Source organism: Lontra canadensis, unplaced genomic scaffold, assembly GCF_010015895.1.
Source record: "Lontra canadensis isolate GAN:19392208 unplaced genomic scaffold, GSC_riverotter_1.0 scaffold32, whole genome shotgun sequence".
NCBI lineage: Eukaryota > Metazoa > Chordata > Mammalia > Carnivora > Mustelidae > Lontra > Lontra canadensis.
In genome coordinates, this window is record NW_022631026.1 from 15,193,042 (window position 1) to 15,481,399 (window position 288,358).

Genomic DNA, 288,358 nt, shown 5'->3' on the forward strand with positions numbered 1-288,358 from the left:
ATACCATCCTGGTTGTTAACCATTTTTAAGACCACCCCTTCCAAAGGCCTTGAAAGCAAGCACTCAGTAAACAGTTGAACAAATAAATGAAAGGGACAAAGTGATCTGGGCTTCAAGGTGACAAAGTGAGTTGGTTTAAGGCCCCCACACTCAGGCCCCCAGTCTCCAAGCCAGTGATCAGGGCACTTCTAGCTTACCACTGGCCTGGCATTTGAAACATCCCTCACTGACCCAAGGTTGGAGCTCCTCAGCCTCTGAGCCACACAATAGCAAATAATCAGAGCTCGAACTGCTATAACAGCCAGTCTCTTTCCAACTTGCTAGATTCTCACACGCCTGTGCTGTTAGAAGCCGAGAAAACCCTTACGCTACAAAGAAATGCAGTGCGTGGTTTTTTTTTTTTTTTTTTTTTTTTGAGGCAGGTCAGCAGACATCCTTGGGTCCAGAGGGATCGTTACTGAGGCCTCGCCCTTTGCGAGTGTAATTTAACAGCTCACACTACAGGTTAAGCTCCTAACACAATCAATTGCCAACTCTGATTGTTTCAAACAATTATGCATTTGAGTCAATATCTTTTCATAAGTTGTGCAGAATTGTATTCTAAATCCCATCCAATCACTGCCTCTATGTTGGAACCCCCTATAAATCCCCAGTGGCTCTGGATCTGGACACTCTCATTGTTCATGAAACGTACCCTCTAGGGTTACCCCTGACCCTGGCGAGAGTATGAAATGGTCATTGGCAAGAGGCTGGGCCATCTGCAGTAGAAACAGGGGCCCCCCTACACAGAAAGCCAGGACGCCCTTCCCTGACAATTAAGATCATTTACGCTCTCCCCTCCAGCCCTGCCTAACCCAGTCCACTCATGCTGAGAGACGAAGGTCAAGCCCATCTGCTTCAGGGAGCTTGCCATCCTGGCATGACCCCGTGCTGAGGCTGAGGGTGCCTATAGGAACACTTTCTCAGTGGGTTCAAAGGCCTGGTGAAGTCTTGGTCACCAGTTAAATAACTCAAGGAACAAAGAAGTTTAACCAATGAGATCAAACACCAAAACTGGCCCCCAGTGCTGTTGGATTGGTTGGTTATGGCTGGTGGGTGGCAGCTGCATTGTAGCCTCAGTTTTTTCCATTAATCAGATGTTTGCTCAGAGCTCCTGGTGTCCTAGCTCTGTGTCACAGGCCCCAGCACATCGCATGCACATACACACATGCACACAAGAACACACTTTTGCTTGGAAAATCAAATTATCATGATGGTAAAAATTCTCCAAGAAATAAGAAAGAAGCCTCCATGTGCCCAGTTCCCTACAGACAGCTGAGACAGCTTGGAATCCATGGTCTTTCTGAAGTTTACCTTCTGGGCCTTCTGGGCCTGCAGGCAATGAGAGGGGCACCAGTGTCCCATCCCTGCATGGGGCTCAAAGGCCAGGTTCTGCTCTCCGAGTGTGGCCAGGCTCTCACGCTGGCCAGGTGGGCAATGCCACGGGACAGCAGGCATGTCTTGCTGGCAGCCAAGAGCCAGCCTGGGAGCTACCCACCTGCTCAGCCAGCTCCTCTACAGCTGTTGGGGGGGGGGGGGAGTCAAGGAAGGCTGAGTCTTGGGTGATCGATGGGTCGTGTGTGTCTTTCTCTTGCTCCCGTGGATTTTTCAATCGGAAAGAAGGGGCTTATCTCTCATTTTTAATTGATTTTAATGTGGCTCAGCCAGGCTAGATCGGATCTCAACTCCTTTGTGGCCTCCGATGAATGTGTGAGGAGCTGCCTGAATGTTAATAAGTCCGGTGGAGAGAAGCTGGAGAAGGTAATGAGGCCGTTGTGTGCCTCGAGGCCATCTCTGTTGCTGCTGGGGCTGAGCTGCCAGCGTGGACCCATCTATGGATTTCGGGCGTGGTTGTAGATACTGGATTGTGGGGGGCGGGGTGTAGTTCAATCTCTAGATGCAGAGGAATATAAACATGGTTGTGATTACAGCCTGGAGGGCTTCTGGCTCAATCCATTACAAGGCTCGGGGCTCCAGCTAGCCTACCTCTCAAAACACTTACCCACCCTCCTGCCAATCCCCCCTCCCAAAAGCCTTCTTAGTGCCTTCCCGGTTTTTTAAACCACAGCATTTTCTGTACCTCCTGACATCGAGGATTCTCACTTCCTATGTTGTCCCTCCTCGCCACAAGCCTGGCTGGGCCCTCTGTCTTCTCTGCATTAACTTGGGCCAGTTGCTGAGCTCCTCTGGTCCCCAGCTTTCTCCTCTCAAATGGGGATGACAGCAGCCACCACCGGCCAGGATTTGGGGTGGCAGAGAACTTAATGCAAGGAAAGCACCCAGCACGGTGCTCAAAGCAATACATACTCAGGTGTTATTTCTTTTCCCACCCAAACTCCCGCTTTACCAGGTCAATCAGGTTGAGAAACGAAAGCAAAATAATTGGAAACAAGAGGGCGGCTCCAGTGGTATCCCCTGGGGAGGGACTCGGGCTCCTGCTGGAACCACAGAATATGGAAGTTAATGGATAAACACCCGCATCCCATTTTCTTGGCTGGAAAGAGCTAATACGCACCTTCCAGGACAGGTGTTCTGGCTTAGCTACTAGAGAAGAGATGCCGAGGGATATTTTTAAAGATTGTGCTAGGGCTTCTGGCCCAGAGCCTGATTTAATTGGCCTGGGCGGGCCAGGCGTTGCTGGAGATCGTGGAGGTCAGTGAGGTTAAATGGGGTGGGGAGAAAGAACCTGTTCCACAAAGCAGGGGCCCCTCTCCTCTCAGCAGCCGTCCCAGGGAAATGCAGCACTCCCTCAGGAACCCCGGAAGCCCAGGTGGCAGGTGGGTGGTTGGGTGGAGAAGGGGGCGTCTGTCTCTCCACGTTAATTCTCCGTCTCCTTCCTATGGTTCAGTGAGGAGGGCTGGAGCAGCCCATATTAAGTATATGCTTAGCATTTTCCCATACAGACTCCAGCATCCAAGGGTTGGTTTCCCAATCTTTGCAAGCTCTGGAAAGCCCTTTCCCCAGAGATACCACAGCTTTCTAGTTCCCACATGTCCAGACAAAGGTGGCTAAAGCCAGACTCACTGCAACACACATCTACAAACATCTGGTCAATAACGGAAGAGTCCGGGATGGTCTCTGCTAGCAGGTGCGCGGTTAGCCCGCCATGGTTCGGCGTGGATGCTGGCAGGAAACCAGCTTCCCGAGTCAGGGAGGCAGGACGGTTTATATCTAACAGCGATCCCAGTCGCCAGAGTGACAGCACTTTGGTGCCAGGTCTCAGAGCCCTAGTTCCCCCAGGGTGACGCGAGGAGGATCAGAGGACGCCCCACACGCAGCGGGTTGACTAGCGGGAGGAACACAGAGCTCAGGACGCCTGCATCTTCAAGTAAGCACGACGTAGGTCTGCCCTTTGCTCAGCGGGGAGAGGTGAATTCTACCAAGGCTGTTTGCTCTACGACATCCTTGAAGAGATAAAGTGGGGGTTCCGGATGATGCAATGGGTTGAGCGTCGGACTCCTGGTTTCTGTTTGGGTTGATTTCGGGGTTGTGGGATCAAGCCCCGCACGGGGCTCCATGCTCAGCAGGGAGTCTGCTTGGGAGACTCTCTCCCTCGCTCTTATGCCTCTTCCCTTGCTAAAATAAATCTTAAAGAAAAAAAATCCAGAACAAAGGGTATTGGCGCCCACTTTGCAAGACTTACAGAAACCTAAACTCCATGGAGAATTGCCTCCCATTCGGCCTCAGATACGCACCCTTCCAGTCTGATACACTCCCAGCTCACGTCGACACAAGTGTGCACTCACTTCGGGGTGCCCAGCGTCCTACCACGTCCACAAAGCTTAGGAAGTGCGCGGGTAGGAGGGTTTGAACAACACCTTTCTTCCTTGTAAAACTGAGAACGCCTAGCTTGAGCCTCCGACTGGAATCCATCCTCCACATTTACCTTGAAGTGGCCCAGAAAGCGGATGCCTTTTCTCCTGTACTTAAAACCCCCTGCCTGTGGGATATGGTTCCAGCTTTCTAATGTGGCCTCTTCCTTCTCTGCAGCCCAATGCTGGGTGCCTCTGCCAGTGTTCCCCTGCCCTGAGCTCTCCGGTACCCATGCCCACTCCCCACCCACCCCATCCCCAGCCTGAAATCCAGCTGGGGCCACTCACAGGCCGGCAGCTTCCCTCCCCAGCTTCCGCCCCCTCCCCACAGCCGTGTTTGCACTCAATGTCCCACTAAGCTCACTGTGGTAGAACCTTTTTTCTTCCTCTCGCCCTTTGTTTCAGATTTTGACAGAGCTAGAGAAAGCACGGATTTTATTTGACAGAGAAAGCAGAAGCAGGGGAAGCAGCAGAGGAAGAAGCAGACTCCCCACTGAGCAGGGAGCCCCATAAGGGGCTCTATCCCAGGATCCTGGGATCATGACCTGAGCCGAAGGCAGATGCTTAACCAATTGAGCCACCCAGGCAACCCCCTTTTTTTTTTTTTTTTTAAAGATTTTATTCGAGAGAGTGAGGAGCCAGAGAGTATGAGTGGAGGGGAGAAACAGAGGGAGAAGCACACTCCACACTAAGCAGGGAACCTGAGGCGGAGCTCAATCCCAGGGCCCTAGGATCATGACCTGAGCCAAATGCTGAGCCACCCAGGTGCCCCCTGTTATTTTTCTTGGCTTTCTCCCCATTCTAGGCTGGGAGCGACTCTAAACCAACGTCCTTTGACTCCCCAGGCCACTCTACTCTCCCCACTCCCACAGCTCCAGGTAGAAATACCAGAACCACAACCCTTGCTCTCTCCGACACGCAGCAGCACCAGGGAACCTTCTCAGCTTCCCACTGTGATTTCAAAAGATGCTGATCTCTGTCAGCTGCATTAATGAATCACAGCCCAAGAGGCACCAACCTTCCTAAAAATATCTGAGAACCCTTCGTACAGAGGGAGCCTACAAAGGCATGGGCAGCCCTGACGGAGCCAGCGTGCCCTGCCCCGACTTCCCAGGCCACTTCCTGCGGCCCCTTCCCCTGCAAGACCCCATCCCCACCGGCTCGGAGCCCCACAAGCCTGAATTGAGAGAGACAGAGCCACCTTCAACAGAGCCTTCATTCATCCCCCTCCCAATTATAGACGGGGAAACTGAGGCCCAGAGGGGGAAAAAAAATCAAGGCAGAGGCTTGTCGTTTCCCAGTGGAGGGCCCAACAGTGTGCGGCCTCTGGCTACCAGCCAGCTGGGTGTGGGGAGGAAGAAAGCTTCTGTCTAGAATCCCGGCTGAGCTGGCCCCTGGTGGCCCCGGCCACCGCACAGATAAAGAGCCCCCTCAGGCAGAAGCAGTTCCCTGGGGACAGCAGTGGTTGGGGGGAGGTCACACAAAGTCATGACGAAGCTATCTTCCTAGAGCAAGTTCATGCTTCTCAAGCAGGGGAGACTAGGATTGGCCCCCAAGGTGGAGAGTGGCGGGGAGAGACTTAGGTCTGTTCTAGAAAGACTAGAGTCCATCCTTCTGAGACTCCTGCACTAGAGCCTGCTTAGCTGTCCCTCCCCACCACCAACCTCCGGCGGAGGATCCTGCCGGGTCTCACCGGCATTTATAGCCTTGTTTCCACACGGGTGGTCGCCCTCAGGATCAGGAGCAGCTACACCTGGGAGCTTGCTGTAAACACAGAGCCTCAGGTCCTGCCCTGGACCAGCTGGATCTGATCCCCAAGTCATTCTTAACACCCCTCAGGGTTCTGGATGCACCGGCCTATGGAACCTCTAAGCTGCAGGCCTCACCTGGCAGGGACTCACCTGGCAGGGACACCTGTGGGTAATTGTATGTGAATATTATTGTTGATGGGCAGAGAGGGGGCTGCTGGGATAGGAAAGGAGGGATCCAAAGGATGGCGAATCCACATGAAAAGTAGAAACTGCTACTCAGCTCCTCTGGAGAAATGAGGTTCATAGGGTGATCCAGTCTGGGAAAATAAGGGGTGAGAGAATTTGTCCTGCCCTCTTTCTAAGGCTGGGAGCTCCTCTGCAGTCTCTCTCACAGCTGCTCTCCAGGCCTAGCCTGGGCTCCCAGCCTGACGGGGAGCTCACCACCTCTCAGGCAGTCCACCAGAGGGGGGCAGCTGTGGCCCTGGTGTAGGCCCCCCCTGACAGGGAGCGGAGCCACTTCCGGGGTCCTGGCCAGCCTGCTCTCCAGCCGTCGGTCCCCTTAGGGCTGCTGGTAACCGGGCCTGTCCCTCCTTTCATCCTGGACACCCCACCACTTTGCTCTTTCTCTGTTCCAGAAATCGTCTACTCGTGTATGGAGAGCCTCTTTTCACTGCGCGTGGAGGCTTCCGCAGAGGCAGACCTTGTGCTGCCAGGACTCACTGCACTGGCCTCATTCCTCCCTCCTTCTGGCCACCAGAGGAGTTGGCACCAGGCAGCCCAGGGCAGCCAGAGGCACGGGGAGGGGGCGCCTCCCTGGGTCTTTGGAAGTGGCAGACACAGGCACACATGGAACACAGAGGTACTCAGGACTGTGGTCGGCCTGCACAACATCACCCCTTGCTATGGGCAAGGCCCTGGGAACCCCAGTGAGCCCTATTAAAGAGAACAGGTGTGCACTGCAATGCGGGCCCCAGCCCGAGCTCTCTATGGGGGTCCAGCTCCTGCCCTGCCCAGGGGCCTCAAACTCTGTGCCATTGGTACCTGGAGTCCAAGCCACATCCAGGGGCCACCTTTAGCTCTGCCCTCCTCCTCTCTCCTTACCTTCTCCATTTCTCCTATGGAGTTCCACGAGTTCTGGAATTCTGGGATTGGTTCTGCTAATTCCATCTTCTTCAGATCTCTATTCTGTTTTCTCCTCTCTACCCCATTGTCAATGACCCTATCTAAGCCCTTGAACTTTTTGCCTGTTGCCTCGTAATTGGTCCTCTACCTCTAGTCTCTCCCACAGTCTACCACCCAAACAAACGGTTGGGTGATCTTTCTGAAATGTAAATGCTATCACAGAAACCTGCTTGTCTGCAATTCTTCAAACCCCAGGCCTGTGGCACCAAATTCAGTCTCTTTAGTGGGGCCCACAAGGCTCTCAGGGTTTGGGGGGTTGGAGGGCACTATGGGTTTTGAGGCCAGACCTGCTCAGGTACAAATCTTAGCATTCTTGGCAGCCCTTCCTCATCCCTCTCCCCATCTCTCTCTCTCCCTTCCAGGAAGATGACACCCCCGCCTTTGAAATCTCTCGTGCTCCCCTAGAAAGTTCCCTGTCCCACACACTGGTAAACCTTGCCATGGCTAAGGATCAGGTCCCCAAGTCTCTTTTGAGTCTTGCAGAGTTCTCAGTTATGGAGTTAGAGTTCGAAGGGGTCCCCTCCACCCAGTCGCAGCTGCATTGTGGAGTGGAAGGTTGGGCTCTGTCCCAGGTTCTTCTAGAGTGCTTCCTGGAGGAGGCAGACAGCAATGCTTATGAGATATAGCTGGTTCTCCTCTAGCTTTTATTTATTTTTATTAGAAATATTTTTTTCTCCTCTAGCTTTTGAAGTCAAACCAATTTCCCCGTGTTTGGTCTGCTTGGACTTCCATACCGAAACACCACAGACTGTGTGGCTTAGCCACAGTTCATTTCCTCACTGTTTTGCAGGTCCGGAGCAAGGTCTGCCGGGGCGGGTTTCTGGTAGGGGCTCTCTTCCCGGCTTGCAGATACCCACTTGCTCACTGCATCCTCAAGGGGTGCAGAGAGAGAGAGCCCGCGAGTACTCTGGGGCGTCTTCAGATAAGGACACTATTCCCATCAGATCCGGGCTTCACCCCTGCGATTTCGTTTAACCTTGCTTACTGACAACGGCGAATGCTGAACATGGTCTCTGGCCCAAGTCCACTGCACTTGAGTATGTTTTAGGCTGCATGTCCGTGCTGGTGCACAGCCCGCCATGCGTCCATTCCCAGCTGGCCAGTCTCCACAGCTACATCGGCACTGTTCGTTGTATCCGTGGACACATCGCTAGGCTCTCGAACCGCCAAGCTTAGTGTTCACACCTGGCTGCCTCCTGACATTCCACAAAGTTCTCAGTACATACAGGGGTAACATCCAGCGCGGGTGGAGAGAGAGGCAGGGCCAGGGCCCAGGCACCTGGTGGCAGTTTATGCCGAGGAGAAAACATTGACCTCAGAGCCCAGGGGTGTTGTGCTGGTCCCACCCTGTCCCTGACTCAGGCAGGTTCTGATCTCTCTCCGAACCTTCTTCCTCTCTGGACCTACGCAAGGTCAACCCACAGGGGCCCTCTGAGCTGGGTCACTCTGGATCCACGCTGACCAACAGAAACCACTGGCCACCTGTGGTTATTTAAATTTAAATTAATTAAAGTTAGAAAAAATTTAAAATCCTGCTTTCAAATCGTCCTCCTCACATTTCAAGTGTTTGGCTGCCCTGTGGGGATACCATCCGTGGTATCAGGCAGTGCAAGTGGAGAACGTTTTCATCGGCACAGAAAGTCCTGGTGGACGGTGCTGCTCCACTGCTCAGTGAATTTGGAGTCTCAGAATCAACTGGATTCTTTTTTTTTTTTTTTTTTTAAGATTTTTTAACTTATTTGAGTGAGAGAGAGATTGAGAGAATTAGTGGGAGGAGTTGGCAGAGGGAGAAGTGGTCCCGATGTGGGACTTGATCTCAGGACTGTGGAATCATGACCTAAGCCGCAGACACTTAACCCACTGAGCCACCCAGGCTCCCGGAATCACCTGCATTCTTTATTAAAATGCAGACTTGGCCTCCTAGGTTGGCGAAGTGGCAGGTTCTGCATCTCAGAAAAGCTGTTGGGCTGAGCCCAGCACCTGGAGCAGCAAAGCCCTATCGATGGTCCTGCTTTGAGCGGTCAGGGTGTCAGCAACACCGGTCCCCGCCCCAGTGGGAGTGGCAGGCAGATGCAGAGTCTTGGACGCTACCCCTGGACCCGCTTGCTCAGAAGCTCTGGGGCTTGGGCTCAGGAATCTGTATCGGGCCTTCCAGTTCAGTCACATGCACATTTCAGTTTGAGACCTCGGATCTATAAGGCCAAGTCCATCAGGGGTTCCATGAAATAGTTGCTGAAGTTCGGCACGTCCCAAGGCATGTCCTGCTCTGTCCCAACTTGCTACCCTGGAGCAGAGACGTGGAACCTTGTGTCCTGTCCATCAGAGCTCCCTCCTGCTCTCTGGGGGCTCAGGACAGGGATGGCAGCGGGCCCAGCCTCTGTCCATGCCTTGTCCTGCCTGGAGCTCACTCTGCCTCTGGCGCCCCCCGTCCTCCCAGCGGCAGCCCACGCTCTCTGTGGGAGAACACTGGGCTGCACTGTCCTGCCACGGACAGGCGCTCGCTTTCGAGCCTTCACACCAGAGGAAGAACAGGCCTCTCCACCAACTCAGCCGGCCAAGAGGGAGGCCTCCGTGCCAGCTGCTTAAAGTGGGGGCAAGGCCACACGCAGCTCAGGGTCCTGAACACTAGTGGCATACTGCATGCTCCCCGGTGACCCACATCTCTTGGCTACCTCCCCTGGTGGGCAGCTTGCTCTCAGCCCTGCCATGACTGCACCTCCACCAAGCTGCCCAGACCTTTCCAAGGCCACCTCTCCCGCCACTCCTGTTCACTTGCCACACGGTCTAGGGATCCCTCCAAACACCCGGCCCCCACCGGCCCCATCTCCATAATCACTGATCTTGGCAGAGGGTACCTCCCTGCCCATACCACACCTGACCCAGGCGTGCTCAGGAGGCTGCCTCTGGAGCTTGACATATGCTGCCTGAGATGCACCGGGAAAGGGAAGCAGTGGGCACCTGCTCTGTGCCGTGGGCGGCCAGCCATGCCCCGAGGGACACTCCCAGCCTGCCCCGCAGCATCCCCTACCAGCAGCAGTTACGGCGCTGGAGGATGAAGGTAGGACCCCCGACCTTGCTCCACCTGTGCTAAACAAGACCCTCCCGGCACAATCCAAGGTCACCAAGCAGGTCAGAGCAGGAAGTTCTGTCACTCTTCTCAGGATACAGAGGGAGGATGAGCAGCCCGGAGAGAGCCAGAGACCCGCTGGGGCCACACGGCGCTCTGGAGGCTGAGCCAGGCGCACCGGCCAAGGTTTTTGTGGGAACAGCCATCACCTGTAGACAGAAGCTCGGGCTAGTGATTTCCCTGGCATCGCCACTTGGCACCCCGGTTTTGAGGATTCTATTTCCCTGATGAAGAAAGAGCTTCATGAGCTTGTCAAGGTCACACAACTGGCACATCTCCTCTAGGAGCTCCGAGCCCTCAGGGCTGGACACGACCTGTTGCCCAGGACTGGGACGCTCAGCAGCTCTGCCTCACCCACTGCTGACCGGAATCTCCCCGTTAGGGAGCCCTTCCTGAGGCGGCTGGACTTATCTTCCCTGTGGCTGAGTTGAAGCTGTTTCCCTGTGACGACTGCGTGGCCCTCACCCTTCATGGCCCTGCTGCACTTGTGTAGGGCGCTCAGAGTCACAGACGGTGCCCGAGCTGACTTCCTTCCTGGCCCAGGGACAGGGAGCCTGTAACCAGCCCAGGACACCCGGGCAGCTCCCCACGTTCCCGCCCCTGCTGCCTGAGCTCCGAGGCCCTGGGAGATGTCGAAGTCACACTGGACCATGCATGTTTCAGACCATGAGGTGGAGGGGGCTCCCCGCTGAGCACACCCGATCCCTGGCCTCCGGACGTCTCCCTTAGCTTGCAGCTGGGAGCCAGTGGGGGCTGTTCCAGGTCTCCCTCTCCTCTTCCCGGAAGCCTGGCTGCCCCCCCAACCCCCGCCAGCCCCTGAGGACAAGGCCTGCGTTTCTCTGGTCCCCTTTCCCTCTCAGAGCCTCCCGACACCATGGATTCACAATGACTGGGTGTATGCGCCAGAAAGCACCTCTCCATTTGCATTTTCCAGTGCGTATTACTAGCCCATTTCTCAGATGGGAAAGCCAAGATTTGGAGAGCTGATGTCGCTGGGAGAAGGCCACCTCCTCATTAAACAGCGATGCTTGGATTCAAACCCATGTGGGTGGCCCCGGGTTTGAGTTTTCTCAACAGGCCAAACTGCATCCCGCTTAAAGTGCTACTTCCTGAATGAGGGGCAGAAGCTTGGAGCCCTCAACCCCATGCCTACAGGACGGCCTGAGGCCAGGCTTGAGCCACGCTGGGCAGCCAGGACCTAGGGAGGGCTGTGTGCCTGCAGGGCAGCAGGGCGCACCAGCGGGGCACTAGCCCCGGGACCTCTGTCCCACCCCTGCCCTCACCACAGCTGCTCAGCTGGCCCAGACTAGGGGGCCCCAGGGAAGCCAGGCCGTGCTGGCAGCCAAACAAAGGGGTCTGCAGTCAGACACTTCCTCACTACACAAAGCCCTACTTCCCCCCCAGACACAGACTTTGGCCACAAGGACCCCAAAGAATGCCTGGAATGTCGTGGGCCAGACGGCCTCCTGCAGAGGGGCAGGCTGGCTTTGTGTCTGTGTGTCTGGACAATCGACCCCCAGTTAGAAAGGTCTATCCCTGACCTGTGACCCTGCCCTCTCATTCTGTCCCCCGGGGCGGGGGGAGCCCAGGCTTCCCTCCTAGGAACGTCAGTGTCCCTTCCATGACAGGGGTATCTGGCCCCAAGTTCACAGCACCTTTGAGAAGAGGGAGTACTGGGAGCTCCTACAGATTGTCCCCAGGAGGCGGGACTCTACCCCAAGGATGCATCTGGGTTCCCCTGCCCACTGTGGAGGCTCCCTGGGCAGTGACACATCCAGGCCCCACCTCCCCTGTTCCCCCAGGAACCCCCCCCCACCACACCTGCCTGGAGCCCTGACAGTCCTAGGAGCAGGTGTAAATCCTGCCTCACAGGTGTGTGTGCTAGTGAGGGGGATGGACAATGAGGCCAGACCTAAGGGAGTTATAGAGCACGAGCTGCACTTAGGAGAAAGAGAGGGTAGTGATGGGCAGTGGGATGGGGCCATGATCGTAGTCAGTGTGGTCAGGAGGTCTGAAGGGGAGAAGTTTGAGTGAGGATTTGAAGGAGATGGGGGGAAGAGCAGGGGGCGGGGTAGAGCATTCCAGAAAAAGGAAGCAAGGACGAAGTCCTGCTTGCTCAGGGCATGGCAAGAGCAATGTTGGCAAGGGGGAGGCTCGTAGAGCTGATTCTGGAAGCGATGAGGGGCCAGAGTGAGGGTCGGGCCGTTGCCAGGCCTCAGTGCTCATTCTGGGTGAGATGCGTGCCCTCTTGGGGTTTTGAGCTGGAGTGTGGGCCCCCTGCTGCTCATGCAGACCAGACTGGGGGCAGAGGCACGTATCACCCAAGGAGGCTCCAGGGCCAGGTCATGGCCTGACCACCCTGCACACATGTCAGCCTGTGCCTAGGGCCCGGGCTGTGCACTTGCCAAGGCGACATCCATTCTACACTCAGTGGACAGACAGAGCGCCGAGCTGGAGCATGGGACGGGACGCATAGCCACAGGTGCCTCTCCCTTAGAGCCCCCTCCTGACGGGAACCGAGGACTCCGGTGCCCACTTCCAAAGGGTACAAGCAGAGCTGGTCCAGTGGTTGGGAGAGGGACCCCCTGCCATGGGGGTCAGCAGTCAGGAGGCGCCTCAGGGGCCCAGTGGGGCCTGGAGCAGGATTATTGTTGGGGTTCCTGGTAAACTGAGTCTGGCCACAGCCCAGCCCACCCAGGCCAGCTGGGCCTTGCCCAAGGTAGCAGCATGAATGAATACGTAAAGGAGGGAGAAGGGGGGTCAGTGTCCACCCTACCCCAAAAGCCAGAGACACATTTTCAGCTTGCCCGTGACTCACTCTTCCTCAGCAGAAAACTGTTTTTTCCTTCAAAATCACAGACTTCCACCTTCAGACAATAACGTGTTCTCAGGAAGTTACACGTTTTGTTTTTCTGTGCAAGCCGCCGGGGGTGGTGTTTGTTTTTGAAACGTTTTATTGTTATGGGGTCTGTGGGCCTGGCTGACCCCTAGATAGAATGGCCCTATATGGCAAATAAAAATACAGGACTGTGCAGCTACATTTGAATTTCAAATGAACAAATATTTCTTTAGTCGGAGTATGTTCTATGCAATATTTGGGACATACTTAAACTAAAAAAAAAATTATTCATTTATCTGAAATTCAAATTTAACTTCTATTTTACTTAGCCACCTGGCCCTCAGTCCACTGAGCGTGCCACTCCTGGCCACCAGCCCCACAGGTCCCTGAGGCCCCTCCTGAGTCCCCTGACCCTGGGGAGGGTTCACTGTCTCCCAGTCACTGGCTCAGCTCTGCCCAAGCCCCTGCAGGTGGGCCCTGGGGCCCTCAGGTCACAGGCCAGACTGGGGGCTGAGCTCTAAAGCAGCCACAAAGCTACGTCCCACACATTCCTAAGTCTTTGCCCTGCTCCCCACCTCTCCTTCTCTCTCCTTTCAGGAACAGCTGACAAGAGGTACTGTCCCCCGCCCCTCACAGTCTTCCTCCCTGAGGTCAGGACCCTCAGCCTGGTCCTTCAGGAGGATCTATGCCCAGACCCCGACCCCTGCCCTGGCTTTTTGGCCTCAACATGAGGGAGGCAAACCAAAATTGGGCCCCTTACAAGAGGGGCTGCCTCCCCCTGAAACAGTCCCGCACAGCTGCTCCGTGGCCACAAACTCCACTAGGGCTCTTGACAACCCAGAGCTGGGCCTCTTACCCCCAGCACCTGCCCCGGAGGGTGGCGTTTGAAAGGGGAGCTTTCTCCCTCTTTGCTGGCTGAGATACTGGAATCAGGGGGTCCCGCTTCCATTTGAAAGCATTACGTCATAACTATTGAGGTATGTTCGTTTCCAACTTTATGGACCCCCAGAACAAAAGAAATGCCTCCTTTCCTTCTACCGCCTCCAACAGATCACCCGCAGGTCACTGACCCTGAGCTCTTTGGTTCACTTACCTGGAAACACCCTCTGGACATCTGCTTTCAGCAAGACCAGCTTGGTCTCCGGGAGATAAAGACACAAAGAGGCTCCCTGTGGCCTCAAGGGGCTGAGGATGGTAGGAAAGAGATGGGTGAATGTCTCATCACCTTATGGTGATGCCAGGCTTGCTATGGTGGGTATTTGGGGGCTACCCAAACTGAGAAAGCAGGGTGGTCTTCCCAGTGGAGGCAATGCCTGAACGGAGTCCCTAGAGGTCAGTCAAGATTCTACTGGGGAAGGAGAGAAGAAATGGTGTTTCAGAAAGGGGAGCAAGGAGCGCAAAGGCCTTGAAGCTTGGTAGTGAGTAGTTTTACGAATGAGTGATTTCGGGGGTAATGAGGTCCAGATAGGCCGCAGGGCAGGATAGGTCTTGGACATGGGCTGTGAGCTCAGATTTTACTCTAAAGAGCCACGGGAGGGCTAGGAAGGATCACAGAAATGAATGAGGGACCCGAGCTCACCGGAGCTCACCGGAGCCATGATAGGAGCCGTGAGGCCACTGTTGGGGGCGGGTTCAGGTTCTAGAAGCAGGGACCCCATCTCCTTCCTCACTCACTCCCTTGTGGCCCAGACCTTGCATGCAGCAGGGGCCCAATGTTTGCTCAGTCAGTGGGTGTGAACAGACAGAAATCGCTGCTCCTTGAAAAAGAAGAAGATAAAAGCGAAGGCCCAACTCTGGAGAGAGCTTTTCCTCAGCCCTCCATACCAGAAACCCCTTTTTCTCAGGCCTTCCTCTTCCTCTGCTCCCTCTGTGTTTTATCACCTCTGGGCACAGGCCCCCTCCCCTCCTGGCACTGCCTGAGCCTCAGGGTCGCCCATGCACTTTCAGACTCCTGGAGCCTAGGCCTGCCCAGGAGCCCCGGCCCTGTTCCCTTCTCTTCCTGCTGAACACTCCCCGCATTGTTCGCCTTTGTGTCCTTTTTCCTGTGCCTGAGCTATTCTAACTTTATTGCCCTGGTTCTCTCCAGGGGTCATTTGCCAAATTCAGACTGGCGCCACAGATTGGGGAAAACAGAGCCCCACCGACCCCCAGGACCTCCTCCTGCTGAGGAAGACAGCAGAGACCCTCCCAGCCCTCTTCCTCCCCTCCGGCCCTCCCAGGCCTCATGGGACCCTCCTCCTGGCCCACAGAGGCTTCTGGGATCTTGCCCTGGACCCATGCCCACTGGCCTTCCCAAGAAAGGCTTTCTTTGAAGGTGGCTTGAGTGCCCCAGGGGCAGTGAACCCGTGAAGTCCTTGGGTCCCCAGGCCGAACTAGTGGCTGACCCTAATGGCAGCAGATGTCGATTCATGAACTTGAGACAGAACCCGCTGCCTCCCCGAGGCCACTCCTGGGACACTGGGACAGACCTCGGATCACTGAGTCACTGTCCTGTCTGCACATCTCATAGTAGGTGGGAGCAGCTGAGGGGACCAGGGCTGTGGACTTGAACCACTTCACAGAAGCCGCGTGCCTCACTTTGTTATATGTATTCACTGTATTTCCAGGGAATTCAGGCTCCCCGAGGTTTGGTCGTCTTGAAGGCCACAGAGCTGATAAGGCCAGGACTGGCCCTGAGACCCAGACTCCTGTGTCCACGCCCAGTGTTCTTTCCTCCCTGTGACCTGGGCTGAAGTGGTCCTGAAGCTGGTTCTGTGCGGAGAAGGAGAGGGAACGCGAGGCCTAGGGAGAGCCTGGGAAGCGTGGCTCAGGCCTGTCTCTGCGGCCAACTTCTTATATGGTTTCCGTCAGGTTCTTATCCATCTCGGCTGCCTCCTTCCAGCTCCAAGCACGCAGATTTCCGGGTTGGGCCACTTTCCTTCGACCGACATTCTCCCCGGGATGGAACTCCCATCAGGCTCTCCGGAGCTCTCTTCTCAGCTAGGCCTTGGTTTGGGGCTTCCATGTTCATCTTTGCATTGTCCAGTTCAGCAAGAATCCTGCTAAATCAGCTCATCTAGACTGCCCCTCCTCCATATCTGATCACCCCCCACATCTGATGGGGCTCCCATCCCCCACCTTCCCCGGGTGATTTGTAGCTGCCCTGGCCGGCCTTCTGCGGGAATCCTGTCAGGATTCCCTGACCCCTGGTGCTTCTTCTCAGCATTTTCCATCCCCACTGCACCCTTGTTTCTTGGCTATAATTCCCTCTTTTCCTTATAGTCAGAGTGAGCCCAGTCTCTCTCCCCTACTGCCAAAGCCCATTGCTGTGGTCCCTGTAACTATTGGGACAGTCCCCTGAATAACGTCTGCCTTGCCATTCTGTAACCAGTGTATATAACTGCTTTTTGAAGACTTCTGTTCCTATCACAATCCCTGCTTGCTGGCCCAAGCCACCCATGATCTGGGCCCCGGGGCTACATAGACTCCCGATTCAGGTCTTGGTGTAGCCCTAAGGCTTTGAAATGATTTCCTCACATCCTCCTCCCTCCACGCCTGTGATTTAGAACTCTAGTTTCCTTCCAAGGAGAGACAGCATGAGGTTGTGAAAACACCAAGGACATTTTCCTCTAACCAGCTGGAAACTGGGTGATCAGGCCCTTCCCTCTGAGTGTGGGGGAGGGGAAGTTTGGGACCAACCCCTTCCAAACTTGGGAGAGGGGAGACTTTGTCTCAGGTGGTGCTAGCTGAAGCCCCTGGACTTCTGCCAACTCTGGGCCCAGGAGCCAGGCCCTGGGGTCCTGCGGAAGAGTGATCTCATCTCTCCCCATCTCACCCCATCTTTCCCACAGAAAAACCCTCTCCTCTTCAACCTTGAGACACCCCCACCCACCCACAGTGCCTTGGGTCTTTCCAGGAGGTGTGTTTTATAAATGTTCTCTCAAGGGAGACCCCAAAGTCCCGGTCTCATTCATGTTAACTCTGAAACCTGCATTAGCTGGCAGGGTGAGTTGCCTTCTGTAGACTGAGAAACCTAAGATTCAGAGGTTCTGTGAAAAGGACTGGCTCAGGGTAGACTAGCAGTTCCAAAGGCATGCTTCTGGAGACTTCACCAGATCTACAACTCCCAGCAGTTCAACTCCGTAAGGAGCTGTTGGCTTTTCCCTTCCTGTTCAGATATTGGCTTCAGTGGTTTTCCCTTATCTGGTCTGCAAGTTATAAGCCCAAGAAATTTTCTCATAAAGATAATGATTACCAAAGCCGGAGTCCAGAGAGCCTCCAGTCAGAGCCACTAACTTCAGGCTGCTCGAGGGACCCAGCACTCTTGTCCCCACTGGAGCAAGGAGGACCAAGGGCTTTGCTGCACCGGCCAGAGACAGAAAGCGAGCAAGGACACCATGTCAGGAATCAAAGCCTGCCTGCTGCTCGATCTGGTTTTGAATGCCAAGCCAGGTTCTTGCCATGTGTGTCGCCCTCAAAAATCCAGAGAAATGTCCTGTTCACGGCAGGGAAAACAATTGCACTGATTAATTGTGCTTCTGTTGACGTCTCCATTCTCCAGACTTCTCAGTGCATTCCAGTAAGGCCATCTGCCAGATGGAAGTGTTGTCACACACAGCTTCTCGGTGCAAACTGCAAAGCTTGTGAGACTCGAGCAAGCATGTTAGAATTCCTTTTACTAAATGGCCATAATCAAAGAACAAGCTCTTAGTTATCTAGCAATGAGCTTTAGAAATAGATGAGTACGAAAAATCACAATTTATGAGTTCAGCGATTTTTCTTTTGCTGCTAAATATAGGAGCCCGTGAAAATCTTACAGGGTTGGAAGAGATATAGTCAATTGTTAATTGTGTACAAGAGGTTGATCCATGGCTACCTTCCTCCTACTCCTGCCCAGGGCACGGGGCTCAGGGAGCCGGGCTGAGCTGGCCTGGGAGAGGGAATGGGGGAGACCTCATTCTCAGGCCCCCAAGGGCCAGGGCAGCAGCAGGAAGATGGGAGTACTGCCTGATCGGGCCAGTGTGTGGCTATAGACAGGGAACCCCATCAGCCTAGGTCGATGAGGGGACGATGGCCTGGCTGGCCCCACTGGGCTGGCACCTGGCCTTCAAACAGTGGCACTTGGGGGCAGGCAAGCTGGGTCAGCTTGGCCTCCCGGCCAGCTCACAAGTCTGCTTCCTTATCCAGCTCACCTTGTTAGGAGGCTCAAGGGAACCAGGCAGTTTCCTCCTGTCCGATCCTGTCCCTGGACCCGTGCGGCTGGCCCAACTGAGCTGGATGGAGAGAAGCTGGGGGCACTGGGTTCAAGCCTCAGCTCCAGCGTTCCTGATACTGGAGGTCATGGGCCTCTTGGAACACCAACCCCTCATTTCTGTAACAGGATGCTCGCATTGGCCTGGCTTGGGTTTTTGCCAGGATTCGATGAGAACGTGGAGAGGGTGGTGGTTGTTATTACTGGCATAAAGAGAGCCATTTCCTAGCTCATTAATGTGGAAACTGTAAGCGTCTGGATGCCTCAGGACAAAGGCCCCCACTGGCCCTTTCCGTCCTCTCTCCTCACTCCCATATTGTTCAGACTTTGTTTTGGTTATTTTGGAACTTCCAGAATAATGGGTTCTGGGGGCTTGGCTCTGTAGCTCTTCACACCCCCAAGGATGCATTTGCAGGGCTGAGGCCACAGTCCCAGAGTGAGGGGCCTGGAGGGATATTTACCGGCTGCAGCCTAGAGCATGTCAGCCCCCCTGGCCTTGCCTAAAGCCTCCTGTGCTTCTTGTAAATCATCCACTGGGTGCCAGCCCCTTCCTCCTCCAGCTCTGACCTCGAAGCCTGTCTCTAGCTGCCAGGCTAGCGTCCCTGGAGGCCCCAGTGCGGCAGCAGGTGAAGGGCAGGGCCCTGCGTGATTATCCGCCAGCCCGGCATCCACACACCCGAGCTCGTCCACGTGGGGCCCTGGCCTGTGTCTCTTCCATGGCCTCTGGGTCACCCCCTTCCTCTCACCCACCCTCTCCAGGGAGGACAGGAGCAGCTGAGGAATTCCTTTAAGGCATGAGGCCGTGGATGCCCGCACTCAAGGAGGGACTCCCCATTAAAAGACAGCTGTCGACAAAAAGGGTGATGCCTGAGCCACTCCTGACAGGCACTGGGGGAGGGGGGCTTCCGGTCCATCCCGTCCCATCTGCCTCCTGGCCAGGCTTCTCTCCCTCCATCTCTACTTATGTTCTTCCTCCCGCTGGGACTCTGCCTGTCCCCCCTTCTCTCCTGCCCTTTGAGAACCAGCCTGAGTTTTACCTCCTCTAAGAAGCCTTCCCCATGCCGACCCTCCTGTCAGGAGCCACAGCACTGGCACCCTATTTTCTCTGCTTTGTATGGGGTCTCCCTGAGACTCGGATCTGATTGTAGAGACTTGGCCATTTCCTGCCGTATGACTGTCTCTCTGAAGCGGGGACCTCATTACCTCCCTCACTGTGTTGGGAATGCCCGGAGCATAGCAGGTGCCCCGATATCCTGCCGACGAGGAGACTGCCGTGACCCCCTCAGCGTGAGCCCAGGGGGCATGCCACAATTTGGGGATTTTTAAATTCTACAACAGAAATGGAAGCTGACCCCATCGCACTGAGTCTGTGTTGTTTCCTGGGCCTTCCCTGCCCTCCGGGAAACAGAATCGATTACCAGAGGGACAACACAGGCTGACGTTTCTGTTTCTATTCTGCATGGAGTGGTTGCTTTCTATGAACCGAACGACACAGTCACATCCTTAGGTTCAGTGGAAAACAAATGATAAAGTCAGAATTCCCCCTAAGGTAACATTTCCCAGGGACACACGTCCAGCATGGATGGTTTCTGGGAATGCCAGCAGTAATTTGTTTGGGGTCTACTGTCTCTGGCCGCCCCTTCGCCTGAAGGTCTAGCTGCGGTTCTGACTCCTCCAGAGGAAGGCCAGGCCTGGACTGGCGCATCATGCGAGGGTCCCTGGAGGCTCCGCCCAGGGCAACACTGATTCCGGAGGGCTTTGTGCGAGGAGTCCGTGTTTGGTCCGGTCTCGGCCAGTCTGACTTTAGGGGCCTGTCTGGATCAGTGTCCTGTGTGTCGTAGGTGCTCATAATAACGTGATTATGATTAGACTGAGGCTCAAAGACCCTAACTTTGTGGAATGATCAAGCCCACTGGAGTACAGAGGAAGGCAAAATTGTGGCACCTCTGTTGGCCAGAGAGGGCGACACGGGGGTGACTGACGGATGACCGGGGCTGTGGAGATGGCAGTTAGGTGGCAGGCAGAGGGGAGAAGAGAGCATGGCGGGTGGAGAGGAGTCAGCGGTGGAGACCCAGACCTGGGCTTGAGTGTGAACTGTGTAGGAGCGATAGGCTTAGGGCAGGAGGTGTATGCTAGAGGGGCTCCGTGAACACAACAGGCCGTATCACAGCGTCCTAAGTGGCCAGGAGTGGCAACAGTGTCCCAGGAGCCCTCCATGGGGGGCAGAGGGTAGCAGTGGGGTTGTGGCTGCGTCTGGAAGGCGGAGTCGTTTCTTGAACAGAGCTGGGCTGGGCACTCCTGACCTGACTGCGTCAGGTGTGGTGGGCAGGGTCCGAGTAGAAGGGATTAGAACCTGGGGCGCTTGGATAGCTCAGATGGTTAAGCCTCTACCTTCCGTCCAGGTAACGATCTCTGCGTCCCGGCATCAGGCTCCCTGCCTGCTTCTCCCTCTCCACACCCGCCCCCCACACCCGCTCGTGCTTTCTCTCAAATGAACAGACAAAATCTTTAAAGAGAGAGAGAGAGAGAGGATTGGAACCTGAATGTGGGCCTGGCCATCACGGGTGGAGTGAGGAGGACAGAGGGGCTGGGATCTGAAGACCGACTGCAGGGGTGTGGAGCTGGCTGAGGCTCCTGGGCCAGGCAGGAGCACATCTGGTGCAGAAGAGGGCACGAATCTGGGGTAGACACTCGAAGTGATCACACACGTGTCTCTCTGCACGCACCCCTACGTCCGCACATGCGGGGCTGTAAGGGGGCGTCACGCCGCGCCCACCGCTGACTCGTGGTAGGACACCCTCCCGTCCTTGCAGACGCTGCGGAGCACAGACACAGCCAAGCCCGGGAGACGTTCTGGGGAAAGAACAAAAACCTCACCTGCCACTGAGTTGGGTTTGCGGGGCGAGCAGGAGTGGGCCGCAAGGACTTGGGGGGTGGGCTGGGGACGTGGAAGCGGGGACACTAGGAATTGATGTTCTTCTAATGTCGTCTCGGTATGTATGTGTGGGAGAGAGGCAGGGGGCGGGGGAGCCGAGAAAGGAGAACTCTTGCTGCGGGCCTGAGCCGTTCAGCCCTGGCCCCGAGCGGCCCATTCACAGACACCAAAGGCCTCCTCAGAAAGCTCCCAACCGTCTTTGGGTCCCAGTGTGATTCCTGGGGGGTCTTGCCTCCTCCCAAGCGTCCTTTGAAATCATGTGCCCTGTTCTCCCCGAGAGAAGTTCTAGTTCACACCCTCTTCCCAGCTCCCTGCGCTCACCGGGGCCCATCAGTGACTCTCGTACAGCTCGGATGCGGGCAGGGGTGGGAAGGGGAAGAAAGACCCTCCAGGGAAGTGTAAGGGGGCTTTCCTGGTGGCTGGAGCGTGGCCTGGGAGTCGAGCTGGGCAGGAGCCGGGGCCGAGCCGGTGCCAGGGGGCCTAAGGCTTGGCGCTCAAGTGGAAACGCTCACGCTTTGAGCCTGAGGCCAGTGACGTCTTTAGAGCGGCTGCTGCACGCAGACGGGAGGCTGTGCGAGGGCTCCTGTCCTGGCATCTGGCCCTGGCGTTGAAGCTGGGGGTAGGGAGTGGGATGGGCCTTCCAGAGAGGCTCAGGCCAGAGCTGGGCAGGCAGCCTGCCCGGGGCCTGTCTGACCTCCTCCCTGCGGCTCTTCAGCTGCTCAGGGCAGCCCTCAGCCGTGGGATGGGCACAGTTTGCCAGGAGGGGCTTTGGTCTTGGTGATGTCTGGCCCTGAGCCCTGGGGTCCCAACACCTGCAGGCCTGGGCTCTATCCCGACGGGGTTTCCAGGTGGTCCTTGGAGCGGGATCGTTCATCCGGCTACCCAGTCAGATGTGAAATGCCAGTAGAAGGCGACAATGACCCCATTCTGGGGCCTCACACCCCTGTGGCCATCCTCTCCTTGGAGGCTCTGGCGGGTGGCCCCGCCCATCCCCAGGGCCAGAGGAAAGGTGGGCCGTCTAAGACATGTGTTCCGCTGTGAGCTTCTGGGGGGTGAACGAGAACAGAAGGCCCACCAAGAGCCCCTCCAAAGCTATGGGCGGGGGAAGGGGAGAGAGGGGACTACTGGTTACTGAGGGCTGGCTCTGAGCAGGGCAGCTGGCGTCTGTACACCTGGGCCTGCCCACAGCAGCCTCAGGAGAAGTACCACAATCCCATTTTATTGACGGCAAAACTGAGGCTCAGAAAGGTAGAGTAACTTGGTCAAGGCCACACAGTGAGTGCGTGTGTGGCTCTGGGACTCTGGAGCCATGCTCTGTACCAGGCAGGGAGGTATCTTTTATTTTTTTTATTTTTATTATTATTTTTTAAAGATTTTATTTATTTATTTGTCAGAGAGAGTGAGCACAGGCAGACAGAGGGGCAGGCAGAGGCAGAGGGAGAAGCAGGCTCCCTGCTGAGCAAGGAGCCTGATATGGGACTGGATCCCAGGATGCTGGGATCATGACCTGAGCCGAAGGCAGCCGCTTAACCAACTGAGCCACCCAGGCATCCCAGGGAGGTATCTTTTAAACAACAACCACCATTAACAGAAATGTTCAAGTTCCAAGAATTGAAATGGCCTCAGTACCACGTGGCTTATTGTTTTTGAAATCTTTGTTGAATCCAGCCAAGTGGAAAGTCTGACCCTTGTTCCCTTCCTAGCCTCACAGGCCAAGTCAGGATCAGTGGCCACCCCAGGCTTGACTTCCTGCCAGTACCAGGTCGGCCCTGCCTGGGATGCTCCTAATGCACTTGCCCGGGGCTTCTCCTGAGTTCAGGAAACTCCCCAGGACACAGCTGAAGCTGGGCGGCCACCAGGCGCGTGCGGAGCCCAGAGAGAGTGGAGTGGGGGTTTCCCTGGATGGACTCTATGAGCTTGGGGTGTTTTCTTCCTGTTGGCTCTCTTGGCCCAGTATCCCCGCCTCTCCCCCACCAACCCCGGCCTTGGCCTCCAGGAACTTGCTCAAGGCCGGGGGACCAGGACTCTGGGGCGTTTGTGGGCGGTGAGCTTCCCGGGGCTGTCCATTGACAGGGCTTCCCCAGAACAGCCGATGAGATCATCTGCCATTTCAGGCTGGTCTGAGAGATCCTCGGGCACAACAAAGCAGGCCCAGGAGATATCCTGTATGACTCATCGGTGGGCCATGCACCAGGGGCTTCCGGCCCTCAGCAGAAACCAGACACAGAGGATCATTGTTTACCCCGGAAGCCCCCGCTGGCCCTGCAGGCTCAAAGGGGTCATTTGTGTTTTCTCCCGGGTTCTCTGGAACTATAGTCTGGGGGATGGGGGTCCACAGGGCAGCCTGGGTCCCTGCAACCGGAGGAAAATCAGTGTCCAGTCACTCACCCATAAATCCCACAAGAATACCTCTGATACAGGAGCCTGTCTTTCTCCCTCCTGGCTTTAAAAAAAGAAAAAAAAAAAAAAAAAAGCAAGTGAAAAGGTTTTGGATCAGTAGGCGAGGCAGCTAGGACTGGTTTCTCTGCTCTTTCCAGGCCCTCACGTAGGACACCCTCTGGGACACAGACCCAAGGAACTGTTGTAGAAGGCACAGGGCAGGTGGCCAGAGCTGGGGAAGGAGGAGGACTGGGCTGCCCTGGTGCCCCTTGCTACAGATCAAGCTGGGTGCCCTTAGAAACCTCCGGGGGAAAAAAGCCAAAAAATAATTTTTTTAAAGAGGAATCAAAAGATATAAAAGAGAATTCACAGGAAAGAAAATCCAAATGACCAACAAGTTCACAAAGAAGTTGTAAACCTCACTAGTTATCAAGGAAATGCAAATTAAAACAATGAGGTACTATTTCACACCCGTGAGATTGGCAGAAATCACCAGGACAGATACTGTCGAGAGCTGGTGGGCTGGGAAAGGGGGAGGCCTCAGGAGCTGCTGGTGGGAACGGACACCAGGCAGGAGGGCGGTGAGTTTTCATTGAAAATCTTACGTAAATTCAGTGTGTACAGACCTTGGAACAGGAATCTTGCTCCTGTGGAGTGCAGCCCGAGTATGGATGAGGCCCTAGAGTACCAGAGCAGACGACCCCCTCCCCAGGAAGGGTCCCCCCCCACCACCTCCACATACTCCCCAGCATGTGGGTTTTCTTCAGCAAAACCTGGAAACCAGGGCCCAGTGAGGTCCTGCGTGGAGCCGGTCACTATGCAGCTGTGGACTCTGGCCCTTGGGGGCTTGGGTTCAGGGCTCTGATTCTAAAGAAGGCAAGACACCCCATTCCCATTCCGAGCTCCAAGTTAACATCCCAACCCTTCCAACTCATGAGCTTTCTCTCTTTGGGTAACAAATTACCATAAACTTAGCAGCTTAAAACAGCACACGTTTATCCTCTCATCTCACGTTGCTGTGGGTCAGGAATCGGCCCGGCTTAGCTGGATCCTTTGCTCAGGGCCCCCTAAGACTGTAATCTAAGTGGAAACTGGCAGCATTCTCATCGGGGGGCTCAGGTGGGGAAGAATCTGCACCTGAGTTCAGGCGTTTCCTTGCAGCAGGATGACCGAGGCCCCTCGATCTTCTGCCTCTCAGCTGGAGGCCACCCCCCCAATCGAGACCACCTGTGCTTCCTTGCCCGGGGGGCTTCCTTGATGGCTGTTTACTCCATCAAGCTGGCAAGGACAGGCTCTCCCCTCAGAGGGGCCCAATCCCATGTTTAAGGGTTCTTACTTGATTAAGCCAGCCCCACACAGAATAACCTCTGTTTTGATGAGCTCAAAACCAACTGATTTGGGGTCTTAATAACACCTGCAAAATCCCTTCATAGTCTATGAACTAGGACCAAGTCCTAGGTCCTGCCCACACCCAAGGGGAGGGAATTATGGACGGACCTTCGGGCAGGAAAACATGGTGCTCCTCTAGGGTCTGTCCACCACCTTTTCTGGCTTCCCGTAGAGGAAGGCTCCTCATCTACTGAAAGGAGGTGGAGCCTTAGGCTGTGCAGAACTGCCCTGGGAGATGCAGCCCTCCCGGTGCAGGATGGGACAGGGTACTGAGTGCGGGGTGGGACAAGGCAGGGCTGCGGAGGGAGGGCCGACAGGGGTGGTGCTGGGGTGCTTGTCCACCTGGGGTGTGGAGGCTGTGAAGAGAGGCGGGGGTGGGAAAGCAGGTCCTGGGGAGGGCTGGCCTCTCAGTAGCATGAAGAAGTGAGGAAGGGCTGGGGGCAGCGGGCACACACCGTGTGCCGGGCAGGTGCCCTGGGATGACCATTTCTCCATCTCCAGCTGAGAGGGCCCCAGGGACAGGAACCCGCTATACACGTCAGCCCCTTACATTGTAACCTCTTCTTCTGCCCCCTGTCCTTGCCATCGGGGACCCACCCCCTCCTCCACTCGGCTTCCATGGGTACCTACGAGGTCAGCTAAGGGGCAGATGGGAGGGCACTGCCTGTGCCCACAGAGGGACAGTGGGAGGACTGTCAGCCTGCTGGCCTCGGCTCAGCCTGCTCCAGGGAGGAACACTGTCAAACAGGAGCAAGCACCCACTATGCTGGGGCTCCTCCCACTGCGGGGTTCAGATCCAGCCAGGACCCTCTTGGAGGGCCTGAGTGTCCAGATCCTGTGGGCTATCCTGGCAGCCCAGGCTTCCAGACTCCATGCCCTGCTGAGAGACAAGGCTCGAGGCCCTGGTGGCCCAGGTGGGTGTGAGTCCTTGAATCTGGGCTACTCCCAGATGTGCTGCCCCCCTCCCTGCCAGTTCTTGAGAACTTCCCCCTGCCTCTTCATCTGAACCACCTTTGATCCCTCTGTGCCTGCCAAACTGCGAGTTGGATGGGGCGGGGGGGACAAGGACCCGCCTCCTCTGCTCAGGCCAACAACGAGTCCCAGCCCTGCGCCACTGACTGCCTCAATTCCCCCTCGCCTTCTGGCCTACCTGCCACTCTCACCCTAAGCTAGACCAGCTCCCCCAACATCCCCAGTCACCCCCAGCCTCAGCTCACATCTTAATCAAGCAAGGATTCTAGAGCAAGACATATGCAAACGCAGGTGGGGCCCTGGCACTCTGGATAACCCCTCTGCACTGTGCTGGCCTCGGCACACGCTGATCTGTTGCACTTGGCCTTCGTGTGAAAACCACAGAAACCAGCTCTGGCTAACTTACTTAGGAAAAGATTTTAGTGGAAGAATATTGGGCTGCTCACACTGGGTTATCAGGAAGGCTGGAAAACAAGGGAGGTGAGCACCTTTGGACCGTGTCCCCCATGGGAACTGTGTGCTACCTTCCACCGGGTGGACCCTGCTGGATTCCCCAGTCCTGTCAGCCTCTCGTGGAAGCTTTGTATCACTCCCTCCAGATGCCAAGCCCCAGGGACAAGGGTTTGGCTGGTCAAGCACATGTCCCAGCTACCGCTCTGGTGGAGGAGTGAGGAGGCGACAGGAGCCTCACATCATCTTCTGTGATGGGAGGAGGTGGGCTCCCCTTGCCTGGGAGTCGTCTAGCAGAGGAAGGCCGTGGCTATGACCCTTTCTGGTTAGTTCCCCTGTCTTGGCCATCGTGACACCTGGGGCCCAGCACTGCTAGTGCGCACCCGACCACGCAGGGTGCGGGCAGTGAGGTCTCTCTGCCCTGTCTCACGGTGGCTGGCAGACAGGTAAATCTGTGGACCTGGCCAGCACACTCTTCTGCTTATGGTGATGGCCAGCCACTGTGCCTTGTTTCGTCCCAGAACTGGGCCCCCACCCACCTTAGGCTTAGGCCCAAGACAGACTTAGGCTCAACTAGTGTTTTGTTCCTCTACCGAATGTCCAGACTCAGAGTCATCAAATGGGGGACTTCTATGATTTTAAAAGATTGCCTATACAAATTGTTTGGTGGTCCTGCACAAGGGCACAAAGAATCGTGGGCTGAGGCTGGGCCAGGCAGGGCATGAGTGACCCTGGAGCTGTAGCCTCCCACCTGCAGATAGCCAGGGTCTTGCAGGACAGCTGGAAGGCCAGGAAGTGAGGACAGACTGCTTTCTCACTCTGACATCTAGAAGCTTCTCTCCTCTCCCCTAGCTCAGGGGATGGACCTGGGGAGGGGTGGGGTGCCCAGCCCCCCCATGGTTCTGCTTCCGGACTCCCGCCCTGGGACTTGGCCTGCTTGCTCCAGCAATCTGAACACTGGCCCTGAACATGGAATGGGGTCTCTGAGCATTACCTTGACCTGGCAACCACCCCCAGAACACCATTTGGGTCTGGGGTCTGAAGGCTGCTACAGAGAGAGCCTATTTCCTCAAAACTGGTCTAGACGGTACCCTCTAGGGCTTCTAGGTCCGGCCAGCTAGCTGCCCACCTTAGAATGAGGAATTTGCCCCCCAGGCAAGGGGATCAGATTGCACATTCCTGAGGACTGAGTCATTCCCAGTTCCTGCCTGTCTTCAGGAATGTGTTTGTGCTAAGGCTGGGAGGAGAGCTGAGGGCCTGAGAGGGATTACACACACCGCAGGCCATGCACTCTGTGTCGGGCTGCCTTGTGGGGAGGGATGAGGGGCCCATGCAAGGTCCAGCGGGACAAGGCTGTGACCTCTGGAGCTACTGAGATGCGGTTCAGCATGGCCCCCAAGGACCCAAGAAGGAAAGAGCCAGACTTGGGCAGTAACTGGAGCCTTTGCCTTGCCAGAGTTGGCTTTAATTTGATCCCATGGGACAGCGTGGAGAGGGGCCAGTCCAAGCAGGGCTCCCTTGCAGCAATCCTGGGAAAGGGCCTTGGTCCCTCACCACCTCCTTCCAGGAAGGACGACCTCCTGGAGGGCGCGGAGGGCTGGGTGAGGCTCTGGTGGCTCCTGGCTCCCCCTGAGTCCTAGCCCCTGGCCCCTATTCCATCCAGAGCCCTGTGCTGAAATGGTTCTTTTCTGTCTCCAGCATGAGCCGCCCAGCTGTGAGAGAAGCCACATACTCCTCAGTAAATCGGCTGCTGTCACAGAGGGTGTATTTGGCCAGGCTCTGCGCCAAGCCATTTATGCTGTGTAGCCATGTGCCCTGGTTTGCCTGGGACGTCCTGGGTTGCTAAACAATTATTAATAGCACCTCTTTTCCCTTTCAAAAGTGCCCTGGTTTGGAAGATAGGTATATATTCATCCTAATTTTATAGATATCTTTTTTAATCCCCACAATGCCCCACAAGAGGGGCCCTGCTGATAGTCCCATTTTATGATCCAGAAACTAAGGCTTACAGAAGAGTGGTGATTTGCCCAAGGTCATACAGTCTCGGAAAGGGTAGATCCGGAAACTGTTAGGAACTGAGCTCTTGACTTCAAAGCCCCTTGGCTTAGCCACAACACCAAATTTCCTCTGCTAAAATCCTTTGATGCTTTGAAGGACTGAGCATCTAGTATCTCCAAACAGTAGAGAAATAACAATTAAAGAGTCCTGGAGTTCTCTCGGCTCCTTCCCCAGTCCCACGCATTGGCTCTCTTTGGCATGTTGTTCCCTTCTTGAGAGACAGTGGGCACAGATCTGGTTCATTCACTGGCAGCCGAAGCATCGTCCTGAGATGCGCAAGCAACACTGTGCCTCCTGCATGCCCGGTGTTGCCTCTAATCCTCGCGCCAACCCTGCAAACTGGGTATTACGGTCCTTCTTGCACAGAAGGGAAACTCCTGGAGTTTGTACAGCTTTGAGGAGGCAGAGTTGGGGTCAGAACGTGGAGATCCCAGCTGTGAGCCAAGTGTACTCTCCACAGGGTGCCATTTTGGCTCCATGCACTGTGGAAGCTCAGCAGGAGATCACTGTCTGGGCTGCAGGGAGTAAGAGACAAAAATGGTGGAACCACATTATGCATCCAAAGACCCTCAAGGCCCCCAGGCACTTTGGCTATCAAGGAGCCAGGGCTGTCTTGCCCAAGAGCACAGCCAATAAGCCCTTTGAATTGGTCTAAGGCCCATACACAAGTGCCTTCGCTTGCAGATACATCACATTTAAAAGGTGGAGAATAAACCAGTTCTGGGGCCCAGAGGCCCGGCTCCAGTTTCTACACCCGGAGATCAGTGCACTGTGAGAGCCTCTTCCCACTCCCACCCACTGGCCCCAGGGGAGGGAGAAATAAAAGCAAGCACAGGCCAGATGGTCCAGGGAAAGGGGGATTTGGGAAAAGGATGTTTGTTCAAAATTTACCAAAAATAGAGAACCAAGGGGAGGAAGAGTCTACCTCTTGACCCATTTAAAAAACTATTTCTCAGGAAGGACTTTCTAAGTAATGGACAATGTCACAAGAGGAAAAGCCAGTGGCTTTGACAATGTAAAAATATAAAACATTGGGGGTTAAAAACCAACGAAAACAAAAATAAAAGGAAACAACACACTAGTAAAACACATATGTCACAAATGTCGCAGCGGTAACGTAGAGAGAGCATGTAGGATGATTTTTAAATAAGCCCATCAAAACTGTGTTAGAAAAGGGGCACCTGGGTGGCTCAGCCAGTTCAACATCTGGCGTCAGATGATCCCAGGTCATGATCCCAGGGTCCTGGGTTCGAGCCTTGCATTGGGCTCCCTGCTTGGCAGGAAGCCTGCTTCTCCCTCTCCCATTCCTCCTGCTTGTGTTCCCTCTCTTACTGTGTCTCTCTCCATCCAATAAATAAAATCTTAAAAAAAAACACCACCAAAGCCTGTTAGAAAAGCTCGTGAAGAAAGCAGAGAATCAGCCCAAAAAATTAAAGATGGCTTAATTATTAGGAGCATTTTTGTGCCCTTGATCATCATGTAAGTTCTAATTTTGAGATAACATTATTTGCCTTTTGTAATAGAATTTGGTTTGCTGGTATTGCCATGAGCTGGTGCAGACCGACGACACTGGCTCTCTCTCAAGCCTCCCCTGGTGGGGGCATGCAAGTCGAGGACAACCCTTCTAGAAATACTTCGGCGGAATGTACCAAGGATATTTAACTAGAAAACATAAATGTCTTGGAATTTTCTCTGAGGAAATAATTAGAAATTCAAACAAAAAATTATGGACAAAGATGATCCATGAAGGGAATGTGTAGTAACAAAATAGAAGCCCAGATACTCCAAAATAGATGAAAAATGAAAGAGTTTACAATGTAGCTATATGATTACACAGCCCTTTAAAATGGTATTTTTGAAGAATGTTCATGCAAAGCAAAAAGAGCTATGAAATATTATTGAGCAAAGTAGACTGCAAAGCAATTGTATGTTCCCAATTTTAAAAATCGTGCATACATGTATGAATGACAGGGCTCTGTCAACACATGATGACCGTGGATCAGGCAGCATAAGTCGTGATGTTTCCCTTCAGGCAAGATCTCTAAGGCATGGAAGCTGGCACCATCCCCTGCCCTCCAAGGGTGGTAGGCATGTCACAAGACCACTCAGTGTTCCAGAGGGTGGAGGAGAGGCTGGGGATGGGGAAGGAGCCTGAGGGAAGGTCCAGGGCAAAAGGGCCTGGAGAGCAGGATGTCTAGGTGCCACCAGTAATGGTAGGTCAGAGGGTGTCAGCGCCAGCGACCAAGAATATACCCACAATCCAAGTCCGGATGACAGCATCAGGAACCAGTCCCCAGATCGGTTCCGCAGGCGCAGCTGTGCTCACGGGTTGGGTCGAGCTGCTGGGTGGGAAGCTGCTACTGCACTAGGAGTCCGGAGAACGGGTCGGCCTCTGTCTCTGCCCTACGTCGCCACATGATCCTGGCGAGACTCTGAGCTTCTGAAGCCTCCGTTAGATCATCTTTGACACTGGATGTTCGTTCCCCCTTGACCTGCCTGTGGTGAGGACTGAAGCAGGCTGTGTGGACCATGTAGGGATCTGTACACCCCTGCTGGCATCAGAGGGAAAGGGTTGAATCCAGGACTTAATAGCCATGGGCACCTCCAAAGCCAGCCTCTTCCTGGAAGCCTTCCCTTTCTGTAAGCCCCGGGGCCGGTTTCTTCTGGACCCTTCCAGCCCTTTCTGCCTGACCACACAGATCCTTAGTCTTTCATGGGATCCCCAGCTGCTTCATGTGTGGAAAGCTTGTATTTACAACTACACTGTCGAATGGTTGGCACCAGTGACCCCCCCACCAAGTTCTGTCTTGGTATCCCTTAGTGGGAGGTGAGAACCGCTCCTCTCTCAGGTTGCTGGAACAGCGTCCACAGGATTGTATGCTGCTCTGCTCTGGCTCCCCCTGGAGGTGGGGGCGGGTACTGCCGCAGCTTACTCCGCGGACTGTCTGGAGACCAGACCATGCACATGTTACCCATGGAAACCCAGTGAGGGACAAGGCTCTTGCTGGGGGAAGGTAGGGTGAAGGAGCCACTGGCTGAGGCTGTTTAACTTCCAAGTGCCAGGGTGGGCTGTCTTACTTCAAAGCTCTCTTCCATATCCCAAAGCATTGAGTTCCGGGCCTATAAGCTCCCAGGACCTTAAGATTCAGAGGACAAGCAGTGTAAGTCCTAAGATTCTGAGACGGCAGAGACGGCGTTCTCGGGAACACCATCCCCTGGCCTGCTGCCCTCCTCCCCAGAAAATGCACAGCCTGGTCAAGCCCAGGGGGCCCTGTCTCACCTTGACTTTAGGCCAGTCAGCTGCCCAAAAGCAGTGGACAGCAATCCTCTCACCGGAAAACCAGGACTGAGTTCTCCAAAGGGGAGGTGCTAATTAGTCACTAAAAACCGGGAGCTCCGGGGCCCCGGGGCACCTGGGTAGCTCAGTTGTTAAGCATCAGCCTTAGGCTTGGGTCATGATCTCAGGGTCCTCGGATCAAGCCCCGCATGGGGCTCCCTGCTCAGCGGGAAGTCTGTATCTCCCTCTTCCACTTCCCTTGCTTATAATAAATAAATTTTAAAAATAAATAAATAAAATCTTAAAAAAATAAATAAATAAAACCAGGATCCCCGGGTGATGGACATTGGGGAGGATATGTGCTATGGTGAGTGCTGTGAATTGTGTAAGACTGATGATTCACAGGCCTGTACCCCTGAAACAAATAATACATCAAATGTTTATTTAAAAAAAGAAGCCAAAAAAATCCATAAACGTCCAATAAATTTTTTTCCTTAAAAAAAATAAAAGGGAAAAGCAAAAAAAAAAAAAATAATAAAATAAAAAACAAAAACCAGAGCCCATGCAAAAGAAATACAGGGGTGCGAGACCCTCAGTTTGTTCTGTCCTGATAGCGCCCTCTCAGGAGGGGTCTTAGATGTTTGCCATCCCTGGCTCGGTCGTTGGGAAAGTCAGAAACTAGAGTCCTTGCCCCGGGACCCGGCCCAGCTTTCCTGAAGAAGACGTTTGCACGGGTCTCAAAGTGTTCACTGTCGTCCACACCATGGTGAGAAGGGGTGGGGAAGGCCAGCGGGGGTGTCCCTGTGTCTCTGTAGCTGAGTGGCTCCGTGTTGCCGTCTCCGCAGGGAGATTGCGTTCACTGGGGTGGAGGGGCCTTGAGAGAGCAACAGCCAGGCACAGCCTCCCTGACACGTAGGGCTGCCCACAGGACAGAAGCACAGCCTGCCACAGGCTCAGCCCTGGGAACAGCAAGGGGTGGCTTCTCGCCCTGGCCGACCTGGTGAGCTCATCTGTCCCTCTAACATGCAGGCCAGAATGTTCCCAGTGCTGCAGAACGCTCGGAACCGGTCCCTGTCCCCACCCCTGCCTGGTACAGCAGCGTAGAGATGCCTGCAGCGGGGCTCTATCGGCCGGGCACGCAGGGAGGAAGCAGAACTGGGGAGTTGCCTTGACCGTGAGGTGAAGTGTGGGCGTGAACCTTTCTGAACTTGGCCCTGGAGAACTCACATCTGACTCGACTGCCTTCCTCAGGTTAATGTTCCACTACGGCCTTGGACCTCTGCTCTGCGAGGCCCGGATGTTTCTACTCGATGCCACAGTTCAGCTCAGCCCTGAGCTGCGGCGGGAGCTGATTCCCCCAGTAGCCCGAGCGCAGATGGCAGCTGCCAGGTGGGGGCCTTGTAGGGTAAAATGCTGCTGCAGGTGGGAAGGCTCATCCCTGGGTCCAGGAGGAGTGACCTTGATCCCTGAAGGGCCAGGGGAAATGACTGCTTTCCTCTAAGCCAAGAGCCCACTGTGGATCGGATACAGTCATACACACCGACATACAGTCAGTCACCTCGGACTTTGTATGTATCCATCTATGTGGTTTTTGGTCACTAAACAAAAGCCGGTGTGTCCCAGTGACTCTCAGTTCATTACTGGGTCCCAGGTGCTTGGTACAGAATTGTCACCCACCCCTTTCCCACATACACCCCCATTAACCTCTTAGCTGCTGGAGGCCAGGGGCCCAGAACTAAATGTTTGGGTCCCATTAGTGAAAGGGGTCCCATGAGAAGTCCCGAGGAGGACCTCTGTGAGGAGTGTTGTCCTTGCGCCCCAGCATTGTGTAGCCACAGAACTGACCACCAAGGCCTATGGCCTGTCCCCTGTCCCAGAGGGGAGGCACGGACTTGCCTGAGCAGGAAGGCTTTTCCTCCAGCCGCTGGTCCGTGCATGAGGGGATCGAAGGCGTGCTCAGTGAGAGTCCTCCCAGAAGATCACTCACTTCCCAGTAAAAGGCCATATAGGAGAAGCTGTGACACCAGAGAGTGGGGACCCCGGCCAGCTCTAGGATCCATCCCCCTCGCAGCTGGGGAGGGGAGTTACGGGGGCAGGGGTGGTGAAGGTCTCATGCTCCAGAAGTGGAGAGAAAGGGGACAGAGCCTCCTGCAGGTGCTGGAGCCCCAGAACCTCCAGCTGGGTCCCGGCAGCTCTCCGTTTACTGCTGTGTCCCGGGTGCCTGGTGCGGAGTTGGCACTTAGCCAACATCTGAACGAATAATGAATGAGCGAGGCCAATGCATCGAGTCATCCAGGTCTCAGCAGCTCTCAGGCTGCCCTTGCTGGATTCCCCACGCCCCTCCAGCTGGACGGATGGGGCTGCTGAGGCAGAGCCCAGGCAGCCCACTGGCCCTGGGCACTTCTGAGGGGCTTGGACCTCAGGTTCTGGGCTCTGTGCATGCCCTTTGGCCCCGGGCTTGAGCCTAGTCCTCATTCCCGGTATCCTCCTCACGTCCAGCTTGCCCGAGGCCTTCCCCTCCTCCCAGCTCTCCAGGGTCTGGGAGACGCCATGGGCAGGTGAGTGGCAACCTCCGTTTCCTCTTCACGGAAGCCGGTGGAAGGGTGTGTTGACAGGCCTTTGGGGTGCTCTGAGGGCAACAGTGGGGTTGTGGGGCCTGCCTCCCACCCAGAAGCAGCTCCTTGGCCTCCCTGCTCCAAAGTCCCAGCTGTGTCTGACTCATTGGCCCCTCATGCCACCCCTTCCCCGCCTGACAGAGCTCGACAGATGGCTGGGGCCCGCTGGCTGACTGGATCCACCTGTATTTCTGGATTCAGCGTCAGTGCAGGTGTGGATGCCGACAGCCCTGGCACTGCCTCGGTGTTTCACCTCTACGGACTTGGTCGATCTCTGTCGGACTCTGTGAGGTGCAGCGTATTGTCTCCCCGTGGCATCTGAGGAAACTGAGGTGCGGAGGGTTGAAGCTACTGGCCCGGGACAAAGAGCAGAGCTGGTATTTTTCCGCACAGCCACCCGGGATCCCCACCGTGGCCCTCAGCCCCCCCTCCCCCGCATTACGTGATACTCACCCTGGAGTGCTGGCAAGCCTCGGTGAGCCCTCAGGAGGGAAGCTGGGCTGCAGGCCAGGACAGGGGCAGGGTGGTCTCGCCGGGGTGCTGGAGGCAGCCAGCCAGGCGCTGAGAGTTTACAGCTGTCCTCACAACGCCGGGGGCAGAATCAAAGGCTGTCCCAGCCGCCGAAGAGGGGCATCTCCATCTGTGCCCGTGTCCCTGTGATGCCACCGGCTCTGTCCTCGAGGGGAGCCACCAAGGGAAGAGAAATCCTCTGTCATCTTCCTGGAGCAAGAAGCAGCCCTCCTGCGACCCTTCCTGCCCGGACACCCTTCTCCCGCTTCACAGAAACAGGACTCTTGCTTGAGGCTACACACTGCCAGGCCACAAACAGCCTGTAAGGTGAGCACGGCCACCGGGCACCCCAAAGCCTCTGCTGCTTGGCGTCGGACGCCACTCGAGGACTTCCCGTCGGGGTGTTTGTTGTCAGACTTTGGTACCGGCCACACAGGTGGCCTGCTGCCCTCTGGCCCTTCGGAGACCGTGGGATCTTGTATCAGCTTTCTGACCAGGCTGGGTAGGGGAGGTGGTAGCATCCGACAGGCGCTGGCAGGGGCTAGCCGCCCCCCCACCCCACAACCCTGCACAGAAGAAGGACACCATCTGGAGGCGCCAGGCAGGATCCTTCCTGGCCTCTTCCAGCTTCTGGAAGGCCTGGGGCTTCATCCCTTCTTTGTCCGTCTCCATATTCACACGGCTTTCTCCTCTGCTCCATGTCCATCCTCTGAGTGACTCTTACAAGGACCCTTGTCACTGGATGAGCCCATCTCACAATCCTTAATTTAGTTACATCTACAAAAACCGCCTTTTCTAAATAAAGTCACGGTCCCAGGTTCTGGGGGTCAGAATATAGACATATCTTTTGGGGGGCACCCCAATTCAACCCATGACAGGTCATTACATAACACATGGCAGTTCTACACGGTCTGGGGTCTACACTATCCAACCTCTGCTCCTCCTACCTCCTGGCCCTCAGACCTCAGCCCAATGCGGTCCACTCATGCCCCCCACTCCTGCCCTAGGGCCCCCGCTGTTTCTCCCCGGCTCCGCGGGCACTGGTCCTGCCGCCTGGGAGAGGCTTGCCGAGGTCTTTCCCAGAACCGCACACCATTCCTGCTGTCAGAAAGCACGTTCTGCAGGGGGTGGGTCTTCCGACTTGGAGGTCTCCCGGGCCACCTCGGCTCAACTTTCCACGCTCTCCCAAGCACTTCCTCTCTATCTCCTGCTGTGTCTTTCCCCCAGCGCTTGTCACATGCATTTTCCTCCTGTATCTTGTGTGTCATCTGCCCTCCCCTGGGAGGCCTGGCTGTTTCTGCTGGCTCTGCTCGCTGCGGTGTCCCAGCAGCCAGATGCCTGGGGCCAGGAGGCCTCGGTTGAACGCATGAATGCATGAAGGAGTAAATGGACACGTCTCTGGTCAGGCTGAGTTCTGAGTTCCCAGAAGCCTTCGTGGACATGCTAGCCCCACTTGCCTGAACTCCTGGACTCGGAGTGCCCCCAAGTCAGCCTGTGAGCATCCTTCTTATCAAGTGCAAGTCTAGAAAAGGATCATGGTTGGTTCTGCAGATGCTCCCTGAGCCCACAGCCAAGTCAGCCCCAGACCCTGGGTCTTTCCTGGCCCTTCTTCCTCCCGCCTGGCCCATTTCTTCCCTGGTCACATTCAGCCACGTGTGCCCAGGGGCCAGTGTGGGAAGCACAGGCAGGTCCTGCTGCCCCTGGGCACCCCCAGAGCTGCCATGGGGGAGGAGTGGAGGATGGGGGCAGGCGCTTCTGATGCACCAAAGCCTGGGATGAAGGCCTCCAGGGTGGGTAGTAAAGGAATACACATGAGCAGGACTCACTGTGGGCAGACTTCCCCAAAACATAACCCCTACATTTGGTGGAAAAATCCCTAACCAGCGGAGTCTCCACCTCAGAAGAGAAGAGCCTTGGGCCTGGGGCTAGACGGGACGCTGGCTTTCCCCTCACAGCTGTGGCTGGCCTTCTGCTTCCTCCTCTCTCAATCCACACACTCGAACACACGAGGGACAGCCAAAGTAGGATTCTTCTTCTGTACTGACTCTAAGAGCTCTGTGCTGGCTGCCTAGAGCACGGAGTTGAGAAGGATTCTGAGGTTCAGTCCAGGGATACTAGAAGCACAGTGGTCAGTTATGATGTCAGCCACAGGGACAGGGGAGGGAAGGCTCGGTGAGATGATATGAGGTGGTGCTTCGGGCTCCCTGTCTACACGGGTCTATGGATGCCTGCTGTCACCCCAGAAGTCCTTGCTGAATTCTATTGGTGACTCTGAGGCTGCTTGTGGGAGCTGCTGGCCGGGAAATCCTCAGTAACCCAGTGGAGACATGGCTCCTTTCCTAGGCTGCGGTGGAAGCCACAGGACAGTGAGCCGAGAGCCGGCACTGCCCTCTGACCAGTGTAGCGGTGACATCTGCCAGCAGAGGCTGGCTTCTGGCCTGGGGCTTGGATCGGCACAGCCGTGGCCCTGGCTGGGCCTGGCCAAGTGCCCTCCCGCCCCCAGCTGCCAGAGGTGAGGACTCCTCAGGACAGACATGGCGCCCAGCACATGGCTCCTGGGAATGCTGGGTCGACTTTCCACAGCCAGAGCAGCGGGATCAGCATCAATGCCTTGGCCCTCTAGGGAGGAGCTGCCGCAACATGAATAGAGCTTCAGTTTCCCCTCTGTGAGGCAGGAATCCCACCAGCTGTTGACTTTTCAGGTAGGGCAGGTGTAGCTGTACCTGGGAGAAAGGCCGTGGCACAGAGCTATGCCCACCTAGAGGAGGGACCGCCTTTTCCTACTGTGCTCACAGGTGCCCTGTGGACTAGTGGTGGCTCTGGGGTTCCAGATCATGCTGAACCACAAGCTGCATCGTTACAGTTCTTCAGGCTCTAAGTGAGGCGGGGTAGACCCAGAAAGAGGGAGTCATTCCACGTGGCTTCAGGAAGGTGTCCTGGAGGAGGGAGGGTCTGAGTGGGGCCGTGTGGAGCCCATAGCCATGACGACGACCACAGCCCGAGTTTTCCCCCAGAGGGACTGCGGCCTGCTGGGTGCTGCTGCCTTTCCCAGCACAGCTGTTTTCTTTCCTAGTTCTGTATTTTGGTTCCTGCTGACTCTTCGGTGACATAAATGCAAATGAGACAACAAGCACAACAACTTCAAAGCCAAGGAAGCCCACGGAGGGGGCTGTCCCCACGGGACCCTGCTGGGCAGGGAAGCTGGGCCAACCTATCCCTCGGTGCCCGCCCCCCCAGGGCTCTGCCGGGTGAGGAGGCCTTTCCAGGGCCCTGAGGCCCCTGAGCGGCCAAGAAGAGAGGGCAGCCAGGACCCAGAGTTTGACGCGAATCAACAAGGGCTAGCACGGCTCATGGATGGATTTTCCACTTTTTGTTGTTGTTGTTGTTTTTAACCACTGGGAACTTAATTCAAAGGTTTTCCTGTGTGAAGCCCCAGAATATAAAATGGAGGAAGGAGGGACCCAGAGCTTACTCCCTACCCACTTTTGGGGGCCCTCGTGGAACACTTTTTGGGCCACCAGTACTTTGAAAACTACTGACCTTCAGGGTGTGACCCAGATGTTTACATCTGTTACATCTATTTGTCACTTTCCCTTCTGTCTGCCCAATGCCTCTGCAGCCCACACCAGGTTCTCCCCGTCCCTGTCCAGGCCCTCACAGGTTTGGACACCATCTGCTCTGTCATCCTGAATGCTAATCTCTGTCCCTTTCTTTCTCCATCCCTGCCATTTTTTCTCCTGGAAAACTCCTTCTCATCCTTCAAGACCCTCCATCTCCCTCCTCCAGCCCCTCCCATATAGAGACAAAGTGGCCTTTCTTCCTGCCTCTGTACTTCATCCCCCACGACATCAAAGTAGTCCTTCTACTGTGTTTGAAGTGCCCGTTTCCCTGTTTGTCCCCGCAAGTGTCTCATCTCCTCCGGAGTCTGCTGGCTCTTCACCTCCTGCATTCCCCGGGCTGGGAACCATCGTGTGGATCCGAGGTGCTCGGCTCACTGGCCTCTGGGTTGGATCTGGGCCCTGGACCATGTTTGGAGGTCAAGCTCAGAGCCACCCCTCATGGCCACACACATGCATCATTGCTAATTTCCACATGAAGAGGGAGGCCTAGAGGAGGGAGGAGTCCTGGGTTCCCTCCATGTTTATGGTGTGGCATTGGAGCTGGGGGAGGGAGGGGAGGGATGGAGGGGTGTTATAGGCCTTATAAGGCCCTCCACCTTAGCTCTGGCCATCCTCCTCCGCCCCCAGCCCAGCAGGAAAGAGGCATCCATTCCAGGACTCTGGAGCAAAAGGTCACTTCCTGGGCCAGCGTAACCATGGCAGCATGACCCCCTCCCTTCCCCCTCCCCCGGCAGCGACACACTTGCCAAGTGTCCTCACAAGCTCTGATTTTGTTCAAATTTACAGTTTCAGGCTAAGGAAGTTCTTGTGCCAGGGTTTGAGCCCTGGCCAGATCTCCAGGTGTCCTGGGAGGTGTAAGATGTGTCTTATTTTTTTGGGGGGGGGGAGGGAGCTTCTGTAAGCCCCTGAGCCTTCTGCTTCAGTTATCTCAGCTGTAAGAGAAGGAAGCTGATTTTGGTGGGAGGTGATCAAAACTGGGCTGAAGAAACCTTAGGATTCTACAGACATAAGAGGGCTTCTGCCAAGCAAACTACTTTGCCTGGAGAAAATGCTTTGATTTTTCTGTGTCAGACATGTTAAAGCTCTGGGTAAGATTTTTTGCTTGAGAAAAAAATAAAGATTTTAACTGATTAAAAAAAACAAATCTTGAAAATTTTGATGCATTTAGAAATCCAACCAGTGTGTCCTGAAATTCTAGGAGGTTCTCAAAGATTGGGACTGAGAGAAATTCAAGAGAAAAAGAGCTGGTTGTTTCCCAGCGGCAAACCTCTGCTGTGTTACAACATTACAAGGTAGGGGGGCCCTGGAAAGCCTCTTTCCTCCCTGTCTCTTGCCTTCAATGTCAGCATTTCTCTCAGGTTAGGACTAACTCGGATACATTGTTGTGCTCTTTAAATTCTCTGAAACCTTCCTCCTCCTTCTCCATGGGTTCCCGGAATGGTCGGCTGAGCTTCTCCCTGGCCTATGAGAAGGAGGGGACAGATGCTGGGGAGGTAGGGTGGGGGTGGGGAGTGGCTGGAATGGGGTGAGGGGGTGTGGAAATGCAAGAGGGGCACAGGGACCTGAAGCCTGAGTGAGCACTGTCCCCTGGGGCCTGTGGCCTATTGGAGAGATTACTAAACTCTGCTGGAAAAATTTCCATTTTTCTGCTCGGGATCTTGGCATCCAATCCAGGCCAGAAGCAGGGGCTGCTGGAATTCCAACACAGGATGCAGCGCAAGAAGATGGAGGAGCTGTTACAGCCCAGGGATAAGCGAGGACACAGCCGTGCTGGCATGTCCCGTACTCCCTGCTTCCACAGGGGCCAGGGAGGTGCCTCTCCCCTGGGCAATGCTCCCAGCCACAGTGAGCTGCCTGGATTCATGCCAAGGTGGGGACATGAGCCTGCCTTACCCCCATCGTCCTGGTCATCCAGGTCAAGCCAATAGATGTGGGCACTTTAAAATCAGATTCAGGCACATTCCAAACTGGGCGTCTGTCTCAGGGGGAGAGAACTGGGATCGGAGACAGAGGCCAAAGGAACTTGGAAACTTCTCTGCAATGTTCTCCCCCTCCCCCAAGAAAAATGTATTCTTGGACTACTTGGGTAATAATAATAATTTAAAAAAATAAAGAACTTACTGTAAAAATATCAACTGTCTTACAACTGACTCCAGACATGTTCCTTTTTCGAGATGGGGTTCAGGACTGACTGGTTCAGATGGTTTCCCCTGACTCGTCAGGTGGTTTGGAATCAGATCTGGCTCCTTGTGCCTCAGATTCTCTATCTGCACAACAGGGAGGTGTACCCAATATCCTCCAAGGTCCTTCCAGCCCTGACATCAGGTAACAAGAAGCTTCGCTGTGTGAGGCAGCAAACGGCCTGTCTGTCTGGCTTCCCGCGGGCCTTCTCAAGGTGAGGAGGGCTCACTTCAGTCGCAGTGTCCTGTGAGCCGCAAGCCTGCAGAGGCTTGGGGGTGCTCCCAGGGCCATGGGGGACAGAGCACCAGGTGAGCCGAGCTGCCCTTCCCGGAGAGAGTATGCCAGGCCTCAGAAAGCCTTCAGGGGGCCCCAGCGTCAGGGCAGTCAGGACAAACACTAGCATAGCATTGGGGTTAGTCATGTCCCTCTCTGGGTTTGGGATTGAACAGGCATGACCTGTGTGTATCATTAAGACAGAGATGGTCTGGTTAGGAACATTGGTCCAGTGACCCCGCCCCCGGCACCGATCGCTATGACAACAGCTCAATAGGGTCCCAAGGGCCTAAGAATCCAGCTTTCACTGAGAGCGAGGTTGGCTGAGGTCAGACAAAGAGGGATTAATAGAGCCCTGTTCTCATTAAGCCACAAAGCGTCATTATTACAAGTCAGAATGGCCCTACCAGGAGATGCACCATGTTTTCAAGTCAGAGAGAGCCCAGTCCGCCAAAAGAATGGTTCCAGCATCAGCCTCCAAGTCACCCTGAGACCAGAATCAGAGGAGGAGGAGAAAACACAAGAAACACCCAAGTGTCCCACAGACAGTTACATAAAGCGTAGTGTAGACAAACCACAACCCGGCTCACACTCAGGCACACACAGACGTTCATGATATCATCACACTGAACTCCTCACAGCACACAGAAACATGTTACAACATCTGTCCGTGAGATCACACTTTTTTTAAAGAATCACATATATATGTACATTTTATATATATCTATATCCGTATCTATATCTATATGAATCATTTACATATATATGAATGCACAATACAAATACAGAAGAAGATATTTTAAAATGGTGTCAGTGATTATCTTTGGAAAGTGTCATTTTTTCCTTTTGGTTTATCTGTGGTTTTCTTATAATGAACATATACTGATTTCTTTTGCATTTCTAAAAACTTATTTTCTTAAACATTGGTACAGAGAATTAGAGGGTGGTCATCCTTTCCCTCTGTAATCAAACTTCAGTTAGTAAAATTCATGAAAGGGCATTGATTTGGAGGGTCAAGTTTTTTTGAGTATTATATGCTAGTATTTATAATGCAATATTAATTCAAGAATATATATTTTTAAAATTTTGCATCCACCAGTATATAAGAAAATCATTCTAAACAATACTGAACATCCACATGCCTCCTGACAACAGTGCATTGAAAAGAATATATCATTAGCTTTATTTTTGTGAAGCATCCAAATTCTACCATATTAGGTCATAGTCTGATCATCAGGCTGTTGGACCAGCTGAGTGTTTCTACCAGCCATGAATGAATGGTCTCAGATTACCCAATTTACGGAATATCTAGACCTGCTTTTTGTAATTTTTCAATGTGTCCCACTGCTGAGAAACCGGCAGTACGAGGACCCTTCCTGGAGAAGCTCTTTTCTGTTCTTTATAGTCTGATGCTTCAAATCTGCTATCATCTCAGACAAAGACGCAGATAGTGGACTTGCTCAAAGTGTAAGTGAATTAAGAGAACGGAGGGCTGAGTGAGCTAAGATCCAGAGTCGGGGATGTGTTCAAAATGACCAGCTCCTATAGGCTGGGGTCAAATCACGTAGCCTCACATAAGTCAGGTTAAAGAGCTCAGACTTTATCCTGAGGGCAAGTGGGAGCTATTGAAGAATTTCAAGAAGGGAAGTGAGGTACTCCTATTGGTATTTTAAAAAGGTGACTACAAGGACAATTTCACAGGGGGCAAAACGGTTGGCAGGATGAGACGGTGTCTGGAAACACGAAGGGAAGGGGATTCAGCTGTGGATAGATGGGGTCTCGGGGAGTTTATGTGTACGTGCTCTTCTAGCTGATGAGCCCAAATACGTTCTCCCCTTAGGAGAAGCCATAGGAGAAATTTCTTTCTGGCCTCTGCACCAGGAAAAGGGAGGCTTCCCCTAAGCTGTAGATAAATCTTTATTCCATCGGCCTATGAATCTTATAACTAATTGCATTACTGACGTCACCCTTAGTTTTCTGTCAGATGCTACTTTCGTTTTGGCTAGAATTATTTACGTATAGTATCCTTCTTATTTGAATTTCCATAAGTTGCATCAGATTATGTTTGGATCAATGTGTAGTATCAATAAAAAAATTCTTTAAAAGTCTCAGATTAAAAAAACAAAAAAGAGGATTTGCTATTTTGGTATGGGTGTATTTCTCTCTGCTAAATATTGCTTTAAAAGAACAGGGAAGTTGGGACATCTGGGTGACTCAGTTGGTTAAGCAGCTGCCTTTGACTCGGGTCATGATTCCAGGATCCTGGGATCAAGTCCCACATCAGGCTCCTTGCTCAGCAGGGAGCTGACTTCTCCCTCTGTCTGCCTCTCCCCCTGCTTGTGCTCTCTCTCTCTCTCTCTCTCTGTCTGATACATAAATAAATAAATAAAAATCTTTTTTAAAAATGTTAAAAAAAAACAACCAGGGAAGTCTGTGACACCAAAATTATAAACTACCAAAGAAAAACAAAATACATTGGACGTCATGACAATTTAAAACTCCTGTGCTTCAAAGGACACTGCCGAATAAGTGAAAAGGTAGCCCATAGGATGGGAAACAGTATTTGCAAATCATAGATCTGGTAGGGAACTTGTAGCTAGAGTCCATAAGGACCTCTAACAACTCAATCATAAACAGTCAAACAATCCAGTTACAAAATGGGGATAGAATTGGAATAGACCTTTCTCCAAAGAAGACGCAGGAATGGCTAATAAGCCCATGAAAAGATCCTCAGCATTATTAGTGGGAAATGCAGATCGAAAGCATCGTGAGATTCCACTTCACACTCACGAGGATGGCTAACATGAAAAGACAGATAGTAACAAGTGTTGGGAGGATGTAGAAAAGTCCAAGCCTTCACCCGGGACTGCTGGGAACATAAAGTGTTGCATCTACTTTGGAAAAGAGTCTGGCAGCTCCTCAAAAAAGTTAAACATAGAATTACCATACGATTCAGCAATTCTACTGCAGGTATACATCCAAGAGAAGTGAAAACGTGTGTCTGCACAAAAACTTGTGGGTGGATATTCAGAGGAAGGTTACTCAGCATAGTCAAAAGGTAGCAACAACCCCAATGTCCATCAGTTACTCAATGGATAACCAAAGTGTGGTCTAGCCAGACGAGGGAATATTATTTGGCCACAAGAAGAATGAAACGCTGACACATGCTGGAACATGGGGGAACCTTGAAAATATCGTGCCAGGTGGAAGAGGCAGTGAACAAAAAGCCCTAGATTTGATCATTTCAGTTGTATGAAATGGTCCAGAATGAGCAAATGTATAGAAGACAGAAAAATGGATCCAATGCTTTGGGCGGGGGCGTTGGGGAGATTGGCATACGGTAGCCAAAGAGTGTGGGGTTTCTTAGGTGATGAAAAATGTTCTGAAATTGATTGTGAGGGGTGGTTGTGCGACTCTGTGAATGTAATAAGAACCACTGACTTGTGCATTTTAAGTGGGAGAATTGTATAGTATGTGAATTGTGTCTCAACAAAGCTTGTTAAAAGAATCCTGAGATGTCGCCATGCTTGGCCCACTCAGACGGAGTGTTCTTGGCAACCCTGGTCTACACAGCAGCTGACATGGGTTTCCGCTCCAGCCGGCCACTTCCCCGCTGGGCACCCTTCTCACACGAGTCCCTTCACCTCCCCAAGATGGAGACAGGGATATTAGATGCGCCGTGGGCTCGTGCTGGGCCTAAGAGGGCCAGAGGGCTGGCGCCCAGTAGGGACAGACCCTGCTGTTCTCTAGAGGGCCCTCCAAAGCCCCCCCACCCCCGCCAAACTTCCTAAATGACCGGACTTTGCAGTTTTTCTTTATGGGAATGGACTGCCATTGGCCTTGTTAATGTGTAAATATTTTAAATAACAGTACTTCAGACTTCACAGGTCTGAGAAACTCAGAGAAGTTGCTGGAAGGCAGGAGTGTAGCTGGGGCCACTTTTTTTTTTTCACCGCTGTTCCTCAGGGAGTCTGGCCCGGGTTGGCCCTGGGATGGTCTGAGGGGTGGCTGTCTCTCTGTCAATGGTCATCTCATTGCTTGAACCTCAGCTGAGGAATGAAAAGCTTCTCAGTCTATACCTTATGTGTCTCAGGCGCTAGATAAGCTGTCCTACCTTTTTTTTTTTTTAAAGATTTATTTATTTATTTGAGAGTGAGCTCGAGGTGGGGAGGGGCAGAGGGAAAAGGAGACGCAGACTCCCCGCTGAGCAGGGAGCCTGATGCCATGTGGGGCTCCATCCCAGGACCCTCAGATCACAACCTGAGCCGAAGGCAGATGCTTAACTGACTGAGCCATCCAGGTGCCCCATAAGTTGCCCTCCTTTTAAACAATCCCCAGGAAGAGCCCGGGTCTGGAGTTCCTAGTCATAAAATAATGGAAAGTCAGTGTGAGGCCACTGCTGTTCCAGGTGTGGGGACAGAGGCACAGAGATGGGCAGGCCCGGCCACGGAGGTCCCCTCTGCCCAGTTCTCTGGAGAATTCCGATACATTTGTGGACCCCCACTAGGCTGCTCTGTTCTATTCATGGTTCAAGTGCATTCCCAGCAACAAATTAATGAGGTGGATGTTATTTCCCCTTCTACAGATGAGAGAACGGAGACTTGCCCAAGGTCACTGGGAGAGTAAACAAGCTGGGATTCAAACATGGCCCCTCTGATGCCAAGGCCCATGCTCTTTGTCCTGGACTGGTCCCCCAGTTTCTCCATTTCAGAAGTCAAGCAGGTCACGGGGAGAGGGCTCACCCCACCCCCACACCCCATGAGGGACTTGGCTCCAGACGCTGGATTTCCAGAGTTTGCTTGGGCCTGGCCTGGTTGTGCGGCTGCCCCCCCATCCCCCTCCCTTCCCCGCCTCACTCATTTCCTCCTCCCGGTGCTCCATTCCCGCCCCACCCCACCCCAGCCCGGGTCTGGCCCTCTCTCAACTCAAGCTTCGGAGCTGGGGTTTCAGCTTCCATGGGAGAGAAGGAGAAAGCGTTATGGATGTCCCCAATTCTAAGCCTTGAGTCTATCTCTTAGGAAGTCTTTTGTTGCCAAGGAAAATGAAACAGATGTCTGGCAATAACTTCACAGGTTTCCTGCCAAACCAGGGGAGAGCTTGTCTTTGGTTTAGAAGCAGCCAAGAAAGACAAGTCCCAGCCCGTATCATTCCCAGGAAATGTGCAAACACACATGGCTTCTCAAACCTGGGAGGCCTGCACTCCTGTGGCCTCTCCCACCAGGATTCCAACATCATCTGTAGAAACATGCCACCCCCCTTCTCCATCTGTCTCCGTCTTTCATCCTCCATGGCTCCCCCTGTTCCCCACCACCCCCTTGCTCCCCATCATCTAGTGACTCTATGGCCTCTTGGCCTGGCAAGCAAGCCCAGCTTCCTCACTGGGCTTGTTTCCCAGCACGCAATAGGCACACTTTTGTGTGTGTGGTAAAACACACATAACGTAAAATTTACCATTTTAGCCATTTTACAGTGTACAATCCTATGGGTTGGTACATTCACGATGTTGTACACCCATCACAACTATCTACTTCTGATCATTTCATCACCCCAGAATGAGAGCCCATAGTCATTAGACAGGCAGAAATGGGTGCTCCCCAATTCTCCAGCCCTCTGCCCCTGGCAAACATGGATCCACTTTCTGTCTCTATGGATTTTCCCATTCTGGACATTTCATATAAATGGTTCATACAATACGTGGTCTCCTGTGTTTGGTTTCTTCTGCTCTGTGTAATGTCTTCAAGGTTCTCCCATGTTGGAGCACACATCAGTACTTCAGGGGCTGATGCCCTCTGGCTGAAAAATATTTCACTGTGTGGATCTACAACCTTTTGTTTATTCCTCCATCAGCTGATGGACATTTCAGCTGTTTCCATCCATGAGCGATTTTATGAATGAGGCTACCGTGAATACTCTTTAATTTTTTAAATTTTTGTTTATTTTTAAGTAGGCTCCACACCCAACATGGGGCTCGAACTCACAACCCTGAGATCAAGAGTCACGTGCTCTACCAACTGAGTCCCTCTACCATGAATATTCCTGTGTGAGTTTTGTATGAACACCTGTTTTGAATTCTGTGGGGGCATATACTGTGAGTGGAATTGCTAGATCTTCTGATAATTTTTTGTTGAACTTTTTGAGGGAACCACCAATTTTTTTCCTCAGCAGCTGTACCATTTTACATTCCTATCAGCAGTGTGTGAAGATTCCAGTATCTCCACAGCCTCACAAACTTGTTATTTTTCCAATTTGTTTAAATTAAAGCCATTCTAGTGAGTGTGAAATGGTATCTCATTGTGGTTCAGATTCTCATTTTCCTGATGACTACTGGTGTTGAGCATATTTTCGTGTGCCATTTGTGTATCTTCTTTGGAGAAATGCTTGTCAAAGTCCTCTGGGCATCTTTTAAATTATGTTTTATTTTATTGTTGAGCTATCAGAGCTCATTATGCATTCTGGATACCAGATTGTTATCACATATATGGTTTACAAGTACTTTCTCCCATTCTCTGAGTAGATGTTCTATTCCCTTGGTGATGTCCTTTGAAACACAATCTCCTTTGATTTTGATGACATTAAATTTATTTTTTCTTTTGCTGCTTGTGTTTTTTGGGGCATATCCAAGAATCGATTGCCAAATCCAAGGTCATGAAAATCTACCCCTATGTTTTTTTTTTTTTCCTAAGGACTTTACAGATTTAGCTTCTATATTAATTTAGGTCTTTGATCCATTTTGAGACAATTTTTGTATATGATGTGAGGTACGATCCAGGTGCGTTCATTTGCATATAGATATCCTCTCTGGCACGATTTGTTGAAAAGACTATTCTTTCTGCATTCAATGCTTCTGGCACCTTTGTGGAAAATCAATTGACCATTTAGATGTACACATTTATTTTTGGACACTCAGTCCATTCCATCGATCTATATGTCTATCCTCGTACTAGTACCACACTATTTTGTTTAAACTCTGGTATATATTTTTTCAATTTTTTAATTTGAATTCTAGGTACTTAACATCTGGTGTAATATTGGTTTCAGGAGTAGAATTTAGTGATTCATCACTTACATACAACACCCAGGGCTCATCACAAGTGCCCTCCTTAATACCCATCACCCAACTAGCCCATCCCCTTCCTATAACCCCTGCAGCAACCTCCGTTTTTTGTCTATAGATAAGAGTCTCCCCCTCTTTTTTTAATCCTCTTTCCCTATGGTTTGTTTCTTAAATTCCATATGAGTGAGATCATATGATAATTGTCTTTCTCTGATCGACTTATTTCATTTAGCATAATACACTCTAGCTCCATCCACATTGTTGCAAATGGCAAGATTTCATTCTTTTTGATGGCTGAGTAATGTTGCATTGTGTGTGTGTCTGCGTGTGTGCATCTCACATCTTTATCCGTTATTAGTCCATGGACATTTGGGCTCTTTCCATAATTTGGCTGTTGTTGATAATGCTGCCATACTTATCAGGGTGCATGTGCCCCTTCAAATTTTTGTATCCTTTGGGTAAATACCTAGTAGTGCAATTGCTGGGTTGTAGGATAGTTCTGGGTTTTTTTTTTTTAATTTTTTAAAATTTATTTGACAGAGATCACAAGTAGGCAGAGAGGCAGGCAGAGAGAGAGGAAGGGAAGCAGGCTCACTGCTGAGCAGAGAGTCTGACTCGGGGCTCGATCCCAGGACCCTGGGATCATGACCTGAGCCGAAGGTAGAGGCTTTAACCCACTGAGCAACCCAGGCACCCCACAGAATATATATTTAAAAATTTCCATTTAACATTTATAGAAGTTACTTATGTGCTAGGCTATAAAGGAAGATTTTAAAATTATAGAAAGCAGAAATCATATGGATCCCCATTCCCAGACCATAATGCAATAAGACTAGAAATGAATCACAGAAGGATAATAATAATAATAGTGGTAAAACCTTGGAAGCAAAAGCACCAACATGTCAACACTACTAGTATTTAAAATAGCTCCTCACTATTAAACAGGAAACAAAAACTTCTGAGTTAGACTTCTAAAAAATTAATGAAAATGAGAAAATTATGAAATCTGTGGGAGGTGACCCAAACTGTGCCAGAGAAAATTCTGTAGCCTTACATATTTTTATTAAAAGTAACAACAAAAAAGGGGAAGTAAATTAGAAATGTGCTTCTAAAAAAAGAACTAAAAAAAACAAAAAAATCAAACCCTAAAAGAGAAACGGATCAAGTTAAAGTGGAAGTTAATGAATTAGATGGAAAAGGAGTAAAATAGATCCTTAAAAACAAAAATCAGTTTTTTGAAAAGATAAATTGAATACATTTCTGACAAATATAACCAGTTAAAAAAAGAGAATAAAGGGGTGCCCGGGTGGCTCAGTCGGATGAGTGTCTCCCTTTAGCTCAGGTCATGATCCCAGGATCCTGGGATTGAGCCCCCCTCAGGCTCCCTGCTCAGTGGGGAGCCTGCTTCTCCCTCTGCCTGCCGCTCCCCCGCTCGTGCTCTCTCTCTCTCTCTCTGACAAATAAATAAATAAAATCTTTTAAAAAAGGAGACAGACAATTAAAAAAAAATCCTAGAAATGAAGATTACACATTAGCCAACAATATGAAGACAATGTTTAAAGTTATAAGAGAGTGTGACATGTATTTGACACCTGGACAACTTTCTAGAAAAATATAAATGATCAAAATTAGCTTGAAAAGACCTAGGAAAACATGAGGAAATGCATGTTCGTTGAAGAACCAGAGTAATTACAATGAGCTAATAAGCCCCTCCAAAGAGTGGGACGTTTCTGAGGTGAGTGGACGGTGGGGATGGGGGCCCAGAGTGAGAAGGGGGAGAGGCAGGTCTGGGGGCCGGCGGGGGGCTTGACCAGGGGCTGCATCATTTTTACAGCATGTCTGTTCTGATCTCCACGTGAGCCTGGGGACCCACTTCTTGGATTCAGGCTCTGGGCTCCCTCCTCTCTTCTCTCTGAACTTGGGACCCCTAAGCCTCAGGTCTAAGGGCCTCTTCCTCAAGCTGAGCCCGAACACCAACGCCAAGAGAAAATGTCCTTCAGGAACAGGCAGGAACATCAGTAGGAGCTGCCTCTCAGTAGCAAAAATAACACCTTGGGGGCGCCTGGGTGGCTCAGTGGGTTAAAGCCTCTGCTTTCCGCTCAGGTCATGATCCCACAGTCCTGGGATTGAGTCCTGCATTGGGCTCTCTGCTCAGTGGGGAGCCTGCTTCCTCCTCTCAATCTCTCTCTGCCTGCCTCTCTGCCTACTTGTGATCTCTGAGTGTCAAATAAATAAATAAAATCTTTAAAAAAATTAAAAAAAAATAACACCTTGGGCTTCCATTAAGGGGAAAGGAGGTAGCCCACGTAAACCTCCTCGAACGTAGCCTCGAACATAGCCATGCAGCGTGTTCACGTGGGGCTGACCATGGGACAAAACATCTGTGTCGGACACCACAGCAGGTGAAACTCTCCGGGGACACGGAGGCCCGGCCCAGCCCCACACCAGCATCCCTGCTTGCTGCAGCACCTTGTGGGCAGTCTTTGGCTCTCTGCCCCTTGAGAACCACACAACAGGACTTCCTTGAGCCCAGCGAGCAAAGGCCTATGCGCTTTCCGACCCAAAGGGAGAGGGGGTGGAGGCCTTCGGCAGGACTGAGACTTTAGAGCCCGCTCCTCGGATCCTGATGGACCACTGAGTTTCCTCCCAGGAAGGCTCATTCTCGCTCTCTCTCTCTTTTTATGGTATTATATATTTATTTGAGAGGGAGAGAGAGCACAAACATGGGGAGGGGCAGAGAGAGACGCAGACGCCCCCCAACCCGAGCAGTGACCCCAGGATCATGACCTGAGCTGCAGGCAGATGCCCAACTGAGTCTCCCAGGTGCCCCAAAGCTCCTTCTCTTGAGGCCCATGTAGTCCAAGCCCCTGGAGCTCGATGAGGCCTTTGGGAGAGCCCCTAGCACGTTTTCCTAGCACTGAAGCCCCTCAGCTTCATTCCACGAGAAGACAGAAGAAGGAAAAGCTGGCCGTGCTGCTCCACGATTGGCTCAGGGGAGCTCGCCCACCTCCGAAAGGCACTGAGCCGTCTTGCAGTAAATCCTTTCCACCTGCTTGTCCAGGACAGCTACAGGGAGGAATGGAAATCATACAGAAGAGAGATAAGCTTTCGAGGAACCAAGGCCAGTTAACTCGTGAGGCTTCCAGGCTGACCGGGTTTTGAGCCCTCATTTCCCCCAGGGGACTCTGGGGCAGGTCCTCCCCTTCATGGGGTTGGGGGGCTCCAGCTCCTTCCCTCAGGTTTGCCCATCCCTGGAGGCTGTGGGGGGCATCACTGGAGGTGGGGAGCAGGGCTGACCTCTCAGAGCAGCGGGCATCTTAGGGCGAATGACCCTCAACTCGTGGTTCCTTGTTTTAAAAATAGACTTTATGCTTTAGAGCAATTTGTGGCTCACAGCAGAATTAAATAGGAAGTACAGAGAGTTCCTATGTCCCCTCTGCCCGCATACACAGCCTCTCCCATTATCACCACCCCCGGCAGAGTGGTACGTTTGTTGTAAATGATGAACCTGCATAGACACGTCATCTCACCAGAGCCCGGGGTTTTACATCAGGGGTCCCTCTTGGTGGTGTATGTTCTATGCATTGGCACAAGTGTGGAATGACATGTATCCATCATTACAGTTTCATAGCATAGTCTCACTGCCCTAAACGTCCCTCGTGCTCCCTCTGTCCATCCCTCCTCTCCCTCAGCCTGATCTTTCTACCGTCGCCATAGCTGTGCCTCTCGTAGAAGGTCCCATTGTTGGGATGAGAGGATGTGGAGCCTCTTTTAGACCGGCTTCTTTCGCAGGCTTTTCAGGCTCCTCTTTGGAAGGAAGGTCTTCTCATACCTCAATGATACATTTCTTTCTTGTGCTGAGTAACGTTCCATTGTCTGGATAGATCACTGTGTGTTTATCTGTTCCCCTACCGAAGGACGTCTCGGTTACTTGGATACTCCCACGTTTTGGAAATTGTGAATAAAGCTGCTATAAACATCGGTGCGCAGGTTTTTGTGTGGCTGAGCTTTCCATCCACTTGGGTAAATACCGAGGAGCAGGACTGCGGGACGGGAGGGCTGAGAGGACGTTTACTTCTGCACTGTGGTTCCTTTTTCAGCAGCTTTATGGGTGTGTGATTTACATACAATAAAATTCCCCTATTTTAAGCGTACAATTTAATGCATTTTGTTTATAGCCATGCTCAAATTTTAGAGTGTTTCCATCACCTCAGAAAATTTCCTCAGGCACCCTTGCCCAGCCGCAGCCCCTCGCAACCACTGATCTGCTTTCTGTCACAATAGTTTTGCCTTTTCTAGAATTTCACATAAGAGGAATCACCCTGTGTGCAGTTTGGGGGGTCTAGGTTTTCTCACGTCGCCTGTTTCTGAGGACCACATGCCGTCATCTCCGTTAGCATTTTCCTCTTCTTTGCTGAGCAGTATTGCACTGTTTATGGGTGTGCTTGCTGGTTATCTGCTGACCAGCTCGGGGAGACATGGGTTCCTTCCTTCGGTTGGGTGTGTTCTGCACGATGGAGCCATGAACATGTGCATATGTCTTTGTGGGTATAGCTTCCTCCAAAGGGGAATGCAGGAACCCTGCCGCCGGTCCTGGGAGACGAGGAGGTTGGAGGAGGCCTGAGGCATAAAGAGGAAGGGGCATCATGTCCAGCCCTCTTCACAGTATGGGCAGGTCACAAGCAACCAGGAACTTCTCTCCACCCCCGCTTCCTTCCCCAGCCCCGCCCCGCCAGTGGCTTGGTACAAAAGGTCAAGGGCCAGGAGAGGGAAGCCATGTGTTTGTTTCCTTGTTTCCATGGTGCTGGGAAAGCCGTACTTGGTTTGGGGTGCGGGGTGTGCTGGGACAAGCTCCCAGCTGCATGGCTTTGCAACTGTTACTAGTAATGCTCATCAGAATGACGTCTTCTCCAGAGGCTTGTTTCCAGCACGTTCCATCTGCCCTCCCTCTGCTCACCCTCCATGGCCCATCCAGATCTAGGACGCTGGTCACATCCCAGAGCCCCCAGCGACCAGGCCCCCTTGTGGGTCTCCGATGGCACATCTGCCCTCTGATGACGCCGCCTCCCATGACCCCCACCCCACGTGCGGTGGCCGCGCCGGCTGCATAGGGGCCTGTTGGGGCCAACAGCAGCCCAGAGAAGCCGAGACGCTGGCAGAGAACACCACAGCCTCTTACCACCGGCCACCCTCACACAGCAGGCCCCACTGGCTTCATCTTCCTGATGAAGAGAAGGAGCACTTGGACCCTAGAATTGCTGACAGTGCCGCCAACAAGGGAGTCACGACGTGCTTCGGCTCTGCCCGCAGAGCGTGTACCAGGCATCAGGTCCCGATCACAGAAACGGTACAAACAGTAACTCATTTTCTCCTATAACTACCCTACTGAAGATTATCATCCCCATTTTACAGGTAAGAACACTGAGGCACAGAGAGAGTAGGCAATGGGCCTGGGGCCACACAGCGAGCCGCCGGAGAGCGGAGGGCTGACCTACCCTCCCAGCCGCTGCACGCTGCTGCCCGTGTGTCAGCTGGCCTGTTTCATTCAGTCACTGATTTGTAAAACCGCTTTATTGAGGTATAATTGAACACTATAATTTAATTTAAAATTTACCCATTTTAAAGGTGCAGTAGAAGAATTTCAGTGGATTTACAGAATGGCGCAATTTTCGCAACAAAGTCCCCAGAACATCCTCTGCGTCCATCTGCAGTCCCTGCTCGTTCCGACCCCCAGCCGGAGGCGAGGACCATCTCCTTTCCGGCTCTGCAGGGCGGCCTCTTGTGGAAACGTCCTGGGAACAGAACGCTGTGCTCCGTGGTCTCTCCCAGTCCGGTATCTTCCACTCCGCATGACGTTTCTGAGATCGGTCCACATCATGCGGGCAGCAGCACTTCCCTCTTGTTTATTGCTGAGTAATACCGCGCGGCCGTGGCGAGCCCACGTTTTCTTTCCCATCACCCGCTTGTGGGCTTGGTGGTGGTTTCCACTTTTTGGCCGTGGCGAACCGAGCTGCTGTGCACATTTGTGTTCAATGCGCTATGAGGACATGCGGTTCCCTCTCTCTTTGGCTGTGTTCGTAGAAACCGAATGGCTGGGTCATACGCCTTTTGAAATGTTCACCTTTGTTCACCTTTGAAAAAACTGCCAGACTCTCACTGTGTTGCTGAAGATTTTTTCGTTCCCGTGTCCATGGATTTTATGGTCATGGGGACCTGGGTTCCCGTCCCAGGGCCACCCATAAAACCAGACAAGCCTGATGAGGATCCCAGACCATCAGGGAGTAAAGTGAGGCCCTCGGGCCCCTGGCAGGTCAAGCAGAGCCTCTCTGCTGCTCCTGATGGTCTGAGAAACAGGGAGACAAGAAGTCAGCTGTTCTGCGGTCTAATCTAGAAGGATCACTTTGTGGGACCAACAGCCCTTGCTGGGAGGAAATCAGCAAAGTGGCTATTAAACTGAAAGGAGAAGCAGAACCACACACGTGGAGAAGTCAAGAGAGATCTCATCAAGGAAGAGAAGCCACTGGAGACAACAGGGGAGGCCCCCTCGGGCGCCCGGGGAGTGGGCCAAGTGGCTGTCCCACTCTGGAGGCCGGTTCTCCCCACCAGCTCTGTCAGAGCCTTTTCCGGCTTCTTCAGATACCCAGTGAGATGACAGGATGCTGGTGGGAGGGCAGCCCAAGCGGCCGGGAGCCTGGGAAAGCCATCGAGCCCCTCTTGAATCAGGGTTCTGCAGCGGCCCCACTGGGAAAGGCCTTCTCCAGCACGGTGTGCCCCTCTAGGAAGGGAGACATGGCCCCCTGTTAGCCGGGACCGCTCCAACCGTGGCTGACCCTCCATGATGTACCACAGGTTGCTCCAAAGAGTCATTTCTTAAAAAATTTCTTTTCAGCATAACAGAATTCATTGTTTATGCACAACACCCAGTGCTCCATGCGATACGTGCCCTCCATAATACCCACTACCTGGCTCCCCCAACCTCCCACCCCCGCCCCTTCAAAACCCTCAGATTGTTTTTCAGAGTCCATAGTCTCTCATGGTTCATCTCCCCTTCCAATTTCCCTCAACTCCCTTCTCCCAACTCCCCATGTCCTCCATGCTATTTGTTATGCTCCACAAATAAGTGAAACCATATGATAATGGACTCTCTCTGCTTGACTTATTTCACTCAGCATAATCTCTTCCAATCCCGTCCATGTTGCTACAAAAGTTGGGTGTTCATCCTTTCTGATGGAGGCATAATACTCCATAGTGTATATGGACCACATCTTCCTTATCCATTCGTCCGTGGAAGGCCATCTTGGTCTAAGAGTCATTTTTAAAGGAAGTGTTGAAGTTCCCCTATTCAATGAAGAGATGCAACTTCGAAGAGGTTTTCACAATTCGGGTGGCAGCTGCCAACAAGAGAATGCTGACCTGGCACATGGCAGGAGGCCAACGAAGACACTTCTCTCCTGGCTCCCTCCCCAACGCAGACAGGGCACTGCTGCCACACCCACAGAGCCCCCACGGAGGCCACAGAGGCCACGGCTTGCATGGGACAGGACGGGACAGGACAGAATGGGACGCTGCCTGCCTCAGCGGACTCCTAAAAGCCCATGGCTCAGGACAGGAAGTAACTGAGACCCATTCTGGGCCTGCCATTGCCTAGGGAAGAAGCAGCATGACAGCCCGGGGGCAGGGGGGTGTCAGGCCACCCCTTGGCCACGTGGGTCAGGGCCTGGAGCTCCACAAATCACACACTAACCTTTGGTCACAAGTGATGACAAAGGCTGGGTCCACTCTCAGCGGCAGCTGGATGGCAAGTCCCAGATGGCACCTAACGGGCCCTCGGAGAAGGTCTTGCCAGGTCCTGGAGCAGATGCTCGAAGCGCAGAAATCATCACTTCTGCTATCAAGTCAGTCAGTTTTCTGGAAGGTCCCAGGCCCTTAGTGACTATAGTGGGTGGAACGGCCTCCTCCCGACATTCGTGTCTACCCAGATCTGTGAATGGGAGCTTGGAGGTCAGGTCTTTGCAGGTGGAATTAAGGTAAAATGAGCTCCTGCTGGGTCCTAATCCAATGACCGGTGTTCTTACAAGAAGAGAGAATTTGGACACGAACCCAGAGAAGACACAGAAGCGACGGCCACAGGAAGAAGAGACGGGAGTGATGCCGCTACAAGAGGAGTCACCTGCGACCACCGGAAGCCAGAAGCGCAGGGAAGGATTCTCCCCGGAGCCTCCGGAGAGCATGTGGCTCTGCGAACACCTTGATTTCAGGATTTCTGGGCTCCAGATTGGGGAGACAATAAATTCCTGTTGTTTAACGTCACCCAGTCGTGCTACTTTGTTACAGCCGACGGGAGGCTGGGCTCAGGTCACGAGCAGGGCTGTGCAGTGGTGTCAGAGGGGAGGCAAGACGGGAGAGAGGCTGCCCGGGAGGGGGTGCCTCCTTCAGCTGCGTCTGCTGTGTGGGCAGGAGCCCGAAGAACGGGACTGAAACTGGGGACTCCGCACGGCCCACGGCGGATTCAGCTTTGACGGCTGGTGTTTCTCTATCGCTGTGGCCTCTGCCGTGCCCGGGAAAGGCGCTCAGGAAATGTTCATGGCACCTCTCGCTGCCTGCGTGCCCCTAGTCCCAGGGTTGTGCCTCCCACCTGGTCCTGGCCTCCCTCTGTCTTGCCCCGGATCCAGGGAATGACTGGCCGGCCGGGCTGCCGGGCTGCGGGGAGCCAACTCAGCCACACTAAAAAGCCCATTTAGAGGCTGCTGCTATCTGCTGCGATGGCAGAGAAGCATCGGTGCCTCTGAGAGTCGTCCGCGGGGATTCCCGCTTACCCAGGCCATGCATTCAGCCCCCAGTCCCCGCTCCAGAAGCCGTGGTTTTATCCCGAGTGTGACTTAAGGAATGAAATCCCTCAGGTCTCACCTGTGGCCAGAGCCACGGAGGACCGGAGCCGAGGTCAGCCGGGAGAGGGGTCAGTACCGGCCCTCCAGGTTATGCTCCCCAAGTTGCTCCCTTCTCCACGGTGGACATAGCTCAGCACCTGGCAATCAGGGCTCAGTGCCCGGGCTGGACACCAGGCAGAGCTGAGCCCGCCCGCACCTTCTGACCACCCACCGACAGCCGGCCGCTTCCCATCAGCGTTTAGCTCATCCCGGGCCGGGGTCCCCGCGTGATGCGCTGGTGACCAGCCCACGGAAATTCCTCCAGCATGAACAGGACGTCACAGTCCTGCTGGCCCCTTCACAAGAGCCCAGGGAAGTCTCTTCACTCGGCACTGTGAGTGGTGGGGGGAGGGGATGTCACACAGCCCAGCTGGACCCAAACCTTCCATGCCCAGAGCCCAATGGCCAGTTTCTCCACGGCTCCTTCAGTCAGCAATCCCTGCTGTGAGGCCTCAGGGTGCTGACGGGGAACGGTCTGGAGTGATCAGGGTTTATACTGAATTGTTCCCTCCGAAACTTGACACTGAAAGGGCAGCCACTCAAAAAGGCTCTGAGGGTCGACCAGGCCTGCTTTGGGCAGCCATCAGAGCCCCAGCAGCACCGGCATCCAGGGCATGGCAGCCGCACAGCTTCTTTCCTCCCCAGGATATGCCCAGTCGGATGGTCGGGGAGCTGGATGACTGGGCATGACCGCCCACACCAGGCCTCCCCGGAGATTCCAGGGGTGGAGGCAAACCAAAGCCTGATGCTGGGTGTTTGATCTCTGCACAGAGTACCAGCGCCATGCCGGGGGGGGGGGCAGCGGGCACCGAGGCCAGAGCGCCCTGGAAAGTGGCTGGATGTCTGCTGTCTTGTCTGCATCCAGTGTGAGGACTCGAGCTCGTGGAGGAGAGGGGATGTTCCTGCCCGTTGCACGGACGTGAACACGGTTGCGCCAGAGCTCGGAAGGGCAGGCACTGCCTAGCGAACCCCACTGCACAGACCAGCTGGACGGGTGCTAGGATGGGGACTTCCCAGCAGAACTGGAGTTCCTGGCTTCCTGAGAGAACCATTCTGGGGCGGGAGGGGGACCCCCGCCACGGAGGGTGCATCCTGTCCACGGAGCTCATGGCGGCCTCAAAACAAAGGCTACTGCCCCTGAATTCCACCTCTCGGTTTTCTTCATGTGGTAAGCAGTAGGCGGCAGGATCCTGGTTGCAGGGCCCTTCTCAGAAGAGCCCAGCTGTTTGTCCTTGGGAGCTTGTCCTTGGGAGCCAAGACCCCAAGTGAAGCCTGGCTACGAGAGCCAAAGCCAAGCAGGGGGAGGAGGCTGGTGCTGGCCCACAGCCCACCCCGGCTTGGGGCCTCACTGGCTCCTGGGGACCCATTTCTAGTTCCCCAGGGGCTGTCAGTCTGCACAAACATGTGGCCAAGACCTCTGGGGTCCAGGCACAGAGCAGTGTCTCAGAATCTGTGCTCCGGCCAGGGGAAGTAGGCCAGGACAGGCGTGTGTTAAGGATGTACTTGACGTCAGAGCTTAAAGAGCCGAAGACCAGTCCAAGCCTAGGCCAGTCCCCACCGTGAAGAGATGCTAAGGGTTCTCTTTCCAGACTATTTCCAAGGGTCCTGGCTGGCCAGTTACTAATGCAGTGACCCCTGCGGAGCCTGGGCCTCTGGCCCCTCGGCCCCAGTTTGCATACACAGTGGAATCCTCCCTTTGGCCTCAACTCGCCCTGTGAGTAGCAGCCTGGGAGCCTGAGCAGAGCCGTGGCGGACCCCAGGGTCCTTCCAGGGCAGCACCCCCTGCCAAGCCTGCTGCCAGCAGGATGCTCCCCTGCCCTCCCCAGCGCTCCCCGCCAGACCAGGTGCAGAGAAACCACCATCAACAAATGCTGGAGTGGGTCACTGATGTGACCTTTATTGGATCACCGGGCGTCATCAATTCACCAGCAGGTCACAGACCCATGGAGGAGAACCAGCCGCAGCTCGAGTGCCACTATCGGGGGATGTGCCGGTCTTCACTCTGGTGTCTAGGCAGCACCAGGCCTCCAGGAAGGAGGCCGGCCTGCAGTGGGTGACCCCACCCCAGAACGGTAGGTTCCCTCCGCCACCCCTTCTGGGCACCTGCCGGCTGTGCCCTCCACCCGTGTCATAGCTGCTGAGTAGGGGCAGCGGGTGGGGAGCTGGCACAGGAGGGAAAGCAGAGAGACAGCCCTCCCCTCAGCGCTCCTTCTGAGGCCTTGCAGGGTGGGGGCACGAGGCCTGGCAGTGAAAGGGAAGTGGATGGCAGGCACGAGGAGCCCTGCAGCCGGCAGCTGGCAGCCGGTGCCCCAGGGACAACGACCTGGGAGCCTGGGGAAGGCAGAGGAGAAGGTATGCAGCCCTCAGACCTCATGACTGCCTACCTCCCTCCTGTCCCTCTGGCCCAGGCTGGGGGAAAGCAGCCTCCTCAGACCTGACAGCTTCCGCAGGTGCCAGGGTGCATTAGACACAGGACAGAGCAGAGGGAGTGCCCCACAGGGTCACAGGTCTGGACATGGGGCAGGAGCAGGGCACTAGAGACTGATGGTGGCAAACAACCAGCCTGGTCTGGAGCCTCCCTCAGGGCTGGCTGGTGGTCCCGATCAGGAAAGCATCTGGGGTCCCACCTCCAAACCCCCTTCTGGGGTCTCATTAAGCAGGAGAAGCCAAGGGACAACAGGGGTTGCATTTCATTAAAAACTGTGTCTCAAAACAAAAACTAGTTCTGAACATGAAGAATATATTTAAAAGATACTCTTTGCTCTATTAAACACCGTTCACTGAATTTCCTGAGCACTGCGCCATGCCAGCCCCCTGTGCAGGGGTGTGGGGGCAGGCGGCAAGTCTAAGGCACTGGCCCTGCTCTGGCACAGGGCTCCTTCTCCCCAGAGAGGTGGTCCCCACTGCCGAGAGGCTGGTGAACACGTCCAGATCTGGGGGACAGGGAAGGCCTGGCAGCACCCACCGCTGGACAAAGTGCTTGAAGCAGCAGCTAAGAGTATGATGCCTAAGCCCACCGCGAGTAGGAGGGACGCCCCAGCTGCGGGCCAGGCAGTGTTCTGGAGGGTGCCAGGACCACTCTGCTCAGAGCTGCAGAGTTGGACACTGGCCATGGCCAGAGGCCCACAGAGCCATGGTCTGGCCAGGCATTCCCTGGGGAAGGAGGGAGGGAGACCAGGGGCTTGTCAGGCCATCCACATCCAAAAGAGGCAGGCACTGGGCCTCATGTCTCCCTCGAGTTGGACACATGGGAAAGCACCCTGCTTAGCCCCTGGGGACCAGAGGCTGCTCAGGAACATGCCACCCAACCAGGCTCTCCCAGGCACCCACTCCGTATCTGTCCCCCGGGGACCCTCTTGGAGCCTGCAGGTCCCTAGGAGCCATACTGCCCAGGAACTCCACTCCTCCTCCCGGGCTGGCAGACCCTCGCTACCTTGCAGCAGGCATGGATGGACACAAAGTTTCCCTGCCCTGAGTAAGGCACCCTGGGGCCCCTGCGGCCTCAGCTTCATCCAAGGGGCTGAGCTCCTGGTTAGCAAGGACACACTCTCCCCTCCACACCCATGTAGCTGAGACAATCTGATCCCAGTTCCTGTGGGGACTCCTCTTTCTATGCCCTGCAGGGTTCTCTGACCCCACAGGCAAACAAAACAAAACAAAATACCAAGCTGGTACAGGGTCCTATGACCTGGGCGTCTACCCACTCCCCTGGGAGCAGAGGTCCTGGCCCCGTGGCGCACGGGGCCCCCCTCGGTGCACATCTCTTTGGGGAGAGGCTCTGCCAGCCCAGGGCCAGTCCAGGGGTGTGAGGGTCAGAAGAGGCTGGGGGCGGCCTGGCTGGGCGCATCGTGGTCCCGGATGTACTGGAGGATGTCCATTTCGTCCATGGCTTGAATCTGCTGCTGCTGCTTCCGCGGCTCCGCCACGGCCTCCGGCGGGCCCACTGAGGGGGGCACGGCTGGCTTTCGGGGAAGCGCTGGCTTAGCTGCCACTGGCGGCTTGGGCTTAGGCTGGGGCTTGGCTGTGGGTTCAGCTCCCAGGTTCAGAATCTGGTCCAAGTCCTCTTCAACTCTAGGGAACCAGAGGGGAAGCTCTGAATGTGACCTCCGCAGAGGGAGCAAGGCCCGGAGGCAAGGGCACCCCGCTCTGGGCAGGGCGACGGGCCCTGCCCCACCCGGCCTTTCCACAGGAGCTAGGGGACAGCCTCTGCCTTCCTTGCAGCCCCTCAGCGGCCTCTGCTTTTCAGGGGGTCCCTCGCTAGATGATGGCACTTTAGGGGACTTGTCCTTCAACCTCCCAAGAAGATTAACAGCAGCCAGACGCAGAGCTCCTGCTCTGTACGAAGCACTGAGGACACACACCATACCTTGGTCTACCCCAAACCCTCTGGGGGTACGGCGGAGCTCCACCCGCAGGTGGGACACTATAGCCTCAGGAGGCCGAGCTACCTGTGAGACGACCATGTGTGACGTTGCCTGGGTCCGGACCAGGGTGTCTGACTTCAGGAGCCGAGCCCTCGTCTGCACCAAGTTCAGCCCGAGAAAGACTCGATGAGGGGATCTGACCATGGTGGGGTAGGGCCAGCCATCCACGGTGCCCACTGTGGGCCCACTGAGGGCCGGGGCCACAGTCCTGGACCCAACAGCCCATCACTGGGTGGGACTCCAACCCATGGCAGTAGGACAGTCACACAGGACCTGCCCCAGGCACCAGGTACCCCAGAGGCCACAACCTGCCTCTTCCCTCTTTGCCTGAGCGAGCTTCTGTGGCCGGTTCCTGGAACCGGCAGCAGAGGAACTCAATTTGTGGAAACCAGATGCACAACGCAAGACCCTTTCAATCCATCCCAGCACCCAGCCACCCAATTCACACCCTGCTGAAAGCCCACCGAGGCCAGGCATTTCCATGTTCACTAATTCACTGAATGGTAACTAGACGCTGTCTGGGAGCAGGTCGTACTCTCATTTCACAGACAGAAGATTGAAAACTGAGGTACAAAGAGATAAAGGGCCTTGTCTGGGGCTCATGGCCAGCTTGTGAAGGAACAGGACTTGGCCTGGGGGTGCCTGGGTCTCTCAGGTGTGTATGCCTTCCTGGGGTACCAATGCAACGAAGCCCTTCAGATTGGAATTTCTCCAGGGTTGAGGGTCTCTCTTTCTGCTGAGGCCACAGGCCCCCTGAGGCCTTTCAGGTGACACCTGCTGGACCTGTTGCCTCTGAGGACCTAATCCAGACCCCCTGATCCAGACTCCTCCCCTGAGGGAGGAGCTTCTCTTGGGATTCTGTGAAAACCTCCACACACCTGCATCCTCAGAAAATTCTCTCTGGGTCAGGCTTTAGGACACCTACTGTCCACTCTTCTGTCCTTTGACAGATGGCAGTCCCATCTGGGACACAGTAATTGAAAGAACTGCAAAATAAGTGACCCCTGGCAGGTCCCTTCCCCTCCCTGGGCCTCAGTATCCCATCAGCGAGGAGCTAGATGAGATCACTTCAGGGATGCTCTAGCTTCCAGAAGATGCTAAGGAAAATGGCCTGACCAGGGTTTTCATGCTCTCAGGCACAAGGCGGACAGCATGCGTTCCTGACTTCACACTCTCAGGGGCGCAGCAACCCATCCTCTCCTCTGGGAGAAGCTGCATGCCGGCCAGTCTAGTCTGGAACCAGGAGACAGCAGGAGACCGGGGCTGGGGAACAGTGGGGAGTCTGGTAACACTATCCTTCACAGGGGGCCTTCACAGAGTCACACGGAAAACTCCCTTTGAAATCCAAGGGCCAATTTTTGAATTCCTAGAAGAGGATGCCTTTACATGCTTCCTAAACCAGCAACCAGCAGAGACATCTGGACCGGTGCTGCCCACACCTGGGCCAAGGTGTCTAAGGGTATCTCAGCAGGCCGTATCTGCCATGCTGGGGACAAGGGAGAGAGGGCTCAGGTGCTAGAGGCAGAAGACCCCGGAGTCCCCATCTGCGAGATGGGAACGCCCACATCATCCAGCAAGGCCTGCAGAGCCACTGTGGGCCCAGAAGCACAGCACATGGCACCTGGAACACGGCTCCATTTCCCTCCCGCTGTGCCTTCACCAGTGGCCTCAGTCCGCTTTGTCATGTTCCTTCCCTGGTCCTCAGTCTCCCCATGTCAATGGGGTCCAGCTCAGACATCAACCGGGCTAGGAAGCAGTCTGTTGGAGCGTGGTGTGCCCAGCACCATCCTCCCCTGGAGGGGCGGCCTGCCAAGTACCAGCTGCCAGAGAAGCTCTAGGTCACCCCCCTGCGGTGGGGCAGAGACCCCCAAAGGGAGGAGTCAGAGCATCTGAGGATGGCAGAGCTGTCCCTCCAGCCCAGCCCGAGAGGGCCCAGCCCAAGCCAGGCCTTCAGAGAGGTAGCTATCTTGGGTTTGAGGCAATCCCCGAAGTGTGACAAGACCGGCTGCTCCTGGCCACCTCAGCTCAGCTGTGGCCCGGCTCCCCGAGGCAGAGGCTCATCCCTGAGGCCCTGGGGCAGGTGCGGGCTCCACCTGCAGCCTCCACCCGGGCTGGAGCCCCGGGACAGCTCAGGGGGACTGAAATATCCTCCCACGGGGCCTTCGGGAAGCAGCAGCAGCTAAGAGCCCATGTCAGCAGCCCGGATTTATGCAGCTGGGGCAAACCCTGTTGGGAACGCATCAGCAGTTGCTGTCGTGGCAGGTGGGACCATCACGCTTGGGGTACACGTGGTGGCAGGGGCACCCCTTTCCATGAACTCTATTTCTACCCAGGCTCCCCGAGTCACGGCTGGGACTGGGTCTCACGAACGCAAGGCCCGGCTCCCACAGAGAGGCAGCACGGAGCTCTGAAGACCCCAGTCCCACTCGACCTCCCCAGGTTCTCACAGGGGACAGGCCCCGACCACTGGCATGGCTGCACAGCAGGGGGTTACTTAGCTTGTGAGACCCCCCACACCTGTGGGGCAGAGTGCTCTGGGGGGCTTCAGGCTCCTAATGGCCACAATGCCATGAACGGGTGGGTGACAGCACCAGCGAATGGATGAGGATTAGGAAGCTTTTCATCGTCAGGAACCCCGACTGCTGCCTGGATAGTCGTGGAGCCCCACAAAGAGTACGATGCGGCTCCTGCTCTCAGAACGTGAGTTCGTTCTCACCAGCTGTGTGGCAGAGTGAAGGCCGGACCGCGGACACCCATTCCCCAGTAATTCTCAGAGGGCTGTGGGGGACACCAAGAGGCGTGACAAAGAGAAAGGGCCCCCAGAGACCAATGGAAACATGCAACGCTATACGCTGTTTCCTACTTACGCCCAGAGTTGTGCTGAACACTGGTACTGCCCCAGCCGTCTGGCCACAGAACCCCTTGAAGGGACACCGGAGCCCTGAAGAACATGGGTCGGGAAGTGCTGGCGTCACAGACTCAGGAAAGACTGTGCCAAGAAAGGCCCCACAGAATGGCCTCCCTGGGACACACCGTGTCCTGGAGATGGCAGAGCCTCCCCGAGTAGGGCACACTCCACGGGGCCCTGACACCCTCCCCGGGACTGACTCTACTGCCTCAGTTTCTCCTCTCAAGGTATTGCCACCCCAGCTTCTCCCAGCCTGCTGGGGCGGTCAGGGGCGAGGACACAGATGACAGTGAACAGGTGCCAGGGGCCATGGGGAGATGTGAAGACAAGACGCATTTGCTGTGACTCGGGCACTGACAGGGCTAATAGCCCGAGGCTGCTAACGAGGGTGCAGAGGACAGCGTCTCAGCACCATGTTCCTGGAAAGACACAGCTCAGCCTCCTGTAAACCGCTGAGCACAGCCGTGTTCTAGGGGTGCAGGTGACACAGCAGAGACACACAGTACCAAGCATGCGGAGAGCACAGCCAGCACATGCGTAAGTGGCTGGCCCAGGGCAGGAGGCAGATCTCCAAGCCTCTCCTCCTCTAAGTGCTTCGAGGGTCCTGGAAGGTGCGGGGAGGACAGGACACAGACCAGGGGACTGGGTTCCAAGCCCAGCTCTGTCCGGGGGAAGCTCGCATCTAGGTGGGGGCCGCTGTGAGGATGAAATCAGGCCATGTGTAGGCTGTGGCACATGGACCATAGCCAGCACCCTGAAGCAGGAGCCCCCGTGCACACATTCCGTCCACCCACCTCTGTGCAACAGACCATGCCTCGCCCTCCCCTCTACAGCCTGACCCTGGGACCCTCCTGGGACCGGCCTCGGTCCAGCATACCTGCGGTTTTCTCCCCGGGGAGGGCTGTGTGCTACCAAGAACCCATTTTAATGGTTGTTCCTGAACGTATTTATGCCAGTTATACTTGCTCTTGTAATTATATAATTTAATTATTCTCCACGTAAATTATGAAAGCGTGAGTGTGGGAAGGCAAAGACTCGTATTCACGAAGTTCTTTCTGAAACTCGCAGAGCTACCCGGCCTGTGGCCCATCCCCACCCCTGCCCCAATCCCCGCCACTGCCTCCCAGTCAGCGCCCACCCACAGGCTCCTGCCTCTGATGGGCCAAGATGCCCTCTCTTGGTGGCCGAAGCCGGTGAGATGCTCCCACACGGGGACGGGTCCCCGGCTCTGCCCAGGCTGCTCTGAGGGCTGGCAGAGGAGTGCCCAAGGGACAGGTGGTACCTGAACAGCTCCACGTGGGACACGGTCCCTCCACTCTCACGGGCAGCAGACAGCAGCAAGGGGTCACCCAGAGGGACAGCACCGCCAAGGTCAGGGTCTTCGAACAACTTCAGGGCTGTGCGGAAGGCAGGGGCAGAGTGGTCAAAGGATGTCCTGGCCTGTCCTCAGCAGCTGGGGGCACAGGTGGGGACAGCCTCACCCAGCCTCCTAGCCCAGCCAGGAGACAGTGAGCAAGGGACAAGGCAGAGCAGAGAACTGGAGGAAGAGGCCCGGGTGGGGACAGGAAGAGGGCAAGGGACAGCACTCAAAGGTGATGCTGAAATTGCCAAGACATGTCCTCAGAGCTGTGAGGCCGGGACTGTCATTCTCATCAATGTGTTCTCGGGCTCGGCACAGAGCCTGGCCCTTCGTGGGTGGTCACTAAGTGCTGGGTTAATGGGGGACAGCGTTTGTCCATCCTGAACGAGGACCCGGGTGGGGTGACGAAAGGTCAGATCTCGGGACAAGTAGAGGAGTCCCAAGGCCGCTCGGCTCTCCTCTCTCCGACTCTGCCCAGGACCCTCCAGTGGGGTCTACTCAGGTCACACAGAATCTATCATAGAGTCACGGCACACCTGGGTAGTTGCATCTCCCTCCCAGACAGTGCCGACATCTGGCCACTGGAATGATAAAACTGCCACCCCCACTTCCCCAGGGTGATTAGAACAAACATATAGTCCTGGAAGGTTCCAGGCTATGGGGACACAAAGCGCATGACTAATCTCTCCGGCAGAAAATCTCCGTAAGCTGAGCGTGGACCACGTCGAAACAGGACAAGGGGAAGATCTCCACTGTGCTCACGTGTGGTGGGTCCAAGCCACTTGTAAGAGTCTGGCTGGGTCATGGAGCAGACACCCAGAGTAGAGGGAAGGCCTGGAGGCTCTACTTACGGTCCTGGAGGGGCACGTCCTCTGCCGGGCGCTGGGGGGAGAGCTTCGAGCTTGGGCTGAAGAGCCCCTCATCAGGGTCCACCTCCTCATCAAAAATGGTGAGTCGGGGTGAGGGTTTGGGCTTCACAGCCACTTCAGGGCGTTTCTTGGACTTCTTAGAGCTACGGAATCACAGACACAGCTCAGTTTTCACGAGAGCCCGGCCAGTGGGCGCAGATGGCCTGGTCAGAGCCACGCAGGGAAGGTGAGCTTGAACTTGGGTGAGGAAGGAACTTTCCAGTACCCTGAGGTGTAAGACCCTGCTATGGAAAGTGGCTGGGCCCTGTGCCCCAGGATGTATGGGAGGAGCAGGGGAATGTCGGCATGACCGAGATGACCGCCAGACAGCTCCCCGCCCTAACGGGCCAGCCAGGACTCAGGCCTGCCTGCCCGGGCACCGGGCAGAGCAGCTGCTCTCCTTCTGGAGGCTGCAGGAGCCAAGTGCCCCCAGCGTTCCCAGGGCCAGGCTCTTCAGAGCCACTTGGAAAAGGGGGGTGGATGCAGCCTGAGGCTGGGAACAGGTGGTACCCAGGGACAAGCGGAAAGCAGCCTTGAGAAGGGAAACCTCTGTCACTCCAAGAAATACTTCAGTCCCACCGAGTGAGCCCCACCTCCTTCAGGAAACCTCTTGGCTACTCAGAGCATCCCCCACTGGCTCTGTCTCCCTCACCAAGGTCCCTTGATGTCTCATTCACCCACTGGCCAAGGTCCTGCCTTGGACGAGATGTTGCTTTGGGAAACTGGGAGAGGGCATGAGGGAGATTCTGGGCCATGGGCCTGCTTTGTTTCCTGCCCTGGGTGGTGGTGATGCAGAGCACACAGAGCACACAGAAGCCTTTACGGACTTGGACCCTGCGGCTCTGCATACGTAAGTCACATTGCAGATAAATAAATAAACAAACTTGGTTTTATTTTAACACGGCGATCCAATCCCTGCTGTGGATACCAAAATTAGCCATTATAAGGTTCCTGCAAATAGTGAAAAGACGCTGTTTACTGGAAACAGAATTTCTGGGGTGCCTGTCTGCCTGGCGGGCAGTTCCACTAGACAGAGGTCACCGTCTGAGCTCCTGCTGGCAACACTGTGTGGGAAACCTGCGGCAGAAGCCGGCCCTGCCATCCTCGATGGCACAGACCAACCAGCGGCAGATGGACAAAGCGCCAGTGGCCCTGCAGGCTGGAGGGCAGGCTGCTCAGAGGAGCCCATTCCCACGGTCCGGCTGCAGACCTGCGGTAGAATCGGAGGCTCAGCTGAGATGGGAGAAGCTGTGGGAGCTGGAAATGCCCCTGCCGCGGGGTCACACCTCCAGGACGGAGCCCACCTATGCACTCAGGGCCGAGGCCTACTTACGGTCCTGCGCTCTTGTCCCCTTGTGGTGTCCCCGCAGCAGGGAGATCCAGGGTGGGGTGAGGACAATAGGCTCAGGCCTGCACATTTGGAGGATGAAATGGAGAGCAGAGTCTCAGGGCAGGGGTGGGCCAGGAGGTCCCACACGCCCCGACCCTGCTTCCTCCATCTTGGGCACAACCCAGACAGGCTCAGGTCACAGACCTCCTGGGCACACACCTCTGCTTTGGTGCCACCCCCAAGCCCTGCTTGTGAAGGTGCCGGGCCTTCTCCATCCTCATAGCAAGTGCTTTCCGGAACCTTCAGCCATGCCACCTCACACACCCTGAAGGGCCAAGGTGGACTGCCCTGACAGGGACACCTGCTCTTTGTTTCTCGGATCAGGGTAAGCCGGTTTGCCTTCCTGACCCCTGGGACGTGGGTGCCAGAGGCAGGCCAGATGGAGATGGCTCCAGCCGAGAGCTACTGAGTCAGAGCCCCAGGGCCGGCCCAGGAAGCCGCGCTGGAGTCTCCGAGGAATCTGATGCAGCTACTGGCCCAGCCTGAGGCCTGTGGGCTCGGCCCCACTGCTGGCCTCCGTCACCCAACAGACAGCCCTCACCTGAAGCCCTGGAGCGTGGGGGCCAGAGGCTTCCCACGGACAGAAATCAGAGGAGCCGTGGAAAGATGGGAGCGGTTTTGAGAACAAAGGAAGGGAGAGGACAAGCATGATGAATTCTGTCTTCAGAGAGATCTGTGACTTCCCGTCTTACACCTACTTCTGGTTCTGAGAACACAAGTTTGGCCTGACTTTCCTTCTATGTGAATTTTCCTCCCAAATGGGATGAATGATCTTGTTTTTCTCCGCGGAGGCACTTCTGATCTTTCATGGTCTTGAAATGACATAAAGCCAATCTGTGGCACGTGGGGGCGTCCAGTCAATCGAGCACCGTCCGTACCCCCCCCCCACCCCCGACCGGGCTATCCTCCATCTCCCCAGCCCTCCCTGAGCGTTCCCAGGGGAGGCAGAGAACAGGCAGGAAATAGGGAGCACTGACCGCTCAAAGCCCCAGGGTCCTGCTCTGGTTGGCCCCCGAACTCGAGTCTCTGGGACACACCCACGTGCCTGGTTCAGAGAAGACGCTCCACAGATACTGGGTCAAAGAGGAGGACTGATGGATGGAAGGACAGATGGAAGGAAGGAAGGAAAGAGGGGAAAGGGAAGAACAGACACGTGAACAGAGAGATGGACACAGGGGACAGTACGTCTCTTATCCAGACTCATTCCTGCTCCCCAGGAATAGCGGAGAGGGGGTGCAGATGGGGTTCCCAGCACCAGTCTGAGACAGAGACGGTACCTGGAAGGCTTCGCTCCTCCGAAGCTGGCGGTCACGACAGCTGGTCTCCTCACCCACCCTCAGCCACTCTGTAAGCAGCTGGCGTTCACCCCGGATGCCCTCTGGGACCCAGCACTCACGCACGCGCACCTCCCGGGCTGAGAGTGAGACCTGCCACTGCCCCAGAAGCTCACAGCTGACTCAGAGGCCCATAAACCCACCAAGACCGCACAGGGCAAGAGTCCTGGAATGTGCGGAGCACAGGGCAAGGATCCAACCCAGCCCTAGGGGCTTTCTGGACGAGGCCAAGTGAAACAGACACGGACTCAGGCAGGGGAAGTGAGCCCCTCATCCGTGGGGTCTGCCAGAGGCACGGCTCAGGCACGATCAGGAACCGGGTCCCCAGGGCAGCATGGCTTGTGGTCCACGGAGAAATGATCAGGGCCTGGCCTGGGGGAGCACTGCAGTATGATGCGGAAATGGATCGGGGGACATCAGAAGGCCAAGAGCTCCTAGAACACGTGGACGGTGAGGTGATTAGTGAGCAGAGGGGCGAGTCTAGAAGGATGCCAGACCTCAGGCCTCAGGGTGAGGTCGCGCACGGCCTACGTGAGGTGAGTCTCTAAGCCCCTGTCTTCCCCTCATCCACAGACTGTGTGAGCACAGACTCGGGCTGCATACACAGGCTATGGCCCTGACCTGTCCCTTACCCGCCCCGGTCCCTGCTCTGCACCTGCCCCCACAGTGTCCACCCGGCTCTCTGTAGCATTCACCGCCCGACTCAGCTGTGCCCGTCTGTCACCCGCCATGCCTGTCTGCCACCCACCCTCTGTGCCACTGCAATATAGGGTGCCTCTCCTTTCTTCACCGAAGGGAGGCCAATAGGATTAGACTCTTGTCACCAGGGCTGGGGCAGCGGGGCATGGAACAGAGAAGTGTGCGATGGACAGACCTCCTGGAGAGAAGGCAGGAGGTCACCTGAACTTGGGCAGGCTCTGGCACAGGGGGCATGAGGTGGGGCGGTGTGGGGGAGGGCCTCCCTGGACGGGTGCAAGTCTGTGGAAGCAAGTCTCTGTAGCAGGCAGGTTTGTGCACGGACAGACACCAGCTCTTCTGCCTCGTGCGTCTGCCGGCATGGGCCATGTGGCGCAGGCAGGGGAGGAGCAAACACAGGGAGGCGGCAGGTGCCCAGGCTGACAGCACCGACAGTCAGTCACAGCCCTGCTCATGGGGCTCAGGCAGCTGTGGTGACAGTGATGGACACATGACAGCAGCCTCCCCTCCGGCCACCCAGGGGGCCTGTGCCCATGTTTCCAGGTGCACCTGTGCCCCTGGCCGACCACCGAGAGCCACCAGCTGCCCAGGACCTGCATCACTGAGTTGTGGGAGCACCTCCTGGACCCAAGAGAAGGCAGTGGGTCCTTCTGATGCCCAGACTCACAGACAGCACGACATACCCTCCAAGCCGGAGTGGTGCGTAACCAAAGACAGAGAGCAATCTCCTTTCTAATCGTACCACGTTCCTGTTTTCCAATGAAGCATTTTTCATTTTCGGATTTTAAATTCAGTTTCTCTTCCTTCGAGGGAAACTCGCAGAGTGCCCATGAATGAACTTCCGTGACCTGTATTCCGGGACAATGTCATCTGCACCAGCACCAGGCTTTGGGGCCTCCACGATGACCCAGTCATCACTGTGGCGTGGGTCACGGGGGACAGGCAGTCATCCCTGAGCCGTGCCTGCCTCCCCGGATGGGAGCTTCGGGGAAGCGCTGGACGGGGGCTCAGCAGAGTCGGGAAAGCAGTGGTCCAGGCAGAGAGGCTTGTGCAAATGCCAAGGCAGGAAGTGCGTGGTGTAGGTGCAGTGGCCACGAGCCGGGCAGCAGGCACACGGGGGAGGGGAGTCTGAGGGGAAGTCGGGGCCAGAGCCCACAAGGCCTGGGGGAGAGTCTGGCCTCCCTATTCCTGGGGAGCAGCCCTGGAGGGGGATGCAGGGAATCCACGTTATGACCTCGGGTCAGTCCTTTCACTTCTCGGGGCCTGTTCCCTTAGCCGTTACATGGGAGTAGGGAATGCTCTGGAAGCGGAAGCCTGCATGCAGGGCGGCGCAGGGCACAGCAGGAGCCTGATACCAACTAGGTTCACATCAAGCTCCTGCCCCACGACTGTATTCTGTGCTCTGACAAATACACAAGGCCTGCCTGGTAAAGACCCATCATTTTTTGAAGCCCAGGGTCACACTCAAGGATCTTTCTCAACAGCCAGAGCCGGACTCCCCAGGCCACTGAACCCCACCTGAGGGCTCACTGATCAGCCCCCCCAGGACTCCCCTGCCTTTGCACCTCGTGCGAGCTGACGTTTCTTCCCCTGCCTCTCACCCAGCACGGTGCCCTGCACCACCACCGAACCAGGCCCGTCTGGCTGCAGGGGCCCTGTCGCCCCCAACCCCAACTGCTGGGAAGCAAGGCCCCAGCTCTGGCCGCACCCCCGAGGGACTGAATATACAAACAGGCAATGGGCAGAGCAGACGTCAGACAGACCCGTGTCTCATACCCTGCAGCCGCCAGCCTAAGGAATCAAACCACAACACAAACTGGCAGCTACCCTAATCTTTACCCCCGCTTCCCTCCTCATCCAGCAGCCAAAGAAAGCCAACTACACTCAACTACGCTCCCCGAACTGACCGCAGAGCATGCGGGACGCCACACAGGCAGCAGTCTCCCTCGCCAACAGCCTCCAGTCGGGCACAACCAAGCCTCCTCCTTCCCACTAGGAACTGTTCCTACTCCAGCCTGCCTTGGGGTCTGCTAAATGCAGGTCTGACCCCTCCCTCGCCGCGGCCGGCTCCAAATCAAGACCTTAGGCTGTTCTCACTCGGGCCATCTTGGTTTATTCCCACATCCCCGACGATAGTTCAAATGCTCACATGACCCGTGGGGCCTGGCAGTCCCTGCGATTGCAAAAACCCATCACCTCCATCGCCCAAGCTGGAGAATGCATAGAGAAGTTCAACGACCTGCCCAGTGCCCTTGGGGATCTCAACCTGGGCCTGCTGGCCTCTAATTCTGCTCCGGGCTGACCGCACACCCAGCTATCCCAGTGGCTTTAAACCATGCTCTAAGGGGCCAGGCCTTCCACAGAGCCACGCAGGGCCATGGGAGAAGTGAGCTGAGGCCTAGGGGGCAGACGTCCAGTCCCTACTCCTGTCCCAACCGGGCCAATTCTCCCTCGGGCTGTTTGATACACACTGGGGCTCTGTATGAGATTTCTCCAGAACTGAAATTCTTGCTACTGAATTAAAAGAGTGGAAAGCAGATGCCTGGGTGGCTCAGTCGGGTAAGCGTCTGCCTGCGGCTCAGGCCATGACCCCGGCATCCTGGATTGAGTCCCACATCAGGCTCCTTACTCAGGGAGGAGCCCGCCTTCCCTCTCTGCTTGTGTACACGCGCACTCTCTCTCTCTGACAGATAAATACATCTTCAAAATGTCACCTTAAAAAAGAAAAAAAAAGTATACGGCAGTGTCACACCATTCATTCATGCCAGACTTTCTGCGCTAACATGGATGGGGAGATCTGGTCAGTAGAGCACGTGTGGCTGCGCTAATGGGGGCTGTGGCTGTGAGCGGTAGGACAGCTGTCACCGTGCCCCCTGTAGTCCTCATTGATCTTGGTCCCAGGCCAGGCCAGGGCTGACTGCACGGCCCCACTGTGACTGGGAGACCCCCCCCCAGCAGGTGGCAGGTGGGAGGGGAGCGAAGCCAGAGAGCCGGAGAGGGGCCCCCCGAGGGTGCCTGGGACCACCCTCCTGGAAGCCCCATGGCCAGTGGACCTACTGCTCCTGTCTCAGTTCCCTCTGCCATACCCAAGGCCCTCATCAACTTTGGCTTCTGGGGCTCCTCAAGCGGGAGTTTCCCCGTGGATCACCTAGAGCATTCCTTAAAGCCCCAGTCTGAGGGGCTTCTCACAAGCTGCAGGGTGCTCGGGGCTCCCGGTGGGCCTGCTACCCATGTGAGTGGGGTGGGCGAGGAGCCGCCCGCGCAACTCCCTGCACACCCCGCCACGGCCTACCTGGGGGACACCGTGCTTCTGAATCTCAGAAACTGTACTTTTGTGTGGCGATCGATGGCGGCGGCCGCTAACCTCACCGCAGTGACTACTTCACCATGTATATGTGCATTAAATCACACGGTACACCTCAGACTCACACAATGCCATATGCCGACCAGTTCTCAATAAAGCTGGGGCAGAAATAAATCAATCTCCAATGGGAGCAAGTTAAGGGGTACCTGGCAGTGTGCTGGGTCATCCCAGATCAGTGATGTTACCCAAATGTAGGGTAAAACATTTTTATACTAAGATGCATAGGATTCTTTTGTGAAGATAACGCAACATTTGTATAAACAATTGTGACAAAACGCATGATTCATGCTCCAAAAAAAGGTCCAGCTTCCCTGCTGGAGGCCACGCACAGGCCACTGGGCACTGGCCCCCCCTCCTGTGAGCAGAGAGCAGGAAGCCCAGCCTTGAGGGAAGGCATATCCATGCAGGAACCAGCCTGTCCCTAAAGGTGCCAGTGTCCCTAAGGGTCCTCTGGGACTGGGGGCTAGAGGAGGGACTCCCTGGGCACTGGGGGAAGAGGTAGGAGGCAGCAGCCTCGTGAGTAGGCAGAGAGGCCTTCCCAAAAGAGAGGGACTGGGTCCCTAAAGAATGCTTCCCTGGAGGAGCACAACCAAGGCCCCTGGGCAGAAGAGCCCAGGACATGGCTCTAAGGGCAGTTCACTGGGGGTAAAAGCTCTACACAGGATAAAGTTCCTCACCACCTGTAATAGCAAAAACTTACAGAAAACACCACAGTGCCCCCAGGCAGGCCTGGCAATGCCACTTACAGGCCATCGACCCGGCGGACTAGCACAGTTACAAATGTAGAAGTTGATTTACTGATCTGGAAAGACCCAATATATAAGCTGAAAACAAGCAAACTGTGGAATGGTGCACACAACGCAATCCCATTTTGGGTTTGAGAAACGTACATCCAGAAGCATATACCTTCAGGGCAAAAGCCTTCTGCTGTGTTTTCAATTGTCTGTACCAGTCGTGTATCATTGGAGTTACGATTAAAAACGTTCCCAACAAGGTATTTCCAGCAGAAGGCAGAACTATCATGGTAGAACTCCGTCTTTCTCAGAGGTGCTGTCTCTAACACGGAGAGCGAGACCTGACAACTCTGTGGGATGGGGAGGGGACCATGACAGGACATGGAGAGAAGAGCACAGCGTGCAAGGCTTGTGCGCTCGGTGTGCAGATCTGTGGGTCACGCCTGGACAAGGATGCTCAAACCCCCGCAAGCAGGGGAGCAGCATGGCCAGGATGGGCCCACGGAGAGCGCTTTCTGTCTTGGAGCAGTCGGTGCTGGTGCAGCAACTCTTTCCCCCTAATCAAAACCAGGTTTAAGAGACAAAGAAAAGCCAGGCCGTCTGGGCACGGGGCTTTGTGCTGGCAACCCGCACCCCACCCCCCCTCCGCCCCCCAGCAGCCCTGCCGTGGAGCAACAGCGCCCCGCCAGGCCCACGGCAGGAAGGACAGATGCCTGTCGCCTGGAAATGAGGTGGCTCGGGAAAGCCAGGCCCACAGGAGTGCTGGGGTGGGGGTAGGGGGGCACATCTGGGAGTGTGGCCACGGGGTGGGCGGCGGGGCGGCCACACGCAAGGCTCAGCCAAGTCCCTGCTCAACTGTCCTGGACTTTCCCATCTGTTAAAGGGGGTAATCCCAGGACCCTGCCCTCCTCCCACTTTGCAGAATGACTGGAATCAAGGGACAGTCAAGGGGGCACCACTGAGTCATGACCTGCCAAATGGGGCTGCGTGAATTTGGAGGAGCTACTTGTCTCCATACTTCAAGACTTCAGCTTCCACACACACACACACACACACACACACACACACACATGCACACACTTCCTGGAGCACACGAACCCACACAGGTTCTGAGAGCAATGTGGTGTGTCATGACCTCTAAAAAAACAAAAGCAGAAATAGAAGAGAAATGTCCAGTCACAGGAATGGAAATCGGTTTCTGGCATTTAATAAGCTCTCAAAAGACCTTAGGTGTTATTCTCCCTGATGAGAGTGACAGTACCGACCACTGTCACACCCGTCATTACAGGAAAAACCAGCAGAAGGTCTTAAGCCTCTGGGGCCCTGGGCAGGTGCTACACTCTCCTGGCATTCGAGAATGAGGCCCCCAGAGCTGGTGACAGTGCCGGGGGCGGGTGGTCCCAGACATGTCCCTTGACTATCTGCTACTGGAATAAGTAGGAAATTCAAGGCGGCCCTTGCCAACCCCAAACAGCATTTTCCTACCCAAAAAAGGAGCCGCTTTGCTAAGCATGACCCTCAGCCAAAAGCTGGCACAAACCACTGAAATCCTGGTCTGGCTTTACGTGTGGTTCCTCTGAACAACAGGGAGCCCGAGTTCAAACAAAGCCTCATCCTGACCAAAATAAGCCCAAGAAGGGCCTGCAGGTCGTGTGAGGCTGCTAGGAAGTGGCTCCTACAGACTGCTCCCCACATAACCTCGCTGCCTCTCCCCCAGGGCCACTGACCCCCCGTCTGGGTCAGGGTGCCCATGGAGGGCTAGGGGGACCAGACCCCAGGCCTGCACTTCTGGCTCTGGGCCCGGGTTTCCAGAGTGTGACTCCTTATCTCCTCTAGGTTGGTCACAAGGGGCCATGCAGCCACACCTCCACCTGCCCATTCCCAGCCTCACATCCCCCCGACTCCCCCAGGACAGGAAGGCTGGTGGGCGGTGGGCAGAGCTTTCTGGACTGCAACTTTCATGTCCTTTACGCTGAACTTGCCCCTCCCTGATTTCTGGAATAGGACCTGTGAGGCGGGCATCCCTTGTAGGGTGACTGAACTTTGATCTCTCATCAGGACAGAGGGACGGTCACCCTGGGTCTACAGTCCGATTCGGGGGAGGGGGTGGGGCGGCAAGCTGCAGCCATGAGAGCAGCACGTGCTGGCACTCGCCTTAACTCAGCCTCCACCCGGGCCCTGTGGAGAGGGGCTACCATGACCCGATTCACCGCAGAAACTGAAGACAAGGGGTACACTGCCAGGGCCACACTGCTGGGAAACAGCAGAGCCAGGATCAAGGCCAAGCAGCGTCCAAAACCCTGACCTAGACTGGAATCCCAGTGCCATTGTTTACCAGCTGACTGACCTCAGGCCGGGCACTCGGCCTCTGCAGCTTTTCTTTAACCTGTGAAGTGGGAGGACAGCATCTCCTCGCAGGCAGGGTGTCTGTGGACCACAGGGCATGCAGTGCGGGTAGTACGCTCGGCGAGTGGGAGATGCTCAGAAACAGGTTCCCACCTGCTTTCTCATTCGGGCCTGGGACGGCCAAGCCTGTCTTGTTTTGGGGGGGGGTCCCGCTCAGACACCTCGGCCTGTGTGCACTGGACGGGCCTCAGGAACAGACAGCTCTCCCGCCCGGACCCCTGCCCCCAGCACAGGGCAGCCCCGCCGTTGGGGCCCGGGAGCAGCGTACCAATTCGCGAAGGCATCAGGGGCTCAGGAAAGAAGGAGGCAGCGGATGACAGCCGAGGGACCACTGAGACCATACCTGGCTCAACCCTTCCTCCCCAGCCAGGGCACCTGTGTGTGCGCCCCTGTGTGTGTGTCCGCGCACGTAAAGGAACTCAGCGGACTGGGCGGGGGGGGGGGGGGGGGGGGGGGGGGCTCGTGCCACCTTCTCCATCACACACAGCTGGCTCCTCAGAGGCTATCTGTCCCCTCCATCCATGTGATTCACGGGCCTTACAACTGCCTTGTGGGGAGGCAGGGCCCAGGTCAACACCCCTGCTTTAAGGACAGTACAACAGGGCCCAGGGGGCTCCAAACACATGCCATAAGCCCCAGGCTGTCAGTGATGAGCCAGGTGGAGAGCCCAGGGCTCCTGGGCTGCTGAGCTGTCCGGGGGTACTCAGCCAAGGGCAGCCCTGCCGGGACTCAGTACAGAGCTGGGACCCAGGGCCTGCCTGGCCAGAGGGCCAGGGAGGAGAAGGTAACATCTGAGCCCAGCCCGAGCACACCAGGCCACAGGGAGTGATGACGAGCGATGGAGGGAGAGAAGCCCTCACCAGAGAGCTTGGGGCAGGCCAGAAGGAGGCCCTATCCAGGATGTGGAGACCTACCGCATGATGCCCAGGGGATCCAGTGCCTCCTCTTCTTCCTCGGAGGATTTTCCTGCATCCTCGCCCTTCCAGCCTTGGATGGGCAGAGCCTCAGGCTCTGCTCTGTCCTGCTGCTCAAAGAAGTCGAAAGCCTCCCCGTCTTCCTGGGCCTGGTTGTGTGTATCCAGGACAGAGACATCTCTGCTGGTAAGGTCTGTAGCCCCTGGGGATCTGGTGCCTGTGGAAGGAGAGGGAGGAAGGCACCTGATACCCACTGCCAGAGGACGAGGCAGCCTTGCCCCACCCAAGTTCCTGTGCCAGGACCTGAGCTGGGGGCTTCCTGCAACATGCTGGGACAGGCTGCTGCGTCTGGGTAGACAGGGGGCAGCTGGGGCTCCAAGCCCAGAGCCTGCAGCGAAGCCTACAGTGGAGTGGTTATAGGCACGAGCCTTGGAACAAGTTGACAACATGGCAACAGCCAAGCCTATGTCCACGGGCTAAGGGCAGAGAAAGCCAGCCCGCATGCATCTCTGGGGCTTATCAGGGAGCTCTGGCAATCCAACCATAAATGAAGACCTGCTCCAAGGGTCTGGGCACTTAGACTATGAACCCAATGGGGCGCAGAGTGAGCTCATGGAAGATTCCAGAACAAACTGTAACAGCTTCATTACAAACTGGCTTACATCAGTACTTCTCAAAGCATGGTCCACAGATGGAAATCCATGATGTGGTAAGCACAGAAAGGGAGAGCAAGCATCTGGAAACTTCCATAGCAGCTTGGCATTGTCACGACACCCAGACATGTGATTCTGTATTTGTGAAAGTATCTGTCCATGACCGATCGGGAATACAAATCTAGCCCTTCCCCAAGGACGGATTGAGAAACATAGGTTTAGACTACTTGATCACCTCTATCCAGATAGTTACTGAGTAACAGACCCCTGAAAGCCATTCCTTTAAAAAAAAATACCACCCTTAGATAGAGAACCTACAGCATGCCTGGGATACACCACAGCAATATGTGCGACTGCATTATGTAGATCTAAGCAGTAATGATAGGCTGCCTGATGTTATGCTTGTTATTAGAACAAATGTGGAAATATCACTCAAAATTTCTATTCCGTGTGATAGGCATCATGTAAAAAGCATTTTTGTAGGTATGGACTCATTGAACTACTGTAAAAATCCGCAGGAGAGATCCTGTTCACGCCTCCGTTCTACAGATAAGGAAACGGAGGCCCAGAAGGGCGGGGAGAGTCAGACCACTGTATCCCACCCACGTCTCTGTAAGAGGGGCCAGGAGACCCGGAGTTTCTTCCAATGACGGTATCAGCTGGGGCGCCCGTATCACAGGCAACACAGCCCACTGGGAGGCAAGCAGGCTGTGATCTCACAGCGAACAACTCGGGGCCCACAGGTGCATATGGGGGGCTGGAAAATGGTGGAAGAAGCCGGGGCTCTGCAGCCTCACCCAACCCCAACCTCTGTGCATTCACCAGCTTTGCTTTTTTTATTCCTCACCCCTCTAAAAATTTAACCTCCCTGGGCGCCAGGTCTGAGGCCTGGCTGGCAGGAGGCAAAGTGGGGCATGTGTACGTATGGGATGGGAGGCTCTGGGGACGGCCAGGATGGGCACCGGTGGGGTCAGACTACAGAGAAGGCCCCGTGGGGGCCCCGTCTGGCGGCTCCCGTGGGAGCCCCGGGTGGCAGTCTCCTCCCGCCAGCAGTGGCGGCCCTGCTCTGGCCCAGCCAGGGGAGTGAGGCCCAGTTCTGGGCCAACGGAGACCTCAGAGGTTTGGGACAGAGCCTCAGGTACCTAAGAACTCCAGCAGCTCTGGGCTTCCAGCCAAGTCGGCATCCTTCGAGACACAGCGCAGAATCTCATTGAACACGGCTCTTCTTTCCCGGATGTCGGACTCCCCAACGAACAGGACCTTCCTGGGGAGTGGGGGAAGGCTGGCCGTGGGGTAACGGTTGCTCAGTTTCTGGTAGAACTCCTCGATCTCACTATACTTTTTGGAGACCTGGAATGAGAGGAGCCAGGTGCTTCCTGAATGTTCTCCCCCCTAACCCCACCCAGACAGCCTGGGGCCCATCCCCAGGACAGCTGCCAAAGGACAGGCAGGTGCCTGGGGCATGCCTCACCCCCTCTGACCCTCCCCCCACGCCCCTGCCTTAGGCTCTGTTCCCAACACCCCCTAATCCATGCTAGGCTAAATTATGAAAGTCTTCGTAGCCAAAGGGGAGATGCAGTCAAGGGGGATTCCACGCGCTGTCACAGGTCCAGGTAGAGACATGTGACACAGGGACCCCGGCCTGGCCCACAGGGGACCGTGGGGGCTGCCTGCCTCCATTCTGGGCCTGCAGCATGTTAGTGGGGTGACCTCATGGTCTGGGCAGCAATGAGGTCATCTTCTTACAACAACGTGATCTGCCTCTTCTGAGCATAATTTCTCGGTCACTCTCCTGTGTAGGAACAGCAGCCTTCTAGTGGGGACGGTCCTCAGTGCTCACGGGCAGAAGAACCAGATACGGCAAGGCTGTTTCTCAGTGCTGCTGTTGGCTAGGACGCCCAGCATCCTGGAACCTCAGGGAAGCAGGCCGGAAGGGGTCCCAGGCCCCCTGAGTCACCCTGAGACAGCACCCCGTCCCCAGCTGAGTTTGCTCTGTGTGAGGCCACCCCAGCATGGTCTCTGCCCCACGTGGCCCGGGCCTCTCGTGGCATGAGTGGCTGAAGCACGGTGGGAGGTAGGAATTGCTGTAGACCATGTCACCATGGTGGGCTCTCCGGGCCCCCTGAACCCAGGCACACACCCCACCAGCCGCCCAGCGTCCTCGCTTGGCTTGGACTCTGTGCTCTCCCTGTATGCGAGCCCTGTCCCCCCAGCTCCTCTGAGGGAGCACGGAGTGTACAAACAGGGACAGTCCCACTTCTACTCCCAAGCCAAGGCTGGAAATGCTGGTGTGGCTGATGGGCAAGACCTGGGAACCCCGGGGCACAGCAGTGTCACAGCACGCAGCCCTGGACACCTTGAACTCTTCCCAGAAGCCCGAGCCTATCAGGGATTCAGATGCCGGCAGGTGGCAGGAGCAGAATCTAGATCCCCAGCACCCTCAACCCCCACACACTGGGGAGTGGGACAGGGGACTGCAGCCTGCGGCTGTCAACACAAGAGCCTGGCTCTGGAGCTTTCCTAAGAAGAGCCCTCAAGGAAAGGTAAGAGGATCCTTTTCACCTAAGGGATGCAGGCTCCAAGCGGGCCCCTGGGTCCTGAGAACTGGTGACTGCAGCCGGCAGAGACCGAAACCCGGCCAGGAAGCTCTGACCCTAAGGGTTGAGCGCCCTCTGCTGGCTGGACAGCTCCATGCGGGCAGAGTCCACGGACTCACGGGGATCCTGGTCCTGGAAGTTGTGAGTCTCCAGAGCACTAAGCCTGCGGGGGGGGGGGGGGGGGGGCAGGAAGTTCTAAGTCACCCCATCCAGGACCCACACGCATCAGTGTTCCAAAGCCAGGGCTTTTCAAGTCGCTACCCGGACAGCAGCATGAGGAGGCTCTGAGAGAGGCAGGGAGTGCAGAGGATTCTCTGCCTGGCGCACCCACGCACAGGGTAGACAGCGCTGCTCCCCAGAGTCCCTGAGGGAAGCCTGTGGGCCTGTGCCACCAGCACACGGGGCATCCGCTCAGCAGCAAGCATACCCAGTGACCCTCTCTGGGGATTGGTTTTACTTTCTGATTAGCAATTAAACTCATTTTTACATTAAAGCATGGGTATCCTTTTCAGGAATAGAAGGCAAATGCTTTTTTTCTTTTTGCAGCTAAATCATGGAACTTCAGAGATTTTCAGGCTTTGGATTGCATCCCCAGATGGGTGTAAAGCACTCTCCTCTGCCCTCACAGGGGTTCAGACTGCCTGAGAAGCACCCGCCGGAATGACCACCCAGGCCTGCACATGCCCCCTTCACAGGGCGTGGGTGTTACCAGTCAGAGGAAAGCGGCGCTGCTGTGATGCACGAAGGGGTCAAGCTGTCCTCACGCACAGCGTCCCACATGAGGCTGGCCCTCGGCACAGCAGTGGACACTGCTCCCCGCTCCCCACATGCTGCCTCTCTGTTACGCCCAGAGACTGGACCTCGGATTCGCTCTTCAGCTCCCATCCCAGAAAACGGGGCTGGGGGATGGGGCTGGGGCATGTGTTGAGCTCCATGTGGGGGTCAGACCAGACATCAGGAGCTGCAAAACCCCACCACTCAGAGCCAAGCAGAACCAGAACCACCACCTAACCTTAGACCTCGCCTCTCACTGGAAGTCCAAGCAGCACATGAAAGATACCGTCCTCTAGATGCTACCATGGGTTCCGTCTCCCGCAAAGACAGACCTGGGCCATGCATTTTATCTCTGAGAAGGTGATGTCTCTGCTACTAGGGCACCACAGCCGGGTCACTCACTGTTTCCCTTTCTGTCTCGGCTGCCAGGACTTTCAGAACGAACCATGAGCAAACCTGTAGCTACTGATCCTGTCTACACCACAGGGCTCTCGTTCATTTTGCCTTTATTTTAAAGCTCTCTCTTCCCTTAGCTCCTGTGACTCCAGGATGCTGGGTCTCCAGCATTTCCAGTCTCCTGTGACTCCAGGCCCCAGAGCCTCCTCCCTCTCCATGACCATCCCGGCACGGCTGGGTCTCTGGGGTTCCCTCCTAAGCCCTTCCCTCTATCCTCCACGTCCATTCTCTGGGCAACCTAATCCAGTCCCAGACTTTTAACATCACTTCTAAGCTGATGCCTCCCAAACCTGCCTCCTGCGCCTGACCGGTCCCTGGCTCCAGCCCATGGATTGGTCCTCTTGTGTCCTTCTGACTGACCGCCCCCTCCGCTCCTTACTTCTGCTGGTGCAGACGATATGCACATTACCTTGGAGATATTTCACAAATCTCCACCTCCCCCTCACTGCTGGCCTGCCTCCAGTCCTCCCCTGGCCTCATCACTGGGCCCCCTGCCCCTGCCCGGTTCCTCCCAATCCATCAGCACTCCCCACCAGAGGGGCCAGTGAGTCACTCCCCTACTTACAACTCCAACCTGGCTGCAGGACAAGCTGGGCTCCCTGTACGCCCCCTGTGACTGTGACCCGGACCCTGTCCGCTGTCTCCGCGTCCTCCAGGCTAATACTCCACTGCACACAAACCGACCCCTCCCCAGCCCTGTGGCTAGTCTCTGCTTAGGCTGGGCCCTCTACCTGGGAGACCCTCGCGCCCTCCCGGATTGGCACATTCTGGCACTCTCTGGCCCAAGCAAGTGCTGGCTAGAGATGTACCCGCTCCCTGCTGAGGCTCATGCGGTGGTGGCAGGTGTGTCACCGGGTCCCTGGCCCCCCTGGAAAACCCCTCCCCAACCCCCTGCTCACCAAGAACTGGACGACATCCTCGGGCCTGTGCTTGGCCGACTTGAACGCGGCCAGCCGGGTGACCACCAGGATCTGGTACTCCACGTGGCCGGACAGCATTTTGCCCCGCACCTCCTGGTGCTGCGGCACCGTCAGGTCGAGACCCGTGTGCACATTCTGAACTCGCCTGCCGGAGGGAGAGAAGGCAGAGGAAGCTCAGGTTCAAGTCGGCAGGCTTCTGGAGCGACACGCGGACAGGGCCTTAGGGTGCTCCCGCAGGCCTGGCGGGAGGCCCCTCCGCGGGCTGTCCTCCATGGCCGCTGCTTCGGGCCACCTGCCCCACCACACACCGGCGTCCCCAGCAGGAAAACAAGCGGGAGCAGAAGAGACAGGGCTAGTGGAAAATCACCAGCGGGGAGGTGAGCTCCGCACACTCAGGGCACCAGCCCCTGCAGGATTTGGAGGGATGGCATCTGGGGGCTGTCGGCGCACAGGGAAAGACGGACACGCCGCCGGGAACCAGAGCAGAGACCTGTTTCTTCAGCGAACCTGAGGGCAGGAGGGCTACAAAGGAATCTTTGTAGGGTTCTCAGGAGCCGTGGGGCCCCACGAGGCCCTGAGAAGGCTGTGGTGTGAGGCTTTGCGAGAGTGCCCAGCAAAATAGTGCAGCTGCTGGAGAACCGGTCATCACGACACAGATGTGTATGGGGGGTCAACAGGTCATGAGATGTTACGGCAACTGCACGCTCGCCGTCTGAAAGGGGGTAATGCGGACCCACGCGTACAAACACACATCACACACACCCAGGACAGGACCCCTCATCCTCGAGGCTGAGCAGGACTTCAAAGACACTCTGTTCCCCAGGACTCCTTCGGCGTGGATTTCTCCCACCTCTACACAGGCATGCGACACGGTCACCACAGGGATGCCGTCTGTCCCCCACCGAGGAGGACAAGTGCCACCCACCTGCGTGTGAAGTGCATACACACGCGGGGAGCCTGCAGACCTCCGCACACACATGAGCGTTTTCGTGGGACACAGGGCTCGCTGTCATAAGCACTGACGACTGAGGGACGCCCAGGCGACACCAAAGGTACCTCTGTGAGATGGAAGAACACACCTCACGCATCAGCCCTCCTTTCCTTGGGCCAGGGACCAAAGGAGCACTCTCGGCCTTCCGCGGAGCGAGCCGGTGCTGCTCCCGGCTTAGCACACGGTGTGCACGCGTGTTCCTGGGACGAGCATGGGAGCGCAGAGCCCATGACAAATGAGCCTGGGAGCAGCCGGCACTGCTGTGGGCTCTCAGGACCTCACCGAGGTCACTCCTGCTCTCGCAGCCCTACAGGGGACACAACTGCTGGGACCCATTTACAGAGCGGGAACAAGGCACAAGGGAGTCACCTGCTTGGGTCTCTGCTGGTCAGAGCCGGAGCCAACGTTCACACCCAGGCCGCTGCCCCAGAGCCTGTGCGCTGCCTCTTCCAGGCTGGAGGGAGGCAGGAACGAGGATCATTAAGGCAACGAAGCACAGGTGGGCGGAAGGAGGGGGCCTCTCGGCCGAGAAAAGCAGGTGTGCAGAAGCCCCTGACCTCCCACCGGCAGGCACCACCTAACACCGAGGTCACGCTCTCCCTCTCGGTACCCCGCATCGGACCACCCCAGGACCTTCAGCCCACGACCCCACTGCTCCCACTGTACCTGCTGCTCCTGTCACACCTCCTTGGCTGGGAGGCCCCAGGGTACGACGGCTGGAATCACTGCTGCAGGCCCAGCTCTCCAGCGCCCCCTCCCGAATTCTCCAGTTCTCTGCCTCCTTTGTACCGGTGCCCAGCAGCTGCCCGGGACAGGGACAAACGCTCGGACATGCCACCTGGTCCCACCTGGAGTTCAGAGCCACAACCTACAAGCCGCAGCCTGGGCCTGGCACCCCTGCCTTGGTCTAGACTGGGCTTCTCCAACCGTGGTCCCCGCCACATTGGTGTCACCTGGGAAGTTCAGGTCACTGCATCAGAAGCCCCGGGGAGGGGGACCCACCAGCTTCATGTTGACAACTTCTCCAGGTAACCGATGCACCTCAGCCTGACTCACTCACTCTCCCATGCCCCTGGACCCCAGGCAAACTTTGGCCATAAAAGGCCAGACAATAAACATTTTAGGCTTTGTAGGATCTATGACCTCTGTCACAACTACTCAACTCGGCCACGTGGCATGACAGCAGCCAGGACGATACACCAACTTTATGTACAAAAGCAAGAGGTGGGTGTGACTTGCCTCACGGGTGTAGTTCAGTCGGCTGTGCCTTAACACCAAGCTTCTGGAACCTCAGGTGCACCCGCGAAAGCTGTCAATGCACAGGTCTGGACTCAGCACTTCGGGAATGTGACCTGAGAGTCTGCTTTCCAGCCAGCTCCCCGGTGATGCTGACGTTACTCTGCTGCTCCTGGGACCATCCACTGAGCAGCAAGACGTGGGGTCTAAGCCGCGTTGCTCCACAAACCCCCAATGGACCCTCGATGCTGTTCTCCCCTGACAGCCCTGCTTCTTATTTCACGGAGAACGGCAGCAATCAGAGAGATCCCCGAGCTTCCGCCTCACAACGGGCGTGCACCCGCCTCCCCCACCTCTGGGGATACACTGGTTGGCTCCTACTTGAGGCCATCGCCTACCCAAGGCACACTTCTGCAAGTCTTCCTTGTCCCTTCTCTCTCCCTCCACCCCTGCACTGCTCCCCCACCCACCCACTCCCAAACCCACAGCTCTTCACTGCCTCACCCAACACTCCCCCAGGCCCACGCCACTCCAGCCACGCTGGTCTCCTTGCTGGTGCCCTGCCCCAGGACATTGGCTCTGCTGTCCTCTCTGCTCGGTACTATCTTGTACAAGATATCCTCATGGCTCCCTCCCTCAGGGAGCCTGTCTGGATCTGCCCAACTGCCACTCTGTCAGATTGACACTCCTGGATGAAACAGCACTCACTCCTGTCTCCTCTTTCTCCCTCCTGTTTAATTTTCCTTCATACCATTTATCGTCCCTGACACACCATCTATTTACCTACTGTCCAGCTGTCCCCACTAAAGCTCCACAACATGGGCTTCATTTGGTTCACTGCTGTACCCTAGAACCTGAACCAGTCCTTGGCACAGAGCAGGCACCGGGCCAGGAGCTGCTGGACAAACGCAGGTGTGAAGGCCAGAGGCGATGAGCAGTGGGGGGCTGCGCTAGAAAGCTGAACTGGGGTCCGACTGGGAGGAGCCTGCCTGGTGGCCGGTCTCAAGCATCTGGACCCCCCTGCGGGCAGCGGCTTGGGTCTGTGGGTGCCTGCCAGGGGGAAGGAGTGAGCACCACCTGCTGGGCACCCATGACTGTGAGCAGGCCCTGCCGGCGGGGTGCAGGGAGGAAAGCCACCAACCCCCTTCCCAAGCACTGGGCGCCGAAGTCGCACCCCATCTGTATGGGCTAAGAGGGGAGTCTGCCGCCGGCACGTTTCATACCTGCCAATCTCAAAACTTCTTTTTGCAGAGAATGAAACAGGCTCAGGGAGAGGTGACTTAGGGAACCCCAGGCACACTTGTGCCAATGAAGACACAGCCTGTGACCTCACTGGGTCATGCAGGGGACACCAAGCAGGTTCTGGCATCAGGGTTCACATACAGAATCACATTTTTCTAGACCTGAAGTCACAGGGGAGTTCAGATTACAGCGGGAAAAAGAACCGTTGGGCTGGGAAACAAATACATCCATTTCTGCAAGAAACTGGCATCTTAGACCAAGATCCTGGGTAGGGGAAAGGAGAGTGGCGTCTGCGGAAATACCTTAAGTGAGTCACTCTATAACAGAGTCAAAGCACATGCCTCCTTCCCAGTATCCACCTTGCACAGGTCCTCCAGGTCTGGGTCAGGCTGGGCCACCACGGCACCTTCTGCCTCCCAGGCATCTGCTGTAACTTGCACTTTTCTCCGGAGCTACCTCCTGGTGCAGCTGCCACCGCTTCTCTCCCCCTCACCCGGTTAACTCCTACTCTTCCTTGGGACGCGGCCTCCTTCGCCCCCTCCTAGATGCCTGGGTTCCGCCCTTGCACTGCGCTCCCATGGCAACCTGAACCTACTGCCCCCTCCCCCTTAGCTTCTGGCCCCCGCAGACCTGGGTTCATTCCGTGTCCCCTAAGAGTCCGGGCTTTTTAGGATTCACCCCCATCCCCAGTGCCGTGCACGGGGTCTGGCACACAGTGAGCGCTGACAGGAGGCATAAACTATATTTTCGGGCTAAAAAGAGGTGAACGCACGTCGGCAAAGGGGAGAGGAAACCCCCTCTCCGCCCGCCTACGGGACCAGCCAATCCCGGCCTTCCACTGGGTCCGGAGCGAGTTCGTTACCCTCTTAAGGGCCTCAGTTTTCCCCATCTGTAAAACGGAGACACTCAATGCGTCCACTTCTCCTGCGGGGCGGCTGGGGGGCCGACTCTCGACCACCCGCCAGGGCGCTGGCGAGGCCCGGCCGCGGACCCACGGGGAGGAACGCCTCCGCCTGCTCCGCGGACTGGGGCGCATCCGGCTCGTTCGCGCGCACCCGGAGTCGACGCGGCCCGAGATGCGGCGCCGAGCACCGGGGGTCTGGCTCACCTGGAGGTGACGAGCACTGCCGGGGACTGCATGACCGCGCCGGCTCCGGGCGGGGCGCACGGTCACGGGACCCGCGGGCGACGGCGACGCCGCGTCCCCGCCCCGCGCGCTCGGCCCGCCCCGGCTCCGGCCCCGGCCCCCGCCCGCCCCCTGGTGGCCACCGGGCTCTGCCAGAGGCCGCCGTGAATTTGCGGCCTTCCTGGTGCTTGGGAACTACTGCCCTGCGCCGGGTGGGCGGTGTCGGAGGCCCGGGTCCAGCCTGGCCAAGCCCCCTGCCCCCCACGACGCCCCCTATCCCCGGACCAGGGTCCTGAGCCAACCCCGTGGCCAGGAGGCACCGAAAGATAAACGGAGGCTTGTTGGGAACGGCAAGGCCTGGTCTGCGCCAGTTGTCCTGGCAGCGACAGCGCCTGGTTCGCTCCTAGCAGAGTGCCCAGAGTCAGACGGCAAATTACTTGGCTCCCCTGCCTTGGGGAGCGTATTGGGAAACAGGGCAGCCAGTGGTCATGGCCCTGGGGATGCTCAGAGGAGGGTTGAAGGAGGTAACCTATACCCCAGGAAACAAGATCAGTTAGACCCGTTTGCGGGGCGCTGTCCGAAGAAGCAGCAGCTGACGGTTCTGGAGGCCTCCCAGCGGCCCTCCTGAAAGAAGCCAACAGGGCCTTCTCAACAAAAGCTTCTCAAAGCTTCTTTCCTCTCCCCTGCAAAAGAGATACCGTATATCATTCAGACTCTTGTTAAAGCCCCACGGAAGATTACTGGAGACCACTGCAATGGGCTCTGGACTGTCACAGCAGTGGGGTCAGGCCTAGCTCCGTCCAGCCAGGACACGTGGTGATAGATGGCCAGGGTTCTGGAGGAGACAGCAAGGGGCGGTGGTTCTTGCTCAACCAACCTAGCAGGATTCTCGCTGAAGGCAGGCTAGGGCTTAGACATCAAAGGTGGAGATGGAGAACTTGATCAGATGTGGAGGGGGATCAGATTCCCCTGAGGGTGGGTGTGGGGGTGGACAATCATCTCTCAGCTTGCTTAAGAGGATTCTTGCTAAGACTGGGCCATCCATGCAGGTTGCAGGGCGAGAGTGGAGTCAAGGTCAAGGCTGACTGAAGATGAGGGATCAGAGGAGCCTAAAGTTTGGTCAAGGAGACAATCTTTGTCACCCCAAAGTCTCCCTCTCACAGAACTGCTAACACTCTCCCTCCTTCTCCATGTGCAGACCTGTCTCTCCAGGTGCCCTTCCTTCCTAATGACACACACACACACACACACACACGCGCGCGCACACACACACACACACACACATACACACCCCGAGCCCTTGATTTCAGGGTCCTGGGTCAGAAGCTGCTGAAGCCACTTGGGGCTGAGCCCTCATTGAGCCTGTGGAAACTGCCAGGGAGGATCTAGGGAAGCACTTATACACCAAGCACAGGTGCAAGGTTGTGGAGAAGGGGACTTCCCCTTGTTGCCGCAGCTAGTAGCTTGCCCAGGCCTTGCAGGGATGTGAAACTCACCCCTGGCCCTAGGGGCTCCCAAGTGCGCACAGCGTTGGGGCCTTTGGGGCTCCTGGAGGCTGCCAAGAACACGACCGGCTCCCCATGATAGAGTGACCTGGTCCCTGAGAGCAATCCCACTTTCTGTCTCCATGGGTCCTGCTTGCCCCTATGTGGCTCCAGTGGATAATTGTATACAATGCACGGAATGTGGGATCTAAATCTGATATTTTCTGCTTCCTGCCTGACTCAGGGAGCCCCTGCCATGGCTGAAACTGCAGTAATGCAAACCACATTGCCGAGGATCTTACAGTTTCCCTTTGCACCGCCCTGGAGGAATGCTCCAGGCATCGGTTCCCTCTACCCCAGGGAAGTCGCTGGGCCCCAGGGGCAGTGCAGTCCGCAGCCTGCAGGGAGTCTGATCTGAGCTCTGGCCACACGGTGCACTAACGTTGCCCTTGTTTCTGCTGGGATGGTTCTCCTGGGGATCTGCTGATTTGTCTCTGTCCTCCAATGTGATGTTTAGCACTCTAGCGGTGTAGGCATCCCAAGTGGAGCAGGGCCACCACCTCCCCGCTTACTCAGCAAACGCTCCCAGCCACAGTTCTGGGCCTGCCACCCGGCCAGGCTTTGAGGATGCAGAAGACACAGCTTTCCTTGGTGGGGCTCACACATTGCACAGGAGTAGTTGGAGATGTCAACACGGATGCAGGCCTGGGATGCACAGGGAAGGGCATCCAGCTAACTCTGCCTGCGTCTGGGGCATTCAAGGAACTCTTCTGGGAGGAGGTGGGGCCAGACCTGGGTCATGAAAAACATGAATGTCATCTCTGAGCTTTGGGTTTTCTTATCGGTGAAGTGAACGTAATGGCAACCTTTAATTCACACACTGCTGGAGATTCATTATGACCGGGATGAGAGGAAATGTCTGGTAAGCACTGTGGATTCGTTATCCCGAAGCCATTCGAGATCCCCTTCCCTGGAGGCAGGGAGGTGAAACACTCATACTCCCAGCCTCCTTTCCAGTTAGGAGGGCACACGTGACAATTTCTGGCCACATATCCTAAAGTTCCTGAAGTTGAATTACCTTGCTAGGAGAAAACTCTTTGTTTTTTCCCTGTCTTCCGCCTGGAAAGGAGATAAGATGCTGGAGAGGCAGCAGCCACCTTGGGGCGGTGAAGCGCAAGAAAGAATTTGGGGCCTACCCATTAGGGATGGAAGAGGCGGGGACCTGATGGCTCATGAACTACCGTACAAGCCCTAGATTCTTTCTTGAGAGGTGTCGAGACTTCTCACACAAGTGCTTAGACCGCTCTAAGTGGGGTTTTTGGCAATGGCTTCCCAGTTGGTACAGCTGTAAAGCACTTACAGAAGGCTGGAACTAAAAACTGTTCAGTATGGCTTAGGGGTGCTTAAGGAGGGGGAGGAGGAGGAGGGAGAGATGATGTAAAGTGTGTCATAGCCAGCACTGCAAAACCAGCGTGCTTCCGGAGAGCGCAGTGTCCTGGGGACTGCGGGGGGGTGGGGGGGGGGGCATGCGGGGGGGGGGGGGGGGGGGGTGGGGGGGAGTGGGATCAGGAGGCTGCAGGCACCACAGGGGACCTGCCCTTGGGGGGCCTTGAGTGAGTGTCCAAGAGTTAACATTTATCCTGAAGAAGAAGTGAGTGGACTCACAGAAGGACCAAAGGGAAAGGTTGGGGTCTGGGGTGTGAGGGACAATATTTTTGTAGGAAGCTGAGGCCTGAGTCAAGGTGGGCCTCAGGATGGACATGACTGTAGGGCAGTGAGTGAGGCATCCTTCTCCAGAAGCGTGATTCTAGAAGATCCCCTACTTCTAGAACTGTCGTATAGCTCTAATTCATCCTCATTACAGAACAAACACAGAAAATACTGATAGTACAAAAATGACATAAAATTCACCGCTCATTTCATACCAGACATAACAACTGTGCACATTTTGTTGTTCCTGCTCTCTTGGCATTTTGTTCTACACACACACACACACACACACACACACACACAGACATCTTTAAACAATACAAAATCTTTTGGGATATACTGTTTTGTAACTTGCTTTTTCATTTATCACCCTGTAAGCATTTTTCACGGTTACCTCCCAAACCATCATCTTAAATCTTTACCTCGGATGCTTTGTGCTGATATACGAAACTTACTTTTCCAGTCGGTAAGCTACGGACATTTGATGGGAAGGTGGGGTCCGTGGTGGGAGATGGATGGGTGATCGTTTGAATGCTAGCTAGCTGTTTGAGCCAGATCCATCAGGAGGCTGCTTGGGAGAAAAGGGGTAATGTGTCAAAAAACACTTTGGTGGGTCTCCGTGTCTTTTGTTGAGTGAAGGAGGATCTCAGGAGATGGGGAGAAGAGCAGGAAGACCAAGAAGTTAATCCTTTTGCATTAAAAAGTAACAGACATTTGTGAGGAGTTGCCTGGGGGCAACTTGCGAGCTCTGGGAGAGACAGGTGGGCCCCCCATCTGTAGAGGAGGACCCCGCCGGGATGGTAGTGTTCTGTGGCTGCCTTGATTCTGTTCTCTGTGATGCTCCCCCAGGACATCCCCCTACTCCCTGGGGCCCAGCAAAGCCAGGCTTCCTGTTTGGATGCTAAAGGAATGGGACTGCAGAAGTCTGGAGAACTTGAGCGCAGGCATAGGGACACAAAACTTTCAGTGGCTTTGAGAACTGCCACCAAGCATTCCCCCAGGAGGCTTGGCATAGAGCTCCTCCCCAAACCTGTGCCAGCCCTGGATTCATTTCCTTAAATCCTCTCAAATATGGTAAGGGGAAAGTGACAGTTCTTGATTTGAAGGACATGTATTTGACTCCTAGTGAGCTTAAGCATGTTTCCACCAGTTTGTTGGTCTCAGAATTTTCTTTCTAGTGATCCTGTTTATTTCCTTTGAGCATGTTAAAAGTTGGGCTATTTGTCTTTTTCTTACTGATTTGTAAGAATGCTTTATAAATGAAAGCGCCTACCCTTTTCTGATACATATTATCCCATTTGTCTTTAACTTATTTTCTCCCCCAAGTTTTTATTTTGAGAAAGTTTCAAACTCACAGAGAAGTGGACAGGTTCATACCCCGCGAGTGCACCTTCACCTGGGCTCACACTGGGTTTTGGAGAGGGAACCCGCAGATGGCCAGGGGAGGATGCTGGGCTGGACGGACGGGGCTGAGTGCCATGGTCACAGCAGAGGCCCAGCCCGGGGCCAAGGGAGCTCCAATGACCCTCCGAAGCCCTTCTGACTTGAGAGGAGGAGGCAGGAGTTGATACCCCCACACTGACCAGACCAGCTGTCCATTGTGGGCCACCCCAGGAGGGGTCTAGCGGTGAGGCAGGTAGCTCTCTTCAGTCACCACAAGTCCCAGGGAGGACTGAGCAGAGACTCAGTCCTCCCAGCAGTGGGTGGGTGAGTCCTTCAGTCCCGGAGAGGGAGCGGGGGGTGAGGGTGCCCCAGCTGAGGAGATGCACAGTTGTTCACACGGCCATTTGCCTTCTCCTTTCTCTGTCTTTTTCCTCGCAGACGCCATGACATTTCACTCTAAACCCTTTAGCAACCGCTTTCTTAGATGCACAGTGTGGAGCCTTGTCCTGACTAACCACGATGCAGTGCTCATACTCGGGAAATGGGACACGGACACATCACTCTTACCTAACTTTCGCTCATATTCCAGCGTGCCCACTTGTCCCAGTAATGGCTTTTCTTCACAACAGCTCCCCTCTCCTCCCAATCAAGACTCGAGCTGACGGTCATGCATCGTATTTAACTGTCATGTGCATTTAGTCTCCTTCATTCTATAGTTCCCAGGCTTTTCTGTCTTCTGTGATGCTGACATCTTTACGGGGTCCACACCAATCCTGCAGGCTGCTCCTCGACTGGTATTTTCCTAGTGATTTCTCATGGTTCAACGCAAGTGACCAGCCAGAGGGCACGTGATGCCACTGTCTCCTGTGACTGGTGATGTTGAGTTGGATTGTTTTCCTATGGTCAGCTCTGTTGTTTTGAATATTTTTACTTGCAGATTTAAGATTTTTATGTAGTTCCAACCCTGGACACTCCTGTTGGTGGTTTTTACCATGGAATGATACTTAAAGAAGCATTCCTTACCCCACACTATATGAATAGTCACGAATTTTCTCCAAATATATTTTCCACAACCAATTCTTTGATTCACTGAGAATTCATTTTGGTTTATGTCTGAAGATAAGGGTCATTTTTTCCCCCTAAATACTCAGTCAAGTATCCAGTATGATTCGTTGGCAGGTTTTTTGGGACAGTTTGTCCTTTCTTCCACCGGAATTGTGATCATGTTGTACCCTAAATACTCACAAACACTATTATTCACAAACATTGTGATCTGGACTCCCTATTCTGTTGTCTTGATCTGTCAATTAATCTTCAAGTACTACGCAGGAATCCCTTTATACTGACATGTAATAATGAAGCTCTCCAAGGCAGGTTTATTGTTTTATGATGTAAACAATGTGCACCTGTTTTTAGATGGAGGCAAAAGAAGTGAGAGGGACCCCCGAGGACGGGAGAGGGCTAGGGTACAGAAAGTGGATGGGACAGTGACTGACACATGACAGCTGGGCAGACACACATTCAACACAGCCTGAACTTTGTGTGGATGGAGGCTCCCTCCTCTTCCTCTACTCTGTCCACTGGGTATTTCAGTATGATATACTGCAGGCACCTTTCCATGCCACACACCAACATCTACCTCAGTCTTGTAACAGGAGAAGAGCAGTCCGCGTGAGGGTGTGTCATAATTTATTTTATTATGACCCTATTAAAAGCCATTTTGGTAATTTCCAGTTTTCACGATTTCCTCGATTTTAAAAATGGTTGTATATTTATCTTTACTTATGTGGGTATACCCATAACAACTTAAATTCCTACAAGAGTGCTGAGTCAAAGCATTTCCTTCTTTCAAATGTTGATGCTGTCACAATGCTCTTGGAAAACTCTATGAATTTACATTCCTGCCAAGGATCTGCAGAATGTCCCCTTGTCCACTGCTTACCAATAGCGGGTTTTATCTTCTCTGGTTTTACTAACCAGAGAAGTAAAGAAGAAATGGCATCTCCCTGTTCTTTTAATTTGCCATGATTTGCGGGTGGCTTTTGGAATTTTGACTCTGACACCCAGTGTTTTCCTAACTCTCAGATTTGTGTCCCCAGCAGTCAGGATAAGCAATTTAATTAGGGTCCTCCAACTCTTTATCTAACCCAGGAAGGAAGTCTGGGAGGACAGAACCCAGCTGGGGTGTTGCCTTAAATTAAGGTATTACTTTGAGGTGGAGCAGCTGTCTAGGAAAGTGGGGAGCATATGGCGGTCGCCATGGCCTCAGGCCAAGTTCCCAATTTTGTAGCCAGCACTTCACGGCAGCCTCCGAGACTGTCTCTTGCAGACAGATCTCACAGATGCCTTTGCCACATGGGGCCAGAAGACCTGAGAGAGGCCACCCAACCTGATGACACTGGGTCCCCAGGTCAACCCCCCTGGACACTCTGCTGTGGGAATCAGGACACTTTCTGGTCCCAATGTCCTCATCCTTGGGGGCAGTGGCAAGGTCTCACATCCCAGATTGGGGGACACAACTGGCTCCTCCACCTCTGCTCCTGACCCATGCTAGCCCCCATCTTCCCAGACAAAGACAGTATGGTCCTTAATTCATTGTATGACTGGAACAGAAACTCCAGGCTCCTATTTGACCAAAATTAAAGGACTGGGCATTCTAAATCATTGAATATTCTAAGAGTACCTGTTTTTTATTCCAAAAGGAGTTTTATTATTTTTTGATCTTATGTGTCTACAAAGGTCTCCAAGAAAATCTCCAGAACATTCAGACTACTGATACTCACAAGACAGCAAGCTGACAGAAGAGAAATGTCTCAAAGACAGTGACTTTACCTACTAAATTTATGCCCTTCACACTTTGGCACACCCTGACAAGTGGGAACCCCATCTCTGTTTAAAGGTGAGGAGATGGAGGACTACAGGTTCAGTAACTTAACCAAGGTCATAAAGCTAGCGCATTGCAAAGGTGGTTTGGAAGCCAGGTCTTTAACATGACCCTATACCTACTTTCTTTCCTGACCTCAGTGGAGGCCCACAGTGCTTGTCCCCTCATCTCCCAGGACACCTTACAGCTCCAGGTAACCTGGTTTAACTGCAGGTGCAGAACCACTCACCTGGTTAAACCCGGTGCCAGGGCTCCCAAATCTTTCCCCAGACTATCCGGTTGGTTCTGGTCTTTTTAAGACTGCGTGGGAGGGTGTTTAGGCACACAGTGATGCTGTTATAACCAGTGACCAGCAGATGGCAGTGTCCACCAGCCCTTCACTATTTGTCCCAAGGGCTCTGAGAGGGCTCCATAGGAACTTCCAGGAAAGAAGCCACCCGCCCCTTTCTTCTCTGTCGCCTCCCCTCCCCCACTCAGTAGCCTGGGGCCCAGGGGGCAGGTCGAGCAGGTGGTCCCAGGGCCAGGCTGCAGCCGACCTGGTGTGGATGCCAGAGCTGTTGCCCGGTAACCTGGGGAGAGGCAGCCCTGGGTTGAGCATGGGAAATTCCTGGGAGCCTGAGGAAGCCCAGGCGGGGGCATCAGGCACGGGCTGAGCCAGGGCCCTGCTGGAATCTTCCCACACCTGCAGCTCAGGCAGCCCCAGCCAGGGTCTTCCTGGAGGACAGAACTGCTGCAGAGACCAGAAGCCTGGATGCAATGGTAGGTGGCTCCCTCCATGGGCTGTGGACACCATCTTCCCTTCACATCCTCCCAGGGAGACTGTCCTCAGGGGCAGAAACCCAGGCTCACCCCGGGCCCTGCCTCCTCACCATGAACACTCTCTCCAGCTCTGAGTTGCAAAGGCCAGAGGCCATGGTGGGTCCAGACCGAGGAAGGCTCCTAGCTGGTTCCCTGGCACGGCACCACACCCTCACATGTTCTCCGCCTCTTGCAGCTGGATCCACGGTGGCCATTTGATCGTCACCCTCACTGTGCATTTGCCAGGAGGGGCTGAGGAGCAGGCAGCCGGAGGTTAGGCGCAGGGTTTGGATTCTCTAGAATCTCAGGAACATCAACCAGTCATGGCCAGGGGCATCTGTTTCATCTTGCAGAATAGGCTTGGCTGGAGGGACCCAGAACCCCTCCAGAACGCTGCTTGGCTGCTGTGGGCAGGGTGGAGGCTGAGCTCTCATCAGCCTCATCTACAGGGTGCCTGAGGCACACCAGCTGAGCTGCACAAACAGCAAAGGCACAGGATCACAGAAGGGACCCGCCACCAGGGATGGTTCAAGGACACAGAACCAAGCACCGACGGCTTCCCTTCCCAGAGACTTGGCCTCTTTGTGGACAGTGGAAGCCATGGAGCAGGCCGTCTTTGGGGGACCTACCGTGCTCCTGTCAAGAGGGAGGTCCGGTATCTGGTGTGGCAGGAGACAATTGTTCGAGGCTGAGAGGGCTGCCACTGGGGCTGGGGCAATTCCTGGTACCTGATGGTCGCCACGAGGTGGCTCTAGCTGGCAGAATCCAGGACAGCCGCTGACCCTTGAGCCACAAGGGTTTGAACTGCATGGGTCCACTTTTACAAGGATTTATCTCTATAAACACAGGACAGTACTGTAAATGTGTTTTCTCTCCCTTAAGATTTTCTCAGTAACATTTGCTTTTTTCTAGCTTACTCTGAGAATACAGTACATGATACGTGTAATATACCAAAGGTATGATAACAAAAATCGACCGTTCATGTTATCAGCAAGGCTCCTGGTCGGTAGTATGCTATTAGTAGTTCAGTTATAAGGGAGTCAGAAGCTATATTCAGATTTTTGACCGTACAGGGTTCAGGGGGCAGTGGGGGGTGCCAACCCTTGCCTCGTTCAAGGGTCAAATGTAACTTCCTCTGGGGCATCAACACAGCGCGCCCGGCTGGTGCTGCAGATGTCATGTGACCTCCTGTCAGTAAAGGTGCCTTTGAGAGAGGCTGTGGCCGTCCCAGGGGCAGTGTGGAGCACTTGCTCACACTCAAGAGCTCTCAGAAGGCTGTGCGTGCTGGCGGGCTTCCCATCTCTGCAGGTACACAAGCTCAGCCTGCGGGCAAACTGTCATGATTTAGGTATGGTGTGGAACGTTGGCCCAAATAACTCAAAATGTTCCTTTGGGTTCTGGGATTCTGTGACCTGAACCCGAGCCCCAGTGCTCTGGAAAGCAGACAGCTCTGCTCTCCACGGGAAGGGCCTGGAAGTGAGAAGGTGGGGACCCTTCCTGCCCACCCCAGTCAGTGAACACCCACCCCCGTACCGGGCTGCTTTTACCCCTCTTCCCCCTTTGCAGCCAGTCTCTCAGTGAACTGATGAAGAGGGGAAATGAGAAGTGTCCCCAGTTTTCGGCAGCCCCCTTGCAACTTCCGCACTGGCCTCAGGGCCTCATCCCTGGCTTCCCAGTGACTTTTGGGGCAACACAGAGGATGGAGGAAACTCCCTTCCAAAGCGTCAGGAAGAACACGACTTCCGGGTCTCCAGGCAGGGAGTGCTAGCTCCCTCTGCCCAGCCCACCTCCCAAAGGCTCCCCACATCTCCTGGGAGGAGACGCCAAGCACAGCCTGGGCCAGCCTGCCCACCCAGGGCTGCCTGCTCCCCAGAGGCCTCAGCCTCACAGGGACGGAGAGTCAGGGCTGGAGGACTAGGAGCTCCTGGCCCCACATTTCTCTCTCCTGTGGGAGGGCAGTCCTGGGTCCCAGCACATCCAGAGACAAGGATCTCGTCAGGCCCTGGGTGTGTGGGCCTAACCCACGAAGCCATCAGGTCATATTCTCTCCTGGGAACCCGTGCTGCTCTGAGCTCTGCGGCTTCTGGGACCGGGGGCAGGCCCTGAAGTCAGGGACGACAGGCTGTGTTCCACTGCGGGTGTTGTGAGATCCTAGGGGCAGAAAGGAGTTCCCAGGGTGATACAGCCATGGTCTTCACCTGGACCAGATCAGAGAGTTCATTCTCTGCTGAGAATTTCCCAGAGAGCTAGAGAGGCAAGGCAGGGTACTCTGCCTGGCTCTCGGGGTTGGGGAGGGTATTAGGGACCAAGCCCTTCACATGCATGCCTCCTGAGGGCAGCCAAGGATAGAGCAAAAACAACTGGAGACTCCAGGCTCTGCCACCTGCACAAGGTGTTGAATAGACAAAGTTTTGTCTAGGAAATGGGACAAACCATTCCTCCCTCACAGGACATAACAGTGGTGGGAATGACGTCAGGTATGTTGAGCGGCTGACACGGTGCCCAGCAGTCTGAGAGCAAAGCATTACTGTCACGATTTCAGGGGAAGGACAGGGTCCCAGGCATCCCTGTGCCCCTGTCCCCTCTGGCCTCAGCTTTAGGGTGTCCTCTGCTGGTGGTCGAACCACCCCCCCCCCAGCCCCAGTTTCCTGTGCATCTGTCCTGGGCATTATTGGACCAGCAACACACAGAAAGCTACTGGCAGTAAGTATTTACTGGAAAGAAGAATGAATTAGGGGATGGATAAATGACCAAGGAATGAATGATGACGTCACTTTACAGACAAGAAACACAGGTGAGAGTGGTTAAGTCCCAGCTCGAGCAAAAACAGCTGCTGGGCAGTCTTTTCCAGAGCCTTTCTGGTGCCTACGAACAGCTCCTCTCTTGGCCATCATCACCCTTGGGCCCCAGAACAGACCCGCTGCAGGGGGTGGGAAGGGCGGCAAGGCCACTGAGCCTCATCCGTGCCAGCCTGTTATCCTGGCCACACACCCACGTCCTGACGTGAGAATCGGCCCATTTTACAGATGAGGAAATTTGGTCTCAAAGGAGCTAAGGCTCCCGCCGCGGCAGCAAGAATGCAGGGGTTTCACCCCAAAACTAATTCCTGAGCCCAAAGACAGCCGCAGGGCAGGGGAATCATAGGCACAGGCTGTGCCTTATCTGCGCAGGCACCTTTCCATTCTGTCCTTGCTGTTAAGAGGTCAAAGGGCCACTGTCTCTGGGGGCACCCTCTGGAGACAGCCTGCTTAGATTTCTGTGGGGCCCTTTGTACCAGTACCACCCAGAGAAGGAGACCTGGGGCCAAGGCCTTGTGGCTGGCACCCCATCCTCAGTCCTCAAAGCAGGGTGGGTTAATGCAGCCCTTGTCGTTCCAGCCCCCCACCCCGCCCCCCGCTGCCCTTCCCAACCACAACTCCCCACAGAGAAGAAACTCCGCTCTTTCTTCTCTGCTCACCCGAGGGGCCTGCGGTCCGGGAAGGGTAGCCTCCCGCCAGACCTCTCTTCCTGCCCCCACACGTCCCTGTCCCCGGTGGTGGTGAGTGGACCAAAGTGCCCGGATGAGCAGCCACCGCGTCTGTGCGGCGGCCCGCACTGCGATGACTGGTTCGGGACGGAGTCACTGGTGCAGGGGAGCTCCGAGCCTGGGCTGGAGTCGGCCCGGGAGCTCCCTGCGCGGAGCTTCTTCCCAGAGCCAGTGTGGCGCAACGCGGAGAGACTCGGGACTCCCTCGACTTTGGGTCCTGTGGCATCGTGTTGACGCTGGTCACCCAAAGTGACCATGACGCACCGACCCCGTCTAGATTTCAACTTCGGTAGCAAATAAAACATTTAAAGGACAAAGAACGCATCTGCGCTGCTTCGAGGGTCCGCCTGGCTCAGGCCCTCCATCTACCTACCAGGACCTCGTGCATCCGCTGCACGTTCCCGCACTGACCTGTGCCGGGCTGCAGTGGAGCTGAAACGATCAGTACCCGTCAGCCACCTCCCTAACCGATCCGAGTGCGCTCGGAGGGGCCGCCGCCGTGGCCGCTGGGCGTGCCCTCCACCCATCACCCATCACCTCGGCCAGAGAGGTCCCGAGGCACCACCCTAGGGATCTCGGCCGCCCGCCCTCCAGGCTTCTGGCCGCGCCCCAACATACCAGGTAGCCCGTTTCCGTTGGCCGCCCCCCCCCCAGAAGGCGGGCGGAAGGTCCTCACTTTCGACGCACGAATGAACTCGGGGCGCTGCTCCAGCGCAGGGTCCCCTCCTCATCCCGGCTCTGCCTCCGTAGTTTCTGCGCTCCTTTGAGATCGCGCTCCTTTGAGATCTTGCTCCAGCTTAAGCGCAAGTTCTCCGTCCAAACCCTGGCTTTCCGACTGTCGGTCCACGTCTATCTGTCTTTCCGGCCTGCCCTTCCAGCCACTAGCCCTCTTTTCCCTCCCGGTCCCCTCCCCTGCTCCGGTCGCGCGCTCCGGTATTCGGAGGCTGTGGCAGGCTGGGCAACCTTCGAACCGGAGACGAAAAACGCGCCTTTGTGGCAGCCCTGAGCGCCCCTGTGGCCTCCGTACGCCCCGTGGCCTCTCTGTGCGTCCTGGCCCGGAGGTCCCGGCAGTGACCGGCGGGGCCGCGCCCTTCCGCGACCCCACCTCTGGCGTCTCGGGCACTCAGAGAACCCGGGCGGGCTAGGGGCGGGTGCAGCTGCTTCGCAGGGGAGTGGGCACGGAGCTGGGCGGGTGCGCGCGATGCCTCGGAGCCCCTAGCTCGGGAGGGCGCGTTTGGCTGGGGCGCGGGCGGCGGGGGGTCGCACCGCCGAGGGGAGGGGAGGCGGGGCCCCGGGTCGTGGCGGAAGCCTCGGGCGGCTAACACTCGCTAGACGGGAGTGGGGCGAAGCGCCGCGGCGCGGGGAGGAGGCTCCTGTCCCGGGCTCGGCGTTAGGCCGGAGCGGGGGGCGCGGCGCTGCCACTCCAGTGTTCAGCAGGGGGCGCTGCTCCGGGCGTTGGGCGGGGGTGGGGTGGGAGAAGAGGGGGGGCCGCGACTTGCCGCGCACACTTCCCCCATTATTAAACACTATGTTCAAAAGGCGCCGGGGGACTTCCCGGAGCCACGGAGCCCGCGCCACCCGCCCGCCTGGCCCACGGAGCCCATGGACCTGAGCGCGGCCGCCGCGCTGTGCCTCTGGCTGCTGAGCGCCTGCCGCCCCCGCGACGGGCTCGAAGCGGCCGCCGTGCTGCGAGCGGCGGGGGCAGGGCCGGTCGGGAGTCCGGGGGGCGGCGGCGGCGGCGGGCGGACCCTCGCCCCGGCTGCGGGAGTCTCCGCTGCCCCGGCCGCCGCAGCTCCCGGAGCCCGCGCCGGGCGCCGGGCCGCCGGCTTCGGCTTCAGGAACGGCTCGGTGGTGCCGCACCAGTTCATGATGTCGCTTTACCGGAACCTGGCCGGGAGGGCTCCGGCTGGGGCAGCCGCCGCCTCCACCTCGGGCTCTGGCCGCCACGGCCGCGCGGACACCATCACCGGCTTCGCAGACCAGGCGAACCAAGGTACTGACGCCTCTACTGCGCCCGTCCGTCCTGCCCGCTCCTAGGCGGAGGCCACCGCCGGAGCCGAGCCCCAGCTCCAGACCGTTCGGGACGCGACCCCCTCACGTCCCAGCCTCAGGTGGTGGAAACTCCGCCGAGGCCCACGCACCCGAACCCGCTGGACTGTGGCGAGAGGCACGGCAAGCTCTCAGGGCTCGGCCCCAGAGGGCTGAGCTAGTCCCTCCGCGGAATTGTCCTGGCCCTGCCGGCCGGCGGGTCCCCTCGAGGAGGCAGGATCCGAAGAAAGAAGGGGCCCGGGCCGAGAGGGACGGCGCCGTGATGGGGGTGGCGTCGTCAGAGGCTTTCAGTGCAGCCAGTTCTGCACCTTCTAGTCTCCTGGGGGCCACACAAATTGGGGGGAACTCAGGGAATAAGGGAAGGAGGCAGGCTAAAGTACATGGCCCCAGGAGAGACTGGTGGCATCACCAGGTACAAGGAGGTCCCCTCTGGGCAGGCTCTGTCAAGGGGGAGGTGCATGGCTATGGTGGCCTGTGCCCTGTGCTGGGCTGCTGGGACAGCCAGAGGTGGAGGACGCCAGCCCGGTGAGGTGGAGAGGACGGAGCCCCTGCCAGAAGGCAGGCCTGGCCGGGAGCAAGCACCCCACCTTACTCTGCCCTGGGTCCTTCAAAGGTAGGACATGGGTATGACTGTGGTGGTTGCTGTGTGTCATCTGGATTTTATTAATCTCTATTGAAGTCATTAAAGCAGACAGATAGGGAAAATTTAACTAATTTAAGGCGGAAATGCAAGTAATGTTGGCCTTAATTCTATCCAGCCAGAGACCCAGCATGGAAGGCAGGAGGGGAAGAAAGGGGACTAGGGCTGGAAAGGAAGTAACAGACAGGCCCACACCGCACACTCTAACCTGGGAAGGCGGGTGGAGGTGGTGCAGTAACCAGATCACACACCTCCTCCAACACACACACACACACACACACACACACACACAGGAGTCTACACACAGAGACGGCTTTATTTTGGGTGCTGGATATCCTGGGCCCAGATGGCTCTATAGTGCAGTGCGAACTCTCAGGCATTCTCTGAAGGCCTGGTGTGCCCCCAGGACTGGATGCCGCAGTACTCCTACAAAGCCGGAGCCCTGGTGTACAGAGCCAGGGAAGGCCCCAGCCCTAAGGCTGCCTTGTGAGCCCCCAGGGATACAGGATGTGTGGGTGTGCAGGACACTGAGTGGGCAGAGGCACCAGTTGCTTTCTTAGATACAGTTAGGCCGACCCTTAGCCTCAGCCTGAGCTCAGTCTTTTCTTGGCTGGCAAGGCTCTGAGGGCATCCTTTCTTCCTCCCTCTGGAAGGAGGGGATGCAGTAGCTGCACCTTGTAAAGGCGGGGGGGGGGGGATGCTGCAGGGGAGGCTCAGGAAAAGTGTTCCAGGGAGCCCTGGGGGAAAGCAGTGGCAGGGAGGCCTATGCACTTGCCCAGGACTTTGAGCCTCCCTCCCTCTCCACTATGAGGTTCAACTTGGAGCAGGACTACTTGAGGTCCCCAGAAGCCACTGGCAGAGCCCAGACTTCAGAGCTCCGGAGGCAAGGGCCCCGCAGCAGTGGTCGGTGAGCAGATCTCCAGTGGTGGGGGCAGTCTGCACAGTCTCTCCGAGTTTGGGGCAAAATGAAACCATATGACCTTCTTCAAAGGGAGCTCCTTATCTGCTGCTCCGTGGAATTTCAACTTTTTTTTTTTCCTGAGCCCAAAAAAGAAAAAAAGTGCCCAAGACAGAAACAAAACCCCCAAACTCAGAGATAAGTCATAACGGAGAGAAAGAATATGTTTGCGAAGGCATCGGTGGGTCCTGGAGGCAAGACCTCATGGAGCCGCTGCCCTCACTGCAGCGAGGAAGGCAGTCCGGGGCTGCCCCAGACCCTTGGGAGAAGGATCCTAGACTCCCTATGCCGCCTTGCCTGCTCCATCGGAGGTCGTGGAAAGCCAGGAGAAGCTAAGCCAGGGCTGCTCCCATCTCGAGCAGCCGCACTCCCTACTGGGAGCCCTCGGGCCGAGCCTGCCGCTCCCTATGTGGGCCTTAGTTCCCCTTCAGCATAGCCAGGACGCTGGATGCGCTAGAGGGTCCGCAGCTCCGCTGTGTCCTTCCCCTCTGGACGACTCCCACGCAAGGCCCAGCCTGCACGGGAGATCGTGACCGGCAGGAGTGTCCAGGCTGGGCTGGGGAAGAGAGGTAGCGGAAGGAGCAGAGCTGTCAGGGGACACGAATTTTCCGTTTTCGCTCAGCCGGGACTTCCGGGCTGTCCTGGGGCATCAGCAAGGCAATAAAGAGCAGTCCCAGAACAGCGCGGGGCCTCGGCCTGGCCTCCGGGCCTTGGAAGGGGCGCAGGGCTTCTGATGCGCCCACTCGGCCTTCTGTCGGCCACCCGCCCGAAAAGTCTGGCTTCCGATCTAGGCCCCGTAAACCTGAGGCTCTGGGTCAGGCAGCGGAACTGTAGTGGCAACGGGTGTAGGGGTGTGGTTCCCTCCCCAGGCTCGGCGATAGGCGATAAGTGAAGGCTCCTGGGTTGTCGCTGTGGCAGAACTTTGGCTCGATGAACCGAAGCCCCGGTCCCGATAATCGATAGTCGGGGCGAAGGCTTCCTTTACTCTGGGCCAGGCTGGCAGCTTTCTGGCTGGGCCGAGACTGGGCGGCCGGCGCCGTCTCCAGCGGGCTCGCTCCCGCATCCCGGGCAGTGGGCTGTTTGCACTTCGGAGGCCCGGCGGCCCGGAGTGCGGGCTTCGCTCTCGCCTCTCACCGCGCTCTCTTTCTGTCTCCGCCCGACTCCTGCAGACGAATCGCCCGCCGAGACCAGCCAAAGCTTCCTGTTCGACGTATCCAGCCTTCCCGACACCGACGAGGTGGTGGGAGCCGAGCTGCGCGTCTTGCGCCACGAGTCTCCGGAGCTGGGCCCTGGCGGCGCCACTCCCCCGCCGCTGCTGCTGCTTTCTACCTGCCCCGGGGCCGCCCGAGCGCCCCGCCTGCTGCACTCGCGGGCCGCCGAGCCCTTGGCCGCAGCGCGCTGGGAGGTGTTCGACGTGGCAGACGCCGTGCGGCGCCACCGCCAGGAGCCGCGTGCCACCCGTGCACTCTGTCTCTTGCTGCGCTCAGTGGCCGGTCCCTCGCAGGGCCCGGTGGCACTGCGGCTGCTGGGCTTCGGTTCACGGGACAGGGGCCGTGCAGCGGCGGAAGAGCGCGCTCTGCTTGTCGTCTCCTCCCGCACGCAGAGGAAGGGGAACCTTTTCCGGGAGATCCGCGCCCAGGCCCGCGCGCTCGGGGCCGCGCTGGCAGCGGAGCCGCCTCTTGACCCGGGACCCGGCACTGGGTCGCCCACGGCGGTCATCGGCGGTCGCAGGCGGCGGCGGACGGCGCTGGCCGGGGCGCGAGCGGCGCAGGGCAGCGGCGGGGGCGCGGGCCGGGGCCACGGGCGAAGGGGTCGGAGCCGCTGTAGCCGCAGGCCGCTGCACGTGGACTTCAAGGAGCTGGGCTGGGACGACTGGATCATCGCGCCGCTGGACTACGAGGCGTACCACTGCGAGGGCGTTTGCGACTTCCCTCTGCGCTCGCACCTTGAGCCCACCAACCACGCCATCATTCAGACGCTGCTCAACTCCATGGCTCCCGACGCGGCGCCGGCCTCCTGCTGCGTGCCCGCGCGCCTCAGCCCTATCAGCATCCTCTACATCGACGCGGCCAACAACGTGGTCTACAAGCAGTACGAGGACATGGTGGTGGAGGCGTGCGGCTGCAGGTAGCCTGCGGGCCAGGCCGGGCCAGGGAGGGGGCAGCCGCGCCACCGAGGACCCCCTGCAGCGGCCGGGGTCCGTCGCCCAGCGTGGGTGCGCATCAGACTCTGGCCCCGTGCCCGCACGATGGAGGGGGAGCGCACGTTCACACTCACACCCACACACTCGTTCACTCATGCACACATTTATCTTGGGCACCAAAGCCCTGGGAAGAGACGACCTGACGCTACCAGGCCCAATGCGTACTCAGCAAAGGCACCATCGCATCAGCTATCCCCTTTCGGAGGGAGGATGGTGTTTGTGTTAATGTTACAGTAACAGGCCCTAAATGGGGGTAGAAATGAGTTAGGGAATTGGGGGTTCTAGAATGGGTGAATTAATGGGAGTACGGAAGTAGGTGTAATCTCACCCCTTTTTGTTTGTGGCTGAGTGTGGGGGAACTCCGGACTGGGTGGCTGGGTGCTTGGTGTTGCACCTGCAACAGTCAGAACGGCTGTCATGCCCTTTCTGAAGGTTTTGCGTTGCAGGGAGGTCATTTACCCTGGGAAGGAACCGGTGCAAAAGGCATGTTTGTTCTTTAATTGAAAAAATCTAACAGGCGCCTTGAGTTTTGAAAGGGAACATTTGTCCAAAAAAATTCATGGTGGAACTACCCAGATCCCTGCAAAGGTCAGCACTACCCTTTTTAAAAAATCAGTTCCAACTGGGAATGATCTAGAATGTGGAAAGAAATGTTTTTCTTTTAGGGGAAAGTGAAGTGGAGGGGAGGTTATAAACCGCCAGTCTGAACTGATACGAACTTGGGGGTGGGATGGTATGTGCCGGGTTCTGAAGCTCCTAGGTTGGGCAGCTCAGTGTGTAGGGGTGCCTTGGGGGGTGCTGAGGAGGAGGCTTAGTGCAGTGGCTGTGAATGGGGAAAGGCAGGCAGCCGTGCTTTTCCTAGAGACCTGCCAGGAGGTTCTGCTAAAGAGCTGGGAAAGAGGCTCTTAGGGCTTGGAAAGAGGTGGGGGAGGCGTCCTGGGGCGGGCTTCTGTGGAAGACTCTGGCTTTTCTGCCAGGTAGGCGCAACCCTCTCCAAATGGTGTGCTCAGAATGGGCCAACATGTGCTTGCGTTTAGCTATCAAGTCTGTGTTGGCTTTTACACGCTTTCGCTGTGTTGTTGCTGTAGGTTTTGGCAGTGTGATAGTAACGGGAAGTGAAGCTACACAAAAGTGCTTTTGTGAGATTTCAGCTCCGCACAACCCAGTGGTTCAGAGCAGGAGGAAGCCTCCCCCACGCCAACTTCAGCAGTAGAGGGGCATTAGGGCTTGGCTGTGGCCCCTTGAGAAGGGCGGGGCCTTTGCACAGTGGGGAGGACGGAGGTGGAAGCGTCTCCCCCAGTCCTGTCTTTGTCTCATTGATGGTACCTGTTCTTGCCCATGGAAGCTAGAACACGCCAGGCTACATTGTTTTATTTGGTTCATTTCTACTTGGGAGTCCTTTGTGGCTTTGTGTGAGTTGGTTGACACAGGGAGAAGAAACAATTTGGATTCCACCTGTCTGGGACTCTGAGGGCTTCTTTGAAAACCCCTGCACGCCCCCACCCCCGTCCTCCTCTTGAAGGTTGTGTGGGCTCTTGCCTTTGGGGTCCATTCTACCCTTGTCTTGGATGCTGAGGTCCAGATGAGTCATACGAATTTTAACTCTCAGTGATCAGACATTCAAGAGAGAGGAATACTAAACATTTAGATATAGCTAATTTATTTAAGGGCCCCACCCGAGTCCGTGCTATCCCGTAAAATTCCCCCAGAGAAAAAGAAAATACATTTACAATGTGAATTTATATGCTGTAGTTATCTGAGTCACTATAAATAATGAGAAAAGGAAAGTCTCTTTAGGTCAAAACACAGAAACAAAATTTCTGAGGTGGCCGCTATGGTACGCTTCCTCCCAATTTCAGTGACCGGTGGTCCCTTTACATTTATGGATTTTGCCAGAGAAGCTTCGCATTCCTAAACTGTTTTTAATAATTGCATGGCGATTGCTCTGTCATAGCGAAGAACAAAAAAGAATGACACTAAAATATTAAAGGTTGTAGTATTTGAAGTTTTAGAAAGGGAGTTAATGAAAAAACTAGCTATACTTTGAAGAAATTCTAGGTTATTTAATATCTTGGACAAAAGGAAACATTCTGATTCTTTTTTAGCGACTAGGAAAAACAAGGTTTTTGAGAGGACCTGTTTTGATTTAGCCTGAGCTTTTTGTGGCAGGAAAAATATGTCCATTTTCTCTGTTTTTTTTTTTTTTCTTCTTCCCCTGATGACCTCTTTCTACCAAGATGTGTTGTAAGTGGTGTAGAAGCAGGGGTCTTCCTGCATCTGGAGTCCCACCTGCATGTTGGGGGGGGATGTCCTTGGGCAGTGACAGTTCCTCTGATGGTCTCGAACTCCCTCAGTGTGTCCTTGGTGACTGACTAGAAGTGATGTCTCCAGGAATTGCTCTGGAGCTGCCTGTCACCCCCCAGGGACCACCTGTGCCTGCCACCACTCTGCTCCGGCCTCTGGCATCTCAGAGTTAAAAGTAGATGAATGGAGAAGATGTGTCACACTTTGCAGAAATGACAGAAGGGCCACCACATGTAGAGGCAGACGTATTTTTGTTGCTATGATGTGGTCTGAGCTGCTTTGCCAGGATTTGGAGAAGGATTCTGCTGGCACGGTCGGCCCTACACTGGCTATATCTTCTAGGCAAGGGGGTGCGGGGCTGAGTCCCTCAGCTAGAAGCCCCGGTCCCCACCCATGGGAGAGCTGTCTGCTCGCAAGCAGGGATTCAGAGCGTCAGCACTGTGGGCGAAAGCAGTGCCCCCTTCCCAACTCAGGTTCCCCCGGGTCTGGGGCCACCACAGTATTCTTCCTCAAGTCCCGCGAATTTTCCATTCTGTTGGGGGAGACCTGTGCGCTTCTAGTTGAGACCATATGAATCGCTCCTTCCTAATAGAGAATAGGGTGGGCGTCCCTGCTTGGGGAGCACAGGGCAGGCCAGCTGGGGCCCATGCGGGTTGGTGCTGGGTCTGCTAAACATGAAGACAGTCCGGTCACTGCTGCTGGAACCAGGCTTCTGTATCAGGGGAGACATTTCCAGTGGCGGACACTGCGCTCACTGATGCCCAAAGGCTCGCCTTGAATTCTGGCTTTCCAAGCAGCAGGGTAGGTCCGCCGGAGAGGGTGGCAGGCTCTGCTGTCGCAGCTGGAGCTCTGCCCATTCCTCATGCACAGACTCCCCTTCAGCCTAGTGCCGTCATTTTGGTACCACAGTGGCGTGGGGGAAGAGACGAGCTGTGGATTTTGTGATGTCCAGTCAAATCCGGCAAGCCCAGAGCAGTGACTGCTCCCTGACAGTCTCCTGGAAGTGTCAGCAGGAGTGGGGACCTCACTGTCAGTGCTAAAGGGAGTACGGACCACCCTGTGGCTGTAATCAGAGTGTAATTCAAATCCTACAAGTCATTTATCCTGTTTGTAATTTTATTGAAACTCGTAGCAGAAAATAACCTGGGACTGTAGACCGATTCTCTTCTTAAAGTGGGGAGGAAAATTGAATTCTTTCCAGGAGGAGCTTGTGCACAGAAAAAGGCAGACTCTTGCTTTGCTCGAATCTGGTCTCCAGCAAATGGGGCGAGAGGAAGAAGCAGAGCTCATGGGGGGCCTCGCCGATCACCTGAGAACATGTCGGTGGGGATGGGGAAACCTCCCCAGGCTCAGAAAGCAGGGCCCTCTCAGCAGTCCTGGGCCAGGAAGCCTCAAGCAGGTGCCCAGTGGGCTGGGAGGACCGAGGGTCTGGAAAGCAGCCTTCTGTCATTGGCAGGGAAAGACCTGCGTGGTCCCCTCCGGTGTCTGGATTGGGAAGGGAGGAGAGACAGCTGACAAGTGGCAGTTGCAAGATGTTGGGAGTGAGAAAGGAGGGAACTAGCTCCCTCTGAGGGAGGTCTGAGAAGCACTGGTGTGTCTGGGGACTTCTGCGTACCCAGGAGGGGACCACTCCACGCTGTCGTCTGCTGCTCGCCTGCTGCAGGGTCACTTGGGGGCTAGAGCTCTGCCTCCTGAGAGGTCTGGGACAGTGGTGGGTGGCCACCTCTGTACCCAGAGCTTCCATTTCTGTTCCTGTAAAATGAGAAGCTCTCCAGTTCCATAGTTCTAGGGTTCTAGTTGGTCCAAAAGCTCACTAATATAGTTTAAAGGCAGAGCAGATGTGGCTGTTCCTGGAAAGTGTCCCTTCCCCACCCTAGAGCCACTTCTCACAAGTATCACAGCTCCTGCCTAGTGTACGGGTGTGTGTCGATTACATTCCTGGCCTCTTTTGGTGCCTCATAGATGTGGCTTTGATTTCCACCTGGGTCACGGCAGGTGCAGGGGAAGCCAAGATCTCAGGGGTAGGGCTCAGCTCACCAAAGCCACGATCTTTCCTGTGTTCCAAGTGAAGAGCCCCACCAACCCGGCTGGAGCTCCCCCAGGCTCACACGGCAGGGGTGGGGGTGGGGTAGAATGTTCTGGACCGAATCCTGGGACAGCTGCCACCTGCTTCTGGTGCCTCTGTGGGAGCAGCGGGAGCAAGCAAGCCCCGGTCCTATTGGGAGCCCGGCAGAGATCTGGGACTGTCCCAGAGTCCCCGTACCAGGCAAGCAGGGCTGTGTAAGGGGGACAGGCCCCAGCAGGTCGCCGCAGTTCCCCAAACCCCCTTCACTGCCATGCCCGTTTCTGGTCCTTCTTGCTGGAGGAGCGACCCTCCTTAACATTAAGGAACAGGGAGGCATCGAAAAGAGGTTATTTCTAATTTTCAGGCGCTCTGTCCTTTGCGCTTAGAGCCCTCTGACCGTTTAGGCTGGAGCAAGCTTCTTCCTCTTTTTGTGTCATTTCTGGACTTTTGTCTGTTAAATAGTTAAATCCCTATGGGGCTGAAGGTGAGAAAAAGCCTGTTCTTGTCAGGAAGGCCACACGTCTCCACCCTGGACAGGTGGAGTCACCTGTCCAGATGGCAGCTGTAGGAAGAGGGCGGGAAGTTGGCTTAGTAAATCAATGGGGGAATTGAGGGCTTGATGCGTGCCGTGTGGGCTCTGATTATTGTTCAGGGGGTACTCTCTGCTCATGAGGCGCCCACACCTGGCGTCACCGGAGCCGGGCTTCTTCTCCCCCGACCCCAGAGCTGCCAGCGCAGGGGCCATGCCTGAAACTGGCCTGGGACTTGGCCATAGGCCTTCTGACTGGGCTGAGTTGGGGGGCACTTCACGGTGGCCACTGCCCGTTCTGCCGCCGAACAACCCAGGGAAGGGTGGAGTCAGAGCGTGAGGTCACAGAAAAGCTGGTCCGTGTTTCCAGTTGTGCTTAGAGTTGTTGAAAAGTGCAAGCGCGCCCTCCGAGCGGCACGACTTGTGGGCGATGGTCTGCTTGCTTCTGCCTGTGCCTACCTCTGGGAAGCAGTCCTCAGGCCCCTCCGGCAAGGGTGGGTGTGCGTGTGTGTAGAGGAAGGGGCTGGTGTCTCCCGCTTCACATGCCCCGACACTGGCGAGAGGGCTGCCGTGTGCATGGAGACTTATGCAAAGGGGTGTTTCTGTAGTCAGGTGAGTCTGTGGGCAGGACCGCTTTGCACGCTGGCCTAGAAGACACTTCCTCCCCCGAGGTTAGAAGCTCTTCATTCCAGATGGGCCCACGAGGTAAGAGCAATAGTGCAGACACTCTTTCTCCTTTTTCTAAGCGATAGGAAGCTGAAACGAGTTGTTTAGAAAAACAAGGACAAGCTTCTGATGGTCGTGTCCCAGGTACCTTGCGGCTGGGTAACACAGCCCTCCCAGGAGGTGGCCAGCTGCTTGGTTTCTCCATTTCTATTCTATTCCACCATCTTTCGGGCTGTTGGTGAACAGGAGCGTGGTGTGGGGGCAACTGGACTGGGCCGTGCAGGAGGGGGCTGGTCTTCTTTGCAAAATCCTCCCGGCGCTGCTCCGTCTGACCCACCGGTCATGGCAGTGACCACACCCAGCTCCTGCGACAAGAGCCGAGGGCCGGGGCGAGATGCCTGTGCTGAGCCCACATCCTGTTCAGACACTTGGTGGCAGTAACCTAGAACCTTGTCTGAAGCTTCTGGGGCTGAGGTGTGCCTGTGTGGTTGACAGAAACCAGAGGCCCTGTCAGGCTTATTCATCGGAGTGCTGCTGAACGGGCGGGGACCCCAATCCCATCTGGGGCACCCAGGCTAACCGGCCCCTGAGGCCCCCCCCACCACGGGCTGCAGCATGGGAGGGGGCTTGGTGGCCCGGTGCCTGGGCACACAACCCACAGCCCTCTTACCCGACAAGCCCGGCCTGTCGCAGACCGCACTTGTGGGCAGCCCTCGCCTGCACTTGTCAGCCGAGCGAGTCTGAAAGGCAAGTCTGACAATGTGCAGGGGAAGTCTTCCCCGGTCTGCGTGTTTCTGTCCGAGTGGCCGGAGGCTGCCGGGGGCAGAAGACGACAGACACGTGCATCCCAGGAGTCCTGAGGCTTCCCCGGGGGTTCCGGACAGCAGCAGCGTGCCTTGGGATGAGCAGACTGGCTGGAGGGCTCGGTGCACCTGCAAGGAGGGCTTCTTTTTCTCTGCAATTTATATTTCCAGGTCAGGGCCTATCAGAGTCCGAGGAAAGCCAGCCATGCAGCATGCTGTTTAGAAAATGATGATACGTGTTCAGGGAGAAAGCAAGAATGTATTTCCTGGCTGGGAAATCCTGGAGGGTTCCAAGCCAGGCACAGAGACTCTGGAAAGCGGAGCTTTCAGAGAGCTCCTCTGGCTGTCTCCACCTCGGATAAGTCACCGTCCGAACATAAGCTTCCTTACGGTAACTGCTGTTCTGTTGTCATGGTGGTTGTTTGGGGTGTTTTGTTTTGTTTTTTTGTAGTCCACTGTTTACGGTAGTGTAAACAGCTTCTGTGTTTTCTGTGACAAAGAATCATAACTCAGTCACTTTAGGTCTTTCAGCTGGAAGTATTTTGCCCCCAAAAAGTTAATGCATTTTTTTTTTTTAACAAGGATTAGCATGCTGACTGCAGTTTGCTGTTCAGCGGATGAGAATAGAGGATTCTGAACAGTTTGGAAAACTTAAAAAAAAATATATATATATGTATGTATATATCAAGAGGTTGCTGCTGAACCCGGGCACCTGGCTCGCGGCGTGCCTCCGTCTGCGTGGGCTCTGTGTGGGCAGCAGCATCTGACACGACGGGTGCCCTGCCTCTTAGCCAGCACCTGGACTTTGCCGCCAGTACTGTGGTTCTGAGGAAATGGGCAAAACTCGAAGTGACAGTAGTGCCATCACAGCTCAATACGCACACTCCCTCCGCAGCTGAAGACAGGATGTATTATTGGGGGTGGGGTGGGGCGAAGTCCCTTTCATTTTGCAAGGATACCCACTATTTCTCGGCTCGCCTCGGGAGAAAGATGGGGAAAGTGGTGAGATTGTAAACTCATTGAATGCAAGCTGGAATGTCTTCCTGCTCTGGTTTGGCCAGAGCAGAGCTCCGAGGCTGGGAGGCTCTGAGACCCGGCCATCTCCCCGCTGCTCCGCCGGGCGGCTGCGGCAGCAGGAGCTCATGTTGTGAACGCTGCCCACGCCCAGGCCGGCTGGCAGGGAGCTCAAGGTGAGGCACAAACCCACTGTGTATACGTATTCTCAAGTTTAAATAGATTGTACATATCGGAATGTAAATGAACTGTAAAACAGCAATCTCTATTTTTCTTGACAGTTATACAGCAGTATATATATTTCTTAAACATGCTCTTGTACGCTCTTCCTTAACCATTTTAATATTTTGTACAGACAAGTTGATTAAATATTTTATCGATGGAGCTGCTGGTGGTTGGTCTTCAGAGAACTGTGTTTTGCCTTGTTATTCCGCCGTTCTCGGGAGCTCTGCTTCCACTGCTCTGTACTTCAGGCTTTAGGACAACTGCCCAGAAACGGGGCTCCCTGGTAGCTCTGGGCCTGTCGGACGTCGTGCCCACTGTTCTCCCTTGAAACAGAGCAGGCTCTCACGTGCCTCGGTTCTTTGTCACTGGTGTGGCTCCGTGGGACACGGCGCGGCCCGCACTGCGTGAAGCCACTGCACGGGAAGGTACCCAAGCTTGGGCTGGGCGGGGTGGGGGGCTTGTGAAGACGTAGACACGCAGCGGGAAGCATTTTCTCTTTGGAGGTCGGGCGCCTCCGTGTGTGGCAGGTGAGCGTTGACATTGCAAGCACAGTCCCAGTGGAAAGGTTTTGCTCCATAGCAGCAGGCCCCTGTAGGATCTGTCTCACTGCAGGAAGCCTGAGCACCCCCATTCTGAGGCTGCACAGGGAGGCCTCCACAACCCACAGCCATAGTAACGCCCAGCTGTGGCAGCTTCCTCTGCAAGGCCAGGTATGTATTTTAGGGAAACCAACAAATTCTGACAGCACATCCGGCTGCTTTTTCTCAGTACTGTTCGGACGAGTACGAAGATCCGTGCTCTGTGGCACCAGCCAGCATCCTTCAGTACATCTCCCAGACTGGGCAGGAGAGGACCAGTCAGTCACTCATGACTTTGCCCTACAACACAGGAAGAAGAAAGCTATTTTATCTGTTCCTTATATACTTCTGGGAGAGGATTAGTGATAGAGCAGCCATATGGGGAAGGTGACAGGGCCTTGCTTTCAGGAATGGCTTGTTATCAGAATTACCTCCTCTGGGATAGGGACGTGGCCAGGGGGAGCCCCCCTTTCCGCAGGGCACACGTCCACTGGAATAGGGCTGTTCCTACCCCGGGTTAATGCCAGTCCCCGTGGTCATGATGGTCTCTCTCTGGTGAAAGGTAGATCTAGAAAGTCTGCTCCCTTTTGCTGCTTAATTTCATTCCTACTAAATAAGGGAGTCTTTTTCTTTGGAAGAAAATCACGTTCACCTTTCAACTAACTCACTTGGTAGGTGCATTCAAGTATAAGATTTGAGACTCTGCCGTTGGAAAGTGTGAAGTCTTATCGTGATCGTTTATCCGGACCCTGAGTCAGTTCTTTGTTTTCCTATTTCTCGGTCTCCACGTGGCCTACCCCGGCATTCCCTGGTGAGGGGATACCGAGTTAGCAGACAAGGAGGAGTTATGGGGAGAGTGGAAAGTCGGGGGTAGCATTTAGACTTTTATCCTATTCCCGAACACTGATGAGAACCGAGTGTCAAGTTCCCCAGTGACGGGGGTGCTGCCTGCTGGCTGCTCTCCCTCCTGTGGGTCCTGGTGTGCCTGATCAACAGTGCGTGTCCAGTGCCTGCTCGGCGCTCAGCAGCCAAGCCGGACACGTGCCACCTGCTGCCCTGCGGAGGGCGGCATCCCCACCCCTCCCGCCACCGCCCCCCGCATGGTGGTTGTGCTCCTCCAATGCTGGGGATCCCACACTCTGCGATGCGGAAGGAGGAGGGATCTGGAGAGGAACTCGTCCGTTGCAACGTGTCACCAGCGTGCAGCCCCGGACTGCGAGGCCATGGGCGTCTGCCAGTCCTAATCGCATGCAGGTGCGCGCCCTTCGGCAGTGGCCAGCAGGAGGAAGCCCAGCTGTGGTGTGGAGCCGGAGCAGGGTGGATTTGCGGAGATGGGATTCTAGTCCCTCTGTGAGGAGGGAGGCCCTGCAGGTGCACCCGCACCCCTGGCTGTAATGGACGCCCAGTCACGGGGTCACATTCCCCTCCCAGGGAAGAGGAATTTTCCCATAGACTTACCCAGCAAGGAAGTCTGTCCCAATGTAGGGAGGTCAGCACAGGCCCCATTGCCAGAATGTCTGAGGAATGCGATCCAAAATGAAAACGCTCTGCTTTCCCCGGGCCCGGTCTCGTGTATTGTTGCTGTAATTCCCACTAGGGGTGCTGCGCTGGGCTAGCGCTCAACAAATAACCACCACATATTTGGTAGTTGCTAAGACTCAAACTCCAGAGGCTTTCTGACCATGGAAGAATGGCAGTAACAGTTGCATTTGGAGGGGACAGGAATGGCCACGAAGTGTGGGGACTTTGCTTCCTGTAGTCCCCAGTGCCAGAAAGCCAACGTCCCGGAGTCTAGCTGGCCCCGCTGTTCTGGCTCAGCTGCGGAAAGGCTTAAGGGATAAAAGAGCTAGTCCACCTTCCATTTCCATTTACTTACTCAGTCAAGAGGGACAGAGGGACACAGAATTCCTGAGATGTGGTTCCCTGAGAGTCTGAGCAACTGAGAGAATTGTTTCTTGAGAGGTTGGCTCTCAGGTATGGTAGAAACTTGTATTGATTTAGGTAAAACTTCCTGAATATTCTGTGTGGCAGGCCCTATTCTATAAGCCCTGAGAGCACAGAGATGACAAGACACAAGTTCCACGTCCTAGGACTCTCCTTTTAAGGGCAGGAAAGAGTTTGGTGGTGGGGGTGGGAGGAGCAGAATGGAAAAATATAATTCCAGCAGTAACTGGTAAGTACTCCAATAGAGACATGGCCAGGGCCCCCCGAGGGCTAAGAGGGAGGGAGGGCGGGGGAGGAGAGGGGCTATACTAGGTGGCAGGAGCAGTTGGCCTTTGGGGCCAAGTCTGGGGGTAGGGGAGGGGAGGGGTGTGGGCACTCTCGGAGCTGGAGCAGGTGACTCCAGAGGTTTCAGAGCACAGGTGCGGTCAGGGAAGTCAGCACCTGGAGGGCCCAGGCGGCTGCCGCAGAGAGCAGAGGGGCAGAACGAGGCACTGCAGCCTCGTTTGGACTCAGCAGGCAGGGCTTCCTCCTTGCAATCCGCTGCTGCCTGATGCACCGCCCTCCCCGCCCCCGTCCCTGGCCAGCAGGTCTGTTCTCTCTCTCTCATTCTTCTAAAACTATTCTTGTGTTACAAACTACCTACTCTTCCATGGGCCTGCTAAACTGGCGGTTGTTTGCCCTTCCGTTGACTTGTTGACTCGCTCGTCCAGCCTTCTACTCTGGCTGGGCTGCCCACTCCTGCCTCCGGGAGGCAGCACGGTGCCGTGGAAAGGGGAGGAAGCCTTGGCTCGGAGTAGAGGCTGCCTTGGAATTCCGGAGGCCACTCAGTAGCTGTGAGATCTTGAGCCAGTCACTTACCTCTCCCCTCTGTGGTGACCTGTGGTGAGTACGGCCACAGCCCGTGGGACCGAAAGGCTTAACTGAGACCCTGTGAAAGTGCAGGGGGAGTGGCAGCCTCTTTCTGTGGGCTCTCTCCTCTCTCCCACACTGCCCAAGCTCTCCCTGTCTTTTCTGGCATTTGGAGCAGGTGCCTCCCCTCTCCCTTTGGGGGTTTCCACTTCACGGGACTACAGCAATCCAGAACCTTCAGTCTGGCAGGAGAGGCCAGACATGTGTCCTATAGTGGCTCCCCCCGTGGACCAGAGCCATCACTCGCCTATCTATGGAGCAGAGGCAGGAATCTCTGCACTTTGGAAAAGGACTCCTGCAGGACAGCTTCTGTCTTAAGGCCTCAGAGAGAGAGATCTGTTCATAGGGCACACTTAGTTCCAGCCACTGACCCCTCTTTAAACCCCACCTCCCAAGCGACGGAGCAGCCCAAGTATGTCTTCTTCTCTCCTGCGAGAGGCCAGAAACAAAGACGGTGTCTCCGGTTACTTAGGAAATGTTTGGCTCCCTGCATCTTTCCTAAATCCACCATCAGGTCCTCAACAAGGGGATGTTCCAGCATCCTGTGCTGTCCGTGGGAGGCCTTCACGGCCCTCAGCCCGAAAGCTGAGCTGGGTGAGCAACTGCCCCCTTCCCCCAGTAGGAACCAGAAATGCCAAGACCACAAGAATCAAGTTGCAGGCTGGGTGAGACCATGTAGAAGCTGAGACATCACCGGGTCCTCTGCTGCACCGAAGATGAGAGACTGTGGAAGTTTGCTAACCTTTTCCTTCAGGTACCATTTTACAGAGCGTCCTCCATAAGCCAGACAGGGTGCCAGCTCCTGTTACGCATGACCTCAATTAGCCCCATTAACGGAAAACAAAAGCCCTCCCCAAATCTAACATTCTCACATCTCCAAATGAAAGCAAGTATTTTCATGGATGACAAGATGGGGGCTGGGGAGCCTCAGGGAGGATAAGCCAAGGTAGCCTCAAAAACCCAGTAAATGACAGATCCGGGATTTGAACTCAGATCTCCACTTATTGCTTAGAAGAAGAAATTTACTTTCCAGGAAAGAAGAAAAGACAGATGTGGAAGACGGCACAGTGATTTCAAACTCATCTCAAACGTATAAAAAAATTGCAAGTACAAAGAACATTTTCTTTCCTCTCTGAACCATTAGTAAGATGATTTGGTGCTTGATCACCACCAGAAACTTCAATGTGTCTTCAGTACAAATAAGGACATTCTCTTCACAATCCAACCACTGAAGTCAGTCAATGAACGTTGATCTCTTACTCCCAGGTCATCTGTAGACCCTGATCGAGTTGTGCAAACTGTCCCAACAATGTTTTCTTTTGTAAGAATCAAGTGTTACATTAAGTTGTCATGTCTTTTTAGTCTCCTTTAATGGAATTAATTTTGGGCACCTGGGTGGCTCAGTCAGTCAGTTAAGCATCTGACTCCTGGTTTTAGCTTGGGTCATGATCCCAGAGCTGTGGGACTGAGGCCTCTTTTGGATTTTGCCCTCTGTGGGGAGTCTGAAGATTCTCTTCCTCTGTGCCCTCCCCTGACTTGCATGAGCTCTCTCTCTCAAATAAATAAATCTTTTAAAAGATAGTATGGAATTAACTTTAATATAATGTAGGGTAAAGAGAAATCAAGCCTTTGGTGGTCCTTGGCTCTCCAAGGGTTGGGTGGTGAAGTGGATGGTGAGAGGTCCCTAGCCACCTCGGACATGAACCCAGAGGACCACGGGAGCTGCCTCTGGACATTCTCTCTGTCCTCTGGCCCAGTGCAGCCTGAGGACCACCTGGGGGCAGCGGTTCTGACTCTAGCTTAGACCCCTCACTCGGCGCTAGATAAACCCATATGAAGACAAACCTTTGACAAGGACCATCTGTGTGGCTGACTGGTACATACAGGAAGAAATGCTTCTGGAAAGTGAATTTCATCCACTGCTTACCAATTTTAATCTTTTCTTTTTTACGATGATGATGCTTAATAATGAAAATAACTATTAGAGCCAATCTGTATTGAGAAGATACTCTCAGCCAAGAATTGCACTAAATGTTTTAATTTTATCACCCCACTTAATTCTTCCAACAATATGAGGCATGCTTTTTTTTTTTTTTAAAGATTTTATTTATTTATTTGACAGACAGAGATCACAAGTAGGCAGAGAGGCAGGCAGAGAGAGAGGGGGAAGCAGGCTCCCTGCTGAGCAGAGAGCCCGATGTGGGGCTCGATCCCAGGACCCTGAGATCATGACCTGAGCCGAAGTCAGAGGCTTAACCCACTGAGCTACCCAGGTGCCCCTGAGGCATGCTTTATTATTAATCCTATCTTATAAGTGAGGACATCGAGGCATGGAAAATTAGAGAAAGTCGCCTAAAAATCACACTGAGGATGCAGCCTCCAGAATTCTTATACCATATCATCACCTCATACAAATGCATGAGAACATTGAGTCTTTTGTTTAATTCCTAACAAAATAAAATGAACTTTAATCTCCTAAAATCGTATTCTTCCTTCCCTAGAAGAAGTACTGAGAATTTAACAGAAAGACTTTGGCCCGAGTCTAACTCAGGGGGACTGCTGAGCTTACACCCTCCTCCCTCAACACAGAGATCAGGCCGGGCAGTCGTAAGTGCTAGTAAAACATTTATTTTGAAAATTCATTTGGTGATCAGATGATAAACAGAAAATGAGCCCATATCATTTACTTTATCATTTTACTTTTTACCATTTTTTAGGCTCGGACAAACCAAAATAAGACACAATGTCATACATGTGGACTTGTGAAATAGGGAGTAATAGAAATTATGCTGAAAGGAAAGCTGGGGTGTTCTTCTCTGAGTAGGTGTGATTCACCCACGACTTGCTCGAGGGCTTCAAGTGAGTACGACCGAGCATCTCCTATACACAAGGCACTTTGGAGACAGGAATCCTCAGCTTCTAACATCAGATTTCCAGAAGGCCTTCCCACACAGAGGCCGATTGGGACTGTATGTGCAGGCCTGTGCCAATGCGTGTCTCCTGGCTTCTCTCCAGGGCCAAGAGCACTCCTTGCCTAGGGGCTTGGCTCTTCCCCTCCGAGAAGTCATTTGCTCGGATGCAGAAGCCATGCCAAGGGACAGTAACTCGCTCAACACTCACCACTGGGCTGGCAGCATATCAGAGCGGAATCTTTCATTGGGGCTTTAGGCTTTGGAAGGAAGGACAACAACCTATTGTTCTTAAGGAATGATAACACCATGAGGGGTCTCCTTTGGGGAAAACTGAATGTTTCTGATCAACTGTCAACTATCACTGCTGTCAGTGGGAATTATTGGTTCCTAGGGTCCCAGGATTGAGTGATTTTAGGGAAGGCAGAAATATTGTGGGCCTACTCTAGGCTGGAGAACAAGCTTCTTCTCTACTGGACCTCAAGGTATCTGGAGAAGGTGAATTCACATAATCCATCATGGCCTGTTTTGGTTCAACAGTCAAACAATTTCTTTCCCACTAACAAAGCCAGGGCGGAAATGCAGAACTCATTTATGGTAATTCTCTCTTCACCGATTGAAAGATGCCCTCTCAAAAATTACTTACTGGAAGATTTTTCAGAAGAAAAGAATCATGACATAGCCAAGAACTCGTTCCTTGATGCCTAGCGTAGTATTTGGCTCCTAGTTGGTCCTCAATGTAGTTTCACTGGAAAAATCACAGCAGAAGCAACTCCATGAGGCAGGTACAGGCTGGCTTTGGGACACCCCAGGCCTCTACATCCTAGCCCCACAGGAGAGGAGCCTGCCAAGAGCTCACAGCCTGGCAGGCTGGTGCTCAGCACAGAGCTCGGGGCTGTCTCGTGGCAGGAGGCGCAGTCAACAACTCTTACCGAGTTCCTTGGCCCAAGGAATGTCTGGTGAACTTTATTCTCTGATGAAGAGTGACCAGGAAATCTCACTCCTCCGGGAAGCTTCTCAGAGATGCAGACAAGCCGTGCCTCCCCTGATGTTGGCTCTGCTTGTGGCTCATGACATGCTGCAAGGTAGTATCGGGGTGCAGGGGGCACGCAGGCTGTGCTGGTAGCCAGCTGAATTCTGATGACCTCAAAGTTAGTCCAGGCTCATCTTCAGCTTCTGTCTTTAAGGGAGACCCAGGTCCACGTCCGAGATCCACTACTCATCACTTCCTGCTACTGGAATGTGTGTCCTCATGATCTCATACACTTATGTATCTGACTCTACACTTTATATTCACTGCTCTCTTTTACATTTCCTAGTGTGTTTTTCATAATGTCCTCTAGGAGAGCCTATTCCACATGGTAATTGGATTAAAATCAACTAAATTTAGACTTCCTTTGGTCTACAAGGATCCTGCCTACTAAAATCAACTGCAGGGTGCCACTGGGGTATCTTGCGCAAACATAAGGGGTCTTGTTTAGGTCACTGATCACTGTGTTCCCTGAGTCTTGGAAAATGTGCTGTTAAACCTGTGGTGTATTTCATTGTGTTTACTTCAGCCGGTGGTATGGGGAGCTAGCTGGGAGCAGATAACAAGCCAAGAGGTTCTTTTTGTTTTTGTTGTCTAATATCAAACGTTAACAATGAACACTTATCTACTAAGGGTGTTACTAAGAGAAGGCACAGCCACTGCTGCTATGTACTAGCTCTCAGTCATGTTTCTGCAGGTCAGGACTTAGATTTTGGACAGATCATCCTTTAGCCAGTCAGCTACCATGTCAGCCATTTCCTGCGGAAAACGGAGGATAAAAGCATGAGGGATTTTTTTCTCACAGAGTCGAATATCTCCTTCTGGAAATTCTTTCTTTATGTCTTCATAGTATGCCGTTGGACACCAAGCATCTATAGTTCCATAGTAAAATGTAAGCTAAAAGACAAGACAAAAACATTGTATTAGAAAATATTTTCCTCTTCCAACACAAACATGACACCAGCGACCTGCAATGCTTTGGAAACAGCTCCCGTCTCTGGCCCTGCAGGCTAGTCCCAAGGCCCCCTCCAGAGCATGGCTCTCTTGAGGCAGTGACCTTCATGGTGTATGGGAGTGAATTAAGAGGCATCTGATGGAAAGAAATCCATTCCCGTATAAGGAGGGAGAGTCCTGTGTGAGAGATCACCCGTGATCCACTTAAAGGACGTGTACATTGAGGCTGGGATGGGCACTGGAGAGATGATTGGTGAGGACGAGGACGAGTTACTGAGATGTAATCATTGAGAGCCTAGTGACCATTCATTACACACCTCACCGTTTCCATGCAGCCACATGGTAGGTGGATGCGATAGGTTTGTTGAATGCATCCAAAGATGAATCAGATAGACTCAGGCTTCTCAAGGTAGCAGATGAAATGTGACCAGAATCCTGAGAGTGTCTGTAACATTTCTAAGAACAGGCTCCACGTAGCAGGAGAATGTGCTGACTCAGTGGGCGGGTGACCCAGCCCTACTTCGGGTGACGGCAAGCAGCTGCAGGGAGACACAGCCTCTGTGAGGACATTACTAAGAGCCTTACTGGAAACTGATCTAGACCTGTCCACACACACACACACACATATATCCCCTGCTTTTCCAAAGTCTGTGTTCTGCTGCTTTGCGTCTCTGAAATACTTATGTTAGTACCTGTTTTTGCCAACTGAAAGAAATCCAAAGAGATTTTTTGCTTTTATGAATAAGGGTGAAAAGTGAAAGCAGTGCTCAGTGTTCGTCTGGCAGCGGGCAGGTAGAGAGGCCGCGTGCTGCGTGTGTGTGCACGGCTCCCCTGAGCACCTTCCCCTGGAACCCCACTGCACATCAAGCCGCCGGAACCCTGAACTGTGTCTGCAAGCATCTCTGCTTTACCTCGATTCGCTCTGTATACCCACTAGCAAGATGTGTCCTAAGGTATCAGAAAAGCCTACGAGAGCTTATTTTTGGGGTCTGGGACCACTCAAAAAATTTTTCTCCATATAGATTAAAGATAATTGCTTCTTTGCTTTATGCCGTTTCAGCTTACAAAAGGTTTCACAGGAATGCTCGACTTTGGGATAGTGGGGGAAACCGGAAGTCCCCAGGACTTCACACAATGAAGTGACATGATAAGGTCTGCATGGTAGGATATGTACTCTGGCTACAATGGTGACAAGAAACTGGAGGAGTCAAGGTGTGGTGGAGGACAGGATGGGCACATGTGTCACTGTCCACGGATTCTGCTCTACAGCCATTAAATCCACTAGCTGAATATGGACAAGAGAGACTGCGTTTACAAAAACACTGGTCTTTATTACAATCACCTTATGACTTAACCAATATTTAAAAGGATAGTTAATACTTTACATATTTTTAAAGATTGTATTTATTTATTTGACAGAGAGAGAGAGAGAGATCACAAGTAGGCAGAGAGGCAGGCAGAGAGAGAGGGAGAAGCAGGCTCCCTGCTGAGCAGAGAGCCCGATGTAGGGCTGGATCCCAGGACCCTGAGATCATGACGTGAGCTGAAGGCAGAGGCTTAACCCACTGAGCCACCCAGGCACCCCTAAAAGGATAGTTAATACTTTAAAGAGGAAAATATGTGATGCAGTAGTCCAGAGAGTCAATTACTAATAGTAAACCTTGAGGTGCAGACTTCCTCTGAATTACGTCATCGAGATTTTTCTGGGTGTCACCTGGGGTTTTAGTTTTGAATGCTGTAAAGGCTTTGTGGCTCATAGGCTGCTCACTTATTTGTTTTATCCTCCTGGTTTTTGCTCACTACAACCATTTCTGGGCACTCCAAAGGCCCTAAAGCCGAAATTCATTATGCCATGGCTCTTAGCAGAATGGGAAGTTCTTCCTGTTGCTAGAGACCAGAGGGCCTGGCAGTGGCCTGGTTCCTTGCTTCAGGGGGTCAGTCTCTCCACAGCTCAGGCATGCTATAACCTCATGGGCAGTGGGCCACTATTTTGGCCAGCAACACCCTGCCACAGTTTCCCTTGAGGTATTGCTGGGAGGACCGGCTGCCTGCAGGCATTAATTACCTACCAACAGGCCTAATAACTTTAGATTCTCTCTACACCACGCCCTACCCTTACCCATAAGAATCTTTTAAATTTTATCTGGGAAACAGCATATGGAGCAGTCATCGTGCCCAGTGGCTCTGCACTTCCTCAGAGTATGAAACAGTGCTGAGAAATCTGGAAATGCTGACTTGGACTTGTGTCCATCAGGGGTGTTCCTCTGCTCCAGCGCACTCTCTTGCTGGAAGATTCCTGAACACCGAGAAAGGCTCTCTGGGAGCCCTTGCACCAGCCCAAGCTGATGGTGAGGTCTTGTGAAAAGGCTTACTATGAAAGGGTCACCCAGAAGGAGGGCCAGGCAGAAAGACCTCCCCAGGAGTCTCTCTGATGAGGAGGACGATCACCACCGTATGCGCCTGCTGCCACTTCTGCCTCATTCTCTTTCTGTGGAGAACTCGGCATTTCCTTTTTAGTGGGGCAATCACCACTTGAAATGCCTCCACTGAAAAGTCCAGCTTGGCGAGGCTCAGCACTAGGGAAACACCATTCCTTCCCTCATGCGTGAAAGTGTCAGACAGCTGAGCAGGAACAATAAGCATGGATCCCAGGGATCCTACACCTACCTACACCAAGAGACCAGTCGTATACAAGCAGTTACGCGCATGCGCTGCCCAAGGCATGTACTAGGAACCTTAACACTAAGTGTTCAAGACCGTGTAGTAGTAAGGATTCCAGATCTCCCATATGTTCATCAAATTTTGTTGTTCAATTCTCCATGGCTAGTAACCATTTAGAGTGGGCTAGATTTTGTTAAATCTCTAAGTGATGGTGGGGTAAGGTCTTTTTTTTTTTTTTTCCTGTAATTCTTCTTTGGACTATATTCACGAAGGGCCCTCTATAAAAATCTTGGCTTACATATAAAACACATGGCTATTCTAATGCCTTTACATACACTGGCTCAAGATACTTCCCGTCCCTATAGATTACAAGTCACAGGCAATAGATCTGAACAGAAAACTCTGCATCTGTAACCCTCAACAGGAAACTGAAAAAGGATGGGGTGTGTAGAGGTCCTAGTGGGGGGTGGGAGCAGACAGGTGAAGTAGAAAGAAAGAAAGAACTGGACACCGAAGCCTGGTCGTTAAGAGTGTACACTGCTCTATATCGCTCTGTCAAAGCAAATCTCCATCATGACACATAATAATGAACCGATAAAAACTGAGAATAACGTGCTAAGCTCTGGACTCAAGGAGTCCTCACAACAACACTCTGAGGGAGGCATTTCATCCCTATTTGACAGAAAAGGAAACTGAGGCTTAGTGGGAGTACCTTGCTTAAGTTCAAACAAGTGGTGGGTTATAAATCCAGGGAAAACATTCCTGATCAGTTCTTTTTACTACCCTCTACAATTAACAATGAATTGACCCATGTTATGAAAACATATAAACCTAAAGACTGGGGGAGGGGGGGGTCTTAAACTGGCTTTGAAAACTGAGTGTGGCCAGCAAGGGTAGGGGCACACCCAACATCTGTACTTTTTTGGGGAGGTGGGGTAAAGATTTATTTATTTATTTATTTATTTGAGAGAGAATGAGAGAGAGAGACAGAGAGCACAAGCAGGGAGGAGAGGGAGAAGCAGGCTCTCCACCGAGCAGGGAGCCTGACATAGGGCTCGATCCCAGGACCCTGGGACTGTGACCTGAGCCAAAGGCAGCCGCTTAACTGACTGCGCCACCCAGGCACCCCCCAACGCCTCTACTTACAGGCTTCCTCACCGTCTATGCAGTTCCAGGGTGCTGAGTGTCATGGGCGGGATAACTGCCAGGAAATTACCAGAATTGTTACCTGAGAATCTGAGGCTATCAGCGGCACTTTTAAATCTAAAGGGTTGTTAGAAGATAAATTATTTCCTGTAGTTTCTTTCTCCTTGGCACTCGTTTTGATACGCATGAGAGTTGATAAAAAGTACACATTATTGAATGGAAATTATTCTGTGTTTCCAAATTGCTGTCATGTTAAGTAATTCACTTCTCTATTAAACACAAAATTTAATTTTCCAGTTGTTGTACATTTTGACTTCTCAGGACTGCTTTTTGCTTTTCCTCACGTGTTTTCTGTGGTAAGGTGGAATTACGGTTACGAAAGTCTCTACGCTCACAGATTATTTTCCTTTAGCTTTCAGTGCACCCCTAAGGAGATCCGTCCCTGCAGAAATGTCTCTACCAATTGTTGTAGTTTGCCACCATACAAAAACCACATTTGTCTTTTCTCATGTGGGTGTTTTTTTTCTCTCACTTTTTGCTGCTGAAACTCACGGACTCAAAGCAGTCCCACCAAAAATGACTCTAACGCTATTTCCCATCTAGGATTGGCGAAGTGGTTGAAATTCACAAGTGAGTAAAACAGCTCTGGCCTGGAGAAGCTGCCAGACTAGGGAAAAACACAGGCATGTACAAACTGGCCCTTCAGTACAACAGGCAGAGAGAGAGGAACTGTTACAGGAGCCCAACATAGGAAAACCAGAATTCTGCCCCGAAGGGGTCAACAAAGCTTGGTTTTAGTACACATTTTGAGTTGAAAGTTGGCTTTCATGCGTTATGAACAGAGGATTTATTTTAAGAGCAAAAGAAATGCTAGAAATCATCTTATGACCTAAGTTTGTATTTTTGATTTAGCTAATCACTAACAAAAAATCCTATCTTAAAATACATTTTTTAGAGCCCTTGGTTGTTTTTTTTTTTTTAAAGAAAAATTCATTTATTCATTTATTTGAAAGAGAGTGAGAGAGAGAGAGAGCTAAGATGGGGGAGAGCCAGAGGGAGAAGCAGACTACCTGCTGAGCAGGGAGCCCAATGTGGGGCTCGATCCTGGGACTCCAGGATCATGACCTGAGCTGAAATCAGGAGTCAGTTGCTTCAACTGACTCAGCCAACCAGGCGCCCCTATATACTTTCTTTAAGCCTAAAACAAAGCATTTTATTATATATATTATCATATAGTGCACACACATTCTCTCTCCACACACACACACACACACACACACGCTGTATTCCCTTGAGAAGATCACGGGGAATATACTGGAAAGACCTTGGTTGGAAGATCCAAGATTAGTCGCCAACCAAATACACCGTGAGGCACAGGCCCTGTCATCAAGCCACCATTCACGCTTGGCTCGCTGAGGTGACTCTCGCCACTTTTACTTATTAATGAGACCTGAAGCCCACACTGCAGTGCCATCTGAGTATTCCTGGTCGAGTGTCTTCCAAAATAAAGGACGGCACTAGTATTCGGAGGCTGCCACTTCCCCTCCTGGTCGGGTTCCCGGGGGGAGCCCCTGGGCTCCAGCAGCAGCAGAGGTAAGGCCTCCTGCTTTCCTGGGCCGCACAGGGACTCCCCTGCCAGCATTCCACAAAGGGCTGCAGCTCCCTGTGTGCCCAGCGTGTGTACAAGCCCACCTCTTTAGAGAGAGTCCTGAGCTGTCACGCTTGCGGCAGGGAAAGCCGTGGCATCTTCGCGACAGTAACCAGAGCAATGGTGTAGATGCTCAGGGAGGAGACACATTGTCTCCTTTGTGCTCTTAAGAAGTCAGAAAAATTGTCATTCCTGTTTTCTTCACGTTTCCTCTCCTTCTCAGAAATAACTGCCACCTGACAGGTTTGGGTTTGTTTGTGGTTTTTGTTTTGTTTATGATCAAAGTAGCCAAAGATCAGATACAAAGCAGGGTCAAATTAGTACCCCATCGATTCCCACTGCTCCTTGAGGTGCCTGCAGAGGGAAGAGGGCTCAGTGGTCATAAAGTACTACCAAGGGGTCAAATTTGAACCCAAACACCTAGTTACCTCCCAGCTAGATCTCCCTGTCCTGCTTTATTTCCCTGTTTGCATCCTCTCCTCCCCGCCACACTCTGAGGCTCAGGGTACTAAGCCTTCTGCATGCACCCACCCCTGCAGAGAACCCAGGGCAGGCTGCTGCCTTTCCTCTTGGACAGGACAGTCGGACCCTCCACCCTCAGAGGCCTATTCTGTAACATAAGCCTTTTTCCCGTTATTTAAAAATCACATGCCTCTTGGGAACAGAGGGGCAGCAGTCCCAGAGCTTTACAATTTCACTACAGTCTTTCTGAGCAACCCTTTTTAGGAACTTGAAGAATTGCTAAAGAAAGGGAGACAGTTTAGGAAATTCACTTTCCAATTTACCTTGTTTCCTTTCTTCCTTTTATCCAGAATTGGCTCCATTATCATTCTTGAGAACATGCGAATTAAAATCCCCAAAGATGAAGAAACATGGCTGGGGATGGAGGAGACAACACAACCCTTTATGACCACTGAGCCCTTTTTCCCTCTGCAGGCACCTCGGGGAGCACTGGGAACTGAGGCACCAAAGGAAGAGGGGGAGGAGGCAGGCTGGTGGGTGACCGACTGGGTCCCTCTCCAGTGGCACAACAACAGGCTTGCAGAGTGAGGCTCTCTCTTTCCTGGGTACCTCAAGTGTAAAGGGCCAGAACACACTCACTCCTAAAGGTAGTGGACCAGCTAGTGACCAGCTTTGTCTCTTTCTCACGCGGGACTAGCGTAAGAAGCTGACCCGAGGTGTCGATTTTCTTCTGGCGAGGCTACAGAGTCTGAGGCATAGGGAACAAATTTATCGCCTTGTGTTTCTGTTTCTTCCTGGTCATATGCCTCTGGAAACTAGCAGATGTGCTGAAGCGTCTTGTTTAACTAACTTAGAGAAATGGCCAAGTTCAGCTCATCTGAATTCTCTGCATGAGGGTACTGGACCAAGTCCTGGAAAGATTAAGTACTTCTCTTTACCACTGTTCGTTCCCGTACAACATCTCCCCTAGGCATCTCAAGGGGAGCAGTGTCTGTGATCTAGAACGGGCCTGGGACATTCCAGAGTCTCTTGGCTCTATATTTAATATCACTGAAATCTTTTGCTACAGAATGAAAATATCTGGGAAGGAGTGTGTGGGGGGAGAAGTTAAGCAAATAGTCTTTTGAAAGCACTTAGAGGCATATCTAGGATATAACTAACTTTATAATAATAATAATAATAATAATAATAAACTTCTTTGAATGCTTAGTATATGCCAGATACTCTTGGAAGGCCTTTATATGAATTACAGCATTATATTTTTGGAACAAATGTATGATACTAGATACTATTATCAAACCATTTTATTGATGAAAAAAGGAGGCACAGTGAGGTCACGTAACTTAGTCAAGGTTCCGTAAGGAAGCGAGTGGTAGAGCTGGGGTTTGAACCTCAGGCTGTGACTCAGAAGACTGCCCCGCAGTACACACCAGCTTCTTTCAACCACGCTCCCCTGGAGAACTCAGGGTACGCTAACACAAGCGCCTAAGATAAAGCTCCCAAGGTCAAAATGATTGAGATAAAGACAAATGTACGTATTTCCAGGATGATTATGACACTCCGAATAGGTTTCAAATGAAACCGGCAGAACTAACACAATCCGTTTCGGACCGCGGTGCGGCGGGCAGTCCCGGTTAGCTGGTCCAGGCAGCGCTTCCCACGCTCTGCTAAGCAGGACGTGCGCATGTCTGAAGGATTTGCACGCCCCAGTCTGCAAACAACTGCACTGGGTTTCTTCCCAAAGGCAACAGGCACCTCTGGGCTCAGGTGGGCCAAGAAAAGAGCCATGGCGGAGGAGTTCCCGTTCCCGAGGGCATTCTGCCCCTTTCCCAAACCACCCTGTCACCGTGGCCTGACCCTCTGGGGGCAGGGGCAGCACCACTTTGCAGGTGGCCCCTCGACGGCTGCCCGCCTCTGTCACAAAGCTGCACCTCGTGTGTTCTTGCTGGGAACGACCCGAGACCCCTGCTGTCTGATAGTGAGGTTCAGATCCGGGCTGGCAGTAGCACACACCAGCTGTTTCCATACGCCCAGGCCAGAGATGGTCACGGCAGTTTAGAATTTCCCTCCTAAGTGAGTTTTAAATGAAAACTTCAAGTTTCTAAACCAAACACTAATTCGCTTTTCTGCGAATGAGACATACATTCCCTTACAGTTTAGAACAATGACAGAACAAGGGAATGCGGACCTATTTGCCTCAGACACACCAGGTGCCTCATAAAGCATTACATACCCCAGGGCTTCCCCAAAGAATTGGGATTGGGGTGGGGAAAAGGTAGAGCTGATTCTCTTACTTGGGTTTATTCTATCCTGGTTCTCATTCCCATCCCTCCTCTCCAACTCCTGTCTTGTTCATTAGCTCCTCTACTTCCTCCCAACCTTTCAAGCTCTGCTCTCTCAAGGATCAATCTTTAGATGTCTTCTCTCCACATACTACTTCCTTTTGCTACAGTTATCCAGGCTCACGGCTTCAAGTCTGTCATCATTATATCCGAATGGAAATTCTGCCCCGACCACCATTCTGAGCTTCACACACGTGTCTGCTTGGTGGTCCCACAGCTCTCTCAGACAAAGTACCCACAGGAACTACTTTCTCAACCACCTCCCACGGCTTGCTGGTACTTGTCCCACATCCCCTAGCTTGTACCGATCTCAATACAGAGACATAACCTGAGACGCTTCCTTCTCTATTCTCTCATGTGCTATTAGTATAAGTGCTTCTGCTTCTACTTTCTAAATCTCCCCTGTCCTCCCTCCTCTCCGCCCCCATCCCACTGCCTCAGTCCTTGTAAAAGCTTTTCGAGTGATCTTCCTATCTCAAATCTCCTCTGCTCCGATATTTTCCATACATCCCCCGCCACCCCAATAATCCCTCTCACTTGTTAACCCAGCCACATTCTTAGGGCTGACTGATGTGAACTGGTCGCTCTCAACGGGCTGGCGGTTCGCGGATGGCACAGGCTCGGATGAGTCAGTGGCTGTCAGACAGTGGCCAAACATTTTGTATATGACCCTGATCATTACCCCTTTGCTGAGACCATGCACTACTTCCCCCACAGCTCAAAATAACCTTGTCTTTTTAGCGTAGCGTTTCATGGCTTCTTATTCCTCAGGCCAGCGCTCAAGCCACACCACCATGCTGCCTCACCCTGTCTGGTGTCTCTAGAGTAGGGCTTCCTCACTGGGGGTCTGTGGGTCCACATGGGTTCATGTGGACGTGGTGACAGTGGGGGAGGGGTAATGTAAACCTGCTTGGGAAAAAAGAGGACATCTTTATTTTTGCCAACCTCTAACTATAACTTAGTATTTCCTTCAGTTAGGAATACAGGCAACAAACAATAGTTGAGTAACATCTATATTTTGTTACCTATAAAATTATGGAAATTTTCAAATCACAGAAAATTTGGTGAAGATAACTAAAAAGTTACTTAGCTCACTGCTACAAATTCACAGTACTAATTCTGACTGCTATTATATCTCATTATTTAATGTGTTAATAAAGGTGTACAAACTATATACCACAAATCTGTTTTTAAGTTATTGTGATAACTACACTTCAATATAATTGCTTTTTTTGGTAGTAATTTCATGTATTTATTTTATGCACTTAAAAACGTTACTCTGAGTAGGGGTCCATGCATGAGAGGGTCAAACAGACCCATGGCACAAAAGAGGCTTAGAATCTCTACCTTGATGGCTTCCCCATCCATCTATCCATGCATCCAGTACACAATTAATTATTAACTCCACAGGTGTCCTACATTGTTCTGAGTCTTTAGAGATACCAAGATGAGAAAAAACATAGTTCCTGACCTGTAGATAGACAAGAGGGGCAAACTAACCTCTTAAATACTGTGCAAAAAAGGCAATATTATAAACTACACAGGGAACCAGGAAAGCTGGGGAGCAACATCTAACCAAAACCAGGGGCTGGGGAAGGCCTCCTGGTGATGACAATGGAGCCAAGTTTCAAAGGACAGGTAGGATTCAGTCGGGTGAAGATAGAACACAGTCTGTGATGCCACAGGTCTCTTGGAAAGAACTGTGAGTCTGGTATATTTGCTCCAAGAAAGGGCAGCAACTCTAGGTAGTATTGAAGCTCTGTTAATAAATGCAACTGATACCATGTATGAAGTCTCTAGACCTGGGAGGGCAGGCAGGCAGGCAGGCAGGCAGGCTGGCAATCAGCCCAGTAGATTTTTCCGAGTTAAAAAGACCCACTTTCCTCAAGAAGATAAAAAGTGGACACGTGGACAATGGAAATCCAGTGGCGGAAAATCTGAATGTAGAACCAAAGCCTGCAGATGATGGTACGATAGTTTTCTAGGGGATCAGAAAAAATCCCAAAGCCATCCACATGATGTAGTAGATTTTTAGACTAACTTGCTTGTGGCTTCCTGACCAGATGGCATAAAGACACATTTTTCAGAACTGCTTTAAAATTTGTTGAATAATTGAGATACCTCCAAGTATTTTTGCAACAAAATATGTGGGGCTCATGGAGTCTTCACACTGGACAGTCCTGGGTAGGTATATAGTTTTTGACCGCCTCTGTTTGGGGCTGAAATGGGACAGAGTATCCTTGACTAGAGTATCCAGAAACGGGTATGTCTAGTCTTGGGAATTGGTTTTCAAGTTGAACAACATATCAGGATTGTTTGGAAAGCAATGCCCACCACTTTCCTAGAACTACGTGCCCTTTCGAGTTTCCTTATTTTCTCAAGCAGACTGGGACGTGTGTCGATTCAACTTCACCAATATTAAATTACAGCATGTTTCCTCTTTTTTCATTACAGAAACAAAAAGTTGCAATAAACTTCCTGTCTCTCTGTACCTCGTTTCACTTAGGAACTGGAACTGTATTATTCTGGTGAAGGGATCAAACTGAGTCGGTACAAAAGATAATCAATTAATGGCAAGGTAGTTTTGCATCATTAAACTAAACAATGCCTCGCTTTCCCAAATTCCATAAGTACCTTTTGTGCTATCTTAAGAAAACAAAACAAAACTATTCTCTGTAGTTGGAAAAGTTTATTCCTGTGACTGTGTTAATAATAACCTTGAAATGGCCTGCTGTCTACCATTATACTCCCGTATTTCTCTTATAAAAGTTTTAGTAAACTTACAGTCCTGACACAGTTACCATAAGCAGACTTCGATCTGGGAATGATTACACTTGCATATGGATTTAACTTAGGACAGGAATAAGTTAGCACCATCTTTTGACCTCTTTCTGAGCACAACATACAAACAGGATCCAGAAATGATGAGTATTTTACAGCAGCTGGCTTCCACAGGTGGTAAGATGGGTTTTGACACATGATGGGTCTAGTCATTCTGCAAGTGTGAGTTTTGGAAGTGGGCTTCTGCTGGTCTGATTATTAACTGGGAAATGAGTTGTTTTTATGAACTTCTAGCCTTGAGAACTTAAATGCATTTTTGAAACAAATTCACTTATAATTTAGCTGAAAAATAAAATACTGTTTTTCTTGTATTTTTACATCCTTCAATGACTGGAAACAGCTGAAAGCCCTGGAGAAAGTGTTTTTCTGAGGCCCCAACCTCCCCCATTCAGCCAGTGAGGGTTTCCTTCTGGCTTCAAAATTTCAATCTCTAGCCAAATGCAATTTTAGAAAAAAAAAAAAAAAATGACCACTGTGGCCCTAAGTCAAACACAGATTTTCAAAAGTCCTCTTTGGGTAAAGCTCCTATAGATCAATATTCTGAAAAAATATTTTTTTAAAGAAAGTATACATTTTTTGCTTTAAGATAATTGTATTGGGAGGTTCTAAAAATATGAATTAACACTGTAGCAAGCTGAAGTCAAATGTTTCAAAGTTTATGAAGACATTCTAAACCCAGGGGGAGGGTATCTGAGATCTGACCTGCAGACTGCGGGTTCCTGGGCCTGGAAGAGCTGGCCCCTCAGCAGGGCGCCCTGCGTCGGACCCTACAGATGTCACAGCTTAGCACTGACCGTAAAACTCTAGATTAGCACAGCCCCCCCTCCCCTCAAAAATATATAAGCTAATTTGTAACTTGAAATTTTCTAATAACTACATTAAGAAGTATAAAAGAATAGATGAAATTACTTTTATTTATTTATTTATTTATATTTTATATACTTATTTGACAGAGAGACACACCGAGAGAGGGAACACAAGCAGGAGGAGTGAAAGAGGGAGAAGTAGGCTTCCTGGCCTGATGCGGGGCTCGATCCCAGGACCCTGGGATTAAGACCTGAGCCGAAGGCAGCCACTTAATGACTGAGCCACCCAGGTGCTTGGAAATTACTTTTAATAGTCTATTTTATTTAGCCTAATAGTCTAAAATATTATCATTTCAACATGCAATCAATATAAAAATATTAGTGAAATATTTTATGTCTTACGGGTACTAAGTTTCTGAAATCCAATGTGTCTGTTATATGTACAGCACACCTCCTTTCAGACTAGCCACAAAGAACCACACGTGGTTGGTGGCTGTCATGTTTAGACAGTGCAGCTCCATCCTATTCAAAATGGACAGGAGACAAATGACGCCATGGGAGTACCAGAGCCACCAATTCTAGGGTTCTTAGATATATTCTCAAACACGGTACCCTCCAGTTTCAGAGACTGGTGCTTCCAAATGTGTTTGTGCAAGACTCAAACATTTGGGGATGCCTGGGTGGCTTGGTCAGTTGGGCGTCTGCCTTCAGCTCAGGTCATGATGCCAGGGTCCTGGGACTGAGTCCCACATAGGGCTCCCTGCTCAGTGGGGAGTCTGCTTCTCCTTCTCCCTTGCCTTTCTTCCTGCTCATGCTCTCTCTTTCTCTGAAACAAATAAATAAAGTAAAAAAAAAAAAAAAAAAAAGATGCTAACATTTGGAGCAGTAACTTCCAAATGCTAAATATTTCAATCTTTGCCTTTCTGCACCTGCTTGTAGAGAAATCCGGTCTTGGTGTCAGAGCTGAACTTTCCTATTCTTATGCACTGGAGAATAAAGAAAGGTGAGTCAGCAGGTCATAGTGATGTTAGTTTTTGTCCAGTGTTTTATTTACATTTTGATATAACTCATTATTCTATATATTATTGAGACCTCCTCAGTAGAAGGGCCTAGAGAGAAGCATTGATTCTAGAAGCAAACCTAACAAAAACAGGTGGTAAACTTTATTTAAGCATATACCGAAATCTACAGTCAGCTGTACTTACTTCCTATGCAACTTTCAAGAACACCTTATTTGAGCTAGAAGTAGAACTCTGTGTGAAATCTACAAATCCTGGAGGTCTTACAGACTCTTAACCAATTCTAGCACTTCACGCTCAGTAAATATTTCTGCCCATCTACTTACTTCCTTGCAGCACCAAAGTGATTACCTTAGGTAAGTATGTCCTTATGGTTTCGTTGTCTCGCTTCACCACCTGCATCATTTCTTGGCCCCCAAGGTAGGCAGCATTAGCTACATTTAAAAAAAGAGTCAAACACTTAGAATATACACAATGAACACAAAAGTCAAAATAATTGGATTTAATTCCCATTCCCACTTTTCCTTACAGCAAGCACTGTCTGATGTGAGGTGTCACCGAGGCCAAGAAAGGTATGTTGCCCTCACTTGCCTTTCTCAACAGTGACACACAGCAGCGACAGAACAGCCTAACGTCAGCCACCAGAGCAAATGACCTATGGTGCGATTAAAAGCACAGACTTACAGATAAATCATGTATACTAGGGAAACTGCATGTAGTTACTAATGTGGAACTTTCCTGACCTTTTATTTTTTTTTTAAAGTTACAACTAAAATAAATGTTTATTTCAAAATAGGTTTAAAGGCTCCCTAAGATTTTTATTGAGGGTTAGTCCCAATGTACTATGTAATGAGCAAAGTTGACCCTCTCCCTTCCAAGATGTCACATACCTGAGAAAGTCCTCATCTACAAATTTTCATTAAATATTGTGTACCTTGGGTTCCATTTTGATTGGCATATTATTGTTATATTGCTTTCTTTTCTGTCATCATCTGCCTCATATATTTGTCCTTTTATTTTTTAATCTTTTCTCATTTTGTTTTAAGTATGTCTCTTGAAATCATAAGTAGACCTCTTTAAAAACGTAATCTAAAGGGACTTAACAGAGTCACATATTTCTGTCTGATTTGTCTCAGTCACAGATCTCTGGTCTGATTCCAACCATCCTGTTTTGTATATGCTTTGCTTTCTTTTAATTCCCAACTTTCTATCCCCTTTAGTGTGAATGATGTTTTCTTCTCCTATTTCTTTTAAAGTTCATTTATTTTTTTAGTAATCTCTACACCCAACATGGGGCTCAAACTCACAACCCCAAGATCAAGAGTTGCACGCTTTTCTGAGTGAGCCAGCCACGTGTCTCTTTACTGTCTCTTAAAAATTTCTTTTCACTAAATCGTCTGAAAGCATGAATTCTCCTTTTATTCACCGAGTGATTAGCTGTACCTAAAATTTTGGGAAAAAAATTTATATTTTTTCTATTGCTGTCTGGAATTAATCAGTGTCTATAATCTCTCCATCCAAACAAGGTGGACCCTGGCATCCCTGTACTTTCCTCATGCCTTCCTCTACCCTGTCTCCTCCTGGGAACTTTAGGTAATAAACTCTTATTCCAAGGGCAGTTCTCCATGCCTGTTACTTTACCACAGCCGATTTAAACAAATTCTGGACACACTGTAAAACAAGGAGGCAGAGCTGGTATTCTGGGAATGTCAGTGCCCTGGTTTTGTAGGTCAGAGTAGTGAAGGGGAGAAAGCTGCTCCAAGAGGGGCTGGGGAGGAAGCTCCAGAGACGAGCAGAGGGCTCCTCTTCACCTCCAGCTAAGTACTAATTGGCACTATCACGTGGGACACCACTAGAAGCTGGGGAAAGAACCGCCCGAGAGGATTTAGAGGGACAAGTGCCCAAACTGGGAGTAGTTACAGTTCCTACCGGCCTCTACCGGCCTAGTATGAATCTTGTAATTCATGGTGTATCAACTATAGAACTTGGAAACGTTTTGCTTTGGGAGTGGGGTAACATTAGCTCTAAACTAAATGCTGTCTTGCAACCAACTAACAAAGCTTAAAAGCAAGAACAGAAAGTATCAAACTATTTCCAAATAACATAACTGTCCCATAACAAAGCTTAAGAACTTCTACATAAATACAAAAATATCCAGCATCCAAAAAGGTAAAATTAACCATGTAAAACATCCCATAAACAGTTATCAAACATGCAAGGCAGGAAAATACAACCCAAAATAAGGGAAAAAATTAATTAAAACAGACTCCAAAATGACAAAGATAATAAAATTGGAAAACATTAATGTTGCTGCGAAAACTGGATATACACACATGAAAGAATGAGTTGGACCACTTCATACTGTATACAAAAATTAATTAACAACGGATCACAGTTCTAAATTTAAAACTCTCAGAAGGAAATATAAGACTAAATCTTTGTGATCTCAGATGAGGCAATGGGTTCTAAGACATGACACTAAAAGCAAAAGTGAGAAAAGGAAAAATAAACTGGTTTTCATAAAAATTACCACCATATGCACTTTAAAGGACACCATCAAGAAAGTGAAAAGACAGCCCATAGAATGAAAAAAAAAATGTATATCCAATAAGGATCTAGTATCCACAATATATAAAGAACTCTCACTACTCAATAAAATGACAAAAACTTGGTTAAAAATGGGCAAAAAGGAGCACCTAGTGGCACAGTTGGTTAAGTGTCCAACTCTTGATTTTGGCTCAGGTTGTGATCTCAGGGTCACTGGCTCGAGCCCTGCACTGGGTTCCACACGCTCAGCTCAAAGTATGCTTGAGTTTCCCTCTCTCTCTCTCTTCCTCTGCTCCTCACCCCCATGCTTGCATGTGCTCTTTTTCTTTCTCTCTCTAAAATAAGTAAATGAATCTTTAAAAAAATGGGCAAAGATTTGAATAGGCCTTACTCTAAAGAAGAAGTACAGATGGCCAATAAGTGTGTGAAAAGATGCTGAACATCATTAGTCATCAAAGAAATGCAATCAAAACCACAATGTCATACCACATCACACCTAATGGACAGCTATAAGAAAAAAAGACAAACAAAAGCCAGTGCTGACAGGGATGCAGAGAAATTGAAGCCCTCATACATTGTGTGTGACATTGTAAATTGGTACAGGCACTTTGGAAAACAGTTTGACAGCTACTCAAAATGTTAAATATAGAGTTACCAGATATATCCAGCACTTCCATTTGTAGGCACAAACCCAAGATAACTGAAAACAGAGGTCCGCACAAAACTTTATATGAACGGGTACAGCAACATTGTCCATGATAACCAAAAAGTAGAAACAATCTGTATGGTCATCAACTGACGAATGGAAAACCAAAATATGACATAGCCATATAATGAATATTATTGAGCAATAATGAAGTACTGATACATGCCACAACATGAATGAACCCTGGACACATCATGCTAAATGAAAGAAGCAGGTTACAAAGAGCCACATACTATATAATTCCTTTTATGTTAAATGTCCATTATAGGCAAATACATTGAGAGAGAAAGTAGATTAGGGGTTGTTAGGGACTGGGGGAAGGTGGAAATGGGGAGTGATAGGCATGGGTTTCTTTTTAAGGTGATGAAAATATTCTAAAGTCAGATAGTTGTCAAGGTTGTACTACTCTGAGTAATATACTAAAAAACAAGCACTGAAGAGTGAGTTTTATGGCATGTTAATTATATCAAAATTAGCCTATTTTTATAAAATTGGTATTTACAGATATTGAAAGTTTTGTAACCTATTCCATATATTTGAGAAGTGAGAAATATTGAACATGTTAAGCAGAATTATGGAAGATATAAGACACAATTCAAACTTCTAGAGATGAAAAATACATCAGATGGGATAACAGCAGAGTAGACATCATAAAAGAAAAATTAGTGAATTGAAGACAGAGCAATAGAAACTATCCAAGAGGAAACATGGAGAAAAAGAAACTGGGGTTGGGGGGCAGGGGGAAGAACAGAACCACAGAGAACCACAAGTGAACTTGAAAGTGGTATCATATGTCATATACCATGTAACTGGAGTCTCTGAAGGAGGGAGGTACAGAAAAAATATCTGAAAAAATATTAAAATATTACAACCATAAACCCACAAATCCAAGAAGCTCAAAGAATCCCAAAGCGTAAGAACCGTGAAGAAAGCTATACCAAAGTACATAATAAATTGCTTCAAACTAGTGATAAAGAGAAAATCTTAAAAGTACACAGAGAAAAATGATGTACAGTTGACCCTTTTATAACATGGGTTTGAAGTGTGTGGGTCCACTTATACAGGGATTCTTTTTGATTAATATAGGACAGTACTGTTAATGTATTTTCTCTTCCTTATGATTTTCTTAATGTTTTCTTCTTTCTAGCTTACTTTACTGTAGGAATACAGTATATAAAAATGCAACATACACAGCATGTATTGACTGTTTATGTTATTGGTAAGGCTTCTGATGAATAGTAGGCTATTAATAGTTAAACTTTGGGGGAGTCAAAAGCTATATGCAGATCTTTGACTGCAAAGGGAGTTGGTGCCCCATCCCTCACATTGTTCAAGGGTCAACTGTATTACATACAGACGAACCAAGAGCTAACATGACAGCAGATTTCCTTCTGAAATGATGTAACTAGGAGACAATGGAGGAGCACTTCTAAAGTAACGAAAGGGGGAAAAACTTGCCAATCTAGAATTCTATAGTCAGTAAAAATAGCTTTAAAAAATGGAGGCAGAATACATTTCCAGACATACAAAAGCTGAAAGAATTAACTGTCAGTTGAACTACAAGAAATGTCATGAGAAATACTTAAAGCAAGAAGAAGATGGAAATTTTGTCTACACAGAGAGATAAAGGACATCAGAAATAGTAATTATGTGGGTGAATTTAAATTACATTTCTGTTATTTATAGCTATTTATAAGACAACTGACTGTTTAACTGAAAATAATAATAACATATCAAAGAAGTAAATATATGACAACACTATCACAATGAGGGAGGGAGAAAGGACTCACTGTTGTTAAGTTTCTTATGGCATACTTCAAGTGGTATAATGTAATCTGAAGGCTGTAAAAGTTAAAGGTGTTCATTGTAAACTGTAGTGACCACTGACACAGCAAAACAAAGAATGACTAATAAGCCAATGAAGGAGATGAAATCATAAAAAATACACAACTGATTCATAGGAAGGTAGGAAAAAAGCAAAAATGGAACAAAGACATAGGAAAATAGAAAATATATATCAAGATTACAGATTTAAGGCAGCCCAATTCATAACTATATTAAATATAAATTCTCAACATTCAAATCAATATGCAGAGTAGATAAGAAAGCAAGAGTCAACTATTTGCTGCCTACAAGAAATAGACCTTATATATAAAGACATAAATCGGCTAAAAGTTAAAAAACGGAAAAAGATATATCATGCTAACTTTAGCCCAAAGAAAGGTGGAATGACTATATTAATATCAGAAAAAACTGGATTTCAGAGATAAGAATATTACCGGAGATGAAGGGTTAATTCATCAGGAAGGTATAAAAGTCCTAAATGCTTATGCACCTAATATGTTTGAACTTCAAAATACGTGAAGTAAAAACTAACAGAAATATAAAAAGAAACAGACAAATCCACAAATATAGTTGGAGATTTCAACACTCATCTTCTAATAACTGATTGGAACAGTCAGAAAGAAAATCAGTAAGGATAAAGAAAATGACACCATCATGAATACTCAACTTTTGCATCAACATGGATGGGACTGGAGGGGATTATGCTGAGTGAAATAAGTCAAGGAGAGACAGTCAATTATCATATGGTTTCACTTACTTGTGGAACATAAGGAATAACAGGGAGGACATTAGGAGAAGGAAAGGAAAAGTGAATCAGAGAAGAAAGGAAAAGTGAATGGGGGGAAATCGGAGGGGAAGATGAACCATGAGAGACTGTACTCTTGAGAAACAATCTGAGGGTTTTAGAGGGGAGGGGAGTAGGGGGATGAATGAGCCTGGTGGTGGCTATTAAGAAGGGCACATATTGTATGGAGCCCTGAGTATTGTATATCAACAATGAATCTTGGAACACTGCATCAAAAACTAATGATGTATTTTATGGTGACTGACGTAACACAACAAGAAAAATAAAATAAAATAAAAAATAATTAAAAAACAAAGGAAAAAAGAAAAAGAAAAAAAAAAGAAAATGACACCATCAATCAACTTGACCTAAGTGACATCTATAGAACAGTCTCCCCATCAAGAACAGAATATACTTTCTTTTCAAGTATCCACAGAGCATTTCCCAAGTTAAGCCACATTCTAGTCCATAAAACATGTATCAATCCATTTAAACAATTAAAATCATACAAAATATGTTCTCTGGCCATAATGGAAGTAAATTAGAAATCGATAACAGAAAGATACCTGGAAAATCGCCAAATATATAGAAATGAAATAACCCATTTCAAAATAACCCCTGGGTCAAAGAAGAAATCTAAAGGGAAATAAGAGAGTATTGTGAATAAGTGAATAAAAATAAAACCACATCATATCCAAATTTGTGGGACATGACCACAGCAATATTTAGAGAGTAATTTATAAAGCACCAAAAACCTATTTTAGAAATGGAAAAAGATCTCAAATGAATGACCTCAGTTCCACCATAGGAAACTAGAAAATGCCAAAGTAGGCAGAATAAAGTAAATAATAATATTCATAGCAGAAATTAGTGAAACAGAAGGCAGAAAAACAATTGAGAAAATAAATGAAACCAAGAACAAGTTTGGTAAAATTTATAAGCCTTTAATCAGACTGATCAGGAAAAAAAAATACATGAGAACATGAGACATAAAACATTATCAATATCGGGAAAGAGAAGAAACACCCTATAGATCTTACAGGCACCAAAAGGATAATCAAGTAATCTTGTAAATGACTTTATGCCAAGAAATTCAACAACTGAGATAAAATGAACAAAGTCAGAAATTTTAAGCTTACTTGAAAACAGATAACCTGAAAAATCTTATATCTATTGAAGAAATTAAATTTATAATTTAGAGCCTTTTCACAAAGAAAACTCCAGGGTAAGAGGACTTCATTGGTCCACTCTACCGAATATTTAAGGAAGAAATAATATTGATTTATATAAACTCTTCCAGAAATGACTACACATATATGGATATCGGGGTTTTGACAGACAGAGGTAGCATTTAAGAGCAGCAGAAAATAATGGTCTGTGGTAGGCAGAATTCTTGGCTGACATGAATAATCCTTGCCCTTCTATGGTCTCCTCTCTTTGGAGTGTGGGTGACACCTGTGAATCTGATGACATCTTAACCCCTTAACTAGGTTATGTTATACAGCAGAGATGACTAGGGATGATCATCCTGGTGGTCTTAACCAGTCACACAGGTCTTTCAAAATCTGAGTTTTCCTCTGGCTGGTGGAAGAAGAGGGAGTCAGAGATTCAAAGTGCTCAAAGGATTAGAAGAACCACTGCTGGTTTGAAGCTGGAGTTCATGTGGAAGGGAATGGAGACTGACCTGTGGGAGCTAAGATGGACCCCTGGCTCACAGTGAGCAAGACCGTGGGGACGTCAGTCAGAAAGCCACATAAACTGGACTCTACCAACAACCCGAATGAGCTCAGAAGTGGATTTTTGGACGTGCAGGGCCATAAGGGAGGTTTCTGAGATCCGGGCAATGGGGACTCTTGAGCTGAGTGGGAGTTACGTGGGAGTTTACTGTGGGATAATTCGTGGAGGTAAAAACATTCATGTTTTAATCACTTTTCTGTAGTATTAGTCCTGAATCAGAAACAACTTAAAAAATTCAAATAGCTTATAAGGAATTTTGTATTTTTAAAAGTAATTTTTTTTTTTTAATCAGGGAATGTACCTCACTCTGTCTTTATTTCTATTCTTCTTTTTCCCTGATAATTTCTAAGTATACTTTTTTTTTTTAAAAAGAAAGTAACATACCAGTTTCCTTTCCAGTAATTGCTCCAAGGAAGCCATCTTTTTCATTCCTCAGAAATGCTTGTAACACAACACAGTGGTCAGAAATAATAATACCAAATGGACATGTAATTTCCTAAGGGGAAAATACATTTCTCTTGGCAATGACTGTCAACAGCATTCCTGGAAACCCAGCAGAATTCAGAGTTTCAAGCACCACAGTGAAGGAAATATCCAGGAGCAGGAGTAATGGAAACAAAAACATGAACATGAACGAAAGAGAAGGATTCAGAAAAATGTGAATTGTTTACTTCTTTTTCCATCACAGATCTAAGTCCAGGTATAAGAAAACTCACCGAGGAGTCTAATATTCTGGTCTTTTTGCTACTGTATCCTCTGAAACCTGCTTACTAAGTATCATTGCAGGACTTGTCCTCCCAGGATAGTGGCTAATGGAATGAGGAGTGGGGACTGATGTTGGAAGACTGGTAGGACTTTCAGCTCACAGGTGAGATGGTATCACAAGTTCTCCAAGTACACGTAATCTAGGAAGGAAAACTGTCTTCTGCTGAACTCCATCACCTACCTTGATGCTACTTCATCTTTCTGGAAAAATCCCAACTCATCTTTAAGTCCAACTCATTTGTCTTTTTCCTTCCTTACCTAGGTAGAACTGATTCCTCCTTTATTGGCATCATTCATTCTGGACATCAATTCTCATGACAGCCCTAGCCGTGACAGATGACAATTCTTCACAAAAGTCTGCCTTACCATGCTGGAAGTTAGCTGAAAGGCAGGTGCTTTATTTCATTTATTATTCTTTTCAGGGCTTATCTGTGTACTTGGTGAACGACAGGTGTCAGTAAGGGTTGTTAAATGAAATGGGAAGGGATTGCGCTGCTGTCGGTTTTTCTGTGGGGTCTGGGAGGCAATGGCTAGGAGGATAAACCTGCTGAGTGGTGCCTGAGCTGATGTTACCGTGGAGGCCAGAACTGGAGGCAGATGCACAGGGACACTGGTGAGCCAAGCTGGGAGGTACTAGTATAAGACTTCCACAATCACTTCAGGGAAGCATCTGAGAGCTTCTGTTGGGACTGACAAAAATTAGGCCTCATAAAGCACTGGTCTCAGCAGTGAGGAAAAATGCAGAGGGAAGTAAATCCACAGTGAGTGATATAGTAGGAAGTTTGGAGGGGAGATGCACACACAGTTTTCTGAAGTAGAACTTGGGGATTGGAAGCCAAGTTGTCTTGCTGGTTTGGTGACAGGAAGTCTAGAGCCTCCTGTCAGGTTTCACAGAATGCCCCTGTTTGTTTGGTTTTGCCATTATACTGGTTATTATAACCATCCATTTAGTCTGCAATAGTCTGCCAGCAGATCATCTTAACACCTCTGTGACACTGAGTTCACCAAAGGGAAAAACACAACTCAAGGTATATGATTTTTTTTTTTTTTTTGGGGAAAAAATTAATACAACTTTGTAGAGTAGCAGATAACATATACATATAAATTTCTTTAGAAAAATATAGTTGGGGGAAATCAGAGGGGGAGACAAACCAGGAGACACTGTGGAGTCTGAGAAACAAACTGAGGGTTTTGGAGAGGAGGGAAGTAGGGGGATGGGTGAGCCTGGTAGTGGGTATTATGGAGGGCACGTATTGCTTGGAGCACTGGGTGTGGTGCATAAACAATGCACTGAAAATAAAAGATAAAATAAAAAAAAAAAGAAAAAAGAAAAATACAGCAAAACTTTCATTGAGTCACTGAATTCTAAATCAGAGATGATATTCCAGTGTTGTATCCAACCACCTTTTGTCCTAAATCCTAATACTGACCACCCCACCCCCACACACAGCCACACACACCCCTCTTCCATCATGTTGCATTTTAGGCTAAATTTCCATGAATTCTTAAAGCTGCAGTTGTCTTTTAGCAAGAAATTTTTCTAAGCTACACACATAATGAGAGAATAGGTAACATGGGAGTCTGATTTTGTCTTACTCAAAAAATTATTCTGAGATTGAATTAAAAATATTTTGAGACGAAATATGGGCTTCTTTAGTAAAGCTTATGTTTACTAGTACATGTTTAAACAGTTATTTCCATGTAGACCAAGGAAAAGAAAGATAATGAAAGTTTTTTTTTTTTTTAAGAATGTATGCAACAAAGTAACATGCCCACCAGGAATGTCTTTTCTATCTGCACTATGTTTTTCTAGTTAGTTAACTCAAAGGAATTAAAACATGAATTTGGCCTAATGAATGAAAAGACCGTAGAATATTTTTTAAAGTTAATTATCCTGACCTGTGATACTGCTAAGCTAAAATATATTTGCTTTTAGCTTTGATCAAGAAATCCAATTTAACTGTCTCAGTGAAAAGCCTGTTTCTCATGAAACAGAAGACCATCTATTGTAAAGAAATACTCAGTAGCAAACATTCCAGAATTAAAATTAAACTAAAAAACCCCACATATTTTCTTTAAAATCAATTAAAACAATCTAATTATGCAAATTGATCTGATGAATTCTGAGGTAAAGTTTATAAAGTATGCTAATAGAATCTGAGCTACTCTTTGGATGCGATAGGAAGTGATGTTTCACTCAATCTGCTGAAGAAGTCTAATACGTAGAATCCCAGCCCATAGCAAGTACCATCTTTGCCAAAGGGGCAACAGCATTTGAAGTACTTGAATATTTTGGTTCCTTGAATTTTTCAGACCTTACTGCAACAAAAAAATATGTGTATAAACTAAAGGATACAGAAAATCAGTGTCTATCTAGATAGGGCAGGATTTATTATCCACTATTTGGACTAGCAAACTTCCTCCATTTGTTTCTGTAAGATTTCTACTGGAGCACAGACATTACATAATGTGCAAACACTGCAAGGCCTCCTAAAAGTCAGGCTGGCATGTTAAAGGTCACTGTCTGGATGACAGGAAAGCCAGGTCTGCAGAGGATGTCACGGATGGCAGAGACCACTGAGAATGATCTTGGAGCGGGTCTTCCTCTCTTGGTGAGCCCTCTCTTTGTGTAACCTAAAATTCATACTTCTGACTCAAGTGGACTGGCTTGAGTACTGATTACCTTCACCATTCATGGGATACAAGTTCAGCAGGAGCCCACTAATCATCTGCAAAAGCCAGGATCTTATGAGTGTTGGTCTCCCTCAGCTGGGATCCCATCTTCCTTTCATAGTAAGCAAGGTCATCAGAATCACCTAAGGGATAGCCAGGGCAAGCCCAGGCAAAGGCAGTTTCCGTGGTACTTGTTGCAAGAGGAGGAAAGGGTGATGTGGGATCCCAAGCGGACAAGTAGGAAGAGGATGGCTAGGATGACTGAATGCTTGATTAAGGATCAGCCTAGGGTCACTACTAGGAGACTTAATTAAGACTCATGTAAACCACTAACCAAGAACCCAAATAAAAAAGAAGTAATTTTTGCCTGCTTTCCCTTTACCCAAGGTTTCACAGTCCAAGTGGGTAATGGGGAAAAGAGACCCCTGAAGTACTGCTCACTTGAACATCAGAAAGCCAGATCCAGAACAAAGAGAACAGAAAATCAGAGAAGGAAGGATGGCAGAAATAGCAGAGCTGTGCTCCGAAAGTTTGTTTGCACGTTGGTTGTTTAGAACAGAGATGAAGCAAGGCAGCTGGGAGCTCAGTCTAGTTTAGAGTCTAATTTGCACATAGTATCTAACTTGTACAACAGTGGTTGTGAGGAAAAGGAATCCCGGGACTCTCCAAGCAGCAATGCAGCTGGAAGGCTCTAGTTGCCTTGAGCCAGGGAGGGTAGTGTGTCAAGTCTGAACAGTCTTGCTTCTCGATGCCTGCACTTGGGGCTCTGGAAGACACAGCAGGAGGTCAACTGCTATAGCTGGAAGGAAGATTCCTTTCTCTCACCTGCAGCTTATGCACCCCATTTCTCAAAGAGGGTGCTTAGAACTCTGGTGTAGAAAAATTGGAAGACACCTTTATTATAACAGACACTTAATTATATGTCACATGTGTTACACAGTCACTAAACGTATATAGAAAAATGAATAAAACTTTCATATACTCTATGTCCTGGCTTGGGTTTGGAAAATATTTCTGAAGATGTGTAAGAAAAGCACAGGTGGCTACCTATCTAATGCCCATCAGAAACATATGATTTGGGTGAAGTGTTCTATAAATGTCTATTAAATCCTGTTGATTGACATTGTGGTTGAATTCTTCTATATCCTTGCTAATTTTCTGTCTTGTTCTAGCAACTGTTGAGAGAGGTGTTCTTAAGTATCCAACTATAATTGAGAATTTGTCCATTACTCCTTTCAGTTCTATCAGTTTTGCTGCATTTATTTTGTAGCTCTCTTGTTTGGTGCACACACGTTTTGGATTGGTATGTCTTCTATCTTCCTGGTAGACTGAACCTTTTATTATTATTATTATTTTAATTTTTAAATTAACATATAATGTATTATTTGCTTCAGGGCGAACCTTTTATTATTAATGCAAGGTCATTCCTGGTTCCTTTTGATTAATGTTTACATGATGTATCGTTTCCCATTCTTTTACTTTCAATCTACCTATATAATTATATTTGAACTGGGATGTCTGAAGACAGCCTACACTTAGATAATGTTTTTTAATCTATTCTGCCAATCTTTGTCTTTTAATTGATATATTTTGACCATTTACATGTAATGTAATTATTGGTATATTAGAGTCTGTATGCCATTGTATTATTTGTTTTCTGTTTTTTTGTTTGTTTGTTTGTTTGTTTCTCTATGTTCTTTCTCTTGCCTTCCTACGTGTTACTGCATATGCAGGGGTTTTGGTACTTAGGAAAAGCAGAGAAAAGTACATCCATTCCATTTTCCTGGAAGCAGAATTCCTCAGAAGAAAATGGAGTCCCTAACTGGAAAATGCTTTTTATAATCTTCTCTATAGGGTAAAAAGAAAAACTCCAAAAGAAAAAAAAAACTGTAAAGAGAAATAAGATGATTTGTTGACATGTTATGTGGAGTAACTTTATCTATGCTTGCCACAATTTGAAATCACTTCCATTTGGTCTCAAATAATTTCCAAAGACGTACTGTCTCTTAGAAATCAAGTCTAACTTTTGGTCTGATCAATGACTGAAAACCAGACAGGGGAAGGGTTTCTGACTTGCAGTCAATGCCTTTCTCACCTAGGCATTGTGAGATTCCTGTCTCTTCTAGAATAGGAAGGAAGGATAAGGGGCCATACTAGGATTTTAAGGGGCCTCTCCAACTTTGGTCTTTGGTATTTTTTATAACTATCCTTAGCCCTTCTCCCCTTCTGCCTATCTCTCTTCTTCCACTGCTATGCTAAGTCTATAATAAAGAGTGGGGGTTGGAGAGCGTATGGAACAGACAAAAATTTACAAACACAGAAAATATATTGAACTTGATATTTGCAATCACTGTTTCTTACTACATATTTATAAAAATACCTCATACAACCAATCTGTAGATGTACAACAGGGCTGTGACTTGTTTCTGGATTCATTATGTACATGGCAGTGTGGCACTCTTAACACAGGTGAGCATGGTAAGCTTTTTTCAGGAGTCCTGCCTTTATGGTTGACTTGGGCAAAAAGATGATAGCAGCAGCTATGGTAAAAGGAAGTTTTAGCATACAGGTAGATTTCAAAAGTTTGAACACTACCCACTATGTGTATGACTGCATAATTCCTGTAATTTCTCTGTATTTATGTATTTTCATCTATAAAATGGCGAGAGTAAAATACCCAAGCCTGATTAGTTCAGAGGACTACAAGTAAAAGCTTAAAACGGTGCCATTAGCTGCTGCTGCAACTGTCATTATATCCTTTGCTGGAGGATTATTATATATAATCATATATATATATATATATATATATATATATAAAATATACATAATCCTTTATTATACATATATATTATATATATGTTTATATTATTATAAACAAAATATTATATAGACACTTTGCATATGTTATCATATTTAATCCTACAATAAACTTTTGAGGTATAGATTAAGAAAGGATTGTTTTATTATGAAAATGATTTATAAATACTCTATAAATTAGTATTAACTAAAAAGGTAGATTACATTTAAAAAACCAAGGTTGAAGCCAAAAAGTAAAGTAGCAAATATCTCCTGGCACATTCAGAAAATATAATCAGCACAACACCCAGGGTTGTATTACCATGACTATCATTTGTTACTTTTATCATTTAAACCCCTCCAAAAACATTTAAAGAGGAAAATAAAAGTATTGCCTATTCACTCTATGGGAATATTGGGCCTGGTTTCCTTGGCTGGTTTCCCTTAAGTTCTCACACTGGAGTAATAGGGTGCCCCCTTGATTCCTACAAAGATTCCATATATACTATATACAGAATTTTTCCCACCATCCAGCAGCTAGAGTGGAGGATCAGAAAGATAAGTTTTAAAATTAAAGCTTGATGAAAATTAAAATTAAAGCTTCTATTCCTATTTTTGTTTTATGTCTAGTTTTAAGCTTTTGGGAGAGAAAAAAAACCAACAATAATTCCTTGCTCAATATTCACTGACTGTCTGAGGTTATTCTCTTACCACTTTTTGATACGAGATTAGACATATACATTTTATTTTATTTTTTCTTTTGTTTCTAAATTTTTATTTACTTTTTAGATTTTATTTAAATTCAAATTAGTTAACATATAGTGTATTATTAGTTTCAGGGGTAGAATTTAGAGTTTTGTCAGTTATATATAACATCCAGTGCTCATTATATCAAATACCCCTCTTAATGCTCATACCCCAACTAGCCCATCCTCCCACCCACCTCCTGCCCAGCAACCCTCAGTTTGTTCTCTATAGTTAAGAATCTCTTACGGTTTGCCTCCCTCTCCTTATCTTATTTTTCCTTCCCTTCTCCTATGTTCATCAGTTTTATTTCTTCAATTCCGCATGAGTGGAATCTATATACAGTATTTGTCTTTCTCTGACTTGTTTTGCTCAGCATAATACATTCTAGTTCCATCCATGTTGTTGCAAATGGCAAGACTTCATTCTTTTAATCACTGCACAGTAGTCTGTTTGCATTTCTATACACCAATAATGAAGCAGCAGAAAGAGAAATCAAGGAATCCCATCCCATTTACAATTGCACCCAAAACCATAACAGACCTAGGAATAAAGCTGCCAAAGAGATAAAGGTTCTGGACTCTGAAAACTATAGAACACTTACGAAAGAAATTGAGAAAGACACAAAGAAATGGAAAAATATATACATTGTAAAAGGTGCTTACCAAGGCAAAACGGTTCTAATACATTCAGGACCGAAAATTCATTCTGTAGGTTCATCATTTGAAGGGCAATTCTGATCATAAAGGACTTGATTTTCTCAGGCCACGGTTTAAGTAGAAGGTAGGCAAAAACGTAGAGAGCATATCGAAGCCAGCACAGAAGCGGAGTGGCGATCCTGCCGTTCGGGGACTCAGACAATCGCTCAATTGTTGGAAAGAGCAGAAAGGAGCGAATTATCTATAATAAAAAACATATTTTGATGAGAAGTTTTCTTAAGGGATAACCCACTGTTTTACTGTTTCATCCATACAGTATGAACAAATGGGGTTTCAGAATATGACAAAGATCTGTTGTGAAAGAGAACCACTACCTGCTTGTCTTCTCACTGCTCAAGCCATCTGAGGGAGAATGTAAGGATGTCCTCTTGAGTTACTGGGATTAATTTTCAGGGTGAGGAGCAAATCAGATTCTCTGATACCTTCCTGATTGGGAAGCAATTCACAATCCTTTTGAAAGACTGCTGAAATTAGGAATTCATGTCCCATTTCAGTAGTTATACCACCTCGACTGACTAGTAGAGCGACATAAAGAACTCTCCTTCTAGTCAGGATTCCTTTTATGGATTAGATTTGGGATAGTTCACTTTGAAAAAGCTACTCTTTTCCCTACTCTGACCAGTAAAAGGTAATCTTTAAGAGGACCAAATACATTTCTAACATGTGATTTAACTTCAATAAAAAGTGCAGGCCAGAAACAAGCAAAGCTGGAAATCTTTACCTACATGGGAAAATGTTCAAGGACAAAAAGATAATTTCAGCTGAATTCATCAGGATATCTGGAAATATAGATGCCACAAGACGAAGAGCATCACTAAAACATTTTATATTTACCATTATCTACCATATTAATATTTAAAAAAATAATATATAAACATAACTTCTATGAGGGATCAGAAAAGGCAAATAGTTAAGCACAATCCCTATTAATACCAGAGTAATATAAGTGAAATAGATCACCAGTGTTAACAGATTATAGAACAGGAAGTGAGAATGGATACAATGGTTTTACTTTTTAAAAAAAGTTTAAGATACACACAGTAAAGCATATAAAACATCAATGTGCAATTTAACAAATAATGGATAAAATGAACAGCTATGTGAATCCAGCAACAAAACACTACCAGTACGGCATCTTCCCATCCCAACTCCTACCTCTGTTCACATCTTAGGTAACCTCTATCCTGACTTCCTTACTTTGCTTTCTACCAATACGTATCGTTCCTTGATATTGTAATCACTTCCTTATTTTGTTTTACATTAATAGTTATCGTCCTGCAATCAACTGAATTGTGACTCCCCTGAAATCCCAAGTTGAAGTCCTAACTCCCAATGTGATTATATGTTGAGATAAATGAGGTCACAGGGTAGAGCTCTGAGAGATAGGATTAATGTCCTTACAAGGAGATTCATCAGAGAGCTCGCTCTCCCTTCCCAGGCACACACAAAGAGGTCTGGCGAACACGCATGGAGAAGGTAGCCGTCTACGACCAGGAAGTCTCACCAGAAACTGAGCATGCTGGCATGCTGATCTTGGACTTCCAGCCTCCAGAACTGCGAGACAATAAATGTCAGTTTAAGCTCCCTAGTCTATGGCATTTTCTTATGGCAGTTTGAGATGACTAATACATATTCCTTAATACTATGTATTATATATTATTATTATATTATAATATATATATTATATTATATATTAAATATTATATATATAATATATAATATATATATAGAGGAAATATATATATATTATATATATAGTATTATATATTAATACTATAGCTAAATTTTGTCTGTTAATGAACTTTACATAAATGCAATCAGCAGTATGTTTTTGTGTTTTATTTCCTTCACTCAACACATGAAGATTCATTCATGCTGATATATGTAGCTTATTATCTTGGCTCTGTAGTTTTCTACTGTACGAACATAGTGCTACTTATTTTACTGATAGATATTTGGGTTGTTTTTAGTCCAGAGATATTACAAACATGTTGCTATGAACATTTTTATACGTGTCTTTTGGTGCATGGATGCATGTATTTCTGTTGATGATATCACTCGAAGTAGAAATACTATGTCATATGGTATGTCTAAGTTCAGCTTTAGTAGATAATTCCAAATAGTTTCCCTAAGTACTAACGTATTTCCATACTGAGAGACATGAGAGTTCATATTGGTACAGATCGGCACTACATTGGCACTGATCACTAGCCTGATAAACAGTGGTATACTTCGTTGTGGCTTTGTGTTTTTCTGATGACCAGTACTGGAGTTGAACAACTTTTATGTGTTGACATTTTCTGTATCCCCTGAAGTGCTTATTTAAGTCTCTTGCATGTTTTTCTATTAGGCTGCCTATCATTTCCTCTCCTTGATTTGTAGTCTCGTTTTTGTTTTTTTATTCTAGATACTAGTCCTTTGTCATGTTGCTGTCGTTGGCCTGCCTGTTGATCTCTTATATTTTTCTTAATGGACATAAGTTCTTAAGTTTGATGCAGCTGAATTTTAATCTTTTTTTTCTATACTTATTCTCTGTGCCTAGCTCAAAAAATTCTTGTCTGTCCTCAAATCATGAAGATATTATTTTTTTTTTCATTCAAAATGCTTCTTTAGAAATTAGGGAAAGCTACCTCTTAGCAGAGTCCACGAGTCTGTTCCTTTGATTCCAGCTATCAGTGATCTGCCATTTCCCTCGTGTTATTTACATTCCTTTTGGATGAACTGAACGCACTTTTCCTGGCAAGACCTGACAGTACAATACAGGTTTTGGCGGCTTTTTCACCCTCTATCACTGACAGTCCTTTTCCATAGTAACCTGTAGGGCGGCATTGCCCAAATGTTCAATTTGATCTGTAATTCTCACTAACTTACAGGCTCTCTGTTACTGTCTCTAATAAAGAACAGGGATTTGAGGGTCAAACGGCGGAGGACTCTTTTCCTTCTAATCATCTTTCTTGTTTTTCCACGGTCTTATCTGTCAGCTGAGCGCTCAGCCATTTCCTACAGACTTTTCCTTTTCTCTCAATGGTAGCCGAGATATTTTAGTTGTTTCTCGTTTGGTCATAATTTGACCTCTACTAGGTCTCCTCCTCTATCACATCAGCAAGAATGTACTGGTCCTTGAGGTCTTGGTGGTGATTAAAAGACATTATTTGGAGGGGCGCCTGGGTGGCTCAGTGGGTTAAAGCCTCTGCCTTCGGCTCAGGTCATGATCCCAGAGTCCTGGGATCGAGCCCCACATCGAGCCCCACATCGGGCTCTCTTCTCAGCAGGGAGCCTGCTTCCCTTCCTCTCTCTCTGCCTGCCTCTCTGCCTACTTTTGATCTCTGTCTGTCAAATAAATAAATAAAATTAAAAAAAAAAGACATTATTTGGAGCGGGGAGCGGGGAGAAAAAAAAAAAAAGCCACAGGCTTTTCTGATGATTTTTTAAATGCTGCATAAGCAACTTTACATGTAAAATGCTCATACCGGGCTTTTGGAACGAATGCAGGGTTTCAGCCAGAGTAAGGGAGTTGCTGCCACCTTAGCATCTTAAGTACAAAGCAGGGGAGATGCTGGATGGACTGTGTCTGCTTAACAAAGGCATTCATGGGACAGATGTGATGCAGAGGACGGGACTCCCAAGTATCAGGGGTGATGGGGAGTCCTCCATTCAGAGCCAGCTGCCTATTCTGCAATGGGTTTATACAAAGATTCTATATGAAGATTCACATAAAGGTTGTGGAATCTCCGCGAAGTCTGATTAACCAAGAAAAGTCAGTTAAAGGAATCATCCTGCCTCAATGCCACTTTCAGTGTGAATTCCAACCCAGTGTATTCAAACCCAGGCAGAGAAGCAAGGAGATCAGCTCTGGAATCCCGGGACTTCTCTGATATTTGGTCGTCTTCTTTCTCTCTGGTGTAACACTGGGGCGCAGCATCCTGGATTCTGCCTTTGCACCCCCTCCCCCAGAGTGAGGACACGGGGTGAGCAGGGTGTGCTACACCGGCACCGTAACTGCAGGCCTCTGCCCCACAGGAGGCACCCGTAAAGAACCCAACGGCCCTTGAACAGGCGGACCCCGCGCCCCTATTCAGTGAACAGTAGTAGTATGCTGCTACTTCACCCCTGCCTTTCTGCCGTGCTCAAAGTCAAGTATGACTGTGGTCACTCTTAATAGACGTGGAATAGCCTACAGACTGGCAAGAATTACGAAGTCCAACAGTACCAAGTGTTAAAGACGGGGATCAATAAGAACTCTTACACAGCATGGCATTACTATTACACTTTCCTTCTCTGTTTCTGAGACACCGCTTTGGTGGGTGTCTGGAACTCACACAGAATGTAAATTTTTATCATTCTGTCGAATGTTAGTTTAATTTGGGGATCTGGCATTTCACCTGGATCCAAAGCAGCATGCTTTAAGAGTCTGAGAGGTAGAAATGATAAATTCTCTCAGCAACTGGAGTGGTGTTACAATTAACCATTGATTTTACACCTTCAGATTCAGAAGTCTTTCCTTATCTTCTGGGTAGTTCTAACATCACGAGTTCTTTTATTCCTGTAGTGCTATCGATGTTCTATTGGACCTAACAAGACTTGAGAGATTCAAACGGGTGGATTTACACAGAGCAATCTTTGGTGCTAGGAGAGGCAGGGTTTCTCGCTGCTCTGCGGAGGCCTCCCAGCAGACGGGCCAGGAAGGAGCTACCTTTCCCAAACCCGGAAGACTTCTCCCTCGAGACTGGAAGCAGGTGTGTTAGCAGCTGCGGTGGCCACAAAGGAAAAAAATGAAAGGAACTGACTTCTTGGGTTCAGCTGGGCTCTCGTTTGCCAGCCTCACTAGGAGCCCTAGGAATATGCCACGCTGAGGAAGCCGGGTGACGCCACAGTCCACAGCATGGCAGGCTCCCCAGCAGCCAGCATTCTTTAATAGTATCCCCAAAAGCTCTGTGGTCTAGTCTTCCACACTTACATTCGTAATCTACCTGAAACTGATTGTTATGTATGCCGTGAAATATGGGTCTAATTTAATTTCTTAACATATGGAAACTTGATTGTCCCAGCGCTATGAACTGGAAAGGCTGCCCTTTCCCTGCCTTTCCGCACGGACACTCCTGTTGTGAACCCCATATGGATGTGAAGGGGTTCTTTCTGGAGCTCTCTGACCTGTTCTGCAGGCCAACCTCTCTCAGTCTGTGCCAAGAGCACAGTGTCTTACTTTACAAAAGCTTCATAATATATTTTGATATTCGGTACATTAAGTTAAGCCCCATCTTGTTCTTCAAAAATGCCTTGGGTATTTTTGGCTCTCAACAGTTCCACAAACATTTTGGAATTGGCTATTCAAGTTCCATAAACATCTCATTGAGATTCTGATTGTACTAAATTTAAAAATTAATTTGAGAGAAGTAATATCTTCACAATACTGAATTTTCCACCCCATGAACATGGGAGAGTTCTCCTTTTTGAGTCTCTAAAAATGTTTACACATCTTACATGTAGTTGTCTTGCACAACTTTTGTCAGATTATTAGGAACTTTTTTTGTGCTATTGTAAATAGGTTATTTTAAAAATTTCATTTTCTAGGGGGTGCCTGGGTGGCTCAGTTGGTTAAGCATCTGACTCTTGGTTTCTCAGGGTCCTGGGATCGAGCCCTGTGTTGGGCTCTGTGCTTTGTGCAGAGTCTGCTTCTCTCTCTCAAATAAATAAAATCTTAAAAAAAAAAAAAAGAATTTCATTTTCTAAATGGTTGCTGCTTCTATATGATATAAATAATATTTACATGTTGATTCTGTGTCCAGCAAACTTATTAAAGCCCCTTAGTTCTAATAAGTTGTCTGTAGATTCCTTTGGATTTTCTAAGTACATAGTTGTATCACCCACATATAATGACAGTGTTATTTCTTCTTTTCAAATCTTTGTATCTGTTTTTCTTGCATTACCTGAGCTAAACAAAATCTTAATACAATGTTAACAGAAATAATTCTTGATCCCAAACTAAGAAAAATTTTTTTCCAATATAATCACAAAACATGATGTGCACTGAAAGTTTTCTAGTGATATACTTTGTCAGATTCAAAACATTTCTTCTATTCCTAGTTTGCTAATTGCTTTTTAAAATCATAAATGGATGCTGAATTTTATCAATTTCCTTTTTTGTACCTATTGGGATGATTATGAGATATTTTTCCTTTAATTTATTAATGTGGTAAACTATTGGTTGATTTTCTAATGTGAAATTAACTTTTCATTCTTGGGATAAACCCACTGTGCTCATGATACATCCTTTTTACATGGTTTCCTAATATTTCGTGTAGGACTTCTGCATGTTGATAAGTGAATCTGGTCTATGACTTTCTTTTATTGCATTACTTTTTTCCAGGTTTGGATGTAAAGGGTTTGCTAGTTTGAGGAAAATGAGTTGGAGAGTAGGGTCTCCTCTTCTGTTGCCTAGAGGATTTTATAAAATAATAATGATTTATTTTCCAAATATTTGATGGAACTCATCAGAGAAGACTGAAGTATATTTTAGAAAGTTCTGCCTATTTATGGATTCAAATTTTTTAATGGCTTAGGACCGTTTGGGCTTTTAAGAGTTCTTGGGAAAAAATAATAAAAGTTCTTCTTCAAAATGTTCAATGTTATCTTTTCCTGGTGGTGCGTCTATGGCACAAAGTTATTTATAACATCCTGTGATTATACTTCAGTCTCTGGACTACAGGAGTAGTCCAGAATGACTCTTTCATTCCTGATACTGACTATTACTAGCTGACAGAGTAAACCTTTGTAATTATGAAAGAATTCCCTTTAGGGGCGCCTGGGAGGCTCAGTCGGTTAAGTGTCTGCCTTTGGCTCAGGTCATGGTCCCAGGACTCTGGGATGGAGTCCTGCATTGGGCTCCCTGCTCAGTGGGGAGCCTGCTTCTCCCTCTGCTTATGTGCGTGTTCTTTCTCTTATTTTAAATAAATAAATAAATCTTTAAAATAAAAATAAATAAAATAAAATCTTTAAAATAAAAAAAAATAAATCTTTAAAATAAAAAAAAAAGAACTCTCTGCATTTCTGGCATGCTTTTCCCTTAGAGCTTATTTTAATATGAACATAGCTACACCAGCTTTCTTTTGGTTAGAATTTGTAAAATACAACTTTTCATACTCTTTCATTTTCTGCCTTTCTATGGCCTTATATTTAGAGATTATATGTGGATGTTTTTCTCTATCTATTCTTTTAACTAATATGATTAATATGCTTACTTCCTTTTTATTTAAATAATTCCTAATATTTTGGAGCAAAGTCTAAAATACAAACCTAAAACCTTACTTTGTTGTTTTTTATTTTTTGTATACCTTCACCTTTTTTCTTCTTTCTTCCTATCTTTTGCAACAATAAAGATATAAATAATAAATATAATTGACAATAAATATTAAATAGTTGAGTAAATGATACAAAAAGTGATTAAACCACTTAAAGTCCCAAAAATGATTAATCATTCTAAAGTAATTATAGGACAATTTAAGGAATAAATAACCATAAATAATAATAAACAAAAATGCATATGTTAGTAAACTCAAGTCCATGGTGATATAGGGAAGAAATACAATAAAAAAAGGAGATTAGGAATTGCTGGAAGGGGTGGTGCATCTTTAAACGGGGTGTTGAAGGAAGGCTACAAAGAAAGCAGACATTTGTGCAAAGGCAGTCATGGAGTGAGCTGAAGACACTCGGAAAAAAAGTTTTTCTGGGAGAGGGAGGAGCAAGTCAAGTGCAAAGGATGTAAGACAGAACCTAATTTGGCATACTGAGCAAAAGCACAGAGAACAGTATCGCTGGGGTGAGCAGTGTGGAAGGACAGCAGCTCATGTTGTGATCACCGGGGCAGCAGCGAGGACAGAGGATGTAGGGTCTGACAGGACTGGGTTTTACTGTGAGTAGCTGAGAATCCTTTGAAGGGTTTTAGAAACAAGAGTGCTGTGGTTGACTTCCATTTTAACAGAATTACTCTGTTGTTGTATTATTAATACTGCCTCAAAAGTGCTAAATCAGTGAAATTAGGCAAGATTAAAAAACGAGTTATAAATTTGGAAAGGCAAAATTAGCATTATTTAGAACTTATATTTAAAACATTAAAAATCCCCTGTATAAAAATAATAGCTAAATACAAATGTAAGAAGAAATGTAGTGCACTTATCTAAAGAAAACTTTAAAACACAATGGGACATTTCTTTGGTCTTCCATTGCAAAAGATATAAATTCTCCCACTAAATTAATGGATCAATTCAATTCACTTCAATCCCAATTAAAATACTAAAAGATCATTCTTATTTTGAAATTTAATGAATTACATTAATGTTCATTTGAAAACGAAATGCATTAGCCAACTAGGGATTCTGAAGAAGGAGAGAAAGAGACGGGCGCTCCGAAATAGTGGACAGATTACAAAGCTGCAACAGTTGAAACTATTTATCAGAAAAGGGTCACATAGCTCAGTGGAACATCAGAGAGCCTCAAAACAAACCTGAATGCATGTGGGAATAAAATTCATGATGAAGTCATCAGTGGAGAAAAAAAGCTGTTCAATAAATGCAGTTGGGAAAACTGGAAAAAAGAATTACTTGGAGTAGCAAAGGACTGGGAGAGGAGAGTTCATAAAGAGGAGTGGCCCCACATACAGTCGTGTGCCCCCGTACAATGGAATACTGTATTGCAATGAGACCTCAGGTAGATTTGCATGTGCTGACAAGAAGGAGGTCCAATTGCTCTTTCTTCCTGGAAACCAGCTGGTTGGGACTGTGAATAAAAGGGAGTTAGCAGGGGCGCCTGGATGGCTCAGTGGGTTAAAACCTCTGCCTTCGGCTTGTGTCATGGTCCCAGGGTCCTGGGATCGAGCACCGCATCGGGCTTTCTGCTCGGTGAGGAGCCTGCTTCCTCCTCTCTCTTCTCTCTCTGCCTGCCTCTCTGCCTACTTGTGATCTCTGTCTGTCAAATAAATAAATAAAATCTTAAAAAAAAAAGGTGGGGGGAGTTAGCAAACTTTAAAGGAGACATTCTATGCATCTGGTCTCGTCTGCTCTTTGGGCTTTTAATTCTGAAAACACAAAGGCAATTTTGCTTATTTTCAGGTTTTTCAACTACGTCCTATAAATGATACCTGGAGAATTAATGTCACTGAATAATGCAGTCTCCACCAACTGGAATTTAACTGTTGAACTCTCAATCTTCTTTTCTCTTTCAGGCGACTTTTAAACCATATTAGTAAAAAAATGAAACCAACTACTATAATCAGGGATTTGGCTAAAAAACTAATTCCAGGGAATAATGTGAGATCAGTACATTTAATCCTAATCCCCTAAACCTTCTGCCATTTATAAAACAGCATTGTGAATGATAAAGGAAAATACTCAGAGCTAGAACCTTTAGGGGCTACAAATTCTTCATTAGGAAAGCAAAATGAGTATGTTCTCTTGTACTGTTTCTAAAAGCAGAAAAATATGTTAAATGGGAAAGCTAGAAAGAAATGTTTTCATTTCTTTCCCTGGCCAGTCCACAGTTAAACCAGAACAGTCACCTAATGAAAATGACCTGCTTTCCAAGAAGTCTGGTGGTTTAGTCCTTTATGATAACTCCTTGCTCATTTTAGTTTCAAGTTTATTTACTTCAAAACAAGGGCCTTTTTGTGTTTAATAAAATGTCCTTAAAAGATTTAGAGAATGTAAATGGTTAATACAGTTACTGTCATACTAAAAAATATACCATACAGATTCCATACTAGCTATGTAACCCAGAGTACAAAGGAACTTCAGACTGATCAAATCAGCTGGCAGAAAGAGGAAGCAATCTATTACTTTGTATAAATGATCCATTACTGTGACCCATGTTAAACAAAACTTCATGCAAGGGAAACGCAACTACAGGGTTACATGTGGTTGATCTGTATCAATAACAGAATGAGAATTCAAGTGCACTCTGAAATCATGGGAATGTACCGAAATAATAAGGAAGTTCGAATACATACTCTGAATGCACCATTTCCTCTCAAAACTATAAGAAGACCAAAGACTGCTTATCACAACTAATACTTAGTTGATGAGACTGGTTTTCCTCTCTTGCCTTTGGAGAACAACAGTTATTACCTGTTTGGTGAAACTTACACTTTTCTTAGATACCATAATGGGAACTTCAATGAAATTTATAGTCCAGATTTGATAGGATAAGCCACAGTAATAAAAATTTCTTTTATTCATATAGAAACCTATTGGCAAAGAAATCACCAAGGTCAAGGAAGTATAACCAATTTTATAACACAGCTGTGCAGAGAAGGTTTCCAAATCTGTGTACATGACAAAACATTTTCTTATGTTACTGGCTCATTAAAGAAAGAACTTCTAGGCTGACCAGTTCATTCTACTCTAAGGAAACATTCTCATATAGTTCACATTCTCATTTGAAATCTACCAGAGTCAACTTTGATGATGAAGCACAACCATGCGTCCTTGAACAGTGCAGCAAAGTAAATACACTTTTGTTTATTGGCTGAGCCCACCTGCTATAGTAATGGCAGGGTGCTTCTGCACTGCACACATTGAAAGCAAGAACATATGCCACACAATTTTTCCTTTTACATGATTGCCAACATTATTAAGACATGTCAGAGAACCACATAGCATTGAAAGATAAAGTTGCTAGCAATCAAGGCACAGACCTAGAAATCAGCCTAGTTTTAACTGTTTATCTCTTCTCCCCATGAGGCCGTGTTTTCCTCTTCTTACGATAAGACTACTCCGCTTATTTAATCAGATGTATGCAGTTTATGAACTGCAGATGCCATTAAATTCTAATGATCAAGCGCTTGCTGACATCTTGTATTGTAGCTTAACAACCTCGAGGATACAGGAGTAAGACAGGAATATGCCCCACAGTAGGGTAGTGCTTCTATTAACAGTGGTAGTGTCTATTTGCTACTTTCTAGGAACTAGGTTTAGGCACCTTACATACATTATCTCATTTAATGCCTGTGACAACCTTATCAAGTAAGTTCCTTCTTTCCATAGAGAAAACCGAGGTTTAGAGACAAAGATGAGGTTTCCTTATATACTTTCATACAAAATCATTTCTTAGCAATCATTATTGTCTGTGATCTAATTTCCTATGGGTGAGCCAATCACTCTCATTATTGTTAGAGGCAGGCCAATATTTAAGTGTTTCAAATCAGTCGGCTTCAGAAACTACTAACCCCATGCCCTAAGAAGTAAAGCAAGAGATCTTTCAACGACAGATTGTTTAAAAAATTATGTGACTTTTGCTTAAGATGGACGGCATTCAAGAAAAATGACCACTTTTATCATTTCCATTCATGTGAATTATACTCATGACCTTCTGGGACAGAGAATTTTCTACACTTTCTACACTTTAATTACCTATATGTAAAAAAAACCAACAAAGCCATTCCACGCATTCAATCTACATGTCGGTGTTGCTAGTTACAAGGAATGCTTGCACGTTTGCAGATAGAATTATATAGCTTATGACTGATTACACTTGAACATTTGAAACACAGGTTCAAAGTCTTCCTATAGCCCATTCTTCTCAAGCTTGTTGTCACTTCATACACTTGACATTTATTTTCTTTTGAATGCAAAGTGCTCTTCTTAGCTTAATATCTCTTGGAATTCACTTTGTTTTGAGTCTTTCAGATTCAGGATCACAAAGAACTCAGAGAAGAGCGATGCTCACAGGCCCGCTGCAGATGATTCTTCATAGGCTGCTGGGCAGCATGGCCGACTACCACAGGGCACGTCACTCCGAACTGAACAGTGTCCTCAGGCAGCCTCGGTGAATGATGACAACAGCAAATCTATCCTCATGCCTCTGCCTACAACATTCTCACAGGACTATTACTCAGAATCAGAAAGGATTTTTTTTTTCCCCTGATCAAAAAAAGTTGCTAGTTGGCAATTCCCTAAATTTGGAGATGGAGCAGTCTATGTGGCTCAGGAAGCAAAATATTAAATAAATAAATTAATTAATTAATTAACATCCCAAGTGTTCACAATGGGGTTGGGACTTTCCAAGGTTAGAAACTGCAATCTTTAAAAGCTTAAGCCAAGAATGACTGAGAAGAATCATTCATTAGGTCTACTGCTTGTTTTTTGGTTCACTCATTCATTCATTCAAGATATTCTGGTACCTACAATACACCAATGCTGTGGGGAGTGCGGGAGACTCAATGGTGGACAAGACAAAGCAGCCTCTGCTTTTAGAGAACCTAAGTCTAAGCAGAGAGACATCTAAAATAAAGCACGATAGGAAGTATGCTACGGGAAAGAAAGAGTACAACAGAACCAAAAAATGGACACCAGAAACCTGATTCATCATGACCTAGGAACGTTCGAGAAGGGCCTTGGAAAGAGAAACTGACAAATATTCATGGGGTACGTCCATGAGTAGAGTGCTGACGACAGAGCGTAGGGTTGTCTGGGGAAACCTATACACAAGACTCCTCCCGATTTAACTTTGCTAAAAACACTGTGAAACACGTACACCTCCGTTTCATGTACTGAAGTACCATTTTAATACCTGAGCTAAGATGAGGCTGAGGTATCCATCATGGGTTTTCAGACTAAGTGAGAGGGGAGCAATGGAAAGGCCCATGGCTGGAGGCCCACGCTGGGTGCGTGCCAGAGCAGCCCGCGGCGAGGGACTTCCGCCACAGACGCTGTCCCAGACAACACTCCCAGTTTCTCAGAAGTCAAAAGGAAGCCTCAAAATACGGTTTTCTTGTTACATATTAACTGGTAAAAAGTAAATCCAACAGTCAGAGCAGCTAAGGCCCCAGGAGACAGAGATTAAAACTTGGGAAAACAAGCGATTGGATTCACAGCAAAGGGTTAGGCCCAAGTAACTGAAGTTCACACAGAAACCCCATTACCAGCTTTGCTAATAGAGCAGCTACGGATCTGTCCTCCTTTCAGATCAGGAAAAAACAGAGATGCATCAAAGACATATCCTAATTTATCTTCTCCCTCCTGGGCCTCTGAACAGGGTGCTCCTCCTCCCACTGACTCCCAGACACACCAAGTTGTTGAGGGTCTACCCCCCTGGTGGTCTCCCCGGCTCGGCCCAAACCTGAGTTAGTTTCTGAGTCCTAATGCTGCAACTCACTGAACTTTTGAGAACTCAGCTTCCATGGAGCTCAGGGAGAGGCCAAGTACCCCTGGAAGGCCCTTCCTTACCTTCTCTAACAGGGTTGGCTGGCACCCCTAAGAGCCTACAAACATTTCTGCTTTTAAGAGTATTTGGCATACGAATATGATAGGTCACTAACGTATCAGTTAAAATGTTCCATGGTGCCTGAGAATGCTACATGATGGAAATGGGCACCATAGACTCTGTTACCAGCTCAAATTTCAGCCAGTCATATACATATGTGTGTGTGTGTGTAGTGTATACACACCCCTATCCTATATATGAGAGAAGACAGAGACAGAGACAGTAGAGTGTGAGGGTGGGGAGAGGGAGAACAAATAATAAAGCAAATGAGGTAAAATATTAACAATCATAAATGTGGGTAAACTGTATATGGTTTATTTTATTCTTCAAACTCTTCTGTATGTTTGAAACTGTTTCCAAATCAAATGTTAAATAACAAAGTACAGTCCATCACCGCCCTCTGTCCCCTAGCCATGGCACTTCCAATCCCCTTATCTTGCTCCAGTCTTTATCAAGGTAGTGCCCCCTGTGACCATACTAATTTCTGCATTGTATATATTTATTACTGTTTCTCCTTAGCAGACTGTGAACTCTGAGAGGGCAGAGCTTCTTTTCTGCTTTGTTCACGAGTCCCTTCCTATCACAGGTACTTGGTGACAGTGCATGACGCCTAGCGGACTGATGAATGTAGGTCTGGCTGAGGGACAGTGAGGCTTCCAAGATGACGGCCTCATCCAATACCCCCAAGCAACAACTCCTCTCCAAGCCCAGCTCAGGACTGTGGGTTTATTTATTCTGTATAGAAACCAAAGGAAAGAGCTTTCTGAGCTGGGTACACAGGCTCAGAGAAAGGCAGGGCAAAGGGCCCACAGGAAAGAGGGATTAAATGAAAGTCCGAACACTAAATGCTGAAACTCTCATGTGCAAACACCAGCCTCTCCTGCTGTTTTGCTCTGATGATGCTGCCCTTAGGCAGGAGATTGGGAGACTTTTTTGGAGAAACTGAATGGCTCTAGAGAAAAACCATACAAATAGTAACACTGAGGAATAACACACACACACACACACACACACACACACGCACACACACACAATGTCAGGATACCTGTCCAATCACCCTGTAGGGAGGACAATTAGCTGATAAGGCCCACTCCCACACAAAACCTCCTGGGATTTTCAGTGCTTCATTCTTAAATATGAATAGATAACAAAGGAATTTCAGACATTTAAGCAAACCTTCCACGGTACTAGACAGACCAACACAAACAAAACATTAAAAAAGGAAGTCAGAATCAATCGTGATAGTGCTGAAATACAACAAAATTCCAAAAATTTGTTCTCCTCAGATAGAAAGAGAAAGCGAATGAGCCGTGAAACAAAAAGAGCACTACAAAAACAGAACAAAGAACAAGAAATTATCTTAGAAATTCTTTTCATGAAGGTTGAAATAAGAAGTTTAATGATATAAATTCCAAGAAAGAGTTGGGAAAATATCCGGTATTTCTCACTGTATAGAACTAAAAAGAGGAGGAAGGGAGAAAGAGATTGATAATTAAAATAAATCAAGAGAGGGAGACGCCGCAGACCCGGGACCCGGAGCAGCTCGGAGGCGGTGAATAATAGCTCTTCAAGTCTGCAATAAAAAATGGCCTCCAATAAAACTACATTGCAAAAAATGGGAAAGAAACAGAATGGAAAGAGTAAAAAAGTAGAAGAGGCAGAGCCTGAAGAATTTGTGGTGGAAAAAGTACTGGACCGACGTGTAGTGAATGGGAAGGTGGAGTATTTCCTGAAGTGGAAGGGTTTTACAGATGCTGACAATACTTGGGAACCTGAAGAAAATCTAGATTGTCCAGAGTTAATTGAAGCGTTTCTTAACTCTCAAAAAGCTGGTAAAGAAAAAGATGGTACAAAAAGAAAATCTTTACCTGACAGTGAATCTGATGATAGTAAATCAAAGAAGAAGAGAGATGCTGCTGATAAACCAAGAGGCTTTGCCAGAGGTCTTGATCCTGAACGAATAATTGGTGCCACAGACAGCAGTGGAGAATTAATGTTTCCCATGACATGGAAAGATTCAGATGAGGCAGACTTGGTGCTGGCAAAAGAGGCAAACATGAAGTGTCCTCAAATTGTAATTGCTTTTTATGAAGAGAGACTAACTTGGCATTCTTGTCCAGAAGATGAAGCTCAATAATTGTTTGCATTGCTTTTTATATATATTTATATATATATATAAAATCTGGGTCTTTGTTTTTTGATTAGTGTGAAGAAATAACATTCTAATGAAAATCAAGTTTGATATGTTTGTTTTGAAGTAGTATTGGGGGAGTTGTTGGGGTTTTTGCATCTATAGCACTGGTTACTTTAAACAAATAAAAGCTTTCTGTAGTTGCTTCCTTTATCAGAAAAGAATATTTGAGACCATGATATATTATCCCCCTGCATTAGAGAACCTTTTCTAAATGTTGGGGGAAATCTTCATAGTCTTTACTCAGTCAGAATTTGTGTTTAACTCCTATATGCCTAAGGACCATTCTGGGTTTTTTGTTTATTTAGGGGGTTTTTTGTGTGTATACTTAAAATACATACATAAGTGGTTTTTGTTTTTAACATTCACCAAAACAAAAACAGCATTTTATAACCATGGTTAAGCCCATGTTTCCGGGATGCTACCCTTTTCAGCATTTTAAGAAATAAATCACTTAAACTGAAGTTTTTCCTGAGGCCTTAACCTTTCAAATTTTGTAATTAATTGGACAATTTAAATATAATGTAAACAATTTAAATTGGACAATTTAAAAGCAGCCATATCAGAATCCATATCCTTCTCTACAGCCATATAAACGCAAGTTTATTTGCAAGATCCCTGAAAGGAAAATTTTATCACCACCACCAACCTCCCCACCCAAATGACAAAACTAGACAAGTCCTTGTGTATTTTATTTAGGTAAGCAATACTTTAGTTAAATGGACATTTAAAGGTTCCTTCTAGTGAACCATTCCTTTTTAAGAAGTTGAAATTCTCTGTGCTATATTGACTAAAAGGTCATGATTCGTGGACTGTCTACAGCTTCCTTCATGGAAACTAATTATAATCAGATGGTTAGAGATGTTGGCAGTTTAGCACCTGCTGGAGTAAATGGGTGGACAGGCTTCTATCATCCAAATTCTTCACCTGCATGTTTTTTCTTTACCCCAGTTCATTCCTGACATGTAGGCTCAGTCTTTTCAGTATTTGAGTTACTGGTTCAGCACAAACCAGGAAAAACAGTAACTTTGTAGTCAGAATGTTATCCAACTGTATATTGTTTACTTTATTGTAAATACTGGTAAACAGTGGTCAATAAATAGTTTTATATTCCTTTATGTGATTAGACTTTTTATTAATTTGATTTTCTAGTGGGAATAGACACATACCTTAGAATCCTGTTCATGTTTATAAATAATACTAAAGCATTAGAGTACATGTCTTAGATCTTTGAGCTGAGGAGTTTCAAACTTACTAGTATATGTATTTCCACAAAAATGAAAATTGGTTTTTTGGGGTGCCTAAGAGGAATCTGCTTCATTAAAATGAAATTTTGATACTTAGAATCTAGTTTGTTGAAACTGCTGTCTGAAAAAGTTATGATAGGATAGATCCTGTTGCGAGAGACAGATTTCTACTAATCTTCAAAATTCATACAGAGAAAAGGAAATCATTTTGCCGTATATCTAAATATTTAATTATGTTGTATATCTGAAACTGATAGGTTATATGTTAAGTTATACCTCAATTAAAAAACAATTTTTTAAATCCTAAAAAAAAAAAAAATAAATCAAGAGAATCAATTCTGGATGTTTAACATGTAAAGAATGAGAAAATAAGGAGGAAAAAAATACGGGAGAAGCTTTTGGTACGTAAGGATGCCAGTTTCCAAACTAAAGAGGATAAGCAGTCGGAGGAATGTCATCATAAAATGTAATAATGGGGATGAAGTGCAGATTCTAAAACTGTCCAGGGAAGAAACAAGTCACAGAAAGAATCAAAACTCGAAGTGGCATACTTTTCAACTGCAGAGCTTGAAGACCCTGAAGTCAGGCAACCAGCTGCTGGTAACGGTGGAGGAGGAGCGTGGGGGTGGCAGACTAGCTTATTGCAAAGCAATCCCCCGGCCAAGAACAATTAGAAAAGCTGGGGAAAGGGTTTTTTTTTTTTAAAGTGCCTTTGAAAGCATCAAAGGCAGAAGAGGCCAAAAGGGCCAAAATCCTAGAGAAAAAAGAACTCAAGAGAGGTGTGTTCAAATAGCTCTTATTTACCAATTCGTGAGTAGCTAAGAGGACAAGAAGCTGGGTTTCTAGAAGTACACTATGGCTGAAGGGTCAAAATTTGGGCCTTTGGTGCCCATTCAAAAAAGGCAGCCAGGCTTTCAGTGGGAATTACTAAAGGCTTACCCCCTAGAAGTAGTGACCAGCTGGACCTAGACCAACTCTCACTGAGGTAGTGTTGATTCAGCCTGAGTCCAGATGGCATTAACGTGTGATCAGTCCTTACTGTAACTGCTAGTCAAAAGCAAAAGGAAATTCTCCATGGAGGAATACAGAAGCCTCATACTGTCTTAGCAATTTTTCAAATATAATGTCAGGAATTCAATTAAAAAAAAAAAAAAGAACCTGACTAAGCAGCGATGGTTCTTTTTTTTTCTTTTTAAAGATTTATTTATTTATTTATTCATTTGAGAGAGAGAGAACAAGCAAGCAAGCCAGTGAGCGGGGGGGAGGGCCTGAGGGAGAGAACCTCAAGCAGACTCCCCAGTGAGTACAGAACCTGACATGGGGCTTCATCTCATGACCCATGAGATCATGACCTGAGCTGAAACCAAGAGCTGGATCTCAACCCACTGAGCCACTCAGATGCCGCAGGAGTTCATTTTCTGTGTCAACTTGTCTGGACCATGGGGTGAATAGATATTTGTGAAACACTCTTCTGGGTGTTTTGAGTGAGATAAACATTTGAATCAGCTGACCTAGTCAAGCAGAGACTGCCCTCCCTGATGTTGATGGGCCTCAACCAATCAGAAAGGCTGAGTAAGAGGGAATTTCTTCTGCTGCTTTTGTTTTTCTTCTGCCTTTGGGCTCTGAGACGTCAGCTTTTCCTGGGTCTCCAGCTTGCCGCTTTGGGACTAGAACTTATACACCATCTGCCCTGCTGGGTCTCCAGTTTACGGATGACAGCTCTTAGGACTTGTCAGCCTCCAGAACTGTGTCAGCCAATTCCTTATAGCTAATCCCCTTCTATATGTACATACATAGGTACACACATCTTTTTCTCTGGAGAACTGACTCATATACAAACATACGGAGGGACAAGATGAGACAACCAGAAACAAAGAAGGAAAAAGAAAAGAAACGTAACCGCAAGAAACTTGGATATTGAAATGATCAGACACGACAGAATTTCAAGAATTGGTGACAACAAAAATAATAAAATGGGAAGTTCATAAGCAAAAATTACAAAAACTGAATTGAGGCTGCAAAAGATGGGTGTAAAAGGAGTTTACACATAGCTGAAGGGAAGATTGGTGGACTGAAAAACAGGTCGCAGAAAATACCGAGATTGAACAGGGAGAGAAAAAAAGAGTTATTGTTAAATTATACTTCAACCTAAGGGGGAGGGAAAGAAAAGCTTAAACATCTAATAGGGAAAATCAAATAAATATGCAATACCTATAATACAAGGTAGAGTATATAAGAATTATGAGAAAAAGGCTTCAAAGGAAGGATAATAAAAATGAGAAGAATCAGGGAAAGAGTTCCTGTAGGAGTTGGCATCTAAGATGGTTTCAGAAGATGGATGGACGGCATCTGTTGGGTGGCGGTTAGGAGGAGGCAGAAAGGAAGTGGGTAAGAAGAAATACTAACAGGGAGGAGGGAGTACTAGGTATGCACAGAGCAGGTGCAGAGACCATGGTCGAAGGAGACAGAGGAGGCCATCTCCCTCGGAGGACCTTGAGGAGAACTCCCCTGACACCCAGATAATCACAATCTGCCCCTGAGACTTTATGAAATCACTTCTGAATCGGCATCAGCCAACATTGATATAAGATGACGTAAGCCCTTAGAGCCTTTCTCCTCCGCAGTGGGGCTCAAGAAGCTCCTCAGCATGTCCCCAAGGGTCCTGGGCTATGAAAAAGGAAAAGGCTGTCTCCTTAACATTCAATCTAGTTTACTACAGAAGCTCCCAGAGCTCCACTGGTGTGGAGATAAATTAAAATTATTTGTTGAAATGGAGTTTCTGGACTGTCTACAGGCTTCATTTATGCATGCTCCCTCTGGTCTCTGTAGGACTGATACTGGGAAATGATTTACTGTCTGCTTCCCTAGGGACAGGTTGCCAGAAATGATGCTGGCTTCAATCTTTATCCATTCATCAATATACCTTTCTGACACCTGATAATCTGGCTTCTTCCCAGCCGAGTGCAATTAGCCTGAACGGGCTTGGATGCAAGATCTCAAAGCAACCACATTTTATTCTCGTGAAGCATCTTTCACTTAATGCCTGCTAGGGTTTTTCCACTTCCGGGAATTTTTTGTGGCCTGTGTTGAATATTGTTCACAGATTTTCTGTAAAAGCAAGAGGGGAGGGTAGAACAGCCTCAGCGTGCAGGATAACCATATTAGAGAGCCTTTTTCCTTCCTTCAGATCACATTCAACGTTCTCATCACCACACACTGATAGACCTAAAAAGAATCTTCTGGATAGAATAAACAGAAGCCACAGAAGAGCAACTTCACAGAAATGTGTTCATCTGTGTTCATACTCTTGCAAGCTATCTCTTCTATGCTCCATGCACCAAGGCTCTGTGAATCTGCTCTTCTGTGAATGCCCAGTTCATAGGCATAATGAAGTCGAAATGTAGCAAGGTATGAGCTCTATTTTTCAGAACTGTATTCATCTAACTGTAAGGGCCTTCACAAAGATAACACTCGCTCATATCCAGAGCCTCTTAGAATCCTAGCCACCATGAACCTCATGGTCTGATGATGGCTCTACTGTTCTACAAAAGAACCAGCTTCATTCTAGCAGTATGATGATGCTAATCCCAGCCTTTGTGTGTGTGTGTGTTTTTTAATCAATTTTGTTTTTTTAATCACATTCAAGTAACAGTCATGAAGAGACCATCAAAAGACATACCTATCATGGGCACTTGGGTGGCTCAGTGGGTTAAGCCTCTGCCTTAGGCTCAGGTCATGATCTCAGGGTCCTGGCATCGAGCCCCACTTCAGGCTCTCTGCTCAGCGGAGAGCCTGCTTCCCCCTCTCTCCCTGCCTGCCTCTCTGCCGACTTGTGGTATCTCTCTCTCAAATAAATAAATAAAATCTTAAAAAAAAAAAAGACATACCTATCAATAATCCCAATCATTCTAGGAGTGGGGAGAAGCTCGTTAATGAAAAATTGCAAGGAAGGACAAACGCGTAGCTACTTGAGTAGAGGAGGAAGAGTAGGTAAGATAAGGTAAGAGGCGAGGGTTGCTGCTATTGGTCAAGATGCCGCTACCGAGCGGGTGCTACTACTGATCTCAGAGGAGAGTTTTCCTGCAGAAAAACCATGACGGTGACCTTACCTTTACTTCTCCCCTTTTATTTTTTATCTAGTGCTGTTTAACAAATAACCAAAAATTTTCTCTCCTGAACCATCTTTCTGTTATGAACTCTTGCAATCACATTTTTTTTTTTTTAAACAGAGAAAGGGTATAACCCCCAAGTGATTAGGACAGTGAATAAACATATGCCATTTTAAGGGCAATTTTTAAAATAAAAAGTAAATAGAAAAAAAAAATCACCCTGACACTCACTACTCAATCGCTATATTCATTTTGGTAATTTTATTTCAAGCTTTTAAATGTACGTTCTTTTAATACAGTTGTACTCATATATTCTGTATATATTTTAACACCCTTTACATTTGATAATTTACGTTCTACAGTGTCTTCTGAGAATATATTTATGATACTTGCACATTCCATACTCAACCTTTTCTTTAGAGTTGGACAATAGGGTGTTTCCAACTTTTGTTACAACAAATAATATCTTTTGTACATGAGTGTTTTCCTATCTTTGAGATTATTTTCTTAATATAGATTCCAAAGAAAAGAATGAGTAGGTTCAAAGGGTTTGGACAATTTTTAGAGGAATTATTTTTTTTCTGATAACACACAGTCAAAGTAAAATAGCAGAAACAGTGCAGGGTCTCTAACTCTGATAACCCTTACCTCTAACCCGAGAGGTCACCATTATAAGGCACCTGGTGTCGACCTGTTCAGACTATCTAAAAGTGTATACAGAAGTATATCACAACACTACATTTTTCTTTTAAATACTGCAATAGAAGCAGCTCATTTTGATTACTACTGAGGTCCATTTATCAAGCATTATTAAATGCTACTCTATATTCAATAAGCAGACACAACCAAGTACTATCATATACTAATTTATTAAACACTGTGTCATGCACTGTGCTAGCTACATATTTTTTGATAGATTTTGTAAGCCAGCTCTTCTTCAGTAGGAGCATGGACTTTGGAGCCAAACACACATGGGTTCAAATTCTAGCACAGGCACTTACCAGCTGTCTAACCCTGAGCAAGTGACTTCTGTCTCAGGTCTCAGTTTCCTCAAGTAGAAAATGGGAACAGGAGCCTATCAAAGACCTGCTGAGCAGATTCAGTAAAACCCACAAATGACAGTTATGGTGATATAATAATCATCAGAGCAAAAATAGTTTGTAGTTTAAACTTTAATCACTCTAAATATCTACTAGAGAACTAAGTATCTTACATAAATGTTTACCCCCTAATAAATAATAATGCAAAAACAGGTCAAATTTTCACTGTTTTCTCATTAAATAAAAGTTGAGAGGGTGTGCTGTATTATCCTCTGGTCTAAACATGGGTACTCAAGGGACAAGTTAGCGAGGTTTAAAATGACCTACATACAATCATGATCTAGCCATACTTTTCTTTAAGCGGTTTCACATTCAGTTTTAAAAAGCTACTCTGTTGAGTTATGAAAGCAATTTATGGTACATTTCATATGTTAAGTCTGTCTGGATACTATACCAATCTTCAGAATTACATTGATTTTTTACTTTTTCTCCTACTTCCTGAAACTTAGAAACATACGAACTTTTATAATTGGAAAGAAAACTTTTAAACTAAAGGGATGTTGCAAATCAGCTGTAAAAATAACATTTTGGGGACAAAGAAAATCTGCATATGGACTATAAAAGAACTACCAATACTTTTGTTAGATGTGATAACGACATGGTAGTTATATAAGAAAAGGTCCTTTTAAAACAATGCACAATGAAGTATTTATGGGTGAAATACCATGAAGGCTACAATTCACCTGGAAGAAAATGAGGTAAAGATAACAAAATATTAGTAGCTACATTAATCTGGATAATGGGTTCTGGAGATTCATTATATAATTATTTTTATTTTTCTGTTTTAAGTTTTTCATGGTAAAAATTTTAAATGATCAATTTAAAAACGAGTCTTTTTTCCCTTTCCGTCTGTATCAGCTTAGATAGCTGTATTCATGCTTAGCTGAGATGGGTTGTTACTGAATATACCTTTAAACTGCTTCAATACCTCCCCCAGGCTATGTCTGAATTTTCCACCCTAACAGCAAGCCCTGGGTGATTAGCTCAAGGCCCACCTACAGCAGACTGATGACTTCCATCACCAGGAGAATATTCGCAGAATTTGATACAATGCCACAAACACAGCTACTTCAGTGCCTAGAGACACAGTAATATAGACATGGGTTTGCTGGAATGCAGAGGGCCAATGCAAAACACAAGATTGAGACTTTGCACACAGAAGAACAGGGCTTAAGTCAGCTTTCACTGACAGACTTCTGCTACCTTGCTACTTAAATCTTGGAACTTAAGGCAGCAAAGAAATGAGAATGACATACATGGGCCCACCCCAGGTGTGACCCTGACAACTCAAGGAAATGAGAAAATACTTCTTGGTAGCATTGTTTCCCTGAACAATCTGGATATCAGCACCTTTACTCAAGAGGGTCAGAGTGGGGGCGCCTGGGTGGCTCAGTGGGTTAAGCCTCTGCCTTCGGCTCGGGTCATGATCTCAGGGTCCTGGGATCAAGCCCCGCATCGGGCTCTCTGCTCAGCGGGAGCCTGCTTCCCCCCCGCCTCTCTCCCTACTTGTGATCTCTCTGTGTCAAATAAATAAATAAAGTCTTTAGATGTGGTAATACAAAAAAAAAAAAAAAAAAAAAGAGGGTCGGAGGGCTTGTGGATCAGATCACAAGCCGAAGGAGCTAGGATATGTGAAATAGACACAAAAAGAATGTTCCTTTAGAGAACCTGATTAGTGTTCCTCCTGCTTCCAGGGCGTGATGTGAGAAGACAGAGGTGACAGACCAAGGACAGATTTAATTGTCCACAGGATCTCCATACATCCTGTGCCCCCAGCTTCTGGAAGGCTTAGGTTGGTGGCTCCCCACCAGGAGCAACTGTCAGAACCACCTGGGGCACTTGTGAGAGAGAACACTGATAGCTTGGTCCCAGCCCGAGAAAGTTTCAGATTCAGAAGGTCTGAGTGGGGCCCGATAATTTACATTTCTAACAAGACCCCAAGTAATGCTGATGTCGCTTTGAGAAATGCTGGCTTAGCTATCTGAATGAGTACCTACTGTCATCTACTACATTCTGCTCACACCGATTCCCAGGCCAGGAAGAGGAGGTGCTAACGTGTGTGCGAGCATATGTAAGGTTTTCTCTGCCTCATGGCCACTTCACTTCACTTGCTCTACTTGTCCTTTTAAACACATCTCACTAACTCCTAATACACTGAACCTGCAAGAAGATGGGGGGAAATTTTCCGTATCTGACTGGATCATGGATACACCAATACTAAAATGGTTCAATATTTAAATCTGAACAGGGCTCAAAAACACTCAGATGAAATGCATTAGATAAAGTACTAAGGATTAACATGCATGAAGAATGTTTTATTATAAACCCCTGTTTTCACTTTCTTGCAGCTTTCCAAAAAATTAGCCCTTTGTGGTGAAATTTTCCATGCTTGGTTTCAGCCCAAAGGTGATTTTTTTTTTTTTGCTAAGTTTGAGAAAAATATATTAAATAGTTTTTGAGTTATGAAAAGATGAAAAAAGCCCACACAATTTTTCCACTTTGAAAGCAATTTTAGGATTTTAAAAAAATATGCAGATGACTAAAACATGGCTGAAGTCGCAAAGCTGAAACTTTCCATGTGTTCGGCTTTCAGCAAGGTAGTCTCCTGGGTAATTAGAAAAGATAATGTGTGTGCACACACACAAACAGATAAATATATGCATTTAAATAAATGCACAAGTGATTGGCAAAGTGACATTTCACCACATTCAGTACAAGCCTTCCTCAGAGGAGGGGACTTATTGTTTTCTGCCGGGAGCCTTCCACCAAGAAGGGTAGCTGTTGACTGCCTGACACCTGTGGTTTTCATGTAGCAGGGATCACTGGTGGCTCCGAGGACATAAGTGTGGCACTCCTCAACACTGCATCTCCAGAACCATCCACTTCTTCTCATACTCCCACTCCCCTGCTGCCCCCAGCTCAATTCCAGGATTCTGATTCATTGTCTTCTGAGTTCACTTTCTGCCCTTGGCACATGCCTCAACACCAAGTCCCTGTATCTTCCTTGCTCTAGAAAACACACACATTTTCTCATTTCTCCGAATTTTCTCTGAAATTCCCCCAAGAGCATCGACCTGCTTCCCACTAAAGCCTTCCTCGTGTTATTTGAAGAACTCAAGTAGTAAAGAAACAGTAGTAGAAATCTTATGTTTGGGTCAAATAGGTTTTGGTGGTTTGTTACAGTAACTTACTCTATCCCATCTACAATCATCACCTCCCTAGCTACTTCACCTGGAAAACAGATAATGGGAAAGTCAGACAACAGAAGGCAGAGTCCTAGTTGTGCCCCTTCATGGCCAACTGACATATGGGTTAGACACGCAACTCCCAGTTACTTCAGTCTCAGTATCTGCAAAATGGAAGAGTCCGCTTGTCACGTGACCTTGTTACATGTAAACATGTTCTGTAAATTTCAAATGACTGTTGGCTCTAATTGTTCGTAATGACAATATATTAATTTTAAAAAACTGTTTCAGGTTTCCAGACTCAAGCGAAGAACAAGTACAGGGAACACGTATCAAATGAAGACCAAGTTAAATCACAGGAACGTTTTTGCAAGGATGCAAAGATTAAGAAAAATTTCATTTTCCTAGTTTTCCTGAGTGCAGATTTAAAAGATAAGTAGATGATGATGTTCCTCCAACCAATGTTCCTGACACCTTTGCAGCAGCTCTCTCTGCATGGGCTATTCCCCTCAACATATGTCAAATTCTCTCCCACTTATAGGAAAACAGGTTCTCTTGACCAGCTTCTTCCTTAAGTTATCATCTTGTCTCCTCCTCTTCAATGGCCAATTCCTGGAACACAATTCATTTATCACCTAACTGCCTGAGGCCCCCTTCTCCCACTACTTCACTAAAAGTGTTCTCTTCTGGGTCATTAATGCCCTTCTGATTACCAATACCAGAAGCTTTACATTCTCTTTGAACTCAACTCTGTTATCCTGTTTCAGTTATCTACTGCTAATAACGTACCATGCCCCCAGCTTATGGTTTAAAACCACAGTGATTACTCTTTCTTATTCTGTGGGGTCAGGAATTCAAAGAGGACTCAGCTGGACTTCTGCACCATGTGTCATTGGCTGGGGTCCCTCCCTGGGCTGCATTCAGTAGCAGATGGGATAGGCTGAAAGGTCCAAGAAGGTCTCACCCATATCTGGTGCCACATGATCCTCTTCTGTGGCCAGCTTGGGCTTTTTCACAGTGTGGTTGTCTCAGGTAGTTGCACTTTGTATATGGCAACTGGTTTCCAAGAGGAAAGGAACAGAAACTCCCAGTCCCCTTAGGCCTGGAATTAACATCACTTCCACTGTATCCCATTGGTGAAAGTCACATGCTCAGCCCATATTCAAAAGAGAAGGGAAAGAGACTTCATCCCTTGAGAGGAGACTGGCAAAGAATCCATGGCCATCTTTAATTCACCACAAATCTACCTTTCTTGATGTTCTCCTTTCTCTCCTTTTAGCATGTGGTACACTCTAGTCTAGGGTAATGGCTTTCATTCCTTTTTTTGCCTTGACTATGAATCAAGATAAGATATATAAGATATATACTCTACACTGTAATCTAGGATAATCAACATACCCCATAAAAAGTGAAACAGAAGTCTCATAATATAATCCACTCTAGTATTTTCTATTCTATTTTATTATATATATATTTTTTAAAATGCTATTTGATTGTTTGCAAACATGCTTCTCTGTTCCGAGGAGGATGACACTTTGCAGCCTCTTTGATGGCAGACTTAGTCCTATAACTTGCTCTGTGTAAAAGCTGTGTGAGTGGGACAAATGTCACCTCTAGGCAGAGGTTTTAAAATGCAGCGGGTCATTCATTATTTCCTTTTTATCTTCTGCCGTGAGACTGGAGTATGCCAGATAGAAGCTACTCCTATAAACCGGAATCTGGAGTAGGAGTGCACAATGCACAGTGAGAACTACATGGGAGAGCCAACCCTCAAAAGACTTGTATCATGAGCAGTAAATAAATCTTTGTTGTTGAAAGCTACTGACACCGTGTTAGTGTAGCATAGCCTACCCTACCTTGACTGAGCCACTGGTTGCAACCCACTGTGGTGACTTCAGAATTCAATAAAGGACTAATGTAGTCATTACTTTGGAAAATTACTATACCTTTTGCCTCTTTCTCTTCTTCATCCTCCTTTCTATCAAATAGTCCTTCTCCTAATATACATCTATGACCTGCTTCTCTTCTCTCTTAATAGGTTCCCTTGGCAAATCCCAAATACTATCTTATTTCTCATCTGAACTAATAATAACTTGCTTATCATGTGGCTGTTAGCTTCTTATTCTACACACTCTCTCCAATTCACTCTCTGTTTTGGTGAGAGGTTAATATATCTGATTCAGGACTATTATCATTACAGGTCCCTCACTGTCTCCTTACTGCTCAGGATATAGAGTCCACATCCTCACTGGGGACAAATTTCTTATCCCCACTTTTGTCAGCTTCGGTTTTTACATCCCACTGCCCCCTGCATGTACCCTAGGCTGCATCCGAATCAGACCACTCACTGCTCTTTTCATGTGGCCGGTGATAAAAACCATTTTTTTTCATACTGTTCCCACTGCTTAGAATATAAAACAACCCCTATCACCGACAACGCATCAAACTTCCTATTTGTAAACATTTCTAAGTATTGACTCAGTCTTCTCCCACTCAAATACGAGCTCTTCATGAAGTTTTTTCTGATTTACCCAGTTAGGAGCCATCTTTCTTCAAAACTTCAGAGCCTTATGGTAGGTATTTCCTCATTTTGTCTTCTGTTTCTTATCAGTTAATCTAGGGGACAGGGCTCTGGCAACAGTTACTTTGACATATGAATGGGTTCCTATTCTTTCCCCTCTCTCCAGCTTGTCTTGTCTGTTGAACATGATGCAGTGATGTTACACGAATGTTTATCACAAACATAACTAACTTTGACTGCAGACATGAAGATTCATTAGAAGAGTTTAAGAGCACCATGGTCTAAATAATCTAATTGTTTACAGAATATTTGATTTTATTTTTTTCCCTCCTGTAGACAAGATGTACTCCAAAGTCAACATACACATGATCTAACATGCTATTTTAAATTTTTCAGTAAAAATTTTCAAGCTTCTCAGCTGTACCTGTGGTTGTGTTTTCAGTCTCTCAGCTTTTGTATCTAAAACACCACTGGGGACCCAAAAGAAACAAACAAAAAAGCTCCAAGCAATAACAAAATCTATGTACTTAATTTCATCAATTTTACTCTTGTTTATGCATTTAAGACCTGTTCATTCTCACTTGAGACAAAATGCTAACATGGTTATCTGTCTTCTCTACTAGCAGCAAATTATATTAACAAATTATAAGTAGGGAAGAGAAGTGGGAACCAAAAATGAGGGAGAAGACATTGAAACTATAAAATAAACAGACAAGAGAAGTGTTTTGTTTTTTTTTTTTAAAGGCACTATCACCTAAGAAATTTCAGGACATAGGGAAAATCTCCTTGATTGTATTTTACTATAGTACAGTAACATTAACAAAATGATGTCCTTGAATCACTAATTCCTCTACATCAATATGCACTGTTGGAGAAGAAAGATAGTAAATAATATATTTTAGACAAATTTTATCCAACTGGATAAAAGAGTCTGGTGCTTAAAAAAGTGAGTTTAAGTAATCTGGAAATTTCATTCAGACAGAAGATCGTTTTGCCAACCAGACAGACAAAGGAAGCTCTATGTTATTGTGCATTTTCCCCAAGAAAGGCTAAACGATATAAAAAATTAAGTTTTTGAAGGACCTGCTATCCCTGGAAGGGAATGACGTGTTTTCATAAAATGCTATATGAATACTGAGAGGAGAATAAAAGTAAAATTACTTGAGATTCTCCTCACAACTCGGTGCAGAGTCCACTTAAGAATCAAGGTCTTCCAACTTCCAACCTTGAACTTTATGCAGACAATTTACTGGCAAAATCAGATGGCACATTTTTCACACACAGAGGACCAACGTTGAAGGAAGATTCTAAATAGTGGGGATAAGACTACCACTTTTTTGTTCCAGTTACTCCAGCTCCAGCCCCCAGTTGCTAAAGCAGCATTCATGGGGTCTCCTGCTCCTTGAGCTGCATCATAATGGACCACATGAAACTCCTTGTGTGTAGTCCAGGAGTGTACCATGCTATCTGCAGGCTCTGCTATCATCCAAAGTGTGAAAGAGCCATCAAGTATCTTTAGACTCTCTTGATAGCCACCGCTAATAAAAGTGCACCCCACCCCTGGGTTCAGACAGAGTTGAGGCTGCATCCTGCAAGGGACCTTGCTCTCAGTTCTCATCCATGAAATGAAAGATGGGACAAGATTGCTCCTAAAGCCCATCTCAGTTCTAAGATCCTATGAGTCTAAAACTATGTTATTACCAGTCATGATAGATACTATTGAACGGTCTTCCAATTACCTATTTTCTCGGGCTTCTTTTAAAATTCTTTATTACTGGACATTACTGTCAAAACAGGAAGAATCTCTATAATTCTATGTACTAAATTTGCTTAAAGAAACAAAAAAATTTGAATACCAGATTTTTGAAAGAGCCAGTTTTCTTAGTATTAAATATAGTCAGATAATATGTCTAAAGTATGTAATAAGTCTCTTAAAATGATTTTAAGACCAAAGTTTCCTATAATTAGTTATAAAAATATTGTAAAGAACTGAACCAAAATAAAACCAAATAAACCAGCTACTAAACTACACATATGTCTTCAAAATCTTATGGGAGTCAAATATTCCAGTAAAAATAACAGAAGAGATGGAAACACAAGTTTCTTATTATCACACTTCATATGTTATAAAACATAACAGCTAACTTATTTTTGGCAAAATGATTAGGGATTGCAACACTCTGGCTTACACAAACTTACTTGATTGTCAAACGCATCTTAAATGGAGCGTGTCATGCTAACTTCAGGCATGCAAGCACTGTGCCGTCTGAGAGTAGCCCAGAGACACTGAAATTTCAACACTTCAGCGGGGATCACACCACTGATATTAACCGGGCCAGGTGTTTAAAGAGGGGTGGGGGGACGTCAACAATGCAGTTAATTGAAACCAGACAAAGCTTTTGAATAATAATAATAAAAAAAAAACATACAGATGTTCACCCTCCTCCCTGGGTGACCTTTATGGACAATTTATTACATGCGTTATTTTCTAGAAAACACCCTTTTAAAGAAAACACAGTTTCGTATGTCTCTCTGAAAACTCTATAATCGTGGTATGAGTTATGCCTCCACGAACAGACTACGTTACGCTCATGTTTCATTTCCCTTTCCCCTTTTCACCACAGTTCCTGTAAGGGTGAGAACACCTGGAAGGAGAGCAATAATTAGAAAGCTCTAAAGCAAAAGGAGTTATAAGAAGCTGCATTTCCTTAAGACGCACTGTACTTCTTCCCCATTAGATACGTGAGTGCATGCCAAAAAGGAGAGATGGGTTCAAACCAATGTGTTGAACAACTGTTTGCAAATATGCATAAGAGAAACCATGCAGTACATGCAGAATCAGTGGGAAGCAAACAAAAAGCAAAAGGACAGATCGGTGATTAAGTTAATAGACTGTGAAGGACTTAGAAATAAGTATTTTCTTCCCTATGTTTATAGAACAGTGTATTTGTCAGGGTTCCCCAGGGATAAGGAACCAATAGGATATATATGTATGCATATATATGAAAGGGGATTCATGAAAGGAAGTGGCTCACATGATTACGGAGGGCAAAAAGTCCAACAATACGCCATCTGCAAACTGGGAATCTGGAAAGCCAGTGGTATGCATAACTTAGTCTGAGTTCACAGGCCTCAGAACCGGAGTTGCTGATGGTGTTAAGTCCTAGAGTTGAAAGCCAGCAAACCCGGAGCTCCAATGTCAGAGGGCAGGAAAAGATGGATGTCTTGGCTCAAGAAGAGAGAAGTGGGGGTGGGGTGGGGAGAGAGAGAGAGAGAGAGAGAGAAAGAGAGAGAGAGAATCCCCATTTCCTGAGTTTTGTTTTATTTGGAACCTCAGTGGATTGGAGGATGCCTGCTCACAACGGTGAGAGCAAATCTTTTCTCAGTCTACTGATTCAAAACGCTAGTCTTTTCTGGAAACATCCTCAAAGACACACTGAGAAATGTTTTACCAGCTAACAACTGATAACCAGTCCCTTAGCCTGGCCCAGCTGACACATAAAATTAACCATCACAAATAGTAATGCTCTCCTCGTTTCACACATGCAAGTATTCTTTTCTTCAAAGTCTTTTTTTTTTATTTTTAAGTTTTCAAAACACATGGGATAACTAATAACCCCAAATTGTATTTCACATCAGTTTGCTACATTTTACTGGACAGGACCAACTCACCTCTTACACTGGGAAGTAAACTGGGTATTTGAATTTCTATATATCTGTATGCTTGATCGTATACTGTACATGTGAAATACTAACTGGTAGTGGTGAGGTAAGCAGCTTCTGACATGACTCTCACTTCTCATGCTCATGCTCATGCTCCAGTGTGTTCTGCTCCTCTTTGGTGGGGGGCTGGACCTGGGGACTTACTTCTAACAAATGGAATACTGTACAAGTAATGGGATGATTTCTGTAATTAGGGGAGAGTCTGTGACTTCTATCTTGCCAGCAGACTTTCTAGGCTTTTCTACCATACTTCCTAATGAGGCCAAGTTAGAAAGACCCACATGTTAAGGAATCGAGGGTGACCTCCACCCAAGGGCCACTAATGGACCAAGGCCCTCAGTCCAACAACCCTCAAGGAACCGAATCCTGCCAACAACCATGTAAGTGAGCACATCCTTCCCAATTCCCATCTTCAGATGAGACTACAGTTCTGGAAGACACCTTAACTGCAGTCTTATGAGAGACCCTGAAGCAGAGGACCCAGCTACATTGTCGCCAGATCCCAGACCCACAAAAACTGTGAGAGGATAAATGTGTATGGTTTTATGCTATTACATTTTGGGGCAATTAATTACACAGCTGTAGATAACTAATATGGTTCTTAACCTAGTGACTGAGCCAATGATTCCACTGTCATTTCCACCGTAATAAGAACAGCTAATACCTATTAGGGAACTTTTAAGGCCGAGGTACCATTCTTAATTCTCCCTTGGATAACATATATTATCATCCCAATTTCACAGATGAGGAAATGGAAGTACAGAGATACTCAGTAACTTGTCCAAAGTCACACAGACAAAATACACAGCAAGTATATGAACCTAGGTGTCTTGGCTCCAGAGCCAGGGCTTTTGGCAACTGTGCAGACAGAACCATGGAATGGCAGGGCTGGGAACTATAAGGTAATCTCATCACATTAGAGGAGATTTAGAAGGCAAAAAAGAGATCAGGAGCCATGCAAAATGCTAAAAACAAAAATAAAGCCTTCCTTTCCAATTAAGACACCTTTTCTATGGAAAAAGAGTAGAAACAATAATACAGTGAATGGAAAACAATCTTGAATTTATTGAAATCACACTTAGAAATGAGAAATACATTTTTTTATACCCAATAAACAAAAATTAACAACCTCCATTCGGTATTAAAAACCACACCCAGGGAGGCTATAGTTATATCTTTCCTAAGAGCAATTGCGAGTGAGACCTAGTATGCCAAGCTGGTAGAAGAAAATTTCCAGGGAGCTCTGAAACTCCTCTTGAGACTTTCATCTTATGGAATGAGAAAAGTCAAAATCCTAGGACATAGAGATTCCAGGAAGGAATCACTTCCTATCTTGCATTCAGATTACGAAGTTAAATAGCATTCCCTCACACTCCCACACAATAGTAGTTATCAGACCTATGGGTTAGTGTGTCTTCCACTAGACTTTGGACTCTCTTGCTTCAAAGACTACCTTACTCACTGGGATATCCTTAAAACACAGCTCAGGGCCTGACACATGGCCAGTGTTCAATATGTGTTTGTTGAATCCAGAAATAATTTATGTTGTGAACTGCATCTATTCAATAGATCCTTTCAGTGGTACGTGTTCATTGAGAATAGGAGTTTCCATTTTGTTTTGAAGTCTCTTCTAGCTCACTAGATTTCTTGGGCACTTTAAATAGGTCTTTTTGTCTCCAGTATCTCACATAATATCTGACACCCAGTGGGACCCAATCATTTGTGAATGAATGAATTGAATGTCTCAAAAAGACTGCCAACCTATAGAATGGAGAAGGATCCAGACTTATGACTAAATAAAGATTTAGTGTTCTGTAAGGACAGCTGTTTGTTTACTGATGATGATGATATTGCAAAATATTTTCTCAATAAAGACAGATTCTTGTCCAGATCTTAGCTGGTGACTACTCTAAAATATTCCTTTATAAATGACAAGTTATATGCAACTTCCGAATTCCAGATAATCCTAGATTAAATGGCACTCATCTGGAAAATTTCTACCTCCTTCAGTATTATTTTTTGAAACACATGGAAACTGCATGAACATACACTCACATAGGCCCACAGTAATATGGATAAAGATAAAGGCAGCTACAGAATATCCACCTGTCTGTTCTACTTATCAGTTAAACAAGAGACAAAAGAGGGAAGGAAAGCTGAGAAGGCTTTGCGCAAGTGCGTAATCTGGCACCTACAATCACCTCGTGAGGCATACTTACTGGGAGTTCAGGAGCAAGCTTCAGAATCTCAAGGTTAATATGGCAGCCTATGGAATGGCCAATGACCACAAGTTTTGTTTCCTTTGGCACATGAGTTCTCAAGAAAGCTAGCTTGTGTTCCACTTGACCTTGTAGTCCGTAGATGTCGCTGATTTTTTGAGCATTTGAATCTAAAAGCAAACATATGAATATATTATCACTCAGTAAGGGAAAGTAATAAATTTACTGGGAAAACAATCTACAAACTAACAACTAACAACAACTAACTAACAACAACAGTAGTTGTTCCCATTTATCTAAAGCCTACAATATCTTAGCTACAGTGTTAAACACTTTATTTAAATTACATCAGCAAGTCTTTAAAACAGTCCTGGAAAGGATGAAAATCCCAAAGCTCATAGACATTAGGTGATAGACTGACAGTCACACATCTATGAAGGGAGAATGGTGACATTCAAACCCAGGTCTCTCTGGCCTCAAAATCCATGAATTTTCAATAGTCCATGAACTATAGTTAGCTTAGGCCACTAGCTCTCAAACTTGATCATGTTTCAGAATCCTCTGCAGGATTTAGAAAAGCAGTAACTGCTGGGCCCCACCACCAAACTCCATGATTCAGTAGGTCTGGGTTGGGGCCCGAGAATTTCCAAGTTTCCAGGAGATGTTGATATTGTTGGTCCCAGGACCACACACTGAGAACCGCTGGTTAGGCTATTTTATATTATTAATAGACAACTAAGAAAACCCATGACACTGCTTCATTATTTTAGATAATTTTTGTTTGTTGAAGAACTTAGACTGAAGGGCTTAAGGAGAAATGTTGTAAATTGTTCCTTTTAACCAGCAGTCTTAACCTGAAATATCCTTTCTTACTTTCATAAATGAACTGTCTTCTGAAATCTTCAAGAGCTAATTAAAACTTTATCTAGCTAATCTCAACGAAAAATGAATGAGCCTCCCTTTGTGCTTAACCAGCCTTCCCCACTCTTATTAGAGCACTTTATCATACTTGTATAATTGTCTGTTTATTTCCTCTCGTAGCCTGTGAGCTCCTTGGAGGCAAGGTCCACCTTTTCCTGTGTCCTCTGTGACAAGCACAGTAAATAATGTGGAGTAAAAAAAATGAACTCACTGGACATTCTCTGAGGATGCTGCCAGCTCTGGTATTCTATAAATATGGGAAATTCCAATAGGTTGTCCCTATGCACTTGTAATATTTCAAAATATCACAAGGTAGTAAATTGGTTATTAAAGTTTGAAATACTGGAATACTAAAATTCTTGCCACAATGTCACTCATTTGAAAGGTACCCAGAACCCATTGTGAAGGACTGCTCTTCAGTTTTATCTGTGTATGCTCTTTCCATATCCTTCGGTGCTCAGCTCCCCTTTGTTAATCTGGCTAACTCCTCTTCATCCTTCAAACTCCCAACAGCTATTATCTCCTCTGAGAAGCCATTTTATGATTCAGTGGGTGAGTAGTAAAGTAGCCTTCCTTTCAGCTTCCCCAATACCCCATGTTTATCTTACCACACTACTCCTAATTCATTCCTACTTTACAATTTATGTCTTGCTTATCTCTGTCCCCCAGTGCCTGGCATACAGTTATTGAAGACCTTTTTACTGAGTCAATGAGGCTTAGTTCTTTTTTTTCCATGGTATTACTGATCTCTTGGGTAAGATGTGCTCTGTACTCACCCTTCTTCCTAGGTCAGCCTAGAATCCATTCTTCATTTAACAAAGAATTTCAGCATAAAACAGAATGTGGGGAGAGAGAGGATCTGGAAGTCTGACTTTGGCAGGGCTCCTGATAGCTCCAAATGCAAATGTTCATTGAATATAAGAAGACACACAAATGGCTAACAGACACATGAAAAAATGTTCAACATCACTAGCCATCAGGGAAATTCAAATCAAAACCACACTGAGATACCACCTTACACCCATTAGAATGGCAAACATTGACAAGGCAAGAAACAACAAATGTTGGAGAAGTTGTAGAGAAAGGGGAACCCTCTTACACTGTTGGTGGGAATGCAAGTTGGTGCAGCCACTTTGGAAAACAGTGTAGAGGTTCCTCATCAAGTTAAAAATAGAGATACCCTGGGGCACCTGGGTGGCTCAGTGGGTTAAGGCCTCTGCCTTCTGCTCAGGTCATGATCCCAGGGTCCTGGGATCGAGCCCCGCATCGGGCTCTCTGCTCGGCAGGGAGCCTGCTTCCCTTCCTCTCTCTGACTGCTTCTCTGCCTACCTGTGATCTCTGTCTGTCAAGTAAATAAATAAAATCTTTAAAAAAAAAAATAGAGATACCCTATGACCCAGGAATTGCACTACTGGGTATTTACCCCAAAGATACAGATGTAGTGAAAAGAAGGGCCACATGCACCCCAATATTCATAGGAGCAATGTCCACAATAGCCAAACTGTGGGAAGAGCCGAGATGCCCTTCAGCAGACGAATGGATAAAGAAGATATGGTCCATATATGCAGTGGAATATTACACAGCCATCAGAAAGGATGAACACCCAACATTTGCATCAACATGGATGGAGCTGGAGGAGATTATACTAAGTGAAATAAGTCAAGCAGAGAAAGACAATTATCATATGGTTTCACTTATTTGTGTAATATATGGAACAGCAGGGAGGACATTAGAAGGAAGGGAAAAATGAAGGGGGGGAAATCAGAGGGGGAGACAAACCATGAAAGACTACGGACTCTGGGAAATAAACTGAGAGATTTAGAGGGGAGGTGGGTGGGGGGATTGGTTAGCTCAGTGATGGGTATTAAGGAGAGCACAGATTGCCTGGAGCACTGGGTGTTATATGCAAACAATGAATTATGGAACACTACATCAAAAACTAATGATGTACTGTATGGTGACTAACGTAACATAATAAAAAAATTTAAAAAAAAGAATATTACACTTGAGCAGTTTATGCTCCCCTCTTAGTTTATCTGCTCTGATCACTCCACCTAGAAGGGATCATATTATTTTCAGATACCCCAAAACAAGTATCTATAGTACCTGCAAACCAAATTCTTTATTTTTCAAAATAATGTTTGAAAATGTCAAAATCTTCCTTTCACTGGGACAGCATGGTGTAGTAACATCCTGGGTATTGGAGACAAGATGAATCTGGGTCTAAGTCCCAGCTGAGCACCTTACTAACTTGGTGGCTAGAGCAAATGTTTTAACCTGGCTTCAGCATCCTCTTATCTATAACAGAGATAATAATTCCACCCTCCTAAGAATGTAAGCATAATACTTTAAAATCACATAACACAAGTGTCTGGCATAAATTATGAGAGAAATGAAAGTTATGGCTGCTATCATTTCAATTTCTGTCATTTAAGTCCTCCCTCAAATATACACCAAGAACATTTACTTGGATAGTGCAAAGAAAAAGAAAATGAGGTAAATGTAGTAAACATTTTAAAACTTCACTGACACCAGAAATAAGGTTCTAAAAGATTATATTTCAGATGAACTTTAATGAACATTGTAATTCAAAAGATTAATCAAATGAGTATTTCAGAAGTAAATCTGGCTTTACCTCTGGGAACTGCTTAGTAACTTTCCGAGATAAAGAAATTACTTACTAGCATCTGCTGTTGTAATGAGGTTAGAGTAGAAGAAGATACTTTCTAGGAATAATGACAGCAAATATTGAATGTGCTATCTGGACATTATTTTACTAGCAAAAACTAAAGGTTAAAGGACTATATAAATCACTACATATTTCATGTCTATTATTATTTTAATATACTCTGAAAAAATGCTTGAAATCATTAACATACTTTCCATAAAATACAGTAAAAAAATATTCAGTTGTACCCAAATCAGAAGAATAATATAGAAATCACTTGAGCCATTCTTTCCATTGAAAAATACGCTTCAAGTTACAATCGACTAAGTATGTTTGAAACATAAAATTTATCAAGATATGGTCTTAAATATGATATTGACCATTCCCTTTTAGAACCTGACCCTATTTGGGGCACCTGAGTGTCTCAGTTGGTCAAGCGTCTGCCTTTGGGTCGGGTCCTGGGATAGAGCCCCAAGTTGGGCTCCCTGCTCAGTGGGGAGCCTGCTTCTCCCTCTTCCTCTGTAGCTCCCCCTGCTTGTGCTCTCTCGCTCTCTCTCAAAAAAAAAAATAAATAAATAAAAAAAAATAAAAAGAAAGAAAGAAAGAAAAGAAAAAAGAAAAGGAACCTGATCTATTTCTCTGATCCAGTTCTATGGAATTTACTTTATAGCTTACTTATTGATTCTGGAGTTTATTTCAAAAGGTACATATAATCTGTTCCTGCTTATCTCATAGAGGAATTAAGTAATACTAGTATTCCACATTTACTCTTCATCTAGTTCGAATTGATTGATCCAATTATTAATATTTGGTCAATTATGGATCAAAATATTATGCATCGCACACAGCTTCAGGACACAGGTATCTGATAACTATTATTTTGTGCTATTTCACGTCAACTAAATTGACCACTCTGACAGAAAACCATGACTAAATGGCTGGAGGTGACTTTGAAAATACAGATACAAATACAATGTATACTTCCCTTATCTTCAAGGAGTTCACAATCTAATAAGAGCCAACAAATAGATAAAAACACAATTATAAAACATTGAAATAAGTAAGATCTCAAGCATTTCCTTGAGAAAAGAACATACTTTTATTGCATCACAACCGAAAGGTAATGCCCCTTTGGATTCATGAAAACTACTGTGACTTTCTCTAAATGAACCAAGATAAATATCTAGAAAATATTCTTTACTAATGCACATTACTATAAATGTGTAACTTTACATACTTGAATGCAACCAGATGGCCTAAATTTAACAATACACACACATATATGTATGTCTAGGTACATACGGAATATAAATATTTAAGTTTTACTATGTATTATCACATAAGCAGTATTTATTTACAAGTCATCTGTGACCACAGAACTAACGAAATTGGAGATTAGTGCACATGAGCCTTCCACGAGGACTGAGTTTGCAGACAGTAACTCTCCAAATCTCATATCAGAATTTCTCAACTGGTGAACTCTCCCATCTGGCCCCCATCATTACTCCAAAGCTGTATCTTAATAATAACTTGATTATTATTAACAACCTACATGTGGAGATTAAAACATAGGCTAAAGGGCTAAAAATAGCACTTCACATTTTAAAGAATGCTTTAAGGAAGATATATATATGGTTTACTCTTTAGGTAAAGCTTTAAAAACACAGAACAGTTTCATATGCTGTTCATCACATACATGTCACTAAAAATATAAAAAAAGAAATGAAATTTACCCTAAATTTATGACAGTAAAACTGAAGATAGGACCTAAAAAATGGAATTTTATCAGAGTGCCCATTGGGTTAACCAATAAGTTAAGCACCTAACTTGATTTCAGCTCAGGTCATGACCTCAGGGTTATGGGATCAAGCCCCTTGTCGGGCTCCTTGCTGGGCATGGAGCCTGCTTAAGATTCTCTCTCTCCCTTTTCCCCTTCCCCCCAATCTCTAAAACAAATAATAACAAAAATAAATGTAAAAATGGGACTTTTTCTGTATTGTTCTGTTTATTAAGAGAAAATATTAAAGCAATTATGGCAAATATGGCAATTATGGCCAAGTGTTAACTATGAAGAGGAAATCAAGTAACAGAATCTTGGACTGCTACACGATTATTTGTACTTCTCTACATTTAAGATTTTTTTCTCAAAATAAAAGAAAAAAATTTACTTAAGAATGCTTTGACATGATAATCCTACTTACCTTACCTGTTCCTTACCTGTACCTTACCTGCTTCCTTTCCGACCTCATTTGTTCCCCCTCCCTATAAACCACAAACAGCCATGGAACTCATCACTGTCCAAAACTACACCTCACACTTTTATGTCTTTGGCTTAAAAGACATTTATTGGGGAAATCACCATTGGCTTCCCCATTACTCTCAGTGGAATACAAAAGCCCCAAAGGACTTTATCTAGGGTTATACAAAACATCAGTGAAAGGGTAGATGAGAACAGTCCCTATAAATTTTTTATTTTTTATTAACATATAATGCATTATTAGCCTGTCCTTAATTCTTTATGTTTATTTAATTCACTGATCCAAAGGACTTCCTTTCATGACTGTACGCTGACTTTACTAAGCCAATGTGAAAGCATACTCTCATAGTCTACGCCTCCACTGTCCCTGGCCCCCTCAGTATTTCTGCAAGCTCCTTGCACCTCAACATTGGTGCAAGTGTCTTGGCTTTTACAGCGTGCGACACAGGTTGTGGTTAGGCTATGGTAGGTAGGGATCCTGTTTTAAAACTGCTATCAAGCAAACAAAACTTTGTTTTTTTGAAGATTGTATTTATTTATTTGACAGAGAGAGAAAGCACAAGCAAGAGGGTAGAAGAAGGAAAAGCAGCCTTCCTGCTGAGCAGAGAGCCCCATGTGGGACTCAATCCCTGGACCTCAAGATCATGACCTGAGTCAAAGGCAGTCACTTAACTAACTGAGCCACCCAGACGTCTCAAACAAACAAAACTTAGTAAACCCCAAACATGGTTTATAAAATACGTTTTATTATTATTCTCCCAATAGATGGTTAAAAACCAGGGTCATTAAAGTATGCTTTCCACTTGACAAAACCCAGTGCTCTGCTAAGGATTTCAGTGGGGAAAATACGGGAAAGGAGAAAGAAAGAGAGACAGAGAGATTAATTCAGCAAGGAGAACATAATGTTTATTGACTTAACAAATAACAAAAGCCAAAGACATAAAAGTGTGAGGTGTAGTTTTGGACAGTGATGAGTTCCGTGGCTGTTTGTGGTTTATAGGGAGGGGGAACAAATGAGGTCGGAAAGGAAGGCCACAGCCAGATCAAGGAGGACATGATCATCACCACGGAGTCTGAACTCCACTGTTGTGAGCCGTGAGGAGATGCTGAGGCCCACGAAGACGGGGCAGCGAGCTGGCCGGTGTAACAGGACACTAACTGTACTGCTGCTCTCCGTCCTGCTGCGCTTCTCACTTCTGTCTTCCCTGAGCCTCTAACGATCTGCTGGGCTCTTAACTTCTTTTACTGCTCTGCCCTTTGTTTTTATTTTTTTGTTTTTTTTCTGTTTCTTCCCACCCACTTAGAGACTTGTTTGCTTTCAGTGACTGTGAGCCCCCCACACTGACTGACGGACTGTCCCTGCCACGGGCTCTTCCAGCCGTTACATTCTGCCTCCATGTTCCTCTGCCAATCATGGTCCTGGCAAGAGAGAAAACCCGACTGTTTTTCTCTCTTTCCTTCTGTTTGAATACTGGAATGGGAGTGGTTTATTGTTTCTTTGGATAAGCATGACCCGAATTCGTCATTAGTTAAAAGACTGTATAACTTTTTTAGGTAGTGTTTTATCAGCTGAAACCAAACCACTGTGATTTCTAGCTTTTATGTTACACTTTTCGAACAAATGGCTTAAAATAGTTGATAATGAATCTGCCGTCAAATAAGCTGACTCCGTAGTAAATCAAAGCCAGAAAGAGTTTATACTTCTAATTCCTCACATTTTCTTTTCACACTTTTTTGTCTTGAATCACCCCCTCCTGACACTGGTGAACATCTGTTCTCCCAATTATACTCAATTTACGATTGTGATAATGTGGTGCAACTAGAATATTATTTCCAACTGTTCATAATTTTAACATGTGATAATATGAACCAAAACATACTTTCAACATTTGATGGGTGGTTACAGCTTATGTCCTCTCTCTCAGTGATTACATATTTTTTATACCGTATTTTGTATGTCAGAAAACCTGTACTTTAGAGCAATAAACTTGGATGATGTATAATCTATGTGCCCTGCCTATACAAAGCAATCAAGCATAGCGTGCATTTGCAAACATAACCTTCACTACATAAAACAGATGAAAGCAGAACTGTCTGGCTAAATGGGGGTGCTGGTGGGACCCAGAGCCCCACCTGCCCTTGGTAGAACTTTTGGGCTCCTCAGAACACAGATGGAAAGTCACTAACCTAAAAGGCAGTGACTGGAATATCTATTTCTTTGTAGACCCTTGTGGTACCCACACATAATAACCTAGAAGGTTGTCAATAGATCCTTGATGATGATGAGCTGCCCATTCAACCTCCCTAGAAAACCACAGCTTCCTTTGGCCCTCTGGTGGCCCTTTGGGCTAATGCCTCTAGATGGCACTGTTCTCATTAGGTAGCAAAGGAACCAGACTCCAATTACTAAGTTATTAACTCAACAGTACAAAGCAGCCTAAGCAATAAGCATACTCAAAGTGATAAATAATATCAATTTAAAATGAGAACGAAAGACACTTCCCAGAAATTCAAACACATAACAGATAATTTCAAACTGGTTTTCCTCAAGATCTTTGATAGCGATTCTGAAAATATGGTCCTAGGACTAACTGCATCAGCATGACCTGGGGATATTGTTAAAAATGCCAATTCTCAGATCCCACCCCACATCTACTAATCAGCATCGTGGGGTGACACCCACTCGCCTGTGTTTTAATGAATCCTCCAGGTGATTCTGGTGCTTGCCAAAATCTGAGAAGCTTTAATCTATGTTTACCCTTTGAATCTATTTTCAATTTTCAAAGTTGCTCTTCCGGTTCAAATGCTTGATTTTTGTCTTCACTTAAGGGCTTACTGTGATAATGGAGTTGACATTGCTCCCCTTAGATAATTCAGTACAGAGCCTCTCATCCAGGTTAAGAATGTAGGAATTAGACACATAACCTAGTCACCATTACATTACACAAAAATGTATTATCCTTCACTGTGTACCCTGAGGTTATTTTGACTAATTCCTAACTCCTTCTGTCTTGGGCTTATCTCCTCTTCTGCTAGAGGTAAGGTAACAGGCCAGCAATAACAGAGCAGCAGAGTTGGTGGCTTTTGGAGGTTCAGCAAGTTAATCAAGTCTGTTTCTATCTATCTGTTGAGAGAGAGAGAGAGAACATGCTCACATGAACAGGGCTGGGGCAGGGGGGAGGGGAGGGAAAGGGAGAGAGAATCCCAAGCCAATTCCACACCCAGCATGGAGCCTGACCGGGCCTGATTTCACAAACTGTGATCATGACCAGAGCTGCAATCAAGAGTCAGACACCCAACTGACTAAGCCACCCAGGAGCCCCTCAAGTCTGTTTTCCATGTATATATATATATATATATTTTTTTTTTTTTTAATAAAGATTTTATTTATTTGTCAGAAAGACAGAGAGCACAGTAGGGGAGGCTGCAGGCAGAAGGAGAAGCAAGTTCCTTGCTGAGCAAGGATCCTGATGCAGAACTCAATCCCAGGACCCTGGGATCATGACCTGAGCCAATGAGCCAAAGGCAGACACTTAACCAACCGAGCCATCCTGGTGTCCCTCAAGTCTGTTTTCTAAGAAGAATTCTAACACCTCTGTTTTCCAAATACAACCTAAGATAGTGAAAACACACTCCCAAGCAAACATATACATTTCCTGATGAAGGAAAAACTATGGTATTGAACCTAAAATTTTCTTTGGGCATATATTAAAAACTTAGAACAATAAAGATGTATCTTTTAAGCACAGCAAGTATCTACTGCACGTTCTGTTCACCTTCAGTTACATTTCAATACGATGGCTATTGAAATACATGTCTTTATATATTCAGTTTCACCTCATGACTGCTCTTAAAATCTTTCACTGCTAGGTAATCAATACTTACTTGTCTTTCAAAGTATACCCTAGTCTTTAAGCAAAGTGTTAAAGACTCTCGAGTGAACCGCATTCATAGAAGGACACACACACACACTCATGCATATGCATTAACACAGAGAAAAAGACACTTTGAGGTATTTATACAAGCATCTGCCATGAGCGGCACTGTTTCTTCTATACCCCATGACCCTGTTCCCCTATGAACCCCCGCAGGAAAAAGGTCACAAACCAGGTATAACTGGTGATCATAGAAGGACCAATATGAGAATTAGCGCATGGAGTAACGAAATCTAACAACGGAGTATCATTAGCACTTCACATTAGCCACCTAAGATGACCGACAGGACTGAACACTGAACTAAACATTCCAAGTGCTGGCTTCTTGTCCAGGTTTTGCCACTCACTAGCCCGTGATTTAGCCCTGTTGGGCCTTACTTTCCTTCCTTGAAAAATAACAGTTCAAGGAAGGATTTGATGTGGATACTTCTAGCTCTATAATTCTATAGATTCCATAATTCTTTCTCTTTCTTTCAAGTTTTTTTTTTAATAGTGGAAACTTCCAAACATACATAAAAGTAGAGAGAACAGTACAACAGACCCACATGTACCCATCATCCACTTTCTACAATTGTTTTTTTCTGCTTCACTGAAGTATGATTGACAAATAAAAACAGTATGTACTTCGGTCGTACCACATAATTGTTTTTATGCAATGATTTAATATGCGGATACACTGTGAAATGATTACAACAGTCAAATTAACATATCCATTATCTCACGTAGTGTACTGTAAGTGCCTGACATTCAACTTTTGATTGACTAGGCCTCCATTTCAAAAGACATCCATCATGAATAAGCATATTGCCACTGGTATGACACAGCTACTAGAAAAACAACCAGACAGGGAACTAGGCCACCCCACCCGCGAAGGTATCTTTCAGAAAGCCTTGGGTAACTCAGATAACTGACTCCTTGTGTGACCGACTTCTTCCTTTCCAAGCCCTAATTCTGGCTTTTATGCCTTACATTAGCCAATAAAGAGAGAACATGCAAAACTGTTGGCACCCCACCCTTGGACTCTAACAAAGGCAGGGCCCCAGGTCTGCTCCACCTGCCATGTACCCTCCAGAAACCGTAGGTAATAAATCTTGCTCCTCAAAGTTCCCTCATGGTTTCTTCCTGAAGTGCATTCTGCAATCACAGTAAGAACCACAAGAGCCAGCCCAGCCATGAGTAAGGGCCCCCATGGAGGAAATGTCTGGGAAGCGCCCTACCAGTATCCCGGGAAAGCACAGCAGACATGCCTAATTGAGATCACTGCCATCAGGAGGCTTGGGATGGAGGGACTAACTACCTTTTTTCTTTTTTTGTGATGGTGAGAACACTAAGATCTATAAATTTCTATTACACAATATAGTATTAGTAACTATAACCATCATGTTATATATCAGATCCCCAGAACTTATTCCTTTGACCAACATCTCCCCATTTCTCCCATCCCTCAAATCCTGGCACCGCTCTGATTCTATTAGTTTGTCGACTATTTTTTTTAATTCCACATATAATTGAGATCATACAGTTGCTTGTCTTCCTGTGTCTGGCTTATTTCACTCCACATAATATCCTCCAGGTTTATCCATGCTGTTGAAAATGGCAGGATTTCCTTCTTTTTTTATAGCTGAGTAATATTGCATAGTGTCTGCATATTTGTGTGTGTGTGTGTGTGTGTGTGTGTGTGTATACATTTTCTTTATTCAACCATTAACAGACACTTAAGTTGTTTCTGTATCTCGGAATGATCCATATACCGTGAAAAACACTACAAGGAATATGGGTGTACAGATCTCTCTCTGGGATACTGATTTCATTTCCTTTAGCTACAGATCAAGAAGTGGGATTATCGGGTCATATGCAAGTTCTATTTTTATTTTTTGAGGAGCTTCCATATTGTTTTCCATAATGGTTGTACCAATAGTGCGTGAGTTCCCTTTTCCCCACACCCTTGCCAATACTTGTTATTTTTTTTGTCTTTTTAATAACAGTCATCAGAACAGGTGTGAAGTGAGTCTCATGTTCCTGCTAGCTATCTGTATGTCTTCTTTGGAAATATTTGCCCATTTTTAAATCAGACTATTAGGGTTTTTTTGTTTGTTTGTTTTTTGTTGTTTTTTTTTTGCTAGTGAGGTATATGAGTTCCTTATATATTTTGGGTCAGATAGATGGTTTACAAATATTTTCTCCCTTTCCATAGGTTGTCTTTTCATTTTGTTGATTGTTTGTTTTGCAGAAGATTTTTAGTTTAACACAGTCCCAATATTTATTTCTGCTTTTATTACCTGTTCTTTGGTGTCATGTTCAAAAAATCACTGTCCAGTCCAGTGTCGAGGAGCTTTTCCCCTATGTTTTCTTCTAGGAGGTTTTTGATTTCCAGTCCTAAATTTAAGTATTTAATCCATTTTGAATTAATTTTACACATATTTCTGTTTATTCTCTTGCATGTGGATATTTAGTTTTCCTAACACCATTTACTGAAGATAATATCTCTTTCTCCATTGTGTATTCTTGGAGCCCCCATCAAAGATTAATTGGCTCTATAAATGTGTATTTATTTCTGGGCTCTTTGTTCTGTTTCACAGGTTTATTTTTATGCCAGTGCTATACTGTTTTGATTACAGCTTTGCAAGATAGTTTGAAATCAGGAAGTGTGGTGCCTTCAGCTTTTTTCTTCTTTCTCAAGATTATATTGGCTATTTGATGACTTTAATGATTCCATATGAGTTTTGGGATTCTTTTCTATTTCTCTGAAAAATGCCACAACTGGAATTTTGGTGGGAATTCATACAGGGGTCGCACTGAATCTATAGATCTATAACTCTAAATGGAAGATAATTAGGGCAGTAAACAAGGTAGTGGAGGGGGCAGTAGAACTCTCGAGTAGCTGAAGTATGGAAATATGCTTCTAAGATGGCTTGCCAAGGGCCTGAGCACTGACGGTGGAAGCTGTGAGCAGAAAGGAGTAGAGAGTTTTCTGAGATGAGGGTAATCTTACATGGGATGCCTTAAAGAGGAGATATAGGAAGTCTGGCCAGTGACATTACCTAACCATAAACAATTTAAGTGCAATAAATGTGTTTTAAGTACAGGTATATTTTTTTCCTAAATGCTAATAAAGAGGCATGTACACAGCAGGTACTCAAAAATGACTAAATTAAGTGAAACTGGGGGGAAAAAAGGAGATTCAATTCTGTTCTCAAGAGCTGGTATCTGATGTTAAAATCAATTTAAAGTTAACTCAGGATTTCGGAACCAGAACTAAGATTTCAGGGAAGCTGACTACAGTTCTACATGTGAGAAGTAAGAGGAGAGATCAAGAACTGGGGAGTTGCAGGGCGCCTGGGTGGCTTTCAGTTACGTGTCCAACTCTGTATTTTGGGTCAGGTCATGATCTCATGGGTTTTGAGATTAAGCTGGGCATCTGCGCAGAATGTGGAGTATGTGGAGCCTGCTTAACTTTCTCTCTCCTTCTTCACTCCCCACCCCCACCGGCTTGTGCTCTGGGAGCACTCTTTCTCTCAAAAAAAAAAAAAAAAAAAAAGAATCAGGGAATTGAGATGTTCCCAGTGAGGTGACACACAGAGTCACCTAAGTTGAAGGCGGACACTTAACTGACTGAGCCTTAAAATTCTTATATTAAAATCCTGACTGCCATGACGGTACTGGGAGATAGGACCTTTGAGAGTTAATCAGGATTAAATAATAAGGATGGGGCCCTCATGATGGGATTACTGGCCTTGTAAAGAGAGAGATCAGAGAGCATCCTGGAGCATGTGAAATCATTCTCTCTCTGTCTCAGTCATAGGAAGACTCAAAGAGAACGAGCCCATCTGCAAGCCAGGAGGAGGGCTCTCCCCAGAACCTAACCATGCTGAAACCCTAATGTTGGCCTGTAGTCTCCAGGCTATAAGAAAATAAATTCATATTAATCAAGCTACCTAATTTAAGTTTCTGTCACAGCAATGATAAAAAGCAAAATATAAATACCAAATTATTTTTAAATTCCAGTATTTTTTTAACAGGTTTTGTTCTAAAGAATGGTTTTAGATTTATAGAAAATTTGAACAGGTTAGTACAGAGAGTTTCCATATCACCTGTTCCTCCCCACACATGGTTTCCACTATCAGATGCTCAGTAAGATGCTCATACCATAGGATAGGCATACCAGAACCAGGAGCAAACCAGAGCCACAGCCACCTCTCTTCCACCTCAAATTAACTAACGGTCATGCTTAGGACAAAAGGCCCTTGAATGGAAGGCCTACAGAGAAGTGAAGTTATAGATTTCTTTTTTAGAAGAGTGAGCATGATGAATTTTTATACATTAGAAGAGGTAATTTGCAGCCACCTAGTGCTACTTTCTCCATTTAAAGGCCTCCAGGAGTCTACCAATGCAGTCATGGCTCTCTCCCCAGCTCCGAGGTTCCTCTAGGTCTGGCCTTGCCCAGCACCAGGAGACCTACTGAATCTCTCTCCCTGCTGTGCTATATCTTCTGCCTGTTACACCTCTGCACAGACCCTAGCCCCCAGATCCAAATTCTACTCAATTGTTGGAACCCATCCACTCCACAAAGTCTTTTCAAACCTATACTGTGTTCCTTCCTTCGTTTACTCCTCAAATAGCCACATGATCAGTAGGTCAGAGTGGATCACTTAATCATTCTCTAAATGTTCGCGTATGAGCCTCTTTAGAATAAGGACCATGGATCATATTTTTTCTCCACCAATCCTCTTAAGTACAGCCCTGGAAATACAGTGTTTGATCAATAAATATATTGGATTACTAGTCAGTCCACAGACAGGGCAAGTTTTAGACAACTGTTTGATCTACTCAATTTTTTAGAGAAACTACCTGCAGAAAATGAAAAGGGCTCTAAAAATCCTAAAACTATCAAAACATGGCAGCATGGGCCCAATGCCACAAGCAGAGGTTTCCAGTGGTATAACTCTTAACCCTAGCTGAATTTCTAGACATATGAACACCCACTCGCTAGAGAGGAAAACGGATGTTAATCAAGACATACCGTCTGAAGTTCTAAGAATCTTCTTGCCTTTGGGGACGAAAGCATGCCCAGCATGACTGATAACCCAAACTGGAAAGCGTCCGTTTATTGAGGAGTACAAAGCCTTTGCAAATGGCACATAAAAGGCAGAAAAACCTGGATTACCTAAGAAAAGAAACACAGAGTTAGTTTAGTTAACTAAAGCAACACAGAGTTTTAGTTTAGTTAACTAAAGCAATAAACTCACTTAAGATATGCAGACTGGAAAAGAAGGATCTATTTGACCTCACTCTTTTTTCTACAAATCTACTAATATTTATACATACACTTCAATTTTAATAGCCTTTTTACCTTAAATCTGGGAACGATCACTCAGAAAATTTCTGCTCCTGCTTTGTTCCCCAACGGTTTGAAGATAAATTCTTCCTCCCTATTCCTCAGCTTAGTAAATGGAACCACCACTCCTAAACCAAATAAATACTCAAGTCCTAACACCAGAAGTCACTCTTGGTTTATCCCTCTTTTTCACAACCAATTCACCAAGTAGTCCTGTTAACTTTGTTTCCAAAATAGATCTCACGTCTTATGCATCTTATGTCTCTCCCTTAGTGTTATCACTGAGTTTCCTGCAGCAGCCTCCTCATGGGACTTCTATCTACTCCTGCCCCCTGGGAGCCCATTGTGCAGGGTACCCAGAGAGATACCTTCAAACTTCAAATCAACTCATAGCAGTATCCTATTTACACCCCTCTCAGTGGCTTCCCATTATCATCCTAGTAGTCCAAGGTCATTAATCCTGTCTTGAAAGGCCTTCATGATTTTACTGTGCTCAGTTAGCAAGTTGCATGAAAACAAATCAGTGTAAGAATCATTCACAAAGAGTACTTTGAGGAGTCTACTGAGGTTTCCTTGTCATTTATCACGAGGACTTAGATTATAAGCAGATGTACAGTTTGACCTTTTGGGAAAAAGACCACCAACTAATACATACAGACTTTTCTTGTGTATACACAGAAGGTATTTTTGACATAGGTTTGCTATAGAGAAATAGAATGAATAATGACCTTTTAGAAAAAGAGTCAATCTGATACATCTTTAGGGGGAAAAGACAGTGAGATGGGGTTTTCATCTTGCAATCATCATTTGTATAATGCTTTCACAGATACTGGTCCATTTCCATCAATGCCAATTTTCCAATCAATTTATTATTTCTTTATCCTATTAGGTTTTCTCCTCTTTGTAATTCCATGACACAGTTTTGCTGCACTGATAAAACTTCTGCCACCCTTGTTGAAAAACATGGATTTATTTCTTCATGACCTGCCTCTGTGAGTTTCCTAGACAGGCCAAGAAGCAAAGTGGTGGAGGGCATAGACTCTGGAGCCTGACTGTGTGAGGCGGAATCCTGGCTTTGCTATTTACCAAATGTGTGACCTTCGGAAAGTTATCTAACCTCTCTGGGCCTCAGCATCTTCATCCACAAGATGAGGATAATAATCGACTACATCATGTGAGAACTAAGTGAACTGATGTATACAAAGAACTTAAACACCGCTTGATACACAAGTGCTGCAGAAATGCTAGCTACTGACTTACCATGTCTAGCCATGATATGTAATACATGGTCTTAGCACTCTTACTGCTATTTTGCTTCTGTTGCATTCTCACCTACTGACCCAAGTTCCAAATATCTTTTTGTTACTGTACTAGCGTCATCTTTGTTAAATAGCATAGAAACTTCCTCAAAGGCAGCAGTATGCTCTCTGATCAACTGAGTGGTCACAGGGCAGCTTGAGGAGGAGGAGAAGATGAGGGGTGTGTAGCACCGGGCTGCAACATCTGTGGTGGACGGGGGACTGCATTGCTGCATGTGTTGTATCTAAATCTTCAGTAAGTTTGAAATATTTTTGAGAATAAAGTACAAAGTAGCAATCCAACTTCTTTGAAGTGATTAGCAAAGTGTCCCAAGACCATTTATAATATAATCCACTCCTTCTGCATTGATTTGAAATGTCTTTTACATTAGCTTGCTAATTCTAATTCCAAATTCTATTCCAATTCTAATTCTAATTCCAAATAATTCCATTTATTTTTTTCCTTTTTTCCTCTGCCTGTGCCACACGGTCTTGATTACTACCTCAGTATTTATTTATTCATATTTAATTAACTTATTTATTTATATTTATTCTATTTATATTTTAATGTTTCAGTAACTGGCAGGGCAAATCCCTTCTCTTAATCCACCCCCCCCCCCGCCTAAATTTTCTAGGCTGATCTCATAGACTTTAGAATTATTTTCACCAGCTTCAATTTTTAAAAATCTTTTCGGAATTCTGACTGAAATTTCATCTCATTTATACATTAATTGAGAAAGATTTGATTTTTTTACATTACTGATTATAATCTTCTAGGAATGCATCATGTCTTACTCAAATGTTTTGTCTCTCAGCAAAGTTTTATAGTGGTTTTCATACAGCTAGAAAATAAGTCCACATTTTATTTAAAAAAATTATTTATCTATTTATTTGAGAGAAGGGGAGAGAGAGAGAGAGAGAGCAAGCAGAGGAGGGGGAGAGGGGAAGGAGAGAAAGTCTGAAGAAGATTCCGTGCTAGGCGCGGATCCTGACGCAGGGCTCAATCTTATTACCCTGAGATCATGAACTGAGCTGAAATCACAAGTAGGATGCTCAACCACCTGAGCCACCCAGGTGCCCCTAGTCCACATTTTAAAGTTTTGTACCTTATTACATTCCAGGCAGCATTTAAGTGTTTTGCATGTACTAACTCATTTAGTCCTTCCATAAGGTAGTACTATTCCTATTTCCATTGTAAGGATAAGGAAACTGAGGCACAAGGAGGTTAAACAGCTTGCCCAAGACCACACAGATGATAAGTGCTCAATAAATATTTGATGGCTACAAGAAGATACAAACGAAAATAGTAATAATGAATTTTAAAAAGAGCATAAATTACCTGGCTTAGGATCTTCTGTATAACTTGTTGTAGTTAATCTTACAAAGGCCCACAAAGTACCTGGCATTATCATTAGGGTTAATGCTTGGCAATCACTTGCATGATATCTGACACACGGTACGTGCTGAATAAATGGTAGCTATTATTGCTAGTGTTATTATTATATATTTTTAAAAAATTAGTTTTATTAACATATAATGTATTATTTGCCCGAAGGGTACAGGTCTGTGAATCATCAGGCTTACACATTTCACAGCACTCACCATAGCACATACCCTCCCCAATGTCCATAACCCAACCACCCTCTCCCTACCCACTTCCCCCTGGCAACCCTCAGTTTGTTTTGTGAGATTAAGAGTCTCTTATGGTTTGTCTCCCTCCTTACCCCATCTTGCTTCATTTTTGCCTTCCCTAACCCCCACAACCCCCCACCTTGATCAGAGAGATCATATGATAATTGTCTTTCTCTGATTGACTTATTTCACTCCATAATACCCTCTAGTTCCATCCACATCACTGCAAATGGCAAGATTTCATTTCTTTTGATGGCTGCATAGTAGTCCATTGTATATATATACCTATATATATATATCTTCTTTATCCATTCATCTGTTGATGGACATCTAGGTTCTTTCCATAGTTTGGCTATTGTGGACATTGCTGCTATAAACATTCAGGTGCACATGCCCCTTCGGATCACTACATTTGTATCTTTAAGGTAAATACCAGTAGTGAGATTGCTGGATTGTAGGGTATCTCTATTTTCAACTTTTTGAGGAACCTCCATACTGTTTTCCAGAGTGGCTGCACCAGTTTGCATTCCCACCAACAGTGTAGGAGGGTTCCCCTTTCTCTGCATCCTCACCAACACCTGTCATTTCCTGACTTGTTAATTTTAGCCATTCTGACTGGTGTGAGGTGGTATCTCATAGTGGTTTTGATTTGTATTTCCCTGAGGTCGAGTGATGTTGAGCACTTCATGTGTCTGTTGGTCATTTGGATGTCTTCTTTGGAGAAATGTCTGTTCATGTCTTCTCATTTCTTGATTGGATTATTTGTTCTTTGGGTATTGGGTTTGATAAGTTCTTTATAGATTTTGGATACTTGCCCTTTATCTGATATGTCATTTGAAAATATCTTCTCCCATTCTGTCCACTGTCTTTTGGTTTTGTCGACTGTTTCCTTTGCTGTGCAAAAGCTTTTGATCTTGATAAAGTCCCAATAGTTCATTTTTGCCCTTGCTTCCCTTGCCTTTGGCGATATTTCTAGGAAGAAGTTGCTGCGGCTGAGGTTGAAGAGGTTGCAGCCTGTGTTCTCCTCAAGGATTTTGATGGATTCCTGTCTCACATTGAGGTCGTTCATCCATTTTGAGTCTATTTTTTTGTGTGGTGTAATGAAATGGTCCAGTTTCATTTTTATGCATGTGGCTGTCCAATTTTCTTAACACCATTTGTTGAAGAGACTGTCTTTTTCCACTGAACATTCTTTCCCGCTTTGTCAAAGATGAGTTGACCACGGAGTTGAGGGTCTATTTCTGGGCTCTCTATTCTGTTCCACTGATTTATGTGTCTATATGTGCCAGTACCATACTGTCTTGATGATGACTGCTTTGTAATAGAGTTTGAAGTCTGGAATTGTGATGCCACTAACTTTGGCTTTCTTTTTCAACATTCCCCTGGCTATTCGGGGTCTTTTCTGGTTCCATATAAATTTTAGGATTATTTGTTCCATTTCTTGGGAAAACATTGATGGTATTTTGGTAGGGATTGCATTAAATGTATAGATTGCTTTAGGTAGCATAGACATTTTCACAATATTTCTTCTTCCAATCCATGAGCATGGCATTTTTTCCACTTCTTTGTGTATTCCTGAATTTCTTTCATGAGTACTTTATAGTTTTCTGAGTACAGATTCTTTGCCTCTTTGGTTAGGTTTATTCCTAGGTATCTTATGGTTTGGGATGCAATTGTAAATGGGATTGATTCCTTAATTTCTCTTTCTTCTGTCTTGCTGTTGGTGTATGGAAATGCAACAGATTTCTGTGCATTGATTTTATATCCTGACACTTTACTAAATTCCTGTACAAGTTCTAGCAGATTTGGGGTGGAGTCTTTTGGGTTTTCAATAAAGTATCATATCATCAGCAAAGAGTGAGAGTTTGACTCCTCAACTTGTTTGTTGGGAGATTTTTGATGACTGCTTCAATCTCCTTACTGGTTATGGGTCTATTTAGGTTTTCTATTTCTTCCTGGTTCACTTTTGGTAGTTTATACATCTCTAGAAATCCATCCATTTCTTCCAGATTGTCAAATTTTCTGGCATATAGTTGCTCACAATATGTTCTTGTATTTGTTTGTATTTTTTGGTGTTGGTTGTGATCACTCTTCATTGACTCATGATTTTATTAGTTTGGGCCCTTTCTCTTTTCTTTTTGATAAGTCTGACCAGGGGTTTATCAATCTTATTAATTCTTTCAAAGAAACAGCTCCTGGTTTCGTTGATTTGTTCTACTGTTCTTTTGGTTTCTATTTCATTGATTTCTGCTCTGGTCTTTATTATTTACTTCTCCTGCTGGGTTTAGGGTTTCTTTCCTGTTCATTCTCCAGCTCCTTGAGGTGTAGGGTTAGGTTGTGTACTTAAGACACTTCTTATTTCTTGAGAAAGGCTTGTATTGTTACATACTTTCCTCTCAGGACTGTCTTTGTTGTGTCCCAAAGATTTTGAACCATTGTGCTTTCATTTTCATTTGTTTCCATGAATTTTTAAAAATTCTTCTTTAATTTTCTGGTTGACCCATTCATTCTGTAGCAGGATGCTCTTTAGCCTCCATGTATTTGAGTTCTTTCCAACTTTCCTCTTGTGATTGAGCTCTAGCTTCAGAGCATTGTGGTCTGAAAATACGCAGGGAATGATCCCAATCTTTTGGTACTGGTTGAGGCCTGATTTGTGACCCAGGACGTGATGTATTCTGGAGAATGTTCCATGTGCACTAGAAGAATGCGTATTCTGTGCTTTGGGATGGAATGTTCTGAATATATCTGTGAAGTACATCTGATCCAGTGTCACTTAAAGCCTTTATTTACTTGTTAATCTTTTGCTTAGATGATCTGTCCATTTCAGTGAGGGGGGTGTTAAAATCCCCTACTATTATTGTATTATTGTTGATGTGTTTCTTTGATTTTGTTATTAATTGGTTTATATAATTGGCTGATCCCATGTTAGGGGCACAGATATTTAAAACTGTTAGATCTTCTTGTTGAAAACAGATTATGCTGAGTGAAATAAGTCAAGCAGAGAGAGTCAATTATCATATAGTTTCACTTTTTTGTGGAGCATGACAAATAGCATGGAGGACAAGGGGAGATGGAGAGGAGAAGGGAGTTGAGGTAAATTGGAAGGGGAGGTCAACCATAAGAGACTATGGACTCTGAAAAACAATCTGAGGGTTTTGAAGGGGTAAGGGGTGGGAGGTTGGGGGAACCAGGTGGTGGGTATTGGAGAGGGCATGGATTGCATGGAGCACTGGGTGTGGTACAAAAACAATGAATACTGTTATGCTGAAAAGAAATAAAAAATTAAAAAAAAAAAAAAGAAAAGAAAAGACCCTTTAAGTATGATATAGTATCCTTCTTCATCTCTTATTGTCTTTGGCTTGAAATCTAATTTATCTGATATAAGGATTGCCACCCAGCTTTCTTTTGATGTCCATTAGCATGGTATGTTTTCCACCTCCTCACATTAAATCTGGAGGTGTCTTTGGGTCTAAAATGAGTTTCTTGTAGACAGCATATTGATGGGTCTTGTTTTTTTACCCATTTTTTAATCCATTCATCCCTGTGTCTTTTGATTGGGGCATTTAGCTCATTTACATTCAGGGTAACTATTGAAAGATATGCATTTAGTGTCTTCGTATTGCCTATAAGGGGACTGTTACTGTATATTGTCTCTATTCCTTTCTGGTCTATTACTTTTAGGCTCTCTCTTTGCTTAGAGGATCCCTTTCAATATTCCCTGTAGGGCTGGTTTGGTATTTGCAAATTCTTTTAATTTTTGTTTGTCCTGGAAGCTTTTTGTCTCTCCTTCAATTTTCAATGACAGCCTAGCTGGATATAATATTCTTGGCCGTATATTTTTCTTGTTTAGTGCTCTGAATATATCATGCCAGTCCTTTCTGGCCTGCCAGGTCTCTGTGGATAAGTCTGCTGTCAATCTAATATTTCTACCATTGTATGTTACAGGCCTTTTGTCCCGAGCTGCTTTCAGGATTTTCTCTTTGTCATTAAGACTTGTAAGTTTTACTACTAGATGATGGGGTGTGGACCTATTTTTATTGATTTTTTGAGGGGGCTCTCTGTGCCTCCTGGATTTTGATGCTTGTTCCTTTGCCATATTAAGGAAATTCTCTACAATAATTTGCTTCGATATACCTTCTGCCCCTCTCTTTCTTCTTCTTCTGGAATCCCAATTATTCTAATATTGTTTTGTCTTATGGTATCACTTTTCTCTTGAATTCTCCCCCCGTGGTCCAGTAGTTGTCTCTCTTTTGCTCAGCTTCTTCATTCCCCATCATTTGGTCTTCTATATCACTAATTCTCCCTTCTGCCTCATTTATCCTAGCAGTCAGAGCCTCCATCCTTGATTGTACCTCATTAATTCCTTTTTTGATTTCGGCTTGGTTAGATTTTAGTTATTTCATTTCTCCAGAAAGGGCTTATATTTCTCCAGACAATGTTTCTCTAACATCCTCCATGCCTTTCTGGAGCCCAGCCAGCACCCTGAGAATCGTCATTCTGAACTCTAGTTCTGACATATTACCAATGTCTGTATTGATAGGTCCCTAGCCATCGGTACTGCCCCATGTTCTTTTTTTTTTTTTTTGTGGTGAGTTTTTCCACCCTGTCACTTTACCCAGATAAGAATATATGAATGAGAGAGTAAAATACTAAAAGGGTGGCAAAGACCCCAGAAAAATATACACTAACCAAATCAGAAGAGACCCGAAACTGGGGGGAGAAGTAATGGGGAATAAATAAATAAATAAATAAAAATAAATATGTATTAGACTGGTGAATAGAACAGAGCTGCCCACTTGATTTTGGGTGTATTCTGTTCTCTTAGAAGAAACTATCTCCCCAAATCCATAATTTTAAAGAAATTTTAAAGAACAAAAACCTTATATGTATACAAAAATAAGGGTAAACACAATGAAGGGATGGAACATGACTGTAAAGATGAAAAATTAAAAGATTCTAAAAGAGGAATTGATAAGTTGGTTGGAAAAAGAAAAAAAAAAGCAGACAGAATGTGATCAGGCGGGAGCTAGATTTAGGGTATATTTTATTAGAAGAAATTATATCCCAAAAATTTAAAGAAAAAAAGCCCTATATGTATACAAAAAATAAGGTTAAATACAATGAACGGATAAAATATGACTATAACAATGAAAATTTAAAAAGATTTTTGAAAAAAAGTATTGATAAGATAAAATAGTTAAACAATATTAAAAGAGCAAAGAGGAAAAGTTAAAAAAAATAGTATGAGAAAAAAATAAAATTAAAAAAATTTAACTTTGCATGACTAAAGATTATGCAAAAAAAAGCCATAAATTCTATGTGTTGCTTTCCCCTAGCTCTGGAGTTTGGCAGTTCTCGTTGCTTGGTGAACTTGGGTCTTGGCTGGATATTCTTGCTGATCTTCATGGGGAAGGGCCTGTTGCAGTGTTTCTCAAACGTCTTTGCCTGAGGCGGAATTGCACCACCCTTGCCAGGGGCCAGGCTAAGTAATCTGCTTCAGTTCACTCTTGGGAACTTTTGTTCCCTGAATGCTTTCCTTATAGCTTTGGAGGACGGGAATGAAGATGGTGGCTTCCCAATCTCAGGCCCAGAGGAGCCCAGAGCTCCGAGACCCACTCCTCAGTGCACCCTCGGAGAAAAGCACTCAATCCCTCCCATCTCCCTGGTTTCCGGCGGTGCTCTGTGCTCACCTGGTCTGTGACCAAGCATTTCTATTTCTGGCGCATGGCCCCATTTGGAGTCTCCAAACCCAGCATATTCCTGCCATGCGTTCTCACGCTGCTCCTCCCGGAGGAGGAAGTGGGGGTTTTCTCCGAATCTGCCACTTGTGGAGTCCCTGCTTGAAGAGCAGTGGCCCGACTGCCCCAGATCATGGTTTAAGGTAACCCCGAGCTGAAAGCCCCATCCTCAGCTCTGTCTCTGCAGCCGGCTTCCTGCTCCGATATTGGGGAGCTCTGCACACTCAGACACCTCCAGTCTTTCTGTGACCCTGCAGGTCCTGAGACCACACTGTCCCCGTGAGGGCTCCAGCTCTGCTTAGCCTCTGGAGCGACATTCCTCTGTGGAGCAGACCTCTAAAAGTTCCGATTTTGTGCTCTGCTAATCCGCCACTTGCTGGGAGCTGGACCCTCCCCCCATGGTCTATCTTCCCATTGCTTAGAATTCACTTCTCCACATGTCCTTCATTCCAGAAAGTGGTCGATTTTCTGTTCCTAGAATTGCTGCTCTTCTTCTCTTCTATCTCCTGTTGAATTTGTAGGTGTTCAGAATGGTTTGGTAACTATCTAGCTGAACTCCTGGGATCTAATGCTATTTCAGTTTCCTACTCCTCCGCCATCTTGCTTCCTCTTAGCAAAGTACACAATCTACATATTTATTTTTTATTGAATAAATTTGACATGTGACATTCTGTGGTTTAAGGTGTACAGTATGTTAAAACTGGTTTCAGAAGAATCCATAGATAACAACTACATAATTTAGATGCAATAATTATGATGAGTTATAATATGAAACGGAGAGTACTAGCTAATGAACTGATATAGAACAATGTTTTCTCCCTATCTCTGGGTTCTGAGTTCTTCCCACATGTGAAGTTAATGTGGCACGGCACCTATATAGAAGGCTGTCATGGGGAAAGAACTTCGGGCTTCCCTATGGAGACTTGTCTGTTCCATTTCCAATCACTGTACTCCACACAAGACACATTACATGACTCTATTATACCCAGATGACCACTTGAGAGTTAGAATGACTCAATATGTTCTAGAGTGAATTCTCAATTTGGCTCCCTTTGCTCATTTCCCTATTTAAAGAAAGTCCAAGGATACTGCTACTTAACAAAAACTCTTAAAACACAGGTTCACTGGAAAAGATGAAATTAAAAGTTGCTCCATCTGCAGAGTCTAATAAATCCCTTCTCATTATCATTACTAACTTAAAAGTGATTGATTAATTTTGTTAGCTGCAAATATGAAATGATTGAAAATGAAATGTCGTATCAGTCTGTCAGAGACAGACTAAACGTGAGGTCTCTAGTGGCTTAACATTCCTTGAAATACTGTCACCCTAATTTCCCCAATGTATAAACAGACTCAGCCCAAATATAAATATACAAAATACAGTTCTCCCTGTCTGAATACAGTTCTGAATTCCAAAACTAATGAGCAGCACCAGTCTACAGGTCCCATGAACTCCAAGAAAAAGGGCCAAGGGCAGCAATGAGAATAGAAGGGCAAACATGAAAGAACACTAAGAAACCAAGTATCATCTGAAAATGTCAAAGCACTATAAAACAGTGACACCATAAAACAACAAATGTTTTAAGTTTCCCTTTCTCCACCAGGTCTTCACTGAATGCTCCCTGTACCTACCTCTTCATCGTTTGTTAATCCTGGCTCTCCGCTATAATGGACTCTTCCTTTCAAGCCTGTGCAGGAGAGCAGGCACTCTTCTCTAACACCCTTATGCTCAAGGAGAGCAAAGACTTTTGCGACAGAGGATTCCCCACACCGAGTGCACACAAGTAAGTGAATGAGCACCTCTGAGTGGGGAAGCACAGTGAGCAATCAGCTCCACTTACTAATCCATTTTACTCTAACAACCTCTCCTTCTCCACTTTCATCTATCAACTGTTTAGTCATTCTCACACATTCCCTGAAAACCTTGACCCTTAAATGATAGTCTCACTTGCCATTCCATGTCAGGAGATTTCAAAATCCAGGTGGATTCACTGAGCCAACACTTTTGTCCCACAACTCATTACCTTAATCAAATTTGAAGAACGTCACCTACATTAAGCTTACCCAACAAGCTATGCCCCAGATCGGTGGTGTGCATATCACAATCCTCCAGAGGGTTTGTTAATGCAGAGGCTGTTACACCCCCAGAGCTTCTGGTTCAGAAGGTCTAGAAGGGGGCCCAAGAACCTGCATGTCTAGGGAGTTCTCGGTTGATACTGCTGGTCCCAACTCCAACTTAAAGAATCACAGGTTTAGATTTTCTCATTACCCAGAAATGGTTAACATTCAAACCATTCTCACTTGACAGGCCTTCTACTCTTTGAGATCTCACTCCCAATACATCTGCTATCCCATCACAGTGCTGCTCAAAATCTGCCTATTTGGTTTTGGTTGATAATTCCTTTCATCCTACATATCTGCTGTTCTCAGTGCTGACCACTTTCCTCAGGGCCCTTATCTACCCTTTGCCACATTTATTCTCAACAGACGACCTCGTCTCTTAATTAGCAGAGAAGACAGAGCTCAGGAGGCAGAAACTACTTTATTCCCTCTGACATGCCTTCATGCTTCTCCACTTCAGTAACTAACTTCACCTCCTTCATGCTAGCCTCAGAAGAATATGCCATCTCCAGTCTAAGACAACGTTTCTACTTACCTTCTCAATCCTATACTCTGCCCTGGCCTCAAATCTCTGCTCCATCAAATAGCACGTGTCATGCCAATAACTTCAAACTCTCCCTTGCTGCTAGTAAGGCATGTGTATTTTTAATTTTGGGAGATATCAATAGACTGCTTTCCAAAAAGACTTTTACATCATGACAGGAGACTGGAAGTTTTACTTCTAGAAGAGGTTAAACAGAAGAGGCATTTTGGATCAGGAATCTTAGGCCAGCTGCAAACAGAAGCACTTTACCAAGAAGGGGTCAGATTAAGTGTTATTAAACACTGAAACTCCCAACCTTCTTTCCCTTGTTCAGCCCTGAATATCAGCAAACAGGCTTCCACTCCTCAAACTGGATACTGGAAGATTCCTTCCTGGAAAAACTGAATGGCCCAAGAAACAGCTGCAGATACTGAAAGCTGGAAATTCTCCAGTGAAATCCTGGGTCCCTACCCAATTACCCTAGCATGAGGATTCCTAGGGTGACCAGCCATCCTGTTTTGCCAAGGGCTGTTGTGGTTTTAGTACCAGAAACCATGTGTCTTGGAAAACCTCTCAGACTATGACAGTTGGTCACTCTAGGTGCAACCATGGACAAGCATCAACACTGAAGACAAAGATTTCAATTAGCTGTTTATGTCTTCCTCTGAAAAATGAAAGGTTACCAAACAAACAGGAAAAACAAACACTAGTGCACTAAAAACTCTAGGAATGCAAGAAGCCAAAAGAAATGATAATGCACCCATGAAACAAGAGTCTATAAAAAACAACAACAACATAGCTTTTAGAATTGAAGTGTATGAGTTTTTGGCTTAAAAGGGTCCACTAAAGCCTACAGTGGATGAAAAAACACCCATACCAAAGTGCTTTTCCTATAAAATTTCAGACTCTTACAACAAAGAAAAGATCTAAAATGTTCTGCCTTACAGGGGAGCTTCAAATACAAAAGATCGAAAATCAGAATGATATTGAGACTTCTCAGAAGCAGCTCTGAACCCTAGAAAACAGCTAAAACACCCTCTAAACTGTCAGGAAAAATGTTCTGCATCCTAGAAGTCTAAGACATTTTCTGACACGATAGATCTTTAAAAGATTACTTCCCAAGCACCTCTTCTCAGGAAGTTCCTAGAAGATGTGCTTAAGCAATAAACCAAGAAATAAGAAAATATGAGATCCAGGAAATGGAATCTAACCCAGGAAGAAAGTTAAAAAAAGTCCCCAGGATGGCCTGTACAGCAGTCCCACAGGTCAGTCAGTCAGACTGGAGCCAAAGAACAGAGTCTGTGAAGGATAGCTCCAAAGAAAGAAAAAAAACAAGACCTGACTGATTACTCAAACGCAGTAAAAAGATTTTTTCCCCATTTCCTAGAGAACAATTTTAGGATAAATTAGTGATTAAAAAATATAAAACTATGCAAATAAGACAATCATTAACCTAGGGAGAACAAACAAGAAAAAATGTACAAGAAATGTGGTGTGCCTGCCTGGCTCAGTCAGTTAAGCGTCTGCCTTGGGCTCAGGTCATGATCCCAGGGTCCTGGGATGGAGACCTGCATCAGACTCCCTGCTCTGGGGAAACCCTGCTTCTCCCTCTCCTCCCTGCTCATCCTCTTTCTTTCTATCTCTGTCTCTCTCTCTTAAATAAATAAATAAAGTTGTTTAAAAAAAAAAGAAAAGAAATGCAATCATAATACCCTACTGACTTAGCTATATATGGTATGATCATATTTACAGTTTTACTTTTGATCTTTCAGGGTGATATAAATATGTTCTAACTCACAATTTTAAAAGAACTCTGAATACCTACAAGCAAGCATCTACCCCTACCTAACATTCTATCGATAGTGATCCAGCAAAAGTCACGAGTGATCCAGCTCCCGAATCTCAGGATAAATAAATGTTCTACAGTAAACCTAATCATCTTGGAATGAGGCAGAAATAACTGTTACGAACACTGTCAAAAATGTGATAATTTTGATTACTCTAAATACTAGAAATTTTATTATTTATTATTTATTTATTTATTTATAAAGATTTTATTTATTTACTTGAGAGAGAGAGAGAAAGCATGAAAGGAGAGAGGTCAGCAGGAGAAGCAGACTCCCCGCCAAGCAGGGAGCCCGATGTGGGACTCGATCCTGGGACTCTAGGATCATGATCTGAGCTGAAGGCAGTCATTCAATCAAATGAGCCACCCAGGCATCCCCCTGCCGCTTTTTTTTTTTTTTTTTAAGATTTTATTTATTTATTTGACAGAGAGAATGAGATCACAAGCAGGCAGAGGCAGGCAGAGAGAGAGGGGAAGGCAGGCTCCCCACTGAGCAGAGAGCCCGATGCAGGGCTCGATCCCAGGACCCTGAGATCATGACCTGAGCCAAAGGCAAAGGCTTAACTAACTGAAACACCCAGGTGCCCCACTTAGAAATTTTAAAAAGTGGATTACAAAACTATATGTATAGTATACTTCCAATTATGACTTGAAATAATATATAATAGATAACATAACATACATAATATAAATGCATAGAAGAAAAACATAAAGCCCAGCCACTGAAGGACAAAGGGTAGTTGTCACCAATGATTTGAGTGATTTTATTTCCTTCCACACAGTTTTCTATAATTTATCAATTTCTCTTTAAAATCTGAAAAATTTACTATATCTACAGTAAGACGCCTCATCCAGATTTTTAAACTTACCTGTAATAATAAAAATAAGCAGCTTAGGCTTGTTGGCTCTTGGCTCATTGAAGAGGTTAGTCCAGGGCCCACATTTTAGAACCTGGGTTTCAACTCCACAGCATAAAATAAATTCTTCATGCATAGGAACTTCTTCCTTGATTTCTGAGTCCATTTCTAAATAAGAGGGGTAAAAACAATATAGTGAGTTGCTAAAAGGTAAAGCTTTGAGCCAAAGGCAATATTCAAGGTGTTTAAAAAGGTAAATTTCAGTATACACAAGCAAATACAGGAGGCATAAGACTAGTCAACTATTCTGGATTATAGGATGACACACACGCACAAAATTAAACCAACCACAAGAGTAAGGACAAACAGGGAGACATGTCTTCAGTGAACTGAAAGACTCAATGGGAGTGCGAACCAAGGTCAGGTCAGCCAGCGGGGCTGCCTAACATCCCACAGTGCTGAGGACAGTGCTTGCACCGAAGAATTAACCAGCCCAAAAGGTCAATAGCGCCAAGATTGAAAAAATACCCTGCTCTAGTGCCAAGGTGCCTACAGGATACAACTTTCTCCAGCATTTAGCTGGTCCTTCTCTAGCTCTCTGCTCGGGCAGCAACAGCAGTGATACTGCAAGAGTCCCAGGGAACACAGGTGTGTACCCCAGACCAGGTGGCTGCTCCCCGCACGCGCTGCTCAGCCCACAGGCGCACTGAAGAACTGGCTGCCTGACCCTTGTCCCACACAGCAGCCTGGAACTGCCTTGCCCAATAGAGCTCTGAGTTGCTTAAGAGGGAAACTTCTCCAACATTCCATTCTAGCAGTACCCGAGGCAGTGCCCCAACTTCCTCTGAACCTGCTTAGCAGTCTCAGCTCACCTGGATCCCAGAGTGTTTACCGTGGTCCTTCCAACACAGGAGCCACGCGCTCCTGACCTCACACCGGCACCAGCTCCCTGATTCACTTTGTACAACTTCTCACCAGTCTTGGTTCACCTGCCAACACAGTGACTGCTGACCAGCTCTGGTGCAGGCAACCACCAAATTTCTCTACCACATACCTGCAACCACACCTTCTTCAATGAGATCGAAACCCACACTCTACGTTTGTCCTTTCTTGGGTACCCTCCCTCAGCCCTAGGGTATCTTTAGAGTTTTCTTTATACAGTAACTTTAGAGTTTCTCTTCTTCCACAGCTTAGTAATTCCTTATGTTAGATTAACTATTTAAGTTACTGTGTGGTTTCTGTCTCCTGAATGGATCTAGACTAACATATCTTTCATTGATTACCCAAATTTTTCTCTTCAAATCTTTGCCATTTTAGAAGTAACTCTAATTCTACTTCCCTGAAGTCTTCCCTGAACGTCTCAAATAAAGGAAAATTCCTCTTCCTCTAAGCTCATAGCACCTGTCATTATCATAAGTCAACAGTGGTAAAGGTAGCCAGGTAAACTTTACCTAGTAATCTGTAAACTTGTTACTCATGTCTTTCAAAGCACAACAGTCAACAAATCAACTGCAAGCACCACCCATTCCTCCCGACTGACACCTACCTTAAGGTAAGCATAATGGTAGCTAGAATGTAGTGACACCAGAGATTCCATATTGAGAATGGCCTTTGGGAGCAATCTGGCAGAATGGGGCAATATCCATAAGACATAAACTTTGACTCAACAATTTTGGGGAAACAAGTCGAAAAAGGAAATCTAAAATATTTTTTCAAAGAACAAATGCATGGAATGCTATTTACAACACTGAAGAGCTGAAAAACTTCAATGGTCATTATTGGGAAAACGGTTATATAAATTATGGTAATTCATTATACAGACACTAAACATGCTATATATGACTCAACATTAAGGGGAATGATTAGAAAAATTATAGTTCAATCTTCTGATCACTATTATGTTCAATCAAAACTGCTCAGCTCTGCTAAATGGTGATAATTTCTCCATCTGCTTTCTAATATTTCTAACACCTCGCTTCTCTAGTCAGATATTATGTTGCCTCATTCACTTTCTTCAGTTATGCCCTTATTACCATCTTTTTATTGCATTTAGGAATGAAGAAAAAATAAACATATTCCAACCTCCATATGTGACCAGAAGTCTAAAACCCTCTTAAAGAAAACTACTTGGAAAATAAAAAATTTCTCACTCAAAAAATGGGAACTCCTCTCTATCACCTCACATTTTCTTAAGGACTTTTAGTTTACTAATAAATGTCACTGTAGTCCAATCTCTTGAACTGTCACAAAATACATTTATAAAGGTCTTCTGACATTTATAAAATGTTGGAAACAATATTAGATTTAGCTGTTCTATACTGCCTTCTTGTAAAACACCATCAGAGAAGACAGTGGCTAAACTGAATACTTGCACCAGAAGAGAATCTCAAGTTATGAACTATATTCAACTCATAAACACTTAATGTTAAGCAAATAATGTCTCTGGAGTTTGACAAGCCACAAAATTAATGAGAATTTAAACAGATATGAAACTCAAACGCAGTCTACAGAGTTTGGAAAACAAACAAAAAGTGACTACACCTCTAAAACACCTCAAATAAAATACAGCTGGGAAACACAGAGTAAACCTGTATATTATAAAACAACTTTTTATTTTACTTCACTCTTATGTTTCTTAATCAATCCTACACTGCCCCAAAAAACAAAACAAAAAAAGGGCAAAGGAAACCTTAGAGTATGAGAATTCAAATTCTTCCTTACCCAATAATCCAAGGTAATTCAGTCTGCAAACAAGTGTCTGATAAGAAGGGACAATGTGTTCTAATTATATAATATACTAGAGGCTGATGGCTCCACCTACAGTCATGGCCTACAAGCAATCTCCAATGAAATCAGTGTTGATACACATTGAGACTTAGGCTGGATAAAAACCAAGTGTGGCTACAATGCATACAGCTAAAGCACGCCTCACTTAAAATAGGTATTCATCTGTTTATGCTGATGAGTATAATTTTATTTAGTAAAAATTTTTTTCCGATTAAATCTCACACAAACCAAGACAATATAAAAAACATAAAAGCATCTGATGAGTATGAATTTTAGAGGTTCAAATTTATAATATTTATTTATTATAAAGTCAGCCAGTGAAAACAATGAGGCTATCCTAATGACCACAAATACCTGAAATTGGAGTTATGAGTCTCATTTAGCTTCGGCAACCAAATCCAAATAATGTGTGCATTTCATTTTGGCTACTCAATTAAGAATTCCGCTTTATTCATCCACGTAAGAAAGGTTGTTTGTTTGTTTTTAAATATAAAATCACAATTTAGTTTAGCTGGTAGCCAAGACTCATCAAGACATTCAAAGATTAATGAATATATATCTATTAAGTGAAACACATATATACACATGCACACATATGTATGGTTCTCAACACCTGAATGACCTTTTTAAATGAACATATAACGTATTATTTGTTTCAGTACAGGTCTGTGATTCATCAGTCTTACACAATTCACAGCACTCATCATAGCACATACCCTCCCTAGAGTCCATCACCCAGCCACCCCATCCGTCCCATCCTCCTCCCCTCCAGCACCCCTCAGTTTGTTTCCTGAGATTAAGAGTCTCATGGTTTGTCTCCCTCTCTGGTTTTGTCTTGTTTCATTTTCCCCTCCCTTCCCCTATGATCCTGTCTTGTTTTTCAAATTCCTCTTATCAGTGAGATCAAAGACGATTGTCTAAGAAAGTTTTTTTTTCTTAAACTTGTGTAATACAAATCAAAACCACAATGAGATACCATCTCACACTCATCAGAATGGCTAAAATTAACAAGTCAGCAAACAACCATTGTTGGCGAGGATGTGGAGAAAGAGGAACCCTCGTACTTTTGGTGGGAATGCAAGCAGGTGCAGCCACTTTGGAAAACAGTATGAAGGTTCTTCAAGAAGTTAAAATGTGACCCTACGACCCAACAACTGCATTACTAGGTATTTACCCCAAAGATAATTTAATTTACCCCAAAGATACAAATGTAGTGATCCAAAGGAGCTCCTGCACCGCAATGTTTACAGCAGCAATGTCCAGAACAGCCAAACTACGGAAAGAGCCCAGATGTCCATCAACAGAGGAATGGATAAAGAAATGTGGTGTGTGTATACATATGAATATACACATACAATGGAATACCATCTAGCCATCAGAAAGGATGAAATCTTACCACTTACATCAACGTGGATGGGTGGAGGGTATTATGCTGAGTAAAATAAGTGAATCGGAGAAAGACAATTATCATATGGTTTCATTCATAGGTGGAATATAAGAAACAGTGCAGAGGATCATAAGGGAAGGGAGGGAACACTGAATGGGAAAAAATCAGAGAGGGAGACAAACCATGAGAGACTCTTAACTGTAGGAAATAAACTGAGGGTTGCTGGAGGGGAGGTAGATGGAGGGATGGGGTAACTGGGGGATAGGCATTAAGGAGGGCATGTGATGTGATGCACACCGGGTCTTCTACGTTACTGATGAATTACTGAACTCTACACCTGAAATTAATGATGTACTATACGTTGGCTAATTGAATTTAAGTAAAAAAATAAAATGGAGAAGGATGTAGTTCTTTTTAAAAGATAGTGAAAGACAGGAAAAAAAGACTACACTAAAGTTTGAAAACTATCAAAATAACCTAAGCAGGAAATGAGGGTGGGAATAAAGGAGTGAATGTGAGACTCTAGTCTCAGTAATGATTCTGTATGAGAAGCCAGGGAAGGGGAGGTGACAAAGATGACTCGGATTCTGATGCTCAATGTGAAAAGAATGGAAGCACTACTCACATAAAGAGGAACTACTAGGGAAGGGAAGTTAGTTGGAGGAAAGGAAGTTGATTCAGTTACAAACATAGTAAGTTTTTAGAAAATAAGGGACAAGACCAGAAAACAGTGGGAGCCACAGAACTAAAGCTCCAGAATGTCACAGTAGAGAAAAGATTTGCCCAGCTCCTTCCTAAAGAGCTCCCTTATTATGGCTTCACTGATGCCTCCCCATTCTCAATGAGAACACTTTCCTCCTCAACTCCCTGAACCCAAAGGTTCTGCCTTGGGTCCTCTTCTTCCTTTGAGTACTAACTGTAAGTAAGGGCCTGTTTAGCCAGAGCAGCTCCATCCTGCCCCTGCCCCTGCCCACTCCCCACCCCGCTTCAGGGGACTTACTTAAAAACAAGTCCCGGAAACCAGTCCCAGGTAACAAAGCCCAAATACAAGGGTGGGTCAGGCCAGGTGGAGGTATCCAATCAGTGGGGATGCATACTGTCTCCAGGCTACCAAGGAGTATCGGCCCCGCCCTTTGGGTGCCCTTTGGGCGCCAATTCTGGCCAACGTGATAGGCTAATTCAAATATCTACTATAGGGTAAACTGTAATTCAATTGGTCACTTATGTGTGACCTAGCAGGACTGTGCAGCTTTCTCTGTGTTACAAAGTCATTGGCCACCTGAGCGTGGCCAGGCCCAACCACATGGCCTTTGCCCTTAAAAGCTAGTCTGTAAGGCAGAGGGTCGTTGTCTCTTTGCAAGAGACGGCCCTGGCCTGTCAATTTGATTCTTGATGCTTGGCGCGAAATAAAGCTTTGCTTGACCTTCACTTTGTATCAGTCTCGCTCCTTTGACCATGGACCCAACACTAACTACTGAGCATTTTTATCTGGGTGCCTCACAGATGCATCAAACTTTTGTAAGTGCCAAAAATAAAAATCATCTTGTTTTAAAAATCAACTCTACAGACCCTATATCCTGACTTCTCCGTCACCACACAGAGTACCATTACTCACCCAGTCACCTAATTCAAAAGATTCTTTGACAGACAGCTCCTGCTAGAATCGGGGTGGGGGGGGGCAGTGTGGGGAGGGATATCCCTAAGCAAGAAAAAAAGAAGCCAGCAAAAGAATGAAAAGGAACAATTTGAAATACATGGACTAAGAAGATATGTAAAGTCCTGTAAGCCACCGGGGGATGCTTCATGTAAGTTAGGGGCTGGTAATGAATTTTTAAAAATATGTAAGTGTCAAAGAGCGAGAGAGATAAGGCAATAGTAAGAACTCACATTTTAAGATAACTTTCTGTAAACCAGGCATTGTGCTGAACACTTTATAAATGTTGTACCACTTAATCCTGACAACAATCTTATGAGATGCCTACTATTGTTTCCTCCCTCTACCCCAACAAAACAAATGAGAAGAAAACTGACTGAAAGATACTATGGAAATTATGTAACAACTAGTAAACTGGATGGTGGTAGAGCCTGAATTTGAACCCAGATGTCTGAATGACTCCAGAGGTCATGTTCTTTGAGAAATTTTACATAAATCTCTCTCTCTCTATCTTAATTTCATTTAAATGGATAAATGAGATATAATATATGCTGGGATTTTTTAAATAGTCGATTTTTTAAAATCTTTTATATGCCTCATCTCTACTTCTTTTCACTTCCATGCATATCACTTGGAAACTCATGTCATTAACTCATGTTCTTCTATAATTACAAATATACATAAGCATCTATACACATTTTGATAAATATGAGTTGTCAGTGTTTGATAAATAGGAGCATATTATACACACTTCAATGCATTTTGCTCTCATACTTAATAACACATGAAAATCCTGCCAAGTCAAATAGTATAACTCTAATTCATTATTTTTAATGGTTGTATAATATGGATACACTATAACTCATGTGACCATTTCCCCGTTGACAGCTTCTCAATTAGTTCCCAGGGTACTGGGACAATGTCACAGTAAGTACTCTTAATCTCCCTGTTTTTACATATATCCATATATACCAGTTCTTTTGTTTCTAATGGCTAGATTCCCAAGTGTGGAATTACTTGGTAGAATTTTAATAGGTATTGCCAGATTGCTTTCCAAAAGACTGTAAGAATCACATTTCCTCTAGCAATCTAGGAAGGCATCTTTTCCCTCTGTAATCCTATCATTAATAAGTGGTACCACTATTTTTAAGTCTTTGGGGAATAAAATAACTCACTCTTCAGTTTGCATTTCCTTGACAGCTAGTGCATTTAAACATCTTTTCATGTTTGCTGGGCTTTTGAACTTCTTCTTCTGTGAACTGTCTATTTATATTCTATGCCCATGTTTCATATGGGTTATTTATCTTTTTTTTATTGGCTTGTAAGAGCAGTTTGTATACCACTGACCCTCATCCCTTTTCTCAGCTCCTGTATTTTACATACAATGTCCTAGATGTTTATTTTCATTTCTATTATTCTAGTGTTCACACTTAAGCTTTTAATCCACCTACATAAGTATCTATTGTTTTCTTTCAGAAAGAGAGCTACGTGTGCTAATACCATTTAATAAGGAAACCATCTTTTCCCCCCATTGAATTAAAATACATTATTTTCCTATTTTTCATCTAATAAATTTTCATACTTATGGGAGCTTCTTGACTACAGAAATAAAAGCACCTTATACTCAAACTTCAGAAAACCAAAACAAGGAAAAAAATCTTAAAAGCAGATAGAGAAATGACACAGTATCTACAGGGGAACAATAATTTGAATATCAGATTTCTCATCAGAAATCAGCGAGGCAAAGAAAATGTGGCACAACATTTTTTCAAGTACTTAAGGAAAATAACTGTCAACCCAAATTCCGTATCAGTAAAAATGACTCCTCAGAAATGAAGAGGAAATAAAGATAATCTCAAATGGAGAAAAACTAAAGGAATCGGTCCCTAACAAACCTATTCTTAGGAAGTCTCCAAACAGAAAGAAATAAGTGAATAAAGTTTAACTTCAAAAAAGGAAGAACAATGGAATTTAAGATTAAAAGCAGTGGTTAATATAAGGGACTATCCTTCTCCTTATGAATTTCTTAAATCATATTTGATGAGTGAAGTAAAAGTTATAGCATCATTTGATGTAGTGCTCAATGATATAGAGGAAATATGACAATTATATATAAAAAGTGGAGAGGGTAAAAGGATCTAAACGTAAGATTTCTCAATTTCACTTGAGGTGGTAAAATATCAATGCTAGTAGGCTATGTGACATTATTTACATATACTGCTATATCTAGGGCAATCACTAAAAAAACAGTATACTAAGCAATAAACTCAAAAACACTATAAATAAGTCAAATGCAATATTTTTTAGAGGCAAAGAGAAAGAGAGAGCACAAGTGCAAGTGGGGAAGGGAGGGGCAGAGGGAGAGGGGGAGAGAGGATCCCAAACAAGATCCAGGATCATCATGCAGCTCAACGGAGGAATGGGCAGTGGGGTGGGGTGCTGATCTCACGACCCAGCAATCATGACCTAAGTTGAAATCAAGAGTCAGACATTTAACTGAATGAGTCACCCAGGTGCCTCCAAATGGAATTCTAAGATATTCAAGTAGGCTACAAGAAGTCAAGAAAAGAGAAACAGAAAGGAAATAAGAGGGAAAAAAACAGAAAACAAAAAATAAAATGGCTGAATCAAGCCCTAACAGTAATCTATAATTACTTTAAATATAAATGGTCTAATTATACAAGTTGAAAGGCAGAGATTGGTATTAAGGATTTAAAAAGAAATATAACCAAGTTATATACTGTCTACAGGAGACTCATTTCAAGCATGATGGGGTAGCCTGAAGATAAAAGAATGAAAAAAGATATCTTGTGCTAACATTATTTCTTTAAAGCAACACTGGCTATCTTACGGTCAGAAAAAGTGGACTTTACAGCAAAGAAAATAACTGGATAAGGAGAGACAGGTCATAATGATAAAAGGATTACTCCACCAAAAGACAACTTGTATATGCAACGAACAATAGATGTTCAAATACATAAAGCAAAGACTAATAGAACTGAAAAGGAAAAAGAGAAAAATGTATAGTTATAGCTGGGAATCTCTCAGCAATGAAAAGAACTACTAGATAGACAATCAACAATGTGTGGCAGAATGGAACAACACCATCAACCAACAGGATGTAATTGACATGTAACTGACATCCAACAACAACAGAACAGGCCTTGTTTCCAAGTGCCCATGGAACACTCACTAAGATACACCATATTCTGGGTTAAACAACATATGTAAATGTAAAATAATTAAAATCATATAACTGATGTCTTTAAGACAATAGAAAGACGAGACAGATCTCCAAATACTCAGAAACTAAAGAACATACTTCTACATAATCCACAGGTCAAAGAGGAAGTTTCAAAGGAAATTTTAAGAATATATAAAACTCAGTGAAAATGAAAATACAACATATAAAAATACGTGAGATGCAACAAAATCATGTTGAGAGAGAAATCTATGGCACTACATGCTAACATCAGAAATGAGAAAGATCTCAATGAATAATGAAGAAACTAGAGAAAAAAGTAAAATAAGCCTAAAGCAAGCAGAGAGGAAAGTGAAAAATATCAGAGCAAAAATCAGCAAAATTGGAAGTAGAGAAAAATGAATTAAAGACCAATAAAAAAATAAAACTCCACTGAGAAAGATAGAGAGAAGGCACAAATTACTACTATCAGACATGAAATACAGGTTTACCACTAAAGACTACAGAATACTAGTATGCTGATAAAGAGAAAACCAAAGACAGCACACAAAAAAGAAAACTATATACCAATATCTCTCATATCTATATATTAACAAAATATTAGCAAAAAGAATCCAGCAATGTATAAAAAGTATTATATACCATGATCAAGTGGGACCTATTCCAGGTATGGTTAACATTCAAAAATTAATCAATGTAATCCACCATATCAAAATGCTAAAGAAGAAAAAGCATATGATCATATAAATTAACTAAATACATACCATATGACCCAGCAATTACATTCTTGGGCATTTATCCCAGAGAAATAAAAACATATTCACACAAAAACTTTAAAGGTTCATAGCAGTTGTAATTGTAATAGCCTGGAACTGGACACAACCCAAATGTCCTTCAACAATAAAATGGTTAAAAACGGTACAATCATACCACAGAATACTACTCAGCAACAAAAAGAAACAAATTATTGACACACTAAATAATTTGAATGGATCCCAAAGGAATTATGCAATGTAAGGAAATTTCAAAAAATTTATATACTATATGATTATGTTTACACTACATACACTCTTGAAATAGGCAAAATTGTAGAGTTGGAGAACAGACTAGTATTGCCAGCAGTTAGGGATTGGGGTGGGATGAGATGGTTGGTTATATGGAACTATATACGTGTATACACACACAAATGAGTGCTTGCGAAATGGGGGAAATCTCAGTAAATTCTGTGGATATATTAATGCCAACTTCCTGATTTTTAAAATTGTACTATAGTTATACAAGATGCTACCATTGGGGAAGGTTAGTTGAAGAGCAAATGGGGACCTCTTTGTACATTTTTTTTTTTGCAACTTCCTGTTAATATATAATTATTACAAAATAAGAAAACTAAAACTACACATGTATTTATTTAATTGCAATTGCTGTAAGGGGAATTAAAGAGAAAAACTTGTGGGAATCTTACCACACAGCCCCATGTAAGCTTCAAAACATACAGCTGAGAATCAACACATAATACAGATGCATGAACAGAATCATTTTTGGTCTGCTGTAACTATTAGATTTGTACTTATTCCATCTTTCTCCAAATAACATATTTAGAGAAGTAATCGTTTTCTATGTTGACTTGATGATCATCTCACCAACAGCAACAAAACCACGTTTTTTGTGGTTTTTTTTTTTTTTTGGTAGTTCTTTTCGTTTGTGAAGTACATTCTCATCCTTCTCAATTGACCTTAACAATACCTGCAAAATAGGCAGGACAACTGTTGTAATATTATTTGTCCAAGATTATAGGGCTTTTAAATGGCAAAATCAATTCTATAGCCTTCTGACTCCTATTCCAGTATTTTCCAGTCACATATCACTCTGAAATTGTATGCAGTATTACAGAATCCAAAGTAGAAAATAGCATAATATCGTAGGAGAAAGTCAGAGAAGGAATAGGCACGATGCACATTATACCAAAATTTGTGCAACAGTTGCTTGATAAGTGGCCATGAGGCCAGCAATTTTACATTTTTTTAAAGTTTTATATTTCATTAGATTTTGCTATTTTAATGACTGCATACTAACCTCCAGTGAGATTCTTCTCAACCTGTATAACTGGATAAACTTATATGATGAATATAAAGTCCATCACCCTCACTGAGGAAATATCAAAACTGAACCATGTATGACACTCACGATAAACTTGCAGGATTATCTTTTCCCTTTTCTTGAAAAAGGCAAAAAAAAATTTTTTTTCATAACTCTTTTGGGGATTTAAGCCACGAACTATGACTTCAAACTGTATTGTAATCACACACAAAATAATTTTTTGAATGTCTCAGAAAGCAGCTGTCAGCTTCTGGACATCAGTGAAAACCAAGAATTCTACAAATTTGTATGAACTGCTCTATTTATATATTAAATATACTCATTAAAAGTAATATGCTAATTCTCCTTTGAAGTACACTTAGATTTCAGAATTAGCACTATTCTAAATATTATTTTCTAAATATAATAGTACTACAAATGAGAAAATGCTGAAGAGGATGGGCTTTTTAGGAAAGAAGAAGAAAATCACCTATTACAAAGGTCTAAGTTATTAAAATAAACGCTGACTTTAGAGGAGCACCTACAATGTTGCTTTGTTTGCCCCCCCCATATATACCTATGCTGGGAAGAGGGCCATAGGTCTTTAAGCCTTCTTTACCTTTAGGTGGAAAAATGGAGGGAAACAAAGTCCAAAAGAGACATTCTTATTTATCGTTTTAGAAAGAAGTTTAAAAAGAAACTTTCATGAATAAAGATTCCAGAGATTTTCCCAACTTTTCTGGGTTTCTTTTTTCTTTTTGTTATACCTGTCACTTTCACCACAGGGATCTGTTCTTAGAATGAAAGTGGCTAAGAACTACCGGTCCAACGTTAGACTATGAACTGTTCCAGGGTTGGCAGACCAGACACAAGGCAGGTGTCAGGTTACTACTCCTGAGGGAAAAAATGAATTTGTGAATCAAAGAATACATGTCTCATCCTGCCTTGTGTGGAAAAATAAGAAAACTCAAGAGTGAACGTTTATACAGTTAAGGTCCAGGGTGAAGGGTGATTGTAAAGCACTGTGAGTACCGATGCCTGTGCAAAGATCTAGAGAGTTGTGGGTATGGGTGTGTCATTCCGAAACAGTCGGGATTTCATGAGTGCTTATGGCGTGTAAAACACTGTTTAAGTGCTATATGAATTACCTCAGTGAATAAAACATTAACAAATGGATACTGATGTATCCCATTTTATAGAGACGAGAAAAACTGAGGCCCAGACGCCTTCCGTAAAATACAATGCAGGGCAAGTGGTAGAGGCAACTGAAAGCCTGTGATTTCCCCAACATGCCGCACTCTAAATTCAGGGGAACAAGCTCGGTTCTGACCTTGGTACCACAGAAAAATACTTAAAAAAAAAAAAAATTATTTTAGAGAGGGCGGAGAACCCGTGAGCAGAGGGAGGGACAGAGAGAGCAAGAGAATCTCAAGCGGATTCCGCGCTGAGCTCAGAGCTGCACTCCCCGCTGGATCCTACCACCCTGAGATCATGACCTGAGCTGACATCAAGAGTGGGTGCTCAACCGACTGAGCGACCAAGGCGCTCCAACGCCGCAAAAAGATACTTGAGCAACCAAGGCGGAACGGCAACCATGTGGTCAGAGGCGGCGTGTCAAGTTCAGAGATTGGCCCACGAGTTAATTCTCAAGGGTACCTGGTGTAACAAATTTGGGAGAGGCGTGGGGGAGGAGGCTGATCCTACGAAAATCCTCAGATCAAACCAAAAGAGCCTTTAATGACCCCGCGGATGGACAAGTGGGCAAACAGATGCACGGAGCGAAGACAGTGACTTGTCCAGGGCTAGTCAGAGGCTAAGCTGGTACAAAAACTGTTCTTTGGAGTCCCCGGCCAGACTTTGGCCCCTCCTCGTCACTCCTCCTGCCCAGTTGCCCAATATCCCAGCCCCTACCTCTCCGAAGGACTGCTGTAAGACGCCCGGCCGGCCCGCTGCAGTTAGCAGTATAAATGGCCCGGTACTGCGCCGCGGAGCGACTGCTGGGAGAGCACCAAAGTGGTTGTGAACCCCGAGCGGTCGCAGCACGGTTATCCACGCCCCTGCGGACCGTCCGGCCCAGGGCAGCACGGGCTCCTCGAGGAGCCACACAAAGCAAGGGCTCTGGCTCCCACGTGCCTGCCTGCCAGTCAGCCCTCGCGAAAAATCGTACCCCCGAACTGCTGGCAATGCCTCACCTGTCCACCTAGAATGCAGCGGGCTCTACCGCAACGCTTCTGCTTTGACGTCACCGGGAGCGGAAATCCCGCCTTCCCTGACGTCACAGCGCCGCGCCGCGCCACGCCGCGCAGAGCTGCGCCGGGTGGTGCAGCGGGGAGGCGGTCCCTTTAGACGCGCGACGGGTTCAGGGTTGGGCGGTCTTTGAAGGTAATGTGGGGCGTGTGTTCCAGGTTCAGCGAGACCGTCAAAAGGGTGTAACTGTTCTGAAACTTTCTCTTCCCTTTCATCCGAATGTCTTCTTCCTTTTACTGCAGTCTCTCTGATACACTGCTTCCCTTACGCCTTTCTCCATGCTCGGTCTTTCCCACCTCCGTTAATGGCTGTATCTCTTCCTTCCCCTTACCCACGTACGCCGGACAGTGGATTCTCAGTTGACCTTCTTTATTAGCAGTAATACGGCCAGCCACTGCTACTCCCGTTTTAGCAAAATGTGGAAAATGTCGATTCCAGAGGTATTTCAAACTTAACGCACCCGACCTCCGTGAGACAAAGGGCTTGTGAACTGTTGGCATTCTCAGCACCTGCCACGTCATAGGTGATCTGTCCAAAAGTGCAGTAGTGAATGTGACATCGTTTTGGAGTGAGGGGTAGAAGCAGATGCGTAGAAACTTAGCCACCGATAAGAAAGAAGCCTTGATCCTTTTGTATTCAAAACCTTAGTGATAAGCACCACCCTCCAACCAGTCCAGGACTGGTACCTCTTCTTCATGACCTTTCCATTTTTCAGTTTTACTTCCTTAATACAATAGTTAACACGATGAGTTTAGAAAAAGCCTCTCACTGCCTAAGAGGTTTTGTTCTTTTTTTTGTTTGTTTTGGTTTTGTTGTTGTTGTTTTGTGTGTGAATTAACTCATTTTTAATCCTCATAGCAGCCCAATGAGGTCAGTATTAACATGTGACCACAGAGTCTGGAAAAACAAATACACAAAATAAATGAATGATTACATTACAATGGCATTACGCATTCGAGGTATTCTCTCTCATTAGTAATGTACGACTCAATGTGTGCATTTCAATCAACATGTTTCACTAATGCAGCCTTTCAATCCATGCTGGTGCCTTTGTGGTGCACTGCTCAAGTGATTTATGTCTCTGATTTCCTTCAATAAGCCTATGCCAGAAAACATAAGCAATCATTTTTTTTAAAACTATCTTTCTAGACTGATGACCACTCTATTATTATCGCCATTTTTATTTGAAGGATAAAATAAGGCACAGAGAAATTAACTTGCCCAAAGTCACTTGGCAAAGCTGGATTCTACAACTCTGTATTGTACATCATGCTTGGATGAGTTCCCACCACTTCTGCTATCATTGAAGCTCTTACTCTTCTACTCCTGGGTTACTTGCAGCAGCCTCATTGTTTTCCATATCTTCTCTCCTTGCTGTTTCTGGAATGCCCAATCTCTCTTCCATATAGCTTTCATATTTTTGTGCACACTGTTCTCTTTATTGGGGTTCCTTTCCTTATCCCTCCATTAGCCTAACTCCAACACACGATGCAAGATTCACTTTGGCATGGCATTCCCTGGTGCCCCCAGGTGGGGTGAGGTCCCTCTTTTATAGTCCTGTTTCACCACCTGCGTTCTTCTGTTACGGTGCTTATTTGTCTCCAACATCAGACTGTGAGATTCCAGAGAACAAGTACCCCTTCCTTCTTTTATCTTTGTATTCCTCAGGTCTAGAAAAGAGTGTGAGACATGGTGAGCATTCAATAAGTCTATATTTAAATGATTCCACTCAAGTAGTAGAGTGTAGTGCCCTGTGAGGCCCATAGGATCTGTTTGGCATGTGAGCCACTGGTATTGTGGAGTTTTCATATGAGTATCTTTTTTTCCACACTGTTTTTCAGGTCTAATTAAGACAGAGATTGCCCTGCAAATTATGCTATATACAATCCTTGAGTAAAGAGTGTTAATGTTCTTATGCATGTATTAATTTATTTGAAGAGCTGCATATTTTGAAATCAAATCCTTTTTTCCTAGAATTATCCTCCATCAGTGCTTCTGAAACCTTAATGTGCATAAGATTCATCCAGAGAGTTTGTTAAAACAGATTCTGATTTAGTAGTTCTTGAGCGGGGCCTAGAATTTGCATTTCAAACTCAGAGATAATGCTGCTACTATTGCTATTCTTCAGGTCATGCTTCTCCTGGTTCTGCACTATATGATGGGCATAGAGACAATGTGTCGTGGGAGGGTGATGATCTTGACTTATAGTCATTTTTACCTAAGACTATGTATAAGTGTCATCACTTCTAGCATTCACAACAGAAGTTCCATGAAATATTTTTTTGAATATATAGCTGCTATGTGCTAGGTATTGTTTCAGGTGCTAGAGACAAAACAGAAGGACTTTTGCCTTCTCGAAGGACAAAAAAAAAAAAAAGCGAGAAAGCAGGAAATAGAGTAATAAAAGAAAATTAAATGGTGGGGCGCCTGGATGGGTCAGTTGGTTAAGCCTCCAAGTCTTGATTTCAGTTCAGATCCTGATCTTGGGGTTGTGAGTTCTAGCCCCGTGTTGGGCTCTGCACTTAGTGGGGAGTCTGCTTGAGATTCTCTCTCTCCCTCTCCCTTTCCCCTCCCCCTGCCCCTTCTCATGCACACATACTTTCTCTAAAATAAATAAATAAATCTTTGAGTATATATAAATAAATAAATATTTAAATAAATAAGTCTTTAAAAATTAAAAAAAATGGTAATGTGAAAGAGAGTGGCTCAGTTAGGTTTGGCAGTCAGGGAGGCATCTAAGCTGTCCTAAATGGTAAGGAATCAACCAGAAGATGTAGTGGAAAGATATTACTGCTTTCCCTCTCATTCTCTGTGCCATTCATTCATTCATTTATAAAGATTTTGCTTATTTATTTATTTGAGGGGGGGAGCGAGCGCACATGAGCAGGGAGGAAGGGCAGAGTGAGAGATAGAAGCAGACTCCCCACCAAGAAGGGAGCCCATTGCAGGGCTCAATACTAGGGTCCTGAGATCATGACTTGAGCTGAAGGCAGAAGTTTAATTGGCTGAGCCACCCAGATGCCCCTCTTTATTTATTTATTCAAAAAAATTTTAATTCTAATGTAGTTAACGTGCAGTGTTACATTAGTTTCAGGTGTATAATGTAGTAATTCAACATATCACTCAGTGCTCATCACTATATGTGTCCTCTTAATCCCTGTCACCCATTTCACGCATACCCACTGACCCCCTGCACCCCCTGCCCTGGTAACCATTTTTTCCTCTATAGTTAAGAGTGTTTCTTAGTTTGTCTCTCTTTTTTGGTCCCTTTGTTCTTTTATTTCTTAAGTTGCATATATGTGAGAAATCATTTGGTATTTGTCTTTCTCTGATTGACTAATTTCACTTAGCATTATACTCTCTAGCTCCATCCATGTTGCAAATGGCAAGACTTCATTCTTTTTTATGGCTCAGTAATATTCCATCATATGTATATCTACCACTTCTGTATACATTCATCTATCAATGGACACATGGGCTGCTTCCATAATATGGCTATTGTAGATAATGCTGCTATAAACCTAGGGGAGCCTCTATCCTTTTGAATTAGAGTTTTTCTATTCTTTGGGTAAATACCCAGTAGTGTGATTCCTGGATCATACAGTGGTTCTATTTTTAATTTTGGGGGGAACCTCCATACTATCCTTTAATACTAGCTGACTGGTATCTTAGAGCACTGTCCTTGATCCACTTCTCTATCTAAACACTCTCCCTACTCTCACAGCGTTAAATACCATTTATAGTTAACTCTTAATGTCATATCTCCAGCCTAAAGTGTTTACATAGGTTCCAGGCTTATAGATCAGAGAGCCTCCCTAACATTTCCACTTAAAAGCCAAATAGGCATCTCAAACTTAACTTCGAGTTCACACCCAGAACAATTGATTTCCGACTCCAAGGGCAGGAATGCATCTAGATCTGGGTACAAAGTTGAAACAGGATCTGAGAGGAAAGAAACCAGTTGGGAGCTGAGGCAGAATTCTCTCTCCTGTCTTCACTTCTCTCTAGGCATCTGTTTTGTCATCATTCTTTGAGCCCCAGGTTCATGACAGAATATGGCTATTTATGGCTCATGCATTCTATGTTGTGAATTGAGCCATCATTATTGCTGTCTAAATAGTTTATACTTTCCACCCTCTAGGCTCTTGCTAGGAATATACTTCCTTCACAGTTCAGAGGAGGGTGGGAAGATGGGAATGACTGAGAGGATGTGAGTGGTTCTGTCCAGAGAGTTGTGAAGAAAAATGTATGTCACTTCCAGGCTGAGCAGTTGATTCTTTACGTGAGTTCCTCCAAACTTCACCTGTTTCTTTGACAAGGTGATGGCAACATTCAAGATGGTGTCTGTCCCAATAGTCTGTATCCCTGCTCTTGCATAAAGCCATCGATCATCCTGTGATGAACATATGGGAGAAAGAAATACACCTCTGTTGTTATTTTTGAGGTTGTTATGACAGTAAAATGTAGCCTGTGCAGACTGACACACAGGGACAGCCACACAGAGAGGCTCTTCTCATCTCTTGATTTTAATTCCAAATACTCAGGGGAGATTTTCTGATTGGCTCCACTTGGGTCTGGTTTCTAGCACTTATCCAATGATCAATGACAAGGGCTAGGGGTCATATTGTACCTTATACAGAGGGGCCCTCTGTTACAGTAAAGTGGATCATAGTGAGTAGGCAAACTTTCTACAAGGGTGTCTACTGTAAACACATGGCTATAAAATTAGACCATTGTATGCAAATTTAAAAACAGTATATGAAATTGAAACACTTTAACCTTTTACATAAAAATTTTAGACTCTCATTACTCATTCAATGTTTATTGACGTCCTGCTACATTCCAAACTCTTCTAGGCACCAAGAACACAAAAGCAATCCAGAGAGAAAAACCCTTGCACTCACAGAAACACAACAAACAAATGAAATGCATTAATATACAATGATGGGGGAACTAAAAGGGTAAGAATCAAGAGAGAGGAGTGCATTGGTTACCTATTGTTGCTTAACAAATTACCCCATCTTAAAACAGTAGACATTTGTTATCCCACAGAGTTTTTGAGGGTCAGGACTCCAGGAGCAGCCTAGATGGAAGGATCCAGCTCCAAGTCTTTCGAGTTCTCAGCCAAGCTGGTTGGGCAGAACTGCAGACATCTTCAAGCTCCACTGGAGGGGCTGGAGAATCCACAGGTGAGCTCAATCATGTGATCACTGGCTGCTGGCCAGTGGCCGACCTACTCCAGGGGCATCTTGGGCCTCATTATAAAAGCATTTAGGAGCTGACTTCACATTTCACGGATGAAAGAATATCCACAAAAAGATGCAGTGCAATGTTTTCTGATTACTTAACTTCATGACTGGGTGGCAAGGAATAATTTGTGGAAAGAAAGCTTAGCTTAGGTAGAATAGGCTAAGTATAGAACTCCAAGGAACGTAAATGACCAGAAGGAGAGAGAGACTTTTGTCAATTAGCATTTATTGAACATTTACTATCTGCTGAGTTTTGTGCCAAATGCTTTATATAGTTCAAGAAAGGGAAGAAAACTTTCAAGACAGAGTTCAGGATGATGATCTCAGATAAATGGTCTCCTCTTAGCCCTAAACATTTTAATTTATGTTTGAGTATCATAGAGAGAAGGATTATACGAAGAAGCATAAAGAGGTAATTTTCCCCTACATAATCTATGAGAGGTTTGGGGATCCCAAGGCCGTACTCCTCAGGAACTACTGAGGCAGTGTATAGTACCAAGGAAATATATCTCTTGTTGAGCTCAGGCCTCTGCACAGTGTCCCATGGATATGAAGTGATTTCAGGGGACTGTCAACCACATGTGGCCCTTACAAGGAGGGAGCTGCAGTGGAGGTAGTGTCAGAGCCTCTTGGCACTTAATGGGCAGTGTCAGTGATGAGAAGGAGAGGAAAAATGATTGCTTTTTTGATATGACCCATATCAGCTATGTAGGGACCCTTGAAGATAACTCCTAGAAATTGCCATGGTTGTTGAGGACCCTTTCGTGGAGGTAAGAGAGTCACTGGATACACTTTGTGGGGAGGACCCATAATAACAATGAGAATGAAACAGAGAAAAGTATGACACTTAGATATTTATGACAGGAAAGAACTCTTCTGGTGGATGTTAGAAAGCTGTTAGAAGGACCTGTACCTACTAGTAAAATATGTTCTCCTCTTCCTCATTTTTCCATTTCACAGGAAGTTGAAACTCTTGGCTAGACCTCCCCCCACCTTTGAACTAGAATATGGAGATTGAAGATTATGTAAAAAGGAACAAGAGGAAGAAAAAGAGAAAAGAAATAAAAGAAAATAAAGATTTTTTCTAACTATAGAAGACAACTAAAATTTATTCTCAGTATATGTTCTAGATATAGAATCACTAGTCATAAATATCAGTTAACTTTTGAATTGTGGTTTTCCACTGACTCTAATAGTGAATTTTCTCCTTTGTAAATTTTTTAGTATATGTAATTCTAAAAGTTTGTGAACATATGATTGCTTCATACAGCCTCCCTAAGATAGTTCTGGTGCACCCTGAGACCCACATTAATAACTTTTTCAAACACCTTAGATCAAGAAAACTGATCCATGTAATGATTTATTTTAAGCACAAGTTAAAAACCAATAGCTAAACCATTGACAAAGCTATATTTAACTCCTATTTATAGCTATCCTCAGTTGACATTTCATTATGCAGAGATGCAAAGAGATAGATGGTCCTAAGAGCCAGAACACTTGAGCTGTGAGACTTGGAAATTCTTGCTAAAGGACTATTCTCTGATAACATTGCCTTCAAAGATGCACTGGGCTTACAAAAAGAATGAATTTTTAAAAATCTGGCACTCATCAACATTTAGATGTTTGGGCCAGCAACAATATATAAATAAAAAAATATATATATACACATTATAAAATATATATATATAACATTAAAAGTGTCTTTATGATGTGGTTTCATTGAGGGTAATTAAAGGATCATAGCGATGGATTACAACAAAACATTTGAAGTTGCAGTTATGTTATATGAAAGTTATATGAAAGTCTTAAAATTAAAGTCTTAAAAATATATAATATATATAATATATATACAATATATGTAGTATATATTTTATATATATATATGTGTATATATATATATACACATATATATATATATATATTTTAAGACATATCATAAAGACCACTTTTAATGTCAGGACCGGTGAGGATAAGAAAATATGAGATATGTAGTTCAAATATCTAAAATTAAAGACAAAATAGAGTTTGGGACTAGCTACACATGTATTCCTTTAGAGTACTGTAAGTTTCCATTTTATTGGATTCCTCAGAAACTAATGGCTCCGTTCAGTAAGGTTTTTGTGAGCTAATCATATTGCTACTTTTACAAATTATTCCTTCTTTTTAAATTTTTTAATGGAAACTCTTTAGTAAAATAAGAATGGAAACTTTTGTCCATCAAAATGTCTTCCCATATAACCCATTTATCAAACTGCAGTGGACTGAAAAATGGCTCTTCAGAGATGTCCATGTCCTAATCTCTGGAATGGGTAAGCATGCTACCTTACATGATAGAAATGCATTTGCAGATGTGATTAAGATGTGTTAAAGATCTCAAGATAGGAAGATTATCCTGGATTATCCAGGTGGACCTAATGTAATCCCAAGGGGCCACAGGAGAGGGGATTGGAGGGGGTCAGAATCAGAGAGGAGGATGCAAAGGTGGAAACAACACTCCAAATCAGAGAGACAGGTCAGAAGGTGCTATGCTGCTGACTTGAAGATGCAGGAAGGGGCCAAAACCCAAGGAATGCAGGCAACTAATTGCTGGACAAACCAAGGAAATAGGTGCTTTCCTACATCTTCCAGAAGGAACACAAGCCTTCCACCATCTTGATTTTGGCCAGTGAAATTGACTTTGAAGTTCTGACCTCCAGAACTGTACGATGGTAAATTTGAGTTGTTCTAAGCCACGGATTTGTGGTAATTTGTGGCAGCAGCAATAGTAAAGGAATATACCAACTAAATAAAGCCTTAGATCATTTCTGTTTTTTAAACAAGGGAATAATATTAGCCAGGTAGATTTCAAGCTTCAGAGTGTTAGCTGTTGCCAAAATACTATCCCTTCTCTTACTTCCACCAAACATTTCTCCTTCATTGCATCTTTGTCCTGCTGTTGGCTGAATATTCCCGTTTGATGTGACTTTTCACAAGTATCCAGTCTCCACAGAGAGAAAGCCAACTGACTCAGCTGATACATGTTTTTCTCTAATGTTTAGTTTTCTTTGGGCTTAACCATGTGTGTTAGTTTTTTAAAGTTTATAGCTTAAAAAGGCAGTATTTTGTGACCTTAAAAGTTGCAAAACCATTTTATACTCAACCCTGACCAAACTCACATATTTAAGAGATTTAATGATGCCCAGGCCTACAGTTCAGTTCTCTGAATTATCCATCAAAGATACTGTCCACTATGATCCTGGGTACCACACAACAGAAGAACTAAACTGTCTACTATTCTCTTGCCCTATATTAGGGTTTCTTTGTTAAATCTTGCCTTCTTGGATTTAGATACCTCTAAAAGAGTCTTGTGCTTGCACTTTCTTTTCATAGTCTAGTTCCTGAAAAACAAAATGTAATCACATTGTTAGCTTAGAGTTCAAATCCATTCTTAGATTCCATTTTAATTCATGATTTTCTTTAGAAATCTTGAGTGAAATGGACAAAGTCAAACAAAAATTTAAAAGAAATGTTGAAATTCCAATATTATTAGAGCATCTCAACTTTTAGTTCTGATATTACCCATTTTTGTAACATTGCAGAAACATCAGGGAATCATATTCATTTTCCCTTTCTGGGGCATTTTTCCCCAACAAGGTAAAACAGAGGTATCAACCCCAAAGAGCATCTATGGGTATTGAATGGATGGATGGACTTTTGACTGCTCATATCTGGCCCTCTCCCTGCCCGTGTTTGGGGAAATGCCCCATAGATGAGTCCTACAAGATCTTAAAAATTGTCCTGGGTTGGTTAGAGGTAACTTCTTCTAGCCAAGGAATGAGATGATTCCACATAAAACTATACCGGTATTGTAAATGAGCTCATTATCTAACGCCACATTGAATAGCCTGCTCTCAAGTCGGAAGAAGGGGAATTTAGTGAATGATAAATTGGGTAAGGAGAACTTTTGACTGAAGGGTATTCTTGAGTTCTGTCTTGAAAGATAGTTGGTATTTTCATAAAGGAAAAAAGAAAACGGCATTCTAGATGAGGAGATAATTTAACAAAATTGGTTGGTCTGAAATGGCATGATCCGGTGGAGAAAAGTTGACTCAGTCTCAACTCTGCACAATCAAAACAAATAATACTTTTGACCTTAAAGGTACACATTTTCTACTGAAAAATTGCCCTGAGCTCCTTCATGTATATTTTAAAATCCTCTTGCAAACCTGTGTGCTCTTACATATCCCAGGCCCTCTGTTTAGAATGCTCTTACCTTCCCTGGTAACCCTATCCCATATAGACCAGAAAGGTCTTACACATCTTCCAAAACACAAATAATACTGCTCTCATATTCCCAGGCAGAATCAGCCTCCTGGGCTTTTGAGATACCTTGAACATATCTAGAATCTAGCACTCACTACATCTACATTATGTTCACATTACTGTAGTTTGTTTATTTGCTTTATTTTTCTGCTGGAAAATTTAAAAATGAATTCCTGAAATCATATTATTTTAATCTCATATATTTTAGTATGAGTCTCTAACACATAAGGACTTTTTTTTGGAGATAGGGACTTTTAAGAACAGAACAACAACAGCATTATCACACCTCATAAAATTAACAATAACTCTGTAATATCTTTTTACTACCCAGTCTTTATTAAATTTCTCCAATTTCTCTAAAATGGATTTAGCTGACTACATCCTCAAGGTTCCAATCTGGGGCTTCTAGGACAACAATGAAGATTTATGTTTTACCATTGGAGTACTGTAATATTGCCACTTAAACCGATTGCAGAACCTCTGTTTTAGACAGCACAGCAAGGACAAAAATTAAGATACAAAGTAGAATGGAGAATAAAATTTCAGCCCTGAGGACTCATGACTTTGGCTTTATTACATAATGTACTTTTCTCAGGGAAATACGAATCAAAACCACAATGAGATACCACTTCACACCAGTCAGAATGGCTAAAATCAACAAGTCAGGAAACAACAAATGTTGGGGAGGATGTGGAGAAAAGGGAAACCTCTTACACTGCTGGTGGGAATGCAAGCTGGTACAGCTGCTCTGGAAAAACGGTATGGAAGTTCCTCAAAAAGGTAAAAATAGAACTACCCTATGACACAGTAGTTGCACTACTACTCAAAGGATACAAACATTGTGATCCCGAAGGGGCACCTGCACCCCAATGTTTATAGCAGCAATGTCCACATCCATGGAAAGAGCCCGGATGTCCATTGACAGATAAATGGATAAAGAATAAAGAAGATGTGATATATATATATATATATATATATATATATATATATATATATATATAATTACTCAGCCATCAAAAAATGAAATCTTACCATTTGCAACGATGGTTGCAACTAGATGGTTGGAACTAGAGGGTATTATGCTAAGGGAAATAAGTCCATCAGAGTAAGACAATTATCATATGATTTCACTCATATGTGGAATTTAAGAAACAAAACAGAAGATCATAGGAGAAGGGAGGGAAAATAAAAAAGACAAAATCAGAGAGAGAGGCAAGCCATGAAAGACTCTTAACTATAGGAAACAAACCGAGAATTGTTGGATGGGAGTTGGATGGGGGAATGGGATCACTGGGTGATGCGCATTAAGGAGGGCATGTGATGTGATGAGCACTGAGTGTTATATACAACTGATGAATCACTGACCTCACCTCTGAAACTAATAATACATTATATGTTAATTAATTTAATTTAAATAAAATAAATTTTAAAAAGAGAAGATGTTAGTTGAAAAAAAATTAAGGCATTCTTTTTTAAATTAAATTATACTTAATTTTTTTCGGTATTCCAAAATTCATTGTTAATGTATTCTTCTGAGTCAATTCATAGTCCTCCCAGAGAGAAATCCATCTTGTTCATTGGTGACATGAACAGGACATGTGAAGAACATTATAGGTGGAATAGCCTCTGAGGGTAAGAACTGGACTCTTTATGATCTCTTTCTTTTCTTTTTTTTTTTTAATTTTATTTTTTATAAACATATAATATATTTTTATCCCCAGGGGTACAGGTCTGTGAATCGCCAGGTTTACACACTTCACAGCACTCACCATAGCACATACTCTACCCAATGTCCATAACCCCACCCCCCCTCTCCCAACCCCCACCCCCCGCAACCCTCAGTTTGTTTTGTGAGATTAAGAGTCACTTATGGTTTATCTCCCTCCCAATCCCATCTTGCTTCATTTACTCTTCTCCTACCCCCTTAACCCCCCCATGTTGCTTCTCCTCTCCCTCATATCAGGGAGATCATAGGATAGTTGTCTTTCTCCGATTGACTTATTTCGCTAAGCATGATACCCTCTAGTTCCATCCACGTTGTCGCAAATGGCAAGATTTCATTTCTTTTGATGGCTGCATAGTATTCCATTGTGTATATATACCACATCTTCTTTATCCATTCATCTGTTGATGGACATTTAGGTTCTTTCCACAGTTTGGCTATTGTAGACATTGCTGCTATAAACATTCGGGTGCATGTGCCCCTTCGGATCACTATGTTTGTATCTTTAGGGTAAATACCCAGCAGTGCAATTGCTGGGTCATAGGGTAGTTCTATTTTCAACATTTTGAGGAACCTCCATGCTGTTTTCCAGAGTGCTTGCACCAGCTTGCATTCCCACCAACAGTGTAGGAGGGTTCCCCTTTTTCCGCATCCTCGCCAGCATCTGTCATTTCCTGACTTGTTAATTTTAGCCATTCTGACTAGTGTGAGGTGGTATCTCATTGTGGTTTTGATTTGTATTTCCCTGATGCCGAGTGATATGGAGCACTATTTCATGTGTCTGTTGGCCATCTGGATGTCTTCTTTGCAGAAATGTCTGTTCATGTCTTCTGCCCATTTCTTGATTGGATTATTTGTTCTTTGGGTGTTGAGTTTGCTAAGTTCTTTATAGATTCTGGACACTAGCCCTTTATCTGATATGTCGTTTGCAAATATCTTCTCCCATTCTGTCTGTTGTCTTTTGGTTTTGTTCACTGTTTCCTTTGCTGTGCAAAAGCTTTTGATCTTGATAAAATCCCAATAGTTCATTTTTGCCCTTGCTTCCCTTGCCTTTGGCGATGTTCCTAGGAAGATGTTGCTGCGGCTGAGGTCGAAGAGGTTGCTGCCTGTGTTCTCCTCAAGGATTTGGATGGATTCCTTTCTCACATTGAGGTCCTTCATCCATTTTGAGTCTATTTTTGTGTGTGGTGTAAGGAAATGATCCAGTTTCATTTTTCTGCATGTGGCTATCCAATTTTCCCAACACCATTTATTGAAGAGGCTGTCTTTTTTCCATTGGACATTCTTTCCTGCTTTGTCGAAGATGAGTTGACCATAGAGTTGAGGGTCTATTTCTGGGCTCTCTATTCTGTTCCATTGATCTATGTGTCTGTTTTTGTGCCAGTACCATGCTGTCTTGATGATGACAGCTTTGTAGTAGAGCTTGAAGTCTGGAATTGTGATGCCACCAACTTTGGCTTTCTTTTTCAATATTCCTTTGGCTATTTGCGGTCTTTTCTGGTTCCATATAAATTTTAGGATTATTTGTTCCATTTCTTTGAAAAAAATGGATGGTACTTTGATAGGAATTGCATTAAATGTGTAGATTGCTTTAGGTAACATAGACATTTTCACAATATTTATTCTTCCAATCCAGGAGCATGGAACATTTTTCCATTTCTTTGTGTCTTCCTCAATTTCTTTCATGAGTACTTTATAGTTTTCTGTGTATAGATTCTTAGTCTCTTTGGTTAGGTTTATTCCTAGGTATCTTATAGTTTTGGGTGCAATTGTAAATGGGATGGACTCCTTAATTTCTCTTTCTTCTGTCTTGTTGTTGGTGTAGAGAAATGCTATTGATTTCTGTGCATTGATTTTATATCCTGACACTTTACTGAATTCCTGTACAAGTTCTAGCAGTTTTGGAGTGGAATCTTTTGGGTTTTCCACATATAGTATCATACCATCTGCGAAGAGTGATAGTTTGACTTCTTCCTTGCCGATTTGGATGCCTTTAATTTCTTTTTGTTGTCTGATTGCTGAGGCTAGGACTTCTAGTACTATGTTGAATAGCAGTGGTGATAACGGACATCCCTGCCTTGTTCCTGACCTTAGAGGAAAAGCTTTCAGTTTTTCTCCATTGAGAATGATATTTGCGATGGGTTTTTCATAGATGGCTTTGATAATATTGAGGTATGTGCCCTCTATCCCTACACTTTGAAGAGTTTTGATCAGGAAGGGATGCTGTACTTTGTCAAATGCTTTTTCAGCATCTATTGAGAGTATCATATGGTTCTTGTTCTTTCTTTTATTAATGTGTTGTATATGATCTCTTTCTTGAGGGATATGGACCATAGACTCATGGTCAAACCAAATGAATAATAATAATAATGATAATAGTAATAGTAATAAAAGCTGGAATATAATTTCCACTCCTAATGTTTCTTTCCAAAAAGTGAAGGATCTAAATAAATGTAACATTCCTGGCTCCTCTCAATCCTTCCTCACTCTGCCCCAGGAAAGTGGAATGACTTGTCTGATATGTAAGTTTTGGGAGAATAAACTGTGCATGCTTGACTTGTCTCTGGTTTCCTCCTAGAGCTAGCTTTTCAGAGGGTATAGGAGGTCTTTGCTTCTCCATGATATAATCTGGGCAAGTCTCCACCCTAGTAGAACACTGTTTGGGTAAATCTGATTCTGGGGTTCACTGTACAGTCCCTTTCGACTCACATGCCAGCTGTGGACCCTAATATAAACTTTATTGGAAATCCAGATGATGTTTCGGTCCCCATATGTTCTATTCCTAGTCTTCTCGGTGTTTTTAGAACACTGATGTGATGAAGGGTACTATTTTGGGAGTATTATAAAGGATAAAAACAATCATAAAATATTATGTCCATATGCTGCTATATTCTACTAGCTAATATTTTATGTAGGATTTTATATTGATATCCATAAGAGGGATGATTCGGTTGGTTAAGTATCTGCTTTGGCTCAAGTCATGATCCCGGGGTCCTGGGATTGAGCCCTGAGGGGGTTCTGGAGTTGTGCCCTGCACGGGGTTCCCTGCTCAGTGGGGACTCTGCTTCTCCCTCTCCCACTGGCCCCCTCCCATCCCACCTCACTTGTACTTTCTCTCTCTCAAATCAATAATATTTTAAAAATTCCTCTAAATAGGAAAAAGAAAACATTTTAATTTTTTCTTGAAACCATCCTCAAGAAATCAGGTAGTGTTTAAAGATTCCAAAATATGCATCTCTTTTTGAAATCACGGATTGAGTTGTACTTTTATTGCTGAGTACTTCTATAATTTTATAATAATTTTATAATTATTTTAATATTATGTCTTATGGAGCACTTTTTGTCATAAATCAAAGCAAAAGCATAAGGTGCCAAAATATTTGAAAATATTAATTTTGTTCAAAACGTCCTTCTCTGTATTGTCATTATTGTACAGGACAAAGTTGACATAAGTGAAAATTTGGTTAAATGTCTAATTTTGTTCTTATAAACCCCAGCTCTTGATATGTTAGCACAAATCTGAGTTCTAGTATGTTAATCTCTGAGTAATCAAATATGCCTAGGAAAAAATAATCTGCAGGGAACAGCATCTACAGACCATATGATTTGCATTATTAGTACTTTCCATGTAATAATTCTACACATTGTTATCATTAGCAACACTATTTCAATCATGAATATCACCAAGAGGAATCATTTCTGAATTGTCTCTATTAGGCCATGATCAAGAGGAAAAAATACAAGACTGAGTTTTCCTTTAGTGCTGTATCTGACATTTTTAAATAGACTCGTTTTCTGTGGTTTCATGTAGCCTATTACATTTGTCACTGGATGGCATGGAGGCCTGTCTCTCATTAGCACTTCCGCTAGCACTTGAGAAAAATATCCCGAAAGAAAAAAAGATTCAATTTGCCTCCCCTGGATTTGGAAGCATTTGATTTTTTTTGAGAATTTCGGTAAATATCATCTCTAATTTTAGTTGAATACCCCTCACCATATGATATTACAAGATATAACTAACATACTATCCGCCTAGAAATATGTTTCTCTTTGATCCTAAAAATGGCTTTTGATTAAAAAATTGGCTCTCCATTATGTTAAGAGTGACATAGAATTTAAGTGGTGGTGGGGGAGGCTGATCTGTAAAAGGCAGAACAAAGGAATAGATCAGAATTAGATCTGTGACTTTTTTTTCCATCTCTTAATTTCCCCCTCCTTTATGTTTATCTGAATCCCAAGATTTCCCTGTAAACTTCCGTAAATTGGGAATTTGTTTATTCACTTTGTGCATTTGAAATATGCTTGTGGTATGCCTTCGTTAGTTAGGTTTTCTTTTATATTCACCGACTCTAATTGGGACGAATGCATCCACATTATAGCAATTACCAAAATTATAATATTGGTCTGTTTTCATATGTATGTCCCCCACTCTGTTACTTTTCAGGAGGAGAGACAGGGTTACTGTGTTGTGTTGTAATATAGCAAGACTATTGTGCTGAGTTCTGCCAGGACATGACTTTTGAATTGGTATTGGGGGTGAGAATGAGTCCTTCCCAAAACATCATTCTTGGTGTCTATCATCCAGAGAACAGGCAAAGTCTTCAGATAAAACCAGAACAATTGTAAAGGGGAACCAGCTGATAAATAACTGGGCCTTTCTCATCCTCTTTGAGCCTGAACTGTGAGGAGTCTGGGTTTCCAAAAGGACACTTTCAGGTGAGGAGGCTGATGGGGGCCCAGATTGAGTTGGGACCATTGCGCATCACAGAGTAAAATTGAGTAAGTCATAGCTTGTAAGTTGGTTTGCTCTAGATGCATGCTGCTCTCTCTGTGTATTTACATTTTAAATGTTTCAGCCCTATCTAAGCATTATTCAGGAGTGCCAAGGCAAGCGCCTGTTTCCATCCTGAGCCTGAGGGTTGGCAGAGTCTTTCTAAGTTAGCATGATAGTAGCCATGAATTGGCCAGGGTCCACGGAGTAAGGGAGAACTCAGGAAGAAAGAGTGAGAACAGTATATCAAAGAGTCAGCCACCCCTTCCACAAGGAGCACTTGCTTCTAATACAAGGCTGTCCATTAAGGAATACTGAACTTCCCTTCAATTATGAACACATCATAACAGAAGGACACATGGAGGTTATTTCATCCAACCTTCTTATGTTACAGATGAGGAACTGAGATCTATAGCGGTTACATGAACTTGCCCATGCTCGTGGCAGAGCCAGCTCAATGTCTTTCCACTCTGCAATACTGGTATCAGTGCTCTGGAGAAATCAATTTTCAAGGAGTAAAAATAAATGTTAAAAATCACAGGTTTACGTATTTTTGGAGAGAAGAAATCCACGTTTTTTTTTTAACCAAATTTACAAGAGCAACTATGAGCCATAGCATAAATAGTAAAGTTTGGGAGAATGGCAATTTTTTTAAAAATTTTAAAAAAATTTTTAAATTTTTTTAATAAACATAGAACGTATTATTAGCCCCAGGGGTACAGGTCTGTGAATCGCCAGGTTTACACACTTCACAGCACTCACCATAGCACATACCCTACCCAATGTCCATAACCCCACCACCCTCTCCCGACCCCCCTCCCCCTGGCCACCCTCAGTTTGTTTTGTGACATTAAGAGTCTCTTATGGTTTGTCTCCCTCCCGAGCCCATCTTGTTTCATTTATTCTTTTCCTGCCCCCCAAACCTCCCACGTTGCATCTCCACTTCCTCATATCAGGGAGATCATATGATAGTTGTTTTTCTCTGATTGACTAAGTTCGCTAAGCATAATACCCTCTAGTTCTATCCACGTCGTCGCAAATGGCAAGATTTCATTTCTTTTGATGGCTGCATAGTATTCCATTGTATATATATACCACATCTTCTTTATCCGAGAATGGCAATTTTAACAACTTCTTCATCTGTTTTTCCAAGTTGCTGTGAATGAGATTCCAACAGGTAAGTCCCTTCCCTCCCTAATTCCATCTACAAAGCAGTTTCTCCTGAAGGGAAAACTAGCTTGTATTTTCACTGTAATCTTTTTTCTTTGATGTTCTACTGTAATTGTAACTAAGACTTTGTTGGGAAAATACCTTTATTACAGTAGGCTCTCCATTCGGAGGCATGTGACATTTCCATATCTGATCCCACCTGCTGACAGATGAACGCTAGTTATTTTTTTTAATTTTTTTTATTATGTTATGTTAGTCACCATATAGTACATCATTATTTTTTGATGTAACGTTCCATGATTCATTGTTTGCGTATAACACCCAGTGCTCCATGCAATCTGTGCTCTCGTTAATACCCATTACCGGGTTAACCCATCCCCCACCTCACTCCCCTATAAAACCCTCAATTTGTTTACTGGAGTCCACAGTCTCTCATGGTTCATCTTCCCCTCTGAATGCTTGTTTCTATTAGTGTTGGCTGCACTGAAAGGTCTGGTGCTTTATAGTCAGTGTTGATATTTTCCCTCATTCTTCACAAGTGTTTTCCAGTTCAACGTGAGAATGTGAACTTGGATGCTCACTCATTCAATATAATTTCTGACCTCTGTTGACTTGGAAAATTATGTCCATTTCCAAAGTGATTTTTTTTCCTTACTCGTTTTATTAGATATTTTATGCATCACACTTCCTTTACTCAAAGTAGCTAACAAAATAAAATTTGAAAATGTTAATGTCATGGAGTGAGTGAGAGAATGAATGAATAAATAGCACTTTGAAGGAGAAACATTGGGTCCAGGTGTAGCTGTTGTCGGAGTCAGCTAAGTGGCCGCTCACCTCGACTGGGTCATTGGTATCTCATACCTACTCCATGCTTTCAAAATGAGCATGCCTGTCGTATGATGCTGTTGAAATAAACTAATTCAGTTTTGTCCCCAGTGTGTCCTTCTGGTCCTTCTCCCACCTGGTTGGGTGGGCATTCCAGGGTAGGAAAGCAGGGTAGGAAAGACACAGCAGAAAACAGAAAGAAGGCAATAGTTGTTTTTGTGTTTCAAGACTCTGTCTGAGAGAAAGGGGAAGGAACTCCCTTACAGTATTTGGCCTATAGACTGGAAGATTAAATGGTAAGAGAAAGCTTGAAGACATTCCTTAGGCTAGGGGCATTGAAAGAGAAAGGGAGAAGATATGATTAACCAGGGAAGAATGTGGGGAAAGTAGGATGGACCATGCGAGAGGAAGAGAGATGGCATCTGGAGACCATTCAGTGTTCCCTTGAGCAAGCAGCCAAGGTATTCACTATGCATGAGTCATAAAGGAGTTAGGCCAGTGCTCACGGGATGTCTAGTCTCCTTGTGAGTACCCCCTGGGTCGAGGAGCTATGCCATTTGCTCTTGGGGCTTTCTTCTCAAAGAGAAACTCCCTTGCAGCAGTCAACATGCTACTAATGGCCCCTAGAGTAGTTCTGACATTCTTTCCAGAGCTTTTGATTGGGCTCTACTCAATCACACTTTGTGGAACTCTCTCTTTCTTGATGTCCCAGGACAATCTACGATCCCTCTGAAGGAAGGCAGAGTCCTGGTCGGTAAGTCTTGTGGTGACAGCAAAATTATTGTGACCTTGGGTTTTTAAATATTTTCTGGTATATAACATTAAGAGTTATCCCTTTTTTTTCTTTCAAAGAGGAAAAATTGTTTCAGCTAAGCAAGTTGAGGGATGGGGCCAGAATAAGGCATAGCAGTGGAGAGTTAAGAGAATGATAGAAAGGACTTCTTTTTTTTTTTAATTTTATTTTTTATAAACATATAATATATTTTTTTCCCCAGGGGTACAAGTCTGTGAATCGCCAGGTTTACACACTTCACCACACTCACCATAGCACACACCCTCCCCAATGTCCATAATAACTCCACCCCCCCAACCCCCTCCCCCCAGCAACCCTCAGTTTGTTTTGTGAGATTAAGAGTCACTTATGGTTTATCTCCCTCCCAATCCCATCTTGCTTCATTTACTCTTCTCCTACCCCCTTAACCCCCATATTGCATCTCCTCTCCCTCATATCAGGGAGATCATATGATAGTTGTCTTAGAAAGGACTTCTTGAAGCAATATATTCCACCGTATGATTCTCGCAGGATGGGAAGTGATGCTCTTGTCATGTCCACACCTTGCTGGGATGTTTGAGAACTACAGCTGGAGCAACACTGTGTGTTCTCACCGCCCCATTTCCACAGGTCAGGGGCAAGTGGAAATACGAAGTAACCCTCCTATCCATTTTCATCTTTGGATACTGGTTGTTAGTGTCAAAACCTTGAAACACGTATGCCTTTTTTCAGGGCTGTAACTTGCCCTCCTTTCACAGTTCCTGGGGTTCTGAGAGAGATACCTGCCACTTGGGTCATTCTCTGTATGGTGTTAAAGGGACTGTTCAAACCTCTTCTGTCATCTAATGACCGTTACACCCCAGAGTTGTAATTTCAGTGCCAATCATGATAAATCTTGGCAGCAAAGAGCATGTACTTCTGTCATTTCCTATGAAGTCATATACAAAAGTCAAGACCTTTCTTGGGCCCAGAAGAAAAGTGCTGTTTTAGACAAATTATGGGCTACAAGCCTTTGATGTGTGTGATGGTTAATTTAATATGTCAATTTGACTGGTCCATGGTGCCAAGATATTTGGTCAAACGTTATTCTGGATATTTCTGAGAAGTTTTTTGGAGGAGATTAACATTTAAATTGGTAGACTTTGGTTACCCTCCGTAATGCAGGTGGGCCTCATCTAAGCAGATGAAGGCCTTCCTAGAAGAAAGATTGACTGCCCCCTACTCCCAAGCCAAGACAGAATTATGCCACAAGATTGCCTTTGGACTACAGCTGCAACTCTTGCTTGGATCTCCAGCCTCTGGCCCATCCTGCAGATTTAGGACTTCCCAACCTTCCACAGTCATTTAAGACAATTCCTTGAATTCTCAATCTTCCTTGGTCTCCCTCCTTATCTCTGTTTTTGTCTCTCTTTCTCTGTCTCTGTCTGTCTCTATAGGCTGTGTGAATCTATTTATAGTGTCAGTTCCATTTTTCTGGAGAACCCTGATTAATATAACATGTGATCTGTTTTTCTACTTATCTTATTGTTACATAACAAACAACCCTAAAACTTAGTGGCAGAGCTGGGCCAGCTCAGTGATGCACTGGAGTGAAGATCCACTTTTTTTTTTCTTTTTTAAAGATTTTGTTCTTTTTAAAGCCATCGCTACACCCAACGTGGTACTCGTACTCATAACCCGGAGATCAAGAATTGCATGTGCCACTGACTCAGCCAGCAAGGCTCCCCTAGACCCTCTTTGAAGATGACTCCACATATGGCTAGTGAATTGCTACCTGCTGGTGTCTGGGGCTTAGCCAGAGCTGTTGGCCAGCAGCCCTGTGGCCTCCCATGTGGACCACAGGCTACATGGGCTTGTTCACAGCACGGTGACTATATTCCAACAGCAAACAACCTAAGAGAGAGGACTGGGCAGCGGTACCACCCTTCGTGACCTCCCCCAGGAACTCACATAGCATTGCCTCTGCTGTAATCACCAGCCCACCGACTTAAGCGGGTGGAACTCAAGGACTGCCAGATAAAATACAGGATGCTTAGTTATATTTGGATTTCAGATAAATAACAATATTTTTTAGCCTTACCTGTGTCACGTGCAATTTGGGGGCCACGCATGTAATAAACAGTTATTTGGTTTTTTTTGCATTTTTCCCTTGTTACATCTGGCAACCTTCTTACAGACCTGTATTGATGGGAGAAGAGTCAAAGGCACATAGTAAGGAGAGCAAGTGAAATGGCAGTATTGTCGTGCCCATAGTTGGAAAAGACCCTCCCTCTGCCCGTCCCAGTCTGCTCTCTGGGCACAAGAGTTGCCATCCCTTGCATATGCAAAACACACCCATCCCTCATTGCCTAGAGCACCCGTGCTTATCCTTTTAACAGTTAGCTTGAAGTTGGGATCTTACCATCTAGACCTGGTCCAGGTGCAGATGAAACTCCTCTGGGGGACACGCCGTCCCGCAGGTACAATTCCTCGAGTATCGTTCTGTTTAAGCTGAACACCTGTGGAGAGAAGAGACAAGTTTTCTATCCCTTATGCATTCAGCCTGAAAGAATGAGACACGCAGAAGTCAGCTGCCATAGACACTCCCATTCCCAAACAGGAGACGTGAGAGTACACAGCCATGACTTGTCTGGAGTAGCTCTGAAATTCAGCCAGGCATCTGTCACGTGTTCCCTGCTTAGGGCTCAGTGGGATTGCCTGGGAGTTGTTCTCCAGCACTATTTGCTCTCTGGCCTCTGTGAGTCCCCTGTCCTTTTCCATAAGAAATGGTTTGTTGAAGCTGGGGAGTTTTCTAAGGCTATTTTCTGCCCATGACAGTCTGGGAGTACAGAGCCCTCTTTTCATTTGTGTTCTCTTTAAAAATGTTCCTTTAAAAATGTTGTGAGCTGGGGCGCCTGGGTGGCTCAGTGGGTTAAGCCTCTGCCTTCGGCTTGGGTCGTGATCTCAGGGTCCTGGGATCGAGTTCCGCATCGGGCTCTCTGCTCAGCAGGGAGCCTGCTTCCTCCTCTCTCTCTCTCTGCCTGCCTCTCTGCTTACTTGTGATCTCTGTCTGTCAAATAAATAAATAAAATCTTTAAAAAAAATGTTGTGAGCTTTTCGTGTATCAATTTATAAGCCTTTCCATTAGACCAAAGTTACACTCACAAATCTTTAGGCTCCCCGAGGACCCACAACCCATGGGACAAGGCCCCTAAGATTCTTAGAGGACCTGTTGTTTTATTCTTTGTTTTTGTTGTTTGCCTTTATTTAGAAACACCTTCAAATTTAGAAAAAGTTGCAGAACAAAAACAATACAAAGTAAACCTTCTCTTCCCTTTACCCAGATCTGCTTATTGTGTTAGTTTCCCATGGCGGCTGTAACACATTGCCACAGACTGGGTAGCTGAAACCAGCAAAAATGTATTCTCCAACAATTTTGGAGGCTGGAGTCCAAAATCAAGATGTTGACAGGGCCCTACTCTTTCTGGGGCTCTTGTGGAGAATTGGCTCTGTGCCCTCCTGGCTGGGGCTGCTGCCGGCAATCCTGACATCCCTGGGCTCATGGACAGACCACTCCAACCTCTAGCTCCTTTATCACGTGCCCTTCTCCCTGGCGTATCTTCTCATCATCTTTTTTCTCAGTGATGTCTGTCTGTGTGTCCCTTCTCCTCTTAGGAGAACACTGGTCACACTGCATTAAGAGCCCATCCTACTCCAGTTTGACCCCAGTTTACCTTAATTACACCACCAACAACCCTAGTTCCAAATAAGGTCCCATTTTGAGGTTCCAGGAAGGACATGAATTCTTGGGGGGACGCTATTCAACCCAATACCCCTGTTGGCAATGTTTTACCCTGCCAGGTTTCTCATGCGCACGTTCTTTCCTCTCTCTTCTCATTCTCTTGTTCTGTGTCTGTTTCTTTCAGTTTTAGTGTCTCCCAGCTTCCACCCCCGTGTTCCTGTTCTGATTGATTTAATTTTCTTTTTGAACATGGGGGGCAATGGAATGCTTTCAAAAGCCAAAGATATTTCACTCCCTCTCGTGTCTTTTACACTGCATTCTCCCTTCTTGCGGGTAACCAACTTCATTATTTTCTGGTGAATGCAACCTGTATTTCTGTTTTGTCATGACAAATAGAGGCGTATATGTCTATTTTTTTCAGCCTTTCACAAAAGGTAGCATAGTCTTTAGCATTTTGCTTTTTTCACTTAATAATATCTCCTAAAAATAACTCCACAGCAGTTCATAGTGATCACCCTCGTTTTTAACAGCTGCATAGTATTCCATTAAGTGTATATCCCAGAGTCAATTCAACTGCTCTTCTGCGCTTGGATGTTCAGGACGTGTCCAACATTTTTAACTGCAAAAGATGCTATCATGAATAGCTTTGTGCACATTAGTGTTCTTGTTGTTGGAGGGGTTTCCTCTAGGTAAATTTCTAGCAGGGGATTTATGGGCCAAAGAAGCATTCATGGTTCTGTTAGATATCGCCAAACTGTTCTCATAAACGGGGTCCTTCCCCTTTCGTATCTCCACCAGCAACATACGAAACCCTCAATTTCCCACAGCTTTGCCAAGAAAGGGCACTGCACATTTTTAAGTTGTGTTAATCTATATGGTAAGAAATGACATTTCAATGTGGTTTTCCTTCTATTTTTCCTATCATGAGTAAGAACAACACCTTTTCATGTTTTGGAGCCATTTTTATATCTCTTTTTGTGAATTGTTTGTGCTTTTGCCTCTTTTCCTCCCAAATTTTAAAATTAGAGCTATGGGCCCTTTATCTGTCGTATCTGTCATGGATATTTTCTCTCAGTTTCATTGCTTCTGGATTTTGAGTTATGGCAAAGAAGTCTCTTTCTACATTGTAGCTAAAACGGCACTCACGTATGTTTTCCTCTGACGTTTACATGCTTTCATTTAGCTGACTTTGGTATTTGTTCTCTTCCCCACTTCTTTTCTTCTTCTGGAGATCCCTGACCTTTTTGTCAAGTTAAAAAAAGTGAATAAAAGTATTTTATTCAGAAATTTTGGTGGTGTTTATCAGGAGTCATTCAGAGGATTGAATCCACTATGCTGCTGGAAATATAAGTAAGCTAATCTCTTCTCTGCACCCCTTGGAGAAGACAGTATGTTTTAGTTACCCAGTTCCTAAACTTGTCATCTTACAACCTGTCAATCCTTTTGGTCATTTGCTTTTGCTTATTTTCCTTCATAGCTATTGAAAAAAGAAGAGTGCTTGCTAACTTTTTCCTCAAAGTTTCCTTCTGTCTTTACTTAAAATATAACAAAATATCTATTACTTAGCTAAATCTATATTTTTTAAAGGAAAGATCTCGAACAAAAGCAAGCTTAATTTGAAAATACGGTGCTTGAAATCGGTACGTGATTAGCAAATATTAAGACAATTCAAATTTCCTCAAGATAAGCCCAAACAGAAGCAGACTATTCAATATAACAGATATTTGTTTAACAAAGGAATGAAACTCAGATGATCAGTTATAAATATTTAAATTGTCCAGAAATGCCCTTCATTCGGAGATCATTAACCATTCGAAGGCACCTATGCTACTTTCTCTGTGATCTAGAAAGGACAAGGTATAATAGCTCATAGTAATTGTACACGTGGCTCTTTTGTAGCCAAAAAGGTGCCAGGATTTCTCATAATGGAATTTCTATTTATTCACAAGTTGATTACAGATGAAAACAAAACTCAGAGTTTTGGGAAATCGCTCTTTCTAGTCCCAGTGTGCGTTCCTGGGCCTGATCTAGTTTCATCATTAGTCCTTGCACCTGGAGCTTTTGCATTCAGCACTAAGGACAATGCTCGGTGTCGTCTGATACAGAAATACATATGATTTTGCACAGGCTGCATCCAAGCGAAGCTTAGTTTCCTTTCAGCGGATTTTGGGTTTCCTACCCTCTAGACTTCATTATAGTTTCTTTTAGATTCTGAATTTGATAAAAGGTTTTTGACGAGCTGTTGGTTAAAAAAAGAAAGCTGCTAGGATTTTTATCAGGCCAGATACAATCTTCACTGTCAAAGATGTATTTTGAAAAAATCGTTGTCATTTTTAATGATAAAGCGTGGAAATCTAAGAAGAAGCTTTGCATAAAAAAATTTCCCCTCGAAATGCTCCCCAAATTCACAGTCCATACGGTATGTTCCTCGTTAAGCTTTTCACTCAATTCTTAGTTCCCAGCAGCTGCGTGGTCTCTGTGGCTAGCTCTCTGCCGAGTGTTCGCTTCATCAGTGTTGGTGGGCTCAAAGCATAATACAATAGTAATAGGCAGTACCTGAGGCCATGTTGGCAAATCTCTTAGATCTGGAATGGTTTCAGTGATGATCTGATACTACACAATTTAAGTGGATTTAAATATGGATCAATAACCATCACAGTCTTTAATTCCCAGGTGAGAAAGTTATTGGCTTTATAGGAGGCTATAAATAATGCAGGGAACACAGCTGTCAAGTTATTTATTATTATTATTTTAAAAGATTTTATTTATTTATTTGAGAGATTGAGAGGGAGAGCACAGAGGATGCATGAGAAGGAGAAGCAGACTCCCCATTGAGCAGAGATCCCAATGCCGGACTTGATCCCAGGACATGGATTTCATGACCTGCACTGAAGGCAGACGCTTAACCAGCTGAAACACCCAGGTGCCCCTGTCAGATTATTAATAAGTTAATTCTAAAAATGTGGACTATTTAGGCCCAAAGCTATGGACAATATCAAAGGAAACTAAGTACATTGAAATGACATGACATTTGATGTGAGGTGTCTGCAGAAAATTTGAAATTCTCTTTGCTATGGCTCACGATGGGTTTCGGATTACTTTCTCAGACAAGGTTCCGGTCTGAAGCTCAGAACAGTTTTGCGGGACAAGCAGCTTAGAAAGCTTCTGTGCCTTTTGAGAGGAACCTGAACCCAAAAAGAGTTCATAGACTGTCAAAGTTTTCTGGTGGTTTTGGCAGTGTTCAGACTGAAATACAGAACTCTGGACTCTTCCTCCAGTGCTCCTTCCTGTTCGTCAGGAGAAAATAAAGCATAAGAAGAAAGAAAAAGGGAAATGAGTTTAGTTTCATCCATTGTTACAAATGGTAGGTTGATGTTACAAATATTTTTAAACAAAAGTAATTTGGTGATCATGAGAAGTGACTTCCCGGGGTTAAAATGTCTTTTTAAAATTCAGATATAAGGTGAACATAAGCTTTGTGGAACAGTAAAGCCCTTGGAGGGAGTCAATGGTAACACTGACTATCCCGGTTAGCAGGGTGGATTTTCATCTCTTACTGGGGAGACCCTCAGCATACACTCTCGTTCACAGCGGAAGTGCCGATCCTGCCGGGATTTGCTGGGGGTTTTCTAGAGGAAGCACCTCTCTTCTGCTCTCTGTGCTGAATGCATGGATGACCGTGCTCTGGAGAGCTAGTGTGGGTTTCTATTTACTTAGCAGGACATTTCAGAAACCTCCCTCTGGGACATTACTCACAGATCAGGAGAGAAGAGATGCTGAGAACAAAGGCAGACATAGATGGGACTCAGAAGGTTCATGCTAGGTGGTCAACACGGCAAATTTCCCGATGCAGATCCTGGCCTGACACTATCATCCACTGTGGGACAGAGGTCACTTTCCAAGCATTTTTATTCTTGGTGAGAAAATTAATGGGTAGAAGTATCCCAGCACTGCAGAGGACAGTCCTTTTTGTGGCTCTGCTTCTCTCTGTTGCCAGACATCTTAGGGCTCATGCATCTTAAACTGTGGAACAAAATCCCCCATTCTTATTTCTTGGCTCTTAAGAAATTAGAGTTTCAGTCTCTAGTTCATTTGGTTACATATGTGCAAAATACTTAAAGCACATGTGCAAAAATGGTTTTGGATTCTTTTGATGAGCTGGTTAAAGCATATTCCAAGATACCATTTAGGGACCGTATTAGGTCGCAAAAGTTCTTTGCAAATCCCACTTGAATTTTGTAGCACGATGGTCTGTGTTAACAGTTGTTAAAATACGAGTTACTAAGCGTAAAGCCTAGTGAGAGCATCTCTGCTGAGTTCAGGCACTTTTCCTTTGGGTCCCTCAAGGTTTAGAGCTTTGCATTTTTCCTATAGATGGGGCTGGGGTTGGGGCTGGGGCCGGGGCTGGGACTGGAGCCAAGGCCGGTGTTGACACATGAAACAACTCTTTAGAACACAGAAGGGGATTTAGGAAGTTAAGTGTAAACCTACTAACGGCTGGAAGAAATCTTATTTGTGATAAATCAAGACTTGGAAGTACAAATGGGACCAAATCATGGAGCTACGTTCTTGAGCAGCCTTATTGTTACTCCCCACAATCTGGAGTCTGTGCCTTTCCTGCGTTTTTCTGGCCACAACTGCATTCATGTCTATGCTCAGGTGCTCAGGTCGACAGACTGTTCTACTGGTTCAACCCACTCACACAGGTAGGTCTTCAAAGTCCAGTCCCCCTGCGGCCTCTGTGGGGCAGAAAACGGGATGGAAGGAAGACATCTTGGCATAACGTTCTTTGTTCAGGCATCTTTCCAGGCTCTCATCCAACAGCCACACTTGCCACCAGAAGCATCTTTTGCAAACACAAATCCAGTGATGTCACACTCCTCTCAGACCCTTGGGACGCTGCTGCAGGTGTTCAAATGGTTCATGCCCCGGCTATCTTGTGTTTCATCATCTTTGCTTATGTGGTCCCTTCTGCCTGGGAAAAGCCAGCCACCACCACCACCACCACAACAAAACCCCAAATTCATTTAGCTCTCAAGGTTTTGTTTTTGTAACTTTTGTGAACAATCCCGTGATCTCCCACCTTTATCTGTACTTCTAAGCCAGAACTAGGTGTGCTATTCTTTATGCGCCCACAGAATATAGTGCTGACTTACAGATTATACTACAGGTGGCTATTTGCACTCGTGTGTGCTTATGAACGAGCACACACCCTTTTTAACCGCATGTCGAGCTTGTTGTGGGCTGAGCCATTTCTCCTTTCCACATGTACAGTGGAGGCTGTTAGGAAATAAGGAATCAATTAATTAAAGGAGAAAACACAAGAACCCCTGAGGATCCATGAGTTTTCTGATTCTCAGAAGATGTCATTGACTTTGGTGGCTTCACCTATGCTCTAAACACCGATGATTTCCTCTCTGTCCTGAGCTCCAGCTTTGTATGTCCAATGCCGATTAGTCATCTCCATGTGGTTGTTTCTCAGGCACCTCAAATACAACATGGCCCACGGGTCACCCCATTATCTCCCTCAAATGCCCAGTTTTCTTTTCCTGATCCCAGTGAATGTCATCACCAGTCACTTACACTCCAAATCTTGGAACCATCAACTTCACTAGGTATTTGTTGAGTGTCTACCTTGGACATTGCCCTGGGAAAACATTTCTATATACATCGTCTAATCATTGGCTTTTATATCAGCCTTTCGGCCCTACTCCACCATATCTAACCTGATGTCAGTCAGCTCACTTTGATTGCTACAAAGTTCCTTTTCCCCCTCTTCTCCTCTAGGCAGCAAGTGTCCTAGTGGAAGTTCCCAAGCCTGTCACTTGTCATTGGAATGCATGCAGAATAAGGTCCACATTCAGCTTGTCATCCAGAGCTCTATGTGATCTTCTCTGACCCAACTATCTAGCCTCTCCTCCTTTACTGCCCTTTTACCCCAGGGCTTCCATCTCCAGCAACACTTATGGACTCCTTTTTTTTTTTTTTTTTTTTTTTTTTTTTGCAGGCTCTTCTCTACCATGGTGCCATCCTGAGGTGTTCTATTTCCTTGGAGGGCCTTTCTCCTTTTCTACCAGCCTTAAATATCCAGCTCCACCTCCCATCTTCCAATTTTCCAGTATCTCCTTAGATTTTAGTATCACTGTCCCTCCTACACTTCCAGAATTCTTGCTTTGTGTTATGGTCCTCAGAGCCATCCCAGGATTGCGGAGCATGAAGTGCTAGAGGGGACAGGTGGTATCTTGGGTTGGTCTGTCTGGTTCCACTTCTAATTTAAAATAGGACAGTACATCATTGGTCATAATCCCCATGACCTTGGATTATTATGCCCCGAATCTGTGGATGGAGAACATCCCAAACCAATGCACTTTTGGGAACTTTGCTGCTTCATTTGGTTAAAAATAAAAAAGTTATTTGGAACAGGTAATTGTCCTGTGAAAACAAAACAAAACCAGACAAAGCAAAACCTTGGACTAAGAGTGGTAGGCTTGCTGTGGAAGTTTCAAGGGAAAGGGCAGGGAGCGGCCAGCTGGGTTAAGGAGGCTTAGCTGCAGACAGTAATAAAACCAGATGACCGTGGCAGTGATAAGATGAAGGCAGGCTTTGGAATAAGTGTTGCACATTTGTTGGGGTGCCTTAGGTAGCTTTCCTACTTTGTCACAGTCCTTGGCTTAAAGGCAGCTCTGCCTGAAGGGGTCAGACACTAATTATAGTTATCAAGTTCTTGACTCTTTCCTGCATGGCCTCTCTGAGAATGGGGTTTAGAAGGAAGACTGAAAGAAAGGAGTCCTAAGGTCTAGACATCCATGGGGCTGGCTGGTCAGAAAGCCAGGTTGTCTGAGGGAGGAGTGAGGGAAGAAAGAAGAGAAAGAACAGAGACACGGGGAGCATGGTGTCAGATGGACAGATGGAAAGAAACAGAAAACATTGGTTTGGGGCTGGCCTTGGCCAGAAAGGGAGTAGAATGAGCCAGAGACCCCGCCCACTCTGCCTGACTGGGGAGCAGGGACAAAACTTGAGGCCATACTGGCTTTTCTCTCCACTGAGTGCAAGAGTTAAGCTCATATAAAGAGAGCTGATGGAGAGGGGGCTGTGCCAGAGAAAACAGACAAGCAAAACAACCTCATCCAAGACTGCAGGCTGAGAAAATGAAATAGGAACATGGATTTCTTTCTGACATGGGGCTTGGCTGTAAATGGCAAAACATGCAAAGGGCCTGTTGGGGAAACGGATTACACAGAGAAGACCATTCCCGTCAAGATCGGTTAGTCCTCAGAGTACATCCTATTTCCACCTCCTTGCATCAGCTGCCCTAAAATCTGGGTTTTTCTATCTCAACAACTATTGACATTTTGGGTCAGAGAGTCCTTTCTCCTGAAGGGCTGTCCTGTGCATTGTAGGATATTTTAGCAGGATCTGTGACCTCACCTATGAGATGCCCATCGCACCCTCTCTCCAATGTGACAATAAAAATTTCCAGACGCTTCTAGATGTGCCATGGGGGTTGGGTACAAGATCTCCCCCATCTGAGAATGATTGGCTTATATGTTCTAAAGGAGGAGGTTTCTTTGTTACTTTGTTCAACTATTTCCTGGTCTAGTTTTTCTTTTCTTTTTTTTTTTTTCTTCTGTCACTGGACTAGATTTATAAAGCCTGTTCCTTCATTCAATCAAGTTTCCTTCTCATTAAAGTGCTAATAAAAAATGACATTTTGGAAGTGCAAATGAGATAATGTTTGAGGAATGGTAGATCAACTGTGTCTTATTTAGCTAATTAGCAACATAATTAGTACATTTACAAAATTATTAATGGAAGCAGTGTAGAGGGCTTAATTGGCACACTGAATCTGGTGTCAGAAAACCTGTTGCCCGGTCTCTGCCCACACATGTGGGCTACCAAAGCTTGCCCTCGCCAAGTGGGTTCAAGGTGCACACCCACACTGAGATCATCATTTTTTTTTCCACTTTACAAAGCGAGAAGCACATAGTAAAAACTTTCTACTAGGAAACTTTCTGCAGAATGTTTTGTCTCTGTCCCAATAGTAATGCACCATTAAATGCATCAACCACAGAAGGTGGGATTTGTGTCTGAAATCTCAGAGAGACACATAGACATAAAGAAATCTTAGAAATCAAACAGGTAGAAATCTCAAGAGGGATAAATTTGGTGAATTGTATGGGAATAACCACAGACATGTTCATCAGAAAGAGGAAAATAACAGATGTCTTTAGCAACTGACTGAAACAGAAAAATCATTAGAAAAAAAATATCACAAGAGGCTAAAACTGACTTACTCCATAGAAAAAGCTCTAATACTTATTATTATTATTATTTTAAAGGTAGGTGGCAGTAGCATCCCTGAGCAGGTTGCCTATATGCAGATTCACTTTAGAGGGATTGATTTTAGGCCAACTGGCTTTAGTGCAATTGTCTTTGTAGAAAATTGCCCTGCTCTGGTGATTCTGGGGTTAGACCGGCAGTTTTTGGAGTGAAAATAAAAACAGTGTTGGTGGATACAGCAAAAGCAAAAGGAGAAGGTGTTAAAGGACATGTCCAAAGTCTATATACCTGTGGGCTTGGCACTTGATGGAGTGAAGAATGGTCAACGCTGGCCCTCAGTGGAGGTCCCCTTAGCGAGAAGCCTTCCCTCTCCACCCTGGCCCTCAGCAGAATCTCATCCTCCTTTATTCTTCCTCCCAGTACAGACCCCATCTGGAGTTAGGTATTTATTTGTGCATTTATTTATTGTTTGTCTCCTGCACCACTTTCCTCCCAAGCAACATACACACATATAGGTGTGCACACACATACGTGCACACACAGGAATGTAAACTCTTTCATCAGAGCTGGGTTCTCCAGGGCTTTTCCTTCCTTGTCCTTCAGAACACTTAGGCATTGAGTTTTGTTTATTTGTTGATTTAGCATTAGCTGTTGGGCCCTGATGCCTGATCTCACAACATCTCTGCCAGACAGGCATCCCATCACATCTTCAAGAAACTCACAGAGTAGGGCAGGTTAAATGGGTTCATAATAAATCTCTCTCTCTCTCTTTTTTAACATGAAGAGTAAGATGTTAAGAGATCATACAGCTAATAATGAGATGAGCTGGTATTTAAAGCAAGCAACTAAAATTGTTCTAAAAGGCCTTAGTGCTCTAAAGGAGCAAAAATCATCAGACAAAGAAAGAACTTTTTGTCTGTTCCAAAGAGTCCTTCAACCTCCACCTGGACCCACTGTGAACTATAGGTTTGTTTCATGCCTCGGGACAGAACAGGGGCATGAAAGCCCTGTGGAATGTCACACGGTTCAAGTGACTCACCTGGCGAGGTGGGGGACAACTGCCCAAGGTCCCCAGATATGGGCTCCTGAGCTTGGAAATTATGCTCGAGAAACTCTTTCCAATAGAAAAACAGAGTAGTTCTACTACTACGCATTTACCCAAAGAAAATGAAAACACGAATTTGAAAAGATACCTGTACCCCTATGTTTACTGCAGCTTTATGTACAATAGCCAATTGTTGGAAGCAGCCCAAGTGTCCATTGATAGATGATTCGATAAAGAAGATGTGGTATATGTGATAGAATATTACTCAGCCACGAAAAAGAATATCTTGTCATTTGTAACAAAGTGGATGGATCTAGAGGGTGTAAGACTAAGTGAAATAAGTCAGTCAAAGAAAGACAAAAATACCATATGATCTTATTCATATGTGGAACTTAAGAAACAAACAAATGTACAGACTTAAAAAAAGAGACAAACAGGGCACCTGGGTGGCTCAGTGGGTTAAGCCTCTGCCTTCGGCTCAGGTCATGATCTCACAGTCCTGGGATCGAGACCTGCATCAGGCTCTCTGCCCAGCGGGGAGCCTGCCTCCCCCACCCCCCTCCTGTATCTCTATCTACTTGTGATTACTCTCTCTGTCAAATAAATGAATAAAATCTTTTTTAAAAAAGAGGCAAACAAAAAAACAGACTAGGAGAACACATTGGTGGTTGCCAGAGAAGTGGATGGGGGAGTGGCTGAAATAGATTAAGGGTATTAAAAGTACACTTATCTTGACGAACACTGAGTCATCTAGTGAATTGTTGAATCATTATATTGTACTCCTGAAAATAATGTAACACTGTATATTAAGTATACTGGCTTTAATATATATAAATAAATAAAAATTAACAAAAATATAAGATGAGCCATAATTAATTTAGAATTTTCTAGTAGCCACATCTTTAAAAAATGAAAAAGAAATAGGTAAAATTAATTTTTTTAAATTTTATTTTTTATAAACATATATTTTTTTCCCCAGGGGTACAGGTCTGTGAATCGCCAGGTTTACACACTTCACAGCACTCACCATAGCACATACCCTCCCCAATGCCATAACCCCACCCCCCCTCTCCCAACCCCCCTCCTCCCAGCAACCCTCAGTTTGTTTTGTGAGATTAAGAGTCACTTATGGTTTATCTCCCTCCCAATTCCATCTGGTAAAATTAATTTTTAATAATATATTTTATTTTACCCAGTATATCCAAAATGTTATCATTTCCACATGTCATTAGTGTAAAAATTAATAACAACATATTTTACATTAACCCTAATGTTAAAGTAAACTAAAATTTAAAATTCAGTTCCTCAGTTGCTCCAGCCACATTTCAAGTGCTCCTTAGCTACATGTGGCCAGTGATGGTGGTCATGGAACTCATCGGGCTAGAAACATTTGGTGCTTGTGGCAGTTAGGAAGTGAGGAGCTCCCTCATGCGTCTCTGTGCATAGTATCTCATTAGGGATTTTAAAGGCTCTCTGGCATGGCAGTTCAGCGTGGTCAGACAACTCAGTGTCCCAGAAAACAGACCAGAAGCTGCATTGCATACCTTTTATGACCCAGCCTTGAAAATCACATTGTGCATTGCATCTACTATATTCCATTGTTGTTCATAAAGTTTGATTGGAAGGCAGCCATGCTCATTTATTTTACATGTTGCCTATGGCTGCTTTTGTACCACAATGGCAGAGTTGAGTGGTTGCAATGCCAGGCCTGAAATATTGACTCCCTGGCCCTTGACAGGAAAAGTTTGGTAATCTCTATGGTGGAGGGTCAAACTTCGGGATGGCATGATTGGACTCCCAGTTTTCAAGTGGCAGAATAATGTTAAGATTATGCTGCCTTCTCATCTTGGATATTAAATCAAAGTAACAAAGAAAACTATCAGACGTATCTCCATCTTCAACAAAACAAGAAACATCTATAACCTTGAACCACAATATATGAAGAAATGCCGTGGAGATGAAATGGGAGAAATCAGGAGATGGTGCATGTCTTGGATGTCTCAGAGAAAGCTGGCAGAGCAGAGTTCTGTGAAGTAGATGGCTCGTCTCGAGGAACAAAACCAACAATTGCTTATTTGAAATAATGGGAGTATCATGAGCAGAGTGATAGCAGATAGCAGGAGCAGAGTGATAGTGCTCTTGAACTTGGGTGGCCACCAAGGGCGGTTCAAAGATGGCAGCACTGTATCAGACACCCTGCCATATTGTAAGAAGAGTAGAGAAAACAGTTTCTATACTGACTCCCCAAATTTATTGGAAGAGACAAAAGCTAAAAACTTAAACAATTCTTAATTTCTTCCCTGGTGTAGTGTTTCCTAGAGCTGCCATAAGAAATTTCCATAAACTTGGCAGCCTTAAGTGGCAGCAATGTATCTTACCACAGTTTTGGAGACCAGAAGTTTGAAATCAAGCCTTGGCAGGGCCACATTCCATCTGAAGTCTCCAGGGAAGAATCCTTCCTTGCCTCTCAAAGCCTCTGGTGGTCCCACCATTCTTTGGCTTATCATAACTCCAGTCTCTGCCACCATCTTCACCTGGCTTTTTTCCTGTGTCTCTATGTCTGTGCATCTCAAATTTCTCTCTCCTTTCTCTAATTAGGATACCAATTATTGGATTTAGGGTCCACTCTAAATTCAAGATGTTCTCATGCCAAGATCCTTAACTTAATTAGATCTACAAAGACCTTATTTCCAAAAAAGTTCACATTTATAGTACCAGGTCTTAGGACTTGGCAATATTTTGGGGGGGGAGAGGAACACAATTCAACCTATTACAGAGAGTGTGGTAGTTTTAAAATATGGCCCCCAATTCTTTGAGATTCCGTCCATCATGGGGAGGGGTCTATGGCTTCTCTGTATGAAACTAGTGACCTACCCATTCTACAATAATTACTGATTTCTCCCTTCCCCCAGCCCTTGGTAAACTTTATCCATTTTCTGTCTCTATGGATTTGCCTATCCTCAACATTCCGGCTAATTTCACTTGACATAATGTCTTCAAGTTTCATCCATATTTTTGTATGCATAGAACTTCATTCTTTTTTGTTATTGAACAATAATCCAATGTATGTATAGGCCACATTTTCTTTATTTATTCATCTGTTGATGGACACTCACGTTATCTCCACTTTTTGGCTATTGTGGAGAACACTACTATGAACATTGGCATACAAGTATCTGTTTGAGTCCCTGTTTTCAGATGTATACTATGAGTGGAATTGCTGGTTCAATATGATAATTCTTTGTTTAGTTTTGTTGGGCAACCAACAAACTATTTTCCAGCATGCCTGCACCACTTTACATTCCCAACAGCGATGCAGAGTGTTCCAATTTCTCCACATCCTCACCAATATCTGCTATTTTAAACATTTCAATTATAACCATTCTAGTAGCTGGGAGGTGGCATCTCATTGTGATTTTGATTTTTATTTCCCTAATGACGAGTGATGTGGAGAATCTTTTTACCTGCTTATTGGCCATTGCAGATCTTCTTTGGAGACATGTCTATCAAATCCTTTGCCCATTATCTAATTGAGCTCTTTGCTTTTCTGTTGTTATGTTGTAGGTGTTCCTTATATAACTGGATATTAACCTATTAACAGATATATGATTTACAAAGATTTTTTCCTTTTCCATGGTTGCCTTCTCACTCTGTTGATAGTGTCTTTTGATGTACCAAAGTTTTGAATTTTTAAAAAGATTTTATTTATTCATTTACTTGAGAGAGAGAGAGAAAGAGAGTGAGAGCAAGTGCACATGAGTTGGGGGAAGAGCAGAGGGAGAGGGACAAGCAGACTCTGCTCTGAGAGCAGAACCCAGTGTGGGCCTCCATCTGAGGACCCTGCGATAATGACCTGAGCCAAAATCAAGAGTCAGATGCTTAACCAACTGAGACACCCAGACACCCCCAAAAGTATTCAAGTTTAATGGAGTCAAGTTTACCTATATTTTTCTTCTGTGGCCTGTGTGAACCACAGCATCCGTCATTCGATTTGTGTAACCAGTAATGTCTTTCAGCTGAATTGTCCTCAATAGTCCAATGCCTATAAAATGCATAATATCACCAGTTTAAGAGTTGATTTTTTCCTTAAAGATAACCTTTTTTTTTTCCATCTCTGACAGGGACAAGAAATTTGGACAATAGGATACAGCAGTTGTGTGTGTGTGTGTGTGTGTGTGTGTGCACACTCAGATAAAAGCACCTCACTCTGTGAATGCAGGTGGGTTCTCCGAGTACCCCAGACATACGCAAGTCATCCACGACCTTTTTGGATTTCAAATTCAAAATTTTTTTGCCATGTCTAGGAAACAAAAGCACACTCACAAATTACATCCAAGAACCTATGGGAAGATTTCGGGTCCCAATTCCATATAGTCCTTTTTTCAGAATAGATTTAGTTCATAGAAACTGTTGATATAAGGACTTAATCAGCATCAAAGTTTAAAGGCAAACTTGACAGAAGCCTCATGATTTCACTACAATCATATTTCCAAGTGAGAGCAATGCAGAAGCAGTGGTCTGAAAGGGCAGAATTGGAAAATATTTAAAGAAGCCATTAGTCCTGCCAACCCAACACCAGAGCATCTTGACCACACATTTGGAACTACAAGAAACAAGTCATAAACCTCTGAACTCTGGGAATGATTAAATCATGTCTGGCACTAGAAGTGGCAGGGCGGGGTCCCTCGATCCAGTCCCAGCTATCCTTGGAGTGTGTTTCCAGCTTCTCTGGGAGGAAGGTAAATGGAGCCAAGGAGCCTGAGTGGGCATTTATCAGCAGGAAGGGAAGGCCAAAGGTCACAAGAAAGGGTAACAGAAAATGGGAAAGAAGGGGTGCAGAGACTAAAATGTTGCCAAGGACAGCTTTACGAGGTGGAGTCTGATGGAGAAAGGAGCCACCCCGGCTAAGAACACATATGGACGTGAGAGACAAGAGCAGGAGAATCCAGAAATTCTGTTTGAGAAATCAGTACTTCTCCAATCTTAACGTACCTTCGAATGACCAGAAGATCTTGTTCACACACAGAGTCTGATGAAGTGGGTCTCGGGTAGGACTAGGGCTCTACCTTTCTAAGACCTGCCCAGTGACGCCATGTTGCCAGTCTCCACTGTAGTAGTAACCCTATAAACTGAAGATAACATAGAAAAGGAATGACGGAAATGAAGGAAGGATGGAGAGATAAAACCCTAATGGCTACTCTGTGGACCACACCATGGGAGGAGGAGGAGGTCCTTTGAATTCTTTGAATTCTTCTGCCACTGAATCTCCTTAGTCGGGTTCGTGATGGAATTCTGTCTTGTAAGGTTGTCGCTGTTTGCTTCCCTTCAAGCTGTGTGACAAAGGGTGATGCAGAGTGTGGAGGGGTCCAGTCTCCTCATTTTGTGCAGAGAGACATCATGACTTCAGGGTAGTGAAATCCTTGAAGAAGAGGCATCCACAGGATGCCGTGGCCTTTTCCAGGAAAAGGACTGGCATAGAAGCAGCCACATGAAGTCTAGTTGTATGAGGCAGCATACATAAGACATCTCTGGGAATGCTTCGAAAAACATTGTTTTGGTAAACTAGGTAAAAGTTGAGAAGTATGTGACCCTCCAAGGAACCACATGTGTGCTGATGGGAGACCACCATTGGCTTGTCTGTCCCAACCGTGCGGCATCCATTTGCCTTTTCCTGCCTTTCCCTGGTCCCATCCCAACCCTGGAGGAGCTACAATGTGGGGGCTAAGAGAGTATCGGAAAGACTGTCTCTTTATTTGATCTTAAATACTTCTAAAATACGCTTTAACATATATTTTTCTTATTCTGAATCTGCATGTTTATAATTCTTGCCAATTTTTTATTGTGTTTATATTTTCTCACTGATTTATAAGGATTTTTATATATATGTTAATATAATTAGGACTTTCTTGTGTGTGTGTGTTTGTTTAAAGTTTTAGAACATATGCCCTTCAAAAATGCAAATGCTACTCTTTGGGCATCAGGCCTGTGGGTCACTAGTGTCCCATGAATACTGCTGTAGAACAAGCATGCAAACAGTGTAGTGGGTTGACAGCAAATGGGGGTTAAATAGGTACCACCACCAAGTGGCTCATTAAAAGTCTCATGAATATTTATTTAGTGCCTCATGAAAATTTGATGGCTCATATGCCTCATGAATATTTAGTGTCTACTTGGGCCTTCCATCCATTCCAGTCTGTTTTTAACACATGTGTGTTCTAATTTTTTTTTTTTTCAAAACGTTACTCACATGATATCTGTTTCCATGCTTGGTTTCATTTATCCTCATTTGTTTCTCTAATTTTTTGATTGCAGAATTGAATATTCTCTTTAAAAAATCACAAACATTTATTACTTTCCCCAAGGCAGTTTGCAAAAACCGGGGAGGTAATAAAGGAGACACACAAGGCACAATTAAAAGTCTCCTCTCATAAACTTCAGTATCTCTCCCGATATTGACTAGGTTTGGGTCCCAGAGTGCATGACATGGGAAACCGGCTGCATTCTTTCCCATCAAGGGTGTATAAAGTCCCCATGTCCAAGGGTAAGGAGAGCTTGCATGTTCTGACAGCAAGTTAGGGGCTCTTTGGAGGCCATGGTGGGGCCACGGAAAGTGTGATTGTTCAGGAATTGTAGTAAGGTTGAGAATGCTGGTAGATTCTTACTGCATGCACCTGCACTCTTGAGGTGGTACAGGGGTGGAGGGTGGCACCCGTGATCTTACATGTTAATTTCATACAAAGCAAAAACTAACTGAGATCAAAACTGGAAACATAAACAAATCCCATCTTCCAACACTTGTGACATTCCATATAATTAATGGACAAAAGTGAAAACTTAAATTACCCTCATAAAATGAAAATAGTTATTGAAATAAACTTTATTCCTCCCATTTATAGGAATCATTAGGCTTTTATTTTACATGGGAAAGGGGGATCAAAGGCATGAAAGACCCATTATTTAAAGTCAAAACAATGTTTTATTGGGTTTTCATGAATTAAAGTAGGTCAAGGTCTTTTCAAAGTTCAGAAATGAAAATGAATAAGTTTAGGAAGAGGATGTAGTGTGGAAGGGAAGAAAGTTAAAATACTAGAAGTTCTATACTTAAAATAATAACTCTTTGCCCCTCCTCCAATTCTTGTGTTTGATAGAAAAACAGAGATAAATTGTTTTCATTAGCTAAGCATATTCTAATGTTCTGTTAGCTAAATGGAAATCTTATTATAGTCCCTGGTGGAATAATTTAAGCTAGTATTCTTTATGTGGCTCTGCATATAAATATCTAACTTCAGAGTTTTAAACAAGATCCAAATCAAACAAAATTAGCTAATTTCATCTTTCAGTAAGACATTGTTCAACTAACACACAGGTGTACTCTTTGGAAGGAAGCCAGTTAGAAAATACTTGAAATTGACTACAGAGAAATTGCTAGAATTTACTAAAGACCATAGGTTACAGTTTTAATTACTTAAAGAGCAATTTATTCAAATAGCCAGGAGGGGTTTTAATCTCAGCTGAGAATGTTTGGGTAGGTTCCATTTTAGTTTTACCTTATTCTAGAATCTAAATCTTGTGGGTTTTTTCCTCCCCAAAGTACCATATTGCTTTTTGGGTCATGCCAATAAATACAAAGTTCTTATTAGTTGAAATATGGGCAAACAAGAAATACTCACTCACTGTCTCGATACTTTGGATTCACATGTCTGAAGTGCTTAGGATGAATGATACCCATGCCCCTTTGTTCTGCAAATAGAGCTGAAAATCTCCAAAGATTAGATTTTCTTGCAGCGCTTCCAATAATAATACTTGATTACACAAGGAATTGATGTAATAATAGTTTCAGATAATAACAATGCTTAGCTCGTAAGCATTTGTCATCTTCAAAGCGTTTTAACCATTTAATCCTCAGAAAACCTCTGTGAGGTGAGGAATTCAGCAAGCAGTACGTTATTCTCACTTCCTAGTCTCGAGCTCAAGCCTCTGAAGTGTGTTTGCTTCCTTCTCTATCACTTGGCTCCCGCTGGGATGGAAGAATTGTGAAGAATGTTTCCTTACCATTTCATCTTGTCTCCCATAAACCATAAAGCTGGCAGAGGGCTGCTGTTTTTGTTTTTGTTATTATTATTATTATTTTTTACATTGTAAGCATTAGCTCAATTATCTTATTGTCACAAAAATATCTGGTGAACACCTTCTGTAGTGCAAGTGAGACACAACTCCAAGCCCTCTGTCTTACTAGATTTGGAAGTGTTCTTATTAGTTATGACGGAGAGTCCCTTTGCTTGAAAGATGGTCTAGAAATAAGAAGAACTTTGAAGACTTAAAAGCATCTAAACCTCATCTAGTTAAAACAGTTTGGAATTTTAAAACTATCCAGGCTTAAGAGGAAAACTCTTACATATTTTTAATAAAATTGAGTGATTACTTGATTTTTTTAACATCAATTTGAATAAGGATCATAGAATGCAATCATTGCTTCTATTCACTCTGAGTTTAAAACTGTACTTGAGAATTTCAAGGAACAGTTATGGTATCAGCCAGGATAGGGTAAGGTATATCAGGATAACAAATTACTTGCAGCACCCCAGTGGCTTAACACAACAAGGGTTTACCCCTCATGCTACCTGTCCATTGTGAACCAGCCAAAGGATTAGTTGGGAGACGGGACTCTGCTCCTGGGATCTAGTTAATGGATTCTCCACCGTGTTGTTGCTACACCTATGTGGAACAAACCATTTGCCAAAACAGAGGAAGAAAGAAGCACAGAGAAATCTCATTGAAGTGGCAAGTCTTATTTCTGGCCAGAATCCATTAATCAGACAGGCTAGAAGGAGAGCAAACAAACTGCATAGTGAGCATTACTGCCTTTGCTACAGTTACTATGTGATCTTTATGACATTTCATGCACACGTAATATTTTATATAGACATGTAATATATAATATATAATTCATATACATAATTCATATACATAAAGCACATAATGTATATAACAGTATTTTATATACACATAATGTACATTACATGTATATTCATTTTATTTTACTTCTATTTGCTATGAAAAACTGAATGAAAAGTAAAAATGTGTACTTCTCTTCTAATTTCTATTTCATTCCAGAGGAGCAATTCTACTGAGAAAACCATCTGCTTCCATAGAAAATACAGAGAACAGTGAAGAAGTGGTTCTCATGTCTGTGTTGGGAAACACTTCGCCTTCATCATTCTAAGTCTATTGAATGAAGAGCTTCTCATGTAAGTTCTTTACGTATTCAAACAAAACCCACATTGGATACTACACTACTGAAATAGCGTTGATCATGGAGTTTAAATGACTGCGATGCTAGAGCACAAAGAGTACCTTGGTGTGTCCTACCCATTCACCACATCTGGTGGAGAGATAAGCCAGGATTTGTTAGTAGCCTGGCTGCAGCATGCCACTCATAACTCAGAGTCCCTTGTCAAGGGTACAGAGGGCTAAAACAATAACCCAAATGCTATTTAATGGTGGTGGGGGCTGGGAGTAGCAGGACCTATTTTCTGGCCATTTGAAGGGTGGTCAAACACTGAAGCGTAGCAGAACATCTCTGGATGTTAGCGGGGCTTTGCCTGTTTTTTAAGTTCGCTCTAATTTTTGAGGTGTCCCAGATATTTTGCTCCAGGAAATGTAATTAAATGCAAGAAATTCAGATGGATCAGTAGAATGATCACATTTAGTAAGGGCTTACTGTATGCCAGGGACAATACTAGGTGTTTATAACATTATCTTATCTAATGTAGACCCACCCCACAATGATTATTTGAGGTAGATAATAAATCCGTTCTACTGATGAAGAGATTAGGATGCAGACAATTTAAATAAACTTGCCCAAAGTCATAAGTCTGTAAGTTGCAGAACTATGACATGAATCCACACACGTTTGTGAGCTGATTGGATGGGGGGTCTGGTCTGATATGCTAGGGTGTGATTAGAACTCAATTCCATCCAACTAGAGGGTATCATGCTTAGCGAAATAAGTCAATCGGAGAAAGACAACTATCATATGATCTCCCTGATATGAGGAAGTGGAGATGCAGCATGGAGGGTTTGGGGGGTAGGAGAAGAATAAATGAAAAAAAAGATGGGATTGGGAGAGAAAAAACCATAAGTGACTCTTAATCTCACAAAACAAACTGAGGGTTGATGGGGGGAGGGGGGTTGGGAGAGGGGGGTGGGGTTATGGAAATTGGGGAGGGTATGTGCTATGGTGAGTGCTGTGAAGTGTGTAAACCTGGTGATTCACAGACCTGTACCTCTGGGGATAAAAATACATTATATGTTTATAAAAAAATAAAAAATTAATTATAAAAAAAAACACTAAAAAAAAGAAAGAATTCGATTCCAACCTTACCCTTTCTCAGTGTCACTAATCTTCTGCAAGTAGACATGCTCAAGAAAGCTGCGATGACCCTCTTCGATCGTGGCCTGTGAAAACAAGCTTAGCTCTCAAAGAAACCGGGAAAAAACCCAAGTTAGAGGCTAGCTACTATCTGACAACGTAACTCTTGTGCATTTGTCACTTCTTCACTCTCACCATCTTCATATAATTTGTCTTGGGTTTTACTCTCTTGCTGGTATTTTTTCTTTCTGTTTGCCACTCCTTCTGATCTTACACTTCATGCCTTCCATGAGAAAGCTTTTCTTCTCATTCTCAAATCTGTTTTCCTTTAAGGGGCCAGTTTCCATTCCTTTCTTGTATGTCACAATGATGGGCAGCTACTCCAAGAATAGGACTAGTCTTTCCTCCAACTCCCCAGGTTCGTCCATTCCCATTCTCACCACATCAGCTTGGAGCACCCAGGAGGTCAATAGCTTCTCTGAAGACAGTGTCCTCTGGCCCCTGGATTCTGTCTGGATTTTCCCTTTAGGACAGAAGAACAAAAATTGAGCCCAGTGTGCAAGGATCTCTGGTCCAATGGGGATTGATTTTTTCCATATTCATTTCTGCAGGCTTCCTTGTTCTAGCCCACCCCTAAGTACATCCAGTGGGAGCACAGATTCCCCAAGATATCCCCAAGATAACCAGGGGATGCATGCTGTCCCAGAAAACACCTGTGGGAGCATGCAAGAAAGAAGTCGGACTGAAATAAAGCTAAAGGAACATATGCTTTAGAACCAGGACATCCTGGGTTGGAATTCTGGCTCTGGGGACTCTTATAACAGCCTTCAGAAAGCGCAATGTGAATGTAGTTTCAAAGAATTCTCTGGCATCTTGCTGTGGTATCCAAGGAGTTTTGCACGCAAGAAGTCTGGGAAGTCTTTGAAGACGGCAGTCAAGACCCAATCCTGTTCTGAGCTACTTACCCACCACTCCATACCACCACCACTCTTGGTTCTCTGCCTATCAGAGATCTGCAGCTCATTCCCAGTGTGAAAACCATCTCTCAGGGGGCACTCAGAGTTGAATCTCTTTTGGGGTCTTGTGTTTTAAGCAGGTGCACGTGAGAAATTCAATAAACATATTTTATTGAATGAACGCATATTTCTCACAGGGAATTATTTCACCAAGGGGGACTTTGAGTGCAGGAAGCCTTGACAGGTCCTCTGAGACCAGGTGGGGAAGTAGAGGAGCAGGAGTGTCCGTGCTCACTCAACTCCAGAGCTCCAGCCAAGGTGTACTGGACTGCTGGGGAGCCCAGAGATGATGCCACGAGTCCCCAAAAAGCTCTGGAATGGGGTGTTTACACTCCTTTTCCCAGGGGCTTCTTCCTGCAGTTGAATCCAGACCATGATGGTGGCTCTTGCTCCCTTGGCTTTCTTCTTCCTTTGCTCCTCTCCTGGGCTGACACAGATGTCTGCCATCTGAAAAATCAGGGCGACTGTGAGCCAGATCCAGCCTCCAGCCCAACCCTCGCCTCCATGCCCACTCTCCATGCAGACCCCTTACTTACTGGGTTTTCTGTCCCTCAGAATCCTGAGAAAGGCCTGGGATTTGAGATGCGTTCAGACACTGAGAAGCAGAGGTTAGGATCCCATGGTTGCAGGTCTGAGGAGCTTTAATTAGAGGCTTCTCCAGACCACCCGCCTGCCGGCCTAAGGCCCTGCTGTCTGCATCCCAGAAGGGTCCTCACCACTGTGGGTGGCAAACCACAGCAGGACGCCTGAAGGTAGTCAAGTGGGCCTGAGGAGGCCCTCAGACCTCAGCTGGTTTTAATCCCATAAAACTGAAACTTAATATACAAGGCAGGCAAGATAAAAAAATGCTTTTGTGCTGCATCGGTGTTCCACATTGGCCTTCAGATCCCATGGGCAGAATTCAACTACAATAATGACAATGATGGTAATGGTACCATCCGCAATCACAACAACCACGTGATGATGAAAAAGAAAAGCAGGAACCCACTGGTCTGGCCGTGTCTGATGTGTGTTGTCCTGGCTGGTTAGACGGGAAGCCCAAGTAACAGGGCCCAGTAACTGCAGGTCTTCCCGGTCACCGCAACTCTTCTGGAGCTGCTGCCCACCTGGGGTCATCCCCAGGCCATGTCTGGTTGCTCAGAGCTAGGCTGAGAGTCCAGTCAGAATCCTGTAGGCTTCTGCCCAGCTGTGGTGGCCTGACACTCTGACCTATGGGCCCAGGAGCACATGTGTAGGTGGCCTCCTGAAGACACTTTAGCAGCTGGAGTCAGGATGAGAACAAGTGACCAAGAGTACACAGAAGACACATCGCCTTTTGTTACTTGATAAACTTGGTATGAAAACTAGGAGACCTTCCACCTATGTCTAGGTGAACACCTTCTCCAGCCTTACCACAGTGGTCTCGCACTTTCCACCATGCTACATGTGGGCTGTCTCACTGCAACCCTGGGGGGCCGACTTCACTCTGACCCACCCTCTTTCACTCTGGCTCTCCAGGAGGAGTAAGTCCTCTTCCTTTCCAAGGCTAGTCCCTCTGGTTTGCCCTTGACTTCACTTCCCTCATTTGTCCTTTTTTTGGACCATCGAGTCTTCTGACACATATCGTTAGCAGCTCATTCCACTGGGCCTATGAACACGCTACAGTCACTCCTGTCTTAAAACAAAGCAGAAATTCACGACTTCATATCTCTTCCACCTCCATCGTCTCTTCTTTCCTTGCCTCCCCTGCACACACACCCCTACCCTGCCCACCTTTGGTGTTTTATCCTTTGTGTGTGTGGTAAAATATATATAACATACAAGACACCACGCTGACCCCTTCAAGTGTTGTAAGTATATAACTCGGGGGCATTAGGTACACCACCTTTGGGGGCTTGAAGTACAGCACCATGGTCCGCTCTGCTGCCGTCTACACCACCGCACTGAAGCTTCTCTTGCTAAATTCATGAACGGCCTCCTGATCTCCAAGTCTGGTGGATAGCCATATAGGCCTTGTCTAACTGGTTTCCTTGGGGCATGTGGTCCCTGGCACCAGGGCATCCTTTTGGAATGACTGCTGGCTTTCACCCCTTTCATTCCCTCCAACTGGCTGGCCATACCACTGTCCATGATAGGATCCTCTTCCTCTGCCTCGGATATGGCAGCTCCTTGGGAACCCACTGGCAGCTCCCTATTCTTCACGCCCCATGTGAATTATATCTTGGTTTTTTGGCCAGGTCCCTACAAGTGAAGGGCATAGAGGGCCTCTCGAAGTTGAGAGAGGCTCCAGAGAAGATTATACAATTGATCTCAACCCAAAGGATCTTCTCCAACATCCATATCCCAACAGCTGCAGGTGACCAAATCAGTCTGGTTGGCAGAGGAACCCGACCAGTTGGGAGTTCTGGTGAAGGATGGCATAGACTACAGATAAGTTACTTTTGTTGTTTTTAAGAAGCAAAGAAGAAATCCCCAACTAACTACAGGCAAAACAGATGGCCTGCCCATGTGGGAAGATAATATTGTCCTTCGAACTGTCCTCAAAACTCTCCCTGATTCCTACACACTGAGCCTTGGTTCTTCAGCTACATTGTAGTCCCCTGTTTTAGAAAACAGGAGGATGGAATCCCCGTGTTCAGGGAAGGCCAGTGTGAAAGTAAAGGCTTTCAGCACCCCAGGGGAGGGGAAAGAGGCCTAAGGACAAACATGGGCAGGAACAGGAGCCAAGGAAAGGCCTTCAGGGTCCCACTTGTTTCTTTTCTAAATGGAACAGTGACCCGATATTAACCCAGCCATGCCATGACTGAGAACACACAGGCCCGGTCACAGCGTGTGTGCCTGAGAGATCTCTGCAGAATGAGGTGAGTCTAAGAGATTCCTTCCCTGGGATTGGCCGGCTCAGGGCTGGGTGATGGCAGAGCCAGCCTCCGCTTGCCAAGGCCAGGAGCACTGTGGCTGTAGACATCCAACCTGGCAACAACTGTCAGCATCTTAGGGAAGGACTTTTGAGGGGTTAGTATAGAGTCATAAATAGCTGTATGAGCAGGTCTGATGCAGAATAGGAAAATCAAAAGTCCTGGGAATGATGGATGATGCCCTGGGTAGCTCTTGCTCAGCTTCTAAGACTCAACTTCCATGTCCCCTCTCTCTGAGGTCTTCCCATCCCTGACAGAGTGGACTTCATTACCCCTCCTCTGTGCCCCCTCTGATTGCCTTTCTGCCATATAATTTCTTTGCATGTGCTGTAATCATCTGTTCTCTTCTGTCTTGGCCATTGGACTATAGGGTCCCTGAGGGGAGGACATCTACTTCTGATGCCTACCATTGCTCATGGTCTGCAAAAGCCCTCAGGTAATTTTGGATGTGACTGGTTTTCAGAGTCAGATTCAGAAATCCTTCCCTAACAATGGACACACATTGTTGAGTGTGTATGAAGCATTAGATGGCTACTAATAGAGCATCAGGACATGGCAACCAAGAGAGACATGGGGATGGTGTGACCAGAGCCTCAGAGAAGGAGCATGTGTTAGTGAGTTCATTAAATGTTTCATATGAAATATCAAGATGACATAAAATACGGGGAGCTCCCTGGGTGCAAACCTCTTTCCAAAGTACCATCTAGGCATACCTAGACATTGGTCTGGACAAGCAAGCTTGTGCTTGTTTTTTCCGTATTATTCTGAATAATTTTACTACTCCCTCCCCACCCCTTTAAGAGACGGATTGACTTAAGGAGAGTGTCTCTGAGAAAAGCATCCTTATAACCTAATGAATTCCCTACAAAACATTTTAAAAATGATTACAGGTCTTTGTCCATGATAATGGCCAGTGTTGGTTTTCTTGTCCAGGGTCAGCCTATTACCTGGCCTGAGATAGAGCCCAGGATTGCCAAAGTAACATCCCATCGACCATGCCAAAGGGCCAGGGTGTTGGCCCCATGGACAAAGCAAACATTAGACCTAGCAACTGTTATCACTTTAAAATAGTCTTTAAAAAAGACTTTAAAAAAGTCCCTTTCCGAAATTGAGGATGACACAAAGAAATGGAAAAATGTTCCATGCTCCTGGATTGGAAGAATAAATATTGTGAAAATGTCTATGTTACCTAAAGCAATCTACACATTTAATGCAATTCCTATCAAAGTACCATCCATTTTTTTCAAAGAAATGGAACAAATAATCCTAAAATTTATATGGAACCAGAAAAGACTGCGAATAGCCAAAGGAATATTGAAAAAGAAAGCCAAAGTTGGTGGCATCACAATTCCAGACTTCAAGCTCTACTACAAAGCTGTCATCATCAAGACAGCATGGTACTGGCACAAAAACAGACACATAGATCAATGGAACAGAATAGAGAGCCCAGAAATAGACCCTCAACTCTATGGTCAACTCATCTTCGACAAAGCAGGAAAGAATGTCCAATGGCAAAAAGACAGCCTCTTCAATAAATGGTGTTGGGAAAATTGGACAGCCACATGCAGAAAAATGAAATTGGATCATTTCCTTACACCACACACGAAAATAGACTCAAAATGGATGAAGGACCTCAATGTGAGAAAGGAATCCATCCAAATCCTTGAGGAGAACACAGGCAGCAACCTCTTTGACCTCAGCCGCAGCAACATCTTCCTAGGAACATCGCCAAAGGCAAGGGAAGCAAGGGCAAAAATGAACTATTGGGATTTTATCAAGATCAAAAGCTTTTGCACAGCAAAGGAAATAGTGAACAAACCCGAAAGACAACTGACAGAATGGGAGAAGATATTTGCAAACGACATATCAGATAAAGGGCTAGTGTCCAGAATCTATAAAGAACTTAGCAAACTCAACACCCAAAGAACAAATAATCCAATCAAGAAATGGGCAGAAGACATGAACAGACATTTCTGCAAAGAAGACATCCAGATGGCCAACAGACACATGAAATAGTGCTCCATATCACTCGGCATCAGGGAAATACAAATCAAAACCACAATGAGATACCTCCTCACACTAGTCAGAATGGCTAAAATTAACAAGTCAGGAAATGACAGATGCTGGCGAGGATGCGGAGAAAGGGGAACCCTCCTACACTGTTGGTGGGAATGCAAGCTGGTGCAAGCACTCTGGAAAACAGCATGGAGGTTCCTCAAAATGTTGAAAATAGAACTACCCTATGACCCAGCAATTGCACTGCTGGGTATTTACCCTAAAGATACAAACGTAGTGATCCGAAGGGGCACGTGCACCAGAATGTTTATAGCAGCAATGTCTACAATAGTCAAACTATGGAAAGAACCTAGATGTCCATCAACAGACGAATGGATAAAGAAGATGTGGTATATATACACAATGGAATACTATGCAGCCATCAAAAGAAATGAAATCTTGCCATTTGCGACGACGTGGATGGAACTAGAGGGTATCATGCTTAGCGAAATAAGTCAATCGGAGAAAGACAACTATCATATGATCTCCCTGATATGAGGGAGAGGAGATGCAACATGGGGGTTAAGGGGATAGGAGAAGAGTAAATGAAGCAAGATGGGATTGGGAGGGAGATAAACCATAAGTGACTCTTAATCTCACAAAACAAACTGAGGGTTGATGGGGGGAGGGGGGTTAGGAGAGGGGGGGTGGGTTATGGACATTGGGGAGGGTGTGTGCTATGGTGAGTGCGGTGACGTGTGTAAACCTGGCGATTCACAGACCAGTACCCCTGGGGAAAAAAATATATGTTTATAAAAAATAAAATTTAAAAAAATATATATATATATTAAAAAAAAAGTCCCTTTCCCCAGCTCTGTGATGACAGGGAAGTTGCACCATTTTCTACATAAAAGAAGGAGACCCCAGCAAAGGGGAGAAGGCATTCAGGTTTCTTGTGTGCTGGAGCAGAATGAGGAAAGATCGATGGGGGAAAGGCAAAGTCCCCACTGATGTGTAACCCTATCAACGTGGCTCTGAGAGCTGAAGGTTTTTCTGGATCTGGGGAAGGAAATAGAGCCCAGCTACTTCAAGCCTGGTGGGCTGCTTAGCACCCCACGTTGGAAGATCAGGGCTGGGGCATCCTCACCGTTTTTGCATTATTTCATTAGGCTGTTGACAAATAAACACATGGAAACAATCCATCCCCAAGGCACTGATTACATTCTCCTTCAAAGGCATGGCAGGCCATGTGTCTTCTGTGAAAAATTATCTTAATCCCCCATTGACATCGAACCCACCCTCACATTTTCCAAAATTTCGTAGTCATGCTTTTCAAAGGGTTTGATTGCTGTCCCTTCTACATGAGTTTGTGCACAGTCTGTCCCAGAGTAACGTGGGCAGGATGACAGCTGAGCCGACCCCCAGCAGCATCCCCTCATGCGAGACGCCGCCTGCTCTGCGGTGGCCCACTGAATCCCCCGCCATCCAGGACCTTTCTGCAGATCCAGAACATGTTTTCCCCTCTCGGTCATGTGTGCAAAATCGGAACCTTCTCCATCAAATCATAAACACTCTGTATTTCCCTGTCTCCCACCCTCCCTAACACTCTCCTGGCTTCCCATTCATTGACTGACAGGCTAGCAGCATCAATGGTACATAACAAATCAATTTCTCCTGCGTGCATTTAGAATGGTCCCGGTTCCATACCATCTTTGTAAAAGTGGGAAAATTGTCACAACAGTAATTTTTCCTGTTTCTGTGGTTCCGATGATCCTGGAAAGCGCCTCAGTTGAACAGCTCACTCCCACAGTGTAAATAGCGGCCTCGAATCAGGTTAACTTGGTGGCTTGCTTAGCAATTTTCCACTGGGTCACTGTGAGTGAGGGCAGGAGGTTCTTGGAGGTTTATCATTCCATATGTGTTTCTGCAGGCTTTCCTTTGCGAGAGCATACCTCCTCAACCTGACTGTTTATGCACGGGCCTCCCGATCCACCATGCACTAGTGAAAATGTCCAATGTGGAAAGTATTAAAACAGCTTGGCAACCACCTTTGATTAGAAGCAGCTTTTGCATCAGATATGATCGGGGTTACCAGAAAATTGGGCATGTGTGGGGGTTGGGGGGGAGCTGGCTTAACGGCTTTGCTTTGTCTTTGCTCTGCTCTTGTTTATCATTTTGTAACCTTGGGAGGTGATTTCTAAAGTTCTGTGTTACCCACAGAGGGTCCCGCAGTGTGGACACCGGGGAGCACCGATACATAACACATGAAAACCATTTATGGTAGCGGGGAAGTTTTGAGCGCAGAACTTTTTGGACGTGTCATTCTCGAGCTTTGGCTCATTACCTAGAGGTGGAGGTCCTTAACAAAAACAACAGACTAGAGTTAACCAAGACCTTAGATAGTGAATGTCTGATGACCTTGGTGTTTTGTGTTTTGAGTTTCTTAACTACCCATGATTACTGAGGATCGAGCCATGCCCTCCTGCAGGTTCCCTTGAAATCTTATCTAAAATGCAACATGGTTTTGTAACAAAAAGTAGCCGGGTCCTACTCAGCACCTGGTGCCAGGTGTAAAATACATGGCCCGAGGCAGTGGGGGCGGGTGGTGGTAGCTGGGGGTGGGGATGAGGAGGTACTTGTTGGACTGGAATGCAGCCCTCCGCCTGCTAGGCCTTGCTCTCTGGTCCTGGCTGTGTCTGCCCAGAAGGTGGCATCTTTTTGTAACTTGTCATCTCAGAAGGGCATCCTTTTGCCCAGAAGTGCTGCACAGCATGTCTGCCATGCTCCTTACCATCTTGGTGTTTCGCAGGCCTCCTCCTCCAGGTGACCCTCGGGCTTCTCTAGGGCCAAGGAGAGACCAGAGAGGGAGGAATTTCTCCTCTCCTGCCATTGCCCACAAGTGCTTGATCTCCCCTATTTATTGTCAGCTTCTCCAGGGATACTCCCGCCCGCAAGATTCAGCACGCATGAAGGGCTGTCTTCAGATCCACATCCTATAGCAATGGGATGAGTAGCATGGCAACATTTTGTGACATGAACTTATGGGATTTTTTTTTCTTTCTCCCTATAGTTAACTATTTTGCCCTTCCCTCTCCACTCAGCCAGTTTAAGCAGCGAGGCTGTCTGTGCTCGGTCCCTCCGGAAGGGGATGGGAAAACTAGGAAGCAGGGACAATGAAGGGTTGTCTTGACATACATTTCCAGAAGCTGATACTCTTAAGGGAGAAGCAAGGACTCTGTGTTAAGACAAGATGGGATGGGCGCTGTGAATAAGAGCCAAGATGTCCACTTGTGCCATCTGTAGGAAGGGCCATCCTGGGGGAAGGAAGTTTGATAAAGAACTCTGTGGTCGGCCTGGTGGCAGTTCCATCTGGAAAGGTCCTCCGGCCCCGACATGGCATAAAATGAGCCTTCATGAGCAGCACAGGAAAGCTAAAGGAATAGTCCGATCTAAAGGGATTTCTGCTTGGAATGAGGGATGTCCTGCCAAGGACTGAAAACTGATGGCCCAGAAGGAGGATGCCTACAGAGGCTCCATGAGACCTCCCAGCCAGTCCCTTAGCACTACGTGAGCTTCCCAGAACACACACAGCTCCAGGGAAAACAGAGGTCCCTGAGATTAAGCTTCTGCCGCCCCAGTGCAGTGGGACTCAAAATAAAGAGGAAGGTATAGGAAAACAGGTGACTCGCACACCGGAATGGTGAGCAGGGCTCCAAACTTGCTGTAGGATCTGTATAAACCCCACCTCTTCTTCCTGCCTCACTCCACCCACACCTCTGCCCTTGCTTCTGTAATTCCGTCCAGCACCCACGTTGTGGGGAGGAAAGCTGCTAGTTGGGGTCTGTGGGGCTGCTGGCGTGGGGGCTGGGCTGAGAGGCTACGGAGCCCAGGTGCTAGCGAATGTGATGCTAGTGTGAGGAAAGCGTCGGGTGTCTGCACACTTGTCTTCTCAGGCTCCCTCACCCTGTGGCTGGAACAAGATGCCAGCTCATGCTTTAACAATGACCAAGGAGTTCTCTGGCCCCTCTGCTGTCAGGTAGAGTCTCCTGAGAGTCTGACACTATCTTCAGACTCTGAGCGAGAAGTTTTGCTACTTGGGATGGAGCTCTGCGTCTCTGACTTCTGAAGGATGCGCCCTCACAGCACAGACGGGCTGCGTGGCCAGGGGGCAGGTGCACAAGTGCGCTCTGGGCGGGAGGCAGGCCGCCGAGATCCCGGACCTGGCTCTGGCAGGGCATGCAGTGGGACCACAGCCCATGCCCAGACTTCTCCAAGTCCCCAATTCCTCCCTGGGAAATGAGAAGACTGGACGAGAAGGATCTGTATTGTTCTTCTAGCTCTTCAATATTTGTAAGTATGATAATCCTTATCATAATCCCTGATAATCCCTGTCACTTCTTTTCCCTGATTTGGGGCAGCAGTTTCATTCTTTTAAAAACCTAATGGAGGGGCGCCTGGGTGACGCAGTTGGTCAAGCATCGACTCTTGATTTTGGCTCAGGTCATGATCTCATGGTCTTGAGATCGAGCCCAGAGGGGACCCCACAGGGGACCTGTGCTCAGCTTAGAGTCTGCTTAAGCTTCTCTCTCTTCCTCTGCCCTTCCCCTACCTCCTCCATTCTCTCTCTCTCACAAAACCAAACCAAACCTTACAGAGATCCTGTCCCATTGATATGCCTGGCCCTTTTGAGGCTTCCTTTCCCATCCCCTATAGTAATGACAACAGCAAAAAATTCCCAAAGGAACAGGGCTTTATAGTTAAAAACAAGAGCGTCATGTTAATGAATACTGTTCAGAATCAGGACCTGCTATCAGGAGTCTCTCTTGCCCTTCTCCCTCTGGTCATATACCTCTTTGGTGATTGCTTTTCAATTTCTCTTGCTCTGCCTAGCAGGCTCCTGACTGTGCCTGGGGCCGGTTCCTGCAGCCCCTGGCTATGGTCCCCTCAGAGCTTCCCTGAGCACACACTTCCATGCTCCTTTGTAGTGACCAAAGCAAATGACTTTGATCACACTTTATTTTTTTAGTAAATTTAATAATTATAATTAAAATAAATAAAAATAAAAGTGTTAAGACAAGATGGGATGGACGCTGTGAATAAGAGCCAAGATGTCCACTTGTGCCATCTGTAGGAAGGGCCTAAAAAATAATTAAAATTAATAATTTTAATCCCAGTGTAGTTAACAAAGTGTTATATTAGTTTCAAACATACAATATAGTGATTCATTGTTTCCAAACATTACTCCATGCTCATCATGATAAATGCACCCCTTAATCCCCATCACCTACTTCGACCATCCCCCCATCACCACCCTTCTGGTAACCACCTGTTCTTTACAGTTAGGAGTTTGTTGTTTTGGTTTGTCTCTTTTTGCTTTGTTCATTTGTTGTGTTTCTTAAATTCCACATATGAATGAAATTGTATTTTTCTTTCTCTGACTTACTTTACTTAACATTATATTCTCTAGTTCCCCCTATGTTGTTGCAATGACAAGATTTTATTCTTTTTCATGGCAGAATAATATTCCATTGTATAAATATACTCTTTATTCATCTATCAGTAGATGTTTGGGCCACTTCCATAATTTGGCTATTGCAGAGAACACTGCTATAAACATGAGGGTTTGTATATCTTTTTGAATTAGTGTTTTCTTATTCTACAGATAAATACCCAGTAGTGGAATTTTGGGATCACATCGTGGTTCTACTTTTAATTTTTTGAGGAAACTTCACACTGTTTTCAGTAGCTGCAAGAGTTTGCATTCCTAATAATAGTACCTGAGGGTTCCTTTTTCTCCATATCCTCACCAACACTTGTTGTTTCTTGTGTTTTTGATTGTAGCTATTCTGACAGGCATGAGGTGATATCTCATTGTGGTTTTGATAGGCATTTCCCTGATTAGTGATGTCGAGCCTCTTTTCATGGGTCTGTTGGCCATCTTCTTGTCTTCCTTAGAGAAATGTCTGTTCATGTTCTTTGCCTATTTTTAATTGAATTATTTGTTTTTCTGGGTGTTGAGTTGTGTAAGGTTTTTAAAATATATTTTGGATACTGACGCTTTATGGGATATGTCATTCGTAATTATCTTCTCCCATCAGTAGGTTGTCTTTTAGTTTTCTTGATTGTTTCCTTTGCTGTGTAGAGCTTTTTATTTTGATGTAGTCCTAATAATTTATTTTTGTTTTTGTTTCCCTTGCCTCCGAAGACATATCTGGAAAGATGTTACTATAGCCAATGTCAGAGAAATAACTGTCTATGCTCTCTTCTATGATTTTATGTTTTCATGTTTTCAGGTCTCATGTTTAGGTCTTCAATCCATTTGGAGTTTATTTTTATATGTGGTGTATAAAAGTCATCTAGTTTCATCCTTCTGCATGTGGTTTCCAGTTTTCCAGACACTGTTTGTTAAAGAAACCATCTTTTCCCATTGCATATTCTTGCCTCCTTTGTCAAAGATTAATTAGAATAACGGTAGGTTTATTTCTGGGCTCTCTGTTCTGTTCCATTGATCTTTGTATCTATTTTTGTCCCAGGACCATACCGTTTTGATGACTACAGCTTTGTAGTATATCTTGAAATCTAAGATTGCATTCCCTCCAATTTTGTTCTTCTTTTTCAAGATTGCTTTAGTTATTCAGGGTCTTTTGTGGTTCCATACAAATTTTTAGACTGTTTGCTCTAGCTCTATGAAAAATGCTGTTGGTATTTTGATAGAGATTGTGTTAAATCTATAGATTCTTTTGGGTAGTATCAATATTTTAACTATATGTATTCTCCCAATCCATGAACATGGAATATCTTTTCATTTGTGTCATCTTCAATTTCTTTCAAACTTGACCACATTTTTTAAAAAGATTTTATTTATTTATTTGATAGAGAGAGACACAGCGAAAGAGGGAACACAAGCAGGGGGAGCAGAAGAGGGATAAGCAGGCTCCCTGCCGAGCAGGGAGCCTGACGTCGGACTCCATCCCAGTACCCTGGGATCATGACCTGAGCTGAAGGCAGATGCTTAATGACTGAGCCACCCAGGCACCCCATGACCACATTTTAAATAGTTCTTTATGCTTCCATTTATGTAAAGAATCTACTGTTCTTTTGGCAAGAAGTCACATACAGTTATGCAAAATTTGGATATTATAGAAAGCTTCTCATGTCAGGTATAAAGCCTATCTCCCTGAAAGGAGCACTGTTAGGGTTTAACTACACTCTGCCAGGCTTTTCTCCACACAAATGTACCGTGCACCCCATCACCTCCTCATCTTTAAACCTGATGCCTCCTAAGGTTGAGAAATTAAAATACTTTTACTTTTTGACAGTATAACTCAAGGCTGGACAGGAGATAGACCTTGTTCTATAATAAGAAAAAGGAGACAAACTAGCAGGAGATTCTCCTATTCAGACTGCTCTTTAGGATTTTTAGTTTCCTCTCCCCTCTCTTCCTCTATCTGCAGTACTGGAAGCTTCTCTTCCGCCCCACTAAGATACAGAGCAAGTCAGGGCAAACAAAGTGCTCATTTGGCCCTGACTGTTTCCTTCTGTCATAGATTCAATCTGGAAATCTCTCCTAAGAGGAGTCTTTGGCTTACTCAGGAGCCTATTTCTCAATCTCTGTCTCTCCATTTCTTTTGTGCCCCAGGTCAGCAGAGGGGAAATACTACTTCATACTACAGTGAGCAGGACTGTCTCCTGGCTAGAAGTGGTCATCTGCCCAGTGTTGGAACAGGAACAGGGACAGAGTGGCAGTGGCATTACACAGAAGAGACTATCTATGGCTCCTTAATCATTTTTCTGCCGATTGTGTCCTTAGCGCTTGTGGCTTTGAAGAGCTGTTCCTAAGCACATAGGATTGTGTGAACTTTGCATTTCACAAAACTTTGTTTTCCTATTTCCTCATCTGAACCTCATAATGCCCGCTGAGCTGGGTTGGGCAGAGCAAAGTGCAAGTGGGAGCAGCTGGGCCAAGGTACATCAGTAGTAGGGATATGGGACCCGTCACACCTATGCCCTGACTCCTAGAGCCTGTGGCCCAAGAACAGTTGGCTGGCAGTTTATCCCCGAGGCTGTGAGCCAGGCCTACAGTTGCTATAAGATGTGGAGCACAGGGAAACTGGGTGATTCCTGCCTCTTTTCTACCCTGGAGCCCTTCCCAAGGTTTGGTGTCTCTGCATGGTTGTGCCTCTTAGGGAAAGCAGTATCTTGGGATCCCGGGGTGTGGTTAAATCCCTGGGTAGGGTTAAGGGCACCATTGCTGGGTAACCTTGAACCCTGTCAGATCATCACAGTTAGGACTGTGCATGAATGCTCTGAAAGACTGGTATGCTCACAGAGGGATTTTCCCCATTATGGGCATGGGCTTAACCCAGAGCCAGGGATAAATGAGTGCCTACTGGCTGACTGTGAAAATGTGTGTGTCTCTCAGTCCAGAACAGCTCTTTTACAGATGCCACGTATTCTAGAATGTTCCCCAGTGATTGTGCTTAATGTATCTCTTCCATCTTCCTGACCCCGTGACTCTGAGGCGCACCTCGGATTCCCACAGAATCAACTTTCTCTGAAGATTTTGGGCTTGGTGACAACACACGCGCACGCGTGCGCTCGTGTGTGTGTGGTTGTTTTATCATGAGTGCTCTTCCTTCTTTCCTCCTCCACAAATAATGTTATTTTCACTTCCCTGTAATAAGATGCACAAGTGATTGTGCTGTAAATACATGCCAAGTGAATGGGTAATGGAGCGTGTTCTGTGGGTGAGGTTGGGGAGTATGTCACTGGGAGCCATCTTGATGTCCTTAAAGTGCAAGGTCCCCAAGGAACATTGCTTCTTCATAAAGCCGTCTGATTGCTCGCAGCTAGCAGCCGAGAAGAGCCCTCCGCATGTTTGTACTGGGCTCCATGTACTTCCTTCAGCCTGACAACTTACTTCATGGGGGGGGGGGGCTTGATAGAAGATTTGGTCTTGAACTGGGGACTCTAGGTCTGTGGGTGACCCAGACTGAACTTGCATTCCCGCTTTCTCTCAGACGGTGCTGTGATGAGCCACACTCCTTTTGTTATCTCCCCGCCAGTGGTACAGGCTGGGAGACGTATCTGCAGTGGCTGACCTCAGCCTGTCCCTGTCAATGTTTCTGAAAAGCCCTGATGTCTGGAAGCTTCGTGATTATATAACCTGCCTCATTATATTTTATTGGGTGTCCAGGTCTCTGCATGGCTCCCTGTGGACTCCAGAAGGTAACACCAGCATTGCTCCTGGAGAAAGCATCTAAGTGGCAGAGAAAACAAGCTGGAGGCCTGTTGCAGCCCCTCGGCCTGACTGGATGCTCTCCCCGCTCTGCTCACACACGGAGCCGCCTGCCTTACCAGCCAACTGGCTTCGCTTAGCCATTAAACTCTGTTTGAAGTTTTATTTCCTTCTATTCTTGTTATCTCAGTGGGCAATCACTCTCAGGACATTTTATAACAAATAGCATTTTCTGTTCTGCTGAGAACAAAGGCCTCTGGCCTATAGCTTGGTCGTACTTGAGAGCCTAGCCCACCCCTTCCCCCAGCCTGAACCGCATTCTTTCTTGCTTCTTGTTGTCGTTTTTAATAATATTATTTATTTCTGAGGACCTCAAGTGTACAGAAGTAAAGTATATATATGTGTCCCAGTTCAAGTCACACTACCATCAAGGCCTTGTGTTTTATTTTTTCCTCCATCTCTGTCCCATTCTCTCCCTCTGCAGGAACCCATTTATATTGCAAGGCCTGAAATGCTGTGGGCTGAGACGCACAGAGCCCCATAGGCCTAGCTCTCGCCAGACATGTCCCCAACCAGCAGGAAACTCTCTCCTCCTGGTTAGTCCCCCACCAGCTGGACCAGCCGCATCCCATTCGGTCAGAGATCTAATGATTTCGCCTCCTTGCCAGCCTGCAGAATTATTCAAACAAGCCAGTCCTGTCCTCCCAGGGGAGCCAGGGGCACCCACCCTGCAGCCCCGAAATGCCTGCTGCCTGCAGCCCCTGCGGGTTGTCTCTGCTCCCTAGTGCAGCCCCCGATGGCCCTGTGTGCTGTGTGGTGTCCTCCGTCCCAGGGCTGTGAGTACATGTGACTGATAAACTGCGGTCGGTCTCATTTGTCCTGGGTCCACTGCCATGGTTGCAGGATGCATAGGATTTGGGGCAACGGGTTGAGAGGTAGATAATGAGGATAGTGCTCTGTGCATTTCATGTATGTACTTCCAAACCGTCTGCCATAATTCCATTTAGACCTATGGGTGGCCATGTAAAATGCAGGGCGTGTTTTACTTTGCAGAAGGTGTTGTGCTCCAGGGTTTCTTCCTGGAGCGCTTGTTCTCAGTGCCCCACCCCCCAGATCCTTTCATCACTCACTGTTTATTGCCTGCTCCTGGGACTTGAGAGGAACTTTCTCTGTTGTAAGAGTGGGACAGGTTGGAAGGGGGCAGGGTGGGCATCATCCCTAGGAACAGCCCTCAGTCCATTAAGTAATAAAACCCCAGCTTTCTCACAACCCTGGGGTGTGCTCTAGGGGGTTCCCCGGACATCCTCGGCAGGAGGGAGGCCCAGCTGCCCACAGAGGCACCCTGCTCTGTAACCAACCCTTTCCTCCCCTTCCCTCCTCTTCCCCTCCACATCTCCCTTCCCCACTCACCTACCAGTTCTTCCTGTGATCCCTACCCAAGCAAACTAGTTACCCTCAGATCCTTGTCTTAGCTTCTGCTTCCGTTTTCACTTAACGTTGCGTTTGAGAACTCCACGAGTTGCTGTACACAAACGCATTTCAGTTGCAGGGAATCCCACATGGGCGTTCACTAACTGTCACACATCCCTTTCTTTGGTGACAGCTCCATTTCCCATAACCTGCCCTGGGCTGGCCATCCTTGGCCACCTCTCCGTGTGGATGGGTGACTGAGCCTGTCTGGGGCGGACACCCAGACCTGGGAGTGCACACTAAGAATTGTCAGCTTTCTCTCAAAAGTGGCTCTGCCCATGTATTCTATCCCTCGCAAAGCCTGAGATTGACTTTCCTGTGCTGTAGGCTGGGTTTTTCAGAAACAGACGTCGTGACAGAATCTGGAGAGCAAGAAGATATTTATTAGGGATCAACATCTATGAAGGGAAGGAGGGGGAAGGCAAATTGGGAGGAGGAAGCTGAAGGGTGATGCAGGCTTGGGGAAGGCTGGGTAGGTTGTGGCTGACCCCGAAAAGCAGCTGGGGAGTCATTGCTGCCCCTCAGTGTCCTGTGCTGGCTGCAAGGGCCAGGCCTTTCTTTCCCACTTTGCCCATGATAGGTGAGGCCGAACCTGAACACGGCTCTGTGCTGAAGACACCCTCGCAGGTGGACAGCAAGTCCTTCCTCAGACGGGAATCGGGGCACACCTCTTCCTTCCATGTACTTGAGAAAGTGGTATCTCATTGCTGTTTTGACTTGCATCTCCCCGACTACTGGGGACTTTGGAAATGTCTTTATGTGCTCATTAGTAAAGCTGATTTAGCCAGTTGAAATCAGTCATTAAAATGGCCACGGCTCGAACCCCCAAAATGCCGCCTCCCTAACCTGGCCCAACCACCAACTCAGCCACTCCCCTGGGACCCTCTAGACCGCTCCACAATCCAGTGTTCACAGAGGTGTCTAGCACCACCGGGGTCCTCCATGACCCTGACCCAGGAATGCAGCCAGGCTGTTCCACGGGCCAGTGCCTTTGTCATGTCTGCTCTGAAAATCACCCTGAAAAGGAGCTGTTTCCTTTCCATGAACTGCCTGGGTATAACCTTCTGCATCTTTCTATGGAGTTTCTAAACCTTAACCAGGAGGATGGTGTTCCAGGTTGCAGGACTTTTGTGGTGGTGAGTGTGGGGTAGGTGAGGGGAAGGGTTTAGGCTGGGACCTCCCTCATTTAGCTCCCCGCGAGAACCAGCAGGCCTTCAGGTCAGAGGCCAAACAGATTCAGGGCCTAGGAGAAGGTCGGGCTGAGGACACCGGGTGTTCCTTGGGCAGAGAAGAGCAGAGGCCTGCAGCTGTGCTCTCGGGGAACCCAGGCGATCAGTGACATTCCTGAGGAAGGCTTATTGAACACCTGCTATGGCTGTCCCTGGCATGAGTGGGCGGAGGGTGTCCTGCCACTGCCACCACCACCGCCTTCACAGCAGCTCCACACACCTGCCTCTATTACTCTGTGTCCTACTAGCCTCTGCCTGCTCTGGCCTCGCCCCCAAACACCTACTCTTGACACTAAATCCCAACTAAACTTTATTTCTAAGATACAAATCTGGACGTATCTCTTGAATTTTAAAACCCTTCAAAAGCCCCTTATTGTTTATTAGTATTGTGTTATCCAGGGAGCATAACTGGTTGGGTCCCCTTTTAGCTTTATATGATGGATAAAATTAAAAAAAAAAAACAAAACTTAATGTTCTTCACCAAAAGTGAAGTGAGTGTTTAGGTGTAAACATTTGAAAAACATGAGAAGGAAATCTTCGGTGATTGAAATTATTTTGAGATTATACTACTCCGAAATGGTTGCATTCATCATTTTATATTTTTTAATGTCCAAAGCTCAGGACTTTTTTGAAATATGCCAAGAATAAAAGGGAGAGTTTGGGGAAAAAAAAAAAAAAGAGAGAGAAAAGCTCCTCATTGTCTGTAGCATAAAATCCCTTAGCCGGGCACATAGGATCTTCCCTCAGCTGGGCCAGCTTCCCTCAGCTGGGCCAGCTCTCATGCTGTCCCATGGCCCCTGGCCCTCCTTCCCACAGACACCCATTTACCTTTCATTTTTCCTCCATCCCCAAAACAGCTCTGGAGTCTCCACGTCCTCATGGCTTTGCTCACTGGGTTCCTTCTGCCTTGATTGCCTTCCCTTTCTTCCCATGAGGGACAATCCCTCTGTGAAGTTTCTCTGACTCCTAGTGGTCAAAATGGGTGGTTCCCCTCACTGGCTCTCCCAACAGGGGGGGCCCGAGATCAAAGCCAACTTAATTACCCAGGTGAAGAAGAGGGGGAGCAGAAGGGCTTCCCCGGGCAGAGAGAATGGTGTGGGCAGAAGACTGGGGAGGAAGGGATCTCAGGATTTGTCCACCAGTAGTAGGCAGTTCAGGAGGGCTGGAGAGAAGCACGTGTGTTGTGTACGTTAGGGGTCCGGGGTGGGGTGGCTGGAATGAGAGCAAAGAGATAGGCAGGGACCTCTTAGTTGATGTCTGACTTACCTTCTGGCGATGGGGAGCCACTGGGCGTAGTAAGCAGAGAGAAGCCCAGTTTCATCAGCCTCCTCTTGTTGTTCGGTCCAGCACCTTACCCCAGTTGGGACCTTTTTCCAGGCTCTTGTGTCTCGACGGGCTCCCACTGGCCACTGAGCAGAGCCTTCTGAGGCTCACGGAGCCCAGCTGCTTTGTTAATGGTATCACTCCATGGGTCGTGCGGTCTCTGGTTCTGGGAGAGCTGAACCCAGGTAAAGCCCGGACTCACTCCTCAGGCTCTAGTCCATATGACTCATCTGAGGAGCAGGGTCTCTGGGTGGGCAGAAGTGGAGCATGGGTCCCCCATGGCCAGGGGGAGCTCAACAGTAAGACCAAAGCCCATTGTCTTTTGTGTTTCAACCAAGTGTACGGTTGGCTTCAAATGGCTTTTGAAACTCAGGACTTAACCCAGAGGATCTAGATACCACCAGGATGGGGGAAAAGGAGACGGTGCCCAGCCTGAGCTAAAAGAGCCTGAGTTGAGGGGGCCCCACAGAAGCCTATGTTTTCATTACTAAGCAACTTTAGGAGGAGTGTGTTTGGGGAAAGAAAGACGGTGGGGTAATAAGTCTGTAATAATGGCTGCCATGTGGAGGGAAGGCGATGTTACCCAGCTACGAACTAGAAAGCATGGTTTATATTTTCAACAGTTGGAGAAAGAAATGAAAACTGAATATTTGCTGCACCTGTGAAAACATATTTGATCATGATGGCAAGTCCAGCATTCTTAGTGTGGGGTTCATATTTCATAACTCGTGTTCAAACAAGAAAAATGATTATAATGTTAAGTATTTCCTGAGTTTATTTTGATGGATGACAGAATAAGTACTGTATCTTTCACTCATTAAAATACAGATTGGTGTAATTTAATAAATGAACTTAATACACAGATGTTCCAGCCTGTTTTACCAGGGTGTATATTAATCAACTTCTTTATATATGATCCTCTTTTATATTTTTTAAAGAAACTTGCAGGAGCCAAGAATTTATTAGATTTGCATGCTCTAGGACGAGTATCCAATGTCAGGTACATGCAGGAGTGTATTAAGATGAAACAGAGCCAGAGTTTGCAGAATGGCCAGGCCCCCACAAGGGTCGTCCTGGGCTCCCGACCGGCCCTCTGGGTCACCTCAGAGCCTGTTTCTGCGTCAGCTCACGGGTCCCTGCTGGGCTTACCTGCTGCCGCCACTGCCTCAGGCCTGCTCAGAGGTGCCTCTGGAGCTCCAGGTCGGAGGGGGTGGGCTTGGGCCCTTAGGTGGCCCAGACTGGACAGGATAGTGGCTTTGGCAGGAAGAGGCCTGCAGCCCAGGGGGCGGAGGAGAGCGGCAGGGAGGGCTCGAGGGCCCTTCTCAGCTTCCCTGGCCACCCTCCATGGCCTCTGAAGTCCACATCACTCTCCCTTTCCTCACTGTCTCTTGACAGCATGTTTGGGGGCTCTGCTTTGTTCTGTTGTGTCTCCTGTGAGGGAAGCTTGCCTCACTGACGAGACTACAAACTCCCAAAGGCAGGAGCCGTGTCTCTGCCAGCCCTGCAGTCTGTGCCCCGTGGATCCGGCTGGGCTGTACCAAATCCGTGTGTCAGAGTCAGGACCTCCCTCCCGACGGAGCTGGCTTTGGAAGGAGGCACAGAAACCCTGGTTCAGCCGTTCTAGAAGCCATAGGGACACAGCGTTGCCTTCCTTCTCTGGTGAAGTATGGAGAAAGCATGACCAGAGAAGCTTCAGTTACTCTCTTTGCTCACGTGCAAATCCTGCTGAAAATGACCGAGGGCTCAGGGGAGGCTGTCTCTGGCTGGCAATGGCATTGGGAGGCTGGGGGAGGGTGTCTTGGGCCAGGCAGCCTGCTCTGTCTGCATAGAGCTCTCAGCTTTCTCTCAGAGCACCACGCACTCTCTCGGTAGTTGTGGAACTATTGTTCCATTTCTTGATGCACACCCTGGTTAGAGATGCTACAAGGCCAGGGGTCATTTCTCATCCATTTTGGTATCTCTCTCCTCCTGGGAGCTGAACCCAGCCCTCTTGCGCCCTCACCCACCCCCCCAGGTAGATGGTCAGTGCGGGTTGGCTTGATCCTGTGCCTGAGATAAGCCCTCGCCACTGGAA

At 46.7% G+C, this 288,358-nt stretch overlaps 4 protein-coding genes across 6 annotated transcripts; 2 read left to right on the top strand and 2 right to left on the bottom strand.

The window, feature by feature from the left end:
• Nucleotides 1-60,191: 60,191 nt before the first annotated feature.
• Nucleotides 60,192-87,129, bottom strand: HS1BP3 (HCLS1 binding protein 3). Its single transcript, XM_032866913.1, has 7 exons — nucleotides 87,036-87,129; nucleotides 82,438-82,603; nucleotides 78,854-79,061; nucleotides 77,059-77,275; nucleotides 66,164-66,324; nucleotides 65,235-65,349; nucleotides 60,192-60,691 (listed from the first exon to the last, which is right to left on the bottom strand). Exons 1-7 carry the CDS (start codon nucleotides 87,065-87,067, stop codon nucleotides 60,433-60,435), a joined length of 1,158 nt encoding a protein of 385 aa, XP_032722804.1. The 5' UTR covers nucleotides 87,068-87,129; the 3' UTR covers nucleotides 60,192-60,432.
• A 13,311-nt stretch (nucleotides 87,130-100,440) lies between these two features.
• GDF7 (growth differentiation factor 7) lies at nucleotides 100,441-105,876 on the top strand. Its single transcript, XM_032866914.1, has 2 exons — nucleotides 100,441-100,831; nucleotides 103,655-105,876. The coding sequence occupies exons 1-2, from the start codon at nucleotides 100,441-100,443 to the stop codon at nucleotides 104,614-104,616; spliced, it is 1,353 nt and encodes a 450-aa protein (XP_032722805.1). The 3' UTR covers nucleotides 104,617-105,876.
• A 13,749-nt stretch (nucleotides 105,877-119,625) lies between these two features.
• Nucleotides 119,626-224,891, bottom strand: LDAH (lipid droplet associated hydrolase). 3 transcript variants are annotated; one of them, XM_032866915.1, is made up of 7 exons: nucleotides 224,835-224,891; nucleotides 211,549-211,704; nucleotides 197,207-197,350; nucleotides 182,406-182,575; nucleotides 148,806-149,040; nucleotides 133,895-133,977; nucleotides 119,626-120,561 (listed from the first exon to the last, which is right to left on the bottom strand). In XM_032866915.1, exons 2-7 carry the CDS (start codon nucleotides 211,700-211,702, stop codon nucleotides 120,370-120,372), a joined length of 978 nt encoding a protein of 325 aa, XP_032722806.1. In that variant the 5' UTR covers nucleotides 211,703-211,704; nucleotides 224,835-224,891; the 3' UTR covers nucleotides 119,626-120,369. The 3 variants fall into 3 exon arrangements, with proteins under 3 accessions (XP_032722806.1, XP_032722808.1, XP_032722807.1); XM_032866917.1 differs by lacking the exon at nucleotides 224,835-224,891 and adding an exon at nucleotides 224,554-224,573; XM_032866916.1 differs by lacking the exon at nucleotides 224,835-224,891 and adding an exon at nucleotides 214,258-214,279.
• LOC116873207 (chromobox protein homolog 3-like) lies at nucleotides 163,628-164,456 on the top strand. The gene has a single exon (XM_032866919.1). The coding sequence runs from the start codon at nucleotides 163,696-163,698 to the stop codon at nucleotides 164,245-164,247; it is 552 nt and encodes a 183-aa protein (XP_032722810.1). The 5' UTR covers nucleotides 163,628-163,695; the 3' UTR covers nucleotides 164,248-164,456.
• Nucleotides 224,892-288,358: the final 63,467 nt, after the last annotated feature.

What these genes read in the sequence shown, in the direction of transcription:
- LDAH (XM_032866915.1), bottom strand. Translation starts at nt 211,702, where the DNA reads ATGGACTCAGAAATCAAGGAAGAAGTTCCTATGCATGAAGAATTTATT. An exon ending in ATTAGAACCGTTTTGCCTTG is followed by an intron (nt 133,978 to 148,805) that starts GTAAGCACCTTT and finishes TTTTAAATGTAG; the next exon opens with CTAATGCTGCCTACCTTGGG. An exon ending in TAAGGACATACTTACCTAAG is followed by an intron (nt 120,562 to 133,894) that starts GTAATCACTTTG and finishes CTTGTCTTTTAG; the next exon opens with CTTACATTTTACTATGGAAC.
- LOC116873207 (XM_032866919.1), top strand. Translation starts at nt 163,696, where the DNA reads ATGGCCTCCAATAAAACTACATTGCAAAAAATGGGAAAGAAACAGAAT.
- GDF7 (XM_032866914.1), top strand. Translation starts at nt 100,441, where the DNA reads ATGGACCTGAGCGCGGCCGCCGCGCTGTGCCTCTGGCTGCTGAGCGCC. An exon ending in CGCAGACCAGGCGAACCAAG is followed by an intron (nt 100,832 to 103,654) that starts GTACTGACGCCT and finishes CGACTCCTGCAG; the next exon opens with ACGAATCGCCCGCCGAGACC.
- HS1BP3 (XM_032866913.1), bottom strand. Translation starts at nt 87,067, where the DNA reads ATGCAGTCCCCGGCAGTGCTCGTCACCTCCAG. An exon ending in AGGATGTCGTCCAGTTCTTG is followed by an intron (nt 79,062 to 82,437) that starts GTGAGCAGGGGG and finishes CTCTCATTCCAG; the next exon opens with GTCTCCAAAAAGTATAGTGA. An exon ending in GATCCCCTGGGCATCATGCG is followed by an intron (nt 66,325 to 77,058) that starts GTAGGTCTCCAC and finishes GTGATTCCGTAG; the next exon opens with CTCTAAGAAGTCCAAGAAAC.